The sequence below is a fragment of the Gobius niger genome (genome assembly GCF_951799975.1).
Source record: "Gobius niger genome assembly, chromosome: 3".
NCBI classification, from domain to species: domain Eukaryota; kingdom Metazoa; phylum Chordata; class Actinopteri; order Gobiiformes; family Gobiidae; genus Gobius; species Gobius niger.
Window position 1 is genome coordinate 14,514,495 of NC_136854.1, and position 211,169 is coordinate 14,725,663.

General features: G+C 42.6%; 5 protein-coding genes across 15 annotated transcripts; 2 read left to right on the forward strand and 3 right to left on the reverse strand.

Annotated features, from left to right (window-relative positions):
- Positions 1-13,190: 13,190 nt before the first annotated feature.
- npy2r (neuropeptide Y receptor Y2) lies at positions 13,191-31,079 on the forward strand. The gene is made up of 3 exons (XM_079553948.1): positions 13,191-13,311; positions 25,050-25,670; positions 30,351-31,079. Exons 2-3 carry the CDS (start codon positions 25,074-25,076, stop codon positions 30,861-30,863), a joined length of 1,110 nt encoding a protein of 369 aa, XP_079410074.1. The 5' UTR covers positions 13,191-13,311; positions 25,050-25,073; the 3' UTR covers positions 30,864-31,079.
- A 56,430-nt stretch (positions 31,080-87,509) lies between these two features.
- LOC306961430 (PDZ and LIM domain protein 3-like) lies at positions 87,510-118,923 on the reverse strand. Of its 2 annotated transcripts, none has more exons than XM_079554171.1 (7): positions 118,757-118,923; positions 109,391-109,542; positions 106,650-106,734; positions 102,476-102,663; positions 97,609-97,730; positions 93,735-93,846; positions 87,510-87,797 (listed from the first exon to the last, which is right to left on the reverse strand). In XM_079554171.1, the coding sequence occupies exons 1-7, from the start codon at positions 118,847-118,849 to the stop codon at positions 87,608-87,610; spliced, it is 942 nt and encodes a 313-aa protein (XP_079410297.1). In that variant the 5' UTR covers positions 118,850-118,923; the 3' UTR covers positions 87,510-87,607. The 2 variants fall into 2 exon arrangements, with proteins under 2 accessions (XP_079410297.1, XP_079410296.1); XM_079554170.1 differs by having other exon boundaries at positions 97,603-97,730.
- Positions 118,924-126,943: 8,020 nt separating this feature from the next.
- Positions 126,944-200,425, reverse strand: sorbs2a (sorbin and SH3 domain containing 2a). 10 transcript variants are annotated; one of them, XM_079554146.1, is made up of 26 exons: positions 199,731-200,425; positions 189,552-189,734; positions 175,420-175,472; positions 173,092-173,177; positions 172,074-172,100; positions 171,848-171,972; positions 169,050-169,469; positions 166,898-167,027; positions 165,500-165,669; positions 162,746-162,812; positions 160,834-160,884; positions 160,540-160,747; positions 159,209-159,326; positions 157,134-157,205; positions 153,912-153,968; positions 152,115-152,164; positions 150,650-150,822; positions 148,569-150,341; positions 147,945-148,024; positions 146,262-146,359; positions 144,911-145,025; positions 144,686-144,814; positions 134,943-135,137; positions 129,251-129,288; positions 128,220-128,326; positions 126,944-127,274 (listed from the first exon to the last, which is right to left on the reverse strand). In XM_079554146.1, exons 2-26 carry the CDS (start codon positions 189,555-189,557, stop codon positions 127,213-127,215), a joined length of 4,410 nt encoding a protein of 1,469 aa, XP_079410272.1. In that variant the 5' UTR covers positions 189,558-189,734; positions 199,731-200,425; the 3' UTR covers positions 126,944-127,212. The 10 variants fall into 10 exon arrangements, with proteins under 10 accessions (XP_079410272.1, XP_079410275.1, XP_079410274.1 ...); XM_079554149.1 differs by having other exon boundaries at positions 173,092-173,181; XM_079554148.1 differs by having other exon boundaries at positions 160,540-160,744; positions 199,731-200,424.
- Positions 130,869-134,559, reverse strand: LOC306960476 (uncharacterized protein; the record flags this gene model as incomplete). Its single annotated transcript, XM_079552906.1, has 3 exons — positions 130,869-131,309; positions 132,319-133,472; positions 134,553-134,559. The coding sequence occupies 3 exons, from the start codon at positions 134,557-134,559 to the stop codon at positions 130,869-130,871; spliced, it is 1,602 nt and encodes a 533-aa protein (XP_079409032.1).
- On the forward strand, positions 136,036-140,602 carry LOC306960477 (uncharacterized protein). The gene is made up of 11 exons (XM_079552907.1): positions 136,036-136,678; positions 137,971-138,067; positions 138,214-138,394; positions 138,504-138,780; positions 138,856-139,033; positions 139,113-139,189; positions 139,273-139,459; positions 139,528-139,776; positions 139,890-140,061; positions 140,173-140,321; positions 140,395-140,602. Exons 1-11 carry the CDS (start codon positions 136,361-136,363, stop codon positions 140,568-140,570), a joined length of 2,061 nt encoding a protein of 686 aa, XP_079409033.1. The 5' UTR covers positions 136,036-136,360; the 3' UTR covers positions 140,571-140,602.
- Positions 200,426-211,169: the final 10,744 nt, after the last annotated feature.

Genomic DNA, 211,169 nt, shown 5'->3' on the forward strand with positions numbered 1-211,169 from the left:
CAGTTCCACTTTGCCCTGTAGGTGACGTCCCTCATGCTTTGATTACACAACATGAAAATGTTATCAGAAGTGTAGGAGGACATTATTATAAATGGTCTGTATTTATACAGCGCTTTTCCATGTACATTAGACGCTCAAAGCGCTTTATATCAAGGAACCCCTCACCCTCTCATTCGTACACCAATGTGCGCAGAGTCTGGAGGCGAAGTGGGTGTTTTAAACAGCTGCTGACGACCTCACCTCCACCGCTGTTCCGGCCTCTGGGTTAGGGTGGTTTGATCGTCTGAACACAACTCAAACTCCTACTCACACACAAGCAGAGGCAAAGGAACCGGAGCTGGAGGAAGCAGCCAGGAGCCATAATCTGAGCATTTCAGATTGAGCCCTTGCCTTGACATTTACTGATAAATGCAACATGTCGAGGAGATACAGTATTATTCATTAATTTTTTATGCCTTTTCTGAGAAGTCAGTCAGTAATGAAAATCTAAATGAACATGGATTCACTTCAGGCCACGGCTTCGAGTTATAACCTACATTTCATTAACCTGACTAAAATTTAAAAAAACATGAATAAGAAAGTAGATTGACCAGTAAATGGAGGGCTCTGACCTCTACACTCTGCAGTTCACTACACCAACTTAGGGGGGGTTCACGGAAAAAGGTTGGTAACCACTGGTCTACAGTGCGGGTCCACATGGTGAATGATGGGTTTACTGTAATAACACATAAACTAGTACAGGTGTGGGTTTGTTTGCATTTCTGTGTTGCGCCTCATTTACACCGAGTACGTTATGTCCACGGCCCGTTTTACGTACGTCTGCCCTGACAATATGAAATGCAATTATTCTGGTCATGTGTCTTCGGCTCTACGGCAGGAATTTGCAGCGATTCTGTTTTTGACGGACGCCAGAGTGTCATCAGTGTCTTTTTTTTGTGTTTATCCGGCATGTTTAGCCATGTGCCCGACAAAAGAGGAAAACACAGAATAATTGATAATTAATAAGTTTTAGCCTTAAAGGAACAGGCCACCGTTTATCCATACTGAGATATGTTCTTACCTGAGCTTAGATGAGTTGATGCGTAACTGTCTATGTGCACAGTCACGCAAAACGACCAAAGATGTTGTTAGCATTTAGCCTCTCCCAATGTATTCCTATAGCTCCAAACAGGGGTGAAGTTGGAAGCTACCACGCTCTTCCACAGGCACACACAAAGACCAGACAGGTACGTATCAGCTTGTCTAAGCTCAGGTAAGAACATATATCACTATGTAAAAACGGTGGCCTGTTCCTTTCATTTCAAGGCGGGAAGGTGGGATAATAAACGGTGTAACAACACTCCGAAACAAGAAACCTTTCTGGAAGTTCATATTCAGACGAAATGAGCGAGCTAAAGCCAGGTCTCTATCCCATCACTGCGCTGAGACCCATCGGCTTTCTGTTTCTCTCACAGAGAGCACAGCTTCAGACGTTGGATATGAGGATGATGATGATCGGAGGAGGACAGAGGCCAGGAGAGAAGGACAGAGGCCAGGAGAGGAGGACAGAGGCCAGGAGAGGAGGACAGAGGCCAGAAGAGGAGGACAGAGGCCAGGAGAGGAGGACAGAGGCCAGAAGAGGAGGACAGAGGCCAGGAGAGGAGGACAGAGGCCAGGAGAGGAGGACAGAGGCCAGGAGAGGAGGACAGAGGCCAGGAGAGGAGGACAGAGGCCAGGAGAGGAGGACAGAGGCCAGAAGAGGAGGCCAGAGGCCAGGAGAGGAGGACAGAGGCCAGGAGAGGAGGACAGAGGCCAGAAGAGGAGGCCAGAGGCCAGGAGAGGAGGACAGAGGCCAGGAGAGGAGGACAGAGGCCAGGAGAGGAGGACAGAGGCCAGAAGAGGAGGCCAGAGGCCAGGCGAGGAGGACAGAGGCCAGAAGAGGAGGCCAGAGGCCAGGAGAGGAGGACAGAGGCCAGAAGAGGAGGCCAGAGGCCAGGAGAGGAGGCCAGAGGCCAGGAGAGGAGGCCAGAGGCCAGAAGAGGAGGCCAGAGGCCAGGCGAGGAGGACAGAGGCCAGAAGAGGAGGCCAGAGGCCAGGAGAGGAGGATAGAGGCCAGAAGAGGAGGCCAGAGGCCAGGAGAGGAGGACAGAGGCCAGGAGAGGAGGACAGCGAGGAGTAAGTGGAGGAGGGGAGGAAGAGAGGATGTGGCTCCATGTGGTGTTGCTTGTGGTGCAGGTAAACACATTATAATTAGGAATGGCTATAAGTTGTTTATTTGATCAGAAAATAAGATGACCTTACTGACTTACATGCGATCAAAGGCCTACATTATTACATGAGGTGTGGACACTTTGTAAGCTTGAATGCGTGATTTGACGAGCGTAAACAGGCCATGAACATAATGTACTCAATGTAAATGAGGCATTACTGTGACAGTGGCCCTGATAGTTGTGAAACGTGCATGAAGAAGTGTGATGTTAGAAATGTGTTGGGAAAGTTAGGAATGAATTTTACTGCAGGTTAAAGCTTCACTCTCTCTTTCATTGCTGTAAATAGGAATGAGGAAAAGGGCCTTTAATAATGACAAAAAAACAAAGTACAATGACAATAGAAAAGTCTAAGTATTAAAAAGCATGATCTAAAATTGGTAGTTTCAAACAGATTTCTGCAGAAAAAGCTCCGGAAAATACAGTCCTTATGCGTTAATGGTTTCCTGGGGACAACTTTCTGAATGAAGGGCACCGCTGAGACATCTCAGCAGGAAACCACTCAGCGGCTCTCCTTTGTCCACTCAAATGAGAGGCCTGACATCCTGTTATTCCCACATGTGGCAGAAATAGTTCGAGTACCTTTACAATATTAAAGAGTGCCCTGCGGCGGTGCATGACGTTTCTTGCTGTTGATTCCAGATTATGAATAACAGTAGAGGTCTTCTAACCTCGCACTGATTGGCCACTGCTCATGCTTTTCACATTATCTTCGCAAAAACACTGAATAAATGAAGGTGACGTCGAGCTGACTCATGAATTTATTGCCCAGCTGGTGGTGCAGAGCAGAGTTCACTACTTCACCTACTGATGAAACATTTCAAAAAGACAGCTTTAAAGGGGGGGGGGTATTATGCAAAATCGACTTTTTCAAGCTTTACATCATGTTATTATGTCATTCCCTCATTAAAAACATGCCTGAAGTGTTGCCTTGGCACGTTCACGTATTTTTGAGTAATCTGTAAAAACTCTGATGGCAGCCATTTTAGGGATAGGTTTGCCTGAGTCCTCCTAGGAACGCCCCCACCTCCTGGAGACGCCTCCGAGCTTTCGTCACCAGCCGAGTAACCAACCACTGCTCCTCAGCAGAACCCCCTCCCCACTGATGCCACAGAGAGCGTGCGGAGGGGGCGTGTCAGAAAGGGTCAGAGGTTCTTAAAGAGACAGAGGCCTATTTCAAGACATTCACTACAGCCATTTTGAGAGAGCAATTTCATACAAGGCAGTTATTCTAATTTACTGCATTTACAGACCAACAGAACGTTTCATCATCATTGTAGTGTGATATAGACTGGTGCTATGTGATTGAAAAAAGCATAATACCCCCTCTTTAAGGAGACTAGATGCAAGTTGGTCATTTTATGTTCACTACTGCCACCTCAGGTCTTACGCGTAACTGCAGTCTCTATATTAAGCTCATGCATGACAGCACTTTGGACCCGAATTAACAACTTTTTGAGTGACAGGATTTTAGAGGCAGTTGTGGTGAACAGGTCTGGGCTCATTCTACACATGAGGACATGGCTGAACATGTAGGGGAAGAAAAATACTTAACATTTTTAAACTCCGTATTCCGCCCCGCCCACTTTTGCCTCTTTTTGCCTTGTCTCGGTACTTCCGTTTTATTGTCATTTCCGGTCAAACGCGAAACCCGTTCATTTAAACGGAGAACGAGGGAAAATGCGCTAAAATCTGATGTTTAGAAGATTGTTTTGTGTAAAATGTCCAATGTTCATTTGCACCAACAAGTCACCACTGCACCGTTTCTCTGCACAGCTTTGCTTTCGTGTAGTAACTGATTTTATCTGGACTTCCCCAGTCCCATGTTAAATGATAAGAGAAAAGGGCAGCGCCCACGGGAAGTTGTGGAATAAGGTGAATAGTCCATTTAACAATACAATGAATCGATCCTTTCATTTAATTACATTTGCTTTTCACCGTCAATTTTACCACACATGCTACATTCAACTAAAACAGTTTATAAAAAAATCCATGGCCTTACTTTTTTCACCAAGCGCTCTGTCCGCTATCCCTTCCCGCTCCCAGCTGATGTTATTTTCTTCCTTTGGCTTCTGTGGATGTTTTTGCACCTGAGGTTAGCAGGAGGAGTATGGAGTAAGAGCAGCTTTAAGTGTAGCACTAAAAACAGATGGGAGGACCATCCAAGCACTTTCGCCGAGTCCCCGCCCCCTCTTGGTCAAAACAAAAGAAGAACTAAAATGGCGGCACACAGGAAATCTCTGATCATTTCTCATTCTGGAAAAAAAATGTTCCAAGCCAGTGTCAGAACCACAGGAACCGATCGTGTGCTGTTTTATGTTTAATAGAAAAATGTCGGGGCTAGTTTAGCGATTGGTGCTATCTGTCAACAGCTCCCCCTGGTGGGCGTGCACCATGTCCTTTGTGACTTAGATACTCGGTAAATATTCAAAGCTTCCCACCTTAAGATGAGCCCTCCTCGGCCTCAGGGGAGCAGAGAAACATTGCGGTGAAAATTGGTGACACATTTGTACACCTATTTTATATATTTTTTGTTGCAGACTTTTGCGTGTGATCTTGGAACCATTAAAGACAGAGACTTGCCGTTTTTAGTTTTGGAATCTACTGATTATTGTCTTTCAAACGAGCTCCCTCTGAAGTATCTACTGAACATGAAGCTGCAGTGCCCCCTGCTGTCACAGTTTTCAAAAATGTATTGAAAAATTGGCCAACATATCGGCAACGCCAACCCCATATCGGTGTCGGACCCCAAAAATCCACATGGGACTGGGCGTACTTTAAACGAACATTAGCGTTAGCATTAGCAATAGCAGCTTTAGATTAGCTGCTGAATGAACCATGTATATTTTGAGCTCATCATCTACAAAACTACATCAGAGCAGGGGCGTAGCAAGGGTGCCGAGGGGCCCCAAGCACGAATGTCGGTAGAGGGCCCTCTGGTGGCCACCCTGTGTACTGCGCACTGGGAGAGAGGACGTTGGAGTTGGTCACCTGACAACTCCCATAATGCCGTTCTCTGCATCAGTTTCCCTCAGAACAGAAGGCTGCGGTTCTTTAGGTCATAATGAGTGTTACAATAAACTGGTTTCACTTAAGAAATATAATCTGGTGGAGCCATGAGCAAAAAGTCTGTCCACTGCTCATTATAAGTTAACATTGTAGGGAACCATGGCTCACTGAAGCAGCAGCAGGAGGAGGATAAACAGCGGCACGGCGTAACAGTGGAGACATGGTGTAATTGCAGCTCCAAAATCATAGGATGACTGTATATCAAGTTCATTAAAAAATGGGTCAGTTCACGAGAGCCCTTGCCTGTAGGGGGCCCCTAATGGCAAGCTACGCCTCTGGATCAGAGGCTGCATACATTTCATGGCGGACTACGCTGCCACTCTAAAGGCTTATAAAAAATATTTCAAAAGTACAGTTTGTTGTTTGTCTAATTCCTTCTTTAAATGTTTGTTTTTTCCACCACGATATTACGTTAAAATAAACCAGTTCTGTGCTACTTTCTCTGATGAAGACGAGCAAAGCTAATTACTCTACGTAGTCAGGGTAAATTAATACAGTTTTCTTGTAGAGCAAGCCTGTTGGCAATTCAATTAGCCTGAGCCACCCACGTCTTTATCAGCTTTAGAGGGAACATAAGGGCACAGTCACCACCACAAAAGCCTGTCATTTTATATTTCAAGATGGACTTTTACTATACTAACACACGCTGCATATGGTTTGGAACTTTGATGTCTCTAATGCGTTTCCTTTTGTCTCTGCAAACAGCTTACACACAGGAAACAAAAGTGTCTAATTTGTGCAATGTGTTGTGCTAATATCCATGCAAATGTAGGTCATGGGAATAGGATTTAATAAAAGCTCTGTCACCTCGAGAATCCATTTAGTCATCAGCAGCAGATGTTAATCACGCTGTTGTGAATTAACGGTTCACAGAACATCATGCTTCCTTTTTCTGTGAAGCTTTGGGTGGGATTGTAGTCATCTTTTCGCGTGTACACTAACGGGGTGGGGGTTGGTGGAGGTTCCACAGCCTAAACTGAACTGATACGCGTCCTAAGTCACTGCGCTGGGGTTTGAAGCGGTTTGCCTGGGGCCGATCCGATAAAGGAGGAGCTACACACGACTGCACATCGATTGGACGAGGGAGAAGGCACACTTGAGCAAATACAACATGCTTAAAATCAGGAGTAAATAAATGTGGTCCAGAAGGCGATGACGAGAATCAGAGGAGGACAGCGACAGGTCCTTGAACTGGATGGAAACATTCAGAAACGCTTACAAGTGATTAGGATTAAATCATTTGTTCAACAGGGGTTAAAATGGACTCTGGTAGGGCTTTTCCACCAAGGTGTTGGTTCTGGGCTGGTTCAGAGCTGGTTCTGGTGCCGGGTTGGTTCCATACTGACTTGGTTTCCCACCAAAATGAGAGCTGTGCCTATTGTCATAGCAACGCTTTGGGAAGTCAACATAAAATAGGATAGTAACATCTTACTACGGCCGCTTCTGGTTATAAAATACAGAAAAATAAGTTTATGTTCCTGTCACAGCAGCCGTTAACATTTTGATTTCTTCTTTCTAACTGTTCCCTCTTGTTTTATCTGAAGAGCATAAAGCAAAGCAACAGTTAGTTTCCTCCACAGAGACTGTTCTGGCTTCTCCGGGAAGTTATAAGCACAAACTGACTAATATTGATTGTTTGTTGGAGGAGAGAGCCACGCCCCCAGCTGCTGACATCACTGGTGCTCGTTTCTTCGTCCAGCTTTTAACTGGTTCCCAACCGGCACCAGATTTTGGAACCAAGAGCCAGCGTTTTTTTCCGTAGAAAACGAAAGAACCGGTTCTGAAACTGGAACTGGCCCAGAACCAGCACCGGCACCAGCTTGGTGGAAAAGGGCTGTGGGAGATGGTGGAACTCGAGACCAGTGGCTCTCAACTGTTTTGGCGTCGGAACTCACGTCACTCTATAGCAGGGGTGGGCAATTCATTTTCATAAGGGGCCACATGAGGAGCCTGAATTGAGTCGGAGGGCCGCACCAACAATAACTCAAACTTATATCGGGATATAAGTATAATATATCGGGAGTGTATCGCCGGGGTCCATGAACAAAAGCTCAAAAATAAAAAAAATGTTTTGATTGGGAAAATACATTGAGGACTTTTTTTCAATAAATCTATAATGATGAGCCTGGCAGGACTGTAGCCTCATAAAAACGGCTTACACTTTACAAGCCTGTGTCACAAGTCTCTGCTACATTGTAGTCAATATTCATTCTCTCCACACTCCGTGGTAGTAAGCTACTATTGTAGCCACAGCTGCCCAGGGGCAGACTGTCCCATTTCCCACTTGTCTACAATGTGTTGTTTATATCCTTATATCTTATTATGCCAGTGCCCTTTGCTGGACACCTGTGGAATTCTTTACTTTTATTCTTATTTAATCTGCCCCCTAGTGGCTAGAGTGAGCATTCTGGTAATAATAAAAAAAAAATCACAACTCCGCACAGGAATGAGCTAGAGACTTACTTTTTTTTTTGACATGCTTATGAATTTATGCCCTACAAGTTATGGGCCGGACTGAATCATCTCGCGGGCCGGATGTGGCCCGCGGGCCGTACTTTGCCCAGGACTGCTCTATAGGATGACGAGCTGTGACCCAAATAAAAATGCACTTTGTCTTATGCAATGCAAAATATGGTCATTTCCCCACAAATGACTGTTGAAAAAGCATTAAATGAGAAACATGATGAAGCAAACAAAAAAAAATTGAAAAAAATACACTGCGTTCCAAATTATTATGCAAATGACATTTTTCTAAGATTTTCTAAATTGTCAACTCAAATGAGAGTCAGCATAATTTTCAAGTCTTTAACTGGTAGAGGATCATTTAAATGTGGTGGAAAAAATCTCCCAGTGATAACAGTATTTTTTTTAAAATAAATATAGTAAAAACCTCAAAATCCACTGTTCCAAATTATTATGCAACTCATCGTTTCAATACATTTTAAAGCTTGTAGTTAACTGAAAATGGTCATTTGTTGAATTTGTAGCATTAGGAGGTCATACTTACTGAAATCAGAAGCTATTTCAATCAAAAAAATATTACCAGGTCAAGTTATATTTCACCATAGGAGCCCTTGTGTGATAGCAGCTTCAAAATTCTTAAATCCATTAAACTTGTGAGTTTTTGGACAGTTTCTGCTTGGATTTCTTTGCAGGATGTTAGAATAACCTCCCAGAGCTGCTGTTGGGATGAAAACTGCCTCCCACCCTCATAGAAGTTTTTTTGTTGAGGCTCCAAAGGTTCTCAATAGGGTTGAAGTCAGGGGAGGAGGGGGTCCACATCATGAGTTTCTCTCCTTTTATGCCCATAGCAGCCAGTGTTTGAGAGGTATTCTTTACAGCAGGACATGGTGCGTTGTCATGCATGAAGATGATCTTGTTAGGGAAAGCACGGCTCTTCTTTTTGTAGCATAGGAGACAGTTGTCAGTCAGAAACTCCACATATTTTTCAAAGGTCATTTTCACACCTTCAGGGAGCCTAAAAGGGCCTAATGGGGCCGACCAGCTCTCTCCCCATGATCCTGGCCCAAAACATGACTCCACCACCTCCTTACTGACGTCACAGCCTTGTTGGGACACTGTGGCCATTCACCAACCATCCACTACTCCATTGATTTGACCATCCAGGGTTACACGGCGCTCATCAGTGAACAAGACTGTTTGAAAATGAGTCTTCATGTATTTCTGAGCCACTGCAGCCGTTTCTGTTCATCAGCTTCAATTAACAGTTTAGGGGAGGCCCGGATAGAAGGTTTATGCACAACTGCAGCCTCTGGAGGGTCCGACATCTTGATGTTCGGGAGACTCCAGAGGCACCAGCAGCTTCAAATACCTGAATGCTGCTTTGTAGCATCAGTTCTAATAATCTGATGTTTGTCTGGCAGAAACCGTCCTTATTGTGCCTTTATCTGCACAAACCGGAGTGTGCTCTGAATCATCCACAAATCTTTTATCAGTATGATGATTACACTTAATATTTCATGAAATATCGAAGGTTTTCATACCTAGACCAAGGCATTCAACTATTTCACGCTTTTCATCAGCAGAGAGATCCTTTTTCTTTACCATATAGCTTGAAAATGATGATCTGCTTAATAATGTGGAACACCCTTTTTCAGTAGTTTTTCCCTTAACTGGGCTTAACCTGACAGCTAATCATCCCAGGTCTCTGGGTGAACGGGGGTGAAGTTGGAAGCTACCACGCTCTTCCACGGGCACGAAGACCAGACAGGTGCGCATCAACTCGTCTAAGCTCAGGCAAGAACATATCTCAGTATGGAAAAACTGTGCGCCCTCTGTCACGCAAAAAGACCAAAGATGTTGTTAGCATTTGGCCTCTACCAGCATATTCCTATGGCTCCAAACGAGGTGAAGTTCGAAGTGATACAAACTCGTCTAAACTCAGATAAGAACTTATCTCAGTATGGAAAAACTGTGGCTGTTCCTGTAAGGTCAGTGGACTCTTGCCTGAACCTAATTTTATTTTTTAACCCCTACTCAATGGGACATTTTCGGAATAATGGCACACATTCCTGAGAGAGTATTTCTTTCTGCTAGTTTCACAATTCTTCACTATTAAAACTTCAATGAGGGCTTGCCTTTTTGGACTGTAAAGTTATCATAGGGGAAAACAGACAACTTCCGACAGAGGTTTACAGGAAGGCAACTCATACTGACCAGTATTTGATGTTTGACTCTAACCATCCACATCCCACCAGTGCAGAGGGCAAGACCAAAGAAGAGCAACACGTCCAGAGAGCTCTCTCAGGCTGTGGATATCCTAACTGGTCTTTCACTAAAGCACAAAGAGCAAGAAGACCCAAAGAACAAACCACAGAGCCCAGAAGAAAGGGAGTAGTGGTGCCGTATGTAGCCGGGGTCTCAGAGAAGCTTCAGAGAATCTTTAGGCAGCGCAGGATTCCAGTGTACCACAAACCTGTGAATGCACCGAGATAAAAACTAGTTCATCCAAAAGACAAAACGCCGAGCCACAAACAAAGCAATTTGGTTTATTCTATTAGATGCAAAGAAGAAGAGTGCAAAGAACATTATATTGGAGAAACGAAACAAGTATTACAGAAGAGACTTTATCAACACTGAAGAGAAAGCACTGGCGGCCCCCAGTCGGCTGTCATCTCCACCTCAAAGCCTCCAACCACTCCTTTGAGGACTGGAGAGGTCAAAATCTTAGCAAAAGAAGAACGTTTTGAACGAGGAGTAAAAGAAGCTATTTTTGTCAAGAAAGAAAATCCCTCCATGAACCGGAATGGTGGACTCGGATCTCATCTTTCTCCACTTTACTCTAATCTCCTTCGCCGACAGCCGGTTGCTGCCAGTCCAATGAGACGGCACATCAGCAACAGCAGAACAATAGGCCGGTAATTAGCAGTGATCAGCTTTGAAGAGGTCAGGACACATTGATACTCTGGAGTGAGCAGGTCGTTAGAGACGCTTCTTCTTCTTCTGGGCTTTATCTAGGCTACGAGCTGAACAGAACCCTAGTTCACTGACGAAGCCTCTTGGATGAGAGGCGAAACGTTGGAGACTCCAACCACTGAGTACAGAAGACGACTCGAATACATTGTAGATGGACAACTCCTGTACGACTGAGAGCTTACACAGTCACTATTGACCTCTTAACTCCCGCCTGAACCGAGAGGATCTTTTTCCTCACATCATCGGATTTTTTTCCCATAATTTTTTTGTTGGGTATTCAACTCATTTTTGTAACTTTTTGTCATTTTTTTGTAACATTTTGTCACATTTTTGTCAATTTTTCGTCAATTTTTTTAGCAACTTTTTGTCTTTTTTGTCACATTTTGTCACAGTTGTTTTTTTGGGGGGGTTTTTCATCACATTTTTGGAATTTTTTTGTCTTTTTGTCAATTTTTTGATTTTTTTGGTCAAATTTTTATCACATTTATTGTATTGTTTTATAACATTTTGTCAAATTTTGGCATTTTTTCGTCAATTTTTTATAATTTTTTTGTCCATTTTTAATAAATTTTTTGTCATTTTTTTGTCATTTTTTTAATCACATTTTTGACATTTTTTTGTCATTTTTTTGTTAATTTTTTTTATAAAATTTGTGTCATTTTTTTGGTCACATTTTTCTTCCATTTTTTGTCAATTTCTTGTGACATTTTTGCCACTTTTTCCATACATTTTTCAATGTTTTCTCAATTTTTTGTCACATTTCCATCATTGTTTTCATCTCAGTTTTGTTGCTATTTTCACACCTTTTTTCCAGAAGCTTTTGGACTGGAGTGAAGCCAAACTGGAGAAAATGTGCTCGGTTCCGGTGGGAGTTAAGGGGTTAAAACCTCAAAAACCTTTTATTGTGAGGAGAGCTCACACTACGGTTCCAAGGCTAAAAATAAGGTGTGTGGCACAGTTTAAACCTCTCTAAAATGCACCTGGGTGAAAGTTTCGCATCCCTGCCACAGTAACCACCATCACAAACTGCCTCTCTGCAATAAAATCCTGGATGGACACCAACTTCCTCAAACTCGACTGCAATAAATCTGAAATCATCACCATTGGTCCCAAATCACTTTTGACCCCACACTCACATTCAAGCCCCACATCCATCAGATCACCAAAACTGCCTTTTTCCACCTCCGTAACATTGCTCGCCTCCGCCCCACCCTCTCCACATCTGCTGCTGAAACTCTCATCCATATCGAGACTCAACTACTGCAATAGCCTCCTGTCTCCCCTCCTCTGATTTACAAAAGCTGCAATGTGTTCAAAACTCTGCCGCCTGTCTGCTCACCCACACCACCCCCCGTCCTCCAACAGCTTCACTGGCTCCCCGTCCAACAGCGCATCCACTATAAAGTTCTGCTCATCACCTACAAAGCCCTCAATAACCTGGCCCCTCCATACCTCACAGACCTCCTACAACGCCACCGCCCATCCCGTCGCCTCCGCTCTGCCGACTTAAACCTCCTCAAACCCATCACCAAATCAAAGCGCCGAGCCTTGGGGGACGGAGGGACCCAAAAAATGGCAAAAAATGACCCAAAAATGACAAAAAATTGATTAAGAAAATGACAAAAAAATGACATAAAATGTGACAAAAAATGAGCAAAAATTGATTAAAAAATGACCAAAAAATGGCATAAAATTACCCAAAAATGACAAAAAATGTATTAAAAAATGTGACAAAAAATGACAAAAAATGACAAAAAATGTGACAAAAAATGACAAAAAATTGATTAAAAAATTACACAAAAAATGACAAAAAATGTGACAAAAAGAGACAAAATGTGAAAAAAATGGACAAAAAAAATGACAAAAAATTACACAAAAAATTACACAAAAAATGACAAAAAAATGACAAAAAAAATGATTAAAAATGACAGAAAAAGACAAAAAAAAATGACCCAAAAAATGACAGAAAATGTGACAAAAAATGGATTAAAAAAATTACACAAAAAAATGACAGAAAATTGATTTAAAAAAAGACAAAAAATGACCAAAAAATGACCAAAAAAAGTTACAAAATGAGTTGATGACGTGAGGAAAAAGATCCATTTACATGACTTTTGTAGATCTTAGCTTTAAAATGAGGTGTTGCACTGGCCTGCAGGATTTGGGTAAAGCTGAACTGGGGAAAATGCTCTCAGTTCAGGCGGGAGTTAAGAGGTTAATGCCAGGGTGCCGTCGCTCCCCACTTATTTGGGTCAATTTTGTGAATTATTGCCTGCTATAAATTCACTCCTTTTTTTTCTCTCTGGACATCGGGACCCTGCTGGAGAATACCAGACTACTGTAGTGTGGACTTTCTCTCTCCTCTGACTGGCTGCTGTCTCCTCGTGCGCACAGAGCCTGGCGCCCCCCCTCACTCTCTCCTCTGTCTTCCACACCGCACGGCTGCAGCTGTTGCTCAGAGGCGGCTTGTCACTCCGCTCTCACACTCCTCCTGCTCTTCCCCGGCGCTCTCGGGACGCTACATCGGTCGGAATTAACTTCGCAAGACCATTTTGTCCAGGTGGGTGCGCTTGGAGGGGATACTTTAGCTGTTCAAAGCTCTTTTAAAACTGTAGAGATCGAGATTATATTGACACAAGTGCATCACATGTGTGTTAAAGCAAGTGAGATTTCAAAGTTCCTGTATCGTGCTTTCAGAGACTTTCGTAGTCTTTCACGTCTTAAAAAAAAAAAAGCTTCTGACGCTTCATAGATTTCTCTGTGTGACATGTATCGGAGTGTGGGCTGGCGTTTTGAGGGCGAGAGAAAGACACGGACCGAATGTGTGAGCTTGGACTAATGAAACGTGCGCGAATGAAACAAAAGGTATGTTTTCGGTGAAGATTCAACATAATAACCTGGATTTAAAGTGGATTTTGCATGATGCAGGTCTTTTAAAATGTAAAATAGGCTGCTTGATTCAGCACTCATGTATGTTATTCTATGGACGTCACTGCCTTTTTGGATTTTGGCTGTAAAGTTCAGTTGGTTAACATTTAAAGCAGAACTTTATGACATGCAGTTTGGTCTTCTTTTCCCAAATTCCCCATTGATTTTTTCTCAAGGAAAGTCACCGTTAGATAGTCTTCTCGAATATCGCTGAGATAAAAGGAAGAAAGGCAAAGCACGGCAAAAAAATTTAACAATCCAATCAATCCAGTCCACTTTATTTATAGAGCACGCCGTATGTGGGGGGGCAGAGTTCCACAGCTTAGGGCCGATAACTGAAAACTCTGCCCGCGTTGGTTCTACGGTTCGTCTTAGAAACAACAAGGACCCTCAGACCTCAAAGCGCACGCTGCAAAGTAAATTTGAATGAGGTGCGATGTACTGAGGGGCCAGTCCATTCAAAGCTTTAAAAACAGGGATGTTTCCTGGTCCTTGTTAAAAGTCGTGCCGTGTCGTGGACTAAATGCAAGCGGGAGAGATTTTTATGGCTGATGCCTGCGTGAATTGCATTGCAGTGGTCCAAACAACTTAAAATAAACGCATGCACGACTTGTTCAAACAGCTCAAAAGATAAAAACGTTTTTACTTTTGATAAAAGACAGGGAGGGTAAGCCCAAATAACACAATTTCATTTTTTCCTCTCATTCAGTTAAAAAAAGAACATTCTCCCCTTGACGTCACATAGACAGTCGAGCAGTTGAGACAGGGGGCTGTGGTTGTTCTTAGAGACTGGCATGTAAATTTGGCAATCATCAGCGTAAAAAAATGATTGGACATGCCATGCCTCTTGAAGATATCTCCAAGTGGAAGGGGGTAAAAAGCAAAAAGAATGGGTCCAAGGATAGATCCCTGGGGGACGCCACAGTGAAGCGGGGCAGAGGAAGAGGCGGAGTCCGACAGGTAGGATTTAAATCACTCCAAAGCGGTCCCCCTGACACCCACACAGTGTCTTCTGCGGTTTAACCTCTTAACCCCCACCAGAACCGAGCACAGATCGGTGCTTTACCCAAATCTAAAAGCATCTTGAGAAAGAGCCGCAAAAAAGACGATGGAAAAAGCAACAACACAATAAAAATGCGACCAAAACACAAACAGCGATCAAAAAGAAGCACAAATAATCTACAAAACTGGCAAAAAGGTCATCGAAAATGTAATGAAAAAGTGTTGAAAAAAGCAAAGACAAAAAGCAGTGAAAATGCAACAAAAAAGACAAAAGAAAAGCAACAGAAACTCAAACAAAACTCTTACAAAATGTGACAAAAACATGGCGACACAAAGTTGTGGTGTGTTTTGTAGGTCTTAGCTTCCAATTGCTCCGTTGCACTGGCCTATGGGCTGTAAGCTTCAGTCGGTTAAGGTTTAAAACAGACAGAGCCGCAGTGGTGGAAGGAACATTTTCTAAATTGAAAAAAGGTATATCTGAGCTATATCTGAGGTATAAAGCCTCGGACTTCTCACAACAACCACCACATCATGAAATATTTGACCTTCCAGGACTAAACCGCGCACAAAACAATCCTCAGAGAAATTTAGAAGAAAGAAATTTAAAAAAAAGAAAATGTCTAAATGTTTTTGTGATTGGATTCACATACCCATTGCTGAAAGTCCTTTCTACTGACCAACATCATGTACATGTTTTTTGAGTATTGCCTCCACTCTTGGACGCCTTTACGATGAAATAATAAGACATATGTTCATGAGCTGGAAGAGAGGACAGAACTTTGTAACAGTTTTTGTTTCATGCATTTTGACAGTTGCCATAGTTACTCACCATGATGGTATTTTCACTTGCCCTCTGCCTCAATTTTGAACAATAGACTCTTAAGACTGTTGTGATGTCACGTGAACACAACCTATTATTAGATTAAATGGCGTCTAAACTGGGACTAACCCGGACAAACACCGATATGCATTTCTCAAGCACACAGTCGGCAAATGATCCAACACAAGAATGAACACAGTCACACAAAGCGAACTGCAGCATAGAATATTGTCCACACACAAACATCCTTTATTAGAAAACTGAAAGAAGAGAGCACTTACATATAGAGCGACAATAGACCCATTATTGTCTTATTTTTGGGTTGCTTTAGGGCTTGCATCCATGTCCCAAAAGCTCGAGCGAACACCCTATAGACCCATTATGTAAGGACCTTTAAAGGGCACACTGCTCTAGTTTTCCCAATGCATTTATTTACGGCCTGCTTTGCAAGCAGTTGGCCACTCCATCAAACAAGACAGACGTGCTCTCGGGTCAGGTGATGCTGCTGTGGGTAAAGCGGCATCACAATAGTCCAAGCAGTCGATACGCTAACATGTGAGATCAGACTTTTAGCTTGATCAATAACAGGACCCTTTGTCCGTGGGATTTCGAGAGATGGAAAAGTGGGACCGTTGCCACAGCGTCGATCAATTCAGAACGACATAGGCAATCCCTCGGAATGGTCTGGCTAATGGTGGTCGTGTGACTGAACTGGCTTTTGGGGTGACTGGATTTCGCAGTTGTCCGTGATGTCACAATACAAAAATTAAATTGCGATATTTGATCCTGCATCTTTTGTCCGAATCGTGTGTAAACCATTCTCTGGTTCTCTACATTAATCTGAGGTTTTCCAATATGGCATCATGTGGAGGTTCCAGGTTTGCTTGTTTGAATGGAAATGACAAGAAACCCTCATTTCCAGATGAGTGCCTCTCTAAAATCAGATGTCCGGAAATTGAAAATGCTCCACTTGCTGATCTGGCTCCTTGTAGCAGCACAAGTGATTGTTAGCCATTACAATCTTGTATCTCAGTCTTCTTCACTTCCAAGGAGAAACATAAGCTATCTTCTCTTGTCCATGATTAGTGGGGGACTTTTTTCTGTGGCACCCCTAATTTATTTATGGTGGAATGGAGATGTTTGCTGTTGCTAAGCAGCTTTACTGCCATGGAAACGTTGTAAAGTGCTACAGAAATAACCTTTGACTGATGGATTGATTGCTATTGATTCATTTGTATGCACTATATTGTCTATTAAATTGGTCCTGGCACTATTAAGAAATATTCCTTCATTCGACATGTTTGTTGTATATTGTCACCTTAAAATACACAGAAACATACACAGAATCACCTTCCAGACTGAAATGTTGCATGTAAACAGATCTGTGCATAACAAGCTTTGTCAACACTGCATTATGCTTGTGTTGTTTCTAATGCTGAGCCTGTGGTATGGTAAGTCGCCACCAGAGGGTGGTAGAAGACCGTTAGAGTAATGACTAAAACCAAAAACTAAAAAGAAAAAGAGCAATTTAAAAATATGACGGCATGTTGTTTTTTACACCACAATTCCAGAAAAGAATGAGCCAATAAAATGAGCTGAAAGCATCAATAGACATGACGTGACTAAACATTTGGGCCCTTTATTGTTGCTTGCGGATGTAACTGGTAAATGGATGAGAAGACACGACCGAGAGCATCTTCCTCTGTTCTGTAAAGTACTTTGAAATAATGTTTTGGAAGATTACTCATTTCAGCGTGCACACATAAAAAAAAATGTTTTAGCCTGTTGCTCGCTCAGTGTCCAGCTCAGCCCCTGCTCTGTGTGTGTGTGTGTGTGTGTGTGTGTGTGTGCTCGTGTGTGTGTGCGTGCGTGTGCTCGTGTGTGTGTGCGTGCGTGTGCTCGTGTGTGTGTGTGTGTGTGTGTGTGTGTGCTTGTGTGTGTGTGTGTGCTTGTGTGTGTGTGTGTGTGTGTGTGCGTGCGTGCGCGTGTGTGTGCGTGTGTGTGTGTGTGTGTGTGTGTGTGCGTGTGTGTGTGTGTGTGTGCGGCATGGCAGAAAAGTCACTGTCTGACTTATTAGTGACGTGCAGGCAGTTCAGTTCAGTTCACCTCAAGCTCTTTATTCAGCCATGGTGTTATTGCAGACACAATAACAACAACAACAACAACAACAACAAATAATAATAACATTCAATGCTGAATAGGAGCATGAGGAAGACATTGTGTTATAATTTCATGCCCCTTTTTCAAAAATCTGAGCTGGCTCTGAACAGATGGCTCGCCAGTTTTTGTTTTGTTTTACCCTATATCAAGGTACAATAATATTTTACATGTAAATTGACCGTTTCAAATTCGTCAAACATTGTTTCTTATGCTTCGCTGCCAAGTACATTTTTTTAACACATTTTATTGAACTGAATGATTAAAGCCCTGGCGGAGACCAACACGCACTGGGAACAGGTCTGACTTACTGCCGGCAATGCGAACCAAGCTCCTGCTGCGGTCATACAGGGAACGGACAGCCCTTAGCAGAGGGCCCCGGACCCCATACTCCCGGAGCACCCCCCACAGGGCACCACGAGGGACGCGGTCGTACGCTTTCTCCAGATCCACAAAACACATGTGGACTGGTTGGGCGAACTCCCACGAACCCTCGAGCACCCGACGGAGGGTATAGAGCTGGTCCAGTGTGCCACGACCAGGACGAAAACCGCATTGTTCCTCCTGGATCCGAGGTTCAACCATCGGCCGGATCCTCCTCTCCAGCACCCCGGAGTAGACCTTACCGGGGAGGCTAAGGAGGGTGATTCCTCTGTAATTGGAACACACCCTCCGATCCCCCTTTTTAAAGAGAGGGACCACCACCCCGGTCTGCCAATCCAGGGGCACTGTCCCCGACCGCCACGCGATGTTGCAGAGACGTGTCAGCCAAGACAGTCCTACAACATCCAGAGACTTAAGGTACTCAGGGCGAATCTCATCCACCCCCGGAGCCTTGCCACCGAGGAGCTTTCTCACCACCTCGGTGACTTCAGATTGGGTGATGGGCGAGCCCACCTCCGAGTCCCCAGTCTCTGCTTCCTCATTGGGAGACGTGACGACGGGATTGAGGAGGTCCTCGAAGTACTCCTTCCACCGTCCAACGACATCCCCAGTCGAGGTCAGCAGCCCCCCACCCGCACTGTAAACAGTGTTGGTGAAGCACTGCTTCCCCCTCCTGAGGCGCCGGATGGTTTGCCAGAATCTCTTCGAGGCCGACCGATAGTCTTCCTCCATGGCCTCCCCGAACTCCTCCCAGACCCGAGTTTTAGCCTCTGCGACCGTACGAGCTGCAGCCCGCTTGGCCTGCCGGTACCTCTCAGCTGCCTCAGGAGTCCCACAAGCCAACAAGGCCAGGTAGGACTCCTTCTTCAGCTTGACGGCATCCCTTACTTCCGGGCGCCACCACCGGGTTCGGGGATTGCCGCCGCGACAGGCACCAGAGACCTTACGGCCACAACTACTAGCAGCCGCATCGACAATGGAGGAGGAGAACAGAGTCCACTCGGACTCCATGACCCCAGCCTCCCCCGGAATCCGGGTGAAGTTGTTCCGGAGGTGGGAGTTGAAGACCCCACCGACAGAGGGATCCGCCAGACGTTCCCAGCAGACCCTCACAACACGCTTGGGCCTGCCAGGTCTGACCGGCTTCCTCCCCTGCCAGCGGATCCAGCTCACCACCAGGTGGTGATCGGTTGACAGCTTAACGGCTTAAGGGAATATTTAGGAAATAGTTAACTGTTTACACTTGATATATCGGTCACCTGATCAAAGAAATAATACGTTTTAAAGTTGTATCCACCGCGTCAGTGTTTAAGCCTGCAGACTGGAGTGTTACTGCGTGGAACTAAGAATCAAACCTGCACAGGCTGTTTGGACACAAGGGGCCAGATCTTGTCGCGGCGCACGGAGGGGCGCAGGCTCTTGGCGAATTATTTTCCGAGTGGCGGCGCTATATGTGCCATTTGCCTCCGCCACCTGTGAGGGGGCGTCACAAGAGGAGGCGACTGCACTGATGGAAACACGGCTGACATTCACTTCCTCGTTTACATTGCGCTGTCTTGCCTTCTTTCTTAAGCCTTAGGCTCTCACAGGTCAAACTAAAAACTTTATTTACCCCATCGTGAGCTAAACGATGTTCACGTCTCGAGAGAAAAAGAGCTACAGCGTCCGCTGTGGCGCGGATCGGCCCACGCTTGCCGTGAACGCGAAGCAAAACAAAAGCACATGTTCACCCCCCACTCCCACACAACCACTCTCCTGGATGCGGAGTCGATCTGGTTGGAGGAAAATGTGTGTCTCCACCCACTTAAATGTGCTAAGTCTGGAGTGGCAAGATCACAAAGTGCACTCCTACTGAACGCAAAATGTCACGCTATCGTCTCCGTTTTGAGACACAAGATTGGGCCCTAAATCTGTTTGTGTCTCCTGCTCCTGAAATCAACGTTTAAGCTTCAAATTCTGTTTAATTATTCGTTATTACATTCGCATTACATTACATTACATTAGTAAATTTACACCTGTCAAATGGTCCAAATGTATTAGCCTTGTTCCAGTATTAAACTGTATGCACACAAATAGATGATTTCCCCCATAATATTGGTAAAATCTGATCAATTCCCATCCTTATTGTTTGTTCATTTTGTTACAAAAAATACATTACAACGGCTCCATACGAAGCAAACATAAGAACAAAATATTATTTACTATTGCAAATTCTCGTTCTCGTGGGATTTGTATCTCGGCCCACCACTACTGCTCTGTCTTAAAAGGGCAAAAAGACAGGAAGTTGGGCGGACCAGCCATGAGCGTCCACAGAGCTCCATAGCCTGTCAATCATAGATTTAGGCTTTCCACTGTTTAAAGCTGATGTACAAACAACAGTGTGGTTAAAAATATGACACATAGCCCAGCGTCACATGGGTCATAGCAATTTTAAGAAAAAAAAAAGCCAGGCTTTTAAGCAGTGCAAACGGGTCAAAGCCTTCATAGAAACACTGTTTATCAAGCGTCTTTTGGAGTCGCCCCTGGCCTCAGAGGGTGGTATTACAGCAATGTCAGGTCCGCCATGAGGACTAAAAAGAAGGGCTTTCCACACTCATTTGGTCAGATACAATTCCAATGGTCACTAACCATCATTTTATAATATGTTAATGATAAAGAAACCACAGAAATGATATAAAAGCCATGAAAAGGACAAAGCATACCTCCCCGTTTGTTAGTATAGTTAGTATAGTATTGTGGATGAAGTAGCGTTGTTGAACTACTTTTACTGCACAGGGTTGTACAAAATACAGGAATGTTGGTCCACATCACATTCAGCTGCGTTTTCTGGCAATTGTGCATATGCTATGTCCAATTTGAATATCAAACATTCCCTTTGCAAATCTCAAAAAATTAAATATCCACAACATTTTGGGTTTGTGGCATTGAAAACTTTGTGAAGTGAAATCTGATTTACTGAGACCTGTATAAACCCCCGGAAAGAACCTTTAAAAGCATAGTTGGTAACTGAACTAAATTGCACAACTTTGTTTTTATTAAAGCAGATAAGCATTCGGTCCAGTGACAATATTCCATCCATCTTACAAAAGACAAATGGAGAAAGTCCAAAGCCCCGCCTTAAGACTGCACTCTCCAAATTGAAAATAGTGTTCGTACTTCGCTTAGGTAACACATTTCCCGGGTGTAAAACTCTGTAATTGTGATTTATGGTCGAGAAAGTTGCCGTTCTAGAACTTCTTTCTTATCTATCTAAAGCAGAACATTTAGCCTTGCCAGCTTAACTGCTCTGTTATATAACCAATTTATAAAGTATAATAGGCTCCCATGATAAACGAGCGTCCATCTTGATTCCGAATCTCACTGGCCGGTGCCCAACCCTAATGAGGTTTGATGTCGGGAGAACACTTAGTGATGAGGCTCTATGACACACTTATTGGATTTGCAGATTGAATGAGAGCTACATATCTTCTGCCCTCTTTTATGTATTAGTGCGTGTGATTAATTTTCCATCACATGTTACCAGACCATGACCATGGCGTAAAGGCTAATTTGAGCTGAGGTGGGCGATGTGACGCTTGAAGTAACGGACTCTTGACAATTGATATAGATTGCTTGGTCGTGATTCAAGCTTTTAACCTTTCATCTGTTGGTCAGGAGGTGTGAGTGATAGGATGGTTTCATTAAGCACTGTGAAGCATGATGGGAACTCTCACAAGAAGCAGATAGCCTTAGTTGCCTCTTAAAGGTGCATTATGGAACTTTTTATGTGAACAAAAAAAACATTTATTCGCCTATTGGACCTTTCAGTGACCCAGCGGTTGTATGGGTGGTTGGTACAAATTTTTTTTATCAATCCAACGAATCATCCACAAAAAAACTGCGTTTTGGGGGTCTGTAAACAAACTTTTTCCAATATACAGTAGGTCCCAGAGTGGAAAGATCTCAAAACGCCGTTTACAAGGCTCCGTTGTTATGGTGTCCCCACAACTTTTACTTAAACAATGACATCACCTTGCCAGCATCGTGTCTGGTGTTATGCATAATCTACTGACCTTGTAATGACTTTTACTCCGCCCCTTTCTCCACAGCGAGCCACAGGTGACACGGAGAAAGCACCACAGAGTTAGCCTCCATTCAGTCTGTGTTTCTGGACTGACAGTAAAGGTCCGGTCACCGACAGTACCGTGAGTCTGAGGAATGAATCCACCATGTTGTCTCTTCTGTAGCAGCGTTTTGTTTATAATTCAGAAAGTTTACCTCGCATGCGCTATACAGTCTTGTTCTATTTTGTTTGGTGTAGCGCCACAGCGCCTCACACAGGCCTGGCAGATGTATTGCGACCTGAGTCAGTCCATGTGGACACAGACATTTGCTGAGCTGGCTCCGTGTTTTCAGAGAAAGTTTCTGAAAGTATAAGCGTTTCCTGTGTCTAAATGAGAAAAAAACAGAAATTGTAATTTTTGGCGATCCAGGCAGTTTAGAGGGTGTAAAGAGTGTGTTAGGACCTTTGTCTTTTTTCAATAGGTCATTTGTGGAAGATCTTGGTGTGTTTTTGGACTCTTCTTTCAAAATGGACAAACGCTGTCATCCTGCTCTGGACTTTGAGAGAGTGGTGCACATGTTCATCACAGCGCGCCTGGACTACTGTAATTCCCTTTATTTTTGGAATAGACCAGGCCGCCCTAAAGCGACTGCAGAGAGTTCAAAATGCAGCTGCACGAATGTTGACGGGTACAAAATGCTTTCAACACATAACTCCTGTCCTGGCACCACTGCACTGGCTTACAGTCCCAGACCCAATTCAGTATAAAATACTGGCATGCTTTTTAAATGTTTTCATGGGCTGGCTATCTTTTATTTGATTCATGATTGTTCATGTTCCTGTTCCTGTAAGAACCACAAGGTCCTCTTCTCAGTTGCTCCTTGACGTTCCCAGGTCTGGTTTGAAGAGTAGAGGGGAACGAGCCTTCTCTGTGGCCGGGCCCCGGCTTTGGAACAGTCTGCCTCTGTGGGTCAGAGCTGCTGAGTCACTGGAGAACTTTAAATCTCTTTTCTCACTGACTTTTGAACATGAGTTGAGCTGAACACCTATTACTTATTATTGTTTTGATATTTGCCTATTGTACATATACATTTGTGCTAATGTTTTGTTTTGTTTTTTACTGTTTTTTCTTGTCAATTCTTAAAGCACTTTGGCCTTTTCGTATTTCAAACATGCAATAGAAATAAAGTTGACATTGACACCTACAACGCTCCAGGATCAATTTTTTGAAGGGTTTCTGGTCCTGGACCGTTGTATAGGCTGCCGTGATGGAAAGCAAAGGAGCCATGCTGAACTACTCAACAGCCATTGGGTCACTAAAAGGTCAATTATGCACAAATATTATATATATTGTTTTTACAAATAAAAAGTTGCATAATGCAAAAAGGGTTGAAACAATCAATGCAACATTTTCTGATAAACACAGACTCGAAAAAGAGCAAAAATTACATGAAATTTTGTGTTTTGATGAAAACTGCTTTGTTTTTTAAGTTAGGGTGTGTTTTGTACGTTCATAACTATTATCTGTCTGTGTCTCAGGACAATTATTAAATCAGAGAGCCTAGCCCAGTTCTTAGCTTTCAAATAAGGAATGGCCTGTTCACAGAAACTTGTGCTTGTGTTCATGTGCAGCTTTGAGAAAACCAAGTTCAGTTGTAGCGATGTTTCAAAGCACGAAGAGCCTCCCACTAACATCCATTTTATCTTGACTCCATGTGAACTCAAACTGAGGCAGAACACTTTTTGCGTTGAAAGAAGCCGGCCTTGCTGTAGCTTTCCCCACCATTGAGCTCTTTCCCCTCAGAGCCTCTTTCATCACATCATCCTCGCTCTCCATTACTGGCTCGCCACAGCCCACACAGACTTTAATCCAGCATTTACATGCTCCCTACTCTGCTCACACACAAGTAAAACATCAACCAGGAAATAAGGACAGTTTCCTTGTATAATTTCTCCTTGTAATAGATAAATATGTCTTTGATTTGAATAACTCATTTCAAAACATATGTTTATCCACACTTAAAGGCTGGCAGGGTTACATTCTTTTTAAAATTATTTCAACCTTGGATCGACTCAAACAGACACAAGCAGCGATTAGAAAGGTTTATTGACATATGCATATTTTTGGCGATCAGACCTCGGGAATAGACATGGTAGAGTTAGAGATGTCTTCCCCCGGAGCTTGGACACTGGAATGGGCGTCCTGAGAGGATGCAGCAGGGAGAGCCGTAGATGGAAGAGGTGGAGATGGGGTGGAGGTGGGTCGCAGCACAGCTAGGAAGCGGACGAACCATGAATGCCGGAGGCTTAAAAGCCGTACTGAGGGTGATGATTGGCTGCTACAAAGGTGTGGCTGAGGTGGAGGTGTGCCCTCACAGACACGATCGTTGGATGGAGGTAGGTGATGCTGAAATTAGTCTCAGGTTCAGTTTACGCCTAGGCTTAAATTGGTGGAAAAATAAGCCTGACGTGGAAAGTTTGCATTGCATTATTATGATTTATTTTAGCATAGTCAACCCAAATAGTCAATATGCGACTTACCTTTTTTGACTCCGAAGGACGACCACCGTGAGAGTAAAAATACCTATTTTGTCAGAATGTGACAAAATTTGGTTAAGTGCTTTTGAATTAAATGATCTACTTTTCCGTGCAATGAGAAATGTTTTAATTAATTTAAGTGTAACATCAAAGTCAAATTTGTTAATCACATAAAGAACAAATGTAGGAAAAGTTGATATCATATTATTGTTTTGTCTTAGTAGTTGGCACTATTGTCTCACACAAAGCAGATGCTGAGTTTGAATCCTGGACTCTGAGTGGTCTGGTGCATCCTACCTCCAAAAACATGCTGGTCAAGTTTGCCCATAGGGGAACTAATCTGATCGACTCCATTTCGGTGTACAATTGTATTATGACATTTGAAAGCGCTTCACATTACTCATTTTTGTTAAATATCTTTCCACAGGGTGACCTATGGAGACTTTTAGCCATGGACACATCGGAACTACTAAACATGACCCAAGTGGACCCTCACCTTGACGGTCAGTCTTCCAACTGCTGCGTCAACGCCACACCGACGTACGCCGTGCCCCCCCTGCAGCTCGACGACAGCACCAAGCTCGTGGGCGTCCAGGTCGTCCTCATCCTGGCCTACAGTACCATCATATTTTGCGGAGTCATCGGGAATTCCCTGGTCATCTACGTGGTCTACCGCTTTAAAAATCTCCGGACCGTGACCAACTTCTTCATCGTGAACTTGGCGGTGGCCGATTTGCTGGTGAACACGCTGTGCCTGCCCTTCACCCTGGTTTACACGCTCTATGGCGAGTGGATGTTCGGGCAGGTGCTTTGCTTCATGCTGCCGTGCGCTCAAGGCATGGCGGTGCACGTGTCCACGATCACGATGAACATAATCGCCCTGGACCGCCACAGGAGTATCGTGCGGCACACGGAGACCCGCATGTCCAGAGATATGTGCACCCTGGTCATAGTCATTACATGGGCGGCCAGCGCTCTGCTAGCGAGCCCATTGGCCATCTTTAGGGAGTACGGGAGTTTTGATATTTCCCCCGAAGAGTCTATACAGGTACGTATTCATCCATACAAGCAAAAGATGTCTGTTATTTCAAAAGGTTGATCCAAATGCTGTGCAAGTCCTTGGCTGAAAAGAGAGAGGGAATTGATTTTTTTTTCATATTGTATATGGCTTTCACAGACCAAGGTCACATGCCGCTTTATAAACGACCAATTTTCTTTCTCTTTAGGTATGTATGTAGACATCGCTGCCCTTGAAAAAGTGGCTGCAATTGAATCCTTAAACGCACTCGAACGCATCCAAAACGTGACACAAAGTCTCAAGTGTCTGTCCAAAACTGAATTCAGTTCCAAACTTTCAGCCCCTGGTGTTCTCGCTCGGTCTCCAATCCAAGTCAAATCCATGAGGCCCAGATCACGCAGATTCAGGCATTGTCAAAGTGTTGAAAAAACATTTTGGATCTCTGTCCGTCATTTCCAGTGCAAGGTGTAATAAAGGTGTGCCAATTGGGGTAAAGGTGGACAAAAAGTTGTTTTGACTGGGGACAAAAATGCTTTCTAGTTTTAGAGTAGCCTGTCCAGCCAGCCACGCCTGCTTTCTGTGTCCTTTCAAAAGCAGGACCGTCTGGAACTCTGCTAACAGTCAGTCATGCAGTGGGTTGCAAAAGTATCTACCCCCCTGAGTTCATACTTTGTGGAACCACCTTTTGCTTCAATTACAGCTGCAAGTCTGTTGCGGTTTGTGTCTACCAGTCCTGCATATCTTTAGACTCGATTTTTTTACCCATTCTTCAACAGATGGAGAGCGCTTGTGAACCACAGTTTTCAGATCTTTCCACAGATTCTTGATTGTATTTAGGTCTGGACTTTGACTTGGCCATTCTAATACATGGATATTTGTTTTGTTTTCAACCATTCAATTGTTTAGGGTAGTTGTCTTGCTGGAAGGTGCATGTTTTCATCCAAGATTGCTCTGTATTTGGCCCCATCCATCTTCCCATCAACTGAAACTATCTTCCCTGTCCCTGCTGAAGAAAAGCCCGCAGAGACTGATGCTACCTCCACCGTGTTTGACAGTGGGGATTTTTCAGGGTGATGTGCAGTGTTACTCTTACACCAAACATAGCGTTTTGCATTTAGGCCAAAAGGTCCATATTGGGCTCATCTGACCAAAGCACTTTCTTCAACATGTTTGCTGTATCCCCCATGTGACTTCTGGCAAATAAAAAACAGGACTTCTTATGGTTTCCTTTTAAAAATGCCACTCTTCCATAAAGGCCAGATTTGTGCAGTGTGCGACTAATAGTTGTCCTGTGGACAGTTTCCCCCACCTGAGCTTTAGCTCTCTGCAGTTCATCCAGGGTCATCATAGGCTTCTTGGTAACAGCTCTGGTCAGTGCTGTCCTTGTTGAGTTTAGGAGGACGGCCGGGTCTTGGTAGGTTTGCAGTGATACCAGACTCTTTCCAATCCTGGATGGTGTATTTAACTGTACTTCAAGAGATGTTCAAAGCTTTGTAAATCTTTTTTATAAACCCAGCTTTATACTTCTCAATAACTTTATCCCGGACCTGTGTGTTCTTGGACTTCATGATGCTGTCTGCTCCACAATAGTCTCTAAACAGACCTCTGAGACCATCACAGAGCAGCTGTATTTGAACTTAGATAATACACAGGCAACTTCTGAAGGTAATCCGTTCCACTAAAAGGAAAGGGGGGTAGATACTTTTACACAGTCAGCAGTGGCCTATGAAAATGTAACAACGCTAGGGCTGGAAAAACTCCTAGTGTGGACCTACCACCTGCAGGAGGAGCCTGTAGGGGCTGGTGCACTGTGATTTGGGCAGCTCCAACAGCTGCCCCCACGACCTGGCAAAGGAAAAGTGGAAGAAGATGGATGGATGGATGGATGGATGGATGGATGGATGGATGGATGGATGGATGGTATAAATATCAAGGCAAGGGGAATGAAGTCGTTATATAAAAGCTTGAATAAAGTATGATATAGGATCTTTATTGGACAGGGTAGCACAGGATGAAAGGGTAGAAGTTGGTACTTGGCCACACAACACTGTGGACAGAGCCGTGTACCATCATATGCTGCAGCTGCTCCACCACCAGTGTATCATTACATCACATTACTGATCTGTTCACATACTCCACAGTTTTGTCGTTGTTATAATTGCTCAAGGAAGTAAATGTTTTTTCCGGCTTTTTAAAGTATTATTATTACAGCATTCCATCTATTTTTCCTCTGACGGATGGTGTATCAATGTATCACAGCAGTGTGGCTTTAGTCAGGCACATCATGACAAAGTCCTATTGTGTTTGTTCCTGTCGAATATTGGCTATGGTTACAAATTGTGACCGTATTAACACGCAAGAAAGAAAGAAAAAATGTTGCCGTCGGAATGCTGCTGAAATGAAAAGAAAATGCTGAAAATAGCGCATAACCAGCAAATTGGGGAAAATAACACACATTTGCATCAACAGAAAAATTGCCGTAATCTTATCAGACTCTTTGATTTAGCTCAAGGGACTGTCACTCTAGAAAATGAAAAGTCTGATTGTGACATTTTGGTGAATGGGAAATTGGACTTTAAATGTTTCTGGGATTTATATTCAGAACCGAACGTCATAGACAGTGACAGTGGCTCTTTCTCCGACCAGTGCATGGTAACACCTACCACTGAAAACATGAACAATAGACCATGATGAATGACAGTGTGTTTGAGAGTGTGAGTTGGGGACAACGGATGGAAATAAGCCTATAATCTGGCGTGGCGTGTTTACATACATGAGTCCCATGTGTGTTCATTAACATGCACTGTCCCGAACAAATAAACAACTAATATAAAAAATAAACAAAATACTTCTGTGTGGTACTGGGATTCCTGTATATGCGATGGAGTTGAAAATAAAAATGATCTTTATTTCGTCTGGGTGGTTTTGTGTGTGCATTCTGGTGTCCCGCCAGTAGGAGAAATTGAGTTACTGTAATATGATATGCCCAAACTTGTCACTCTACCCAAGGACAGCTGTGGGTGTTCCGGTCTCTCTTCTAAGAAATTCTCAATCTCAATGGGAGTTCCTGTTAAGGATGATGGACTCCATACATCAAAACCAAATGACTTCTAGCGGAACCACCAGCGCAGATGTAAACAGTCATGGAGGATTAGCTTCATCGTGTTGTAAACCAGAGCTACAGCAGCTCTGGGACTTTTATAGAGACACACAGAAGTGTTTATTTCACCTCAAAACCCACGATTAAAAGCGGCGACAAGAAAACGTATTCAGTGGCTGATAGGTATGTGTTTAGGCCTTGATGATGCACGAGTATTCCCAAAGCTAGTGCTACAAGCTAAAGTTCAGATGATCATGTGAAAATTAGAAATATGCTCAAATAAAGTCAATAAACCCATCATCTACATAAAGAACCGTTAAACAATGATCACACACTGAGCCGGGCTGGTTGCTTTTGTAGTTTATTACACACGTTTCATGTACCCGGAGCCAACTAGCTTCTAAGCAGCTTTAGCAGCTAGCTCCAATAAAGGATCTTGTGGAATCAAGTATTACGTCAACACTGAGTCGGGATTGACACATTTGTGATTTACTGCAGACTTTTTATCAACATTGAGGCCGATTGCCCATGCTAACCGGGCTAACCTGAGCAAGCTCCACAGTTCAGACTGTGCATCAAAGACAACAGCAACAACATCCGGATTTTCAAAGTAAAATAGGGCTGACGTCTATGATCACGGATCTTAAAAACTTGTAATTCCGAGTTTAAATGTCGAAATTCCGAGTTTTAAAAGTCGTAATTTCGAGATTTAAACTTGTAATTTCGAGATTTAAACTTGTAATTTTGTGTTTTAGACACATAATTATGATTTTAAATCTCGTAATTTCGACTTCCTGATGGGCTTTTATTTTTAAACATGGCGGAAACGGGCTTCCATAGCTTTGCACTAGTCGTTGTTCGTCTGTTTTTCGTGTTGTGAGTTCTGCACTGCGTGCCCAAAGCGAATTTCCCCTCGAGGGATAATAAAGTTGAATTCATTCATCATTATGTCTTTGTGCTGAGTCAAAACACCCACATACACACAGTTGGCATACAGTAGTATGCTCTGTTTGTCTTTTAAGTATTAATTTTATACTTCTTTCATGTGATTAGATTACTTTAACACTGACTAAGATAAAGTCTGTTTTTCCTGTTGTGAGTTCTGCACTGCGTGCCCAAAGCGAATTTCCCCTCGAGGGATAATAAAGTTGAATTCATTCATCATTATGTCTTTGTGCTGAGTCAAAACACCCACATACACACGTTGGCATACAGTAGTATGCTCTGTTTGCCTTTTAAGTATTCATTTTATACTTCTTTCAAGTGATTACTTTAACACTGACTAAGATAAATAACCAGTTAAATGGATTTTTCAATGTACCGTGCATATTACCAATATAAAATAACTGCTTTTAGAAGGCATTGATTGAAATGTGTTCACCAACATGAAATGGCCAGTATCTGTATCGACTAAAATGACCCTAAAAGAATCAGTATCGTAGCAATTACAAAAATGTGGTATCGCGCTTAACTACTTCCTGATTAAGTTTAGGTATACAAAACTACTGAGAATGGCGAATGACTGAATCGTGTGTGAAACTGTGAAGCAACTGCATCTGGAAAAGCATTGCATAAGTCTGATCCATTCCGTTTTCTCGTGTCACATCCAGGTCTGCACAGAGAAGTGGCCCGGCAGCGACATGAACGGAGGCGTCTACAGCATCTCCATGCTCTTCATCCAGTACGGCTTACCTTTGGCCATAAACTGCTTCGCCTACATCCGCATCTGGAGTAAACTCAGGAACCACCTGACCGTGGGCTGCCGCAACGACCGGCACCAGCGCAAGAAGAAGACCACCAAGATGCTGTTCACCATGGTGGTGGTGTTCGCCGTGAGCTGGCTGCCCTTCCACGCCTTCCAGCTGGCCGTGGACATCGACAGCACCGTGCTCTACATGAAGGACTTCAAGCTCCTCTTCACCATGTTCCACATCATCGCCATGTGCTCCACGTTCGTCAACCCCATCCTGTACGGGTGGATGAACAAGAACTACAGGACGGCGTTTCTGTCCGTGTGCAGGTGCAATTATCCCTTCAGCCTGAAAGCGGGGCATCTGAATCGCCGACCCTTGCAAAAGGAAAAGGAGACGCCGTGTACAGTGTGGAAGTCCACTAACTTGTAAATGAAATAGTCGGGGATGTAAAACGTGAAGCTTTTTGTCCCGGTGAAAGCTGCTGAACGCCACTCCTTTTAAAATACAAGAACATTTACGTTGACAAATGATTACGAAATGTGAACCCTTTTTATGCTACATTAACTAACCCGAAATGAGGTGTTACTCAGGCCTTATGGCTGTAAGGTATAAGGTCAAGAAGCTTTTAGATTTGGGTAAAGAGAACTGGAGATAATGTGCTCGGTTAAGGTGGGAATTAAGAAAAACAACCTTGAGAAAACTAGAGTTCTGATGGTTGCCCGAGTCCCTTTTGGAAGTCCATGTGAAGGTTTTGCATGTGGGATTTAACTATCTGTTTTTTCAAGTTCATGTAAGTGTTCGGGATTGTGTTGTTGTTGTTATTGGGTTTTCTTTTTCTGTCATGGCTAAGGATCAATTTCATCCATGTATCTCAAAATGCTTCCTGTCACACGAGTTTCTCCTATAAGCGCATACTGTTTGAAGCATGTGGTCTTTTACCACACAAGACAATTACATGCACTGTGTTCACAAAATGTGAAAAGACTGCTTTTTTTTATACATCGCCCCACTCTACACTGACGTTGACGTGAATGTTATGCAAGTAAGTTGTATATATAATAGATCCCTTTTTGTGTCCACCCTGTGAGCAATTTGCCTTTATGCATGCCGAACCGCAATGATTATTAGGGCTATAGGCCTGGAAATTGCTTCATAGCCTGGCCAGTCATAGCCAGCCGCGATGTCAAAACGGAAGCGTACAAGTTCACATGAACTTGAACAAATTACTCAATTTCTCAATTCCCACGTCATATAAACTCTGTAGACTCTCAAGATGGTAAGAGTTTAGAAGTTCGCCTGCTGTTGTGGCAGAAGTTAGCATTTATATCCTGTGTTCTTTGGCTAAGTTCAGACTGCAGGGCTTTATCCTCAATTTGGATTTTAAAAAAAATATCTGATCTTTTTTTGCATGGTCGTTCATTTTACTCTCAAATGCAACCTGTCTGTGATCTCCGTCTGAATGGAATGTAGTTTGCATGTGTCAGTGTGTGGCTATGTTAAAGTTCTGGGAAGTTATTGGATATTACCAATACATCAATTACCTTATCATTTTAAGAAGGAAGAGAGACAGTTTTTTGGGCTATGGACTTTTGTGGAGCAGAGGCGGCCATGTTTTTAACAAGAAATGTGCCCACCCTGGACCCAAACCAGTTTGCTTATTGGTCCAATCGCTCAACTGAAGATGCAATCTCCACTGCGCTTCATACAGCCCTCACCCACCTTGAAACAAAGGACGTTTACGTTAGAATGCTGTTTTTAGACTTTTGCTCTAACCTGGCTAACACCATGCTGCTGTGTGCGCTCGAATTATTTCGAACTGCACAACAGCCTGGGGACCATGGCCGAAATCTCCGGTGGATTTGGGAACCAATCACAGAGCGAGGAGGGACGGCAAGACGATGACGCGCTATTCGATATATGGAAGCTTGTAGTTTATTTACGGATAATAAAAAAAAAGTTTATTTACGGATCCAACGTGACAGCAGCAGACACAATGGTATTTTTTGATCAAGCTTTAGACCTTGTTCTAAATAATTTAGCTCAAAAGTTTACAGCGGGTACGTCATACGTCATCTCATACGATGATACGATTGGCCATGGCTACCTGCAGACGCATGAGACTTTTTTTTTTTTTTTTCGTATCGCCCAATAAACGAGTATGGACGATCGTAAACCACACCTCTCCTACGAGAAAATGAATTGGTGGTCCCCAGACTAAATATCACTTGTGATTTTAGTCTGGTGTTAGCCAGGCTACTTTTGCTCAGCATTCAACACTATAATCCTACAGCAGCTAATACACAAACTGCTCCAGCTGGGGATCTACACGTCACTGTGCAACTGGCTGCTGGACTTTCTGACCGGGAGATCACAGGCTGTACGTGTTGACGGCAAGTCCTCCATCACCATCACGTTGAACACGGGGGCTCCCCAAGGCTGTGTGCTGAGCCCCCTCCTGTTCACTCTGCTGACCCATGACTGCACTCCAAAGTACGACTCAAACCTCTTCATCAAGTTTGCAAACGACACAACAGTAGTGGGTCATCAGCAACAGAGACGAGTCAAACTACAGGAGCGAGGTGAGCAGTCTGGCCATGTGGTGCACACAGAACAATCTCTCTGTAAATGTGGAGAACACAAAGGAAATTGTTGTGGACTTTCGAAGAGCGCGGGTCCAGCATGCTCCTTTAACAATCAACGGTGCTGCTGTGGAGAGGGTGACCAGCACTTAAGTTCCTGGGTGTGCACATCACAGAGAAGCTCCCCTGGACCATGCACACTACATCACTGGTCAAGAAAAGTAATCAGCGTCTCTACTGTCTCCGCAAGTTGAGAAGAGCCAGAGTTCCAGCCTCCGTTGAGTGCAACTTCTACAGAGGGACTACAGAGAGCATCCTGACCAGCTCCATCACTGTGTGGCCTGCACTGCTGAAGGAGCCTCGTGACAGCAGCGGAGAAGATCTGTGGAGCCACTCTCCCCTCCATTAAGGACATGGACTCTACCCGTCACACCCGCAAAGCCGTCAAAATCACCAGGGACCCTAGACACCCATCACACAGGCTCTTCAAGGTAATGCATTCAGGGAGGAGACTGCGGAAAGGACGGGCCAGGTCCCGTCGACTGAAGAACAGTTTCATACACCTGGCTATTAGGAAGCTGAAATTCCTCCCTTCCCTGCCCTTCTATTCTTCCACCCCTTACTCACATCAGTCATAAGTGCACGTTTTGTTTTCCTGTCTGCTCCCGTCGACTTTAAAGCCTGGTTTATGGTCGTCCGCAAACTCCTCTCATCTGGGTTAAACACACCTGGCTCGCAGGAGCTGCAGGTGCGGAGACGGAGCGCATACGTGCACCTCATTGCTGGACAACGGAAGCTCTGTGATTGTTTGATCCATACGCAAGACGAGGAAACTGACAAAAAAAACTCCTTCAGTCTTCCTTTTCCAAGTTATTGTTCCTGTAATATGGTGCTTTTGTGTTTTCCCTTTTTATGTTATGTTTGTGTTTAAAAAAAGTTGCACATCACAACGTGAACGCAGAAGAACAACGGAGAAGTTCGAACGATTTCGCGTGGCATCAGAAGACGGCTGGACAGTTGCCAGGCCAGGCAGCTCGACCATGAACCCGGCTTAACGCAGAATGAACGGCATCTGTAGCGCAACGATGTCGTGTGCTGGATAAATGCGACCTGGCCGTTCAGACTGAAGTCGCAATGCAAAAGATCCGATATATCTGATTTAGAACATATGAAGTTGCCCTGGATCGCATTTATAAACATTGGATCTGTGTCGTGCAGACTGTCATGAAAAGATCAGATACAGGTCGCATATAGGGCAAAAAAGAAATGGGAATTGGGTCACTTCAGCCAGCAGTTTGAACGTAGCCTTTGATTCTTTTTCATATCTTCGGGTGAAGCTGATACTCTAGCTTCGATAAAATAGTCCATGCAATGAATGATTCATCCGCCTGTCATTCATGCCCATTTGAACTTAAGATAAGACCAAGTTAATTGCCTCCAGCCACCGACGCTAAAAAAGTGAATATAATGAAGGAGTCAAGGCTGCTGCACCACTGGCGAAACACTGTCCTGTTCTCAGAGTTGTGGGTTCCTAGTCATGGCCCCCCCAAAGAAATCACACTTTTTTATATAATCGCTGAAGAAGAAAAAGAAGCACATTTCTAGCCACGAAGTGTTGTAAGCTATAAGTGTTTAGTTTAATTATAGCGGTGATTTGTTTCTGAAATCCATCCCTGAGCTGTAATTACTTTTCTCCATACCGCCCTCTTACTTATAGCCGCGGCTTCTGGACTGTCACAAGATCAATTTCTGCCCAGCGTTGCGCTTATTTTTCACCGTGATATTGTTTTGATGATGGAGAGTGTGACCTCCATGCAAGGCAAGGCAAGGCAAGTTTATTTGTAGAGCACAATTCATACACAAGGCAATTCAAAGTGCTTCACAGTTGCATAGATACAAGAAAGGAAAAAGAATCAATAAAAACATCAACATAAAATTAAAGCCGCAAGCGGCGATGAAGGCCCTCGCTCTTGGGGACTCGTCCCTTGCAACCGCCCCCGCTCACTCTCGTCCCTTGCGGCCACCTCCGCTGTCGTCCCTTGCGGCCACCTCCGCTCTAGTCCCTTGCGACCACTCTTCATCACACTAGGTCCTTACGAGCCCCACGATTGAACTCGCTCATTTTGATGCGAAAGTCCCTTTAAGTTGCATTACACTTCATTTTATGTGAAAGTCCCTTTAAGTTGCATTACAGTGCATTATATGCGAAAGTCCCTTTAAGTTGCATTACAGTTTATTTTATGCGAAAGTCCCTTTAAGTTGCATTACAGTTCATTTTATGCGAAAGTCCCTTTAAGTTGCATTACAGTTCATTTTATGCGAACGTCCCTTTAAGTTGCATTACAGTGCATTATATGCGAAAGTCCCTTTAAGTTGCATTACAGTTCATTATATGCGAAAGTCCCTTTAAGTTGCATTACAGTTCATTTTATGCGAAAGTCCCTTTAAGTTGCATTACAGTTCATTTTATGCGAAAGTTCCTTTAAGTTGCATTACAGTACATTTTATGTGAAAGTCCCTTTAAGTCGCATGACAGTTCATTTTATGCGAAAGTCCCTTTAAGTTGCATTACAGTGCATTATATGCGAAAGTCCCTTTAAGTTGCATTACAGTTCATTATATGCGAAAGTCCCTTTAAGTTGCATTACAGTTCATTATATGCGAAAGTCCCTTTAAGTTGCATTACAGTTCATTTTATGCGAAAGTCCCTTTAGGTTGCATTACAGTTCATTTTATGCGAAAGTCCCTTTAATTTGCAGTACAGTTCATTTTATGCGAAAGTCCCTTTAAGTTGCATTACAGTTCATTTTATGCGAAAGTCCCTTTAAGTTGCATTACAGTTTATTATATGCGAAAGTCCCTATTAAGTTGCATTATAGTGCTATTGTGAAAATCCCTATGTAGTTGTATAATTGTGTTGGAATTGCAATAATCCCTATGTTGTTGCAGAAACTGTACAAACATGTTGATATTGCAGAAACTCTTAACACTGTATAAACTGTTAAAATCACTGACAGACTGCACTGTATCAGAAATTCTATTAAAATGCCGACAAAAAAAGAGAAAGGGTTAGAGAAGTGTCACAGCCATGTTTGAACTGGCAACCTCCTCCACTAAAGACAAGCACACTATCACTGAGCTGTACCTCCATGGTAGTTAGACCCCGATGTGGGCTACTTTTGTCTAAATTATTGAGCAGAAGTTAGTTCCCAGCACACCACTGGAGGAGAGAGGTAATTTCAGGTCATGCACCCCACCCATACATTGGGGCGGGACCATAGGTGCGGTTAAAAAAAAAAAAAGAGAGCTAAGGTCAAAATTGATCCATTAATGTCATGATTGGCAAGCCGATGCACAAGCAGTAACACTACACAGGCACAACCAATCTCATGAAACGTCCTGTATTCATGTGTTTTAGGCTGTGACAATGTGTGCAGTTGCCCATGTAAAAGGTGAAAACAATATAAAAGTGTCATGGCTGTGTTTGGACTAGCTACCTCCTTCACTTGAAACATGGGCCTGATGATTGCTTGGTTTCTCTAAATTCCCAGGCTGGAATTTGGTCGCAGCAACACACTGGAGGAGAGGTTATTTCCCTGTTTTTAGTGAGTTCTTCCTGGAAGGTGCTGAGTCCAAAAGAAAAAGGAAATAAAAGAGTGAACATTGGGATTGGATCCAGCAACCTCCTGTACACTAGTTCAGCTCTCTACCGATGGAGCTACTCCAGCTGAGTGAATAAAACAGCAGATTGGAAATTAATGTCATGAGAGATCATGCACTTGTGTGTTTGCAGGAAACGGATTCACAGTTTAGATCCCCCCCCCCCCACCCCCCCACCTTGAACATTTCCCCGATTGTTTTCGACATATTCCCCAGTGTTTCCTCAATTGTCTCCCTACTATCCCCCATTTCTTTCTCTTTAGTGACGCATGTTTTGGAGCGTTTTTCATGAGGGTGGGACCATATTTGCGGTTAAAAAAAAAAAAAAAAAAAAAGGTAAAGTCAGAATTGATCCAACAACCTAATGGTTGGGAATCCAACGCTCAAGCTATGATGCCACACAGGCACAGAAACTTCTGCAAAATGTCCCTTACTCACATGTTATAGGCTGTGACAATGTGTGCAGCATCCCATGTAAAAGGTGAAGGCAATATGAAAGTGTCAAGGTTGTGTTTGGACTTGCTACCTCCTTCACTTGAGACGAACATGCTATCACTGAGCTGTAATTCCATACAAACATGGGCCTGATGACTGCTTGGGTACTCCAAATTCACAGGCTGAAATTTGATCCCGGCAACACACTGGAGGGGTAATTTTCATTTTTCTAATGAGTTTGGAACCATCGGCGACGATTCATGTTCTTACCAGAAAGTGCGGAGTCGAAAAGAAAAACAAATGAAAAAGAGTCAAGGTTGGTATTTGATCCAGCAACCTCCTGTACACTAACCCAGCTCTCTACCAATGGAGCTACTAAGACTGAGTGATTACTGCAGGGGATTTGACATTGATATCATGAAATACCCCGCACTTGTGTATTTGCAGGAAATGGATTTACAGTATAGAAAATAATATATTCTATCATTATTTAATCAGGGTAAATTCCTGGCTGCCCAAAGAAACGTTGAGAGAGGGTTTCAGCCCTGTAGCACCCTCGATATTGAAGCAATATTTTGGAAAGACCCATATAGTACGAGGAGCACACAGAGAGACGGACAGGAAACAGACGAATTAAACTTCCTGTGATTGTACTGTTGAGAAAAACGTGAATTTGGAGGCAAAAACGTCCAAATTAAAGCTTCTGTCTGTGACATAGGGGTAGTATAAGTACCTATGAGTCCAAAAGTGTGGCTTTTGTGAAGAAAGGGGGAAATTTGGAAAATTGGCGAATTTCAGGAGACAGAGGCCTCTGACAGAGGCCAGTATGCAGCTAGGCTAAGACCTCTGGCTATTTTCACGGAGGATGGGCGGGCCACTTACAAGCCACTTAAAAGCCACTTTCAAGCCAAGATGGCCGCCTCCCTGTGCGAGTGGGCGTGGCGCTCCAAGTGAGTTTTGGGCTTGTCCTGATGTCCCCTCTCACTGTGGCGAGTGATTCGGGCGTACGCCCAAAAACGCCCCTATTTTTTTGAATTGGGGTCCGCTTCCAGAGGGCGCTGTGGAGCCGTTTTGTTGTGGGCGTGTCCCATTCGTCCAATATCATAAATTTTTTCGCTGCCTCATTGCCTCCGCCAATTTTGGGGAGCTTTCACCCACGTTTAGCGGGTCAAAAACGCGATCCTTTCCGGAGAAAAAAAAAAAAAATAATAATAATAATAATAATAATAAGAAACCACCCAAAAACAATAGTCCCTTGCCAGGACTGCGTCCGGCTCGGGCCTAAATATTAGGAGAACGGAGCGAGATAGAGGCATGGTGTAATATATTTTTTTGTTTGTTATGATGAGTAGAAGACATCTGGAAAGTTTCGTGGAAATCGGACAAAATAAATTTTTCAGGGTATAGGCAGGGGGCGCTATAGTGATGTGCACCGTGAAGTAATTGATCTCTATGGAATCAGACCGTAAGTGGCCTTCTGTCAGCCAAGTATGATCCAGACTGGATAGAGCGCGTGCCTGCGAGGTGGTGTCAGATTTACATGATAAAACGTGTTTTTGGGGGGGCGCCATTCGAAACGGGGGGGTCTGAGTGAAAAAAAAGTCAGGTATTTTTTGTAGCCCCGTGTCAGGAGAGTCTGTTTAAACAGGTATGGGCTTATTCTGCTGAAAAACCAGGGACTAGTTTGTTGACAAACAAGACAGGTCCATACAGATTACCAATGAAAAGTCAAAGTCACGCCCACATCTTAGAAAATATGACATGACTATTATGTATTTTTTGGTTTCCAAAAGTGTCTAGAACATACTGGCATCATTGTATTAAAAAGATTCAAAAGTGCAGTTTTCAAGGTATGGCTAGGGGGCGCTATCCTGGGAGCAGGCTACACATTAATGGCTTCATTCTGTTCAGTTTCAGGTGGCGCATTAATGACATGAATATGAGCTCTGTGGGCTTATGCCTGTGAGCGTGAGCTTTCTTGTAAACAACGCGAAATCTACGCGTTTTTTGCCGCGTCGTTACGCGGAGACGGTGAAACTTTTTTGAGAAACGCTGGGCAAATATTGAATTTCAACATGTCTAGATGCGCTGTGCCAAATGTGATCTAAATCCGACGAAAAACCAGGGACTAGTTCGTTAAAACGTAAAATGAGTTTGGACGAGGTCCGGGTTTGAAGCCAAGATGGCCGCCTCCCTGTGCGAGTGGGCGTGGCGCTCCAAGTGAGTTTTGGGCTTGTCCTGATGTCCCCTCTCACTGTGGCGAGTGATTCGGGCGTACGCCCAAAAACGCCCCTATTTTTTTGAATTGGGGTCCGCTTCCAGAGGGCGCTGTGGAGCCGTTTTGTTGTGGGCGTGTCCCATTCGTCCAATATCATAAATTTTTTCGCTGCCTCATTGCCTCCGCCAATTTTGGGGAGCTTTCACCCACGTTTAGCGGGTCAAAAACGCGATCCTTTCCGGAGAAAAAAAAAAAAAATAATAATAATAATAATAATAATAAGAAACCACCCAAAAACAATAGTCCCTTGCCAGGACTGCGTCCGGCTCGGGCCTAAATATTAGGAGAACGGAGCGAGATAGAGGCATGGTGTAATATATTTTTTTGTTTGTTATGATGAGTAGAAGACATCTGGAAAGTTTCGTGGAAATCGGACAAAATAAATTTTTCAGGGTATAGGCAGGGGGCGCTATAGTGATGTGCACCGTGAAGTAATTGATCTCTATGGAATCAGACCGTAAGTGGCCTTCTGTCAGCCAAGTATGATCCAGACTGGATAGAGCGCGTGCCTGCGAGGTGGTGTCAGATTTACATGATAAAACGTGTTTTTGGGGGGGCGCCATTCGAAACGGGGGGGTCTGAGTGAAAAAAAAGTCAGGTATTTTTTGTAGCCCCGTGTCAGGAGAGTCTGTTTAAACAGGTATGGGCTTATTCTGCTGAAAAACCAGGGACTAGTTTGTTGACAAACAAGACAGGTCCATACAGATTACCAATGAAAAGTCAAAGTCACGCCCACATCTTAGAAAATATGACATGACTATTATGTATTTTTTGGTTTCCAAAAGTGTCTAGAACATACTGGCATCATTGTATTAAAAAGATTCAAAAGTGCAGTTTTCAAGGTATGGCTAGGGGGCGCTATCCTGGGAGCAGGCTACACATTAATGGCTTCATTCTGTTCAGTTTCAGGTGGCGCATTAATGACATGAATATGAGCTCTGTGGGCTTATGCCTGTGAGCGTGAGCTTTCTTGTAAACAACGCGAAATCTACGCGTTTTTTGCCGCGTCGTTACGCGGAGACGGTGAAACTTTTTTGAGAAACGCTGGGCAAATATTGAATTTCAACATGTCTAGATGCGCTGTGCCAAATGTGATCTAAATCCGACGAAAAACCAGGGACTAGTTCGTTAAAACGTAAAATGAGTTTGGACGAGGTCCGGGTTTGAAGCCAAGATGGCCGCCTCCCTGTGCGAGTGGGCGTGGCGCTCCAAGTGAGTTTTGGGCTTGTCCTGATGTCCCCTCTCACTGTGGCGAGTGATTCGGGCGTACGCCCAAAAACGCCCCTATTTTTTTGAATTGGGGTCCGCTTCCAGAGGGCGCTGTGGAGCCGTTTTGTTGTGGGCGTGTCCCATTCGTCCAATATCATAAATTTTTTCGCTGCCTCATTGCCTCCGCCAATTTTGGGGAGCTTTCACCCACGTTTAGCGGGTCAAAAACGCGATCCTTTCCGGAGAAAAAAAAAAAAAATAATAATAATAATAATAATAATAAGAAACCACCCAAAAACAATAGTCCCTTGCCAGGACTGCGTCCGGCTCGGGCCTAAATATTAGGAGAACGGAGCGAGATAGAGGCATGGTGTAATATATTTTTTTGTTTGTTATGATGAGTAGAAGACATCTGGAAAGTTTCGTGGAAATCGGACAAAATAAATTTTTCAGGGTATAGGCAGGGGGCGCTATAGTGATGTGCACCGTGAAGTAATTGATCTCTATGGAATCAGACCGTAAGTGGCCTTCTGTCAGCCAAGTATGATCCAGACTGGATAGAGCGCGTGCCTGCGAGGTGGTGTCAGATTTACATGATAAAACGTGTTTTTGGGGGGGCGCCATTCGAAACGGGGGGGTCTGAGTGAAAAAAAAGTCAGGTATTTTTTGTAGCCCCGTGTCAGGAGAGTCTGTTTAAACAGGTATGGGCTTATTCTGCTGAAAAACCAGGGACTAGTTTGTTGACAAACAAGACAGGTCCATACAGATTACCAATGAAAAGTCAAAGTCACGCCCACATCTTAGAAAATATGACATGACTATTATGTATTTTTTGGTTTCCAAAAGTGTCTAGAACATACTGGCATCATTGTATTAAAAAGATTCAAAAGTGCAGTTTTCAAGGTATGGCTAGGGGGCGCTATCCTGGGAGCAGGCTACACATTAATGGCTTCATTCTGTTCAGTTTCAGGTGGCGCATTAATGACATGAATATGAGCTCTGTGGGCTTATGCCTGTGAGCGTGAGCTTTCTTGTAAACAACGCGAAATCTACGCGTTTTTTGCCGCGTCGTTACGCGGAGACGGTGAAACTTTTTTGAGAAACGCTGGGCAAATATTGAATTTCAACATGTCTAGATGCGCTGTGCCAAATGTGATCTAAATCCGACGAAAAACCAGGGACTAGTTCGTTAAAACGTAAAATGAGTTTGGACGAGGTCCGGGTTTGAAGCCAAGATGGCCGCCTCCCTGTGCGAGTGGGCGTGGCGCTCCAAGTGAGTTTTGGGCTTGTCCTGATGTCCCCTCTCACTGTGGCGAGTGATTCGGGCGTACGCCCAAAAACGCCCCTATTTTTTTGAATTGGGGTCCGCTTCCAGAGGGCGCTGTGGAGCCGTTTTGTTGTGGGCGTGTCCCATTCGTCCAATATCATAAATTTTTTCGCTGCCTCATTGCCTCCGCCAATTTTGGGGAGCTTTCACCCACGTTTAGCGGGTCAAAAACGCGATCCTTTCCGGAGAAAAAAAAAAAAAATAATAATAATAATAATAATAATAAGAAACCACCCAAAAACAATAGTCCCTTGCCAGGACTGCGTCCGGCTCGGGCCTAAATATTAGGAGAACGGAGCGAGATAGAGGCATGGTGTAATATATTTTTTTGTTTGTTATGATGAGTAGAAGACATCTGGAAAGTTTCGTGGAAATCGGACAAAATAAATTTTTCAGGGTATAGGCAGGGGGCGCTATAGTGATGTGCACCGTGAAGTAATTGATCTCTATGGAATCAGACCGTAAGTGGCCTTCTGTCAGCCAAGTATGATCCAGACTGGATAGAGCGCGTGCCTGCGAGGTGGTGTCAGATTTACATGATAAAACGTGTTTTTGGGGGGGCGCCATTCGAAACGGGGGGGTCTGAGTGAAAAAAAAGTCAGGTATTTTTTGTAGCCCCGTGTCAGGAGAGTCTGTTTAAACAGGTATGGGCTTATTCTGCTGAAAAACCAGGGACTAGTTTGTTGACAAACAAGACAGGTCCATACAGATTACCAATGAAAAGTCAAAGTCACGCCCACATCTTAGAAAATATGACATGACTATTATGTATTTTTTGGTTTCCAAAAGTGTCTAGAACATACTGGCATCATTGTATTAAAAAGATTCAAAAGTGCAGTTTTCAAGGTATGGCTAGGGGGCGCTATCCTGGGAGCAGGCTACACATTAATGGCTTCATTCTGTTCAGTTTCAGGTGGCGCATTAATGACATGAATATGAGCTCTGTGGGCTTATGCCTGTGAGCGTGAGCTTTCTTGTAAACAACGCGAAATCTACGCGTTTTTTGCCGCGTCGTTACGCGGAGACGGTGAAACTTTTTTGAGAAACGCTGGGCAAATATTGAATTTCAACATGTCTAGATGCGCTGTGCCAAATGTGATCTAAATCCGACGAAAAACCAGGGACTAGTTCGTTAAAACGTAAAATGAGTTTGGACGAGGTCCGGGTTTGAAGCCAAGATGGCCGCCTCCCTGTGCGAGTGGGCGTGGCGCTCCAAGTGAGTTTTGGGCTTGTCCTGATGTCCCCTCTCACTGTGGCGAGTGATTCGGGCGTACGCCCAAAAACGCCCCTATTTTTTTGAATTGGGGTCCGCTTCCAGAGGGCGCTGTGGAGCCGTTTTGTTGTGGGCGTGTCCCATTCGTCCAATATCATAAATTTTTTCGCTGCCTCATTGCCTCCGCCAATTTTGGGGAGCTTTCACCCACGTTTAGCGGGTCAAAAACGCGATCCTTTCCGGAGAAAAAAAAAAAAAATAATAATAATAATAATAATAATAAGAAACCACCCAAAAACAATAGTCCCTTGCCAGGACTGCGTCCGGCTCGGGCCTAAATATTAGGAGAACGGAGCGAGATAGAGGCATGGTGTAATATATTTTTTTGTTTGTTATGATGAGTAGAAGACATCTGGAAAGTTTCGTGGAAATCGGACAAAATAAATTTTTCAGGGTATAGGCAGGGGGCGCTATAGTGATGTGCACCGTGAAGTAATTGATCTCTATGGAATCAGACCGTAAGTGGCCTTCTGTCAGCCAAGTATGATCCAGACTGGATAGAGCGCGTGCCTGCGAGGTGGTGTCAGATTTACATGATAAAACGTGTTTTTGGGGGGGCGCCATTCGAAACGGGGGGGTCTGAGTGAAAAAAAAGTCAGGTATTTTTTGTAGCCCCGTGTCAGGAGAGTCTGTTTAAACAGGTATGGGCTTATTCTGCTGAAAAACCAGGGACTAGTTTGTTGACAAACAAGACAGGTCCATACAGATTACCAATGAAAAGTCAAAGTCACGCCCACATCTTAGAAAATATGACATGACTATTATGTATTTTTTGGTTTCCAAAAGTGTCTAGAACATACTGGCATCATTGTATTAAAAAGATTCAAAAGTGCAGTTTTCAAGGTATGGCTAGGGGGCGCTATCCTGGGAGCAGGCTACACATTAATGGCTTCATTCTGTTCAGTTTCAGGTGGCGCATTAATGACATGAATATGAGCTCTGTGGGCTTATGCCTGTGAGCGTGAGCTTTCTTGTAAACAACGCGAAATCTACGCGTTTTTTGCCGCGTCGTTACGCGGAGACGGTGAAACTTTTTTGAGAAACGCTGGGCAAATATTGAATTTCAACATGTCTAGATGCGCTGTGCCAAATGTGATCTAAATCCGACGAAAAACCAGGGACTAGTTCGTTAAAACGTAAAATGAGTTTGGACGAGGTCCGGGTTTGAAGCCAAGATGGCCGCCTCCCTGTGCGAGTGGGCGTGGCGCTCCAAGTGAGTTTTGGGCTTGTCCTGATGTCCCCTCTCACTGTGGCGAGTGATTCGGGCGTACGCCCAAAAACGCCCCTATTTTTTTGAATTGGGGTCCGCTTCCAGAGGGCGCTGTGGAGCCGTTTTGTTGTGGGCGTGTCCCATTCGTCCAATATCATAAATTTTTTCGCTGCCTCATTGCCTCCGCCAATTTTGGGGAGCTTTCACCCACGTTTAGCGGGTCAAAAACGCGATCCTTTCCGGAGAAAAAAAAAAAAAATAATAATAATAATAATAATAATAAGAAACCACCCAAAAACAATAGTCCCTTGCCAGGACTGCGTCCGGCTCGGGCCTAAATATTAGGAGAACGGAGCGAGATAGAGGCATGGTGTAATATATTTTTTTGTTTGTTATGATGAGTAGAAGACATCTGGAAAGTTTCGTGGAAATCGGACAAAATAAATTTTTCAGGGTATAGGCAGGGGGCGCTATAGTGATGTGCACCGTGAAGTAATTGATCTCTATGGAATCAGACCGTAAGTGGCCTTCTGTCAGCCAAGTATGATCCAGACTGGATAGAGCGCGTGCCTGCGAGGTGGTGTCAGATTTACATGATAAAACGTGTTTTTGGGGGGGCGCCATTCGAAACGGGGGGGTCTGAGTGAAAAAAAAGTCAGGTATTTTTTGTAGCCCCGTGTCAGGAGAGTCTGTTTAAACAGGTATGGGCTTATTCTGCTGAAAAACCAGGGACTAGTTTGTTGACAAACAAGACAGGTCCATACAGATTACCAATGAAAAGTCAAAGTCACGCCCACATCTTAGAAAATATGACATGACTATTATGTATTTTTTGGTTTCCAAAAGTGTCTAGAACATACTGGCATCATTGTATTAAAAAGATTCAAAAGTGCAGTTTTCAAGGTATGGCTAGGGGGCGCTATCCTGGGAGCAGGCTACACATTAATGGCTTCATTCTGTTCAGTTTCAGGTGGCGCATTAATGACATGAATATGAGCTCTGTGGGCTTATGCCTGTGAGCGTGAGCTTTCTTGTAAACAACGCGAAATCTACGCGTTTTTTGCCGCGTCGTTACGCGGAGACGGTGAAACTTTTTTGAGAAACGCTGGGCAAATATTGAATTTCAACATGTCTAGATGCGCTGTGCCAAATGTGATCTAAATCCGACGAAAAACCAGGGACTAGTTCGTTAAAACGTAAAATGAGTTTGGACGAGGTCCGGGTTTGAAGCCAAGATGGCCGCCTCCCTGTGCGAGTGGGCGTGGCGCTCCAAGTGAGTTTTGGGCTTGTCCTGATGTCCCCTCTCACTGTGGCGAGTGATTCGGGCGTACGCCCAAAAACGCCCCGATTTTTTTGAATTGGGGTCCGCTTCCAGAGGGCGCTGTGGAGCCATTTTGTTGTGGGCGTGTCCCATTCGTCCAATTTCATAAATTTTTTCGCTGCCCCATTGCCTCCGCCAATTTTGGGGAGCTTTCACCCACGTTTAGCGGGTCAAAAACGCGATCCTTTCCGGAGAAAAAAAAAAAAAATAATAATAATAATAATAATAATAAGAAACCACCCAAAAACAATAGTCCCTTGCCAGGACTGCGTCCGGCTCGGGCCTAAATATTAGGAGAACGGAGCGAGATAGAGGCATGGTGTAATATATTTTTTTGTTTGTTATGATGAGTAGAAGACATCTGGAAAGTTTCGTGGAAATCGGACAAAATAAATTTTTCAGGGTATAGGCAGGGGGCGCTATAGTGATGTGCACCGTGAAGTAATTGATCTCTATGGAATCAGACCGTAAGTGGCCTTCTGTCAGCCAAGTATGATCCAGACTGGATAGAGCGCGTGCCTGCGAGGTGGTGTCAGATTTACATGATAAAACGTGTTTTTGGGGGGGCGCCATTCGAAACGGGGGGGTCTGAGTGAAAAAAAAGTCAGGTATTTTTTGTAGCCCCGTGTCAGGAGAGTCTGTTTAAACAGGTATGGGCTTATTCTGCTGAAAAACCAGGGACTAGTTTGTTGACAAACAAGACAGGTCCATACAGATTACCAATGAAAAGTCAAAGTCACGCCCACATCTTAGAAAATATGACATGACTATTATGTATTTTTTGGTTTCCAAAAGTGTCTAGAACATACTGGCATCATTGTATTAAAAAGATTCAAAAGTGCAGTTTTCAAGGTATGGCTAGGGGGCGCTATCCTGGGAGCAGGCTACACATTAATGGCTTCATTCTGTTCAGTTTCAGGTGGCGCATTAATGACATGAATATGAGCTCTGTGGGCTTATGCCTGTGAGCGTGAGCTTTCTTGTAAACAACGCGAAATCTACGCGTTTTTTGCCGCGTCGTTACGCGGAGACGGTGAAACTTTTTTGAGAAACGCTGGGCAAATATTGAATTTCAACATGTCTAGATGCGCTGTGCCAAATGTGATCTAAATCCGACGAAAAACCAGGGACTAGTTCGTTAAAACGTAAAATGAGTTTGGACGAGGTCCGGGTTTGAAGCCAAGATGGCCGCCTCCCTGTGCGAGTGGGCGTGGCGCTCCAAGTGAGTTTTGGGCTTGTCCTGATGTCCCCTCTCACTGTGGCGAGTGATTCGGGCGTACGCCCAAAAACGCCCCGATTTTTTTGAATTGGGGTCCGCTTCCAGAGGGCGCTGTGGAGCCTTTTGTTGTGGGCGTGTCCCATTCGTCCAATTTCATAAATTTTTTCGCTGCCCCATTGCCTCCGCCAATTTTGGGGAGCTTTCACCCACGTTTAGCGGGTCAAAAACGCGATCCTTTCCGGAGAAAAAAAATAATAATAATAATAATAATAATAATTAAAGCCGCAAGCGGCGATGAAGGCCCTCGCCCTTGGAGACTCGTCCCTTGCAACTGTCCCCGCTCACTCTCGTCCCTTGCGGCCACCTCCGCTCGTTGTCATCCCTTGCTACCACCTTTGCTCACTCTCACGCCTTACGACCACCTCTGTTTGCTGTGGTCCCTTGCGATCAATCCTCATCACACTGATTTAAGTTGTATTACAGTGCATTTTATGCGAAAGTCCCTTAAAGTTGCATTACAGTTTATTATATGCGAAAGTCCCTCTAAGTTGCATTACAGTTTATTATATGCGAAAGTCCCTCTAAGTTGCATTACAGTTTATTATATGCGAAAGTCCCTTTAAGTTGCATTACAGTACATTATATGCGAAAGTCCCTTTAAGTTGCATTACAGTTTATTATATGCGAAAGTCCCTTTAAGTTGCATTACAGTACATTATATGCGAAAGTCCCTCTAAGTTGCATTACAGTTTATTATATGCGAAAGTCCCTTTAAGTTGCATTACAGTTTAATAAATGCGAAAGTCCCTTTAAGTTGCATTACAGTTTATTATATGCGAAAGCCCCTTTAAGTTGCATTACAGTTCATTTTATGCGAAAGTCCCTCTAAGTTGCATTACAGTTTATTATATGCGAAAGTCCCTTTAAGTTGCATTACAGTACATTATATGCGAAAGTCCCTTTAAGTTGCATTACAGTTTATTATATGCGAAAGTCCCTTTAAGTTGCATTACAGTTCATTTTATGCGAAAGTCCCTTTAAGTTGCATTACAGTTTATTATATGCGAAAGTCCCTTTAAGTTGCATTACAGTTTATTATATGCGAAAGTCCCTTTAAGTTGCATTACAGTTTATTATATGCGAAAGTCCCTTTAAGTTGCATTACAGTTCATTTTATGCGAAAGTCCCTTTAAGTTGCATTACAGTTCATTATATGCGAAAGTCCCTTTAAGTTGCATTACAGTTTATTATATGCGAAAGTCCCTTTAAGTTGCATGACAGTGCTTTATATGCGAATGTCCCTATTAAGTTACATTATAGTGCTATTGTGAAAATCCCTATGTAGTTGCATAATTGTGTTGTAATTGCAATAATCCCTATTTTGTTGCAGAAACTGTACAAACATGTTGATATTGCAGAAACTCTTAACACTGTATAAACGGTTAAAATCACTGACAGACTGCACTGTATCAGAAATTCTATTAAAATGCCGACAAAAAAAGAGAAAGGATTAGAGAAGTGTCAAAGCCATGTTTGAACTGGCAACCCCCTCCACCAAAGACAAGCACACTATCACTGAGCTGTACCTCCATGGTAGGTAGACCCCGATGTGGGCTACTTTTGTCTAAATTATTGAGCAGAAGTTAGTTCCCAGCACACCACTGGAGGAGAGAGGTAATTTCAGGTCATGCACCCCACCCATACATTGGGGCGGGACCATAGGTGCGGTTATAAAAAAAAAAAAAAGAGCTAAGGTCAAAATTGATCCATTAATGTCATGATTGGCAAGCCGATGCACAAGCAGTAACACTACACAGGCACAACCAATCTCATGAAACGTCCTGTATTCATGTGTTTTAGGCTGTGACAATGTGTGCAGTTGCCCATGTAAAAGGTGAAAACAATATAAAAGTGTCATGGCTGTGTTTGGACTAGCTACCTCCTTCACTTGAAACATGGGCCTGATGATGGCTTGGTTTCTCCAAATTCCCAGGCTGGAATTTGGTTGCAGCAACACACTGGAGGAGAGGTTATTTCCCTGTTTTTAGTGAGTTCTTCCTGGAAGGTGCTGAGTCCAAAAGAAAAAGGAAATAAAAGAGTGAACATTGGGATTGGATCCAGCAACCTCCTGTACACTAGTTCAGCTCTCTACCGATGGAGCTACTCCAGCTGAGTGAATAAAACAGCAGATTGGAAATTAATGTCATGAGAGATCATGCACTTGCGTGTTTGCAGGAAACGGATTCACAGTTTAGATCCCCCCCCCCCCACCCCCCCACCTTGAACATTTACCCGATTGTTTTCGACATATTCCCCAGTGTTTCCTCAATTGTCTCCCTACTATCCCCCATTTCTTTCTCTTTAGTGACGCATGTTTTGAACCGTTTTTCATGAGGGTGGGACCATATTTGCGGTTAAAAAAAAAAAAAAAAAAGGTAAAGTCAGAATTGATCCAACAACCTAATGGTTGGGAATCCAACGCTCAAGCTATGATGCCACACAGGCACAGAAACTTCTGCAAAATGTCCCTTACTCACATGTTATAGGCTGTGACAATGTGTGCAGCGGCCCATGGAAAAGGTGAAGGCAATATGAAAGTGTCAAGGTTGTGTTTGGACTAGCTACTTCCTTCACTTGAGACGAACATGCTCTCACTGAGCTGTAATTCCATGCAAACATGGGCCTGATGACTGCTTGGGTACTCCAAATTCACAGGCTGAAATTTGATCCCGGCAACACACTGGAGGGGTAATTTTCATGTTTCTAATGAGTTTGGAACCATCGGCGATGATTCATGTTCTTACCAGAAAGTGCGGAGTCGAAAAGAAAAACAAATGAAAAAGAGTCAAGGTTGGTATTTGATCCAGCAACCTCCTGTACACTAACCCAGCTCTCTACCAATGGAGCTACTAAGACTGAGTGATTACTGCAGGGGATTTGACATTGATATCATGAAATACCCCGCACTTGTGTATTTGCAGGAAATGGATTTACAATATAGAAAATAATATATTCTATCATTATTTAATCAGGGTAAATTCCTGGCTGCCAAAAGAAACGTTGAGAGAGGGTTTCAGCCCTGCAGCACCCTCGATATTGAAGCAATATTTTGGAAAGACCCATATAGTACGAGGAGCACACAGAGAGACGGACAGGAAACAGACGAATTAAACTTCCTGTGATTGTACTGTTGAGAAAAACGTGAATTTGGAGGCAAAAACGTCCAAATTAAAGCTTCTGTCTGTGACATAGGGGTAGTATAAGTACCTATGAGTCCAAAAGTGTGGCTTTTGTGAAGAAAGGGAGAAATTTGGAAAATTGGCGAATTTCAGGACACAGAGGCCTCTGACAGAGGCCAGTAGGCTGCCAGGCTAAGACCTCTGGCTATTTTCACGGAGGATGGGCGGGCCACTTACAAGCCACTTGAAAGCCAATTGAAGCCAAGATGGCCGCCTCCCTGTGCGAGTGGGCGTGGCGCTCCAAGTGAGTTTTGGGCTTGTCCTGATGTCCCCTCTCACTGTGGCCAAGGATTCGGGTGTACGCCCAAAAACGCCCCTATTTTTTTGAATTGGGGTCCGCTTCCAGGGGGCGCTGTGGAGCCATTTTGTTGTGGGCGTGTCCCATTCGCCCAATTTCATAAATTTTTTCGCCGCCCCATTGCCTCCGCCAATTTTGGGGAGCTTTCACCCACGTTTAGCGGGTCAAAAACGCGATCCTTTCCGGAGAAAAAAAATAATAATAATAATAATAATAATAATAAGAAACCACCCAAAAACAATAGTCCCTTGCCAGGACTGCGTCCGGCTCGGGCCTAAATATTAAGAGAACGGAGCAAGATAGAGGCATGGTGTAATATATTTTTTTGTTTGTTATGATGAGTAGAAGACATCTGGTAAGTTTGGTGGAAATCGGACAAAATAATTTTTTCAAGGTATAGGCAGGGGGCGCTATAGTGATGTGCACCGTGAAGTAATTGATCTCTATGGAATCAGACCGTAAGTGGCCTTCTGTCAGCCAAGTAGGATCCAGACTGGATAGAGCGCGCGCCTGCGAGGTGGTGTCAAATTTACATGACAAAATGTGTTTTTGGGGGGGCGCCATTCGAAACGGGGGGGTCTGAGAGAAAAAAAAGTCAGGTATTTTTTGTAGCCCCGTGTCAGGAGAGTCTGTTTAAACAGGTATGGGCTTATTCTGCTGAAAAACCAGGGACTAGTTTGTTGACACACAAGGCAGGTCCAGATAGACTCCCAAATAAAAGTCAAAGTCACGCCCACATCTTAGAAAATATGACATGACTATAATGTATTTTTTGGTTTGCAAAAGTGTCTAGAACATACTGGCATCATTGTCTAAAAAAGATTCAAAAGTGCAGTTTTCAAGGTATGGCTAGGGGGCGCTATCCTGGGAGCAGGCTACACATTAATGGCTTCATTCTGTTCAGTTTCAGGTGGCGCATTAGTGACATGAATATGAGCTCTGTGGGCTTATGCCTGTGAGCGTGAGCTTTCTTGGAAACAACGCGAAATCTACGCGTTTTTTGCCGCGGCGTTACGCGGAGACGGTGAAACTTTTTTGAGAAACGCTGGGCAAATATTGAATTTCAACATGTCTAGATGCGCTGTGCCAAATGTGATCTAAATCCGACAAAAAACCAGGGACTAGTTCGTTAAAACGTAAAATGAGTTTGGACGATGTCCGGGTTTGAAGCCAAGATGGCCGCCTCCCTGTGCGAGTGGGCGTGGCGCTCCAAGTGAGTTTTGGGCTTGTCCTGATGTCCCCTCTCACTGTGGCCAAGGATTCGGGTGTACGCCCAAAAACGCCCCTATTTTTTTGAATTGGGGTCCGCTTCCAGGGGGCGCTGTGGAGCCATTTTGTTGTGGGCGTGTCCCATTCGCCCAATTTCATAAATTTTTTCGCCGCCCCATTGCCTCCGCCAATTTTGGGGAGCTTTCACCCACGTTTAGCGGGTCAAAAACGCGATCCTTTCCGGAGAAAAAAAATAATAATAATAATAATAATAATAATAAGAAACCACCCAAAAACAATAGTCCCTTGCCAGGACTGCGTCCGGCTCGGGCCTAAATATTAAGAGAACGGAGCAAGATAGAGGCATGGTGTAATATATTTTTTTGTTTGTTATGATGAGTAGAAGACATCTGGTAAGTTTGGTGGAAATCGGACAAAATAATTTTTTCAAGGTATAGGCAGGGGGCGCTATAGTGATGTGCACCGTGAAGTAATTGATCTCTATGGAATCAGACCGTAAGTGGCCTTCTGTCAGCCAAGTAGGATCCAGACTGGATAGAGCGCGCGCCTGCGAGGTGGTGTCAAATTTACATGACAAAATGTGTTTTTGGGGGGGCGCCATTCGAAACGGGGGGGTCTGAGAGAAAAAAAAGTCAGGTATTTTTTGTAGCCCCGTGTCAGGAGAGTCTGTTTAAACAGGTATGGGCTTATTCTGCTGAAAAACCAGGGACTAGTTTGTTGACACACAAGGCAGGTCCAGATAGACTCCCAAATAAAAGTCAAAGTCACGCCCACATCTTAGAAAATATGACATGACTATAATGTATTTTTTGGTTTGCAAAAGTGTCTAGAACATACTGGCATCATTGTCTAAAAAAGATTCAAAAGTGCAGTTTTCAAGGTATGGCTAGGGGGCGCTATCCTGGGAGCAGGCTACACATTAATGGCTTCATTCTGTTCAGTTTCAGGTGGCGCATTAGTGACATGAATATGAGCTCTGTGGGCTTATGCCTGTGAGCGTGAGCTTTCTTGGAAACAACGCGAAATCTACGCGTTTTTTGCCGCGGCGTTACGCGGAGACGGTGAAACTTTTTTGAGAAACGCTGGGCAAATATTGAATTTCAACATGTCTAGATGCGCTGTGCCAAATGTGATCTAAATCCGACAAAAAACCAGGGACTAGTTCGTTAAAACGTAAAATGAGTTTGGACGATGTCCGGGTTTGAAGCCAAGATGGCCGCCTCCCTGTGCGAGTGGGCGTGGCGCTCCAAGTGAGTTTTGGGCTTGTCCTGATGTCCCCTCTCACTGTGGCCAAGGATTCGGGTGTACGCCCAAAAACGCCCCTATTTTTTTGAATTGGGGTCCGCTTCCAGGGGGCGCTGTGGAGCCATTTTGTTGTGGGCGTGTCCCATTCGCCCAATTTCATAAATTTTTTCGCCGCCCCATTGCCTCCGCCAATTTTGGGGAGCTTTCACCCACGTTTAGCGGGTCAAAAACGCGATCCTTTCCGGAGAAAAAAAATAATAATAATAATAATAATAATAATAAGAAACCACCCAAAAACAATAGTCCCTTGCCAGGACTGCGTCCGGCTCGGGCCTAAATATTAAGAGAACGGAGCAAGATAGAGGCATGGTGTAATATATTTTTTTGTTTGTTATGATGAGTAGAAGACATCTGGTAAGTTTGGTGGAAATCGGACAAAATAATTTTTTCAAGGTATAGGCAGGGGGCGCTATAGTGATGTGCACCGTGAAGTAATTGATCTCTATGGAATCAGACCGTAAGTGGCCTTCTGTCAGCCAAGTAGGATCCAGACTGGATAGAGCGCGCGCCTGCGAGGTGGTGTCAAATTTACATGACAAAATGTGTTTTTGGGGGGGCGCCATTCGAAACGGGGGGGTCTGAGAGAAAAAAAAGTCAGGTATTTTTTGTAGCCCCGTGTCAGGAGAGTCTGTTTAAACAGGTATGGGCTTATTCTGCTGAAAAACCAGGGACTAGTTTGTTGACACACAAGGCAGGTCCAGATAGACTCCCAAATAAAAGTCAAAGTCACGCCCACATCTTAGAAAATATGACATGACTATAATGTATTTTTTGGTTTGCAAAAGTGTCTAGAACATACTGGCATCATTGTCTAAAAAAGATTCAAAAGTGCAGTTTTCAAGGTATGGCTAGGGGGCGCTATCCTGGGAGCAGGCTACACATTAATGGCTTCATTCTGTTCAGTTTCAGGTGGCGCATTAGTGACATGAATATGAGCTCTGTGGGCTTATGCCTGTGAGCGTGAGCTTTCTTGGAAACAACGCGAAATCTACGCGTTTTTTGCCGCGGCGTTACGCGGAGACGGTGAAACTTTTTTGAGAAACGCTGGGCAAATATTGAATTTCAACATGTCTAGATGCGCTGTGCCAAATGTGATCTAAATCCGACAAAAAACCAGGGACTAGTTCGTTAAAACGTAAAATGAGTTTGGACGATGTCCGGGTTTGAAGCCAAGATGGCCGCCTCCCTGTGCGAGTGGGCGTGGCGCTCCAAGTGAGTTTTGGGCTTGTCCTGATGTCCCCTCTCACTGTGGCCAAGGATTCGGGTGTACGCCCAAAAACGCCCCTATTTTTTTGAATTGGGGTCCGCTTCCAGGGGGCGCTGTGGAGCCATTTTGTTGTGGGCGTGTCCCATTCGCCCAATTTCATAAATTTTTTCGCCGCCCCATTGCCTCCGCCAATTTTGGGGAGCTTTCACCCACGTTTAGCGGGTCAAAAACGCGATCCTTTCCGGAGAAAAAAAATAATAATAATAATAATAATAATAATAAGAAACCACCCAAAAACAATAGTCCCTTGCCAGGACTGCGTCCGGCTCGGGCCTAATAATAATAATAAGAAACCACCCAAAAACAATAGTCCCTTGCCAGGACTGCGTCCGGCTCGGGCCTAATTAATCAATTACAGTAAAAGGCAAGTGCAGACAACATACTTTCAGTCATATGCATGGGCAAAAAGACATGTTTTCAGCCTGGATTCGAACATTGTCTCACATCCTCATGAAGACTGTTCCAGATTTTAGCTGCATGAAACTGAAACGCAGCCTCACCGTGTTTATTATTGACTCTGGGAACCGCCAGGAGGCCCCTCCCTGAAGCTCTCAGGGCCCGAGATGGTTCATACGGCTGTAACATGTCAGAGTACTTTGGTGCTAAACCATGAAAAGACTCGTACACAAGCAGAGCTGTTTTAAAGTCTATTCAGGAAGCCAGTGCAGAGACCGGAGCACTGGACTAATGTGGTCGTATTTCCTGGTTCTTGTCAGGACTCGAGCAGCATGCAAAGCCTTCTCCCAGAGATTCTCAAAGGTCTGGACCCAGTGGTGGCCAATCCATGTGAGAAAGTGTCTCCCTGAAGGACTCTTTCGATGCATTTGAAAGAGTCTTGGAAAACCCATGCTGAAGAAAAATACACTGATGGAATAACCTGGCCACTCATTATGTTATCAGGTGTTTTTGTTGTTGTTGTTGAACCTAGAACTGACCAACTGCACAAAAACAATCGTAACAAAAAAAAAAGTACATCTTGATCATTTTGTTATGTATAAAAGCAGATTGAACTAAGGCAGATTTCTTCTTAAATAAAAACAACTGTTTGGGGGTTTTCAAAGAAGAAAACATGGGGTAAATTAAGCTTCTGCTCCATAAGAAACAATGAATAACAGACTACAGACGTTTTTAATGTACAATTGTATAGTTTTTGCTTCGTTTATTGTTGGGTCTGGGTGTAGTAGAGACAAGCAAATTAAAATGATATACTACATTAAATTATTTGGAGATTTTTAGAGACAAAATGTCATAATCTGCAGATGAATGTATGAAAAGAAAAACACTTATTATAATTTTTTTTTTTTAAATAAAATTAAAGGGAAAGAAATATGACTTTATGATGATTTGTGTCACTTTCACCCGGAGTAGTTGAACCAGGTCTTGGGGTAAATTGAACCACCAGATTTAAAGGAGCAGGCCACCGTTTCTACATACTGAGATATGTTCTTGCCTTAGCTTAGACGAGTTCATTTGTACCTGTCTGGTCTTCACGTGTGCCTTCAGTCACGTAAACACAGCACAGACGGGGTTAGCATTTACATCGACATCCGCGCAGTAATATCTTCACTTTACTGTGCGGATGCCGAGCTACTCCTGGTATTATTACGCCTTACAATATAGTTCCCTTTTTATCCGCTTAGAAAATCCACATTGTTTTGTGTACTTATACTTTATAGTGTAACACTTCACGTAACTATATATAAAAAGAGAAAACGTGGACGAGCTTGGTAGCTTCTATCTTCACCTGGTTTGGAGCTGTAGAGGAGAGGCTATATGCTAACCCCGTCTGTGCTGTGTTCACGAGACTTGAGCAGAATAAACATTAGTGGAGTTTGGGGTAATTATACAAAGTAAGCTACTTACAGCATTAGCGCTAGCACTGAGCTTGAGTTAGCATTTGATCTGCTACAAAAACAAGCGACCAGAGAAAGGTTTACGCTGACATTGATCCACGGGACAAACAGGCTGCTACATCTTTTTGTGTGAACAGTTTTTGTAAAGACTAAATATGAGTACTATGTGTTATTAGACGTAAAGAGAGTCCTGGTCTGTGATAGGCAGAAGGCGCCAATATGAGACCAGCTTTAACCAGCAATTCCACTGCAACCCAACAATATAATCTAAATATCTACTAAAAATGATAAGAAAATAGACATAAATGCAAGCTGGAGCACTATCTATTGTTTATGTGACAAGTTGAACCCAATTGTTTCCCCCCTTCTGTTCAGAACCTCAGCACATGTGAATAAAACAAACTATTCCTGGTGTGTTTTTGATTATTTCTTGTGTAATGCAACTTCAAGTGGCACTGAGTCTACACCACATCTTACCTTGAGCTAACCAGATAATCGCACGGTCTGGATTTTCAGTGTCACAAAATAAACATTTTGATAAAAATGCCTAAACCAGTGATTGTCTGCCATGATACAAACTCTGAATACACCACCGAGTATGGGTGAATGTACAATTGTCTCATGTAAAGCGCTTTGTGACTATGTTTGTGAAAGGTGCTATATAAATAAATAAAGTTCTTCTTCTAATAGTGTTGTCCGTGAGGCCTACTTTTGCCCGCCTCCCCCACTTAAATAAAGGAGAGAAAAAAAGGATTAATAATAGTAATTTATTTTTTCCACTGCCAACAGTTATATTGGAGTAGGAACCTCTACTTCTGAAGGACATTTATGAACTTTCACCGCGATGTTACACAGGAGGCGCAGAAGGACCAGGTCGTTTGAAAGCTTGATATTTCTAGCCTCCAACTCAAAAGACCGAAGAAAGTTATGTCCGAAAATGATGTGGATGGCGGGAGCATGAACCTCATGGGGTTCAAAAATGATCTCTTTTGGCAGAGGGACTTCAGGAGGTTCCTCACCTGCAGTAATAAGCTATGAGTATGGCTGGTACCGTTAAACCGAAAACTTTTTTTTTTCCCGGTACTTTTGTTTCCAGACGTCAATAAATTATCCGCAGTGAATCTAAAAAAGCCTGAACTCATGAGCAGCTTCAGCGCAAATGCAGATGTTTTCTTAAAGCGAAGCAAAGCTATAATTACTAACACTTTAGTCATTATTAGAGATGGCGGTAATAACGTCCTTTCCCTCTTTTTATCGCTGCTTAAGTGGGAATTCTGCTTAAAAAATGAAGTTACAGGTGACGCTGCTGCCTGTGTTCTTTCTGTTGCGCCGTTTTCGGACCTTCTCCTGAAAGATACTATTAATACACGTTATGTTGAATGCAACTAAAATAACATTGAAAAAAGTACAGTTAAGGCACCAGTACCGAAAAGTAGGTATCAATAAATTAGTGGTGTCGAAAAACGAACGGTACCCAGCCCCAGCTATGAACCATCCCACAAAAGTCACCACAGCACAGTCACATCTCACTGTTCACAGATACTGTAATTACAGTTAAAGTAAAAAGGAATAGGAGCTCGGATCAGGAATCACACAGAAAAACAGGCCTTGTGCGCTGTTATGTGATATGTGTCATGTGTAAAATACAACGCAACAGGAAGTCAGAGGCTAAAGTAGCACAGTGCTAGCATGAGTTCGCTATGATCTCTGGCTGATACAAGTTTCTAATGAACTCAAATGAACAATTGGGACGTGTGAGAGCCAGAAACACAATACAAGGCCAAGCTCACTGGCAGGCCCGCCTTATCCACTGGGCTTGCCTGGGCTGGAGCCCAGGGGCCTACAGTGGTCAAGGGCCTATCAGAATTCAATATTAAACAAAAACAAAATCCAAATATAGCCGCAAGCGGCGATTATCGGCCCTCGCCGACCGCCCTGCCCAAAGCCCCCTTTTGTCTCCCTCAATCTAAATTTACGGTACTGCCTTTATGTTTAAGGTTTTATGAACATTACTTTATGAAGAATGAAATATATAAAGTTTATTTAGACTATATCAGCTCCATGGACAGAGGACGGCTTCTTCTTAGCCTGACCCGCCTGACTAATCTAATCTAAATCTATTCTAAACTGGAGATTATATACAGTATTTCAAATATAAAGACAAAGAAGTGTATATGACTGGCCACGTTAAAAACGTCTAGTGTCATAGCATAATGCAAGTATGTACAGTGGCTTAATTATTATTAATAATGATATAAATTATAATAGAATCATAAATAATAATGATTATTCTATTCTTGTTAATCTAAAGTTGTTGAGCTTAATTTGTTCTGGTCTTAAACAATCGTGCAAATGTATAATTGAATAAAAAAAAGCGTAGAAACAATATAAAAAGTGCAGAAAAGATCAATCAGCTGTCCAAATATTTAGTGTCCAACTCCTAATGTTTTAGTGTGAACTCCAGTATTTTACTTTTAAAATCTCCATTAGTTTATGTTGAAAAATATATTGTAAATCAAATAATGCGCCCGTCGTGGTTGCCATGGGACCTGTGTGTTAGCACTATATGAGGCTCACAGTTCCGAGGGTCAGTTCTCACTTGGACTTCGACTGCTACTGCTACTGAACTGGTACGTATCATTTAGCATGTTCTGCTTTAAATAGTGTCTCCACATTCATCTGTCGGCAATTTAAAAGCACTTTAACAAACACATGTTTCATATTTTGCCAGGTTTGTGAAATCGTCTGGAAAACTTTGAAGATGCCTCCGTTGGACCTCCCTCCCGACCTCCAGGACCTGCAGGCTGGAGGTAAGTTTCCCTAAATCCTTACTTATTAGTACCTATTGTTGAATGACTAGTTTGTGAAAGACATTTGTCCTCAAAAGTCTGTTTTAGCGAGGCCGTTGTTAGGTGTGATACGTGAAAACTGACATTAACACTAAGCTAACGTTAGCGTTTTCTTTGGACAATGAAACCAAAAACCTGCTGAAAACAAGTCAAATGTAGGAAATGATCAAATTATTTGCAAATGTACAGTTATATTTCATAACTTGACAGAGGAAACACATGTTTTAAAAGGGCACTGTGGGGCTAACAAGCTATGGTTAGTTTGGTTAGCAGGCAAAACGACAGCAGACAGTTCGTTCGACGATTGCTTCAAAATGTCGCTATGAAACCTGGATAAAAGTTCAAAATCTGAAAGGAGAGGGCACAAACTAACAAAGTCGAAAAGAATATGTGGGAATTTGTTTAGATTTTGTGTGCTGGACGTTGTTGAATGTCACATGTTTAGTAACGACATGTCTAAACAAAATGGCGCCCGTTTTGGAATGTTTACTTTCAAATGCACAGTATAACATGAAGTTACTGCAGGCCTTGTACAGACGTCAAATGATTTAGTATTTTGAAGCAGCAGTGTGTTTGGAGACTTTGACACCAGCTCAGACACAAGGAACAGGACTGTCCACTCACTGACAGTCCCTACAGTGTCCAGCTTAGGACAATTCTTAAACAAACAGATGAAAAGATGAGGAAAAATGTCTAAAAGCAAAAAACAAAAAAAACAAAAAACATGTGCATAGAAACCTAATTGAAATACTTTTCTAAATAGTTGCAGTACTAAACCAGTTTAATGGGACTAAGTTTGTAAGTTGAAAAGTACAACTCTGACTCATGTTTTTCTGTGTTTAGGAGACGCCCCCTGGCTGACCCTGGCCCCGCCCCCGGTCCGCCTCCGCCTTCTTCCCCGCCTTCTGCAGGTTTTTCTCTTTCGGAGAACTATTTCTCCCATGCTTTTGTCACCCCTTACTTTGCCTTGTCCTTAGTTCACGAGGACATCATCCCCTTTCCTCTTCCCACCTTTTCTGAGTCCTTTCCGGATCTCATCCTGTCTTCTCTTTCGCCCCTTCTTCCTGTCTCTCCTCCTGCCTCTCCTCTTGCTTCCCCTCCATCTTCCTCCCTGGAGGAGCTTCCTGACCTTTACTTCTTCAACTACGGGGATCCCCTCGTTGTTGCTTTGCCTTTCCCCCCCTCTCCTCCTGCAGCTGTGCGCCCTATCCCTATCCTCCCTTCTCGGGTCTTTCCTCCAGGGGCCCTCTCTGCCCCTGCTGGCCCTTCTGTTCTGACCCGATCTGCTGGCTCTGCCTTTTTCCCCTTTTCCCCTCGCTCCCCCTCTCCTCCTTCCTCCCCATGTTCCTCTCGTCTGTCCTCCCCCTCTCCCTCTCCCCCTTCTTCCCCCTTTTCCTCTCGTCCGACCTCCCCCTCTCCCCCTTCTTCCCCCTTTTCCTCTCGTCCGTCCTCCCCCTCTCCCTCTTTTTCCCCCTTTTCCTCTTGTCCGTCCTCCCCCTCTCCCCCTTCTTCCCCCCTTCCCACTTGTCCGTCCTCCCCCTCTCCCCCTTCTTCCCCCTTTTCCTCTCGTCCGACCTCCCCCTCTCCCCCTTCTTCCCCCTTTTCCTCTCTTCCGTCCTCCCCCTCTCCTCGCTCCTCTCGTAAGCGCTTTCGGGAGGACGAAGACGTTGAGCCTCAGGCTAAGAGGTCTCAACGTACTTTTTAGAAATGTCTCCTTTTTCTGCTGAGGACTTCTCCCAGTAGAGTGTATATATCTGTAAATAGTTTGTAAATAGTTGGTTTGCTGTGCTGTGTTTTAGTTAGTAAGTTAGTTAGTAAGTTAGTAAGTTAGTTAGTAAGTTAGTAAGTAAGTGCTTTATTTGAAGTTGTGTTATTTGTTCCTGTTGGGCGGCACGGTAGCACAGCGGTTAGAGCTCGTGCTTCACAGCTAGAAGGTTCGGGTTTGATTCCCACCAGGGACGCGGCCATTCTGTGTGGAGTTTGCATGTTCTCCCGTGTCTGCGTAGGTTTCCTCCGGGTACTCCGGTTTCCCCTACCACTAAAAACATGCACAATAGGTGAATCCTCCAGCCAGGTGTTTCTGACCACCAGCCTGGCACCACATCATGGAGATGGGTCCCCGAGCGCCGGCCCACGCTGGCAGCTCACTCCTCTTACAGGTCGCCCCAGCGACATTGAGGATTAATTTCCCTACGGGATTAATAAAGTTCGTAAATTCGTAAGTTAGTGCTTTATTTGAAGTCGTGTTGTTTGTTCGTCCTGAGACGCTGTGGGCCAACCTGACCACAGCGAGTTTTTCGAGATCAGGGAAACCGTAGCACCTGTCAGCTCCACCTCCTCCTTCCTCTTCGTCCTCCGCAGCTCCCTCCGCTCCACAACAGTCGTTCACCATCTTTGAGAAGAGTTTAGCTGTTAATCCGTCTTATTCTCCTGAGAACATCCATTAGCCAGAACACTATAGAAGGCATGTGTGGCTTAGCTGTGAGTCTTGCCCGGATACCTTCTCCTTGGTCCCTTCCTTGTTCCTTGCAGCGCCTCTTGTGACGCCTCCTTTGTGCTGCAGGTGTGGGGGCTCTTGGTGCCTCTCCAGTGTTTTAGCAGAAGACATTTGTCTCTGTTTGTTTACTGTTTGTTTGTTTGCTGTTCAATAATCTTGTTGTTGTTTACTTTCTTACAGGAAGCTGTTTGTCTCTCCCCTCCATCAGGACACACTCTGCTCTGTCCCGCCCTGGGTGATCCCACATCCATCAGAGGAGACGGCTCTTCCACCCCTGGCTGTTCTGAAGGTAGAGTCTCCTCCTCCCCCTGCCCCCACCGCACCCCCAACCTGCCCCCCTTCTGACCTCCTTTGTCAAATAAATAAACTTTTTACATTTGAACTTGTACCTTTTGTAGCTTGACTTTGTCGGGTGAACAGGTTTCTAAGGTTTTTCCATCAGTGAGTTTTTAGTTCAGTCTTTGAGACAGTCAGGTTCCACATGAGACGAGATGAAAACAGGAGAAGGTGCTTCGTCAGACGTTCAAACAGAGGTTGTGTGCGGAGAAGGAGAACACACCCGGTACAAGTGACGGCGTCAGCTCATGCTCCGTCCACACCAAACTCGATTTGGGGCCTCCAAAGCGTCAGGTTTACATTTAAAATACACTCCTGTGCGGCGCATTTTGAGGTTTTTCGCGCTTGGTGAGCGTTGGACGCACCTCCAGGGCGTCGAGCGCGGCCGACGCTCAAGTTGGGAACTTTTTCGAGAAATTCGCGAGCGTCGACCAATCAGAAGCTTCGTGCCATAGTGACGTAGTGACGCACTTCCACGGAGGGTCAACACCGGGAAGACGCCAGGAATCCAACAGTCATGGAAGATAAGCTGATAGTGGCTGTGTGCGCTCGGTCTGAGCTTTACAACCCCGCTGATTTCTATTACAGAGACAGGAACAGAAAGGACCTTTCTTGGAGGAGGGTTAGCGAGGAAGTCGGTGTCTCAGGTAAGTTATTTTAACTTGTCACTATTGTAAATCCGCGCTAAGTTTGGCATAAAACTAGTGCGCTCAAGCAACGTTAAATCTGTAACGTTTAAGCAACAGTTTGCACTTTTCCGTTGACGAGTTGATGTTTTTATTCAGTTGAGGTTTGCAAAAGGCGGTGGAAGAGTTTGAGGGACACATATATAAAGGAGCACAAGAAGGAGCAGGAGAGGCTGAAGAAAAGTGGTGCAGAAGCAGGGACAGCGCAGAGGTGGAAGTACCTTGCGGTCCTGTCCTTCCTCGAGCCCTTCATCACTCCCCGTGAAAGCTCGGGCAACATGCCAAAGAGAAGGGCCGAGGAGGAGCAGGCCGCGGGGTACAACCACGCAGAAGAGCCAGCAGAAGCAGCAGCAGAGTTGTCAGGTGCTGAAGGTCTGTGTCATGCAGCAATAACACAGAAACCTCGAACAGTTGGGAAAAATACCAGTTGTTTATGTCCCCCCAATTTGCAGAGTTTTACATATATATTTTATATTTATGAATTACTTTGCTTGTTGCAGTAGTTGCGCTTTCCCCTTTCAAATGAACTAATGAAATACACTTGGTGTGAAATAATTCATCTGCTTCTGCTCCTGCTACTCCTGTGAGGACCGACGCTTCCCCTGCTTCTGCACCTACAGGTGTGGCAATATTTAGCTATTTTTTCATCAGATTTTAATTTTAATGTTGTTGTTTTTACAGGACAGTGTATATTAACCAACAGTGTCACTGTAGAATATTCAAAAATCAGCGGATCTTAGCAAAATGAACAGAGATAGGTGGCAGCAATAGTGTTTAATGCTGACAGACATTAACATTCTCATTGCCCTGTGTTCTTTGAAGGTCCACAGAGGAAGAGAGCTCGGCAGAGGCCCCAGCCCAGGACCGTAGAGCCGCCAACGCAGTGGGAGCAGGAGATGCTGGCGACTCTACAGGCCAGAGCAGCTGCCGAAACATCCAAGCCCTGCTCTGAGGACGAGCATTTTCTTCTTTCTCTCGTTCCTCTCCTGCAAAAGGTGCCACCTGAGTCGAAAGACTTCGTTAAATTTCAAATACATAAATTAATATATGAAAGCAGCACCGTTCTGCTTAATTTGGAACCATTGTAGCCTAATCAGTAGATTTTCTTTCTCAGACTTGTGTGTCCCTCCCTCTTCCACCGCACCTCCTCCAAGCAAGGTAATTTTTGTTGCTGTTTAAATGTTATTATTATTTATTATTTTTGTAATATTTTTTGTAAATTTTAATTTTGTAATTAAAAAGAAATGAACAACAGATTTGTTCTGCTACTTCAAGCACAACACTGATCCTACATATAATACTGTCAGAAAGGGTTATTTTCAGTAATTGTACATATTTACCTTTTGTCAAAGCTGACTGTTTATAGTAGAAGAAAAAATAGTAATGTACATAAAAAAAGCATGAACAATAGCAAAAAAGTAGTTTGTAGTCTGTTTTATTGATTTCACCCTATTCTGTTTTGACAACCTTGTAATTTGGGACAAGCTTGTGCATGTTGTTACCCTGAAGTCGGACGCAGCAGCGGAGTCTAGCAGCCATTACCTGCAAACAGAAAGTATACATGTGAACAGCACACAGGGTCATGTAACTGAAACTATGTCCAGGAAAAATGTCCACAATTTATTAATCAAGAGGCTCAGTATCCGTATATATATATAAACATATCTATATATAACAAAGTTAATGAGAAGTTAAGCTCTAGTTTTTTGTAGGTGGCTCTTAAAAGAGCCGTTGTGGTTTTTTGTAGGTGGATCTTAAAAGAGCCGTTGTGGTTTTTTGTAGGTGGATCTTAAAAGAGCCGTTGTGGTTTTTGTAGGCGGCTCTTAAAAGAGCCGTTGTGGGTCAGTCCTGTGGTGGACATGACTATTCCGTCGGCTGCCATGGAAGCGCTCCCTCCTCACAGAAGTGGGCCATGAACACTTCCCTCGTGTCCACTGCCTGTCTGGCTGCGTTGTTGGCGCCCATCTGCCGCACACCTGGAAGTGCTTCCTCTCCATGAGCTGCAGCTCCCCTCTGTGCAGGTACCTGCCCATCTCCAGCCATCCTCATGAAGTTGTGAAGGACACAAGTGGCTTTCACACACTTCTCTGCAACTTCTGGGCCGATTTCCAGATGACGGCGAAACATCCTCCACTGTGCAGACCAAATGCCAAATGCATCCTCCACCACCAGCCGGGCCCGGGAGAGGCGGTAACTGAAGATGCGCTGCTCTGGGGTAAGGCCGCCACGTCCAGGGAAAGGCCGCATTAAATTCCTGCGCAGTGGAAAGGCCTCATCTGCCACGAAGACATGGGGCTGGGGTCCGCTGTGGTCAGCTCCAGGTATGTGCTGGTCAGGAGGCAGGTCGAGTGTGCCCTCGCGTAGAGCCTGACCAAAGGCGGAGTTGGCCATGATGCCTCCATCGCTAGATCGGCCGTACCCTCCCACATCGATGACCCTGAACCTGTACTGGGCATCCACTACAGCAAGGAGAACCAAGGAATGGTACCCCTTGTAGTTGAAGAACATGGAGCCAGAGTTGGGGGGGCGCCTTCAGAGCCACATGCTTCCCATCAATAGCACCACAGCACAGAGGGAAGTTCCATCTCACCTCAAACTCCTCCACAATGGACCGCCACTCCGCTGCTCCAGGCACAGCCATGAACTCCTCCACGAGGCAGTCCCAGTTGGCTGTCACCACATCTGGGATGATGGATCCGACAGTGGAAATGCCCACTCTGAAGCTGCCCGCGATGGTCCTGTACGAGTCCCCAGTGGCAAGAAATCTGCAATTTAAATAACAATATACATATTCATTATAATTACAAAATTACAAAAAATATTACAAAAATATGTGACTACAATCTTTATTTTTACCATTAGTATATTAAAAAGCATCGTTTACAACACCCAAAAAGGATCAAATAGGTTTAACTAGTACTAGCCCAATACATATTGTTTGCTACACACACTGCCGCACAGGCCACAGTCAAATCTGGGATGGAAACTAGCAGGAAACAGCTCAGCTGTTTGTCAGAGGACTACGAGGTTTTTATCATGGACTCTTTAAAAGCAGAGGATATTGATCCAGTCTGAAAACACGCGCGCACTTTGGAGACGCCCGGGGACGAGCAGCAGGCGAAAAGCGAAACTCATGTAACCGTCATCAACACGCCGTGTCACTATATGAATTCTGAATAGTGAAAAAAAAACACTAACCGGAGACAGATGGACAGGCGCTCTTCGGACGATCTCATGAATCCAGACACGGCGCAGACGAGCCCGTAGACGACGTTGTCTGGCTTTATGAAGCAATAAAAGCCAAGCCACTCTCTCTATGTCATCCATGTTGATAACTGATAACTGACAACGGCAACAGAGATGCTCCTCCCAACGCGCTCCACGACGACACTCTTCTCTTGACGCGCGTCGAGAGCGTCTTGACGCTTGGTGACGAGCGTCTGACTTCAATAAGCACAGGCGTCCAACAACGGGCGTGACGCGCGTTTTTGACGCCCAAATCGAGTTTGGTGTGGACGGAGCATCACAGTCAGCGTACGTCCTCCATAGAACATGTCTGACAGCGATTTCCCAGGGACTTTCACTTTTCTCAGGACAGTTTTAAACACCATAGTGTATGAACGCAGAAAGTATGTTGATGAACAAATGTGACCCGTCGCGAGAACGAGGGACACAAGTCGGCAGCCCAAGTTTCGAGAAAAACTGGTGATTGGTGATTTCTGATTTTTTTGCAGAATGGTTCAGTTGAAGCCACAAAGAAGCCTCTCCATGTTTAAGATAGCAGTATTGGTATATTTGAAAGCGTAAACGTTTAGGTTCAAACTGGCTTGTTTTCGGGAGAAATACAAAAATACTTCTACTCTGTACGATACAAGAGGCTTCACCAGCCCTAATTAGTTGATTTTTCTGTCAATCACTTTACATTTGCGGCCAGCGTTAACCAACCCATAGGTGCGCAGTAGAGATGCGGGGGTCACCCAAAACCCGCGGTCAACCCGCGGATTCGGTCGGGTACCTCAAAATTACAACAAACTTCGGGTGCGGGTGGGTCGGGTTACAATGCGCACTTTTTTGGTTTTGTCCTTATATTGTTGGCTTAGGCTACAGTTCATTCTTATCCATAAATGCCACAAAAGTCGACTGTGTGTAGTTGAATGTTTAGTTTTAGGGGGTAAATGTATCATTAGCATGTTATATTTAGATGTCACCTGGCCTATCGCTTCTGTGTGACTTTGATCACTTCTACAAAAGCGTCACAACAGCCGTGCCCAAGCACATAATGACACGCACATGTGATAAAAGTAATGCATCAACAAGAGGCAAGGTGAAACTAAAATAAAAGACACAGCATCTTACTAACCTGAGGAGGGCAATTTCTTAGCGTCAGGTAAAGCTGCTCCACTTTAGTCCAAACTCCGTTTACTTGACAGAAAGACTTGTCCATGACGTGGTGGAAGTAAAGCCTCATGATAGTTTCTGCTTCTCGTTTCCTGATAAGTCCATTCGCGATTTCAACGGTTCCTCAGCGGTGCAGTAAGTAGCAAAACAAAGCATCAAGTGCTAATTCTCCTGTAAACTCGCGGTCACGTGACGCGCTCCCGTTTGAGTGACATCCAGCTGCAGCGTGACTCATGCAGCAGTTTTTTAATGTGCACGGGTCGGCAAACTGAGAGGCTTTTCTCCGGGTCGGGTGGGTCGGGTTTAAATTACAGCGGGTCGGGTTGGTGCGGGTCAGAAAAAAAGCCGACCCGCGCATCTCTACGGCGCAGTCAAGTGAAGATTACTGCGCGGATTTCGAACTACTCCTGGTATTATTACGCCTTAAAATATAGTTCCCCTTTTTATCCGCTTAGAAAATCCACATTGTTTAATTTTGTGTAATTATAGTTTGTAGTGTAACACTTCACGTAACCATATTTAAAGAGGGAAAACGTGGAAGAGCTTGGTAGCTTCTATCTTGACCTGTTTTAGAGCTATAGAGGAGAGAGGGAGAGGCTAAATGCTAACGCCGTCTGCGCTGTGTTTACGTGACTGAAGGCACGGGTGAAGATCAGACAGGTCCTAAAGAACTCGTCAAAGCGAAGGTAAGAACATATCTCAGTATGTAAAAACGGTGGCCTATTCCTTTAACTGAGTACTTTTAACTATACACTTGTATAGCTTTTGCTTTGTTTATTGTTGGGTCTGGGTGTAGTAGAGACAAGCAAATTAAAATGAAACATTACAATAAATTATTAGGGTTTTTTTAGAGACAAAATGTTATGATCTGCAGATTAATGTATGAAAAGAAAAATATTGATCATAATATTTTTTTAAATAAAATTAAAGGGAAAGAAATATGACTTTATGATTATTTGTGTCACTTTCACCGGGAGTAGTTGAACCAGGTCTTGGGGTAAATTGAACCACCAGATTTAAAGGAACAGGCCACCGTTTCTACATACTGAGATATGTTCTTGCCTTAGCTTAGACGAGTTCATTTGTACCTGTCTGGTCTTCACGTGTGCCTTCAGTCACGTAAACACAGCACAGACGGGGTTAGCATTTACATCGACATCCGCGCAGTAATATCTCCACTTTACTGCGCGGATGTCGAGCCACTCCTGGTATTATTACGCCTTACAATATAGTTCCCTTTTTATCCGCTTAGAAAATCCACATTGTTTTGTGTACTTATACTTTATAGTGTAACACTTCACGTAACTATATATAAAAAGAGAAAACGTGGACGAGCTTGGTAGCTTCTATCTTCACCTGGTTTGGAGCTGTAGAGGAGAGGCTAAATGCTAACCCCGTCTGTGCTGTGTTCACGAGACTTGAGCAGAATAAACATTAGTGGAGTTTGGGGTAATTATACAAAGTAAGCTACTAACAGCATTAGCGCTAGCACTGAGCTTGAGTTAGCATTTGATCTGCTACAAAAACAAGCGACCAGAGAAAGGTTTACGCTGACATTGATCCACGGGACAAACAGGCTGCTACATCTTTTTGTGTGAACAGTTTTTGTAAAGACTAAATATGAGTACTATGTGTTATTAGACGTAAAGAGAGTCCTGGTCTGTGATAGGCAGAAGGCGCCAATATGAGACCAGCTTTAACCAGCAATTCCACTGCAACCCAACAATATAATCTAAATATCTACTAAAAATGATAAGAAAATAGACATAAATGCAAGCTGGAGCACTATCTATTGTTTATGTGACAAGTTGAACCCAATTGTTTCCCCCCTTCTGTTCAGAACCTCAGCACATGTGAATAAACAAACTATTCCTGGTGTGTTTTTGATTATTTCTTGTGTAATGCAACTTTAAGTGGCACTGAGTCTACACCACATCTTACCTTGAGCTAACCAGATTACTTACAGATTATTTACACTTAAATGCTAGCAAAACTATGTGTATGTTTTTCTCTAAGTCGGCAACCAAAGAGAGCGACCCAATAGTGCTGGTGGATGGGCAAGCACTATAAGTGGTGCAAGAATACAAGTATTTAGGCGTCACCATGGATTCCCAATTATCATTTAAAAAACATGTTAAGAAATTGCGGAAAAAAATTAAATTAAATTTAATGAATTTTAAACATATTAGAAATAACTTAACGACTGATTCTTCAAAATTGTAGCCTACCTAAATGCCTAAATGTGGTGGCGCCACAATTCTCTCACATATTAATTACTGTTTGACGAGCTGGTCTCAGGCCGACAAGACCACATTGTTTCCTGTAGAAAGACTTTATAAGGAGACAGTAAAAACATTAGACAAAAAGAACAATTCTTATCATTACTGTTAAGTCTTTACCAAACATCATTTTTTAAAGTGGGAAAATTTGTTAACGTATTCAGATGTAATTATGGTCTATAAAACCCTAAATGGACTTGCCCCGCCCCCATTACAGGAGTTTATACAGCTGAATGTAAATACAAACACACGCTCATCAAGCAGAGGAGACTGTAAAATCTCATTTAGAAAGACTTCTTTTGGACAATCTGCCTTCTCAGTACGTGCAGCTCACTCCTGGAACCTGATCCCAACAGAACTGAGGAACCTAACCTCACTCCACACTTTTAGAAACTCTGTGAAGAAGTGGCTTTTGGACAATCAGACATGTAAACACACCATGGTCTAGAGTCACCAACCACTGATACATGTCTTGCTGTGTGGAAGATTGTGGTGTTTTGTGTATTGTCCCTTTCTGATCTTTTATCTGTGAATTTACCTATTTTTTACATATTTAATGTTGTCATTCATCATTCACTGTCTTTTTATCTCTCTGTGATGGTGTTTTTGCTGTATGTTTGTGCCTGTGTTTGTCCTGTCATGACATCAACCTGCCATGGGACGACGGATGAAAATTAGCCTATATGGCTAACTCCGGCACATTTACATGTTTAAGAAACACATGTTGATTAATGTGCACTGTCCCAATTCAAATAAGGATATTAAAAAAAGAAAAAAAAAGATGGTTCGCACGGTCTGGATTTTCAGTGTCACAAAATAAACATTTTGATAATAATGCCTAAACCAGTGATTGTCTGCCATGATACAAACTCTGAATACACCACCGAGTATGGGTGAATGTACAATTGTCTCATGTAAAGCGCTTTGTGACTATGTTTATGAAAGGTGCTATATAAATAAATAAAGGTCTTCTTCTAATAGTGCTGTCCGTGAGGCCTACTTTTGCCCGCCTCCCCCACTTAAATAAAGGAGAGAAAAAAAGGATAAATGATCATAATTTATTTTTTCCACTGCCAACAGTTATATTGGAGAAGGAACCTCTACTTCTGAAGGACATTTATGAACTTTCACCGCGATGTTACACAGGAGGCGCAGAAGGACCAGGTCCTTTGAAAGCTTGATATTTCTAGCCTCCAACACAAAAGACCGAAGAAAGTTATGTCCGAAAATGATGTGGATGGCGGGAGCATGGACCTCATGGGGTTCAAAAATGATCTCTTTTGGCAGAGGGACTTCAGGAGGTTCCTCACCTGCAGTAATGAGCTATGAGTATGGCTGGTACTGTTAAACCGAAAATCTCCGGTAGGGGGCGGTATCGAAAACATTTTCTCAGTACTTTTGTTTCCAGATGTCAATTAATGATCTGCAGTGAATCTAAAAAAGCATGAAGCTTCAGCGCGAATGCAGATGTTTTCTTAAAGCGAAGCAAAGCTATAATTACTAACACTTTAGTCATTATTAGAGATGGCAGAGGCGCGGTCTGAGCCAGGACTAAACCAAGACTTACAGAAAACTGGTTCAAATCCAGGACTAAACCAGGACTGAATGAGAAACTAGAGCTCCTAGACAAAGAGAAATGCAGTGACAACAAGAAATACATCGGCTATTTTTACGGTACCCAGCCCCAGCTATGAACCATCCCACAAAAGTCACCACAGCACAGTCACATCTCACTGTTCACAGATACTGTAATTACAGTTAAAGTAAAAAGGAATAGGAGCTCGGATCAGGAATCACACAGAAAAACAGGCCTTGTGCGCTGTTATGTGATATGTGTCATGTGTAAAATACAACGCAACAGGAAGTCAGAGGCTAAAGTAGCACAGTGCTAGCATGAGTTCGCTATGAACTCTGGCTGATACAAGTTTCTAATGAACTCAAATGAACAATTGGGACGTGTGAGAGCCAGAAACACAATACAGGGCCAAGTTCACTGGCAGGCCCGCCTTATCCACTGGGCTTGCCTGGGCTGGAGCCCAGGGGCCTACAGTGGTCAAGGGCCTATCAGAATTCAATATTTAACAAAAACAAAACCCAAATATAGCCGCAAGCGGCGATGATCGGCCCTCGCCGACCGCCCTGCCCAAAGCCCCCCTTTGTCTCCCTCAATCTAAATTTACAGTATTGCTACTGACTTTATGTTTAAGGTTTTATGAACATTACTTTATGAAGAATGAAATATATCAAGTTTATTTAGACTATATCAGCTCCATGGACAGAGGACGGCTTCTTCTTAGCCTGACCCGCCTGACTAATCTAATCTAAATCTAATCTAAACTGGAGATTATATGTTTCAAATATAAAGACAAAGAAGTGTATATCTTATCTTATCTTATCTTATATGACTGGCCAGGATAAAAACGTCTAGTGTCATAGCATAATGCAAGTATGTACAGTGGTTTAATTATTATTAATAATGATAGAAATTATAATAGAATCATAAATAATAATAATTATTCTATTCTTGTTAATCTAAAGTTGTTGAGCTTAATTTGTTCTGGTCTTAAACAATCGTGCAAATGTATAATTGAATAAAAAAAAGCGTAGAAACAATATAAAAAGTGCAGAAAAGATCAATCAGCTGTCCAAATATTTAGTGTCCAACTCCTAATGTTTTAGTGTGAACTCCAGTATTTTACTTTTAAAATCTCCATTAGTTTATGTTGAAAAATATATTGTAAATCAAATAATGCGCCCGTCGTGGTTGCCATGGGACCTGTGTGTTAGCACTATATGAGGCTCACAGTTCCGAGGGTCAGTTCTCACTTGGACTTCGACTGCTACTGCTACTGAACTGGTACGTATCATTTAGCATGTTCTGCTTTAAATAGTGTCTCCACATTCATCTGTCGGCAATTTAAAAGCACTTTAACAAACACATGTTTCATTTTTTGCCAGGTTTGTGAAATCGTCTGGAAAACTTTGAAGATGCCTCCGTTGGACCTCCCTCCCGACCTCCAGGACCTGCAGGCTGGAGGTAAGTTTCCCTAAATCCTTACTTATTAGTACCTATTGTTGAATGACTAGTTTGTGAAAGACATTTGTCCTCAAAAGTCTGTTTTAGCGAGGCCGTTGCTAGGTGTGATACGTGCAAACTGACATTGACAATGAGCTAACGTTAGCGTTTTCTTTGGACAATGAAACCAAAAACCTGCTGAAAACAAGTCAAATGTAGGAAATGATCAAATTATTTGCAAATGTACAGTTATATTTCATAACTTGACAGAGGAAACACATGTTTTAAAAGGGCACTGTGGGGCTAACAAGCTAACGCTAGTTTGGTTAGCAGGCAAAACGACAACAGACAGTTCGTTCGACGATTGCTTCAAAATGTCGCTATGAAACCTGGATAAAAGTTCAAAATCTGAAAGGAGAGGGCACAAACTAACAAAGTAGAAAAGAAAATGTGGGAATTTGTTTGGATTTTGTGTGCTGGACGTTGTTGAATGTCACATGTTTAGTAGCGACATGTCTAAACAAAATGGCGCCGGCTTTGGAATGTTGGCTTTGGAATGTTTGCTTTCAAATGCACAGTATAACATGAAGTTACTGCAGGCCTTGTACAGACGTCAAATGATTTAGTATTTTGAAGCAGCAGTGTGTTTGAGACTTTGACACCAGCTCAGACACAAGGAACAGGACTGTCCACTCACTGACAGTCCCTACAGTGTCCAGCTTAGGACGATTCTTAATCAAATAGATGAAAAGATGAGGAAAAATGTCTAAAAGCAAAAAACAAAAAAAACAAAAAACATGTGCATAGAAACCTAATTGAAATACTTTACTAAATAGTTGCAGTACTAAACCAGTTTAATGGGACTAAGTTTGTAAGTTGAAAAGTACAACTCTGACTCATGTTTTTCTGTGTTTAGGAGACGCCCCCTGGCTGCCGCCTGTGGACCCTCCTCCTCCTGCGGTCCTCCCCGGCGGCGCTGACCCTGGCCCCGCCCCCGGTCCGCCTCCGCCTTCTTCCCCGCCTTCTGCGGGTTTTTCTCTTTCGGAGAACTATTTCTCCCATGCTTTTGTCACCCCTTACTTTGCCTTGTCCTTAGTTCATGAGGACATCATCCCCTTTCCTCTTCCCACCTTTTCTGAGTCCTTTCCGGATCTCATCCTGTCTTCTCTTTCGCCCCTTCTTCCTGTCTCTCCTCCTACCTCTCCTCTTGCTTCCCCTCCATCTTCCTCCCTGGAGGAGCTTCCTGACCTTTACTTCTTCAACTACGGGGATCCCCTCGTTGTTGCTTTGCCTTTCCCCCCCTCTCCTCCTGCAGCTGTGCGCCCTATCCCTATCCTCCCTTCTCGGGTCTTTCCTCCAGGGGCCCTCTCTGCCCCTGCTGGCCCTTCTGTTCTGACCCGATCTGCTGGCTCTGCCTTTTTCCCCTTTTCCCCTCGCTCCCCCTCTCCTCCTTCCTCCCCATGTTCCTCTCGTCTGTCCTCCCCCTCTCCCTCTCCCCCTTCTTCCCCCTTTTCCTCTCGTCCGACCTCCCCCTCTCCCCCTTCTTCCCCCTTTTCCTCTCGTCCGTCCTCCCCCTCTCCCTCTTTTTCCCCCTTTTCCTCTTGTCCGTCCTCCCCCTCTCCCCCTTCTTCCCCCCTTCCCACTTGTCCGTCCTCCCCCTCTCCCTCTTTTTCCCCCTTTTCCTCTTGTCCGTCCTCCCCCTCCCCCCCTTCTTCCCCCTTTTCCTCTCTTCCGTCCTCCCCCTCTCCTCGCTCCTCTCGTAAGCGCTTTCGGGAGGACGAAGACGTTGAGCCTCAGGCTAAGAGGTCTCAACGTACTTTTTAGAAATGTCTCCTTTTTCTGCTGAGGACTTCTCCCAGTAGAGTGTATATATCTGTAAATAGTTTGTAAATAGTTGGTTTGCTGTGCTGTGTTTTAGTTAGTAAGTTAGTTAGTAAGTTAGTAAGTTAGTTAGTAAGTTAGTAAGTTAGTGCTTTATTTGAAGTTGTGTTATTTGTTCCTGTTGGGCGGCACGGTAGCACAGCGGTTAGAGCTCGTGCTTCACAGCTAGAAGGTCCGGGTTCGATTCGCACCAGGGACGCGGCCATTCTGTGTGGAGTTTGCATGTTCTCCCGTGTCTGCGTAGGTTTCCTCCGGGTACTCCGGTTTCCCCTACCACTAAAAACATGCACAATAGGTGAATCCTCCAGCCAGGTGTTTCTGACCACCAGCCTGGCTCCACATCATGGAGATGGGTCCCCGAGCGCCGGCCCACGCTGGCAGCTCACTCCTCTTACAGGTCGCCCCAGCGACATTGAGGATTAATTTCCCTACGGGATTAATAAAGTTCGTAAATTCGTAAGTTAGTGCTTTATTTGAAGTCGTGTTGTTTGTTCGTCCTGAGACGCTGTGGGCCAACCTGACCACAGCGAGTTTTTCGAGATCAGGGAAACCGTAGCACCTGCGCCTCTGATCCTCTGAAACGGTGCACCACCTCCTCCAGAGCGTCATGTCCAGCACTAGTCAGCTCCACCTCCTCCTTCCTCTTCGTCCTCCGCAGCTCCCTCCGCTCCACAACAGTCGTTCACCATCTTTGAGAAGAGTTTAGCTGTTAATCCGTCTTATTCTCCTGAGAACATCCATTAGCCAGAACACTATAGAAGGCATGTGTGGCTTAGCTGTGAGTCTTGCCCGGATACCTTCTCCTTGGTCCCTTCCTTGTTCCTTGCAGCGCCTCTTGTGACGCCTCCTTTGTGCTGCAGGTGTGGGGGCTCTTGGTGCCTCTCCAGTGTTTTAGCAGAAGACATTTGTCTCTGTTTGTTTACTGTTTGTTTGTTTGCTGTTCAATAATCTTGTTGTTGTTTACTTTCTTACAGGAAGCTGTTTGTCTCTCCCCTCCATCAGGACACACTCTGCTCTGCCCCGCCCTGGGTGATCCCACATCCATCAGAGGAGACGGCTCTTCCACCCCTGGCTGTTCTGAAGGTAGAGTCTCCTCCTCCCCCTGCCCCCACCGCACCCCCTTCTGACCTCCTTTGTCAAATAAATAAACTTTTTACATTTGAACTTGTACCTTTTGTAGCTTGACTTTGTCGGGTGAACAGGTTTCTAAGGTTTTTCCATCAGTTAGTGAGTTTTTAGTTCAGTCTTTGAGACAGCCAGGTTCCACATGAGACGAGATGAAAACAGGAGAAGGTGCTTCGTCAGACGTTCAAACAGAGGTTGTGTGCGGAGCAGGAGAACACACCCGGTACAGGTGACGCCGTCAGCTCACAGTCAGCGTACGTCCTCCATAGAACATGTCTGACAGCGATGTCACAGGGACTTTCACTTTTCTCAGGACAGTTTTAAACACCATAGTGTATGAACACAGAAAGTATGTTGATGAACAAACGTGACCCGTCGCGAGAACGAGGGACACAAGTCGGCAGTCCAAGTTTCGAGAAAAATTGGTGATTTCTAATTTTTTTGCAGAGTGGTTCAGTTGAAGCCACGAATAAGCCTCTCCATGCTTAAGATAGCAGTATTGGTTTATTTAAAAGCGTAAACTTTTAGGTTCAAACAGGCTTGTTTTAGGGAGAAATACAAAAATACTTCTACTCTGTACGATTACAAGAGGCCCTTCGCCAGCCCTAATTAGTTGATTTTTCTGTCAATCACTTTACATTTGCGGCATGTGTTAACCAACCCATAGGCGCGCAGCTCTGCAGTTGCCATGGCGTGCCAAGAGAAGCCCTCTGCCTATCAGAAGTCTTAACAGTTTTTAATTATTTGACCATTTGTTGAAGTTTCTGTCATACACTTTATTGTGGCATCAGTTGACCAAACGCACAGCTGTATGACAGACTATGACAATTTACAGCCAATCCCTGAGAATCAGCTGTTTTGTTCGTATCAGTTGTTATAGTGGATGATGGTGAAGAAATGTCTGGAAAATAGACGTTTGGCAGCGGTGAAGAAAGAAAACAAAGGCACAAAATGGGAAAGAACGTTGTGATAAAGAGCTGAAGAGCCAAATCCCAAATTTATTAAGTGTAAACAACGGCGAAGATTGAACTTGGGTTGATTGCACACATTCAAAGGGCCTATCTCACCGGCCTGGAGACGGAGATGTCCCTGAGACGTACTCGAGAGATAAGGCAAGTCTCGGGTAGTCTCGGTGAAAACAGACACCTGCACCCACTCCATCCCGACATCCTCCGCTGACCATGGCTGATAACATCAGTCTCATAGCAACAGTTGTGGAGGTCAAGTTCGGCAGCACGACATCTTTTAAAAAATGAAATGTCAGAGTCCAAACGTCTCCAAGATGTCGCAGAGATGTGACTTCTCTGCAACGTTACCGTTACGTCTCTTTGAGAACTCCAATAGATCTCGGAGACAGGGATGTCACAGGTTAGTATTCACGCGGAGACCACTCGAAGACCACACGGAGACTTGAAAGCGTCTCAATGCAGTCTCCGCTGAAATTGAACATGTTTGTTTTCACCGAGACTACCTGGAGACATCTCCGTGACCAGCGGCGGCTCGAGTCTCCAATAGTCTCCAACTAGTCAACACTTTAGGCAACAGCTAAGACTACCTCTGACTTTGATGGCTTGCTCCAGGTGGACAGCTTTAAGTTCAATCTAATGTGTGCGAGATGTACTGGGACACAAGGCGGGATATAATTAGCAGCTCGTACACAATACGTCATTGTCCCGTCTCAGGCTTGTTTGTTCTCCATTGATTGCACGGCAGGAACACGCTTTCCTATACGCCGCCCCGTGTCTTTGTTTGCAGTAATCACCGCCATTTGCTTTTTACGGTGATTACGGGAGATGCCTGGGCTTTGAAGAGCACATCCTGTTGACCCGAGGACCGCTGATTTACTCTGCTGCGCACACGTGAGGGTCCGAGACGTGGGGGTGTTAGGGGCCCTCCTTTTCCATTTTTAGTAGGCTAACCATGGTGTCTTCAGCGTTGAATCGATAGCGGTTTCTTTAACTGTCGCGCGCTATTGAGCTGCTCCCGTTGTTGGAAATGGCTCCCCAAGGACTTAGAGGCTGCCTTATCAATTTAAATGGAAAGCAGGTCCTTAGGCTAATCGAATTTTAACTTGCTGTCTGGTATCTTCTCCATTTCTCCTATGCCAAAAAGCACTTTGCTCAGAATGATATCCTACTTTGGAAATCCATTTTTGCGTATTACAAATGAGTAGTATTTGCGGTCGGAGCCTATTAATCCCTAATTGCATTTCTATACGGAACTAATTAAACAGAGAAACAAAGTAAATTGCACAGTGGCAGCTCATTTTTCAATGCAGTGCTTTAAGTTTATGGTGAGTCCAGCTATGCGGCTGCAAAAAGTTTCTGGATAAAACTTAAGCACAAAGCCTACTATAGGAAAGGTTGAGATTTATTTTAGCTTTTGACCATTTTAAAGTGTCTTATCATCAACAACAATATCCTTCGGAGTGGTGTTTTGTTTAATTCTCGTATGTTTCAGTGATCATGCATACCGTGGGTGTAGGTTTGCGTGGGGACCATGGGGACATGGATGGAAGAGTTTTGCTCTATTGACGAGTGCAATAAAGGAACCTCACAGTGTTGTATATGCGAGGCACCATACGTACTCATCACATTTCCTACTGAAAGAAAAGATCCAGAACGTCGTGACGAGAATGGATTCTATTAGTAAGTTAATATAGCATATAGCTATCTAGTAATGCTATTTATAACCAATATGTCTATCTACTTAATACAACTGTTTTATATATATATATATATATATATATATATATATATATAAAACAGTTGTATTAATATATATATTATATATATTAAAGAGGGGGTATTATGCTTATTTCAGCCACATAGCACCAGTCTATAGCACACTACAATGATGACGAAACCTTCTGTTGGTCTGTCAATGCAGTAAATTAGAATAACTGCCTTGTATAAAATTACTCTTTCAAAATGGCGGTAGCAAATGACTTGAAATAGGCCCCTGTCTCTTTAAGAACCTCTGACCCTTTCCGGCACGCCCCCTCCACACGCTGTCTGTGGCATCACAACACTCCGCTCGTTCTCTGCGTACAGTATTGAAACTACGATCGGTGCATTTTAATTTTTATTGTTGGAAAGGAGCTACTGTTTATCACTTTGTGAACAATGGATATTTTTTGGAGACGAACCTTCCACACCGGACGCTTGGAAGAGGCTCTTGCCTGAAAAATAACTGCTGTTTGGAGGCTATCTAGTCGCTCTTTGCTACTGCCATGCCCTATGGATCTCTAACTATACCCCCATGGACGACACCAGGATCTGCAGGAGCCCATACGATTCAAAGACGGACATTATCTCCGCAGGTGGACAATGGTTTTTCGAGTTTACCCGTTAGCTTGTTATAATCGACTACAGCTCATTGTTCATGAAAAGTCTGTAATAAACCACAAATGTGTAAAGCCAGGCTCATTGTGTGATCATCGTAAAGGCTGCTTCGAGTAGTTGCCTGCTTTATTGACGTTATTTGTGCGTAATATGCTGCCTGTTTTTTAATGAATGTTGTGAAGGTGAAGGTTGGTAGCTTGTCGCGGCTAATAGTGCCTTAGCTCCGGGAGAAACCACTCGGCTACGACTCACTGTAGATGAAATGTGAGCAATAAAGTACAAAATCAACAAGCCAGGCTCCGTGTGTGATCATCATAAAGGCTGCTTCAAGCGGTTGCCTGTTTTAGTGACGTTTTCGATGCATAATATGCTGCATGTATTCAGTGAATTTTCCCGTTAGCTTGTCGCGGCTAGCTTGTTAGCTCCGGGAGAAAGCCACTCGTCTATGACCCATTGTAGATGAAATGTGTGCAATAAACTTCCAAATCAACAAGCCTGGCTCCGTGTGTGATCATTGTTAAACGGTTCTTTATGTGTGTGGTGGTTTTATTGACTTTATGTGTGCATATTTCTCGTTTCCACGTGATGACTCGAGGTTTAGCTTAGCATTAGCTTTCTCCGGAGGCTCTGGGCATCATCAACGCCCAGCGCAGAACCAGCCACTGAAATAAGCGTTCTTGTCACCGGTTTTAATCCTGGGTGTTTAGGTAACAGAAACACTGATGTGTGTCTTTGTAAAAGTCTGCTGTGGCTCCGGTTCACAACACATGAAGCTAATCCTCCATGATGACTCTGTTTACATCTTAGGGCTAGACACTGCGGGGAGGGGGTTCTGCTGAGGAGCAGTGGTTGGTTACTCGGCTGGTGACGAAAGGTTGGAGGCGTATCCTGGAGGTCGAGGCGTTCCCTGAAGGAATCAGGCGTTTTATCCCTAAAATGGCCGCCATCAGAGTTTTTACAGATTACTCGAAAATACGTGAATGTGCCCAGGCAACACTTCAGGCATGGTTTTAATGAGGGAATGACATAATAACATGATGTAAAGCATGAAAAAGTCGATTTTGCATAATACCCCCCCTTTAATACATATATATATATATATATATATATATATATATATATATATATATATATACACAGTGCCTCTCGAAAGTATTCATACACCTTGAACTTTGCACATTTTGTCATGTTTACAACCCTAAACATAAAGATTTTATTTTGATTTTTTTACTGAACATTCACACACAAGTAACCAACAACTGTGAAGTGAAAGCAAAATGATACATGATTCTGTTATTTTTCAAATAATAGAAAAGTGAAAAGTGGGGCGTGCATAAGTATTCATACAGCATGAATGAATACTTTGTGAACCCCCTTTTGCTGCAATAACAGCAGCAAGGCTTTTGGGGTCTGACTCTACAAGATTTGCACATGTAGAGACTGACATTTGAGCCCATTCCTCTTTACAAAACAACTCAAGCTGTGTCAGATTAGAAGGAGAGCGTTTGTGAACAGCAGTTTTCAGATTATTCCACAGATTTTCAATAGGATTTAGTTCAGGACTTTGACTTAGCCATTCTAACAAATTAATATGTTTTTATTGAACCATTCCATTGAAGATTTAGCTTTGTGCTTCGGGTCATTGTCCTGCTGGAAGGTGAATCTCCGCCCCAGCCTCAATTCTCTTGCTGACTCCAGCAGGTATTCCTCCAAAATGTCTCTGTATTTGGCTCCATCCATCTTCAAAACTATTCTTACAATCTCCCCAGTCCCCGCTGAGGAAAAGCAGCCCCACAGCATGATGCTCCCCCCCCGTATATTTGACACTGGGGATGGTGCACTCAGGACGATGAGCAGTGTCAGGTTTGCTCCATACATAACGTTTTGCATTTGGGCCAAAAAGTTCAATTTTTGTCTCATCTGACCAAAGCTCCTTCTTCCACATGGAGCTGTGTCCTCCATATGATTTCTAGCAAACTTCAAACGGGATTTCTTATGGCCTCCTTTCAATAATGGCTTTCTTCTTCCACTTGTCCATGAAGGCCAGATTTGTGTAGAGTACGACTTATAGTTGTCCCATGTACAGATTCCCCCAGCTCAGCGGCAGGACTTCACAGCCCCTCCAGAGTTATCTTGGGGCACTTGGTTGTATTTCTTACCAGTGCGCTCCTTGTTCAGTTTGTTAGTTTACGTGAACAGCCGTGTCTTGGTAAGTTTGCAGTGGTGCTTTACTCTTTCCATTTCTGAATGATGGATTGAACAGTGCTCCAGGAGATGTTTAAATCTTGGGAAATCTTTGTATAACTTAACGCTGCTTTAAACTTCTCCACAGCTTTATCCCTGACCTCTCTGGTGAGCTCCTTGACCTTCATGATGTTGTTTAGTGACCAATACACTCCGACCACAGCTCTGAGGGCCTAAAAGAACAGCTGAAATTATACTGAGAGTAGATTACACACAGGTGGTCTCTATTTAATGGTTAGGCCAAGGTTTGAACATTCTGGAGTCATGAGGAATGTTATAAAGGCAATTTAATGCACTCAGAAAATGCTGTATGAATACTTATTCACGCCCCACTTTTCACTTTTCTATTTTTTGAAAAATAACAGAATCATGTATCATTTTGCTTTCACTTCACAGTTGTCGGTTACTTGTGTGTGAACGTTCAGTAAAAAAATCAAAATCAAATCTTTATGTTTAGGGTTGTAAACATGACAAAATGTGCAAAAGTTCAAGGTGTATGAATACTTACGAGAGGCACTGTATATATATATATATATATATATATATATATATATATATATATATATATATATATACCATCTGGGTAGGCCTGACCTTTAACCTGGACCAGCATGCTTTGCGCTCGGTGAGAGGCCGAATCCGCTTATTGTTCAGCCCTACCTTCCTAGTTAGTCTTTTAGCTGCCTCTTTCCTCTAGGTTTTGCCTTGGCACCCCTGAATAATTCCATAAACCCCACCGAAAGGCAATATTTGTCCACAGTTTAATCATTGCGGCTCACAAAGGTTTAATCGCGGTTCACTTGTTCCTTCAGAAATAATGTGTATTCCAGTGTGCGCCGCCCACAACTACTGCTCTCCATTTTTAATGGAAATAGAAGACGTGTGAAACCGGGCAAAAGCGTGTACTCTGGGGTGAAGCATGCTATGTGGAAAAACACCATTCTTTTTGACTTTTGTTCATCTTGAGTAAACAGTGTTTAAGACAAGAACATTAACTTGCTGTCTATTTGTTTCATTTGTATATTACGAACTATCTGGGGTCCAAGAACTACACTGTTTTATGAGCATTTGGCTTAAGATTTAAGGTTACACTGTGATACACCACCTTGTGTCTGACATATCTGATCGTAAAGCGTATGGGAATATAAAATAGATAAACTTTGCTGAGCATTGCTGTGTGATCAATTCTCTTTTACAACACAATGCTGCTCCAACAAAGCCCTGTCTTGTTGCTTTCCCTAGTTCCTACCTTAACATGTGACTGGGCATTGTGTCTTCTGAGACTATATCACTTGGAAGTGTGCCAGTCAATAAGCAGGCATCGCATGTTAGATGCTCGACCTGGTTTGTTTCGTACTGTGGCCAATCAATGTGAGGCGGTTCTTTGATTAGATTAGTATTCCTATACGTATTCACTAGATATTTAGCTATTTAAAAACGTTTCCTGGGCTAGGAATCTGGGATATATTGGGCCGATCCGGAAAATATCTGAACTGAAATAATAATATTTAATAGTCTGTGTAACTTCTCTGGCCTGTTCCCCCCCAATCAGCAACAGTTACTACTGACTTCATTCATTCATTCATTCATTCATTCATTCATTCATTCATTTTAATTAAAGCACTGGATGCATGGCAATAGATCTGAAAATGGACACTATGATAACGTCAGAATCAAGCTAACCTGAAGAGCGCGCCACAACCCATACAGAAAACATCTCAATCATTAGTTAAACTACCAAAGTATTAACAGATAAAATGCATAATTAATCCTTCAACTGAAATTATGTAAAATGTCGGTAATAATATTCTACGTGTCAAGTAGCACTTGCCTGCTGGACCTGAACCGGGAAAGGCTGTGTGAGTTGTGGAGCTAGCGTGAGCTTGATTATACCGGTAGTTGATTCTATCAATTTCTAAATCTTAAACACAATTATGTTAACTTTGTTGTGGTAAAAATATGTCGTCTGTGTCATATGCACTTTAAACGCTTTCATATGATTAGCAAGTCCATTCACAGTTCATGCAGAGTCACGAAAGGTTCACCATATTAGTGACAAAGCGGTCATTCATACTTCGCCCTGAGCTTTAAAACTAAACATACCAACAAGTCAATAACAGTAAAAACTGTGAAAAGGAAGCAACTGAGGACAAGCTCAAACAAATTAAGTACAACATCTATTACATAAAAGGTCTCTATTTGAACTTCCATTTCACTTCACTTGGAGTGGGCCGATCATTAGGGCCGAGTTTTATTAATCCCCCTAATGGTGCGTTCCAGGCAACTGGTAACTGGGATTTTTTCCACTTGAAAATTACGATTTACGTCCTCTGAGCATTGAACAGAACGACTAATGCTACAACAGTTAGCTAATACGATGTTAACATTATATGAATGTATCTCCACACTAGATATAATTCAATACATGCTACATAACTTTATGTTGAAGGTTGTGATCAAAAGTAATGTTCACATCACTAATGCAGTGGTTTTGTTTCATCATTAGCGACACTCCCCCGCCATTGCTGTCTTCAGCTCGTATTTGAACTCGGAACAGTCTGGTCATCTCCAAGTTTACAACTTCGAGCGGCGTTTCCAAATGGGAGTTTAGAAATTTAGTGTACGACTAATAGTTGTCCTGTGGACAGTTTCCCTCACCTGAGTTATAGCTCTCTGCAGTTCATTCAAGGTTATCATAGGTCAGTGCTGTCCTTGTTAGGTCAGTAAGTTGAGGAGGACGGCCGGGTCTTGGTGGGTTTGCAGTGATGCCATACTCTTTCCATTCCTGGATGGTGTGTTTAACTGTACACAAAGAGATGTTCAAAGCTTTGGAAATCTTTTTATAACCTAATGTGGGCCCATGGCCATTATATTAATTTGTTTTCGACTTCTGTGTGTTTGCTGTGATTTATTTCAGTTGTGTTGCATGTTTGTTTTGAAAGTTGTTTTTTTTGTACTAAGTTGATTGGTGCGGCCCGCCCACGCCACCACCTTAGACAATTGGCCAGGCGCACCTGCTGACAGTCAGCGCAGCAGAGAAAGTGGGTCACAAAAGAGAACAAAGGGCAGAGTGTGAGATGGAACCAGCGGGCAGGATGACACCAGCGTGCCCCCGGACCAGAGCGCGGAGCAGGCCCCGGACCAGAGCGCGGAGCAGGCCCCGGACCAGAGCGCGGACCTCACCCTCCTACCCAGGCTCAATCTATTGTAGACATTTTTAGTATTTAGGCCTAATTTTAGACCCTCTTACAACTTTTACTGTCTTTCTTTGCTGTAATAAACTTATTGAACTTTTGGACCTCTGTGTTGTGTGTTTCACTGCTCACCCCTGTGTACGAACCTGTGGCCTATTGTAATTGGGTAGTCCCAAAAACTAGGTGGCGTTGTGTCGGCACCTCAAAGCAACTTAACTTAATACACCCACCGGCTACACTAACCCAGCTTTATACTCCTCAATAATCCTCTCTGACCTGTCTGGTGTGTTCTTGGACTTCATGATGCTTCTGCTCCACAACAGTCTCTTAACAGACCTCTGAGACCGTCACAGAGCAGCTGTATTTGAACTGACAGTAGATTATACACAGACTCTATTTAGTCATTGGGTCAACATGTGATCATTCAGAAATCATCAGGTAACTTCTGAAAGCAATTGTTTGCACTAAAAGTAAAGAAGATTTATTTCATTTCACTTCACAATTGAGAGTATCTTAGTGTGTGTCTTTCACATCAAATTTCAAATTAAGTATAGTCTGCGTTTAGAAACACAAAATCAGGCCCTACATCTGTGGAAGGCACTATACAAATAAAGTCTTCCAAAGTACTTTATATATTTGATTCGAAGCTACGCTCAGCAGTTTCCGAAATGTAGACGTCAAGATCCATATAAATGTCTCTTGGTTTGAGTTTTACTGTGACACTTTACTGCTTCTTGCCTCAGTTTCGCTGTCCACAGGCGATCGCGTTGCCACTTACAGTCTTTTCACATAATTGCATTCCCCATAATCACAGGAAAGCCAATAAAGTTGTCTGTGGTGACATTGGCACGCCCTGGAAATACCCTCCAAATAAGATCACAGTAAATATAATGACTGCAGCGGAGTCAGGACTGAACGCTGAAAATGTGATTCTGGATTGCTATGCATTTGTACAAACCATGAACGCTGCAAAATGAATATGACAGAAATGGAAAACTTTGTGCTGAATGACAAAAATATCCTATCAGTTTGGACAACAATATCGTGTTTATTTTTCTTTTGAGAAATCAGTTCAATCACTTTGATGCTTGGTGCAGTCACTGGGATTCTGTGTCGAGGAAAAGTGCGTCACGGTGAGGGTCCTTGATGATTCACCGTTTCTCTCGAATGATGAGACACTAAATTTCAGTGACTGCACACAGCTGCCATCGGACAAAACCAGGACTCTGCTGAACACAATTCATGGTTTGAACACAGTTCCCAAACTGCTTAAACTCTTTTGACTCTTTGTCTTTTGTCTCGTTTGTTTGGACACAGTTATTTTTTATTTTTTTTGCTCATTTGGACACACTTTTGCCACATAGCATCACATTATTCAAAACGTGAACAATTAGAAACCCTTAACTAGCACACACTTGAAAGATTTTAGTCCGAGATATATGATAAAAAAGGATCATGTATGTGTTCTCAAATAATAAAAGTGTATACACTACAAACAAATAAATGTCATGCTTGGATTTGAATAACTTCAATTGAGAACATTAATGTTGTTTCGAGTTTCTCACTGGTTCTGAGGTAACCTAGCTTGAAATAAGAAAATAAAACTGCCAATGTTCTTGCCCCATTGGCAAATAAATTAACCTGAAACAAAAACAAAATGTATTGAAACAAGTCAGGAACATCTCAGAACAAGTGAAATAATCTCAGTCAAATGCCCAACTAAATCTAAACTAGTCAAAACAACTGAAATTTAAACTATTAACCTCAATTTGAGACATTTTAAGTAACCTAGAATTCCTTTTGGAGTGTAGTAATCCTTATTCTACTTTGGGCCCACGTGCACACATCTTTTGTTCTTCATCTCAAACAACTTCACCTTTGGAAGCATATGAAAATTACCTAAACAATTTTTTTAAACAATTCCGAAGCAACATGGACAAACAACAAGTGCAAGAGCCAAACCTGAGGTCTCGGGTTCCATTCCCACCTGGATGAGGCCTTTCTGTGTGGAGTTTGCTTGTTCTCCCCGTGTCTGCGTTAGTTCCTCCAGGTACTCCGGTTTCCCCTGCCACTAAAAATAGGTGAATCCTCGCCCACTCCTCCTTACGGGTTCCAGTGGTTGTATAATAACAAATAAAGCACCTTAAAGGGATATTTCAGGATTTTTGACATAGGGACTCATTTCCTAGTTAACCAGAGTGCCTGCATGAATTGTTTTATTTAATTCATGCAGTCCTTATATTTGAAGAGTTTAGTGGCGCTAGGCTAGGGCTAGGGCTAGCGCACGTCTATGCTAACTAGTAGCCTGCATTAAAAACCTCTTCAAAATCATGGGGTAGTCCTCCAAACGTTGCCATATCTGATCTATACAAATCTCTTGTGTAGTAATGCCGGCCACAGGTAAACAAACTACTGTAGATCCGGTAACCGAGCAGATCACTCCGCCGCTGCCTAGCTTATACAACCAGGAAGCAAATATAAGTTCTTTTAAATGCAAAATGGCTATATTTCCAAAAAAAATAAAAAATTCAGTCAACACAGACGTTTATATGGGTAGTCTGGTGTTATAAGTGATTTGCCTCAGGTGCACTGGGGTCAGACTGTTTTTAATGCAGGCTACTATTTACCATAGACATGCACTAGCTTAGCACTAGCCTAGCACCACTAACCTCTTCAAGTATAAGGACTGCATGAATAAAAACTAAAAAATCTCCAGAAATCAACAACACTCTAGATAACTAGGAAATGAGGCCCTGTGTCAAAAATCCTGAAATATCCCTTTAACCTTATGATGTGTTGATTTTGTAATAAGTGTTATAGAATCACTTTTTTTTTTCCATTCCAGATTTGGGGAGTGTTTCATGTTATCATTTTATGTTTATTTGATATAGGGACAGAACAGAGAGCATTGTTACAGTAACCAGTGCCATGTTCATAGGCCATATAGCTCACTGCTAATTCACAAACCTGGTCCTTCCGTCATAACCAGTGAGAAATCTACCTTTGTCTTTTTAATGTATTAATTTAATCATGTCTTTAGCTGTTCTTGTTTTTCTGTTTTCAGACCTCACTGTTCACTGATTGAACTGATAAAGAAAGCAGTGTGCAGTGTTTAGGGAAATGTGTGCAGAGTGTCATCAATCGAGAAAGCGATTACTGTGAAAATGGAGCGGTTATAATTAGAGCTGTTGAAGACGCTCAAAGTGCTCCAGCGCATGAGGCCGCGCACTCCCTCAACAGTGAGGCCAAATGATGAAGCCTTGTTGGGGGGGCTGACATTTTATTTTGATGAAACTTTATTGCACACAAACTGAAACGGTGTTGACGAACATAACCAATAGGGGGAGAAAATGGACAAACAGAAGTGATGTACAGAGAATCAGGACATGGAGTATCCGATTTTATAATTGTCTGTCGGGCAATACATAGTACGTTTTTCCTTACTGATCTTGAAATAAATGTGTGTTGCAACTGATTACAAAAAGTTACCACAGACTTTCGTATAGTGTGAAATCTCAAAGCTTGTGGCACTGCATGCTCCGCCGTCCGCTTCTGCTGCCTTTGAGCGTTTGTCCACCCGTCTGCACGCCTGGGGGAGCGCAGAAGCTGCTGTGGCGTTCACTAAGCTGACGGGTACGTGGTGATGAGGTCGTGTCCGTCCGTCGGTCTCATCCGGGCCCGGGCGTGGCCCTCGCAGTACAGCTGCCCCTCCACGAAGAAGTAGCCCTTCTGTTTGAGGTTGACGTCGCAGTCGGAGCACACGAAGCAGCCCGGGTGGCGGTACTTGTCTCGCGCCTTCACCACGGTCCCCCTGCGGTCAAAAAAACATAAAACAAAAGAGTTAGCTTCGAAATGTTCACTTTTGGCTTCCAAGAGTCGCCTGTTATTCAGTGGTAACTGTGGAAGAAACTTTGGAGGGAAAAAAAGTTACCGACGACAGCACGGTGGCACAGTGGTGAGCACTCGGGCTTCACAGCTAGAAGGTCCCGGGTTTGACTCCCACCTGGACGGGCCTTTCTGTGGAGTTTGCATGTTCTCCCTGTGTTTGCCTCCGGATACTTCAGTTTCCCCTATCACTAAAAACGTGTACAATAGGTGAATCCCCTTGGCAGGTGAAAGAAATATAGCACCTTAAAGGAGCTATGGCTGACCGCTTTTTTTTTCTTTTTGTAGGGTAGTTTGTGCCGTAATATGATTTGCTGATGTTGTATATAGTCAACTAAAATAGTCAATATGTGACTAAAAGGTCACCTTTATTGTCACATGCTGACTCCGAAGGACGGCCATGACAGTAAAAATACCAATTTCATCACATTTTGACTAAAAAGGTTCAAAGTCAGATATAATCCCTTTCACCTTAAAGGAAAGCTCCATGTGTGTGTTTGTTTGCAGCAAATGTCTGTGGCTGTCCTGACCCGGACGGATGAGAATAGCTGTGAATAAATGATCATCTCATCATAAGTAAGTATAGGGCACCTAGAATGCAATGTAGAAAGCTTCAAATGGATCAAATGGTAGAATTTTGGTCCACAAAGCAAAACACTGAGCCCTACACCTTCACACAACAGCATTTGTTTTTTAAGGATTCAAACCTAAAATAAAACATTGTCTTTTAAAAATAAATTGTATTTATTTGGATGTTTTTTATTCCCATACAAGCCTAAATGGTTGAAATGTGAAAAGCATGTTTGGATTCATTAATATTTTCACTGCCTTTTATTCACTGCCAGTGTGTTCCAGTGTGTATGAGTGGGGGGCAGACACAGCCTGGGGTAAAATTAATGGTGATGCGACTCTGTGGAAAAGTATGGCATGATACTGTTTGTTCTATGTGATTTGTTCATTGTTTACATATTAAAATGATTATTGGTCTTCAACCCCACACTAAAAACAAACAAACCAACAGAAAGCTTAGCCTTGTATTATTTCAGACTCAGCTCACACTTATACACACTATTGCAGACCTATTCACCAGTGTCCTGCCGTCCACCACCTGTACGTTGTGTTTTACTCACACAGATCTTACACATATTATCAGAAATGACAAAGTTTCAAATGCTCTACTATTAATAATATTAAATGTATCACAGACAATTAAATAGATAACAAACCTAAACTGTGTAGTACATGTTATTTCAATAACAAGCAAAAAGCCTATTGTACCTGTATTCACAGGTTGTTGCTAAGTGAGGCTGTGGGACAGAAGCCAGAGTGAAAATTTATATGAATAAAGCCCAGTCTGCTCTCCCCAACCCCACACCGCTGATGTCCAGACTCTCGCTGTTGAGCGACCGCCCGCATACACCCCCATGTGCGCTGCTTTGTGGAGAAGGACTTGTTTTTCTGCATGTTTTTTCAGCTCTGCGGGCAGGGCACATCCACTTTACAGTCTCTTTCAATCCTTCAGCGACAGCTCCAGTGTCGGACAGTCTTCCCATGGACTTCAGCGCTTTGTTGTAAAATACAGACTAGCCCCGGCCTGCACCTGTCACTGCCTTTGCCCAAAGCCGATGTCACGAGCCCCTGCAGAGGCGGAGAAATGCACATAGATGGGCTGACATGGAGGCGTTGACAGGGAAGCCATGAGGATTGTATCATTATCTGTCATTATCAGCTATTCTCAGGGTTTTATTTTGTGCCCAGACAACAGGGGAGTGCAGCTTAGAGGGCACAGTGTCTGTCCATATTGAGAGAAAGAGTTAGAGGGATGAGATGTTGAGGAAATAGCTACTTGTTGTGTCTCTAATATGACAGAAGGAAAATAACACTGCGCAAATGAGTGATGCGTATCTTTTCCCTATTTGTAGTGGTTAGACGCTCATTCTGCACGCTTTCTAGTCACGTAGACTGGGCACAGTGCAGCAGAGATGCTTTCTCTACAATGGTTGGAGTAAACGGCTGAAGCTGAATAAATGAGAATGCAAACATGAGCACACCATCTCATAAGAGGCATTGTTATTATATTGTATTAATTTGCTGATGCTTTGGTGGTTTCAAAAAATGAGTTAAAAGTGAATGGTGGAATATTAATAAAACTTTTAGTGGCCTCTTTCTATTTGAGCAATGATGATAATGAAATTCTCATTTAATGGCCCTCATTTATCAAACTTGCGTAAGGTGAAATCAGAGCGTATGTGGGGTGTACGAAAAATGACCGCCTGTTTTGGCATTTATCAATCTGAGCGCTCAGATCCTACACCAAGTCAGGAGGTGGTGTACATGATACACCAATTTTAACTAAACACTAGACAGCGCTGGAAAAGCAGCATGAATTGCATTGCCGCACCGCATATAATCCACACTGATGATTTAAACATGAAACAAGGCTACAGCGTTAATGTTTATGGGCAGATTTGATTCAGTGTTGCGCTGCATCGACATGCTCCTCCACGCCGCGGGACGAGCTCAGAGGCTCAGCCCGGACCAGAGACACTAGAACCTGGACTGCGGGGATATTTTCTTTTTTAACAAAAAAGTCCGCTGCTGCTGCGCAAACTTTGTGTGGATGGCTGCCCCGCCTCACATGCCGCTGCCGTCGGGACACCGGGACTCACCTGGGTCTTCGCGAGGCCCTGCTCCTGTTCTGGCTGGTTTGAGCGTCAAGTCTGTGGACCGTATTCTGTGGCGCGAGCAACCCGGGCGTCAAATAAATCCGTCGACAGCACCACAGCTTTCTTCGGTCCGGACGGGTTCGTAAGGTCCGGGAGTGGCGCGCGCATGGTCTGCTGACCTCGCGCTCTCCTCTCCTCAGGGGGAGGATCAAAGCTCGTCCCGTCGTCGGGCTGTCTTCGGTCCGGACGGGTTCGTTAGGTTCCGGTTGGCTGTCAGCTCTCCACGCACCTGTTCCCTCCCGGAGGAAAGCTCCGCTCAGGCCAAAAGACGCGTAGTTCTGCCCCGGCTCCAGTGCTGAGTCCGCGGAGCTGACAGCTGCTTTTCGCTGGTTCAGTTCATGGTCCAGAGTCTGCTCGGACTGCAGCGTTACATCCACGCTTTCTTCTTTTTACTACACATTTTTTTTTTGTGGTTTAATTTTATACCTTTTTTTTTATATAGGCCTACAGCGTTTTTAATAAACGTTTTTTTTATTTATTATAAACCTATTTCTTTTCAGTAAATGTGATCTTGGATTGGCTATAAGGTTATTGTGGGTTTCAAATAGATTCTTAAATTTTTCTCATGCGCAAAATATCATATTTGTTGTGTTAAAAACAATTCTTTATCATTTCCTGGTTGGAGAAATGTTCCTTTTTTGCCGTGTTTCGTGCGTGCGTGCCGCAAAACCCGTGGGTGAGGCCTCCTGATTATGAATATTTTTGGGCATTTCATTCAAATGACACTGGGAATTCTCCGTGGCATTTACCATCAGCTGCTTTTGCGTACGGACAGATCTGAGCGTAAAGCACAGGTTCATAAATGCTACGCGCACTCTGGCGTATATCGTAAATACACCTACACGTACACCGTTTTTGTACGCAATGTTGATAAATGAGGGCCACTGTGAGCAGACTTTTAGTGTCATGACCCTCAACAAGTCAGACTGAGAGGTCACTGACTCACACCTTGATGGTGACCAGGTCAGTGATCCAGCTGCAACCCACACATGAATATGCAAATAATGTCCAAAGACCAGCTTCATGTCTCTCACTAGTACACTGTGTTCCAAATGATTATGCAAATTGTATTTTTGTGTCAAAAAGTGTTGTGTCTCGGGGCTCTTTGAGTCACTGACATTAATCTCAGAGACCTGGGATGATTAGTTTTCAGGTTAAGTCCAGTTAAGGGAAAAACTACTGAAAAAGAGTGTTCCACTTCATTAAGCAGCTCATAATTTTCAAGCAATATGGGAAAGAAAAAGGGTCTCTCTGCTGATGAAAAGTGTGAAATAGTTGAATGCCTTGGACTAGGTATGAAAACCTTCGATACTTCATGAAAGATTAAGCATAATCATCGTACAGATAAGATATCTGTGGATGATTCAGAGCACACTCGGGTTTGTGCAGCTAAAGGCACAATATGGACGGTTTCTGCCAGTCAAACACATCAGATTAAGAGAACAGATGCTACAAAGCAGCAGACAGGTATTTGAAGCTGCTGGTGCCTCTGGAGTCCCCCGAACATCAACTCCAGAGGCTGCAGTTGTGCATAAACCTTCTATCCGGGCCTCCCCTAAACTGTTAACTGAATGCTGATGAACAGAAACGGCTGCAGTGGCTCAGAAATACATGAAGACTCATTTTCAAACAGTCTTGTTCACTGATTAGTGCCGTGTAACCCTGGATGCCCTATATAAGGGGGGCGGCGGGGGCACTCAGGTGTGACAGTGTGGAGGCAAACCTCTTTTGAGCGTATGTACGATTGGAATCGCCTGTGTATGTATAGATGGCTGTGAGGAATGCCAATAAAACCTTGGAACACAGCATATTTCCTGTTGTTTGTGGAGGAAGACACGCGTCCGAGACGCCTAAACACTGCAGCCAGAGCAGACGTTTGCACAGGGCAAAGTTGGCCACAACAGCCACCTAAACGTGGTTTGAGCACCTGAATGATCCTGGGGGCTCTGTTGTCGGGGGCTTTGTGCCCCTGGTAGGGTCTCCCATGGCAAACAGGTCCTCGGTGACGGGTCAGACAAAGAGTGGTTCAGAAGCCTGCTGCAACAGCTGCCCCCACGACCCGGCAACGGACAAGTGGAAGAAAATGGATGGATGGATGCATTCATCCTTGAGTAAAAGTTGTTCAATCAAATCATAAGTTAAGTTTCAGAAGTATTTGCTGGAGAAAAAAAACATGCTTTGTTACTGGCCACCTCTTTGTACACAGTATATTATATCATGTACTATATAATAGAGAAACTAGTCCTATAGATGAGCTTTCACGCCGAGGTGGCTCAGAGACTGGACCTTTGCATACAGAAGACATTCAACCTTGAGTAAAAGTTGCTCAATCGAATCACAAGTTAAGGTTCAGGAGTATTTGCTGGAGAAACAAAACATGCCTTTGTACTGGCCACCTCTTTGTTCACAGTATATTGTGTCATATACTATATAATATGAGGTGGCTCAGAGTCTGGACCTTTGTGTATAGAAGGCTTTCAACCACAGAGCCTCCACGTCTTTGTTCACACACTGCCGGGGTCACTGACATGACCCCAACAATTGAATTTCTCTGAGATCAATGACATTCTATCTGATCTTTTCTTGACTTTCTCTCGCATGAAGGACTCAGTTTGATCTATTCAGACAGTTACAGGGTTGTTTGTCATGCTCTGTTCCACACTTCCTGACCTTCACATCTTTTCTTCTAAACTTCTTCATTCACCTCAAGCTTTCTGATCCAAGGTTCTCTGCAGTGGGCGAACACAGCAGTGCACCAACAGTTACTTGGAATCCACATAATTTGGACTGGACTTATTTTGTATGGTGATTTAAGAAGAAAGCTCAATAAATCACTTTAATCTCTTGACTGTTCTAAAGGGATCTTTGCGTTCATCAAACTTTCAGTGGAACCGGTTTAAACCTTTCAAACACAGGTACTGTATGGAAAAAAAAACCTTCTCTTATCCGATCAATGCTTCTCCTTTACCAAATCTGTCTCAGCCAAACAGCTTCAGACCCCAAGTTTAGAAAAGGCTGCCGGGCAAGGCTATTAACAAAGATGGAGAAGTCGTGTAGTCTCATGTGAAACGGCCTATTTCCCCCCAGTCCACGCCGCCCGCTGAGATTCCACACTGATTGTGTCTATATTTACTCACACTATCCCGTTGCCGCACTTGTCACAGACGGGCAGCTTCTGCAGGTTCCCCGTGGGCGCCAGGGGTTTGGTGGCGGGGGCCTTCACGCTGCGCGTCACTATGGGACGAGTGCCTGCAACAGAAATGTCGAGATAATAATGGAAAATAAGTCGCTTTCCAGTGTTTATGTCCCTGAATAAATTACATTGCCTTACCAACCAAAAACTGGTTGCCACAAAAAGATAGGTCACATGCGCTAATATTTGTCCGTAGCGCCTTTGATTACAGCACATTCAACGCAGCCTTGTCTCTGTAAGCTTCATTAATGTTTAAGATCCATTGGTGCATTGATTTTTCATCAAGATCTTATTGATGAGAGAGTGACCACTGCACAAAACCTTCTCAAGCATATCTCCAAGACAATCATTGGGGTTAAGATACGTATAGGGCCAGATCTTGTGACTGGCGCAGTCTGTGCGCAACTCTAAACGCAACGTGGTACACGCGCAATCTTGCATGTTGCACTAAAGGCTGCGCCACTAGGGAGAGGGCGTTATTTAAGAAAAAGAGGCCGACTGAGGCGAGGTTCACTCAGAGGTTCCGCTAGACTTTTTTTTTGTCGGCCACTTTGGCCGGCTGGGTCGTAAAATGTCGGCCATTCGCAAGAATTACCGGCCATTAAAAATATATATACATAATGAACGTGGCTTATTATCATCAACAATCTACATTTAGACAGAGCTACACGAGTGCTTTAGTGGATTCCAAAACACGGCTATTTCTAATAAAAGACTGACGTGAGAAAAATGTAGCAACAGCGAAAATCCAAACATGAAGTTGTGCGCGTGGAGACGGTGGAGCAGCAGGTGTCACGCTGATATACACCGCTCATATGCATTTCAACTTAGACAGAAAGTAGCCGATATCTACGACCCTCACGCTGTCCTTATCGAGGTCTGACCAGCTGCTCAGCGAGGGCTGGGCTGTAGATGCCCTTCCGCGCTTTTACGTGGCTTCAGGTGTGAAATAGTGATTAAGTCCCTCACCACGGAAATATTGTGGAGAGACAAATCGACAGCACTAAAGTCACAACAGTCAGTCTCGAGCGATTCAAAACAGACCCAGCTCTGCCGCGCTGTAGAGCGGCTCCGAACACCGGTGACTGAGCCGAGGCGTCTGCGCAGACTGACCGAGGGAAGCGCCTCTAAACCCGGCCACTCTGAGCGGCTCCGAACACCGGTAACTGAGCCGAGGCGTCAGCGCAGACTGACCGGGGGAAGTGCCTCTAAACCCGGCCACTCTCTGAGCGGCTCCAACACCGGTAACTGAACCGAGGCGTCAGCGCAGACTGACCGAGGGAAGCGCCTCTAAACCCGGCCACTCTCCCAGGAAGAGCCGCTGCGGGACAGCGCGTCAGTCTGACTCAACACATGCGCGTTTCAAGAATATCCTAATCAACCGTATTAGCTGCTGAGTTCTTAACACACTTATATAAAAGTAAATGTACCTGTAGTTTGCCGTTTTCTTGGAAAATGTGACGAAGCACGAAGAAAAAGCGTTACATATCCAGACAGCGATGATGACGCTTCCACTGCGCTTTGTAAAACGGGCTAAAGGCGTAAATCTAAACTGTTTTGATAGAAATATTGAACCTTTTTTAATATTTAGGCCTGTCTCGAAAACACTTTGTTATGTTAGTCACTGACTTAGGTGACATGTTTAATATATTTTTCTATTTTTTCTCACTTTTTTACTGTCGGCCAATTTGGCCGATGGAAATTATTTTTACCGGCCATTTGCTTTTCAAACCGGCCAAAAGCCGGCTACAGCCGGCTAACGGAAACCCTGGGTTCACTACAAGGAGCACTCGGAGCGCTGGTCTTCTGTGGCAACCTTCACATTATGTTCCTCTTTACATCGCCCTGCTTTGTATTCTTCCTTAGAATGTCAACGTCAAATTGAAACACCAAAACAACAACAGCTTTCCATAAATAAACCACACATGTCTTCAAGTGCCACAACACCAGGTCTAATCTGCGTTTTAAGGAGGCATTTCCATCGTGTGTCAGTGATTACCTCCTGATGAATGAAGAGCAGCAGCGGTGGCCGTTGTTATAAGCCTCATGTTCCGTTTACATTGTTGCTCCTTATGTACAGCTCAGTCCAAAAGAAAGAAGCGCATTTCACAAACAGGGAGAAAAGCAAACTTTTTTGTTTTGTTTTTCCAATTCAGCCACTTCAAGAATCCTGCAGCTGTGGCACAAATGTTCCAATAAGCTACAGTTTTCTTGCAACTACTGCATAACTCTGCAACTCCTCCGCAGCCAATATGACAATTTCTGATCAATTAAATCCTGTACATTTCATAACTTTGCGCATCCGAACTGTGTCCAACGCGAGGCTGCTGACTTTCGTTCCCCGCCCGCTCATCTTGGATCTGCAGCGAGTGGTTGCAGCAGCGGAGGGACAGTTTTATTTCTTTCATCTTTATTAACTCATTGACTGACAATGACGTTTATAGACGTCAATTAGGTTTTTCAATGGGAACAGCTGCAGCAAAGCCTTGAGCATGTCTGGTGTTAAAATCTTAGTTGTGCTGACTAATGCTGCCACCTAGTGACTCAATAAAAGAACTACAAGTTATTTTATTGAGTCACTAGGTGGCAGCATTGCTCTTTCGTTTTCACAGCTTTTTGGTCAGAAAACAGCATTTTGGGTGATTTAACCTACTTTCTATGGACTAATGAATGGAAAAAGGTACAAACAAACTTTTTTTTTAGATGAAAGAAGAGATTCTAATGTTTTTTTTGGTGGGTTTTGTGTTGACACATGACCTAGACCTAAATATTCTGTGGGTCTTGAAAAACTGTCAAAATCCTGAAAAACCTCTGGCATTAGGGAGCTCTCTGATTTGAAAATGGCTGGCAGTCCATGAGTTAAACATTGCGCAGGACAACCCCCCCCACAACCCACCGCCTTCCGCAGCAGCGGTCTGGGGAAAGCATGGGGAGGGGCGGCACCACAACATGGCCTTCCCACTTTTTGCGGCAGGTATGACACTGAAGATTGCAAGAAGCGCCACCCGTCTGCGCACTCGTCTGCTCTACATCCTATCCTATACTATCTGGCCCTCTGTCTCTGAGTCTTTTCAGGTTGAAGTGTTTTTTGGCTAAAACTGAAACGGGATTAGAATATGTTATCAAAACTGAACCCTGCTCCTCTCCATGTCTCTTCAATGACAGGCTCTTTCATTTGTGAGTAAAAAGCTTTGCTAACAGCCTCTCCATCAGAGAGCACTCAGACGAAAAATACAGAGCACCAAAATAGGGGAAAAGGATTAAGAGTATCTGCTTAATATTCGTTGGCACCTGAATGAAAGACACACTTGAGTATACCATAGTAAATATCCGTAATTAGCGTAAACATTTCAGCATAAATTACCGCCAATGTTAAGTGTCTCCTTCAACGGTGGTTTGTGCTTTTAGTGGTACATTTTTCAGTCTTTTAAAAATTATAATCTTAAGTCCCGGTGAACTCGTAAAGCGTAATATTTTCTTTGGTTGTTAATTGATGTTTTAAAATATTAAAGGAAATTGTCCCCGCTCACAAATATCTCAGCACTTTATTATTATTACTCTATAAATAACAACACCTGCACAAAAAAAAACGCAATAGGGACACTTTAAAGACGCATATTAGTTTTTTTTGCAAGAAAATACAGAGTGCGTCACAACGTGGTGTCCGGTGTCTGAGCATTGCAATCAAAAGCTCCTCCAAAAGTCGATTCCAAAATAACATTACAGATAGGCTTCTCCGACTGTGCAATGTTTTTTTCTTCTTCCAAATCATTACAGAAATGTGCTGCTCTACGGTTAAAGGAAGCGTTTACCATCACTGTCCACAAACTCCTGCAGGGCCCGGAATGAACCCGACTGCCTGGGCTCCAGCTGCTCCTCGTGGTCCTGCTGCAGCATGCGGTACACGTCCGAGTCTTCGATGCTGCTCAGCGTCCGCGGGCTGCGCACACACAAGGGGCAGACGTGCAAAAAGCAAAGGTCAGCACTAATTGTCTTGCGTCCCCTTTGAGTCACTCATTTATACTCCGAGTACCCCCTACCTCGAGGATCTGGTCAATATTATTTAAAAGTGACCAACTAAACTAAGATTATTCAGTATTTGATAGTGTTTTGTGTTCAAAATGAAGCTAACATACTCTCAAAATCAAATCTTTTAATGAAAAACATTAGAAAAACTTTCCCTTGAAATTATTCTGTACCCCTGTTGGAAAACACTGCCCCAGACCATGACAGTTTAGAGAAAGTCTCAAGGGATAACCCTAAAAGGCCCAGGTTGGTGACACCTGCTTTGGTTTGTCCAGTGCTACTGTTAACACAATGAGGCCGCGCTGTTTTGGGGATTTAGCTGTTGAGTGCCAACAATCCAGACCATTTTTCATGATATTTGCAGCACCACAGTGTATTCTATGTTATGACTAACGATAGACACATGCCAGGGCTCATTTGAAAGATGAAAAGCTAAGCTCTCTGTAGGTGAAAACTGTTTAATTCTACGTGTCTCGGTTCCTGAGAAATCCAAAACTAAACAGAGGCTAGTTTTGATCAAAATCACAGATTTTTTTCTAGATTCATCTTCCTCCATCTCTCTCCTCTCTCCTCTCTCCTCTCTGGAGTGACACTAACGTAATAGGAAGAGGCAAAAGCCAGAAAATGTCCGTTTCAAATCAGTTTTCAATGACATCATTGTTGACACGTTTTGAAACACCGCGTGTTGCCGCAGATCGATCGCTTTTGATCGCGTGTACATTTAAACAGCCTGGTTCTCAGATTGAAGACTTTAACAGGATGTTTCTCAGCCGTCCTTCAATCAATCAATCAATTTTGACTATTTAAAAACTCTGAGAAATGTTAAAATCTCAACTGCTTCGATCTGTGCGCAGGTTCACAGCTGTTCGCTGCAACACCAAGAAACACAATAATTTGAAATGTCCAGACAGTGACTTTTCACAAGTTTTTGATGGTCATTTATTTCACTTCGGTTCATCACAGAGCTACCAAAATCACACATATACTGTATTAGAGTGTAGTTTCGTAATTTAAAAAAAACTAACAAAACAAGTTTTTCCATTTTTGGTACTCAATGTGTTAAGTCCATATCGAATAAAATTATCTTTGTGGCAAACAAAAAAGTGACCATGCCTAAAAATATTGTGAATATTGTTTTCTTTGATGGCGGGAAAATGTTCTAAGATAGCACGGCCAAGACTTATCGGGCTGAAATCTTTTTTTTAGGTAGCAATGTTTTTAAAGCCAGGGATTTGAAAAAGAAAAGAAAACAAAGAAAATAAATGTCAACGTAAACCTGCCCCATAAATAACATCAAAGTCAGTGTTTTTGGCTAACTTCCTGTTGGTCAGTGCGGGTAAAGACTACTTCCTGTCCACATTTTAAAGTTAGTTAAAGTAAAATCAGATTTTAAAAACTTCAATAAATGTGAAGCCAAGACTGATTCGTCTTTTTTTTTTTTAAAGGGGGCCTATTATGCAAAATCGACTTTTTCAAGCTTTACATCATGTTATTAAGTCATTCCCTCATTAAAACCATGCCTGAAGTGTTGCCTTGGCACATTCACGTATTTTCGAGTAATCTGTAGAAACTCTGATGGCGGCCATTTTAGGGATAAAACGCCTGATTCCTTCAGGAAACGCCCTCGACCTCCAGGATACGCCTCCGACCTTTCGTCACCAGCCGAGTAACCAACCACTGCTCCTCAGCAGAACCCCCTCCCCGCAGTGTCTAGCCCTAAGATGTAAACAGAGTCATAATGGAGGATTAGCTCCATGTGTTGTGAACCGGAGCCACAGCAGACTTTTACAAAGACACACATCAGTGTTTCTGTTACCGAAACACCCAGGATTAAAACCGGTGACAAGAACACTTATTTCAGTGTCTGGTTCTGCGCTGGGCCTTGATGATGCACAGAGCCTCCGGAGAAAGCTAATGCTAAGCTAAACCTCGAGTCATCACGTGAAAACGAGAAATATGCACACATAAAGTCAATAAAACCACCGCACACATAAAGAACCGTTTAACAATGATCACACACGGAGCCTGGCTTGTTGATTTGGAAGTTTATTGCTCACATTTCATCTACAATGGGTCATACCCGAGTGGCTTTCTCCCGGAGCTAACAAGCTAGCCGCGATAAGCTAACGGGAAAATTCACTGAATACAAGCATATTATGCATTGAAAACGTCACTAAAACAGGCAACTGCTTGAAGCAGCCTTTATGATGATGACACACGGAGCCTGGCTTGTTGATTTCGTAGTTTATTGCTCACATTTCATCAACAGTGAGTCGTAGCCGAGTGGTTTTCTCCCGGAGCTAAGGCACTATTAGCCGCGACAAGCTAACAACCTTCACCTTCACAACATTCATTGAAAACAGGCAGCATATTATGCACAAATAACGTCAATAAAGCCGGCAACTACTCGAAGCAGCCTTTACGATGATCACACAATGAGCCTGGCTTTACACATTTGTGGTTTATTACAGACTTTTCATCAACAATGAGCAGTAGTCGATTATAACAAGCTAACGGGGTAACCTCGAAAAACCATTGTCCACCTGCACAGATAATGTCCGTCTTTTGAATCGTATGGGCTCCTGCAGATCCTGGTGTCGTCCATGGGGGTATAGTTAGAGATCCATAGGGCATGGCAGATGCAAAGAGATAACCTCCAAACAGCAGTTATTATTCAGGCAAGAGCCCCTTCCAAGCGTCCGGTGTGGAAGGTTCGTCTCCAAATAATATCCTGTGTGGCCATTGTTCACAAAGTGATAAACAGTAGGTCCTTTCCAACAATAAAAATTAAAATGCACCGATCGTAGTTTCAATACTGTACGCAGACAACGAGCGCAGTGTTGTTGTGATGCCACAGACAGCGTGTGGAGGGGGCGTGTCGGAAAGGGTCAGAGGTTCTTAAAGAGACAGAGGCCTATTTCAAGTCATTTGCTACGCCATTTTGAAAGAGCAATTTTATACAAGGCAGTTATTCTAATTTACTGCATTGACAGACCAACAGAAGGTTTCGTCATCATTGTAGTGTGATATAGACTGGTGCTATGTGGCTGAAAAAAGCATAATACCCCCTCTTTAAGAAAGTGGTGCTACTTTAACACCTGTTAGCGTCAAATTAACGCTAGAAGAAGAAACTTTATTTACAGTATATAGCATGTTAGCATTAGCCTTTAGCTTCAGAGCTATGAACACAGAAGTTTTCTCCAGTGAAGCATTTACATCCTGTGTAAAGGTGTAAAGTTTTTAACACAAATATAATCATCCAACAGGTTTTTTTTTTATTCCTTTATTAACGCTATTCATCCAATGTGACCATTTTGGCTAATGAGACGACAATGTGCTTCACAGTTAGTCTTTGGGCTAACATTGTGTGAGCTGTCACTGATTGGTGTGATATTATAGACGCTGTGTTATAGACTGCTTTCATCGGCACGTTAGACAAAGAGCATCAATAGGCATTTGTTGGCTCCTGCTGGTGATATTGTGTCACAGCCTGCAGTCGGCTGGCGTCACATTGATTCAGAAGGAAATGAGACTCCACAAAAACAGAGTATTACGTTGCTTTCACTCAAATGGCCTGCTCTTTGAAAAGACAGACAGGTGAATGACAATGAGGGGGCTTCATTACTCACCGGGTTGGAACAAAATAGACCCACTAAAAGTAACTACTTTCTGATACATTCACACTTGTTTTTCGAGCATTGATACACCATTGTAGAGGCCTCTTCTATCTGTGCTCCGCGAACAATCTTACAAAAGCAAATGGAAATGAAACTGAGCTTGGTGGTTAAGTGGCTGGATTGTAAACCTGTATCTCAAGATAAGGAATTCTAGTTCAGGAAAAAGAACACAGGAATCTGTTCTCAGTTAATACTTCAGCATAACTGTTTTCTGAAATATACAAAGCAATTCCATAATTTCACCAATTCCAACAATAAAATGGCAATCAAAGCAAGCCAGGTTTACATGATTAGAAAAATCAGATGACTGTAGTGATCAAATAACCCAATTATCAGTTTGGCAATAAAACTACAAAAGGGATACGGAGTGCCTCGATCCTTCTTTATTCAAGAGCCCACAGATCTCGATGAGCGCCTGTTTTTCCTTACTTCAAGAGGTGATCTAGCAAGCGCTCACAAGTTATTCCTTCTCTACAACTCAATAATTAGATCTGATGCAGTTATGTTGAATCTGACAGAGCAAAACCTGGGGTTCTATGTGCCAGTTCAATGTTGGATTTTTAGAGCAACTAAACTGTCTTTACTATCTTTGGAAGGTTTTCACTGCTGACGGAGCCTCTCACCAGAAAACCTACAAACCAATTGAACCTGGAGCGTTGTAGAGACCACCGAAAGTAAAGGCGTCATACTAACCACTCATACAGCCCCTGGGTCACTACAAGGTCAAATATCAACTTTCATTTTCACATAAGAAGTCGCCTTAAAGTACCTTCAATATGAACAAAAATCAGTTTGTAACTAAATTGGTTAAAGGTATAGGGAGATTTTTATTTCATAAACATGATAAACATGACCGAGCTGTGTCTGAGGTCAAATTGGCTTTACTGAAAACAATAATAAAGTTGTACGGCTATTTAAAATTACAAAACTCGTTTATGCTTATCACTTATAATCTTGGAGCTTCAACAACCAGCGTGTGTACCTGGCTTGTCTTGGCAGCACGAGCCCTCGGATCTGCCCCTCCATGGCGTCCTGGATGTTGCCCGAGGAGTACAGGCCGATGGGGGTGTTGTAGGCCGTGCTGACGACCTGGTGGTTGTCGTCGATGTTCGCCGCTGCTACAAACGGCTGGGCTTTGCGGTTATGGGCTGCTCCGATAGGTTTGTACTCCTGAACAGAAAACAACAATCGAGGACGCTGTAAGGTGAACCAGGAAGTACGTGTCAACATTTGGACTCAGGCGGCATTGTGCATGAGGTCCTAAAAATACATATAAATGACATGCTGACTAGCGAGGTAAGATTTCCCGAGGCATTTCGAGCTAAGCGTAGATCATGGACTTGCAGAGAGCCTCACAAACCACTAGGGGCCATAATCTGAAGTATTAATATTTCATTTCATTTCAAAATGAGAGAGTAGCATGACTTTAACACAACAAGTAGCTAAAGCTTGGTGCACACTGCATGATTTCTTTTCATCTTAAAGGAACAGGCCACCGTTTTTCCATACTGAGATATGTTCTTACCTGAGCTTAGACGAGTTGATGCAAACCTGTCTGGTCTTTGTGCGTGTGCTCAGCCAGTTGACGAAAGACGTTGTTAGCATTTAGCCTCTCCCAGCAAAGTATAATTACACAAAATTAAACAATGTGGATTTTCTAAGCGGATAAAAGGGGGGACTATATTGCAAGGCGTAATAATACCTGGAGTAATTTGGCATCCGCACAGTAAAGTGAAGATTACTGCGCGGATTTCGAACTACTCCTGGTATTATTACGCCTTACAATATAGTTCCCCCTTTTATCCGCTTAGAAAATCCACATTGTTTCATTTTGTGTAATTATACTTTGTAGTGTAACACTTCACGTAACCATATTTAAATAGGGAAAACGTGGAAGAGCTTGGTAGCTTCTATCTTGACCAGTTTTGGAGCTATAGTGGAGAGGGGCAGAGGCTAAATGCTAACGCCGTCTGCGCTGTGTTTATGTGACAGAAGGCACGGGTGAAGACCAGACAGGTCCTAAAGAACTCGTCAAAGCTAAGGTAAGAACATATCTCAGTATGTAAAAACGGTGGCCTATTCCTTTAAGAGCACTTCTACTTTACTGCGCAGACGTCGAACTGCTCATAAGGTGTTATTACGCCTTACAATATAGACCCCTTTTTATCCGCTAAGAAAATCGAGATGTTAATTTTGTGTAACTATACTTGGATCGTGTAACTTTTCACGTTACTGTCTTTAAATAGGGAAAACATGGAACAGCTTGGTAGCTTGGAACTATGAGAGGCTAAATGCTAACAGCGTCTTTCGTCTACTGACTGAGCGCACGCACAAAGACCAGACAGATACGCAACTAAGCTAAGGTAATGTAGCAGGCTGGACTTGCCACTAGATGGCGCCAGCCCTAAAATATAAATAGCCCCTGCTGTAGCTTTACGGTCCTCTGCTTTCACTGTTACCGCCCCCACATACGCCGCCTCACCGTCCTTCTTCCGGGTAGTCACGGAGCGTTAGCTGCAGGCGGCTCACAGCTCCGGCCTGCGCCGCGGTGTACAGAGGCTGGCTATGGTGGCCGATGGCCTAGCTTTTGTCCGTGTGTGTTCCTCCGGTTGTCCTGACAGCGCGTGCCTCTGCGCTCGGAGGAGATCTACACCCCAACACCATGGCTGTCTCGCCTTCTCGCCTTTTGTCCTCCTGCTTTGTACCTTTGTTGCCTGGGTTGTTTCCTTCCCTGTGGTCAACCCATTGGCGCACTTCCATAAACTAAATGAACGATGGTGCCCACGTTTGTCAAATCAACGTGAGATTGTGAACTGTATGTTTTTATGGTACTGGGTATGAGGAAACAAAATGAAACGAAATAATTTATTGAACCTAATACAAAGTAAATAAAAGAAATACTGTATTTTCTTAATGGAACTGTCTATGCCTCTTACTCAATTACGAACCTGTGTGTCCTTTAGTGCTTGTTTATTCAAGCTGGCGTTGTTGGTCCTTTAGTTACTTTTAAGTATATTATGTTTAATTTCTACCACCTTAACCACCCGTGCTGCCACAGTAAGAATATATCTCAGTAAGTAAAAACGTTGGCCTATTCCTTTTAAAGATTTTAGGACGTCAGTGCACAGCATGGAGAAAGTTAGCAAAGTTAGCTAGCACTCGGCTCCACTGTGTAAAGATAAATTGCAGCCCCAGACAAATTCTGTCAAAGCAAGTTTCAGGCTCCAGATGGCTTGTATTTACTGTAGCTGAAGCTGGCATCAATTTATAGCAGTGTTTACTTCCTTAGAAAAGTGAAAGACAAAAGTCACATGCATGTGTGTGGCGGTTAATGCTAGTGGACTCTTACAGTGGGTCTATAGACTTAAACTGGGGCAGCAGCTGTGGCCTAGGCTGCTGTGAATCTTTCACCTTGCATTTCTCTTTCATTGACCTGCGATAGGGAGTTGAAGTAGGTAGAGCGGATTGGATTGGAAGAGGCCAGGCGGGGCTTATAAAGAAAGGCACTGGAGACTCATGTGTAAAAAGTAGTTAAGTCATTTGCATTACGTGATCTGCTGCATGTGGAGATGTATCAAGCCCATGCATGTGGCTGCCCCATGTCAAAAGAGAAAGTATCATCAAGTGTGTGGGAACTCAGAACCTTCTCAGAACTGTCCCAGCGTGTCGTGGTCAAATGCGGTCCATTCATGGTAGGGCACATAGATTATAAAATTAAGAATGGACTTATTGTGAACTACTTCTTCCTGAAACCGTAAGGAAATGGCGGCTGGCTCTTGAAGTTCCTTGCTCCTTTGGACTTTCCATTGAAGCCTTTTTGCCTCTCTGTCTCAACAAGCACAACATCATCCCAATTCTATCCTTTCATTATTGCTATTTTCAATTCCACCCTATTCTACATAATGTATCTGGCCCGCGCTGATGCTCTTTAGCAGAAAGGTCTGAGGAAGGTGCGCTGGTGATGGTTTTGAATGCCAATCGTCTCTCTTCTGTGCCAGTCTCAACATCTTAATGCTGTCCATTCCAGTCCAGACAATGATATTCTGGAGGAAAGTTGTTCTCTGCCGCCCTCTGTCTTGCTTCCCATTGATTTTTCCCTGTGAGGAATACCAATTAAAACCCTTCATTCTCTATACAGTGTCCCAGAAAGTCTATTTTCAAAATCTGCTTTAGAAGTTTTCTCTGTTGGCCACTTCTCTGTAACACTGTATCATTGGTTGTGTGGCTTGTCCAGTGGATTCTCATCATGCGCCATAGGAACCACATTTCTATTGCTTGCAGCCCTGGCATATATTCAAGTGTCGTGTAATCATTTATTTGTTTGTATATGTGTCAGTTATGCTGCTAAATTCCATCTCTGGTCTCTTTGTTACAATTTCCAACATTCCAGTCACAGTAAAACTTTATCAAAAAGCAGCATGGTTACACCTGCGACCTCTGATATTTGATATTTACAAATTCAGTCATTTAAAAACCATACCTACACCATTGACCTTCCAGCAGCCACATTTCAAAGGCTGTCGTGAATGATCTTAATGCTGCCATTTCTCTGATGTGAGCTGGAATAGTATTACAGGTTTGGCATTCTCTCCAGGAAAAGGACAGCTCCCCAAATGCACTTTTCCTGAACGGCACCAGGCAGTCACCTCTTCAACCTGCTCTAGTCATTCGGTATGACTTTCTTTTTTATAAAATCCTTTAGAGGAAGTGAAGACTGTGCCTTGAGTATTTTATAACCTAAACCAAGTGTAGCTCAGGGACTTTTCTGATTGATCCCTTTTATATTAGTGGGCTCAGTCTCTCTGCCCTGTTAATAAACAGAAAGGACACGTTCAAGTCTCAGCTCCCTTAGTCTAGTTTGGTGGGCTACAATTGTAAGCTGAGAAGATGGTGTTTCTGCAGCCATATGAAAGTGTTTTTTTTTTTATCTAGCACCTTCAGTCTCTGCTAATATTCACTCTCAACTAATTACAGCTTGGATTTTATTTGTCAAGGTCCAGCCTTTTAAAGAAAAGTCTAAGCACCCAGCAACGTCAATGCATTCAGAATTTGTTGTTATTTTTTTGTTTATATCCTTGCACTTATACTCTAGCTTGGTAATGACTTTATGTGTGTGTTGTGAATTGCTCTGTAGAAATATAGATGCCTTGCTTTACCTGTTGCTCCGTTTCCAAGTTCATTTTGAAGGGATGTGCTTTTCCGTCCTCGACCACACGAGGGGACCATAGTCTGGACTCGTTCCTGAAATAAAAACGGAAAATGGAAATGATGCCAAATCAACTCTATTTGAGATTATAGCCACAATTCAATGTTATTTCTACTCCATAAGCATGATTTTGGTTGTGTTTTAGTTTTGCTTCCTCTTGTTTCAGTAAACCTTTTTCTTTTCACTGATGTCGGGCGGCACAAGGCATCCAAACTCATGCTTATAAATTTGCTTTTGGGCAACTCAGCATTGGTGTTTACATTTTATCCTTAAAATATTTGCAAATGGAAAAAAGACTTAACCCCTCAAGGGCTGTGTTGGTTTTGGAGCATGTTAAAAACAATATGCGATCCAACAACATAATAACAAAGCGATGGCTCTGTGATGAACGCAGTATGAATGAAGAACTGGTCAGAGTTTTGTGTCATTGACGAGAGCAACCAAAGCCAAAGTGTTCGCAAAGTTTTCCTGACAATAAACGATTCCAACATACTGTATCAGAAAAATGTGCATGAGAAACGGATCGTCGTTTGTTCACAAGAAAAAATGTACAGTATGTGCCAGTGTAGAAAACGTTCACAAGGCCTTTAAAGCCACTTACAACTGAAGAGGTTTTCTTTGACAATGCACATGGAACAGTTAAGGAGAAGGTGGACAGCCTTGACCGTTCAAAAGGCTTACGTGTTAGTTCCTTCAAACATGTAAAGTTCAACTCAGTGTGTATAATATATGCCCCTTTTGGACGTCTTCATGGCCTTAACTGTGTGAGGTCTGTACGTTTTAGTACAGCAAGAAAAAAAATGTCCTTCTAAAGTACAGCACGTTTGTATATGTTATACTGTATCTAACTAAAGTAATATGAATATCTCAGTTTATATGTCGCTAGTTGTGACGCCCTCTGTTGGTATCATGGTATCATTGTATTTGAGTAATCCTGCATCTCTCTCAAGAACTCAAAACACTTGCTGGACACTGCTGATGTCATAAAGTGAGGCTATGTTCGTCAAACTCGTTTTGATAATTTCAGTCTCATTCAGATTGTCCACACTGCAAAATTGACTAATGTTACTTTCTGTATCAGCATTTTACAAACTCAGGTGTGTTTATGCTAAAAAAAACCAAAAACCAAAATGTGATTACATTGGAAATACAGTGCATATATATTTTCTTTTTTCGTTGTCAAGTAATAGTGAAAGGTGGTGAACAACTGTCTTAAAGGTTGGGGAAAATAATGATAATAATCATCATGCCTAAAACAGATGCTTTTGTTGCTTGATGTTGTTACTTGAATGTATTAAATTCAATTAAGTCAGTTTACCTTGCCAAAATTAAATTTTAATTAATTAATTAAATTAAAAACGACAATATCCTATAAACACTTAGACCCTGCCTTCACCGAGCACATTTTCTACAGTTCGGCTTTACCCAAATCTAAAGCTTCTGGGAAAAGCGTCAAAATAGGGCAAACAAAAAAAAAGCAAAAAAATATGACAAAATATTAAAAAAATACAACAAAAATGTGACGACGATGCAGTCAGAAAAGTCTGGGATCAGTTTTGTTTTTACGCTGGTCTACAGGCTGTAAGCTCCAGTCAAGAAGGTTTTAGATTTGGGTAAAACCGAACTGGAGAAAATGTGCTTAGTTCAGGCTCAGGTAAGCGGTTAAAAGTTTTAAACCCATGAATGTATTATTTCCACAAACCGAGGCTTTGGTCACATGAAACACGAAGGGCCATTTGGCACACGAACATTTTGCTCAAACCTGCTTCATTTTGTCCTTCATCTCTAGGCACAGATTGGCTGCCTCACTTCAGTCAGTCTACCCCAGGAGGCTGTGGCCACAATAACAGCTTATTCCCATCTTCAGCATCTTTGAATGTTCCAAAATGAACGATATAAAACTGATGTTTTATTCTTATTATTATATTTAACTAAGCCACGAAGCGACTGTTTAGCTCATCATCAGCCTAGACAGAATCAAGCGAAAAATAATTTGCAAACAACATAAGACCTTGTTTATTTATATACATCTAGCTAAGTACAAAAAGAATAGGGACCCAAGTATGGAGTCTTGAGGGACACCCAACTGTAAACATGTTGTTTCCAAAATCCCGATACTTCCTGAAAGTGTTTTACTGAAGTTGAATAACACAGATTATTCACTGCAGTAGCAGAAGTATTTAGCCTCCTCAGCCTTTACATGTATGCTACCTCATCACCAGTGTTTTAGCCCATTATTCTTATTATAATCTTTAGCCATCATTCTTTAATTATCCTTAGCCATCATTCTTTAATTAACCAAAGTCCAAAAAGCATGGGTTGAATAGCCAATAAGGGGCAGTAGAGAGCAGTCCTCAGATGTTTCCAGCACGAACATGGAGGAAAGTTTTACATATAGTACAGTAGTTATAATATAAAAGTTACATGGGTCATATAACCCATGTAACTATTTCTGCAAACCTTTGTAAAGAAATGGTTTATTTTGATCCTCAACATTCTACACTGGGCCAAACTTCCAATTTTGTTTTCAGTATGAGTTGAATTTAATTTAACCCGGGTCGCTTGGCTTGTCTGCTACAACCTGCTGTTTATTAATAAATCATACTTCACTACTGCTCCAAACAAGGCCCAATCAGGTATCAGCCCTTTAAATGTTTGCTCACGTCCTGTAGCTTCTTCTTGTGAGCCTACCTCTCCACAGTGAGGCGCAGCTGCCTGCTGGACTCCTTGATCTTGTTCTGGGCCTCAGAGTGCAGCATGTCTGAGGCGGGCACTCCTTCGATGGCCAAGATCAGATCCCCCGCGCACAGGTTGGCCATGGACGCCTTACTGCCCGGAGTGATCTGAAAACACAAACAACAGGCGCCGGGACACAGGGGTTAACAAACCTTCCAGGTCGTGACTCCCGCTTTAATACTTATGTTTGTTTGGTGTGTAGGGGTTTAGAACAGTAGAGCGAATGGGAATGAAGATCAGGGAGAGACAATCGGCAAATAGAGCCAGGATTAGAACCGACAGAACTGAAGCCCATGGCCACCAAACGGATTCATATTTAGATTTTATAAACAAATGAAAATATCAATACCATCATTGTTCAAGTAGAATGAAACCTAAAGAGTAGAATTATATTACTGCATTTTAAGCGCCTTTGAAAACCACAGCAAGCAGCGGCAGATACAGTATTATGTAATTCTCACTGTGACCGGCACTTGTTATCTCAGCCCTGTTGACGTCTCAAGGCCCTCCCAGCTCTATTGTATTATTTTGAAAGAAGCACATGGCTACTTAAAACACTAGTCCGAGGGGATGCGGTGTTGTGCAGCGAACAGCGGTAGAGCTGAGACTTCTCTCTCACTCTCTGACAAAGCAGAGCGGCTTCCCATGGACAGATCGAAACAGTTGATATTTTAACGTTTCTCTGAGTTTTTAAATGGTCAAAATCGGTCCAAGGACAACTGAGAAACATCCAGGATAAGACTTCAATCCGAGAACCAGGCTGTTAAAATGCACACGCGAAAAAAGCGATTGATCTGATCTGCGTGTCAACAATGTTGGCCTTGAAAATGGACTTGAAACTGAGATATTTAGGCATTCTAGGCACATTCAGGCACTTTTCCTGTAATGAAGCCTTGGCGTTAATTCAACCTGGTAGACTAATTTCAGCATCACCGACCTCCAGCCAATGATCACTTCCGTGAGGGCCACACCTCCACCTCAGCCATCAGCGTAAGAGCCGCACCTCCATAGCAGCCAATCATTGCCCTCGGTCCGGCTTTTAAGCCCCAGTAATCATGGTTCATTCGCTTCCCAGCTGTGCTGCGACCCACCTCCGCCCCATCTCCGCCTCTTCCATCCACAGCTTCTACCTGCTGCAGCTTCACGGGTCTTCCATACCACCACCAGTGTCCAGCCTCCGGGGGAAGACATCCCTAACTACAAGCTGTTCATCCATACTGACTTTCATACATTGATGTTACCGCCGGGGTCTGATCGCCAAAACTAATATACATGTCAATAAATCTTCCTAATCGCTGCTTTTGTCTGTTTGAGTCTATCCAGGTTGAAATGTTAGTGCCTGAGAGGAGAGAAGAGGAGAGAGGAGGTAATCAGAAAGGAGAGTGTTTCATAAAACACGCAATTATCTCCGTTTCTAGATTTTGATCAATACTAGCCTCTGTTTAGCTTAGGATTTCTCAGGAACTGAGGCACTTATAATTAAACAGAGAGCTTAGAGTCTTCCCTTTAAAACGAGCCGTAGCATGTGTCAATGGATATAACACAGAATATGCTGTGGTGGTACAAATATCATAAAAAATGGTCTGGATTGTTGGCACTCAACAGCTAAATCCCCAAAACAGCGCGGCACTCAATGTGTTAATATACTTTTGTACGTTTTTAGCCAGTGCTGAGGATATGTTAGCGATAGCCGCATTAGCAATAGCAGATCCGTCGCGAATAGCCACATTGGCATTTTATTTATTTTTTATGGGAAGTGCCAGTGGGCCAGGCCAGATTTTTTGATGGGCCGGAGCTGGCCCCCGAGCCTTCACTAGGCATTCAGGACATGCTTACATTGTTATTTGATGTAACTTACTAACATTTGCTATTTAATGTTACAAAATAAAGTCACACAATTTCATTATTTTTGAAATTCTATCTTGAATGAATCTCGTGAGCCCCAACTCCACTCTGACCTCCACTTTGGAAACCCTTCACCTGCACATGAACCGACATCTTTTTCCTTTATACGGATGTGTGTCAGAACTAAACCAAGTGTAACAAAGACAAACCTCAAGTAACTCAATATTGTGGCTGCTTGTTGTCACCATCACTGCTTCTCAACTATACAAAGGATCAGGGCAGGCAAGACATGGACCTGTTGGAGAGAAGGGCCCCCCCTCCTCCCAATGGGCTCATTAAACTCGTCATGTGAAGCATCATACAGCACAGATTACTAACATTCACTACTAAGTCACTACTCAGGGCAGCAGGGTTGGGCCGGTTGACTGGGGGTCATTGCCCCCTCCCAACTGACCCACACTCTGCTTTTTAATGCACCTCACAGAATAGGGCTCTCACTGTCACATAGTCTGCTGTAGATGGTGACAATGAAGTGACTGATTATGAATTAATAGCAACAATACAAATAAAATAATAGTATAATAAATTAACCAATAATGATATAATAGCATAAAATATAAAATAAATTACATTTATTAATCAATCATATAATGTGGTCGTAAATAACATAATCAATAATATTGTGTCCATTAAAAGTACTTAACTAAAAAACAAAAAACAAGAAGGAACAAATGTACAACTTAAGATTGGTGACTCGTTGTTATTGGCAGTGATGGGTATTTGTAATTATGGAGTTTTCTTTCCCTGTCTTGGAACCAGCAGAATGTTGTAACATAAATATTGATGATTGTATAGTCACTGGAATAGGACAAAATGACTATATGTCATATCTTCTTTGTGCATAGTTAATGAATGTATCTATTTCTTAAGTACGAAAGGGGGTAGGCTCTAACAAGCTGAAGCTTCTGCCTACTCCTTTTGAGCATCATATCCACGTTATTTATTTATCTATTTGGCGATTCACCTACGCATGTATCTTTCTTTTGCTTGATTACTGTGCTTCCTATGAAGAACTTTGTGGAGCTCAGATGCTCAAATAAAAAAGATGAATTGAATTGAATTGAAGACGAATAGAGCAACAGTAAAGAGGACAAAAAGGAACAAATGAAAGGTCTTTTTCTTGTGTGGTCCAAGAAAAAGTCAGAATTCTGAGATTCATTTTTAATATTACAATTCTTTTGACCTCAGCGTCAGTCACAGTTGTGTCCTTCAGCACAGAACCAAAAAAAAGTTTTTCGTTCACACACAAGAGGCAACAATGTGCCCTTGATAACATTCAAAAATAAGATTCAAAATGTGTGCAGTTACTGTGAAACATCACCAAACTTTGTATAAAATCTAAAGTCCAGTCCAAGAACATCATTTTCACATCCACACATGCCTTTAGCTCCCTGGAAGCAGCCACTCTATTATTCTTGCAACCTCAATTCAACCTTTAAATCGAGAATCCCAGTCCCAGCGATGAGCTTTGGTGACCCCTAGTGGGAGTCCTGACACACGAGTGGGAGATCATTACTACAGCAGCACCAAACACGGCTTTCGTAGTTCCAAAGTGCGCTCGGGAGCACGTATATGAGGTCAGTCGCTCCCCTCGCTCCACACTCGGGTCATGACCTATACACAGCCATATTAGATTACTCCTCGGGAAATCTCTCAATGAGCTCAGCAGTCTATAAATAAGTGCTGGACTGTATCAAAGGACGTCCTGTGGTGAGAGAGGCGGCAGTGATTTATGGAGGAGCATGTCTCAGATACCTCCTGCTGTCTTGGTTTTATAGCACGACTGCTTCTTGTCAGCATCAGTGCGTGGGATCTTTACGGCGCTTCCAATTCCCCCAACGACCCCGTCTTGATGTTGTACAGTTCTCCGCCGCGCCAGACTTTGCTCTAGACTTTGGTCATAATCTCCAAAGATCCTTCCGGGGTCAAGTACTGTGTCTCGTCTTGGAAGGGGCTATAGATTATTATTTAGTAGAACTATTTATGCTGCCTATTTTCCTGCAAAATATCGCATTCCGTGCATTGCTATGCTGTATTTTATGTATTTCAAACGTTTCACTCCAAGCACCACCTCATAAAATATTTGAGCTTAAAAGTACCACCAGGTCTAGATCAAGGTCAAAATGGGGCTAAAAATTATAGGCCTAAAATTGACCAATAATGTTTAAACTGGATGGAAAACATGTTTTTACCCCAATTCATCATATTTTACATAATAATACATATCGCTGGACAATGTTATTGGCACAAAAAAGAAGAATATAGACCCGCATTGTCATTTCAGGCTATTACTGTCCTATAGAAATAGAAAGAATGGGCCTTTTCAGAAGAAAAAGTTTGTAAGCGCGATTTTCAGAAGTTTCTAGAGAACGGTAGGTCATTCACGATTCACAAAACGTTATTAAGACCCCATTCTTCAAAGAGAGATGCTCCAAATTTATAAAGGTGACTCATGTAACACCACTCCTTTCATTATAAGGGCATTTGCATCATATGGACTACGGAGATACAAAGACACGCCCCCTCTAAATGTCCATATATGGGCATGACAACAGCATGACCAGAAGCCAGTAGTACATGGACTTTTCTTCATGACAGTACTTTTTACTTCCTCTTGAGTAATATTATTTTGAAATAAGAAAAATAATACTCTTCCGAAAATATCTCCACAATGAGTTTTTAAATCACAAAACTTTGATGTGACATATACAACCCTGTACCTTTATTTTTTATTACTTACGTAGATGACTAAATTTACTATGATTATATTGTAATGTAATCATGACCGTTCATAGGATTTGTTCTTCCACACTATCATCCCAGAACAAATATCTTTGTAAGAAGGCCTTTAGAAAAATGTGCTTAAAGGAACAGGCCACTGTTTTCCCATACTGAGATATGATCTAACCTGAGCTTAGACGAGTTGATGCGTACCCATCTGGTCTTTGTGCCTGCCCTCAGTCATGCACCAAAGATGTTGCTAGCATCTGGCCTCTCAGCATATTCCTATAGCTCCAAACGGGGGTGAAGTTAGAAGCGACCACGCTCTTCCACGGACACGCACAAAACCCAGACGGGTACGTATCAACTCGTCTCAGCTCAGGTAAGAACATATCTCAGCATGGAAAAACGGTGGCCTGTTCCTTTAAGAAGGTGTCACATCCCCTTATTATCATTGGAACTACTGCAATGGGTCGTTTGTGCACCCATGGTCTCACTCTGGAACCCTTCTCACAGATTTTATGTCTGCTTCAACAGCCTTGTTCGTACCATGTCCGCTCTCAAATTGCATCCCATTTGAAGCTTAGCCTCTTTGGCAAGTTAGCGACTTTTGTTATCTTTTATTGAAAATGGTTTCCTCTCTCACAGGCGCCCTCTGCTGGATCTTGTAAATACATTTAAAGGAGGTTATTTGACTTTTCAAGATGTATCTACCTGCAGTCCCAAATCCAAAGTGTCGTAAAGAACCTGCAAGTATAAAAGCGCTATATAAAGGTCAAGTTAAGATCAAGTGTCATATCGTTGGGTCAGAGCAGAGCGTAGCATATTTCTCATGATCAATTTTGCGAGACCTTTCGGCTGGTCAGTCTGCTGTCTGTGCGTTGCCCCTTTAAGGCCTGCACAGCTGATGAGCGATGTGATAAGAACTGTGTGTTTATTTAGTGCGCGGATGGAAACAGAGCAGGCCGAGGAGGAGCGGGTCCTGACCAAACATGGCAGTCAGCACACACTGTTCATCTGTTGTGAAAAACACAGCCCCGACCAGCTGGGGCAGGGACGGTTCGGACCAGAACCAAACTGGGCATACGCAGAGGGGGCCCCTGGCTACTAGGGGTCCCCATTGCAATTGTTGTGTCAATGGTTTTGTAATTCTCCAAAAATATTTCCTGGATTTTTTTATTTTTTTTTACTCTATATGTAAAAATCTTCTTTTCTCTCTGGAAAAGTATTTCACTTCTTTTACAGGTGATGGTCTCTCACTCCTTGTACATAAACAACATTTCATATTTTCAAACGTAAAATGTCAACAGGTACCCAGAATACTGCTGATAATGTAGAGTCACTTATACATGATACTGTACATCCACTTTAAAGGAACAGGCCACCGTTTTCCCATACTGAGATATGTTCTTGCCTGAGCAAAGACGAGTTGATGTGTACCTGTCTGGTCTTTGTGCGTGCCCTCAGTCACGCAAAACGACCAAAGATGTTGTTAGCATTTGGCCTCTCGCAGTGTATTCCTATGGCTCCAAACGGGAGTGAAGTTCCACGGGCACGCACACAGACCAGACAGGTACGCATCAACTCGTCTAAGCTCAGGTAAGAACATATCTCAGTATGGAAAAACGGTGGCCTGTTCCTTTAAGAGTGCCCTGAAGAATGTTGACAAATTGCTGAAGATTTGTGGCACATTCCATGAACCAAATGAGATTTAAAAATGTAAAATAAAGGAGGTATTATAAAGGTATTTGGAGAGTATATTGTGTTAGATACATTCAGCAGCAGTAGTGATGAGAGTGACACGGCAGTTGAATGAGTTGTTCCATGGCTCCTTGCTGTTTTGGGCGTAATGTAACTGTATGGACATTATACCTTTCACAAGAAGACTATAGCCGTTTGCTATGAGCACAATAACCAGATAGCGCTTTTTAGTAGACAACTCTTTCCACCCCCACCCCCACGCAATATCTTGCACAGGATCCCCCAAAACCCAGAAACGGCTCTGACTTGAAGGCTCTTCCTTCTCTCTCTGTCTCTCACTGTTGGTTCATTAAACTGTCTTGTGTTTCATAGCCCCAGTAGAGTTTCCTGTCCAAGTCACTTCTCTCATCACAGCGCTCATGTGTGCGCACGAACAACAGGTGGGGAACGCCGCGGTTTTGGAGACCTCTCTCTGTTTTCATTCCCTGCTTCTGAGTGCTGTCCTAAAGTTAGATCACAGCCAAACGCAGAAGGATGACTGGGTCTTTGAGCTGAATTATGCCAACTAATAAAAACTAAATTAAAGGGAATCAGAAAGAAGGATTATAATAAAAGAAAATAAATAGATGAGAGTGAGTGCTTCACAGGGTCTTCTTAAGTTTCAGTCCATGTTTTAATAAAGGACTGAGTGCCTTGTCGTTACATTTAACTTGTTGATACGTGATGAAAGAGTCTGACTGAAAAACAAAATCAAAGATCCCCAAACTATACATATTCAGCATCCCAGGAGCATCTTGACATCTCTTTTTTTTTGGTCAAAACACCAAGACACTTGCATTCACAAACACATCCTCATTCTTCCTGACCCCAGTGAGGACCCTATTGTACATGTTTTTAGTGTTAAGGAAAACCGAAGCACCTATAAAAAAGGATACGCAGGCATGTGGAGAACAGGTGAAGTCCACACTGAAAGGCCCCTTACAGCGTGGGGAACCCGGGACCTTCTCACTGTTGGTCAAGAGGCAGAATCGCTACACGGCCAAGTTATTGCCAGAACTAACTCTGGGGATAAAATAACAGCAGTAAGTTCATGATCAGGAGTCCGTAGCAGGAGTTTTTCCCCACAGAACATGAAAAATAAAAAGACGTCTGAGTTTAAATGCCTATAAAAAAGTATTTGGCTAAGTTTAAGGACTGACATAACCAATTTGGCCAAGCTAACTCTGTAGCTTCTATGGCATTCATTTCCCCAAAAACATGTCATCTGTGAGGCTCCAAATCTCACTGCATGAGTAACCCGTCTATAAACAGACCAGTGGAAACAGCCTATTTCTTGTAAAGCTGTCAAATACAACTTCAGTCTTATTCTTCAAACTTTCAATGACTTGGCTTGATCAGGGTGTACTAAATTATATGTTTAAAGGTTTCCATTTAACCACTAGTCGAATCCAAATAATAGAACGCAAAAATATAACTGCTTGGATACAGACAGACACTTTTGGAAAACACTTGCTACAGTGGCCAGTCATCCAAAAGTTTCATACGCAGCCCTTTTTAAATGGTATCATAGTATCATTGCATTGGTATTGGAGGCACGTGTCACCTTTAAATGCCGCTTGGTTTTACAAGTGTAACTGCAGAGGTCTAAGGAGGACAGGGCCAGATGAGTTGTCAGTGCACAACTAACGTCATACAGAACATATTGGCAATACCTTTGTGCCATTTATGTTCTCTTCTGTTTAGACACAGCAGGCACTCCGACCATAGTGTTGCCTTCTTACAACAGGTCCAGGTACAGCGCCAGGTAATCCTTCTGCAGATCCTGAGCAAGGTTCATGGTCACGAGTACCGAGCTTGAGGATTAGCCTTTAAAATTTTTTTGGTTAATCTGGACAAACCCACCAATACATGGGGGAGCATTACGCAAACTGAGCGCAGAAAGCTCAAACCTGACCCTGGAATCAAACCCTGGACCTTCTTACTGTGAGGCAGGAATGCTAAACACTCACCCACTGAGCGACTGCTTTGCTCTTTAGCCTGGATAGAAACAAGAGAAAAATGATTTGCAAACAACATAAGACCTTATATGCATCAAGTACAAAAATAATAGGGGCCCAAGTACAGAGTCTTGAGGGACACCCTGCTGTAAACATGCTCTGACATGTTCCCAAAGTCCCGGCACTTTCTGAAACTGTTTTACTGAAGTTGAGTAACACCGATTCTTCCCCGCAGTAGCAGAAGTGATTCGCTTCCTCAACCTTCCCATTTCCGCTACTTCACCACCAGCGTTTTAGGCCCTGAACGAGACGTTTTCCATCATCCATCGCCCCCACAGCGGTTTATCTGTCAAACCTTATCCACTTAATGAACTGCGCATCACCCCTCACTCATTCATCCACGTCTGCGACCCCACCTCCCGACCATGCAGCTGTTCCGGATAGTTCTGGTGAGCTCATGACGCTAAACCGTAGCATGTGGGCGGCTGCTGCCCTGATTGAGCTGTGCGTCTGGCCTCTCCACATGCCCCGCGGTAACGTAAGCTGCTATTTGTATCTAAGCCTCGGTGTTTAGAGGAGCACAGGTGTCCACGGTTCACGCTGGAAACAATGGAGTCAATCGGAGCCAAGGGCAGCCAGACAAAGCACATTAGCAACAGCAGCTACAACAGCACCTTCTGAGAAAGACCCAATGTCGAAAGCTTGGATAGAGCATCTGAAAAAACGACACAATAAAACCGTACTAAAAGTTTTTCTTCATAAAAAACGCAAATAAAAATACAAATCAATAGTTCAATAAAAGTTTCAAAGTAATATGAGAAAGTACGGAAGTATTCGAAGTTCAATGTTCTTTTATGTGTTTGATGTGTAGGAAATAAATATAACTTCTACTTCTACTACTACTACTACTACTACTACTCCTACTACTACTACAATTACTACGCCTACAATCATGTTCTTGTGAAAATCAAACTCTTGACATGTCTGTGTGTCTTACCCTGGAGATGGTGAGGGGCTGGTTGAAGTCCTTGCCCCCAGACAGGCGGAAGCCCCATGGTGCGGGCCCGTCCAACACGACGCTCAGTGGCATGGCCCCGTCCCGTCTCCTCTCGAGAGCGTCCTGTCCTCCCGTCCACTCTGGGACAGCTCCAGGCAGCAGCAGCAGGGCTGATCTGACTGATGGAGAGTCTGAGGGGAGAGTGAGCCGGAGGGAGGGGAGCGCAGAGCACACCCCTCTGGAAGAAGTGTACTTAGAGCACTCAGCTTTGAGTTTTTGCTGACTTAGCCGTAGTATAAATTATGGCTTAAATCATAAAGATATTCTTGGAGGTTTTTTTGCTCACACATGAATGCCTCCTTACCATAAAACAAGCGATTGTTGTTGTTTACTTCCATGGATGTTTTGGTGAATGGTTGGTAACAGCTGATGCATCCAGGCCTTACCGATCTGTTACAGCAAAAAGAAAGCAATGCCCTGTTTGTGGACATCATAGAACTATTATCATCTACTTAAACATGAGCCATACAAATGTCGCTTCCTGAAAGTATACAAAAAATGTTCTGCAAACGAGAGGTCAAGTGCAACTTGAGAGGTCAAATGAGTTTTATTAAACAGTACTTCAGAACTACCTTGAAAAGTATGTGTGCCTTGAGACGTGAAGTAGAAATATGAAATAACTAAGATGAAAACATCAGACTGTAAAAACCTGGAACACTTTAAAAAGTTCACAAAGAGTCTATATTTCTCAAATATTAAGAAAACAACTGTATAAACATGGATCAAGAGTCTAGACCCAAATCCCTTGGTCCAATATTTGGCTTCCCCGAAGGCAGCCGACAAATGCTTGGTGTTTTGTCATTAACATCTATATGATCATAAACGGTAAAGTAGTATTATGGTATGACGTAAACTGCTCTTCTGTATAACTAACATTCGGAAATGATTGAGGAAATGCTTGGTAAAATGTTTTGTATATCTTTTCTCCTTCTTTATCATTACAATCATAAACAATAAAATAGGTGGTATTATTGACCTATCAAAGGACCGAGAAAATGCTTGGTAAAAGTTTTTGTTTTTCGTTCACAATCTTTATTATTTGTATGATAATAAACGATCTTAGGCATGCCCAACATGAGTTTACTGTAAACAACGTATGGAAAGTGAAAGTCAAACTGTAGCTTCAGGTTCTACATAAGCTCTGTGAGCTTCAACCTACTCCTTTTGAGTGTGCAAATGAACTCAATGAACTTTCCTGTTGAAAATAATTGTTGTCTGATATTTTTTATGCTGCTTCAATTAACTAATAAACAAACAAACAAGTTAAATCGCTCACCGCGGCCCCTGGACATGACGACATCGTAATCGCTCGTATCGATCAATCTGTCGACGACTCTCGACACCAAAAGCAGACCTGACATGCTAAGGTTTTCTATCTCACACTCAATCCTGTGGCAAGTCTCACAGAAAAAATATTTAATGAATATAAATAAATATTTAAAGATTTTTCCTGAACAGGCATATATATATATAATTTTAATTTTACAGAGGAAACAGCATGGAAAAGAACCGCGGACGGCTTTCTTCACCCACAGAAAGAAGCCCAAAACGCCGTTTCTATATTATGATTTTGTGCATTATTACCATTATAGAGTTGTGGTCATGAACTATTTTAGATTTGTATATCATATCCTGTAGTTGTGTTTTTCTGTATCGACATTACATTTCCTCTGCCTGTTGTTGAGTGATCTATTTTTAAAAAAAAGGAGAAAAAAAACACAGGGTTGAATGTTTACGACCTGAATGAGATCTTCTTGTTTGGACTCTGGGAAAGATGCCCCCTCCTCCTCCTGCTCCTCTTCCTCCTCCTCTGTGAACACTGCTTTGCTGCTCCTGTCCTTATTTGGTCTGGAGGCGCAGCTCTGCTCTGAGGCCCATTCCATCCACTGCCGATGTGAGCAGGACCCAAACAGACAGTTCCCTCTCTGTCCACTGCCGTCCATGTTCAGGAGTGGATTGACTTATTCCTTTGAAAACATCATTCCTCATCATTTTGTCATCACTTCCTGACCAGCTGGACTTTGTTTAGCTTTGCTTTGCTGATATATTATTGCCTGAGCTACTCAACTGCCTTTTCTTACAAGGGCTGCACAGCTTCAGAGAAATGACTGTGATTTTTCAAATACTATATTCACCCGCAGATTATTGATGATGGTTCTGTGGCATTCAGGGAGAAAAATATGGTTTTATGTGTTGATGATGCAGAACCAATTGCACTGCTCCACTTAATATCAGTTTTTAGATATTACGAGTACAATGCAATGAAACGTCATTCAGTGCACATTGTGAATATGAATGACATATAAAGTATGTATGTGTCTATGTATCTGTCTATATTTATCTTGGCCCTGTTTCTATACAAACTCAGTGGTTTTGGTTCACAATAATGCTCACTTTGCCTGCCAAGTTATATTTAAATCAGGGGACCACTAATTCATTTTTTCGTAGGAGAGGTGTGGTTTACGATCGTCCACCCGCTGTAAACTATGTAGAAAAATCTGTAAATAAACTACACGCTTCCGTATGTTGAATAGTGCGTCATCGTCTTGCCGTCCCTCCTCGTTCTGTGATTGGTCCCAAATCCATGTGAAGATTTCAGTCATGGTCCCCAGGCTGCTGTGAAGTTCGAAATGATTCCAGCAGCATGGGGGTTCCCAGGCTATGCCAAGCCATGAAATAAACAACAACAAAATGTTTATAATTAGATGCACAGTGTCTTCACAATTCACTGGAACAGGTACAGGGCCGGTAAATGTTGATGTGTTCCCTGGTTGGGCTTGCACTGAAAAGGACTCACCGGTCGAGAACCACTTCTCTCGATTACAAGGTTAATATGTCATTAACATGAGGCATGATGCTTTATCATTATCAAGACTGTCGTGCTAAATAGCTCCAGTCCTTAAAGGTTGTTGATTGAAATAATTTCAAATGCAAACCATAGTGCAGCTCTACACTAACTAAAAACCTTTATAATGGCACATAACAGATACTGACATAAAACCTTGAGCTGTATGTTGAGTGGATCAGTCACTACAGCACATGCTCATTACATTTTAAAATGTTGTATTACTGAAGTCACTCTATACTACACTCTTTGAAGAAGTGGCAGTACATCATCAGGCCCAACTCTGTGTAGAAGTACAAGTCAAATTATGAATCTGTCGTATGTTAAAGCAGTACTAAGTAACTCTTGCCCCTAGAGGCCATAAGCGCAACTGCAGGTCTTGTAGCAAGTTACGATTTTTTAATTCATTAATTGTCTTGGAGAGTAAATACTACGCTGACAGGAAAGGCAAAGGGAGAGAGGGATATTGTACATCTAATTATACAATGGAAATATTTTTTTTTCACTCAAACTTGGCTGTAAATACTGTTTAAAGCGACGCTAGCCCGCAGTTAGCTTTGCCCGTTAGCATGTTAGCTTCTTCGTGATTCCATTAATGTGTATTGGTTGCTCCGGTCCGGTGGCAGTCAAGTTGCAAACATGGTTTTCTGGCCAAAGACACCAGGGGGAGATGAAAGACCCTCCAATCATCCCATTAACACTTGTATTACCCCAACAGGGACTACGAAAAGGATTTATTAAGGACGTTACTTAGTACTGCTTTAAAGTTGCTTAAGTGTTTGCTGTAGAAAATGTAAATCCATTTAAAATATGTGTTGTAAACCGTAACTTTACAGCTAAATTCACTAACCGTATGGCAACCCGACGGGGACAGACTTTCTTCTTCTTCACGAGCCATCGGCATCGACACAGCGCCATCTACTGCTCTGGAGAGTGACGTCAAAAGGCTATAAAAGGGCAAAATACGCGGCCAGCTTTTGCTTTGTTACTTTGACGCTTTTGTAATGTACTGCATTTATCTTTCAATTGTAAAAGTAACTAAACAAAAAGACAACTCAAGTAAACGCTACTGAACTTACTTTGTTGCTGACAACTTCTTCATTTGCAATCCGTTCGTTACCTGCAGTAGAAAATGTAACGCAACAATAAATACCCAAACTAGATTGTACACCAGCTGGATTTTATTAGCAATACAGCTCCTTATCGATCATCCAACAAATGCTAGGATACGGTAGAAACATGTAGGCCTAGAGTAGGTTCAAAAGTGTGCCGTTAACATTTACGTATTGTCACTGTCACTCAATCCACGTCTAAATACTGTCGTCCTACAGGAGTCGCGCTGGTGCACACTGACCCCGAACTACGCGGCCGATGAGTCCAGTTTTTGCAGTACACACAATAAGAGCCCACGGGTGATAGAAATATACAGTACATATACAGTCCGACGGGCCCAGTTTGTGCCGTATGAAAACTGGGCCCGTCGGACAAGGAAGTAAAGGATGGAGGTGGAATGCAAAGCGGGAATATTTCAGTTTGTTGTGATTTGATTGAATTCAGTGTCAAGGTTAGCACTTTGGAGTTAGTTTTTTTCTTGCAGGGTGTATTCATTTATCTGTCGCAAAATACATTACTATAGGTCCTGCCTTACATGGCATTATTGATATGAAGAGGAAGTGTTCTCCTGGAAATGCAAAGGTCCGTTTGGAGAAGAAAGGGCACAGAATTTCATGGCAAGCACTTCTGTCCAACTGTTGAGCCTGGATTGGATTCAATTAATGTCAAACAAAATCCGGAAGGAAAATGTAACACGATCTGTGAAAAAGCTGAAGTTAAAAAGCAGATGGTTTCGACACATGGGGTAATGAGGGTGAACAAAAAAAAACACACATCTAAGGATCTCAGCCAAGGACATAGCCTCGATAGCAGCGGTTCTCAAATGGGGGACAGGGACCCAGACAAGGCAAGTTTTAGAAAAAGGGCCTTTGTCAAAGAAAATTTTTGTGTTTTGAGATCAGTTTATAGCAGCAAAATGCTTTTTAAAGGCCAAAAGCAGTATGTTTAATGCCTCAAACACAAAAAGATGTGTATTTTTATATATTTGTATCCATCCAAACAACGCAACTTGGACATTAATAAAAACTTTTCAATAAAATGTATAAATATTCTCAGTGAAACCTGCAACAGAATACGTTTTGGTCCATATTTTTATATTTTTGATAAGCCTATGGAATAACAATAATAAAAAAAAAAAAAGAGTCCGATTTTTAATATTTAAGGTCATAATCTAAACTTTCTTGTGCCCCATGGAATATATGTATTGGCCTGCTATAGCTATATCATGCATGCCGAGGCTACACCAGTTGAGAACCACTGCTCCATACAGTGGGTGGGAGCAACATCTACGTCACTGAGAAGGTTAGCGCCCCCTTTGGGTGAAACTGAAGCTCAGGTGAATGAGATCATCTGTGAACTTCTCATTTACGTCTAAAAAAAAAACGGTTTTATGTTATTTATGTTAATTTTATTTTATTTGTCAAATATGAAAAGAATGGAAAAGTAAGTGATCTGTTGCTTCAGATAATTCATAGAGTAGATGGTTAAGGTTTTTAGTTTGAACAGCAGAACCCCACTGTGATCATCAGTAACATTTGCGTATTAGGCGTAGCTCATTAACATTAAAACACACTCTCGAAACTACATCAAAAATATTTGGAGAATCAAATGAATTGAGTTTAGAGTTTGGAGTAACGGCTTTAGAGTTGGTGCCCCCTCTCCCCAGAACCCTAGTTTCTCTGCTCCGCCCCTGCAGCTCAGAAGTGTGTCCCCTCTCTGCGTCTTCCCCTCTTTCCTTTCTCACTTGCCGCAGTGAGCACAGGCTGCAGAGAACATGATCTGAACTTAAGTTTGCTAGAACGTACTGTATGCCGTGTGTGATCTCTCCTTCATGTGTTGTATCATGGGACGTAACTAACTCGTCCTTCTCAACATTCTCATTGAACACGGGTGGATTTTTTGCCAACTGCATTAATAAAACACTGCCGCAAATACTGTCCAGTACCATTCGATTACATTGGCCTCAGTGTGGTGCCCCTCTTGGTGCCCAATGCACAGCGCGTTATCAGCGTATAGGCAGTTTTAAGACTCAGAGAATCATAAATTAGCCCTAATAATAATCCTGAATATTTACACATCACAAACGGCATGATACACTGCCACCAGGTGGAGCCAATGAGCCTTGAAAGGGTAGAGCAAACAGCTATTATTTCTCTGCAAAATAGATCCCCGTCGTCCATTGGCAGTGAGCTATTCCCTAAACTAGAAAAGATCCGACTTTTTTATGCACCACCACTGAATGAAAGAAGTCCCTCTTCACCCAGAGGGGACGGAGACTCGATAAAAGTGCCGGGATATTGCCCCCATATCAGTGACAGTAAAAAAACAACAACAAAAAAAAGCAAGATGACAAAAAAAAAGAGAGGAAACGGATGGTGGGTGACAAAAGATGACTTTATAAAGCAGTGGATGTTGGCCATGTTTACAACAGCACATAAAAAAAAAGGCTTACAAAACCCCAAACACGGCGTGCTCTGGAGTGACGTGATGCAACGAAATACATTTAAGGTGCTTGATCTTGCTGTCAGTGTCCGTCCTATGTGACAAAAAACGAAAAAAAAAAAAAACATACATGTGAGGGTGTCTCATCATTCCATACGACGGGATTAAAAGATGCCACGCGGCGCAACAGCTCCCACGTCGGACATAAATAACATAAAAATAGCACAGCCCTGAAGCTAGTTAGCCAACGTATCGGATGGTGTGGCTGATAAATATGTCAAAACATGAATCTTTATGCCAAAAAAAAAAAAAAGCCACTAATAAATATAATACCTAAAGGTTCAGGACGTCTTGCATACACTTAGTGGATATTGTTTTCCCACAGCCCACGTCACAGTGACCTCTAGTGTTAAAGGATCATAGTGAAAGTCAAACACAAACTGGCTTATGTTGTTTAAAGTGCATAGATCTAATGGCTAAACACTGGCGATGCAATGTACATTCTACTTTGTTGTCTAATTGAAGTATTTACGTATTTGATCCCGGCTTTAAAGTGGACATATCATGCATAATTGAGGCTAAGTCACATTGCCTTGCGCACGTACGTCAGCAGAGATATTTACCGTTTTCTACGCAAAGAAAAAGACTGTGAGGATCGAGAAACAGGCTGGTCAGGATAACGATTCACTTGGGGTGCCCTCTGGTGGTAGAGGTGGGAAGCTGGAAAATATGCTCAAGCAGTGGATCCTAACATTTCATACATCTGTTGCCCTTTATTATTTAAAGCTGCACTGCCTGAATTACTGAACTGGGAAAGTCTGAGGTATTTGAGTCAAATCTCTCAGCTGCTCACAGATTCTCCCACACATCCCGATTGTTCACTTGAGTTCATCAGAAGCCGGAGTTCGCCAAGCTAACACTGTGCTAATTTAGCCTTCGACTTCCTCATTCGCGCCGAAGGAAAATGCGGCATATTCCGACACACAACAGTGCAAATACTCTGTTTACTGTGTAGATCTATGGCGGTAAAAGAAGTTTACTCTCCTTCCAGAAAATGATTTGATTACCAAAGCTTTAACGTGCACAAATAATGCATCAGCAGCAGAAGAAGAAATCCCACCAGCCACCAGGATTACTCAAAACTGCGTACATTGAAGCAGAAATACTTCAGACACTCCGTATGTTTTTGAAAAGAAAAGCTCAAAATAGTCAATTGTGCATGATATGTCTCCAGACGAGGAAATCGTTTTGAACAGACTTTTTGTAAGAGATCAAAGATTCTGTGTTGCAGAAATCGTGTTTGTGTTCCTCGTGATGAGTAGAAATGTCAAGCAGCGATGTCCACACTCATTTTAGAACAGCGTCAAACACATTATGAAGGTTACCGCTTCATTTTCAAAGAGGAATTTTGAAATTTCCGGACAGAAGATGAAAATGCAAATCGGGTATTTCCATATCTCATTCAAACCAAAATGAACTTGATAATAATTTCAAAATTCATACTTTTTCCACATGGATACGTCTGGACAGTCAGAAATACAGTCATTTCTAAGGATGACCAAGCAAACAGGTACAACTTACAAAGGCTCATTTCTCTTCGTCAAACCAAGGCTTTGGGGATGTTTGACAAGAAAACACTGTGACAGAAAATAACAGCTTGACTACAACTGCAAAAGAATAAAAAATAGATCTTCACGTCATCTCTGCTTTAATCTGTTCACTGGGATTATCGTTGTTGTGTGTAAAGTTTACTCCAGCTCTCTCACCAAAGGGTCGCGGGCTGGAGCTCAGAGTTTGGGATAGAAAAGTAAGGATACAAAGAGAGGGCTAAAAAACATGTCTGAGACCAGTCCTGTCTGTCAACGGTGGCTAGTGAGAGCTAAATGTTCAGTGTGAAACTGAGCCCAATGCCTCCTGGGGTGCGTAGTTCGATGGCTGCAGCAGGAAAAATTGATCGTGTGACTGTAGTGGGCGGGGCCAGGGTCTGGAATCATTATTATAGCTGCTTGACGTAGTTTCCTGGGAAGGTTCCGAACAACTTGCTCCTCCGGGACGTCCCTTCAGAGAAACAGCAGTGGGTCAGAATGTTTATGTATATGGCAAAGAAGGTTATGAACATATAGAAAGATATAGGTATGTAAAATACTATACATTTTTTTTTTAACAAACACAACAAAATATATACATTTTCCTTGGCCTTAAAGGTACATTATGCAACTTTTCTGTGACAATCAAAGTGGATATTTGTGCGTATTTAACCTTGTAGTGACCCAGTGGCTGTATGAGTGGTCATCGAGGCGCCTTTACCTGTGATCACAGTGGTCTCTACAACGCTCCAGGATCAATTGTTTTGTAGATTTTCTGGTGAGAGTCTCCGTCCGCAGTGAAAACCTTCCAAACAATTGATCCTAGAGCTTCATAGAGACCACTGTGATGGAAAGTAAAGGCTCCATGCTGACCACCCATGCAGCCACTGGGTCACTACATAAAAAGTTGGATAATGCATCTCTAAAGTAGCCATATCATACATAATGTAGCGTAGAATCGGACTTAAAAAGATTTATATTTCCTGTTTTATAATAATCATTTTAAATAATGTCTCCAGAAGTATTACATAGTAACAAATACAGGAGCTAGGGCTGGGGAAAACTCAGCAGCAACTTCCAATTTCACATTTTACATCGGAGCTTCAGCACGACCTGATAACACACTATCAATGCAATGTTGGTTAGTGAGCTTTAAACATGTTGAAACAGTTTCACGATTTCAACATTATAACCTAGAGAGGAGATATCGAAGCACTGGAACTGCAGAAGAAGAAACAGCCACATTTACCAAGGATTACTCAAAACTGTGTGAATGAAGTGAAATTACTACTCTGTTTCTTGACAAGGAAATCGCTATGACATGCTTAAAAAAAGGTTGTTTTTTCCTGATATGTCTCCCTTAGAACAACATCGTAACTTCAGCATGGCATAATGGTTACAAAATATCTTATCTTACCGACAAACCATCCGTCGTCGCACTTTTCCATCACGTCCACGATGTCCCCCTCTCGCAGCTCCAGCTCGTCTTCGTTGCGGGGCAGATAGTTGTACAGGGCCTGGTACCTGCGTCAACCAACAAACACGGGACGACACCTTGTAAAGTAAGGGAAAGTATACTTTGACTTTTTGCGATGTGACGTTGATAGATTGAGCGCTTCAGCTCAGTGGACATTTTGGAAACGTTTGCAGTGGTTTAAACTACAAACTATGGGTTTTGTTCACAATAAAACACTATGGATTGTCTATGCCAGGGGTGCCCAAAGTGGGGCCCGCCGAAACAATTCTGTTGGCCCGCCAGAGGGTGACCTACTTTTGCGCTGCGTGTGATTAATACTAATTCTCTCCCATTCATTCTCAATGGTAAATTTGTATGCAGTACACTTTTTGGCCACCAGCGTCAAATTGGGGGCGCTGTTTCACTCCTTTCACAAAAGTTAAGGAAACACTGTTGTGTCTTGGTGTTTATCACAGAGCGTTTCCCAGTTTTCCAACTTTTATTGCAAAGGTTCTTGACATTGACAAAGGTTCATGTTAAAAAACGGCTTATAAAAGAATTTATGCTGAACTGATACTTTCAAAATGATCTAATGTTGCATTTTCTTTGAGTTAACAAATGAATGAGGTAAAGTCACTGTAGGTGCTGTAGATACAGGTGTTTTTTTTTTTTACATTTTGCACTATATTGCTACAATTGTTGATTTTGTTCTACTAAAATTAGGCTTTTGCCAGAGTTAACATTTGTTTTAATATAGCATGTTATTTGCGTAGGTAGAATCAAATGCAAATGTATAGGCTATTGAAAAATAATATAAAGTAACTATGATTATTTGCAACTATATGTGTTTCGTGCTTGACATCACTGTATTCGGCCCACGACCCACCGGCACTTTTTCATTTTGGCCCTCGGAGACAAAAAGTGTGGGCACCCCTGGTCTATGCAGAAGCCTGAGCCTGAACAGCATTTGAAGAAGAAGAAATCTGACTTACGGGTCTCCTCCTCCGTGAAGCGCATCCTGCACAAGTCGCTGCGAGACACAGAACACAGACTTCATGAAAGTGGGTTTAACAAGCGTTCATTGGCCACTTTAGGCTTGATCACTGTATTTCTTTCTATAAATATGTGTAATTGAGATTGTGATGAAGGATGAGTTCGTGCTCCCTACCCTCCGACCTCTACCGGACGACACATAGGACCTTTTCGTCAGGATGGGGCTACGAGGAGGTTTACCGCCGATCACTGTGTCCTGCTCAACAGTCAGAGAGACCAAGCAAACGTCCCGATGGGGCGGTTTGGACAGCATGCTCGAGACCAAAGCCTTAACTACAATCTCTCCACACGCTACAGCCGGGTTAGTTCTGCAAATTAGTCATCAAATCCCAGGCAGACTCAGCAGCACCCGAGGTTACGAGCCGTCACTGACCGGCCTTCGATAAAAGCACGATGGAAAACGAGGGCAGGATCTAGGTGGATTTTTGGGTTACGGCACCAATATGAAAGAGGTTGGGAAGGCTGATTATAGTGAATTTGTTGTACCTTTTATCACACAAATAGCCTATAGTAAAAACGTTTTCAATCATAGAAATATTAATTGTCAAGTTTGAAAAATGATTTGTTATAGGCTAATTTATAGTTTTTGTGTCCTATGCCATTTCTTGAGCTTTACACCAAGTTGCTTATAGCCTTAAACTTTGAAGCTTTTGGGGTAACATCGTCACTCTGATCATTTTGCATTTTTAAAAGTTGCTAACCCTCTTCTCTGAGAAGCAGAATTCAAGAAGGGCCAAAGTATTCCATTGTACAACATTGTTTTTTATTGTTATCTTAATTAAAACTGTGTAAATTCACGCCTAGTCACATAACAAAGTGTAGCTGGTAAACATGAGTACTGCTAGGAGCTCTTTGAGAGAATAGACAAGCAAAAAATAAACAATTATAAACCTGCATTTATTCTCTCTACTTTGGCACACATTTAGCTGTTGCCAGTGGACACATTTTGAAGATGAGTTTTATGCAAAAAAGAAAGTGAAATCCCCAATTTATCTAGAATCGTTTCCAATGCAAGAAACAGCAAGTCTCCATCACTTTTGGTGTCAGGGTGCCTACTGTAAGGCGGCCGGTCGATATATCGGCTGGGAAACTCGCTTGTTCAGAACTGGTCTTGCCTCTTAATTGCACTCACACAACTGCATTTCATGTGCACTTTACAATCATTTCTACTTTTCCACTATTATCATTTCATTTTCTTGCATTTGAATTGTTTGCTTCTGGCAAGGCACTCATGGAAAACACTTCTGCAGTTGTAAAGCCAAACAAGATAAAGGTTGATTGATTTTTCCCGCTTGGGTGTTTATTTAGCAGACAACATGCCGCGCATCAGAAACTCGTGGAAGTATAATTCAAATCAAGTTGTTTTTGTGCACCCCGGTATCACAACAGGAAGTCGAGGCGCAGACGTACGACACAGACATACAAGATGGGAGGTTTTCAAAGCATTCTTGCCCACGTTCATGGCGTTAGTGCGTCTTGCTGCAGGCTGATTCGGCCAAACCAACGACACACACGTAAAGCATCAGCGTTTAAAGAGCTTAGGAACGTTAAACATCATCAGCCGTCACTTCTCACACGACATACCGACTTTACCTTGACCATGGGAGACCTGCGGCCCACGTGCGGCACCGTGGGGGGCGTGGGGGGGCAGCGGGGCGACGTGGGGGGCAGGGGAGGGGAGGGCGCGTGCAGCGGGACGGGCGACCCGGTGACGGGGCAGGCCTGGACCGGGCGGAAGTGACAGGGAGAGGGCGGGGGCTGGGAGGCGGGGCGCTGCGACTGCTGCTGCTGCTGCGGGGGCGGGGACACGGGCGGCGACGGGGAGGGGCTCGGGGACCGCACAGTCAGGGGCATGCTGGGGGACAGGGGAGGGGAGGGACTGAGCGGGAGTGGGCGGGGCGACAGGGGAGGGGAGCAGACGGAGGAGGGGGAGGCGGGGGATCGGCAGGGCGGGCTGGAGAGAGGCGCGGTCGGGGAAGCGGCGGCGGTGGCGCGGGCCTGGAGAGGGATAGAGACGCTTTGAACTTTGAAGCTGCACGTCGTGTACTTGAAGTTCTGCTGTCACGGATACACGGGGCCTTTTCCAGAAGCACCTCCTGCACACTACTCGACTCAAAAATATTTAGATCAGTTTTGTAGGTCTAAGCTTTCAAATGAGGCATAAAAGTGGGGGTTAAGAAGTTAAAGGACCTATACCTGTTTTTTTCCCTTTATTAACAACTGTGAACAAGGAAGTCATTAAATTGAAATGTTGCTAAACATATTTGCAGCATCCCAATTCATGTTTATGAGAATGTTTCACAATTTCCAGGTTCACTTTTCAGGCTCACTTTCACAGAAATGCTGGAAAATTCATAAATATGATATATATATAAATATTTATAATTAAGACGCACAGCATTTTTCTCACTAATGTCTGAGTTTACGATACACGATTACACTTTGACACTACCTTGAGTGGTATCAAGGGTAGTGTAAAATAAAGTGTTATATATATATAATATAAAAGGAAACATTTCCTAGTCTATAATCAGGTATAGTTCAACATTTCATATTAAGTTTTTAAAAAAGTGTCATGGTGCTGCCTCCAAGTGCTTTACAGGAAAGACGACCCTTTCCAGTTGTGAAGAGGAATGTACGAGAACACTGCAAAGTAATGCATGTTTTTGCCGAGTAGGGCTGAGTGGGTACTAAAGGAAAAGGGGACACTTGGAGGAAAAGGATCGCGCATAGGAAGTCTACTCTGGTATTACACTATAAAAATGTGTGCTTCCAAACTAAATAAATGAGGTCTAGTTTCAACAATTACATTAGCATCGCATGCTTTTCTCTCTAACTTGTCCACTCAAGAAAAATAATCAACCTCATGCAGAGCTTCAAGTGTTGCGTCAAATAGCCTCTTGTTTTTTAGAAATATATTGATGAAAACACTATACGATAAAACCAAAGATCTCTTTTCCTCCAGGGACAGCAGTATTTGAACGTCATGCGTCACCCCATGCTCTACCTGCGGACTCAGCCTCTCATTCAAAGCCCTAAGCTCTTCCTCCTTGTCCTCCTCTTCCTCTATGAACAGCTCGGTGTGAGTCGTCCCGCTGGCGATCGGCGACGGCCTTTCAAACTCGTCCTCCGAGTCCCACAGGTCGTACAATGACTCCACCGTCACGGGCGAGTGCAGCTCCAAACAGATCCTGCCGGACAGCCCGCTGCGGGGGCGGACCTCCGCTTTGGCCGGTTGCGGGGCCTTTAAGGCGGTCGGGGGCCTGCTTTGCTGTGCCGTCTGCTGCGTCGGGCGGTATTCCGGGGACAACCTCGAATCGCCAACATCCTCACTGGTCTCGTTCAAGATCATGGAGAGAAGTTCGTCGTACGGGTCCTTAACTTGTAGCTTCACGTCGTAAGGGTCTTTGGAGTCTAGTTTGATTTCTAGTGGATCTTTTATGTGCGCTTTTACGATCACAAGAGGCTCCTCTTTTAGGGTTTCTTCAACTGAAGGCTTGTCCCACAGAGGAGAGGGGCTTTTGGTCGCGGACTGCGGCCTCGTTGGCGGAGAAAACTGCGCCGCGTTCGGTTTCTGTTGTACTGGAGTGATACTCTGGCTTCTGTGACCGTACAGGGGCGTGGGGGTGGATGTAGCGGCAGGGGTGAAAGCGAAATGGGAGTGGCGGGACGTGGGTGGAGGCGACACTGGCGCGCAGTGTGTTCGAACGGGCGCCGGAGGGGGAGAGGCGAAGTCTCTGTGGCATGGAGCGGGCGAGGGAGAGGGGGCGGCGGATCTCGGAGGTCTGGAGGCGGGTGCAGCGGCGGGGTAGTCGGGGGGCAGCGGGGGAGGGGTGGGGGGCACGGGCGTGGGGCATAGGGAGCGCCCGCTAGGGTCCAGGGTGAGGGCCAGCCACTCCTCGGTGACCGTCTGCAGGGCGGGCGCTCTCAGGGCGGGAGGGAGAGGGGAGGGCTGCTCGGGGCGGGCCGTGGGGAATGGAGGGAGGTGGTAGAATTGCTCCGGGAAAGTAAAGACAAGAGGGACAGTGACTATGACTTGAGAATGGACAGAGTTACGGCTGCACGATAGGAGACTGAAATGTAGGGTGTTCGATAATGGATTGAATATAGTGAAGACATTACTGTAATACACTGCCTGAGCCAAAACAAAGTGCCCTTTACCTGGATTTAACTAACTGTTCTGGGGTCGCTGCCGGTAGTCAGGCCAACGCTATGTGCCCAATCAATAAGAATGGACCTACCTGGACATCATGAATAATGACCAGGTTATTTCATTATTTCTTCTTCCCTGACGGCACGGATATATTCCAAGACAATGTCTAAATTCATCTGGCCCACATTGTGAAAGATCGGCTCTGGGAGCATGAGATGTCATTCTCACACATGGATTGGCCACCACGGAGTCCAGATCTTAACCCCATTGAGGATCTTTGGGATGTGCTGGAGAAGGCTTTGTGCAGTGGTCACACTCTCCCATCATCAATACAAGATTTTGGTGAAAAAGAAGTGCAACACAGGATCTTTTGACATTGCTGAAGCTCAAAGGCTGCGTTCACTTGACGTCACAACATTCTAAAGAGCCTATAGTTTAAAATTGAGGTGAAAGCTGAAAATTCAACACTGTCATTTTGCAGATTTTTAGTCTTAGTTTCTTGCTAATTTCTCTGTAACTCTTGGGCCAATTCATATAAACCAAATGTGTCATTAAGTTCAAAGTCCTCCCTTCCAGCTCATTTGAACTATGGTCGAATTATTTCCTCATACAGGCGCGCAAAGTGGAGACAATATTCAAAAAGATGTGCATGATGTTGGCCAGTAGAAAGGACTTTCCGCCATAAGACGAATATGGCAGGTTTGCGAATCCAATATCTATCAAAATTTTCATTTTGGAAACTGTTTCTCTCCCATTGAGTTGTATTGGCACCTGCTCACATGAACGCAACCCATTGAAACACAGTCAGAGCGACTGTGAGCTGTAATCAAAGCTAAAGGTGTCCAACCAAATATTAGAGAGCGTCACTTTTGTTTTGGTCAGGCAGTGTATTTTACTCAACTACTGTTTGCTTAAAAAACAAGCATAAAACAAAACAAGTATAACTATAACACTATTCTAAATCAGGACCTAAACATGGCTAAAAATGGTGACAACCCTGACTAAAACTGAATCTTGCTCATTTACATTTGAGTTACCATGTGTTTCGTTATAGCCTGTGGTTTCTTGCAATGTGTGTTTAGCATCACCTGACATTGCGATAACGATAATTTGATGACATATTGTGCAGCCCCTAGACAGAATGATATGAAATATGGCAACTTCAAACCACTGAAGTATCTCCTGACATAACGCCTTCATTTTAATTTGGCATGAACATGTTGATATTGTTCAAAATTGACACATTTAAAGTCAATTTTCTTCCACTGACCAGAGAAATCTACCGTTGTGCTATGTCTTATGTTTTGCTGCTGTTACATTGCATCTGTTCTGGTTCAATCGTGAAGTAGACATAACCCAACAGTGCCCCCTGCTGCCTAAATCCTTTACCACAACCTGAAAAACCTTAAGAATATTTGAAGGAACCAAAGCAGTCCTGTTGTATTAATGATTATAATACGTGTGTTGGAGATCTGTACCTTGGTGGGGGTGGAGCTCGCCGTCCTGCTGGCGGGGTACACGTGCGTGTCTGTGTGGTGGGCGGAGCTTTTGGACGGCGAGCGTTTGACCAGGTCCACGTAGGAGACGGGGAAGATGCCCTGCTTGGTGGTGTCGGGGATTTTGCCCTCGTACCAGTTCTGGTCCACTTGCCGAATCACGATCACCCGCTCTCCCTGCCAACAATGCACGGAATGAACGCACTCTTGCACTCGGACGCTTAACATTGCATATCTGACCATTTCGATAGAGCCTGTTGATTGAAAAGCCCATGACAAAAACTAACTCTGGCCATAGATTTAATCACAATCGGTGCAGTGAAATGAGGGAAAGTGAGCAGATCTCACATTGATTCATTTGGAATTCAATAGATAAACTTTTTTGATCCAAATGGAAATTGCACTTGAAGTCATCTTTAAAGATCCTATATAGGGGCTGGGTACCACTAAACGATAACAGTATGGTATCGGAAAAAAAGTTTAGGTACTATTGGCATCGAAAAAAGTACCAAAATCTTTAGATCCAAGTTTTGAAGCTAACGGCAAACACTAAATAAATACTAAAATAGCATCAAGATTTTGAACGAGCCGCTCAAAAAATAGCCCTGTCTTCAAAGCAGTACTACATAACTCATGTCCCTAGAGGCCATAAGTGCCACTGCAGGTGTCGTAGCATGTTGCGGTTTTTTAACTCATTAATTTTTCCGTGAGAGTAAATACTACGCTGACAGAAAAGACAAAGGGAGAGGGATATTGTACATCCAATTACACAATGGATATCATTTTTTTCACTCAAACTTGGCTGTAAATATTGTTTAAAGGACAACTAAGCACCAAATCAACTTTTCTTAGCTTATAAACTGCATAAATATGTTTCTTATAGTGCTCTCTACACGTCCTGGTCATTTTTTTTACATTTTAGTGCAAATTAGATAAAATCTCCCTTTTGAGCCAAAAAACTTCTGTGTGGCTCTCTCTCTCCATTTTCGGTTGAGCTATTTGAATTTCGTGCCCTGTCTCTCCATTTGCTCTGGCCTCTGTGTGACGTGACTTTGTGCTGTGTGACGTGTGTCGCTCTGGCGCTTGGGGTATAAAACCAGCCGAGTCTCGCACACGCCCCCGTAGCGAGTTGGAGTTGGAATAGCGAGCGAGCATTTTACATCGATTTTCAGGTTAGCAGTATATTAGCATAGTATTTAGTTAGTTCTTTAGCGTTTCTAGTGTAGTTACTTTAGTCAGGTAGTTTCGTAGCGTGGTTAGATTAGTTTGATTTTGTTATTGTGTGTTAGTTTAGATTAACGGAGTGCATTTAGTATAGGCTAGGTGTTAGCATTAGTTGTAGTTAGTGTTATTGTGTGTAATATTAGCGTGTAGTGTTTGTTGTAGTCTTGTTTGTCAGGATGGGGAGAAAGTGTAGTGTTGTGGGCTGTCATAGTACTGTAGGGTTACATTACTTTCCACAGGACTTAGACTTTAGGCGCCAGTGGTTACGCGCAATTGGCCTGGGGGAAAACTGCGAACTCCCGCCTTATGCTGGAGTTTGCAAAGAACATTTTACGCGTGATTCCTTCGCCAACTTGATGGAGTTTGAGCTTGGCTTTGCTAAGAAGCGCCTTTTGAAGAGCGAGGCTGTCCCCACCCTTGGTCTTCCACAACTGAGGATGGAGCTACCAACACTGCTGCCCCGCCAACCCGGAGCTTTCGGGCGCCAAGCTGAGGTGAGTGAACAAAGTCATGACCAAAACAACTAATATTGATGATTTGGCGCTTATAATAGCAATCTTTGTAGCTGCAGTGTCAGACACATAACGTCAAGAGCTGCAGACTTGTCACCTTTTGGCGGAAAACGCCGTTTTGATCCTGAAAACGGTCATCCACGTAAATCGTGCATATCTATACTAAAGCATATTTGGAGTGGGGTAGAGGGCTTTGTGTAGGCGACCCGGTGCCGTGGTCACAACAGCGCTAATAACTTTAAATGTTGAATGCACCGAAGGGGCCATTTCAGCGCCACAACAGCCCTGATCCAGCCCCAGGGCTGTGGGCGCTGACTGCGCCTCCAGACCGGCTTCAACATCCCCCTGCCCCGCGAGGGAACTGCGCGGCTCCGCGGAGCAGGTCACCGCTGTATTGCTGAGTTTAGTGCAGTATGTTACATGCTCTCGGTTTTGTTGTTCACTCTGTTAGCTAGTGGAGGGCTAACTTTTGCCTTGAGTTTATAATGTCGTAAGCTAACGCGATCTCCAGGACATGACTGTCACTAGCGTTTGTTTTTATCACGTCCACATAGCTGCGTGTTGAACAACGGTATTACAATAAAACATTCAGCTCTACAGTCTCCGTGGTCACAGTAGGCTAAAGGTATCTCCTGAAGTGCGCTGTGTTGCTAACTTTTCAACATATTAAAAGTAATAAAGCTATAACGTCAAGTTTAGTATCTTATCCTGTGTCTTTTGCAGTCACTGCTCACTGCAGTGTGAAACTAACACAAAAGCATAGCCAAAAACGGGTAAATGCAGTAAAAGTCCAAGATTTAGTTCCTAAAAGATAGAAAAATATTACCCCAATACTCCTCAGGTCAAGTACCATAATATTTAGCAGACAGCCTGCTTTTCTTTATAAATAATAGTTACTCAAGTACAAGTCAAGTATTACTGTCATTAGGAAGACCCCATACAGCAAATTGTCCCTGGCCTCATCAGTATTCTTGTTGCACAAAGCACATGCGATTATTTCTGTAATTCTAGTGTTGAATTAGTTTTATTTTTCCGGGTGCATGGTAGCTGCATGTTGCTCATGGTTTGGGTTGCTGAAGCCCTACAATAGACATATGTCTTAGCGCACAGGCTTCAAACCTTTGCTGGGAACATCTTCTACTTTGTTTACTACTCAGATATAAAACGCAATAATCTACACTGCAGAAATGAGTCTTTCTATACCACTATACAAATAAAGACTTTTCTCCCTTAAAACTATGTGTTATTACTAATATTATTGCTTATGTTTTCAGCCTAAAGCAACCAGAGAAATGGCCTGTCAGACTGATCCGATCATCAGCAGGCATGCATGTGTCCAGGCCAATGTGAAGCCTAGCAGGCGGAGCAAAGGTGATTTGTCTTTTATAACATTGTCTGGATAATACATTATTTGAATCGTATAAGATTTTCATTTTGCTTTGGATTTGTTGCTAGATTCTACTGTAACTATTTCTTAGTGCTATTAAAAATGTTTTTTTCTTTATTCTTGTAAACAGGCTTGCAAGTGCAGGTTCCACAGAGGAGCGTCAGCGTTTCATGTGGTACCGAGACCTTCATGGAAATCCCTCTTCCTGAAAGTCCCCAGGCAGCCTCCACACCACTGAAAAGGAAAAGGTGTGACGTGTCTGTGTTTGACCCCAGCTTCCATCTGAACGACAGTTCTCTGAACTGTTCAAGGTACAAATTATGGGGGGAGAAATGCTTTTGTAATGTTTAAAAATATACGTTGGAACAAATTGGATTGTATTGTCTTCAATGGTTACATTTGCCTTTTTCTGCAACATAGCGCTTCCACTGAAGTCCCTCCCCACAAAGCCAAAAAGTACATCGTTCACGAGGACCAACTGTTGGCACTTTTCCAGAAATGTCCTGTCTGCACTCATCGTTGTACAGTTGACACAGCCACATTGGGCACACTCCTCCGGGTGAAACAGCACTGTCCAACCTGTGAGTACTTCAACGACTGGTCCAGCCAGCCGATGGTGAAGGACATCCCAGCTGGAAACCTTCAGCTTTGTGCTGCTGTCCTCTTCACTGGCTTGTGTTTTGCTCAGATTTCCAAGGTAGAGCCAAATTCTCATCTGTATTGACTATGTTTCCATATTGTTCAGTTGGTAATATTACTTTACAATTTATAGTTCCTGAGGGCTTTCAACATTCAAGGGCTGTCGGAGCAAACTTTTCACAAGCATCAGGCCAAGCTCCTCATCCCAACGGTCAGCTGGCAGTGGAAGCTTGAGCAGGATGAACATATCAGGGAGGCAGCTGCTAGTGGGGCTTTGACAATGGGCGGGGATATGCGCGCTGACTCTCCAGGTAAATCATTTATTAATTAATGAAGATTCTTTTTATGTTTGAATAAAAGTATGCCAAAGTGTAATGTGCATTGCTGCAGGACATTCAGCCAAGTATGGTAGCTACACTATGATGAATCTGCAAAGTAACAGAGTAATTGACATCCAACTTGTCCAGGTAAAACACCATCATGATTACATTTGGACATTTAAATAGGGATCATTGTGCACATTTCTGTAGAGCATTCTGTTCTCTTTCAGAGCAATGAAGTTGGAAACAGTGTAAGGATGGAGAAGGAGGGATTTATACGCAGTCTGACCATGCTGGAAGAGAGGGGTGTCAAAGTACAGGCCATTGTGACAGACAGACACACAGGAGTGCAGAAGTTTATAAGGGAGGAAAAAAAGGACATCACTCACTATTTCGACCCTTGGCACATGGGAAAGGGTATGTATTGAGTGTAAAGTTAACACAAAAAAATAAAAAAAATACTATGTGTATCCATTTATATATAGGAATTGGGAAGAAGATTGATGAGCTGGCGAGGAAAAAGACCACTCAGGACGTGGGCCCGTGGAGGAAGAGCATAGTCAACCATCTTTATTGGTCAGCTTCAACTTCCTCCTCAGGAGAAGAAGCTGTGGCTAAGTGGACTTCTGTGGCCAACCATATACAGGATGTTCACGCCCATGACAATGCCCTGTTCCCATGCTGCCAACACGAGCCTCTGGTTGGGGAAAGAGCAAGGCAGTGGCTCAGGCCAAGTATGTAAAGACTATGCTTTTTTTAAATAATATTTTAAGTTGCATTGGAAATTTTGCATTGGCTTTCTAAACCAAGTAAATTTTCCATTGATGTCATGATCATTTTTGTTTAGGCACAGCAGCATGTGAAAGACTCACAGCCATTTTATTGGCTCCACGGTTTCTAAAGGACGTGGAGAAAATCAGCCCACTGTACCACACGTCCTACATTGAGGCATTCCACAGCCTGATCATTAGGTTCTCGCCGAAAAGTGTGGGCTTTTCCTTTAAAGGAATGTTGGCCAGGTAATGAATACCAAAACCTTCTCAAAGTATCCATTTTTATTTCCTCATTATATATTTCTTTGAAACTGTAATAATGTCAGTGCTGCCTTCTGTTTGTTTTGATTGTTCTAGGTTACAAATTTCAGCTATGCACTACAATGAGAACGCGCAACGCACACATGCCAGAACTTCTACCGGTGAGCTGAGATACTCCATAGTGTACCCGAAGTACAAACACGGTGACTATACTGTGAGAGCTCTGAAGACCAAATCCACCACATGTATGTCCGAAAACAAGCTTGACGGTTATGTATTAGTATTGTAATAATAATTATGTTGTACGTTTTTCCCAAGTCTACATTGACAAGCTGATGGCTCTGCTGTTCGAGTGCGTGGTTCAGGATGCGGCGCCATATCAAGAGTACTCGGACAATATACCTGTGCCTGAACCACTCTGTGGTCAGTATGAGAGGCCAGACAAAAAGGAGGCAGTAAGCAGGCACAGGTCACGGTTTTTCAAGAGCACATAAGGTGACCAGAAGATAATATACAATAAGACCTTCCAGAACTAAACACTATGCAAGATGATCATTGTTATAGGTTTGCTTCTGACATGCCTACATGCCAATAACAACTAAAATCTTTTCAGAAAGCAGACATGAGTCAGCCAAGAGACATGGCTAACAATGAACCAGAGGTGTGGGCAAGACGAGATGGACCTCAGTCTCAGGTATACCTCCATGAGAGCCCACCAGAATATTGATGATAAATTGATGATCATAGTGTGGATCAATTTGCATTATACATTTCATTAATGTATCATTGTAGGACACTAAAGAAATATTGAATGTAAAATGGTCACATTTATATAGCACCTTTCTACCTGCTTTAGACACTCAAAGGGCTTTACATCAAGGAACCAGTCACCCATTAACTCTCATTCATGCACCAGTGTATGCAGATATTGGAAGCAGGATGAAGTGTCTTGCCCAAGGACACAACGACAGTGTGCACCTGCGGCGTTCGAATCAATTCTCCGATCACAAGACGACCTTCTCCACTCTCTGCACCACTGTCGCCGGAGAATGTATACAAGTGTAGATTATACATATAAATGTGTATGTAATGTCGGGGTAAAGCCATTTGTCAGGAATTGGTTGTTTGCAGGTTCTAGAATGTGATGATGTCACAGGAGCCAGTTTTTCCTATTAACTATTAACTCTCACAAGTCATATCTAAAAAGAAAATGTGTGAATTACAAAAATTATCATTAATATAAGTCACAGGGTCTATGATTTGTCTGTGAAAGACCAAAAATGTCTGAATATAATGTAAAATAATTTAGCAATTGTAGTTTACATGTTACACCAGCAGGTGGGAGAATTGTGGCTTATGAGCTATAAATTCATCATTCATTTTGTTTTTTTGCCACATTATGTGCATTAGGTGTTTATGGGCAGAATTAATATAAGTACCAGTTATTTCTAGACAATGCTCCTAACTCACGATGTATACACCAGGAAGAATGGTGCTTATGCATCCCTCCCACATAAGCCTGCACATAAACTTTTAATTGATTTTTTAATATTTTTTGTTTTGTTAGAACTAATGACAACATGTATTTCTGCATGTACTTGACAACACTACGACTCATGCGGCTAGCATGTTGATGATAGGACTAATGTCACAGATAAAGTACAACTTTATAAAATCAACCAATTCATCCAACTCAGGATCAGCAGTGTGTTATACCTCAATGTGCAGATGTGTCACATATCATTTATCATACCACGATTCAAAGATTTTTTTATTTGTCAAACCATTTGTGAATACATTTAGGTGTTAAAGGTCTTTCAATGTTAAAATGATTGCGATGCAAATCTGTACTCTGCATTTTGGCAAAGTATTATAATGATTTAATCAAGGAACTCCTTGAAAGATGATTCATTTCAAGGGGCCATAACGTAACTAACTGTAAAAAAAAAAAAAAAAAGAAATCAATAAGCATTACTTACTGTCCAAGGTATGCACTGTCACACAGAACTACAGTGCGATATGCAAAGTGTCTGTAACAGATAAATTACATGTACTAGAATAACTCCTGCAGAGCCCTGCGCTCCTCTTCTAAGATGTTTTGTATGTGTCCAGGTACAGGCAGTGGCGCAATCGTGCTTTTGTCGTGGCAGTGCCTTAATTCACTCCCATTATTTTGCCTGTGCTTTTACAGAACATAGCTTTTTTTATACTATTTTTTCATTAAGAGTCTCCCAAGATGTAGTTGTAAAGTGCCACGGAAATAAACTTTGATTGATTGGTTATCAACTGGTGTGTTGCACAGTAAACTTCAAGGCAAATTTCAACAAAAACTAGAATTATGTATTTTGGCATTTATATACTCTACAATGATGGTTAAAATGCCAAATATGTATTATGTACTGAAATTATATATATTTTTTAAGTCAAATGGCTTTCCTTGAAATGTAGGAGGGTCAACTTCAGTTGAGAGACACTGCAACTGAGATAGGCTAATAGATCCCATTCTGAGGCTCAGCTTCAGCTGTCTAGCAATACAATTATGTAAGCGTGTATATAAGGGTGGAATGATAATTTGTGGTGTGTGCTATGCAATGACAGGTGTTTAAATTTATATGACAATACAAGCAATAAAAATGTTCAGAATGGCAATTGTGTTCTTTGGATATTTTCTATTGGCCATGGAAATCCAGGGCTGGAAGGAACCCTGTATAGGCCACATCCTCCGGAAACTCCTGCCTGATGCGGGTGACGGCACAGGACGGGATCACCACTCTAATGTGCTGCCCGAGGTAGCCCCAGCACCACCTGACCACATTCCGGTACGCAAGGTGCCGGTAATTGCTGAAAGAAGTGATGTATGTGTTGTCAACGACATCATTTTAAATCAATAGGCTATCCTGCAAAAACTAACCTGTGCACCAACGTCTCTGGCATCTCACCAAAGAGCTGCACATATGTCCCATAGACTGCCTGCAGTACATATGGGTTGAGGGCAACTGCCTCGAAACCCGGGTGCTCAGTAATGCAGGTGTTGACACCCACCTGCTGACATCTGTGCATCACCTACCACAAATGGGACAATTAATGCTAGCGAAAGTTGCGGAGGAAAAAGTCGTAATGTTTTGTGCATATTACTACATAACTAAACATTGAATTATTATGTCTTGTGCTTTTATTTTATTCAATTATACCTTTGGTGTCTCCCTGCAGCACACATTCTCCACTGGGGACAAGGACGTGCAGTGGCCGCATAAACACCTGTTGATTCAGTGATAGCTTATTATGTCTGTATGATACCTCAATATCCATGTATGAACATATCTACAATTTAATATAAATATGAACCTTTCGATTGCGTTTGCTCTAAATCAGATAAACTGAGCGCTAATGCTAACACCAATTTACCATTCGCTAACGGGACCCATCCTTCGCGGCACTGACGCCTCGGCGGGCTCGTCAGTACCGGCCGCACCGGTGGCCTCGGGCAACGAGCGAGCCATCGGCTCAAACATGTACGGCTCAGGGCCGCCGGCCTCCTCCACATCAACATCCTCCACCTCCACCTCCGGTGATGAAGGGGGAGAAAAATCCTCCACCTCAAAAGACCTCTCGGTCGCGAAGCTGCTGTCACTGTCACTCTCCATCATTAGCTAGCGGTCAGTCACGGCGCCAATGTGTCAATCACAGCCCAGACCACGCCCAACTCTATGCCCCCCTGCTTGCCCCCTGGTCTGCTGAGCAACGCCTTTTTTAGATGGAATTTTCAAATTTTCTTGTGGGCGGAGTAAGGCTGGGCACTGGTGTTTAGTTGTTCTTTAAGCGGCGCTAGCCCACAGTTAGCTTTGCCCGTTAGCCTGTTAGCTTCTTCTTTGTGATTCTATTAGTGTGTATTGCGGCTCCAACCCTCTAGGCAGTGAAGTTGCAAGTGTGGTTTTCTGGCCAGAGAACCGGGGGAGATGAAAGCCCCCAATAATCCCATTAACACTTGTATTACCCCCAGAGGGACTACGGAAAGGAGTTGTTTAATTTTTGTTGTGTTTTTTTTTTTAAACTAGCCGTTAGATAAAAACTCCTACCTCAATGAACACACATTCCTGCACTCAAGTTTACATCCAACATAATGTTTGTAACACGTAGCCTCTCACTGTCATGTTTTCTTGAACTATTAGGTAATTTGTGCACGACATCGCTAGTCCTTTTTGGGAAAATAGCGATAGTGGAGGTGACCGCTACCTCCGGAGATCGCACTCGTAAGTCACATGTCATTTGCGTGCAAAGAGCCTAGTGGTAGGTTTTACTCTTATCTAAATTCTTAAGTTTGGTGCGATTTTCAGGGAGATTCTGAACGTGAATACGGTGACGATTTTCAGGGAGCTTCTGAACGTGAATACGGTGACATGTTCAGGAAGAGGCTTCCAGCGGCTTCTATGTCATTCGTGATTTTCTTTTCAGCTGCAGAGCTGTATTTTGTCAGCATAAAGATCCCTATATACAACTTGCAACCCTCACACTGCACCACAGAGATGCACAGAGTCGGTGAAATTCGGGCCCGACTTAAAAATTGCAGTGAAAACTAAAATCGTAACGAAACAAGCAACAAACAAATTACCTTTCTGAGAGAGAGCTCCACGTTTGTGTCAGCGTTAAAGTTGTAGCGCGCCACCGCCTCTCCGATCTCTCTGACGTGGGCCGGGGGGGGAGGCCTGATCGGCTGATGCTTTTCCAGCGACGGCATCTTCTGCGTGAGTGCGAGTGGACACACAGACACGGTGAACACACGGTTGATGGCGGGGACACAAAAGTAGCATCTATGCACAGTGGCGAATGGTCTAACCTCTACGTAAGACATGGGGAATATCCCGACCCGTCCTCGGTGCTCCCCTTCGTACCAGTTGCTGTCTATTTGTCTGATAATGTTCACCGTGTCGCCCTTCTTAAATGTCAGCTCCCTGCAATACAGCCGTGTTAGTGGAGGACAGAGCGCGAGGAATCATCAAGTCAGTCACCGTGTTATGTTTACATGCACAGAGTTTTCCTGAGCTAGTTGTCCGATTATAGTCTGATTTCTCCTACAGTGTGGGAAATAAGCCTTATCATTGAACTCCGAATAATTTTTTTGTTTCATAGTTTTGCTAATAAACATAGGCGGCAACACTGATATTTTAAAGCCACACATCACATTTCAACATATAAAATAGAAGCATTTATATGATTACAAGCTGATCATTAGGAGCAGGTTTGTTTTCACTTGCATGTTTTAAAAAAAAAGTTTTTCGTTTTAAGTCAGCATAATTACCCTATAGTTTAAAATTGAGGTGAAAGCTGAAAATTCAATACTGGTTACTGTCATTTTGCATATTTCTATTCTTAGTTTCTTGCTAATTTCTCTGTAATTCTTAGTGACCAGTGGTGGCATGAGAGGCCAGGAGCCTTTACTTTCCATCACAGTGGTCTCTTGGACGCTCCAGGATCAATGGTTTCAAAAAAAAAGTTCACTGCTGACGGACCCTCTCACCAGAAAACCTACAAAACAACTGATTCTGGAGCGTCCTAGAGACCACACTGGGTCACGACAAGGTCAAATACGCACAAATATCAACGTTATTGTTCGCATAAAAAGTTGCATAATGCACCTTTAATCCCCTTTAAACCCCTTTTGGTCCTGATTCGTTCTTGATCTCGGCCTGGTAGTACTGGGAAGGTCAAATATTTTACGATTATTATATGAGAACTACTGCTCTAATGACATACCAACATCTGATCGGGAGTGTTATGTAATGTGGCTTTAAAATATATGGTTTTTTTTTATCTTCTCACAATGAATTGCCATTAACAGAGCTCCATAAAAACATTGGAGTCACTTACTAGCAGGTGTATGCAAACAGCATTATGTAATTAATCTCCTAATCGCAGTTACAATCACCGGGTTTCACCTTGTGCATGTAAACATAGTGAAAGTGCGTGCGAAAGAACAGGCATAAAGCAAAGTCAAGGCTTTAATCATGCGGAGACAGAAATATGTAACCCATCCAAGTGTGATGCAAAGGCACCGTGGATTCCACACAAAAACGCTTACAGATCGGAAAAGCATAGATGAATGAATTTATGCTGACATGCAGTTAGCCATTCCCACCGCAGTGAAGCTTGGCATCACTGTGCACTTGTGAAGCATTTTCAGTACTCACTTGGCTGTTTGTGCCTTAAAATCATAAATGGCTCTCGCGGGCTGTTTCTGATGGAGGAGAGAGGAGAGAATAAGTTGTGTCATCTGTTTATGGGACACCTAAGAGATGAGAGCGAGAGACAGAGAGAAAGAGAAAGCCGGCAGACATGCACAGCTCAGTTTAAGAGAAAACGGTAATGGACAACGCGAGCGGAACTGCGACGCTCCGTGAATTAGCACAGTGTGAGAGGCGAGGGGAGAAAATACAGCCATGATCGTGCCACAAGATGAGTTGCAGATTGCTAGCATTTATATGGCTAAGGTCCTGAACGCCATAAGATCGGCGCCTTACATTGTGCACTAAATTATTACTTCATGATTATTACTTCACGACAATGCTACAGAAAAACATTGAAATAAATTGTAACTTTAAGTGCAAGACAATTTTAGACGTACAATGATGCTAAAACACCACAAACACTTTTTATGTTGTTAACTTCCCCAATATAATGTAAAATGCAACAAAAGAAATGTTTCAGCGGCTACAATAAGCCACAGACGATATAATCATACAGGCATGTACAGATGGCAAAGCAAATACTGAGTCAGAAAAACGATTATTTGTTTAGATTTTAAATAATAAGTCAATATTAGGGCTGGTACAATTGATTCTGATTCTAATCACTGTTGGAAAGTACTACTAATTACATTACTTTTATAATAATGCAGAAATATATTATGATTACAATTGCAAAATTACTAAAATTAGATTATAAATACTTGAAAGTAGGGCTGTGCAACTAATCGAAATTCGATTACAATTTTGATTATTACACTAAACGATTAAAACATTTGCATAATCGAAAAAATATCAATTTTTTTTTCAACATTTTTTTTTCAATTTTAATATTTAATTTTTGCAAAGTAGACTTGCATTATTTCATGGCGATGGGATTATTTTCCCTTCGCATTTCACGTGCCCTGGCTCATGCTTTTGCCTGACATAAAAACAAACGGCGCTGTGTGATGATGTCATCAGGCCGCGCTGCTCAGTTTACTTGCGCAGGTGTGAGGGCTGGCCAGCAGGGGGCAGGTGTGAAACAGAGACCTCTCCTTAATCGAGGCAAACTTGAAATCATTTGTACTTTTATGACTGTTCAGAAAACAGAAAATATTCAGCATAGTTTTTTTAATTAATAAATATATAAATAAAATAAAGACTTTTCTTTAAAGGCAAAAAATAATCGTTTGAATAATCGTGATTTCAATTATGACTAAAATAATTGTGATTGTTATTTTTTCAATAATCGAGCAGCCCTACTTGAAAGGTCTCATTATTCATAAAAGAAGGAACCAATAACTATAAAGTTTTACATTATTTAGAGTTTATCTTTTCCAAAGTAAAGAATACTGAGGTCTGCTATTGGAGATGTGCCGGAAACAAGAAGTTGCCACTTGAAAGGGCAGAAGAGACGCTCAAACTAGAGGATATTTCATTTCAAGTACTTTTGCACTTCTCAAAATACTTCAGTCGATGTCAGCCTGACCAGCATTTGGTTTATATATCACAGAATTGAAGTGGCAACTCAAATTATATTGGGTCTTATGTGCTGTGAAAGTGCAAGTGCAAATAGTGTACTGCCTCTGCCCGAGTCCATGTACTAATCATCATGTTTCCTTCGTGAGAAAACAGAAGGCAGTGTACCTCTCTGTCAGGTGTGGGCCGTCTGCTCTGAGGGGTGCGTCGTCCATCCAAAGTAGAATAACTCCTGGACACATCGTGGTCTACGACCCAAGGAGAAAAACATGAAAGTAAAGTAGGTGCACGAAAAAATATATGGAGCACAGAAGATGAGGTCATTCCAATGGTAAAAAGAGGAAATTAAAATTCTGGGGTCAAATAATGGCTGCTTTATTTTCCCTCCGAATGGTACTAAACATGCACTTGCAAGCAGACCCAAAATAATACATAAAACATGAGAACTTGAGAATAAGATATTAAATCATTTTGATCAAACACGCACTGTAATTCAAAGAATAAATCTGTTGAACATTAATCACAGTGCCATAAATTCTCAAAGTATAGCTATTATATATATTATAGTTATTTTTGATAATATACAATAATAAACTCAAAAATGCATTATAGAAGTATGCACTCTAAATGCACCTTTGGATATGGACCTATACTTGAGAATTTGTGGCTGAACAGCACATAAACATAACTTTGTATAATACCACAGTAACATTACAACATCATATGTGTGTGTGTTTGATGAGCATGAATGATGTTTATTCACTGTGAACACAGAACATGCATTATCTCCACCTGAGTAACAGAGGTTCCCATTGCCCTCTCCGTAATCATTATTGTTTGAGGTGTCATGATGGCGTCCATAACAGGCACTGACTGGTGACTGTATCCGCGGCGACTGTAACCGTGGTGATGAGGCATACCCAGTGGGACTTCCATCTGGATACATGGAGGAGTGACCCCCGTGCCAGCAGCCCCTCCTCCCTCTGAGAGAGGAGCTGCGCTCAGGCACGTTTGGCAGCAGTTCAGCCAGAATCCTCCGGAGGATGCTGTCATCTGGTGCCCTTGTGCCTCTGTGGCCTCGCTCTGCCTGAATGTGCTCGTATATGTCCCTCAGGGCGGCATCTAGTGCTTCATAGATCGCCTGTTTAGACTTGGGTCTGCTGCCTCGACCTGTGCCACTTCTCCTGGAGGTAGGTGGTGAGCCCTTTTTCCTGCGGAAAGGCACTGGACTGACCAGGAAGGCCAGCTTTGACATCGCTTGCTGGGACTGTGGGTTCTGTGTTAGTGAATTACTGCGTTGAGTGGGCTGGGCGGGTCTGGGGGGCTCATGGCGAGCCCGCTCTCTCTCGTGGCGCAGCATTGTGGTGAATCTCGTGTATGAGGCGGGGCAGCGGCCCTTACAGGAGCTGATCAGGTGTCTGTGCTGGTAGCCCTGGCTCTGGCCCACGCTCTGATGTCCAGCATGGTGGTGGTGGTGATGATGGCGGTGCTGGTGACGCAGGTGGTGGTGCAGTGTGGAGGAGCCATACAGGCTCTCTGTAGAGGTCAGGGAACAGTGGTCAAAGTCACTCTCACTGCAGAATGAGGAGCCCTCCACCTGAATAAAGTCACTCAGGTCTGACGCCACAGCGTCCTGCTCGCTGTCAGAGTAGTCCTGGTTGGCCACAGGGGCACGTGGAAGAGGGGGAGCAGCAAAAGAGCTTCCACGACTGGGGTCTGGGCCAACACGAGGCTGCCCTTCAGGAGGACTACGCGGCCGGTGCAAATGGTCCATGTTATGTACTGTTCCATTGCCATTGCTATCTTCCTCTAGTAAAGATTCTATAGAGAAGCGGCGTTTCGGCAAACTGGGAGTGCCTGCCCCACTGCTGGCTCGAGAAGAAGAGCCCCCAGGAGTGACAGTGCCTGATGGCACTTCGCCATCGTCCAGGTTAGGCATAGATTTGGATTTTTGAATACGCTGCTCATATTCAGAAATACGATTTGGCACCATGTCACGTGAGACCACCGCCCCCAACGAGGGTCTCCATGGAGGGAAGGGATGGCGATGCAGATGAGGCTGACGCTCCAGCTCCAGGATACGGGCCCGCACAGAGCGGATGATTTCAGAAGGGATGAGCTGAGAGCGGTCAATGCTGTGCATCTTTTTATAGAGCTGGAGAAAGCCCGGTGAGTCGTGGGCCCGTCGGCGATGAAGTCGAGGCAAAGAGGACGTAGATGTGGACGCTGTGGAACCTGAGGGATTTCCATCACAGAGTAAAGAACCAGCACTTTCTGAGCGCGTAGCACCACGTCCATTGGTGCCTGAGTGGCCATCGTTTAGTAGGTCATCACAGCTGCGGGACTTGACTTTACTGGAGGGAGGAGGAACCTCCTCCACACTGCTCCAGGTCTCTCCGTCCCCCTGTTGACTGGGCCAGCTGCTCTTAAAGACAGACTGTTTAGAGGAAGAACTGCCATCCTCTGTGCAGTCTGTCGACTCCGAAGGAAGGGGAGGTAAGGACAGGCTCTGATGAGAGCCAGGAGACACTAAACTGTTGGGATACATGTTGCATGCTTCCCCACCTTTAAGATGTCCAAAGGAGAGCAGCGTGAGAGGGAAAGAAAGCAAGGAAAGCATGTTAAGCAATAAGACCAAGAGTCAAAGAAGGGAGAGAGGAAAACCAGTGGACGGCAAGGATATGGATTTGATTATCGGGTAAAACCATAACCATCCTATCAGACCAAAAATATAAAACAAAAGAAATGTTTCTTGGTACCATGAGTGTACGAAAGATTGGGGACATGTAGGGAAGAGATAGAAAGTAAGTGAATAAAACCTCAAATAAAATCATAAATGCGTATACGGTAATTACAATTGACTCCGAGCGTACCTTTGGCTCTGGAGGGTGAGGATGGAGAAGAGCGCACCACAGGCTTTTTCAGGCTGCTGTTGGGTCGGGACGGCTCCGCTGGTTTAGGGGATGTGACCACTCTGCTCTGAAAAGCGTTTGTGTGGGAATTCGAGGGCTCCGACTTTCGTCTCTTCCTGTAGTCACTGGCCGCACTGCAAGTTTGGCACGAAAAAGTGTCAGTCAGGAAAGGCACGAGATTTTACCGATATATTTCATTATTATATTCAGATCAGATTTAAAGCTGGCGACAACAGAAATGATGTGCGGGAGCTGTCGGGAGTTTGTGGAGTTTATCCGTCTTCGTGTGGTGAATGCAGCAATATTTATTTACAATCACAAGCGGTAACCTAGGCCTGGATATGTTCTGATATCGATGTGCGTTTGGTAAATGGATTGTTTGGCCGTTGTCTCCTGCTGAAAGAGTCAGTTGTTGCTCACATACAATGGCTTATATTTACTTTAACAAGCAGCAAAGAGCGTTTTTTGTGCAGATTTTCTTGTAATTACTTTGTCCAGTAACTAGTTACTTTCATCATAGTTTAACGCTGATAACGCTGATTGCACAACAATAACAATTTAAAAGTGAGGCAATAAATCAGGATGACATTTTGCATTTTATTTATCTACATTCTAAAATATTCCGTCAACTCATAATATAATTTAGAAAAAGTTTGGCTAGTAAAAAAATAAATTATTATTATTATTTATTATTTTTCAGCCCTACTAAAAAGTAGAAGCAAATCACATATACAAATTGCATAAAAGGCACCGACCCTACATTTGTACTTAAGTTCACAAGTGCTATAGTTAGACAAAACTGTGGAAAACTGAAAACAAGCCAAAAGAAATTATTTGAAAATGTAAAAAGAAATACCAGTAGCGAGAATGAAGCTGCTTTTCTTCATGACTATGTCAACATTGCCTTCTCTGTATTTAATGGACTTTCTATTGAGTAGGAACACAAAGTGACTATATATAGTCTATTCATGCTGTCCCATCTCTGCCCTTTCTGTTGACGGAGGAGAAAGGGACATGGATAAGCAGGCCACTGGTGAATAGGACGGAGCTGAGAGGAGGGTGTGTGTGTGTGAGAGGGTGGGTGTGTGTGTGAGAGGGTGGGTGGGTGGGCTAGGGGGTTGGGACCGGCTTCAAGAGGTGATGGGCAGAATCAATAGTGCTGTGTGGGGGCTAATTTATACATGCTCGTGTCTTGGTTACGGGGAGGAAATCCTTAAAAAAAAAGACACTCGTACATCCTTGTAGGTGTGAGGGTAGTTAAAAGAGGAGGGGGGGGGGGGGGGGGGGGGGGGGGCAAAGAAGCAGCAGAAAGAGCAGAAGTGGCTGCACTGCTGAATCACAACAAACCGGTGCTGCTGGGGGGGAGGGGCAAGGAGGAGGAGGGGATGCAGAAATATAATAGAGGATTGTTTTTTGTTTTTTTTACCTTGCAGGTCTCTCTTGGATTTTCTCGGAGGAAGGGATGTGCAGCGACGTCTAAGAAAAGAAGAAAAAAAAACAAAAAACAAAACGTGAGCCCTCCAAGAACAAAAGACTATAGTGGAAGAAGGGTCTGCGATGCACAGCAGGCATGCATTTTCCCCATATGTGCCACAGTCAAAATATTCCTCCGGAGTCAAGTGCGGCAGATGCGGGTTCCACGTGGCGCGTTGGAGAGAGCGTGAGTGGCGTAGGAGTGGAGAGTCCCTGGCGTAAATGGTTGGACACGGTGGCGGTCTGCGATGGTAAAGGTAAAGCGGTGCTGCATCCTCTATAAGTGCTCTGCTGGAGGGGGGTAAAGGATGCGCCGCAAAACCTGGGACGGATCCACTGGAATGGGCTGGGCAATGCTATGACGGGTAACTCCGGAGTTGAACATATACAGAACTGATAGTGTTCATTTTGACAACAGATTTTATTCTAATCTGTTGTTCTTAAGTGTAAACATGGAATATTAATTTAATTGTTTTCAGTTTCAGACAATGCAAGTCCCATGTAAGACATTTTGTCAAGTTTATATTATTTAAAGGCACACTGCGTAACTTTTTGGATTCTACTGTTGCCAATACAAACAACACAGAAAATGCTATTTATGCAGTGGGTAATTAAAAAAAAATGATTTAGATGAGGGCCTAACTTAAATTATGTTAATCTCATATCCAGTTGCCGTTAGTCAACATCTCCATGGAGACGAGCAAGAGACGTCCCTGCTCTCAGTAAAGTTACAGGTCAGGTCTTAAGACAGGTGAGCCGCACAAAGATACATCATTATTATTATTTTTTAATATCTGTTGTAACAAAGAAGCTTGTAATTTATTCTTTTTATTTGGATGAAATGTTACGTGGTGCGGCTTTAATATGATGATATTTGATCAAGGTCCACTGCTTGGTGGAGCTTATCCCACATGTACAAGGGACCTGTTCCTTTGTGAATTTAAACATGTGGCTCCTTCAAACTAAGTTAAGTTATACTTTATACTTTACTAAGAATTTATGTTTTTGGAACCTTCTTTTTTATTTTTTACACTGACAGCATTAGGGCAATCAGCAGTACTCAAGTACCTTCTATATAGTAGATTTTAGTCATATTAAAGGCCCTGTACCTGCAGTGGAATAACATTTGTTTTGTCCTTCAATATTGTAAAAGCAAAAAAAAAAAAAAAAAAAAACCTTGTGCATTGTGCATCTAATTATAAAGCCTTTTTATTGAGTGTGAACTAATGGGCGAAAAGTCGTCCTTTACATCATCATGACAATCTTGCTTCCTAAAAGTTGTAATACTCATCTCTGGGAAGAATTGGGATGTAAGAAATGGGTAAGGAAAGATAGGAAAGAGTTTAGAACCGACTAGCAATTTAAAATTATGCACTGCCTCTTTTATGGTTTTCAGTGGTCGAAAAAGTACTCCAACATCAAACAATGCACAAAGTTTTACTTGTTTTACTTTGCGCTCAAGTGGACAGTAAACACTCAAAGTCGACACATTCACATTTGTATATTTCACATGATACATTTGATGAAATCACATGTTCTCATTTCTCTTTTTGTGTTGATATGTTTCTGATATGTTTGAAACAGTGAATAAAAACACATATTGAAAATCATTATACTGCCCTTGCTATGTGAAAATTCCATACACACCATTTTATCATGATATTTACACAGTGTTTTCCTATTGAACTTTGTGATCTGTTAAGAATCTGTGAGATCTAGAGCATAGGGACACTCGTGGATGTGGGATTACCTCGATGCGCTGGCGGGCGGAGATGTCTGGATTATAATCCAGCCGCTTTTTAGGAGGCTTGAGCGCCAAGCAGCAGCAGTGAGCAGCAGAGAAGGAGGAGGAGGAAGAGGAGGTGAAGATGGGGTGAAAGAGGAGAAGCAGTGGTGGCGTCATGAGGAGGAACATGTGGAGAGAGTGAAACCATTAGACAAGAAGCAGCTCGCATGTGCACACACTGTTCACATGTGCACACACTGAACAATGACACCTCACTACAGGCACAAACCATCGCTTTGTATGCACCGGAGGGTCATCACTTTAACATCTGCCAATGTTGTTTATGTCAACAACTCTCTGGGGATTTTATAGGATTTTAACTCGAGCTCAAATTAAAAGCATTGAGTCAAACAATCTCATAAAAAGGCTATTTAAAAATTAACAATAGCGTGGCAGTTGTAGCTTCAAATCTGTGAAAAAAGATTAAAGACTAACCAAGTCACTTCCTCAGAGCTGTATTCTTGACTAAACAATAGTGTCACATTACAGTTGCTGCGTTCCATTTGTCCCCGGAGGTTGAACCTTCTGGGTTTCAGTGTTCCAGTGAGTCGGAATTTTGAATGACAGTGAAACAAATATGTCATTTAAGCTACGAAGCTGTTCAAAATGAACCTGTTTAAAATGTGGCCCTATTTCAAGAATTTCAAATTAATGAATTTAAAAGAGAATTTTAGTTATATTTACAATCCACTCAATAATGTTCAAATCTTTTCGAGAGAGCAGTTACCTCTTGTCGTTAGCCTGTGGTGGGTGTCAGCAACATTAGCACCGTTAAACAGGACAGCTAAAGGGTGCTTAATTTGACGCATTCTCCCAATTAAATTTTTTCAGGGTAAAGGATCCGGGAAATATTTAGGAGGATCCGGCAAAAAAAGTATCTGATATAATGGTGTCTAATGAGAGTGTTACGGCAAATGTTTTGGCCTGTTCCCCCAATCCATCACATCAGACCAAAAGTATTCCTGAAAATACTAATTTACAAATTAAGCACTGGTTAAGAACACAAGAAATGAAAACATATTGTAGTGTTTTTATTTACTGCTAACACAGTGCGCCGCCATGTTGTTTTCACAAATCCCAACATCCGAGAGTAAATGGAACGCACCAATTGACTGGAATCAAGCTAACGGCGGCGCCACCACCCGCGTCCGATTTGTTGTGTTTTATTTTCCTGAAATAAATGTCTATTTTTGTTGCTAATCACAGCAACAGCAACATGTGAATAGGATGGAAATAGCATGGTCACAATGACAATGCATTTTTCATCACTGTTTCAATATAGTAACCAAGAAACCAATTATATTCAATGTAATAACCATGTTATTTCTATCCTAAGCCGATTCCGTGCTGTGAAGTAGTGTAATGCAAGTTATGAAATGAAATGCCCCCGGTGCAAACAAACCAACCAGAACAGCCCTCGTTGTCTATTCTACAATACACGGTGTATTATTTAGCCTCGGTAAGATTCACTCACACACGGACGCACACGCTGAACACACACATGCAGAGTGTGAGAGCAAGCTGTGAATAAACGGTGACGCACAAGCCGCACTATTTGGACTCACAAACGTGTGAGTAAGTGCTCTACGAGTGCAGACCACAAACACCTGCTTATTTATTTCCTTCCACTCGTAATTTATTTTTTAAAACAAGAGCAGGTCTTCTGCCAAGCTTTTCAAAATATGGCAGGTTTGGAAAAGGCAACACCTCCTCCACCTGAATATTTTGAAGAAGGCCACTCGTCCACTCGTCTCGTGCCCTGGTGAGGCGTGTATCTGTGACACTGTGAAACATCTGTGTGTGAGCGTAAGCACTGCCTTCATCCAGCAGAGGGCAGTGCGTACATTTGGTTTGGCAGAACAGTATGATGATAATGAAAGCAGCCACACTTTCTACAGCTTACAGCTTTAAGAATATAAGAGTCTTTTGGATTTATAGCCAAAACATTCCAGCATGTTCTACACTTATACCTCATACACTATTATAATTATACTTGCATAAAAAAACTATTATTAACAATACAGTTTAATGTGTAAAACAACTGTAAAATTGAATGGCAGTATTCTATTTAAATTCCACTGCACTGAAAACTAGATTTCTGTTAAGGCTGCACAGTTACTCACAATCAACTACATGACTATGGTCACAAATAGCAGACTAACTAAGACAATTATTTAGGTAATAATATTACCTAAATAATATTAATATTTTAAATCTAGATTTAAAAACTGGTTAATTAAAGGTCAAATTAATAAAAAAATACAATTAAAAAACTTAAATTGCAAATCTAAGTGCCTAAACCTGTAAAAAGCCAGATTGATATTACAGTATAATATTTGCACTGAATACCAATCTGGGATTTCTCCGGTTTTAATCGTTTGGGGAGAAAACAAACTTTTGGTGCAGCATTTGCTACTGATTGGATCAAACGCGCCTTGTTTTAGCCAATCACAGCTACATCTCAAAACAATAAACTGCTAATCCATTAAACATGAGTTTTGAAAATGTTATGTGTGTAATTGCACCTTATAATGTTTGTTGTACAGCACTTTGTACAGCTGCTTTTAAATGTGCTATAATATAAAATATAAAATATAAATGAATATAAATAAAGTTGACATTGAGAGTTTGTAGCAGGGCATCATGATTTTCCGTAGTCACTGTGTTTTAAAATATTAATGATGAAACTGCTTGCTGTCAGCAAATGTTACACCTGCCCACTCACGGTCATACAGCCTTGTGATTGGCCCACACTCGCATGAAAAATGAAGGAAATTGTGCAGCCCTACTTTTTGAAACTTTTAAGATAAAACTCTGCAAGTGTACTTTTAATTTCTAAATTAAGCTGAACTTCTACATCTAAAAGAGTCAACTGAGGCTGCAACTAAATTTCCCAAATGTCCAAAACATTTAACACTGTGCTACTAAGTCTACAAACCAAGCATCACAAAGACGTAGCAGCAGTCACGGCGGTGGGTAGAATAGACTGGGGGGGTTCACAGCACCAGACAAGTACCACACATGCCCATATGACTCGCCCCGCCCCCTGCCTACTGGAGCAGTCACTTCAACACTACAGATGCCGGGTGTGGGGTGGAGAATGAGGGTGGATGCGTCTACGGTGCTGATTTCTTTTTTTTTTTTTTTTTTTTGCAGAAGCGGTTAAGCCTATGGCCCCTGACTTACCGGCCGTCCAAACTCCAGCTCGGCAAAGAACTTATACCAAGGCTCGTTCTCTAAATCTATGTCGTCAGAGGTCTGGGGGAGAGCATGACAGTGACAGAGAGAGGAGAGGAGAGAGCACAGGGGGTGTGGAGAGAGGTCACACACAGAGACATGGAGCGTATGGTTAAAAGAATGGGCCGCCGAGGCAACTGAGATGAACACAGGATGAACCGAGATGAGCTACACAGACGCCTTTTTGGATTTGTCAGTATTTGAAGCACTAAATGGAAACAGTGCACAGGTGGCAGCAAGTCCAACTGAATGAGTTTAATGCCAGTTTAATGTTTTTAAGATTTGCAAACATTAAGGACACGACTTTATCACAATCCTACACTTCAATGGTTAGAACATGAAAGACACCTCAGGAGGAGCGTTTTGGGAGCTGTCGCCGCGATGCTAAGAAAAGCCACTGGAGAAGATACAAAAATCACTCAAAGATGCGCTAGCGGCTCGAAACACAGGTATGTTTTTGGATTTGAACATTAAAATGTGTTCATGAGCTCCAAAAGGTCGATTTTGCACAATCCTCCCCTTTAAATCAAACACTGATGAGGGAAAATGTTGATATTCAAAAGCAAATTGGATACAAAAGCAATTTTTGGTACATTTTTGTGGCAAAAATAGTTTAGCAGGGTCAATATTTTCCAAGAAATTTAGATTTAATGACAAATGTATTTATAATTTAAAAAAAATAATAGAAATTTAAAGAAATATAGTATATAGTATAGTAAGTATAGTTGTTGAAATGTGAAAACGTGTAACTAACATGACTGAAATAAAAAAATAAAAAAATAAAAATTTTGAATCAATTTGATATTTTTAATGATATTCAAGGCTTTCATTCAGACATAATTCATTGAATGACTTTTAATGCTTTTTATAATGCCCTGAGGAAACCCTGATGATGTTTTGGATGAAGGAATATTATATTATAACACGTTTATAACAGGGTTTATTCAGGTGGACGCTTTTAATGTCCAAATACTGTACATGTTATGTATTAAGATTTGCAAAAACAGTGGAAAATAGAGGGAAAAGTTGATCTAATATGTAAGGTAAATTGGACCAACTGGGCAACTTTTTAATTTTAGCAAAATAATGTAAATGAATGAACAAAAGGACAGATTTGATCATTTAAAACCTGCTGGGAAAACTTCTACACTTTTGTAATAACATTTAATATTTTTATTTTTGGCACATGTTATTTAATGATTAGTGTGAACCTGGCCCCCCATCACACTCAATTTTTTATAAAAAAAAATATGTCAATCGTTTGTGCTGTCAAAATGTTTGTTACCGTTTTGGAGATATTCATGATTCTTTTTTGCATGCAGTGTGTGTTGCCGTGCGCTCCTGACACGTGCACGCGCCTCAGAGGAGGACGAGGGTGAGCGCCACAAGGCTCTAAAGTCTGTCATAGTTTAAAAACCGAACCAACACAAACGGAAATCTTGACAAAACAGCACCGATGCAGAGGAAGCGGTAGACACCATTTTTATCCGTTTTGGAACTTTATAACGAGCAGGGTGACCTCAGATCGGACCAATAAAATCATTAATATCTCAAAAACAATAATAGCACAAACGAAGATTTTTACAGCACAAACGAAAGACATATTGTTTATTCAAATGTGATACTTTGTTTTGGTGAAACTTCAGCACCTTTCTGACGTATGGCAGACTAAAAACAAGGACAAAAGAAATAGCCGGACGAGGTTTTCCATTAGCCAGCGTGGGTTTACTTTGAGTCTGACTCACGCTCCGGAACTGTGGCTTCTCGACTCCACTCTAACATTTACCTGGTGGCTATTTTACATGTCGTCTTTTTTGCATACCCATTATTTCTGTCCTTCGCCGTGCGCCCCACGCATTTGCGATCGCGAGCAGCCATTAGGGAGGCCGCAGCTGTGGAAACATTAGCTGCTGTCGCCTACGCTGCCTCGCCACATGATTGACCGGATAGACAGTCACATTATCAATCTACATAGCACACAGAAGTAAGCAAAAAACTTTTAAAATGCATTTGAAAATACTCACCGGTCTCTCTTGCTCTAAAATAGAAGACTTTCCAGGCTCATACTCAAAAATACTCTTAGGCTCGGCGCGGTATTTTCTTGTGTCTACTTTCCTGTCAGGAGGGCCCCATTCGTTCCTTCTGTTGGAGAAAGAAACATTTCAGAAACAGATGAAAAATGATTCACTGTAACAACAAGTGTTAACAAAAGAAATAATGCAGTTATATGTCTATAATGGATTCTAATGGACCCAATACAGAACTTTGCAGAACTAAACACTTCATAATAACTACTTTATTTGTGATTAGTAGAGGTAAAAACTGTCAAATTAAAACCTTTTGTTCAAAAGTAAATAACTAAAATGGACTTTGGGATTTTGTCGCTGCTTCAAATGGAGTAGGTTTAAAACTGCGGCAGCACCAACAATCTAACTGAAGAAATGAGCAAAGCACTTGACAGTCATGGCGAAATAAATGCTGATATTTTCATCAAATATCCGTGATATCTAGCTCGCACCTTAAATCTGCCCTCAGCTATGTCTTTTTGCTTTTTAGTAGTGAACCCTGCTCACTCCCCTCCACACCATAGACCACACGCTGCTCTCATTGCATTCAATTACATACGGCAATCTCTTTATCAGCATGAATAAGATGTGTAGCAAAGAAAAAAAACTGCAACTTTCATGTTCTCTCTTTTTTTGGGAACATAATACTTACATTTAGAACTGAGTTTAACCCTTGAATGCCTCACAGTCTCCCGGTGCATCGGAGCAGGTCAGTCAGATGTTTATAATTTCAGGATCTTTTGTAAACTTCTGTCATAACGCTGAGCTCTGACTGTGTTAGCCGCTAACTATCGCTGCATCTGCTTGATCCCTGCCTGTGTTTGTGTTTACATGGTGCGGGGGCAGGTGGGGGTGAGGGGTGTGGTGAGGGAGAGGCACTTGTTTACTTCTGCGGTACAAAGTTAGCTCCCTGTTTGCAAAGGTGGCGCATCTAGTGATGTCTGTTAAAATGGAGAAGCTGAGAGTAGTTTTAACAACACTGAGAAAAGTGAAGCAAGGACACACGTCGGAGCGCTTTATGGGGGTTTAGGGGTTTTACGAGGAGTTCATTGCCCCCCGAAGGAAAGAGACTGTTCCTGTCGCCAGCTGTGCCAGGGATCATTGCTTTTTCTGGGCAACAGCATTAGGACAAGTGTAGTATCTCCTCTGTGTGTTAAAAGCCAGCGACAATGTGTACAAATAAACAGCTCTTCTACAATGAGCCGCCTGTTGCATTATGACACGTGAGATTGACAAAGGCAAATTGTACAACTGAAATCTGTCCTGTGCTTCGAGTATTCATCTCTTACATGTCGGACGGCTCCTTGCCGCGGTCGCTGTCTCGCGCTCGTAGCTGCAGGATGGAGGGCGTAGCGGGAGGCGGCGGTGGGACAGGGGAGGGAGTGGGCTCGGGTTGGCGCCCGTTGTCCGATGGGCTTTTGGAGAGCGGTCTGTACGTGTGAGTCTTAGGGGCAGGATGGGACAGAGTGACGTTGGACGACAGGCTGAAATCATCTGCTGGGAGGGGAAAGATGAGGAGAGGTCAAAGCCCATTAATGCGAAAGGGAAATCGACGCAAATGAAATAATCACAATGTCACTCACCATTGTTTATGACCGCGTATGAAGCATTATATGTGTCGGAATAATCGTCATCTGCAAAACAAAGCACCAATAACGGGACTTATAAATCATATTGAACTGTCATTTTCCTGCCTTTCTTTATGAAGGGACCATTTTGCTATAATATGGCCCTTAAAAAAAATCTTTTTAAATCTTTTTAAATGAGATCAGGAATACGTACATAAATATTCCTTTATACATATTGTCATCTGCTTCTCTTTAGTAAACAAAACAATAATCCAAAGAACTACAAAACACAATATGGAAGCGGACCTTTATTGGGCTGTTCTCCTCATTAGAGAAACAGATTTGCTCAGCTTGAATCAGACAGTTACAAATTCATTTTCAATACTTTCTACTTTTACATATTTGCTTTGTGAATAGGGCAGGTAGCAGTTCAATAAAAAGCTGGCTAACCCTCCAGTATGTGTGTATGTGTTTATGTTTATTTTTTCTTTCTTCCGGGTGCTATGGCTTCCCACATCAACCCGAAACAAGACAATAGGCTAATGCTCCGGCTAGATACTCCTGATCATGAATGATTCTAGATCAAGCTCTAGAGATGAGACCCCAGGTGCTGGACTGCAGTCGCTCACTGCTCCTGACAGAAGGATGGGTCAATTACAGAGGATAATTTCCCTACAGGTACAATAACGTATGCACAAATGTAGATAGCATTCCATTACGGCAACAGCATAGCAGCTACTGTATACAACCCTGTTTCTACGAATGAAGGGTGGAGCAAATGTCTATTGAAAAGTGGTGGTTTCAATCCCTGGGTTAGTTTTAAACCCAGTGTACTTTTGATCGCAGGGCAAAATGCTGCAGCTAGCACGAGCATGCTAATGCTAGCAACAAGCTGGGACAGAAACTATGACTGTTTTACCTAAAGTAATGAAACCATATTGGACACTGCTGAAGTGGAGTGTTTGTATTTTAGTTTATGAAATGCTGTTAAAGAATAACTGTTATCACACAGGCTATTTGTCATGTAAAGGTTATAATTATCAGATCACTTAATGTAAGGCCTCATTTGCAAGAAAAGATTAAGACTTTATTGATCTCACAATTGAGAAAAGAGAACCATTCACAGCAAGCCATTTTTAAGCAAGTCTCTCGATATCGGTTATTTTCAGATATTGCCTGATAACCCCCAGTATCGGTATCGTTTGCAAAAAAGTTGTCTTGATGCCTCTTTATAGGCAACATAAGTCTGAAGGTTTCCTGTAGTAGCCGGCTTACTAAATCTCTGCAAACATTACCATCAATTGGCATTTCTCCTTTTGATTTCTATGCAAATGAGTGGTTGTTGTTATTTGACATTCACAGTACAGAATGTTAAGGGTTTCCGTTTCATTCCATTTGCTAATGTATTCAAATGGGGCAGTGCATAATAATGAACACACAACTGCTATAAATATGGCCAGATTTAGCTCAAGGACTATTTCCATCCGCATTTACCCTCTTTTCCTCACCTCACCTAAACTGCACAGTATCTAAACATCAATGTGACTGGGAAAGCTGTAAAAATCTGTCATGAGAATGATCAGAGCGGAAAGACGCCTGGACCGTTTCGAACAAGCAGTCTCTTGTACCGACTGTGTGATTCTGTCGAGCCCACAAAATTGCTGCCTATTTCCCAGGACAGCTTTGTGCCTATTAGAGGTTTCTTCCAATTCCCTGCCTCTATCTTGCTCTCTTCACTCCATCTAATGAGTTTTGGCTCCGAGGTCCGCTGGGTCTTTCGGTTTAACAAGGAGCGCCATGCACAGCCGCACAAAGAAAACGACACACTGACGCATCAAGCGGAATCAACTCACAGGGAAAAAAAAGGGAAAAAACAAAACAAAACAGAAGACAGATTTGTGAGAGAAGAGACTGTGGCCGAGCTTACCTGCTTTGTGAACTTTATGGATCTGTTTGAACATCGTTTTGTACCATTCTTTCGGCCTGTCCACCGTCTGCAAAAAACAACATTTTTAAAAATTAAGAAGATTGATTATGAAAGATAAACCTCAGCCGTCATCATCTTTACTTAACAGGCAGATTCTACAAGTGTCAACAGATGATTTGAGGGCTGTGTCTCTTGCGTTGATTAACTTGAATTCCGGGGCTGCACATTAGGGTTGCAGGGGTGGAAAATTCCCGATACACACAAATCATCCAAAAGCACTGACCGCACACTCCCATCCATTGACTGTGTATCAAAGACATGTCACACAGCGAGCGCTGATAATCACCTCAGACCACACACACCCTGCTCACCACCTGTTCACACTCATGCCCACTGGGAGGCGCTACAGGTCTTTGAAAGCCAACTCAGACAGACTTAACTACTGCCATACTGACACTAAACAAATGCCTATAGTAACTGTACCTATATCTGTTGTCTGTAATGTTGCATTTATCTGTATGTATGTGATTGACACATGTGAGCATAATGTGCTGTACTGAAAACAAATTCCTCCAACTCTGTTGTTTGGCCATTAATAAATGATTCTGATTCGGACATTTCCGGCAATCGAGTTCCATCAATATGAGAAACATATACATTTTGTTGCCATATCGTCCAGCCCTAGATGGAAAACTATTTCATATGAAAACTAGGTCGAGAACTAGAACTACATTTGGAAAATCAGGGCATAAAGAAACTAATCTTTGCCAATCTTTTCAGTTATCAGGCATTTTATTTTAGGCCGAGATAACAAAAAAAGTAGCAGACGTGATATGGACGACCCTGATATTTGCAGTGCCCTATTGGCTTCTTGCTAAATGCTAGTAAACTAATCTTACGACCTTACGGTTATTTGGCGATGTATTGTGAATAGGGATGCACCGATCCGATACTGATATCGGACATCAGAGTCGATACTGGAAAAAATATATCAGGTATCAGCTACAAATATCCGATACAGAGCCAATGTCACTTTTGGCTCACCGCTTCAAAAACACAACTATTCACCAACGTAATATAAGTCATCATGATCATTCTGAAGCTCAGAACCTGGAGAATTCAATCGCAGAGTTAGTTTTAACTTCCGGAAATGTATTTTTGATCGCTGCGCAAAATGCCGCGGCTAGCAACAGCCTGCTAAAGTTACCGCGATCATGCTAAAGCTAGTGGGATCATGCTAAAGCTAGCGACAACAAAATAGCTGATATTTGTAATGCACAAGTTGTAATGATCAGATCACTTTATTGATCTCACTTTGGTGATAAGAGGACCATTCACTCTTTCACTCAGGTTTAAGAAAATCTCTTGTTTTCGCTTAATATCGGATATCGGCAGATACTCAAACCCCCAGTATCGGTATCTGAAGCAAATAAGCTGGATCTGGTCTCTTTGTGAAGCCATATTTCAGTGGCAATGTAAGTTGATTCTTATGTGTTCTTTAAACTTTTTTATAGTCTTTTTAATTGTATGTAAAATCTAAAATGAGTTTTTAGTTGTACAAAATTCAATATGCACTTTTCACGACAAACACGTGGTTTTGTCAATCAGCCCGCTCTGTTTGGGTATTTCCTCCATGAGCAGAGTGGTGCTGAACAGCTTGTAACACAATGACTCCGTTCCGCTTGAGAAAATGTGTAGAAACGCCGGTATGCGCCGCCGCTGTGAACAAAGTATAGATTTAACAGCCACTTCAAAAGGACAGATCAAATGGCTGAGACTTAATCCTCTCTGTATTTGTGTAGCGCTAAACAGTTTCAGAGCGAGGGCGGAGGAAGTTTGTGTGTAGCTTTGGCCGGGCCATCAGAAAAGGCCAATTACTGCTCCACTTTCCTGGGTTACCAAACAAGGGCCACAAAAATGTTTGTCTGCATCTATTTCCCCGCTGGTTTAGAAGAGCCAGTGACTTCTAATCCTTTCAGTATGTTTGTGTTTAGGCACTCGGGAATCCGTGGATTATCCATCGTAGCAAAGATTTTCCAAAAATTGTCAATTGGACTGTGTTGATTGAGTTGAGGACATTTTCTTACTATCTTCAGAAGCTTTCTCTCGCTCTTGTAGTCAAAATGTAAGACTAATTAAAGTGGTCTTTGCTACGGCTTGGGGCAAAACTGGGATTTTTTTTTCAATTCTATTTGATTAGCTTTTTTGTTCAATGAATACAAACATGTATTGCCTGCACACAAGTTTATGCCACGTGTCATACTTAATACCCTGTATGAATGGCAAACTTACTTACTTGCGTACTTTGCAGCACAGTTACAATATACTAATAGAATGGAAATGTCATGGCTAGTCGGGAAAACAAGGAAAAGGAAGAAAGAAAATGTGTTTGTGTGCTCATTTATAGTCTTTATACTGGTTTAACTTTATTGATTTCCATGTAATTGTGTGTGTTTCCATGTAATTATCATGTTATTACACTTTTTGATGCTGTTTCTGGTCTATTATCATGTTATTACTGCTGTAAACTTCATTTACCAAATGCATTCATGTTTATGTGTCAATCAACATCTCAAACATACTGCACAAACAAAAGAACTAACGGTAACTCCCATCCAAAGTAAGGCCAATAACAAATAATGACTAAACCAAAATCAAAAGGCGTTTACTTAAAATATGGAGTTCAAACTGCCTTCTCTTGTCTTTCCCGATCTATGATTCAGAGTTCAGAGTTAAAAGCGTTTGTGACCTTACCGTGCGGATGGCAATGGGAATGCCAGTTTCGTCCACAGGTCCGATGCCTTCGTAATGCGGGGCTTTAATGACAGACACTTTTTTCTCTTCTTCGGAGAAGTGGGCGATGGGCACAGTGATGGTCGTGTGGCCGCTCAGTATGGACTCTCTGGAAGCGGATTCACTCCCCTCTGGAAAACATCATCCAGAGTCAATTCATTAGACCAGTTAGGCAGTGTCTTTGTTAAAGTTATAACTATTATACATGGTTCTTTCAGACTCCATGTTAAAGTTATGCTTAAAACAATACATCGTTTTGCGACTTATTATGATGCGCGTTAGGGGAAAAACTGTACATCACTGCATTGGTATATTATGCACATATAAAGTAATAAAGGGCCTGTTCACAACAACCAAAAGGCTGCGTTATTCTATTTAGGAGCCAAAATGTATTATTCAGTGTTAATTTTGTCGACTAAAATATTTAGCCGTAATTTTAGTCGAAGTGATTTTTTGATGACAAAAATTGGACTAAAACTAAATTAAAAGTTTATCATGAGACTAAAACTATGACTAAAATGTCCAGATATTTTAGTCGACTAAAATAAGACTAAATAAAAATGAAAAGGAGAGACTAAAATCATCCAAACTTCTGTTGACCGTCTGAAAGAGCCTCATATCATGTAAATTCTCTGCCAAAGGAACAGCTCTGAGCTCTGTTCATGTGGAGCAGCTCCATGAAGCAGAGAACCTTGATAAATATGATTATAATAAATATTATAAATGCAAAGTCGACTAAATTTGTGTTAAATTTTGTCGACTAAACCTAGACTAAAATTGAAGATATTTTAAAAAACAACATTTTTTTTAACTAAATTAAATATGTTGTCAAAATGAACACTGGTATTTTTAGAGTAAAAAAGACAATAATAACAGGATTCAACAAACTGCATTATTATTAAAACACAGTAATTATTAGATTTAATAAAAGCTTAAAAATCCTCATATAACTTTAAATTAAACCTGTATGTTCCAGACGTTTGCGTTACAATTTTTTTCACCTTAGTGAAATTTACAAGATAATATCAAAATTGCTGTTTTAAAAAAAAAAAGAATGTGGGAAATTGGGAAGAAAGTGGAAACAATTGTAAAAAAAAATATAAATAGGGAAAAAAATTAATGTTTTCAGCACATTTTCCAGTTTTCGGATGGTCCCCCCAAAAATATTGAGATATTCATGTCAGTATTGCCCAGCCCTACACCAGGGCATACTTCTGCTTTGGTACAAAAATAATTATGATTTTAGCATTTTCAGAAAACATTTTAAACAAAACTGAAATGAATGAATGCTTGACTGATTCGTGAAACGGTGAACCCTGATTTTTCCACACAACAGTGGGATTACGAGGAGTGACTGACCTGCGCTCCTGCTCTGTCGGTGCAGGCCTTTGTGCAGGGATGTGGGCGGAGGGGGGTACGACGGGGGAGAGAGTGGTCTCTGCGGGGGAGGACCGGTGCTTCCATTCATGGCATGGGACAGGACTTGGCCCTGCAAGTGATCCACAGGCAACACTCCATCAGTTCAACCAGTGCAGGAGGGCACGCTCACGTACAGCTCTACGCCATGACGCAGAGGACATGTGTTTGAATCTAACAGGTAGTGGTTAGTCCAACAAGGCTGCTCGTCAAATCGACACAATTAAGGCCTGAAGAACCAGGGTGGACAGGACTACAGGAGATGTAGGAATACACATCTCTTATGGAAGTTAGTGAGGGACGGAAAGGACAGTACACATTGAACATAAGCATTTTGTTTTTTTGCATTGTTGTTATTTGGAAAATCAAGTGATTTTGTCCAAAAGGAACTTAAAAGAAAAAAACAAAACAAAAATCAGATATAGAATTATAAGTTCTGAAAAGTCAGTTCAATATTTAGCTACAGATAATAACAACTCTTGCACCCTTTCATATTCTATGCAATGAGTAAAGAATTTTATGCTCACTGAAAGAAGCATAAAATTACTTTTTGTTCACTAAAGCATAAAATCAACATTCAAGAAATGTAGCCAATAGTGGACAGACAGTTTTTTATTTGAACTGGCTTGAAGCAGAACTTTATTGATAGATTTTAAACATGGAAAGCGCTTTACAAGGATCTAACAACGATAAGCAGTGCAACATTGACACGAAACAGGAACACTAGCAGTGGAGCAGCTTAAGCCCAGTTTTTGGGGGCAAAATGGTTCACACATACAGTACAAGCACAAAATGTGGCATAAATGTTGACTGGGACCTTGTGTTTCAGAATAGCCTGTTGGCCGCCAAAAAAATAAACGGTGGGTGCCAGTTTCTGGGAGGTTTTCCAAAGATACATAAACTGTGAATACGTTGAATACGTTGGGTGTCAGATAATGAAAATTTTGTTTCCATATTTCAACCATTCATTTTAGTTCAAGTTGACCTCAGCCCATTACGAGTTATTTGTCTACTCTTTCGTCCGGTCCTTTTTGGTACTTTACAGTTCTTTCCTTCAACTTTCCTTCATTTGAAAGAGTATGACATATTTAATTTCAAGAAAAAAAACTACATTTGATATTTGCCACTAGTGCTGGGACGATCCAGTTTTGTCACGATCCGATATATATCACGATACTCAGAGGCCGATCCGACACGTATTGCGATACAATAAGTAATCCTGATATGTTTATAGTGGTCCCTCGTTTATCGCGGGGGTTACGTTCTAAAAATAACCCGCAATAAACAAAATCCGCGAAGTAGTCAGCTTTATTTTTATAACTATTATATATATGACGTGGGGATGGAAACATCGTGAGCTGCTCTTGTCTCCACTGTGCGGTTGTTCAAACAAAGAGACAATCGTAGCTACGACCAAAGTTTCATCGTAGCAGCTTCAGCTTCAGAAGGCGAGTGTTTAGCTCAGGCGAGCGCCACATGCTAGCGGGGTTTACACTCGTGGAAAAGAGCAGAGAAAGTAAACGCAGAGTCATGCCCGGCCTGTGACTCTGCGGTGTGTGCGCTGATGTGTTGACGGGACAAACAAAGATCCTCTCTGCAGTGAGAGGAGGCTCCCTCTCTGACTAGCCAATCAGGACGCAGAACACAATGCGCGTATGCGTTCATACGCTGTAAAAAAAACATGTAAAATTGTACTAAAAATAAATCACAGCGAGGCCGCGAAAGGTGAACCGCATTATATCGAGGGACCACAGTATACCTTAAAATGTATAATATGCCATTTGACATTTATTGATACACTCGATACTTGGTATTGCAGCACAAAGTATTGCGATCTGATCCGATATTTTGTCCCAGCCCACATGATTATTTTTGGGGGCGACAGACATTTGTGAAAGAGGAGGCCCCAGAACGCTTTCTTGCCAGATGTGGCGCTTGTATCACTCATCTGCACTGCTACAGAGGCGGGTATTATTTCTGGTATCACACAGGAAAGTTAGATGGTTAGTGAAATGGCAGTTTCTTTGGAGTTAATGAACACTTGTTCTGGCTCAAAGTGCAGAGGGTGGGGCGCTGGATTGTGTGTTACAATTACATTAGTGAGAGCGGTGGCGGCAGCGGTGGAGGCGGTGGTTAGCGCGTCGTCGAGCCCAGCGGTGGAGGCGTAGGCGGAGGCGTGGCTCAGGGTGGGCGATGGAGTGGGGGAGGCCTCGGGGGAGTCCAGGCTACAGATCTGCAGCTCGTCCAGCAGACCCGCGGTGGAGGTGGAGTAGTGGCTGAGCGCCGACACCGTCACTGGTGAGGTGGAGGGAGACGCGCAGCCGCTGATGCTGGTGCTGCCCGCGGCGCTGAGGCTCGGCCCGCTCGCGGTGCCCGCCGTGCTGGCGGCCCCACTGCGCACGTACGGGGCGGGAGACAGCGCCTTGGGCAAGATGCCGGACAGGTAATCCAGGGAGTCGGAGCTGTGGAAGCGGTAGGGGGAGTGGCGTGCACTGGGGTCTGGAGAGGGAGGACCCTGGTGGTACGGTCGGGACAGGAAGGAAAGGAGGAGAGTGACATCACGCGTTAGTCATGTTGGCACAAACAACCTCTTGCCAACAGACGGTGGATTTCTGTTAAACCAAATTCTGCAGCAATATCTTCATATATGTCAACCATTCTGTGAACTGAAGAGGACTGGTTAGTTCATCCACAGCTAAAGGAAACTTGATTTATTACAGAGATGAGTTCACACATGTTAGTTCGGTTTCCTGGACTGCGACAAGTTCACACAGCATCATCCCATACACACGGCCGCTTCCATTCTCCGCATCACAAAACCACTTTTTATCTTTCCATGTGTGATACCAATGTTTACACATCAATGCACATTTAAGGCAGTGCGCTTTCTCAATTGAGTTGTGTCAAGGGGCATAATGTTTCAGAAAGTGTAACACGCTGAATGTTAGGAAAAGAAGAGAGCTCAAAGCCACGCTGCACAACATTTCACCCAAGGAAAAGAGTCTTAATTTCCTTTTCGCTCCTCCTTTAATCCTTTAAGTCCGTCTTTCTGATTCTATCTTTTGATCACTCCATGGGGTGAACTATATTTGGTGTTGCTGACGAGTTTATTTATTTTTCAGATCTGGAACGTTCTGCAGCGTGACTTTAAACCCTGCGAGGGTGGATCGCAAGCCACCTGAACACGTTTTTGGCATTTTTTGGCATCAGCTGTGACTTTGTACCAAGATGTGAGCGGGCGAAGGTCTTGGAGGCACGGCCGGAGGGGGCCTCTCTGACTGGGCGGTGGCTGTGGGTTTTGGAGATGGACGTGAGACCTCCAGGTTTCCAGCAGTCTGAGGAGATGGAGGCTTCTGCTGCTGCTGCTTCTGCTCTGCCTGAGGTGAGTTTTCTGCGGCCAAGTTTACGGACACTGAGGCGGCCTGAGGTGAGGGCTTAGAAAGGGTCGGGTCTGTTGGTGCTGTTGCCTGAGCAGTCGTTTTAGAATCAGCGCTGCGGTAAGAATTGAGGTGAGTGGGCGGGTCCGCGGTGGGGAGTGGGGTTAGTCGGAGAGTGGACACTTTACGCTGCAGGGTGTTAGACGTGTTTAGATCGTCCTCCGGGGTGGACTGCTGTGTTACTCGGATGGGGGACTGCTCGGTGAGCTCGGAGTAGGCATAGGAAGACGTGCTTTTTATAGTGTAGGTCTCTTTGACAACGGCATTCTCGCTCTGTGTAAACTGTAGCATTCCAGGGCTCAAGTCATTGGCAAGGGCCGCCAGGGAGCTGTAAGACGGTGGATTAGTGCCAGGGAGTGAGAAATGAAAGCTGTCTCTCCGGAGAGGCGGGGAGGGCGTGCGTTCGGTGTCCTTATCGGTTAATGAGAGATAGCGTTAAAGACGGTCAAACAAGGAGAAAAAGAGGTACATTTTGGTGATAAAAACACAATACAATATACGCAGATAACAGCGACTAAGGCTGGGAACACACCAGAGGATTCTAAAACCTTTTTTCTGATTGCAAAACGTGATACAAAGTACACAGATCTGAGGCACGTTTTCTCACTCTTGTTTGAACCCACTGACTAAACAAATCTGATATGACGAGGGAAGTTTTCAAGGCTACGACCCGACACCTCCTCGATGTTGGGCTTAGTGGGCTCGAAATCTGACAAAAACTCCTCTGGTGTGTGCCCAGCTTTAGTTGTACAGTGACAGTTGTCCACTTCACAAAATATAACTGATCTCGCACTAAATGAATGAAAAAGAGATGAAACAGTGTATGAAGCACAAAAGAAATGTAAAATCTATTATTTTTTATTTGCGTGTATCCAATCTAACCAAAAGCCTGATAAAGCTAGAGGGCAGCTAAGATAACTAGTAATAATACCAAGGCATCAGTATTGCTGTATATCGTTGGATCCATGGGTTCATGAAATATGAGGAATACTATGACCATGACAATTACTTCATACCTTCAATCCCCTGTAACTAAAAGAGTTTAGAGGTTTGCTTGTTGATGGCAATGTTTTTCAGTGATTTTTATTAGTTATTTTTCTTCGACCTCGAGAGAGCCGCTTGTCAATCACCCCGATCGGAGCTCACAGGGACAGTACTACATGTCTTTGAATACAAAAGGGGTGAACTGCCTTGCCCAAGAAAAAAAAGCACCAGTCAAAGTCGAGATTCGAACCGTTGCCCTTTAGATGAACTCTCTCACCAACAATGGTTTGGTGTGGAAGGTACACAAAACATTTGGTTGTTGAACATTTACAAAACACATTTTTCTATGCAAATAAACACAAAACAAAATTCAAGCGTGTGATCTTCGAGAAACGACAGCTCTTCGAATTGCAAAAGTCTAAGCGTAAAAGGGAACATCTGGTCAGTGTGTGGAGTGGGGTAGGCGGATTACCTGTGAGGGCGACTTTTTGTCCTGCAGGTTGGGCCTGACACTGCGGAAGCCTTTGGCAGCGAGAGAGGAGCTGCTGGCGTCTCCGTTCTTGAGGCCATCTGTGACGCTGCTGGAGCGCCATGAGTCTGAGAGGTTCACAGGATTATCATAAGCACCATTACCACCTCTGCTCTCATGAACACTCAGGTTAGAGACGAAAGATGTCGGTTGATAATGATGAGCTTACCCAGATCTGAAGAGTGAGAATCATTCCCTGAGAAGCACAACACAAAGACAGCAAAAGGGCAGAAGTGAGGAGGAATATTTTGACTTTCAGGAGAGTTTTTTCAATTCAATTTACGCCTTTTAGTATTTATTTTGCAACATCTTTAGCTTTATCATAACTACCTCCGCATAATGAACAGATGATTATTTCTCGAAAACGAAAGTTTCGATCTGCACTGGATTGTTTTTAATGTTGAGGCCATGAGGTCGTTTCACCTCAAGAGGCTTTGTCAGCAACTTTAGGCTTTAGCAGAAAGCTAAAAACATTACTGTTAATGGCTCTTTAACACAAAAATAAAAACAGCACAGACGACGGATTGAAGCTTTAGCTACAATGGAAAACTCCTGTACGACTGAGAGCTTGCACAAACAGCTTCCACAATACTATGAACTTTTCTATTTCTGACTTCTTTACCGTTTTGGACAGTAGTAAACAATTTATTGTGACCTTCCAGACAAGTTTTTCTAAAACGTCAACAATGTGACATTATGTAAAATGTGCAAAATGAGCTGGTCCTAAATAGAAAGCTGACACAGCTCAAATCCCAAAGAGAGACAGATGTAAAGTCGGTGCTGACAAGGTGTAGGAACAGACACTGCTCAGCAGACTTCACACCAGGAGCAGTGGGGGGCTGAAAACAGCTGAAAACAGCCGTTTAAACTACCACGCTAAAGAGAAAGTGTCATACTGTCAGAATTTTCAGATTTACAAACAGCAAACAAACCATAGATTTAATTATGAACTAAAAAGGTTAAAGGTAACAATATCAAATAGCACAAACACGGAGCACAGCAGCAGGAGCAACTTAACCATGTAAACATCACTTTCAAATCTAATTGCATTCAAAACACCCAGAAAAGTGCAATTAGATCTTTGTAGAAAACAGTGCAGCCGTACTTTAAAGCTCGTAAACCACGTTAACTGAGATTAGTTGGATTCTGATCTTCCTCATTTGTGCGGTGTGTGTGAGAGTTAGTACCTGTGGCTAGATTGGGGTAGCTCTGGACCCTCTTCATGGGAGAGAGTGTGAGCGACAAAGCCACACGTTTGTGTGCATATCCACCGCTATCTGAGAAATCACAGCCAAGCAGGTGATGGGCAACAGCAGCAGCAGCAGAACACATGCACATGCAAAACACAAAGACAAGAACGCAGCCAGCCGTGAAGAATAAATGAACACACGTGCAGCAAAAAGATTGCGCTTGTGTTGTTCTGGACACAAAATGTGTTCAATTACATGAACATTTATCTAGTAAGTGTCTGAGGAAGAAATACTGCAGCCCTAAATATGTATTGATACACTTAGTTAAAGCGAATCCCGCAGGAGTTCTTTTATTCTGAATAGTCGACGTCAAACAGGATGACTCCACTTGGCATTTGTATAATAATTACGCAACTCGGAGATCCTCATTGATTCCGCAGCTGAAAGACACACTTGAGTATGGCTGAGTGCCAGGTGCGAGCAGACAGAGCTTTGGAAACGTGTGGAAGTACGTGTCCACAGTGCTTGGTAGGCGTGCAGTCATTCTTATTGATGCTTTTAGTCACAATAACCGCGGCCAAAAATGGATCATCACCGAAGAGAAACCGGGTCAGAGCTAGAGTTACACACTGTGGTTTGTGGCACAGTGAAAGCAGCCCACATCGCAGGTTCAAAATAGACAAGGCTCGAACATGTTCATCTACAGCAAGGGGGGTCCAGACTTTGTTCATGAAGGGCCGAAGACTGAAGTGTATCGAGTATATCGAGTAAATCAGTGCAGGCAAACATTCAACTGGATGCTTTTGAGAGAGGTTTAAACTCTTCCCCACACCTTTATTTACATTTGGAACATTAATCCACTGGAGGATTATTACGAGTTCATCGTGGTAGACGTTTTTGTCCTGAAGCTAACACTAAGTAAAAACTGAAATAGCACCAAGATTTTGAACGAGCTTTCTCAAAAAACAATGTCTTCAGCAAATATGTATATGTTTTTTGATACTATACAGTATGTCAGCTCTGGGATAAATGAACACAGCTGTTTCCCTCAGCCAAGTATTTACATCGAGCACCATGTTTTTAACACCAAGCCATGTTTTCTTTAACTGTTATTGATTTGTGCAGGACATCACTATTCCCTAATGGGGAAATAGTGAGAAAGGAAGGACAGCGGCCTCCGGAGAATTCACTCGACAGTCACGTGCTGAGGTGAGGAGAGCAGACGAAATGTTTACTCAAGGCTTGAATTTGGGGTTTTTACAAGCTGAGCCATAATAATCAAAATGATATGAATATATAAAGGCTACATATCTCACTTTGCATGTAATGAGTCTGTATCATATATTAGTTTCACAGTTTAAGTTGAATAACAGAAGTGAATGCACTTTTTCATGATATTATAATTATATGACGAGCACCTGTATAAAGTATTTTACGCGTCAAAATATTTGTCACCTAATGATTTACTCTTAGTGGCACGACTCAGAAGAAACAGATACTTCATTATAATATTACTCAAGTAGAAATAAAAAGTACTGCGTGAAAAAAACTACTTGCAAAAGTACAGTTACTTCACAAAGTTACTTAAAGCAGTACTAAGTAACTTGTTTACCTTAATAAATCCTTTTCGTAGTCCCTCTGGGGGTAATACAAGTGTTAATGGGATGATTGGGGGGTCTTTCATCTCCCCCTGGTGTCTCTGGCCAGAAAACCGTCCTTGCAACTTCGCTGCCTGCCACCAGGTCGGAGTCACCAATACACACTAATGGAATCACGAAGAAGAAGCTAACAGGCTAACGGGCAAAGCTAACAGCGGACGAGCGCCACTTAAACAGTATTTACAGCAAAGTTTGAGTGAAAAAAAAAGATCTCCATTGTGAAACTGGATGAACAATATCCCTCTCTCTCTTTGTCTTTTCTGTCAGTTTAGTATTTACTCTCACGGACAATTAATAAGCAACATTCTACGACACCTGCAGTGGCGCTTATGGCCTCTAGGGTGCACGAGTTACTTAGTACTGCTTTAAGTACATGTAGTTGAGTAAAACTGAGTACTCCCAACCTCTGGTCACGTGTCACTCGGGAGCATAGAGCCCCTTCAACGAGAAGCCTGAGGCCTTTGGGCACCCCCGGTCTATAGTCTGCTGTAAAGACAGCAATGTAAATTAGCTTTTCTTTCCTTCGAAATAATACAATTTGTAATCGGACTTCCAGTTTTTCGACCCCGAGACACTCTTTTCATTCAAAGCGAGACTTTAATGTCCAGAACAGCAACAAACACAGAAATTCCTGGTAGTTTTCTTCAAAGTGTTGGTTTGGACTCACCTGTATTCATATTGAAGCGCACTTTTGACAAGATGGAAGGGGTGCACACTTTTCTGTAAAGCAGACAAAAGAAGACAACGATTAATGACTGAATTACTGTCAGCAAGTTGCAAATGTTATTTTTTAATACAGGGAAAGGTAGAACTAGCTCAATGTTACAACAATACTTTTTAAACAATGTTGTGAAACTTTAAAGTGACGCCATTAAAACATACAAAACAAGCCTTGCAGACATTGCTGGCTATCACTGCTCCTTTTACCCACACCAAAATGGCAACATTAACGCTTTTATAGCACAAAGACCTGGCTTAATGTTTGGACACGAGATAAAAGGAATAGTTCTGGAACAGAATGTAGTGTTTACTTCGCAGAACATTGCTGAATGCTTATCTCTCGCTATACAAGGGTCGCTTCCAGGAAGAGTTTGAGAGCATGATTGATATAAATTGGGAGTGACTTCAAAGCCAAAGATGCAATACAGACCTTCATGTTTGTGTGGGTGAATGCGGCGTGTGTCATCGGGGGACTAAGTATATGTGACAGATAGGACAAGTGAACGCCGACAATGGCAGCGAGCAGAGATCATCGGGGATGTAAATATCAACTACTGCCACTGTTAACGCCGCTTTCCTCACCTACATGTTATTTCAGTGACTGACCAAATGCTCACAAAAACAGGTGTAAGGCCAGAGAAAAAGCTCAGGCAGCACAATCAAACAGAATTCAGTCAAAGTGGTGATTTTCGTGTTTGCAATTAGAAAAGTGTCAAATGATTGTATTGGTTTAGCAGGGCATATTCTCATCTAATCTAAATGTTAATGTTGCTAGTCCGGACATGTGTCAATTTGTTCTGAACTGGCTGATTATTAAACAAATAACTTCATAGATCAAACCCATGTTGATTGAATTTCTTGTTTTGTCAAAAGTAATTGATATCCAAACATGTGGTATTTTATTAAATAAAAATAGCTTGAATGCAACAGACCAAAGGACCCGTGCATAATGATACTCTGTTGCAAATATTGCTTAGTGGTTCTCAACTCGTGGGACACAAAATTGGGTCACAATGTCACACACAGTGGGTCGTGTGCTTTTGTCAAAGAATATTGTTTTTGTTCGTAACATTCATATGAACAGAACTCTGTACCACAAAAGCACCACTAGACAACTACTGGCTTAGATGATTTGATTGAAAATTTGGTTACAAAAAATCATTCTAAAATGGACAATATAATCATACATTTAATACAATGTGTAAACTTGTCATTCTTGGTGGATGAGGTTGTTAAATTGTGAACCTACGTACGTCACCACGTCGCCCTTTTAGTCATTTTTAGTCATTAAAGGTGCATAATGCGACTTTTTATGTGGAAAAAAAGGTTCATAACACTGCATATTTTGCTTTTCGGTGACCCAGTGGCGGTATGGGTGGTTAGCTTAGCAGCTTTGCTTTCCATCCCGACGGCCTCTAGGACGCTCCAGGATCAATTTTGTTTCATGTTTTTTAAGGTTACTGGATAGAATGTATTTGTAACCATGGAGACAGTTCGATCAGCAAGGACAAAACCTACAAGAAACCCTGAAAACAATTGATCCTGGAGGCCACCGGGATGGAAAGTAAAGGCGCCATGTTAACCGCTCATACACAGTCGCTGAGCACTATACATACAACTTTTTTTCTGCATAAAAAGTTGCATAATGCACCTTTAAAGCATAATACCCACCGTACTATGCTTTTGCAGGTATTGGGCAATAATTCACATCTTCACTATCTTTTGCAATGATGATGGATTACATAAATTCTCTTTTAATGTTCCTTCCTGTTTCAACAAAGCACATTCTCCCTAAGCCCCTCCCTCATCTTCATAACAAAAGCTCCATAGTAAAAATATAAATAAAAGATAAACGTCTCAGAGCCAGATGCCTAACAGTGCCGCTTCATCTGAAGTTTGTTGCCTGCCGTTGCTCTGTGATAAAGGAAAACATTTTACAAGAGAGTGGATGGTAAGGAAAACATTTCCTAGTTACATAGGGCTGTGGGAGGAGCTTGGAGAACATTCAGATTCAAAGATTACTGAAACATGCAGGATTGACTCGAAACACCATTCCAGGTATGTTTTTGTAACATTGTGAAAAAGCTCCTTTAAACTAAGTTTTTATCTCTGGTCCTCACTCTTGAAATGCATCAAATGTGTAAAAAGGGTGAAAACACCAGATGAAAACCAGAGAGTTTAAGTTTGAGTAATCTCGCCGAGTTATTGTTGGTGAGGAGAAAGTGTTGCTGGCTCAGATCACTCTAGATCAAGTCAGGCAGTGCAGTGGGGGGGGGGAGACACTTCCAATCCCTCCGGACCTAATCCCCGGCTGCATACGTCCTGTCCTCGTAAATCTATCTGGGAAACACACACAGGCAGCGGGGTAAATCATGGGGCTGGCGTCGCGGGCTGTCGGCGTCCAAATGATGGTCAGATTATAAACAGGATCGGGTTTCAGGGGGACAGATCCGAGGCGACGCTGCAGCTGTGGCCCTGGTGTAATGTTGTGGCTGGATACAGAAAGGGAAAGCCACCCGGGCTCTGCGCCTGAAGTCATTGAAAGTTTAAACAGAACTGGCAAAGAGCTAACGATTAAGGAACATGTCTATCAAAACCAACGGCTAGGTTAGCTTAGCATGGACACATTGATGTACTGTAGAAAATAGTGGGATTATTAGGTGTAACCCTAAATGATTTGAGTTGGACATCTAACAATATATCTACCAGCATGAGTGGGGTTGCCTTGGAGGGACTGACTTTATGTAGATTTAGGTAGATTAGCATTTTAGCTTCTTGCTTAAATCCCACATATACCCATGGAATGTGCATATGTGCCATGGAATGTCTTGGTGCGCTGAAAGCTATATTGCCGTGAGATTTGTGAGTTGACAAATTCACAAAAATCCATCATCTTGTGCATTTCCCACTAATTATAATGAGTCCACACGACTGGTGGTTTTGCATTTGCCTTTTACAAGTCTTCCATCGAGACTTGCTGCAACACAGTGGCGTTGGGGGAATAATATAATACATAGATACATACATAATATAGGTTTGTTGTTTGTCTCAACAACGCACTGTACTAACATCAGTCTGACTTTGGCCAGGTTCATGGAAAGTGCTTTTCAAATTAGAGTGGATTTACCTTCTTCTAAACGTATGTAGCTATATGAAGCCCTTTTGACTTTTCCTTGTGTAAGTATTGTGAACCTTATTCAGGAAAAACTGAAGGTCTAACTTAGTTTGACTTTGACTTTAATTTGCGATGTAAAATGTGGCATTTCTGACAAAACGCTGTGTGAATGTATTGGATGGCTTCGGTTCTTTACAGAACCTCACAGCCAAACCATTAATACAGAGTCGCAACAGAAAGCGCACGAAAATATCGCTAATAATAATCTGAGGTCATCCGCTCTGTGATCAGCCTGAGGTCACTCTAACTTGTTTCCTTTAGCTTTTTTATGAATTATAGTTTTTTTTCGCATCTTGTTTTTTTTTCAGTCTCTTTTGATTGATGACAACTGAAATCCATGCTCGCTAAACTAAACGAAAGGCTTCTATCACAAAAGTGGGCAGGGCTGAACAAGGTGAATGCAAATACCCTGCCAAATTGTCAGTTACTGTAGCTTGATTATGGAAAAATATCAGCAAGTCTTTGACTTTTGAGAACCACAACTATTGATGTGAATGCTTTACGTCCATACACACCAATCCTAGTTATTGGTGTTATTTTTCCTTATGATATTTTGAATAATATTTAGCCAATTATTATTTCTTATTTGGCTTGATATTTACCATAGGTGGTTCCCAAAGTGAGGGTGGCCTGAAAAGTTTAGGAACCCCTGTAATAGGCCATGAAATCAGCATAGCTCTTTAGCTTTTGGCTGCTCTGGAATTTCAGCATAAGCCATGAAAAACCTCATATAAATCTAGTCTAGTCTTGTAAACAATGAATTCTCAATCAACCAAATGCAATTATTTTGACTCTTGTGAACTTGTGACCGATGGAGCCATGCTTTTATAGTGTGACCTAGTTCTTTTGACCAAACATGTGTGGCATGTCAATTGCCTTTGAGTCATTTTCTTTTCCAATCCCCGGTGCGGTTGAGACATCCAGTATAATTTTGGCGTTGGTATGGCGCGATGGCGACCGGCGTGTATATAATTAGTGAGTTTGATAGCATGGGGACAGCAGACGCACAAGTCAGAGCTATGAGACACTCATAGCAGAGATGTCCAACCCGACAGGCCCATCAAGTCTCATTAGTGTGCTGAGTGATCCACTGGGACACATTCACATTATATTAGTGCTCTAATGCCCTCTGAGCTCGGGATGCCTGGAAACATAAGACACTGCCGTCACTGTGGAGCATTACCGTAACAGCGAAGCCACCGCCTTATAAGGCCCTTTGGTAAGATCAGGTATAGCATGTAAGCTCTCAAGATAACAAGAAATAAATTCAATATCAGTCAGGGGGAGGGCACTATTTTAACAACTAATCTAGTCGGATTGAAGGAAGTCTGAAGGATTGTTATATTGAGATTCCATTTGTTTTTTCATGTTGGACAATAGGGCTGGACTGGCCATCGGGAGCACCGGGCGTTCTCCCGGTGGGCCTACGGACTTTTGGGCCAGATGTGTGTTCAGGCCCATGTTGACCCACACCGGCCCACAATATAAACAACATTATCCAACAAAGTAAAGATTAAAGTTTGGATGTAATTACAAAACTCATCCACCAAACTCATCTGGCACCCTTTATACCTCTACCTCTGCTTTCTTGAGTTATGGTTCCCAGATAATCTTGTAGCCTATATAATGATCAATGGGCCTCTCGGATTAGAAGGCTGGTCTTGACCAAAAGGTCCAGGGTAATAAGTTACATTTTCTTGAAATTTGTACATTTGTCCTCGATTTGAGTAACAAATATCAAGAAATCTGTCCATAGAACACTTAAACTAAGAAAAAACAAAAACATTGTTGTATTTTTTCAAATTATAAGTGCAATGAGATCATTTTTGCAAAAAAAACTTGCCTCATGGACTTTTTTTTTTTTTAATTGGTTATTCAAATCAGGGGCAAAAAAATTGCAATAATTTCTAGATTATTTTGTGCAGAGCAGGAGTAAGATCAAGTATTAGAGAAGAAAAATTCCAATTTGGAAAGAGGATTTTTTTTTTTAATAAAAGTCGGAAGGGGTGGGCAGTATTTTTTATATAAAATCGAATTGCTAAATCGTGAATAATTGCTTATTTTGTCATTTACTTTTCCCATCACACTGTTCCTATTGGTGAACCTTCGTCATCCTTTCATTTGTTCACGTTCACAGACACCAACATCATCACTAATAAGGCCCACCTAAGAAAAAGCAACGCTTACTATTAAATGACCATCTTTCACAGACCGAGAACACATCAACTAACAAATTAACAGTGATTTAGTGCGGCTGTCATCTTAAAACCTTCTTCACATACTGTACGTCTAATGGCCTCCTTTCTTAATATGATATGTGTGCACACGTAGAGCGTGAGCAGTCAGCGAAGATAAGCCGACCATGGCCCCAAAGGTCCCGACCTCTCACTGCTCACTCAGAATAAGACGTCGCCACAGGATGTCAACAGATTAAGCTCCTTAGCAAAATCTACTTTAAGACCTACACAAAAGTCATGATATAACCCTCCATTCAACAAGTTTGGTAGGAGGCTCCTTTGAGAAATGTATTTAACTTTGTGGTGATATACTTTACTACATTATTTGGACTTTAATAACTACTTCAAATCCCTTTAGCCTTGGTACTTATAATGAAGGTCTTTATTTTAAACTTAAAGTAATGTAGTTAAAACATCAGCAGGAGGCAAACATCTTTCTCTTAGCGCCTGTGCCAAGAGCAGCAAAGCAAAAATGAATCACACTAATCCACCAACAGAATCAAAACAAGTTTGGTGAAAATTGATAATTGCCATAGGAACATCATGGAAATCTTTAAGTGACGTCCAAAACATGCATCAAACTGAAAAAATACAAATAGACAGGAAGCAAGCGAGCAAAAACCTCAGCCTGTCAGCCTGGACATGTTTGTTTTTTTCCCTCCTGAAAGCCCAAAAGGCTGACCAGTCCAAAAAAGGCAGATTTTTAGTCCCCTTCATGCGCTGACATGAAGCCAAGTTCTTTTTGCGGTGCATTTCTGTGGTTAAATGATGGGAGTAAAGCGACGTGAAGAGGGGAAGTGTCTCAGGAGTCACGCCGCATTCTTGCTAATTTTACCCAATGTACTTAGGCAGATGCTTCTTGACAGTTTTACATTACACTGAACATGGGAAGGGCCTCACAGAAGAAGCGATTGTTAGACAGTGCCCTTTGCGAAGTTCTTTACAAAGTCGCAGAAACTGATCAAACAATTGGTATGTCAGAGGTCAAATTTGTGATTTTATGAATGAAATATCTTGAGAAAAAAAGGTTTACCTACACAAACACGATCTTTCTTACTATTTGTACTTAACCATTTGCCATGGATTTACATTACGGCAACAAAAAGCTTTGAAACTACACTGCCTGACTGCAATCTGGGGTCACTGCAATTGGTCAGGTCTAGGTTCAGAAACACTATGTGCCCAAACAATGAGATCAACTGACGACCTGAACATCCTGAATGACCAGGTTATTCCATCAATGGATTTATTCTTCCCTCTTGGCATGAGCGTACTGTATTGTATTCCAACATGGCGAAACCAGGATTCATCGGGATCACATTGTGAAAGAGTTGTTCATGGAGTACAAGGCATCATTTTCACACATGGACTGACTGCAACAGATTCCAGATCTTAACCCCATTGAGGATCGTCGGGATCTGGTGTATCTGCTGCTAACACTTAATGCATCAGTAAATCCATTCACGATGTTGTTCTGTGTTAAATTGTTGTATTTTATCAGCTCATGATTATACAGTTGAGAGCACAAGCTTCACTATCATTTCTCATACAGAATGGAAGTCCCTTTCTGTTCCAAGCCGGTTTTAGGTGTTGTAAAATCTTTCTTAACTGTAAATCAAATACCATTGCAATTGTCATCAGTAAAATAAATCTTGCCAACTGAACTGAAAAAGTGAAATGATACCCTTTTACTGGGCTGTAGTGGAAAGCACCTTACCCATTGGGACAACTGTTTGGTATGGAAGCCTGACTGCAGAGGAAAAAAGGATTACACGCTTAGCATCCTGAATTATAGGGCGTGAAGTGACATCTCTCTCTGAAATCTAAGGCCTCAACATTTTACGTGACCCGTATCATCCCGCGTGTTTTTTAGTCCCCTGCCCTCCGGAGCATCAAAGTTTACAAGAACATAAAGGATCAAAACTGGCACTCACCCTCAAGCAGTTCGCCTCCTTAACCTCTCAGAACAGACTAGAGTAAAGATTTGTTAGGCAGTATAATATTCTCGCTGTGAATGTGTGATGAATCTCCATTAGCTGCACTAATCTCATCAAGAAAATCCCTAATGACAATAATGAAGGTTATGGATTTCTACTTATCAGGGGACAGCTACATTAATATAACGATATCTTCAATACAAACCACTAAATCTGTTCATTTCAAGCAAGCCAGTGAAGCCTTTATTTTGTCCATTGTAACCTTGCGTGCGCACTCCTTACAAGTCAATCATTGCGCTGCAAAAAATCCTCTTTGAGACTGGCCCGTCGTATCTGGCTCTTATGTGTGGCCCGATTCATCAAGGAGCGCTGCATCAGCACATTGCCAAACGGCGCATTACTGCCACATCGCTGTCACTCGCAATAACGTCTCTGTTCTCGGGGGCCCTTTGTGTTCAGCCTTGCCACTCATTAGCGGGCCCCCCCCCTTCCGGCGTCGTGAATGGACAGCCGGGGCCAATACCCTGACACAGCACGGCCGCTCTTTGGTCAAAGTGAACAATAACAGAGCCCCGTGTGTTCCCGCAGATTGCATCACTGTCCCGCTAACAAGCAAAGCCATCGGCCCGAAAGCACTAATGCAATTATGCAACACTAGCCCCGGCCCTGAGAGCGACGGAGGCCCGGCCCGGAGACCAGATATGATGTGACAATCTGTGGGTTTGTTATAACTATAGGGCGATTGTTACTTGAAAAAAACGAACATTTGCACTATGTGTAGTTTTAATACGATTTGTGTGGAGTAACATTTGAAATATGCACGTTTTATTGCGCAAAAAAAGGGAAAAACAGTCAAATTGTGTGCTTTTTAACCACCTTAACCGAGCGTCCCGCTTAACCCAATTCTAAAAGCTGTAGCACTTCATTTGAAAGCTGAGGCCTACAACTGATTGGTCGGGTTGTCTTATTTGTTTATTAATTTACTGATTTATTTATCAGGAACGAAGCAAACAACAGTCACAAGAAAAGTTTGAAGCTGATGCGACGCATGAAGAGCTTTTAGTCGGGGTTAATTCACACCTCATGTCCCTGGTTGGGCATTTCTACACAATTTACATTAATAAAATACATTAATACAACATCTGTAGAAAACCTTTCAATCAGATGTACATATACGACAAGTTTACATTTCCACAGACTCAGTGCTATTTACGAACGGGCACAGCTTTGGTTTGTTTTCAGCCAAGACGTAACCCTAGTTAAAGTGAACATTTTAAAGCAGTACTAAGTAACTTGTTTACCTTAATAAATCCTTTTCGTAGTCTCTCTGGGTGTAATACAAGTGTTAATAGGATGATTGTGGGGTCTTTCATCTCCCCATGGTGTCTCTAGCCAGAAAACCACAATTGCAACTTTGCCTGCACCAGGTCGGAGACACCAATACACACTAATGGAATCACGGAGAAGAACGGGCAAAGCTAACTGCGGGCTAGCGCCACTTTAAACAGTATTTACAGCCAAGTTTGAGTGAAAAAAATTATCTCCATTGTGTAATTGTATGTACAATATCCCTCTCTCTCTTTTTCTGTCAGCGTAGTATTCACTCTCACGGACAGTAAAAAACTGCAACATGCTACAACACCTGCAGTGGCGCTTATGGCCTCTAGGGGCATGAGTTACTCAGTGCTGCTTTAAACGCAGATATGTTGCAGCTTTTTTGTCACATTTTTGAAGCGTTTCTGTCATGTTTATGTGGTTCATTTGTAATTTCTTGTTACTTTTTCATAATTTTTTCTTGTTTGTTTTGGTCGTGTTTTTATCACTTTTTTGTCTCTCTTTTGTCAGTTTTTCGTTGTGTATTTGTCACTTATTTTTAATTGTAATATTGCTGCTTTTCCAGCACGTTTTTGTCGGGTTTATTTGTTTCTCTTTTGTGGCTTTTTCGTCATGTTTCAGCACTATACTGACGTTTTTTTTTTAGAGATTAATACAAATCAGAAGAATGTGGGGAATTTTGTTCATTAGAATAGTTAATTAGAAACTTCACTGCAATAATTGGCGTTGTCGGCAGGATCGCATGTTGGTCGTCCCAGAAAAGGAGACAAGTGTAAGGCCAAAACTGTTCACCTTTTGGACCACATTTTTTGTTTTTTGTTTTAATTTATTGATTTGAAGTTTCAAGAACATGAAACACTTGTCAGTCACTCCAGTCATTCTTTCGAAAATAAATCAAAAGATGCATGGACAGTGCACACACACCGTACCAAAAGATGTCCAAGCATATGAGAAAGACTTGAAGGTGGCATTATATAAGCCGTCATTGCTGTCTAGAGAGATAATGCAAAATCGTTTCATCTTCTTTGACGTTTCAGCCACAATGCAGAACGAACAACATCCATCAGTTCAAAGTGTCGCGAATCACAGCTCGGGGGAAACAAGAAAATAAGGTAATGAAGCAGATAAATGAGTCACCGAGCTGTATGTCATCTTAATCAGAAAAACACATTCGAAATTCGAGCCCGCAACAATGATATAGCAGATTCAGTCAGCCTGGCAGAGAACAAAATGGCCAAATAAACAAACAAATAAAACTGAAGTAACAATTAAATTGAAGCTGCACTATAAAAGAATCAGAGGGTTTGTAGCTGATTGTAAATCCCCAACACAGTCAAACCGTTTCACCTGTACCTGAAAAAAAGATTCTCAAATCCATCCTGTTGTAAATGCAGCCTGTTCCATTGTTATTCTCAAATATTTATCAGTTATAGCTTATATACAGTATAAGGTTAATGTTTTCTTTCTTCTTTTAACAAACCCCTGTCTGTTTGGTTGAGTTCCTGGGAAAGAAATGCGTCAACTGAGCTTCAGCAGAACACTTTAACATGCTGTCTCCATCCAGGACCTGCTGCACTTAAATAAGGGTAAAAGTATTGATCAATGAAGAACACTTTTCTTTGATTAAATATATGGTGCTGTCTCTCTTTTGGTTGCACTGCACAGCCATTTAGATCTACATACAGAATGACAAATTCTCGGCCAGTGTTTCCAAGTTTTCTGATTCATTAAAGGAATTGTGCCAAAATGAAAGCTTTAAATGTCACTGAAAAGCATTACAGTTGTTTCAAGTCGGCATTAAATCTACCTTTCTTGATCTTTTATGCCATAAATGCATAAAAATACAAAAAGTGTGGTCCACGCACATTCAACTTTGTCCGTTTTACACAATTATTCCATTTCCAAGTTTTTAGAAATAATAAATGCACAGATTTGTTGCATTTGAGGCATTAAAAAAAAACATAATTTTGCATAAAATGTACAATATTGATTTCAATCTGTACGTGTGATTTTGGGCCAAAACAGCAAAGGAAGCGCTGATCTAACAATTTAAATTTTCATTTCTCATGTCTGTCCCTTCAAGTCCCACTTTCACTACTTTCTGAGGTGGTCCCTCCAGGTGCTGTCTGTTTAAAAGTATGTTGTTCTTTTAAATCTGCTCTGAAATGTAGTTTGCCAATATTTGTAAAAATAAAATACTTATCCGATTACTTGATTAATCAATGTTCAGCTAGCACAGACAGTGTCAATCAGCATCTGTCCTTTGTTATGTCTTTATTTATTTTATTTTATTTACTTATCTTTATTTATACAGGGAAGGCCCAATGAGAGTATGAGACGTTTTAGCTGTGAAAGAGGCACTAAAGATTGTAAAAGTCTTTGTAGTTCATTCCATTTGTGTGCAGTGTAAAAGGAAAAGCCTCTTTTTCCTGTGTCTTTGCGAGTCCATTTTCAGAACTAAACAGTCATGTGACCTGGTGTTGTTTCTACTTGAGGTGAAGTTGAGTTCTCATGCGAGATAATCAGGAAGCCTCCCAGCAAGTCCCTTATAAATAAATACAATGCAGCGTTGTTCGATCAACAGCAAGTTTAAAAACAGCAAGCACATTATACAGAAGATTCAAGATTTTTAACATATAGTTGTAATATTTAGTCTTATTATTTTAGTCATTTGGGATCCATCAGCATCTACAATTGCACTGGATAACTGTAATTGAGCACAATAAACATTTCAAATAATAGTATATCCACTCCAATGTATTTCTATAGCACAAGCACCAAAAATGGACCAGCTGATAAAAGCCAACTGTGGAATAAAAGCCTTAAAGTCCGAAAAAAAACCTCAGACCAAAAGCATAGGCTTATCTGTGATTAAATAAAGGATTTTCAACTTCCTTTACAAACACGAGTGCCTCAGACTTTCTCTCTTGGTGACTATTCATGCCACAGTTGGTTTAAAGTCCATTTTTGGAGATTCTACTTGATGTGCCCAGTTTTAAAAGAGCACCTGTCTTTCTCACAGATTTCACTAGACCTGAGAAGCATGCGCTTGCCTTTTTCTTGTTTTTAACTTATTTCTACAGCGCATTTCAGTCTCCAAAGTGCCACACAGAGTTCAACAACCTAACTAGTCTTCCATTAGCTCCACCACTCCTCATTAAATTAACAAAAACAGTAACATTAATAAACACAGCTGACCGAAAAAATACAATATAACCCAAAACATGTCAAATGAAACAAAAATCTGACAAAAATAATGCCACACAACCAATTTCACAAAATAACATGCACCCCCTAAAATCCCATGGGTGGACACTTAAACAGTGAAAATGATAAGTGATTTGGAGCAAGGGTCACTGAGATTACATTCCCCAGTCTGGATTCCCCAGGTAGTAGTGGTAAGTGCCAAGATAAGAGCAGCTTGATTAGCCAGTCCGCTATATTTACTGCCATTAGACAAAAGCCATTACCCTCTAGGGTGGACCTGTGCACAGCCAATCGAGTGCAATCTTCTTGTAACGATTTAAATGCTAAAAATATTGCAAGGGATCACATAAAACAGCAAGTCACAGCTTATATGTGCAACATTTTAAGAGCTAGAATCTAATTAAGTAAAATCTTTTCTTTCATTTGGATATTACAGTGCTATTAGTGAAGAAAAATGATGAAATTTAAATTGCTTTTGTGTAAAGTGGTAATTTTTGTCCTTTTAAATGGCACATCATAAGACACTTTATCAACTCTTTAGAAATTTGTAACCCTTTACAACTTTGTGACCATGTAAAAACATACCTGGAGTCGTATTTTGCTTCATTCTTACAAGTGTGAGTGAGTGATCCTGTTTACTTTGGTCATTAACCACTCTTGATAACAGCGCCAACGATTTGTTAGCACTAAAAATGTATTTTGTGTTTACAACGGTTACTTGATGGTTAAGCATTAATTACGAAAGCTGAGTTGCCCAAAAGCAGGTGCATGATTTGCATGATTTGTCCACTTTAAGCTTTTTCATTTGGCAGCGATAACACCTCATTTTTTCATAACATAACAGGCCTGGATACTGGTAAATAGTCCCTGTATGGTTTTTTTTTTTTTTTTTAAAGAAAAAAATCATAAATAAAGTAAGTTAAAAAAGTTGAAGTGATAGTTTGTAAGATTGCAAAATGAGAGAGAGAGAGAGAGAGAGAGAGATTTTCAAAGTAAACAATCAAGTCCTGCCCCCTTCCCTCCCATTTGGACCTAAAAGCCAGTCCTAGTTTGCAAAATGAGGAGAGGGAGAAAAAGATTTCGAAAGCAAACGACTAAGTTCCCTACCCCTAGCCTCCGGATTGGACCTGACAGCCCAGTTCAGCTCGTCTCATTGGTCAAAGTGATGGCACCGGAGCTTCTGATTGGCTGCTGTAACCAGCAAATGGAGGGACTTTAGAAAAAATATTATTTAATATTACTTATATTACATAAAATTGCAGGCCCAGGCAGTCAATTACACAGTATATATTAAATTCATAAAACATTTAAACCTGCAGACTATCACTTTAAGGTACAACTGGCCTAAAAAAAAATTGCATTTAAATTTTGATGCCTCGCAGGTCCTGAAGCAGCACTCAGTAAAGTTACTTGATTGTTCCAGCTGAAATACATAAACAACAGAAACAATACAAAATAAAAAGCCTTGGAATTGAATACATTATTAAGCTATATTTCTACTGTTCAGGTAATAAGCATGGCTAAGTATTAGCAGCCAATCCTGGTTATTCAAAATGAAAGTGTTTGACTGTGCTATGTCCAGGTAAAAACTCAGTTCCCAGCCTTGCTCCACCTCCCTGTGTACCCAAGGGGTCAAGGTGACATTCCACAACACCTCCGAGAGCGGCCTAATGGAGGGATCGGTGCATGGCTTTTGTTGAGAGGGAAAGAGGAGCCCATGAACGAGGTGTAACAGGAGATAGAAGTGCGAGAAAGAGAGCAACGGGACGCAGAAACGCATTCTGGGGCAGGACTGTGCGCACCACACTGTTTTGCCAACTTTCTCTCCAAGACAAGAATAACCAAACTCCGCGGCGCGGCACAAGATCAGCATATTTCGCTTCACTGTGAAGTTTCTCAGTCTGCTATTCCTAGTCGCCTGTGGTTTAAACCAGCGTTTTATTTGACACCATTTCCCGTGTCGGCTGTCACACGGGACAAAAATTCTACCGCTGACCCATAATTGTGGTTTGTGGAGGAAAATAAGTACATCTCTTTCAGTTTTGGGATTTTGCAATATACACAATCCCTGTTTTATATGTCCGCTTGTTTGCCTCAAAGTGAAAAACTAACGCATATATGTTATTCGATTTAAGACAACAAAATAGTTCCAAGGATAGAAAGTGTTACTTGAGCATTAATTCCTTACCGTCATAAAATCCAAAAAGTTTATCTTTCTCCAGAAGCGCAAGGTGTAAGTGAGCAGTGTCCCCAGATGCTATTCCACTTCCTCTTCTTTTATCCAGCCTTTGTGGGGATTTGCTGTGTGTGCCGGATGTGCCTCTCCTCTTGTTTAGGCTTTAGTCCTCAGAGCTGCGCCCCGGTTCCGCGCCTGGGTAGCACAGAGACAACAGAATGAGGAGAAAGTTACAGCGTCCGACAGAGGGAGTGACAGGCAAAGACAGTTCCCTGTTTGGGTGAAGCCGTGATCAGATACGGCTATTTTCAGACGCAGGCATGCTTGTGTATGAGTCTGGAAAGTTACCCCCCAGTGTAATGGGTGGGGGCTAAGTGACAGGGCTGACTATCTCTATTTTACCGCACATGTTTGCATGCGCGCATACCACACGGTGCATGCACACAGTCGAACACGCAAACCCTCAATATATCCTCAAGAACATTTAAAGGGACCATACGTCACATTTTCACTTTAAAATAACTGAAAAATACTAAAAATATCATTAGTCATACTTGAAACGTTGCCAAAGATGCCTTTGCGTTGTATTACAGAGATACCAATAGAGGACGCCGAAATTACGGCCCAGCAGGCTGTTAATCACTTGCTATCGGAATTTGTAAACAACGACATGACCCAGGACACTTATCAGCACTGAGGATCATAATCTGGCATGGCAGTTTTCTGCTCACAATTACTTGGGTATTCATTTGAATTCAGAGAGACTTGTAGACTTTGTTTTGACAAATTATGGGTCAGTGAAAATAGACTATGAAACGGCAGTGACCTGCCAGACTATTAGAGATGAAGGATGTTGTAAAGTTCATTCTGAATGTTATGGGAACATTTTAGCGGAGATGTAAGTTAAAGGGACGATACAGAGTTTAAAAATGTTAAAATTAAGTATTTTCTTCCCCCTACATGTTCCAGCAATTTCCTAATATGTAGAATAAACTCAGACCTATTCACCACAACTGCCTCTAAAATCACTCAAAAAGTTGTTTATTTGGGTCCGAAGTGCCATCACAAGCTTAATATAGAGACTGCAGTTACGTGCAAGACCTGAGGTGGCAGTAGTGAGCATAAAAAAAACAACTTGCATCTAGTCTTTAAATTAAAGGTACACTGTGTAACATTTTGGACTATACTGTTACCATCAGTAGAAAACATGCTCCTAATGAGCAGCTCGACACAGGAAATGCTATTACTGCAGTGAGAAATCATTTATTGGATTTGGATGGGAACCTAACCTGTTTAAATCTCAAATTCTGCTGCCTTTAGTCGACATCTCCATGGAAACGAGCTGGAGACGTACCCACTCCCGGTAAAGTTATGTCATGTCTTAGGAGAGCTGAGCCTAAGACACAGCAAAATCACATGATTGTTGGAGGTATTTTTCAATGCTGAAAATATCTGTCATAAAATAAAAGCTTGTATTTCAATTTTATTTTTTGGGTAAAATTCTACGCGGTGTGGCTTTAAGTTAAGTTAGACTTTATTAATCTCTGTAGTGAAATTAGTTCTCTGCATTTGACCAATCCTCAATGTTGGGCTGGTGCTCAGGGACCCATCTCCATGATGCGGAGCCAGGCTGGTGGTCAGAAACACCTGGCTGGAGGATTAACCTATTGTACATGTGTGTAACACCGTGCTGTGAGATGCATTTGAAACACACGCTGCAGCTAAAAGACTGTGATTGGTTTGGGAGAGCTGTGAGGATTGCACCAAACACTCTAATTTGTAGTGACTGATGAATAGCCCAAACCACAAGTTAAACACCGCCCATTTACGCTACGAGCTGCTTTCGCTCAAAAATGCATCTTGTGGTCAAAGTGGGTCAGCCCGAGGTCTGCAGCTTTCACACCACACACGGCGCGCACCAGACCTCAGCCTGCGCATCCAAAGTGTGCTCTGAGACCACCTGCTTAGGAATGGTCTGGGTGTGGCTTTTTGTGCGCCCCTTCGGCTGTTATATTCACACTGAAGCAACAGCATGGCACATACTGTGTATCAGAAGCCGAAACATTGGCAATATCAAAAATTGAAATTGAATGTTATTCATTAATAAAACAAACATTGACATTAGCTAAAATCAATACAAAAAGTAGAACAATTGACCAGAGATTTTAAAATGTTTACTTTGGAGCTATTAGTAGCATAGTAGTAGTCGCAGTTGTTAATTGAATTGACAACTGCTACTACTACTATGCCACTAACAGCTCCAAAGTAGACATTTTAAAATCTCAATTGGCCTATCAAAGTGGAATGTGCCAGGAATCACAGAAACCGTTTTGAGGTCTATGAATAATCCATGAAAGAAGGATACAACAGATTGTCGACTGATGTTCTTTTGTTTTTTGTGGTTCAAAGCTCAATAAATCATGTTGGATGTTGAAAAATCCCTATGAGCAAGCCTACAAAACATTATTTTAAGTACAATACTCGATGGTTTGGTGTCTGTAGGTGCTACTGAAGTGGAAATTAGATTGCAAAAGTGCAACGAATGAAAATGAAAAAATAATCTAAAGTCTTATCACGTGCGCCCTGGTATAAAGCCCTGCATACTTTTGCTACTGCCTTTTTTCAGAAAGGAAATAACCACATTTGGATGACAGAATCTTGGAAACACAGCGGAGCGCAGCCATGTTGTGAGATTTCATCAAATATATATTGGGTGAGTTGATACTAGAGAAAATTTGTCAAAAATCTCAAATTTGACAACAGCACTGAAAGATGGCCGTTTTCACCTAGTATTTCAGCTGCTACCGTATATTGAAGTGGGCAGCACTGGGAATTGGCTGTTTGAAGGTGTGAGCAGAAAGACCGCACAGGCACCACCACTTCCCAGGCCTTAATGTCACAGGGCTGCGGATATCGTCAGTGCAGAGCTATGTAAAGTGGCCCACTCCACGCGAAAAAACAGACAGCAGAGTCAAATTGTTGCCGCATGAGATTTCCTTTCCCTGTTGCTGACACTTTGATGGCCCGGCGCGCACATTAGATGGTCACATAAAAGCATCAAGCCCATCGCTTTTCTTTATTACCGGCCATCTATGAGGAGTCCCTACAGATGTAAATATGTACAGACTAATAATGTGCCCACTCACTTGTGTCATTAATAATGTTATACTGCTGTGTAATCCATATGGGAATGTATATTTGGACATGACCACACACGTATACACGCAGGCTCAATATACACAGGAGAGAGGTCAGCCAGAGGCACCTCTAGACCTCAGACTCCGAGCTATTCCCAGAACGATGATGTAACCACTGCTATTAGCATCTCATATTTAGAACCTGGACACCTAAAACCAAGCAGGCAGCTACTGTGCAATATGCTATTTGGATAGCGTCCACATCATCACCTCACACCTCAGTACTTAAAAAATACCTATCGATATTTCTCTGCATTGAATGGTATGCAGCACATTTGTACTTGCCCATCTGCAGCAGGAGATATTTAAAGACTTTAGGGGGGCACAATTTGATGCCACCAAATGGTAAATGGACTCAACTTATATATCGCTTTTCTACCTTTATCAGGCCCGAAGCGCTTTACAGTAAGGAACCAGTGACCCATTCAGTCATACACCAATCTAAGCAGACACTGGAGGCAACTAGGGTGAAGCGTATTGCCCAAGGACACAACAACAGTGTCCATTTGGAGGAGCTGGGATTCGAACCAACAACCTTCCAATCACAAGACGACCCATTCTACCACCTGCACCAAATGATTGTTATCAAAATGTCAAAAATCACTCAATGTCCCAATCTCATTCAGATGGAAGACCTATTTACTAGTTCCCATGGTAAATTTGGATAATCTCAAAAGTTGTGCATGTTAGCTTAGTTATTATGAGTTATATGGCTGGCGTCATTGATATAACACTCATACAAATCATTGGATCCCAAAGACTCAGCTCCCAGTAGAGCGATAAACCCCATCACTAGAAATTGTACATCTGTAGCTTGTCTGTAGCTGAAATTATATTGTATAATTGGAAGAAGTTCACCGTCAACAGAATTATAATTCCATCACAATGAAGTGGGGGACAGCAAAGAAATCTTACTTTTCTGATTCGTTTTTCAATGTGACAATGTCCCTATGCGTCTTGCAAGTGATGTGTGCAAGTGATTTTCTTTGAGCAAGGTTCACACAAAGTTCACTGGGTTCCTCATTAACACTCGCTAACAACTTTGAGCGAATTATGGCAATGTGACAAAGAAGACATCTCTGCTAAAATAAACAGCAACTAAAAATATACCAGATCCCACGATGGTAGATCAATGAAAAAAATAAATCCAATCAGGACATCCACAAATGTTGAACTTAATGCGTTTTGGGCTCCTCAAACTTGCTGAAAAGGAAAACAGATGGGAATCAACCCAATACAGCGAGGCATTTTTACTTTTCATGTGTTCTGTATGAGTTTCATGTGTTCATTAACATGCCCTGTCCCAACCCAATAAAGAAAGTACAATTTAAAAATACTTGAGTGATAGTATTTGATGTTCAGCCTGCTAAGGGCCACTGCTGACGTACACATAAAGACATAAGAGCCTTTGTCCTGCCTTGATATTATCATCAAAGTTTTTAACCCCATTTACAATGTCTAAATGCACTATTCCAAAAATTCACATTCCACAGTATGAATATAGCAATATATTCAAAGCTTCACACGAAGAAGGTTCCGGGTTCGATCCTTGAGCGGGACCTTTCTGCAGGGAGTTTGAATGTTCTCCCCTGTGTCTGCATAGGGTACTCTGGTTTCCCCTACCACTAAAACATGTACAATAAACCAGGATGAAGGAGAGTTTATTTGCAAGTGCGAGTGTGGGACAACGGATGGAAATTAGCAAAGGGAACAATCTGGTGAGGCGTGTTTACATGCATGTGTTCATTTATATGCACGGGACATAGGGTGGCATGTTGGCGCAGCGGTTAGAGTTCATGCCTCACAACAGGGTCACGTGTTCAATTCCTTGGCTGGGCCTTTCTGTGTGGAGTTTGCATGCACCCCCTTGTCTCCGCAGGTTTCCTCTGGGTGCTCTGGTTTCCCTTACCTCTAACAAACATCTACAATAGGATCCACTCTCTACCAGGGCTCCCCTGATATAGAGACTCTTCATCTCAGTGGGGCTTTCCAGGTTAAATAATGGTCAAGCAATCTAAATTATTGATGGAATTCTCCCTCTGACTTTATAAAAAAATGTTTTTGCATAAACTTGGCTGCTTTCCACTATTATTGTGCTTTTAATGCATGTTTAAATGCCAAAAGATCCGAGCGAGCTTTCAAAGTTGGGTTTGAACTGGCCAGTCGCTGTGATGCGGTATGTCAAACAAACGCGAGCACAAAGCAGCTGGCATGGCACCGCAGTACAATCTTCTGGTCCACGTGCCACAGATGAACGAGGTATGGTGAAAAGCTGACAACTGACATGTGCTAATGATGCATCCTTGGGTCTGAATCTACTAAGTATCATGGGACTCATACATCGGACCAAAGGGTCAAAGTACTTGAGTGTAGAGTTCCATTTGGTGTATAAGCTCCATATATGACCAACATGAGCTCAGCAGTTGTCCCACCACTCAACACGCCTAATGAAGACTTTGAGTATGGGGCACAACGTTTGAAAAATACGGACAATTGCAACTATTCCTTATAGATAATATTGCCAGTATTGCCATTGCGATTAGACGTACAATTCATTGAGTATATTCAAAAGATACGTATATCCAGAAGAATTTTAGAAAAGACTGCTGAGCTATTAAAATAACTGCAAAAAAACTGATACAAATTTTAATGGGTATTTCTAAATGTAACAATAGGTGAGTTACATGCAAGGCTTTAATAACGCCTTTACTGTACACTGCATTATTCAACTCCTCAGTCACAGTCAGTGGTGGAAAGCACCAGCCTCTCAAACCAAAACCAATCTCACAATCACGCTTACGCAACAGCACAGCTCTGTTGGGAGCTGGGATTGGTCCACCTACCTTCCCCTGTGCACATTATTTATGGTGGTAAGAGAGACATATCTTGTTTACGCTTTTAACCATGCTATAACGTTGCTAACATTTTTAAAGTCTCTAAACCTATAACTGTTCTGCAAATGTGCTGCTTTAGGTTTGTGATCATAAATAAACAATCTTTCACCAAAGAAAAAAAAGAGTGGAAAAGAGTGGTGCGCTCTTTTCAGTTTTAGTCTAGTTTTCGTCTAAAATTTCATTCATTTAGTCAACTTAATTTAGATTATATTTTCATGATCATAATTAATCAAGGTCCACTGCTTTATGGAGCTTCTCCCAAATGGACAAGGGACCAGACTGGTTCCCTGGGCATTGACTTAATGTTAAGTCTTTCAAACTTTGACCCTGGAAGTTCAGATGTTTTTTTTTTCATAATATCTTGTTTACAGTTTATTAGTCCGCGAAAATATCTGGAGATTTCAGTCATTGTTTGAATAATCATGAAGTACTTTTAATTGAGCTTAATGTAACTTCTGATTTGCAAAAAAATATTACATTGACTAAAAATGTGATGAAATATTTTACTGGGCGAAATTAACACGGGTATTACTGCTTTTTAACATGTTGCCAGGCGCACAAGTGTCAGAACAAAGTGCTTAAAGAGATATTTCAGGATTATTGACATTTCCTAGTTATCCAGAGTGTTGCTGATTTCTGGAGATATTTTTTTTGTAATTCATGCAGTTCTTATGTTTGAAGAGTTTCGTGGCGCTAGGCTTGTGCTAGGCTAGCGCATTTCTACAAGGTCAGTTAGTCTGGCGTTATAAGTGATTTGCCTCAGGTGCACTGTGGAGCGGGTCGGACTGTTTTTAATGCAGGCTAGCTGACATTGTAGAAATGCGCTATCCTTGCATTAGCCTAGCGCCACAAAACTCTTCAAACATAAGAACTGCATGAAACACAAAAAAAATATCTCCAGGTACCAGCAACACTCTGGATAACTAGGAAAGGAGGCTCTATGTCAAAAATCCTGAAATATCCCTTTAAGAACCTTTCTTATGTATCTATAAGGATTTTAAGCAATTAAGTTATTGCAAAGTGGAGATGCCAAAAAGAGCATTCAAGCTACAATGATGCATATCTAAGATCCTGTAATAGTTTTCAAAGCCCATTGTCTGTTTTCACTACAAAACAAAAAAATTGGGATATTGTTTTTCTCTGATTGATTATTTAATCACATGACGCAGTAGAGCCTTACTGAATTAGCTCATTAAAGTAGCCACACAAACTATTTATAAAAGCGGCACCCTCTTGGGCTCAAACGCACCGGCACTCTGACCCGCTGCTCCTCTCTGGACTGTACTGGCCGCGTCGACACGCTCTCACCCGGACAGTTCAACACCTAATTCATTATCAGCCGCCTGGATAGCCCTACTGTTCCCTGTAAAGCAAGTGTCAAGGATATAAAAAGCAAAAGAGCTGTGCATAATTGACTGGCACTTATCTGAAAACGCTCCAAAGCTGAGTCCGGTGCAAGAAAATAATATGAAGGGTTATATAATAAAGGAACATTTTGTACATGAGGGCTGCACGAAATGACAAAAAAAAATGATAGCCCTTTTTTGTTCTCCATCAAATGTAGCGCATGTAAGACTTTACAAAAAAAGGCTAAAATTTAAGCTAAGTGGCAAAATCATGACTAAAACTAAGCATTTTTTCCATGTTTGTTGATTTATTTAGCCAAAACCCTGAAATCAGATGAAAAACCTACACAATTTGTGACAAATTGTGGCCTCTAGGGATACGGATGTTACCTCAACTACAATGTAAAGACATTTTCTGTAAAAGTGGAAGCTTGTCATGACTCCAAACTCAAATTCAAAAGAAAAGCATAATTCTCGAAGGAAAGAAACTAGATTGTTGAGAAAAGGCTGACCAAAAATGTTATGATGGTGATACCCAAAAGGGCTGCATCAAATACTGTATGTCGCACTTTAGTCCTGTGTCTATTGTATCTCTGTGGTGCAAATAAGTGGAATGGATTTCAAAAATATCAGACCTGCTCATGAAAAGGCCAGCAGACAGACAGAACAGCCTCTTCAGAAATTCAGCCGCTGCACTGATAAAGCAGAGTGAACAGAATGCTCGGTAAGTGCTCTCTATTATCAGAGTCTGAGCAATAGGCAGGTCTTAGACACGGCACCCCCAGCCATGACATCAGTATCTAAAGGAGGACAGATGATAACCCAATGAAGGCAGAGGAACAATGTAAAGGAAGTCAAACAGAAAAGAAAAAGGTGTTTCAATAATCTCTTGGTTCAAGTCTCCAACCTGTACTTTGTGTATTCTCTATGTATTTCTACATTTCTGCATGAGCTTAAGCCATTTTGAGTTATTGTCTTGACTAAAATACTCATATGTACTAAGTCACATGTATGGATGGAATTTATGTTTGCACAAAATGATTGAGTTCTAACATGTTTAACCCAATTCTGACAAAAAACCTAATTGCAATTAGTCGGACAAATTCGTTTTCAAACTGCTAAAATTACAAGTGAAGGATGTCACGTTACTTTTACAAAGTCATACAACATATTTTTGCTCAAATTGCCCCACATTAGAACAACACACAATATTCTACTTATTGGACAGCGCCCTCCTCTGGAGGAGTTTCCTCAACATTAAGCGTACCTCTGGGGGACAGCCACGTGACTAAAATAAGTCTGGGATGGATCACAAAGCGTCTATCAAAACACTTTAGAATCTGCTTTATGGAAACTCAAACAAACGTTTATCTGTTGCAGCTGAACCTGAGGTCGCAAGGCTCCACAATTCTGATTGGTGACATCCCTCAAATGCCAGAGACAGAAAAAAAACCTCAGCCTCTTGAGGTTAGGCCATTGCTGTGGTCAAAACGTCAACTACGATTCGATATCATGCAGCTCTTAATAATAAAGGGACAACAGCTTTTTTTTCTTTTTCGGGTCAATTCATAAATAAAGAAATCATTGCTTGAAAAATAAATACAGTAGCTCTCATACGATGTTTATAACCGCTACATGACAATTCTCAGATAAAAAACACATTCCTCAATCTTATTGCAGGACTGAATAACTGCATCATTCAGTCTTCCTTCAGCATAAGCTGCCATGAGTTGGTACAGCAATGCCCCGTGAGACCAACTGTTGCCCTCGCTGCACTCCTCCATGTTGCCTTTTTCTCTCCTAGAAGCAAGCCAAGCACGAAAATCCAGAAAGGAATTCATCAAAGGCACCGTCTGGTAAAGTGACACACTTACAAAAGCCAGGTAGGCCTCTGTGGGAGTGGCGCGAGGTTCCCGTAGTGATAATGTTACACTTATCCTGCATCCTGGACACCGCTCCCCTCTGTTTCTGTTCTTTCAGTCCCATTCAAATGGCTCTGACACATACCATCCCGGGCTGCTGGCTTCTCTGTTTGATCCTATTACATCACTCTTTTATACTGGCTCACAGCAGGTAGAATCAGACTGAGCCCAGTAGCTTTTCCTGATCTCTGCAAAGTAAACACTACACAAAGCACAGGTGTTAAAGAGAAAGCAGCATTCGATCATGGCTGTAGTGGCTGCAGTATTTGCATAATCATAACAAGAATACAAACATCAAGTGAACTACTATGCTGAATACTTTACAATGATGTTGGCATTTCATATTGATGGCGTTAGTTTATCGCTTACTCACAAGGCCACTGTAGCATTCTGTAAAAGGGCAACAATAGAGATTATCTGAAGTGGTTTCTGTGCAATCTAGGTTAAACGTCTCAGTTTGTGACAATGCGTATTCTTTGAGCGGCCGCACATTGTCCATTTCCAGGTTCGCCGCTCATAATAGCGGTTCGTGAAACAGCACTTTTTGTTCCCTCCGGCTCAAAGGCTTGCGGTTGGGGTGATCCGGCTCACGTATGCCGACCGCATCCTTGCTGAATGCGCTGCCCTCCAAAGGAATGCACTGACATCGACCTCACCGCCATCCCCGATAGCCTAATAGCTGATTCATGCGTGCGCGCAAGCTAGCAACTGTGAAACAACGACTTCGTTTCATTTTCCCGTGTAGGCTATTAAAAAAAATAACAATACACGTGGCCAAACCGATCTTGAAATAGCGAGAGCGAAGCGAGCAAATTAAGTAGGAGCAACTTACCTCACAAATAAAACCGCTTCATTCCGCTAATTCTGCGACATATGGCCAGGTAAACTGTCGCCTCCACGTGCGATAAATCAAAATCCGGGTACTCGCGTAAGATAAACTCGCAGCGGGATCCAGCGGGCTCGTTAGCCGCCGGTGCCTGCCGTGTCCGTGTGATGAAACCGTGCACCTGTTTCGTCGGCGCGCATGGATGTCGTCCCGGTGTCGACTAGCTGAGTTGCTAAAGGCGGCGTCTCCCCGGCTGCCTATGCTACGCTATGCCTGCCTGGGGGAGGAAGGAGGGGGGGTCGGGTCACTGGGACTCGAATGGCAGGACGGTTAAGTTGTCCTCGTCCTGTTCCCTCTTGAGTGAGAAGAGGAGGCAGCGGCGGCGGCGGTTCAGTAACGCGCTCCTCTTGACATCGCTCTGCCGCATGCCACGGTCGGAGCGGGTGATATTGCCTCTGCGGCGGTTCCCCTCCTCTCTTTCGGGCTGAGGAGACGCGACTTTTTACGGCTGCCTCTCCGCAAACGGGCGAAACCTGCCTTTAAGTTTCCGTTTTAATTATTGCTGAATGAGTCCTGCGAGGCTTAGAGTGCGCAAAATGGCTTCTGTTATTTTCATTCAGCGACGGTCGAGCGCGAGCCTCCCATTGGGCCGCTGCGTAGCCATGGAGACGCACGCGGATCAATCAGCGGAGCGCGCGCAGCGGGGCCCTCCTCGTGCATGACTTACAGCAGCTCGACACCACAACACAAGCCCGTGTCAGCAGAGCAAACAGCGGGATGCGCTCTCTGAAACTTATGGCTGGCTGGGATTCAGATGACATTCCGAACTGAGTGTCAATGACAATGACAAATTGTAACTCAAAAATGATGCTCACATGTTCTGTTGCCATGCTGTGACAGCATCTGCATACATTATAAAATAGAGATGAGTGTTATAATGAAAAAAATATGTTAAACTCCGAATTCAGACTTCGTGAGTTAGCATTGTTCAAATTAATAGATATTACATTTGCAAGATGTTTGCAATTGGTCTTCCCATTTCTACTTAACAATGACAATGTTCAAATCCAGGCTGAAAACAGTTCTTTTTACCGATGCATATGACTGAAAGTATTTTATCTGCACTCTCGCCTTTAACTGTAATTGATTAATTTTATGTTTATGTTTTTATTGATTCTATTTGTTTTCTTGTATTTATGCAACTGTGAAGCACTTTGAATTGCCTTGTGTATGAATTGTGCTCTACAAATAAACTTGCCTTGCCTTGCCTTGCCTTGCCTTGCCTTAACATCGGGCTCCTGCGTAGGCCGATATGTAAATCCGGTTGCTCTGTTTCTATGTCAGAAGACTTCTACCAAGGGAGGTACACTACTTTTGAGCAGCTGCCCTGATGCATGACGTAACAGTGCTGCTCTTCGGGCCCCCTGGAGCGCCACCAATCTCTCACCCACACGCCACAATTACCCAAAGGCTATAAGTGGGTTCAATTTCACTGATAACTTGTGGTTTTGTGAGTGAATGTTCTCATTGAACCAATTAAAACACACAATTAAAATGGTTAAAAGATGAACTTTTTAGAAAAACTTTTTGGTCTTGGATCACATGGTGACCCACAGTGAATTAACATGCACAGTTTGATAATGATTAATAAGACCCCCAGCAAGGAACATGACATTTCTGGTGACAAGCAGAACAATTTTAGATCAGTAACAGTATAGTCCTACATATTGCATGATCTATTACTGAAATAATTGTAATGTTTTTTATTGTATATACAGTATCTGCATGTGTGCTTCAAATTCGACTCCCTACTATGCCTTGACTTCCCTTGACTTATATTACCAGCATGTTTCTCATTGTGTGTTTTCAAGTGGCACTCTTCATTCTCCTCCATTGTTTGTTCGCCCACGCGATCAATTATTAACAACTCCATAGTGGTTAATCTGTCTGTCAGGCCAGTCTGTGCAAACACATGGCACGGTGAAAGCCTCAAATAGGTCCACACATTTATTTTATGGAGCCATTAGGAGTTTCCAAGAGGGAAATGTATTAATATTGTAATTTAATTTTTAATAGTTTTCTTAAAGAAATAGCAAGCAAGAAAACATTTGATTTTTTTTCCCTGACTAAAAATGATTTATAAAAAATTGCCATGTTTGCCATATTTTTTTTAAATTATTATTACACCCCTTAGATTTTGATTATATGCATTTCTACTTTTACCCGAGTAATGTTATGGGCAAAAAACATTGAGAGGCCAAACTATAACAAACTCACAGCACAGTAAACAGCACAACACAGTTAAGGCGTCAGAAGAGACAGTACAGGAAACAAGCAAAAAAACAAGCAAGACTCACAGCTAAGCCATACATGCTTTCTGTCCCTACTATTGTTCTGGCTAAAGGATGTTCACTGGAGAATAAAACAGATTAACTGCTAAGCTCTTCCCAGAAGATGGTGAAAGATTGTTGTGAAGCGGAGTGAGCTGCGCAGGAGGAAGAGGAAGGAGGAGATGGAGGAGCTGACCAGTGCAGGACACCACGCTCTGAAACAGGGACAAACCCTCAAGCTGATGCATCATTTCAGAGGTTTGGCGGAGCCAGGTGTCCCCTGGGTGCTAGAGTTTCCCCAACTCCCTAAACATGCTGGTCAGGTTGACTCACAGTGGCGGCGCAGTTCAGGACAAACACCTTCAACACAATTCCATTGTAGTTTGTATAATGACAAATACAGCACTTACTTACTTACTTACTTACTGTCTATCTTTTAAAACGGCTGCGCCTGGAGAACTGTAATCCCTATTTTATAGGAATTGGATGATTTTATATTACACTTGGCCCATAATCATGTCAAAGAGTGTATGAGAAACTCATGCTAATCTCTCATGCGAAAAGGAAAAATATAACCAAGATTAAATCTGATGAGTCAATTACGTTTGAGCGCCCCTAGTGGTTGGCTCGCACAGTGTGTTGATGGCATGACATAGCCTGATAAACCACACCCACCTTCTTTCTGCACGAAAGAAGGTGGGTCTGGCCACGCACGGTAGACAAGTTGTTATTGGCGGCTAAGGCCGAGCCGAACCAATCACGACCGTCACAGAGAAATGAGAAGGTTACGTCACTCGCTGCACCTCTTTGTTTTTAGTTCAATTAACGTTAACATCAGCCAAAACTAATCATTGGATGAAGTAGTCAAGGATTTTGCCTCGCGTTCTCCGCGTGAGTTTATATTCACTTCATATTTTTTTAATTGGACACAGCTGTCGTCACGTCCGCTAATCGCTAATTGGTTTATTTCACTGACAATCTGTGCGCGTTAGGCCCGCCCGTTCAAACTGCTCCAATTGCTCCGTGACCAGACTAACTCCCTGCATGGAATGGACAGGGAAGAGTATGGCAGAGCCAGGCAAGGCATGACACGCCGCTGCATTTAAACTTTATAGAAGGTGATAAATCATAATTAACAGTGACATGCATTAAAAAAAAGAATCCAATCACTTGTCAGCATCAAGAGTGCACAGCTTCAGACATCTATGGGCAGTTGACCTTTTGCAAAATGTCAGCCTGACCGCATCTGTGCTGGTGCGACAGAGGGCTAAATACAGAGCTTGTGTTGCCGAGCACTTTTATGGATGCCACATTCTCCACAGATCCAGCTGTCCGTGTAGCAATGATTGCAACACCTATGTTGGCATGTTTGTGAAATGATTGTGATTGTGTCAAACCCATTATGGCAGCTTTTCTCTGCAACACTATTAAAACTGAATTGAACACATGACAAATTCGAACACTTGCCTTCTGTGGACATCCAGCTTTTTAGCGACATGCGTTGTTTGAAAGAAGCTGAGAGAAAGATGACAATGGGATAGTTTAGTTTTCTTTCAAAGATTGTAAAACATCTGTTCAGAATCATTATAAATGCTAAATTAAATACTATTGCATACTGTTCCTCCACTCTATCTCCAGTTTTTCTTGTTGCCTCACTGTTGTAGGCAACTTCAGTCCAAGAAGGAAGAGCAATGCAAAAACATGTGTTTGGCAGGGCACGTGAACAGCTTTCAAGATTGTATTGCAAATACAGTATAATGCACTTATAGTTATCCAGTTGTAAATGAACACACACACAAGACTCATGACTAGGGCTGGGTATCATTAGTTGATACCACTATGGTAATAAAAAAAAAGTTGAGGTACTACTGGTATTGTTGAGAAAAAAATCACATTATATATAAATAAATATCTAATAATTTTTCAGACTGTTGGGTCCAGAGACGACACTAAGAAACGTACTTGGGGTTTTTTCCGGCTCAAATAAATGATACAAATTGAAAAGAAGCAGTCTTTCAACATCCTTGTTATGTTGTATGGTCCAAGACGACGATTATTAGTACAGGTATCAAAAAAAGCATCGTTCAGGTATCGCAAATCAAGTAAGATTAAAGTACTGGTATTGGGGGGGGGAATGTAACGGTTTCCCCACCCTACATAACACACCACACCTGATTGTAGCCATAGGCTTACTTCCATTATAGGTCCCACAGTTGGCCATCACAAACACGCTCTCATTCTTACCAGCCTATTGTAAATGTTTTTAGTGGCAGGGGACACCTTTCTGTGAGGCAAGTGCACTTACTACTCTACCCTGAACGAATTTGTGTAAGCTCTCAGTTGCTGACGGTCTTTTGGATGACAGGCAAAACATCCTACACTTCAACTACAGAGTATAACAGAACACAAGAATCAGCACATGTGAAAGCTCCCCCCCCCCCCCCCAATTTTTTTTTTTTTCACATGGTTGTAGCCTCTTTTCATTAATTATTGCAAAAGCTTTTATTCACACACGTTTTTCAAAGTGTGACAATCTGTCCCATTGTATTTTTGGATGATCTCAAAGAAAAGATGTGCCTGTTAGCAATCAGGTCTTACATAATATCTGGCTGCCATTTTAAAATCATGCAGTGACAGCAAAACGTCTTTTCGCTGTGAGAATATCGCTAACAACGTGTGACTTGGGCTATTGGCGCAGCTGCTCTGCATACAGGAAACAGGGGTGGCAACTCCTGTGTCGCATTCATCCACTGTGGCATCCCGTGTTGACGTGACATCCAGAACGTGGCCATGGAAACCAGACCCACATACCACAAACCAGCCATATGCAAATTCACCATTTTGTATTGTCTTTCACTACTGTAATCCCGATATATATTTCCAAGTCTGTCACACTGACCACACACACCTGATCTGTCTTAAAATAACCAACGCAGAGTAAGCCTGTGCATCATTAGCAGGCGAACAATTTTAATAGAAAATATCTCTTTTATCTGAGCAGGCACTCAAGTATTTCCACCATCGCTTTCCAACAGGGATCCACATTGGGAGTGGCTGATAGCGCACTGCTCTGGACAGTGTTGCAGTGTGACAGAAGTGCCGTGGGGGTGAGTGGCACAGGGGACACTTTGGAATGTTTGTGTGGTGAGCTTGAATGCCACCTTCACTTGCGCTCCAGACTGGCACAAGAGCCAGCCGTCTAAGTGCATGAAGCAGTTCTAGGTGATCTTAATGCAGACAAAAAGAATGAACAAGTGAATGAATGTTTATCAGGACAATGTAAAAACATATAAACAAAAATATCTGAATACAGTCTTAGAGAGGCCATTTTGAGTTCATAACGAAAAGGACAGTTCTTTGGAATCAAGAAAGGACTAAGGGGAAGCAAGCCCTATTTCCAAAAATATATCTCAAATTCGACCTAGAGTAGGCTCTGAACAGCTACAAGCCTCCACAGTGCTCCAGACACTGTCAATCATAGATGTAGGCTTCCTTTTCTAATATATAAAAACAGCATGGTTAAAAATATGATACCTACCCCATCGTTGTTACATGGGTCTGCAATGTCGGCTCCCCGCCATGTGGACCAAAGAGAAGCGCCTTTCCTCGCCCATTGATCTGTGTACACAGTGCTTTGTTTTTTCTGTTTGCTTTAGCTGTAAACACATTTGCTGAGTGAATGGATGCGGTGGTGCATGCTATTGACTTTCTTTTGTCAATGATCTGCCGACATTCTGACAAACTATCAAAGGCCGATCATTATGGGAGAGTATTTGGAATTGACAGTGGCTCAGATGCTAGAGCGGATCGTCTTGTAATCGGAAGGTTAGTGGTTCAAATCCTATATGCGAAATGTGCAGACTCTTAGGGTGTCCTTCTGAAAGACATGAAAGACACTCCTCCTGGATGAATAATTACCACTAGACACTTGTAGCGCAGTGGTTAGGACATGTGCTTCACAGCTAGAAGGTCCCGGGTTCGATTCCCACCTGGACAGGGCCTTTCTGTGTGGAGTTTGCATGTTCTCCCCGTGTCTGCATCGGTTTCCTCCGGGTACTCCAGTTTCCCTGACCACTAAAAACTCCAGCCAGGTGATTCTGACCATCAGCCTGGCCCTACATCAGGTGATGGGCCCCGGCTCCACTGCTCCTTGCGGGTCATTCCATTGAAGGACGTCCTTGAAGGATGGGACAAATGCAGAGGACAAGTTACCCTATGTGGACAATAAAGTAAACAAACAAACAAAGCTAATTCAAGTGTAAGCTATTATTAGCATAATCATGTTATCTCCATCTGAGTCTTTTACGTGTGTGTGCAACTATGACATACGCAACGCTTGATTTCAACCTTTTGCAGACAGTGCAACGCTGTTGTTGACGAAGAGGCAGAAGGGGAGCTGAGGTGGCTGACAATTTTGCTGTTGTCAGGGAGATGGGACAGAGGAGGTATGCAGCAGAAATGACGGGAAGAGGAGGGAATAGTGCAACGCTAAAAATCACTTTGAGCATCTTGATGTTTACTGACGTATCTGCTGTTTTGGGAGGTCATTGGTTAATTGACTTTACCAATCTATTACTACATATTTACTATATTTTTTTATATTCTATTTTATTTTTATGACACATGATGTCAATATCAATATACTTCATCTGGTATTCTAAAATGATTGTACCAAAAGATTTTTCAAATCAAGCACAGCCATCGTGTTATTTGTTTTTTTCACACAGAGCACATTCACAGGCTGTTATGTTAAATGAGGCCCAAACACACACAAAATAATCAAAGCTATCATTAGAACCAATTTCAGTCCCTGTAATGTCCCAACATTCCAGATTCTACACATGGGAAAAGGCACAATTCCAAATAAGGCTTTACCCGACCACCACTTTCTAATGGGCCTATTCAGGTTTTTCAAAGTAATCAACAGTAGCAGTAGTAAACAGGTCATACCCATTGGGCTTTTGGGGCGCTATTGATGCAGAATTACAAAAAAAAAAAAAACGTGTGAATGAAGCTAGGGAATAAGAAAATCATACCGCATACTGCTGTGTGCTTCCATATCGGGACACGGAGGATGGCGGATATTGTTACGTAATGCTCATTTCCCCTCGTGTTTCCCCCAAGCATAATATCTGATTCACAGTAGTCCCGACTGGAAGCCTGTCTAATATGATAATACTCCACATCCACTGCTGGCAAGGGCTCAGAGGAGAGAAAAAGTGCTGTTGTGGTCATAGACAGGCGCCTGTGGGATGCTGACGTGGATGCCTGCCAAAATCAAAAGCAAAGAACTCTTCGGGATGCAATATTGTATTACAAGAGACAATCTCCAAGGCAAGAGTGTTTGTCAACAAAAGTTCTGGATTCTTAAAGCCACAGTAAGCAAACAAATAGTCCATCCATATTGTATTTCCACATCACAAACCAAAAGGTGCCTGAACATGGTTTTGCAGCATAAAGGGAAAATATTCTGACCAAAAGCAGCCTGAGAATGTGGAACTTTTTCACCAAAACACAATTGATGTTTTTGACATTGATCGATTCACTTTAAGGTACACAAGTTTTTGTTATAATATCTGTTCGAAGAGCACCTGTTTCAATCCTTTTACTTTTCCCTGTTTTGCAAAGGTTAGTTGACAGATGTACCCATGCTCCCTTCCTCTATGTTCAATATCTCTGTTTGAAGAAAGTGGATAAGGGAAGTTCTTAGTCTATCAGACGAAACTACGACGAAAGAGTCTTGCAACACCTCAACATCTGATTGTTTTTCTTCGTTTTTCTCCTGTTGTGTATGTTTTTTGTTACCCTGCCCTCTGCGTCCTTCAACCTCATCGTCCCTTTGTCATCTCACCTTATTATTAAAATTTCTAATCTACTTCTGTTGTGGCATATGTGGCAAATAATCATACAATAATGTTTGCAGGAGCCTCAAAAAATGCCCACACTGTGGCCTCAGCTCGTGAAGGTTTGATAGGATTAATCCGGCCATTACTTAATTACCGGCCTGACAAGGAGCTGAAAATCCACCAAGAGGATTTACAGCTTTCCCGATAAATCAGCAGAACTATTCTGTGACCCCCTTTTTTCTTCTTTCATAACCAATCCGGTGCTCAGTGGAGAGTGGGTAATATACAGCTGGTAATGCTTTGTAAAAATCTGCCAAATCTGCTCGAGTGGCCAGCTGGGTTTTTCGCAGCTCCAAAAAGAACATGGAAATTGACAATGTGGCCAGGAAAAATAAATAAATCTTTGGGGAAATTTCTTTCCAACCATCTGTGCACGTTTGAAAGTTACGCAGCAACAAGCCTTCGCCCCACCACAACCTTATCAGCGCAACAATCTTTCTTTCACTTACATTTGAAGGCTTAAGTATCTGGCACTATGAGTAACTGTGGAGGTGAATGATCCTAACAAAGACATGTGGATAAAGTGCAAATGTAAAAACAAGTATATTCCAGGCAACATAGCTATGGTCATTCAAATGAGCTGTAAGTGACCTCACGACACTGAGTTTTACACCAGTTTTAATCAATGAGAATTAACAAAAGCTCAAATTACGTTATTTAGAGCAGTGGTTCCCAACTGGTTTGGCGTCGTGGCCCGCAATCACTCTGTGATGACAAGCCGTGACCCAAATACGACTTAAACTTAGAGCTGGGCGATCACCCACCCCTAGTTAAATTGCATCAACAAACCTTGAAAAATAGCAAAGGCAGGCGCTGAAGTATAGCAGATTGCCTCTTTGGATGCTGCTCTGATTATGGTCCATGTTTCAGAGGGAGGAATGTGACCCCACAAGCTCCCTCTTCCTTCTTTGGGTAAAACTGTGCCTCGCTGACTTCAGACAAGCCTTAAATCACTAAATCACTCTTAGCACATGACCTGCTCTGACATCTGCATGTTTTTGTACGGGAGGCCGTCTTTTTAACGTGAAGGAGAAGAAATATCAGAGAGACAGATGAAATAATAAACATCTCAAATTTTCTGCTGAATCTAGAATCGTCCTATGTAACGTTGCCCATAAGTCATGATCTCTAAACCACTCCCTGTTGGACTGCGGGACTTTCTTGAACCTGCCCTCTCTTATGTAATGTGCAGTGACAGGTGGACTGTGCGTAATGTCAGACTACTACAGTGGACAAGGATTAACTTGGCAAGGTGCCTCCTGTCTGGAGGTGTGTAATCTTTTTACTCGTCTGGCAGGCTTTATCCTCCTGCACCATCACCTCAGCTACTCACGCAAATCCAAGCAACAAAAGGTATAGGACATTGGCATTAGTTTGTGCGATGAACCAAGTAAAGGCTTTTATAATGCAAAAATGACTGTTTCAAATCATACGATAATATTCCTTCGTAAAACACCCGTTGTTATGTTTTGTCTTCTCTGCCAAAAGATGTTCCATCTTGCTTTAGGAATTCCCCCTATGTTTTTTTTTTATTGCTTAAGGTTTTTAAATGAACTGCACTACAAAACATGTATTGTTTTTAGTTTTTTATTAACTGTTTCTCTTCCCCTTGAACTGCCCTCTTATCGTGATGGGGGAGTTTGAGCGGCCAACTGATCCAAGGAGCTATGTCGTCTGGGGCATCTTTAGGTGATGGGTCAGACCCAGGGCAGTTCACACAAGCCTATGGATAGTTCAAGAACAACGTCGCCCGCAGTATGGTACAGCCGGGGCCCCACCCTGGAGTCAGACCTGGGGTTAGGGCTTGTGTGCAGTGCCTAGTGGTCAAACCTCTGCCCACGGGCCCAGCCTGAATCGCTGACTTGGGCCCAAGCTGCTGCAGAGGGAGCAATAGGGGTCGGATGAAGAGAGGACAGGGCAATCCCAGGCGGTGTCCACACACACAGTATATGGCCAAGAGGACAAGGCCCTGGGGAAGACCCTGTATGTCTCTGGCCTGGTGCCACCTCAGGATCCCCTGGAAAGACCTGAGGAAGTGTGCGTGGATAGGGAAGTCTGTACATTTGCTCAGACTGCTGCCTCCACGACCTGGGTCCGGATAAAGCAAAAGGAAACAGATGATTGGATGTTTTTAGCCTTTTCAGAAAACACAACCTCAGTCCATGTACTCTCCGTTGGCAACAACAACACCGAAAAAGAAATAATGGCAAAATTGCTGAATTACCAAAGCTAAGATATTTAATGCAAATTACGAGATCAACTCTAAAGCACAGGAAAATTAATGCATCAGTAAAATAGAAAATATTTCAGCATAATACTTCTTTTGGTTAGAAAACCTCAAATTACATTGACATTAAATGCTTTAACAGTGGTGCAGTAAATCCAGCATCTACCCATTAACCAGATGGCAGGTGGTACAAACCTTAGTGGCGCACTGTTATACTGTGTTGTGATGTCCACTCGTAAAAAAACATGGGGCATACTTGACTTGCATAGAGGCCTTGTTTAGTCATGCGTAAGATGTCAAAGGAACAGGACTTGCAAGGAGACTGCTAATCCACTCTACCATTTTATGTTGCTGAAGATTGCATTCTATTCACTGCCAAGTCAAACTGGTCCCTTGTCTTTTAGCTTTGGTCAACATGTTTCCAGTCCACCATAAAGGGGTCAATAGGCTGCTGTGAAAATGTGCCAAGGATGCAGTCCTTAGGAACGCTTCCTCACACCTCATGCATCTTGTCATGAGCACACATTCTGTGCATGGAGTGGTGGATCCCTTTGGCTGCGGCTCAACACTGTATTGATGAGCCTTCAGCTTGATCGGTCACTATTTATGAGTCAGCACTTTGCACAGCACCAGTCACATACAATTGGTCAAAAGTAACGGTCGCTCATGTAAATACTACAGCAGCTGACAATGCATGCTTTCTGAAAAGGAATCAAAGATAAATGTAATGTACTGTCTGGAAAAGTGACACCTCATGGTTTTAAGAAAGAAGATAATGTCAACCTGGTCAGCAAACTTATGCGTACGCAGAAAGAGGTCAGCTGATAGCCTGAATGTACTTCATGACTAGCGTGTTCTGCCAGTCGCTGTTCCTCTTCTTCATCATTGACAGCAGATTAACCGATCAGAGAAAAGCATAGTCTGTCCATACCAGCTTACCCGAGTTTGAATAGAATCGAATAAACAGGCAAACCACTAAACT

Coding starts and splice junctions, on each gene's coding strand:
- LOC306960477 (XM_079552907.1), top strand. CDS start 136,361: ATGGGGAGAAAGTGTAGTGTTGTGGGCTGTCATAGTACTGTAGGGTTA. Junction 138,781..138,855: donor GTTTTGCTCAGATTTCCAAG/GTAGAGCCAAAT, acceptor TACAATTTATAG/TTCCTGAGGGCTTTCAACAT. Junction 140,062..140,172: donor TTTAAAGGAATGTTGGCCAG/GTAATGAATACC, acceptor TGATTGTTCTAG/GTTACAAATTTCAGCTATGC.
- sorbs2a (XM_079554146.1), bottom strand. Junction 160,885..162,745: donor CCATAAAGTTCACAAAGCAG/GTAAGCTCGGCC, acceptor TTTGTTTTGCAG/ATGACGATTATTCCGACACA. Junction 146,360..147,944: donor GGCCCACACCTGACAGAGAG/GTACACTGCCTT, acceptor CTCATCTCTTAG/GTGTCCCATAAACAGATGAC.
- LOC306961430 (XM_079554170.1), bottom strand. CDS start 118,849: ATGCCACTGAGCGTCGTGTTGGACGGGCCCGCACCATGGGGCTTCCGC. Junction 102,664..106,649: donor ACTTGGAAACGGAGCAACAG/GTAAAGCAAGGC, acceptor TTTTCTGTTCAG/GAGTACAAACCTATCGGAGC. Junction 87,798..93,734: donor AAGTGCGGCAACGGGATAGT/GTGAGTAAATAT, acceptor TTTTGACCGCAG/GGGGACCGTGGTGAAGGCGC.
- npy2r (XM_079553948.1), top strand. CDS start 25,074: ATGGACACATCGGAACTACTAAACATGACCCAAGTGGACCCTCACCTT. Junction 25,671..30,350: donor CCCCCGAAGAGTCTATACAG/GTACGTATTCAT, acceptor TGTCACATCCAG/GTCTGCACAGAGAAGTGGCC.